The sequence below is a fragment of the Sebastes umbrosus genome, chromosome 21 (genome assembly GCF_015220745.1).
Source record: "Sebastes umbrosus isolate fSebUmb1 chromosome 21, fSebUmb1.pri, whole genome shotgun sequence".
In the NCBI taxonomy this organism is placed as follows: Eukaryota; Metazoa; Chordata; class Actinopteri; order Perciformes; family Sebastidae; genus Sebastes; species Sebastes umbrosus.
Genome location: NC_051289.1, coordinates 7,933,191 through 8,221,548, shown reverse-complemented (window position 1 = coordinate 8,221,548; position 288,358 = coordinate 7,933,191). Strand labels below are relative to the sequence as shown.

Here is a 288,358-nt window from a genome sequence, read left to right as displayed (position 1 = left end):
TTTGTGGACCCAAGGATAGATTACGAACAGGGCAACTGCCCCACGGCCTCAGACCCTGAAGGCAAAAAGTTGTCTGGTTTGTACAGTAATTTGATTAATTACACATTTGTTTGATAATATGTGCCACTAAAACAAAATAAAAACTGAAATAGTAGTGCCCTATGATATTTTTTTATAGACCACCCAGCTGTACACAAGTATTCAAATTGAAAATCTGAACAAACTATAGTGCGGAAATGCTCATTACACAATAATTAGTACTAATTACCTCCGCCAAAGCCAAAGGCCTAGGAAGGAGGTTATGTTTTCACTGGCGTTGGTTTGTTTGTTGGTTTGTTGGTTTGTCCGTTTGGACGATAACTCCAAAAGTCCGGGATGGATTTGAATGAAATGTTTTGGAGGGGTGGGGTGACAATGAACAATCCATTAGATTTTGGTGGCGATCCGGATCATGATCCGGATTCAGGATTTTTTTTTAATAACTCCAATCAGCCTGTGCATTAATACCACAGGCTTTCAGACATGCGCAGTGTAACTGATGACACGTTCATGACGAAGGAGGGACACCTGTAGATTCAGCGTTTTTTCACATTAAACTCGGTGAAATTACAGTTGAGTTCAACCAAAGCACACTTGGTGATTGTTGGAAAGAGTAACGACGACGGTTTAGGTGAGTTTTAGTTTGTTTCTGTCCAGTTTGAATGAAGTGTTTTACGATGCTCCGCTATGTGCAGCTGATCTCAACATAAACAAAAATACACGTGGTCGATGGTGCAAGCTGCACGGTGAGGGGGGGCAATTGTACTCGGGCAGCTTGGCGGAGGTCTGCGCTCTCCGAGTGCCATTCTAGTTACCCAATATTATACCATGGTGTGGGTGAATAGGCTACTTGATTCTGATTGGCTGCAGGTCCTGATCAAGGACACCTCCTAAGTTCCAGTGAAACTGTCTCTTCACCGTTATAAATTAGCTGATAAGATTGCCAGAAAGACTCAAAGTCAATTACATTGCGTATGATTGAAAAACAGTAAATATAGTTTGACAACAAGACTAGCTATAGCTATCCAGCCATTGCATTGTCCCCAAATCAATATCAAGATTTTCACAAAAATAGGCGATGTGTTGAGGTTGCCTTGTCTTCTTGATAAACATGATAAATATGATAAATATAAATTAAAGGTCTTAATCTTATTTCTTTGGCAAGTGACCATGGTATAAGCGGGATAATGCCCTTTGAGGTGTCAATTATCAGGAATTAATGGCCTCCCCGTCGTCCATTAATTCCTGATAATGGACACCTCGTCGGACATTAAACCTGTACCTAATAACATAACAGTAAAATTATGCATTCAAGATTTTACTTAAAATTTAATATTTTTACACTGTGTTCTACTTTAGTAAAGGTTCTGAATATCTTCCTCCACTACTGGCTATAATCTGACTGCATGAATGATGCTGTGACTGAGACTTAAATATGATAAACTACGTGTTTCACTCACCTGGCTCATTTAGTCTGAGAGGAATCGATAACATTTCCTCTAGAGTAGTTTCTTCCTCTAACCGCTGCGGTCTGACAGTGACCACCGCACCGAGCTGCTGATGGACCTGCGAGCGTCATTAGCTGTGTGAGTATTCCCTCGCTGCCTCAGTCCTGAGCCAATCCTTAACCTTTTGGGGGTCATTATAGGCAAATGGAGACTCATTTTGATCTCATAACTAATGTCTGATATGAAATATTCAAGGAGCCGAGGCTTTGCCAATTAGCCAAGCTGTAGGCGGTCGATGATGCTGCTATGACTGCATTCACTGTGACTGGATATGTGACCACCATCATGGCCATCTGCAAGGCTGTTTTCAGCGTCCCTGTCAGGGTGGTGAAGGAGCGCTCAGAGCAAAACGCACATTTATCGAAGGTGCCGTGATTTGCTTCACTTCAACAACACTATGGCATTGTTCTGTCATACTGCAGGATTTAACATTTCAATGATTTACTTATAGACGAACAGCAGACAGCCGACCCACACATGTTTTTTCAAAGATCTGCAAGCACATAAATGTCGTGGATTAAAAAGTACAATATTTGAATGTGTTTAATCCTTCATTACTTGATTTTGTTTTTTAAGTTTTGCTCATAAAGTAATAGTTGTTTGACTTTGTTAATCACATGGTTTTAATTTCTAATATTAAGTGATAGTACTGTAGATGCCAAGTTGTCAGTGACCCCAGGAACACACTTAATATTTCCACAAGGCGATGAACTGGAGTATGCCCAGTGACAGATTTCAGTGAGAAGCTAGAGTAACAGAAGCTAGCCTGGATGTGATCGTCGTCATCTTGGTTATTTGCAACCAGAAGTGACATGAGAGGGTGGAAGTACAACCGAATGCTGAATATTTTTTTAAAATAAATTTTTAGGTGACCAAAAAGTTTGTAATTAACTTTCATGAACTGAAAACAAGCTGTGAAAGGGTTAAAGTGGTAAGACGAAAACACAGACAACTCCCAGACTCCCAGAGTAGCGACCTGCCAATCACAAGGTAGCCACGCCCTAAAGCATCCCCTGCTTTATGGTCTATTTGACTCTAAATGGGACCATACTTTACTAAATGAACATCATGCTGTATTGAAGAAAACTTGAAACTAGCGATTGAGACCATAAACTCATGTTTACAATGTTTACTGAGGTAATAAATCAAGTGAGAAGTAGGGTCATTTTCTCATAGACTTCTATACAATCAGACTTCTTTTTGCAACCAGAGGAGTCGCCCCCTGCTGGCTGTTAGAAAGAATGCAAGTTTAAGGCACTTCAGCATTGACTTCACTTCTCAGACCCCGGAGTTGCTGCCTGATAGAGAGACGCGTTGGCGATCTGCTGCTCACACATGACAGGCTGTTCTCATACACTGTTCGTAGCTATACTTACGACCACTATATTTGTATATAACCCACGTAATCAATTTGTATGTAATCCACGTGATGTTTAACCCCAACTATGAGCTTTTTCTTAACCTTACCTAATAGTTTTGTTGCCCAAACATTGCAGAGACTTGCGCGTGCACTGATCGCTCGTGTTACTGGACATTTGTAGGAAAACATGCAAAGAAAAACTAAATAACTTTTTGCAAGACATATACAAACTGTTGTATGAAGTTACGTTGCATCAAGCAGCTGCTAAAGGCTCCACTATGTTCACTATGTTTTGGTGCTGGGAAGGTACCAAACAATGAATTTATCAGATTTCTTTTGGTGAGATTGAACAACAGCTGTAAGAGTGCAAACTGTGAAACCAAAACAAGCTGAGAGAGGACCTGAAGAGTCACCACTATCATTTCATCTATAGTTAATATAAAAATACTGATCGGAGCAGCTTTAAGTACAGCACATGAGTAAATCCTTTCCACCACTGATAAAGTTGTATACTCATCCAGGTGATCAAACATATCCTCAAAGTTTATTGGGTTTTCAATGACTCTCAAACAAGCCACACGTGCTGCACGTTGTTCATTCATTACAAACCGGAAATTTGAAAGTGTTCTCATGCTCGCTAAATATTCTGTTGACCAAAATTAGGCAAACATTGTGTGGCTAACAGCTGTAATATAAATGTAATTGCCGCTATTAGTGTCACAATGAAATATAAATACAGAGCATTGAGGGCTTTCCGCTAAAAGGGTTTGTTATCAGCACAGGGTGAGAGGTGACTTATGTCTCTTTATTGTTTTTCTGTTCATTCTGGATTCAGACTCTTTCTCTGATAAGTGGAAGACAAATCCAAACTCTCTATGCGTCATTCACATCCAAATATAGTTTACACGCAATACTCCGTTATAAAAAAAAGAGTATCCTGTCAATGTTGCCTCTGGTATTTCAGCAGATGAAAGAGCTGCGAGACAGAAATGTCAATGTTTACTAAATATTTCATCTGTTTGACGTGACCACTGAATAGCCAAGCAGCGGGTATAATCTCTCTGGAGTGAAGTGTACGACCAAATTAGCAGTTTGATTTCCAGATCAAACGTAGTTTCATGGCTCAGGATTCGGGCGGGGTAACAGTAGAAAACAGTACAAGGGAAACAGGGAAAAGACAAGTCCTTGTGTTAGTTTCCATGCGATTGATATGCAGCGTGATTCTGATGTGACGAAATGAATTGAAACCCTGTTGATGTCACTTCACCTCCAGCGTGTGACATCCTGTAAAATTGTGCTTCGGAGCAATGAAACAGGTTTTATATTAAACTTAATACACAAGAGATCACACCTGTCTCTCATTCTGCATACACATAAATATACTTCCTCACTTTTTAAGGATGTTTGAGACACTTTTCCTTCTTTAAGTATGTGTTTTTGATGTTTAAGAAATCTATTTTTTCTTTATGAAATATACAGTAGTCGTGCTGATGTCTTAGGAGAAAGTAGCTGCTTGTGTCTTGAGTGCATCTTTAGTTTATTCCTTGTTGTTTTGATCTTCATGAACTTGTCCAACATCGCCTCCGTCACTGTTGTCTCACGACAGCATGAAAAAACGAACGCTTTAGACGTCCATTCAATAGAGGATTTAATATCTGTCACTGGAAATGGTTATCAACTGAGCTCAGCTCAATATAATGGCGTGCGGTCACTCGGTGAAAGCTTCATAAATGCTTAATAAGTGGGGTCATGAAACATTAGCGTCACAGTATTGATTTCTAATGGTCTCGTTGGCTGAGTGATGTTCAGACGCTGTCACAACAGTAATTGTTTTGTCCCAACACCTCTCGCCAAAAGTAACTGGGAATTCAATACGTATTGATTTCATATTAAAGTGTATAATAACTTCTAAATGTGTCACTGAGAGTAGATACTAACTTACACAGTGTCAGTACTTTAAAGCAGTAGTTTTTAGGTTTATCTGACTTGATTAAAGTAATTCTCTCTGAAAAGCTTTTATTGTGTTCAAATTTATTTGGAATAGTTTAAACACCAAATATATAATCCACTTGTATTGATTAAAATCCAAGACATTTTATCTGGTTTAGTGTTTTAATTAAAACACATTTATGTGTCTTAGTCACTGATATTCCTATGTATTTATTTTATTTATCTCTCTGCTACTTAGTGCTCTTCCCTCCTTCTGTCTTTTCTGTTCCTTCTTTTGGTCTTCATGTTTTATTACCCTCTATTTTAACTACATTTGCATGAAATGACTCTATAATGGTGCTAAACTTGAATCTGACACGTAAAATCAATACAATCAATCCATACAATCACCAGAAAATGGTGGATTAATGCAACATTAATCAACCATGTTAGCTTAAAGAGCAATTTGACACCGCTTTAACATGCCCCTTCATGTAGTAATACAAAAATGCATTGAAACCTAAATAGCGATTTACAAGTAAAAGATCGTCACTGACGGCTAAGACGTTGGTCCAGAGCCGTACGACTTTGAACCGCTAGCTAATGTTGGCGAGGCTTCAGCAGGAGAGAGACAATGTTACTGCAGGGGGATGTAGATTTTCATTAATACACTACTTTTAACTTTGTAAACCACATATATACTCCGACTACTTTCAGTCACACGCAATCAAGAATAAGTCATAAGTTTAAGACAAAAAAGTCGTAGTATTATGAGAATAAAGGTATAATATTATAAAGTAGTAATTTTTACGTGTTATTTTCTTTTTTTCTCGTAAAGTTATGATTTTATTCTCATAATATTACATCTTTTTTCTCGTAAAGTTATGACTTTATTCTCGGAATATTACGACTTTTTTTCTCGTAAAGTTATGACTTTATTCTCGTTTTATTACGACCTAACATGTTGTCCCCATTAGTCACTTACACATAGGAAAATATGGTCCAGGTTGAAAACTTCCGAAGTTACCCTTTAAGACGAGGACCTTCTCCACCTCTTCTTAGATCCAACATGTTTCTATTGGATCAGTAACACTCCTCCAACATCACTTCTCACTCTCCAGCTAAACACATCGTAATCATCTCACGGATATTTCAAATATTGCCATCGGTGTTTTGCCACGAGGGAGAAAGATTTCCATTCTCCCGGCATGCTGCAGCCATAATGAGTGTGTGAGTGTGTGTGTGCAGAGTATCAGACCTGTCATTGATTGCTGACACGTTGTGGAAGCAGAGGACAGAGTCAGGCCAAAGGATAAGAAGCTGAGCTATAGTCTGAGCACAGGCTGTCAGCGAACACGGCTGACCTTATAGCAGGGAAACCTGCAGAGAAAGTGAAGCAGCCTGTGCAGCGCTTTGTTCAAGACCTTGATAGTAGCTGGGAGTTTATTTTTGTTTGTTTTTCATGTCAGGAGCCACCGAGGGATGCGACTGAGCCTGGTTGTTTTTAATTGCACTCACCACCTTAGTGAAGCTTTAAACAGGGGAGACCGGGGATGGTAGTACAGTAACACTTTTTGTTTTAGCATCAGTAACTCAGTGGTTGCTTGTGCTAGATTGCTCAAACTTTGATACATGGTACCCGTATTTGTCTAATACAAATAAAACTCACTTGGGCTACACTCACACATTTTGTGAGTTAATGTCAAATGCAAAGAGTTCCATTGTTACAACCTACCCAACTACTGGGTGAGTTGTAACCAGTATGTGAAGCCGATGCTGTAGTGCCTTTAACTTGCATTCTTTCTAACAGGGGACGACTCCTCTGGTTGCAAGAAGAAATCTGATTGTATAGAAGTCTATGAGAAAATGAGCCTACTTCTCACTTGATTTATTACCTCAGTAAACATTGTAAACATGAGTTTATGGTCTCAATCGCTAGTTTCAAGTCTTCTTCAATACAGCATGATGTTCATTTAGTAAATTATGGTCCCATTTAGAGTCAAATAGACCATAAAGCAGGGTATGCTTTAGGGCATGGCTACCTTGTGATTGACAGGTCGCTACCACGGTGTTGTCCGGTCTGGGTGTTGTCCGGTCTGGGTGTTGTCAGTGTTTTCGTTTCAGTTCATGAAAGCTAATTGTACCATTTTGGTTGCCTAAAAATGCTCGGTTGTACTTAGCTCCACCCTCTTGTGTCTCTTCTTCTAGGCCTTAGGGTTCAGTTACTGTCACAGTTGTGGCAAACTTGTATTTGGCTGCCCGTGCAGGGTTTCTGGGCCCAGATCTGACTTTTTAATGAACTGTTATAACTATGCCCATCCCAAGCAGCCATTACATAGTTAACTGTTTTAGCATGTGGGTTTGAAGTTAGCATGAATGTGAAACAGCAAATTAAAGGTAGAGTTGAGAAACTAGAAAGAGTACACTAGATTTTAAAATTGCAACCGAAAACAGGAACCACAGGAACTCTTTTCCAATGAAAGTAGCTAGTCAGCAGCATTAGCTAGCTCCAAAAGTCGCTATATCTAGCGAAAAAGTCGACAACACTGACGGTCCATCCCTTCAGGCCTCCCTCCAAAGCCACTCCCCCAAAATCATCATTCATTCATTCATTCATTTGGGCCAAATTAAATGATTGGATGGGCTTTTACTTTTACTTTTCTGATCATAAAATCCATAATGTTGCTCACAGAGACACGCCACTTCTCCTGTGAGCTCAATAAGGAAATGGGAGTGTTCAATATCGATGACATCACCACAGCTCCTTTCTGATTGGTCAAACTGACAGTGGTACAACTAACCCGATGTTACAACACTCCCCGGTCTCCCCTACTTTACTGTGAAGCTCATTGTGCTGGTTTGTTGCTCCGTCTTGCAAGTTGTTGGATTCAAAGATATGCTAATGCTTTTGTGTGGTTCGGAATAAATCCTCCGGTACTCTTCTCAGCCTCATGAATAAAACACACGCTAAATGGCCTAGTTATCCCTCAGACTTTGGACAATAATAGTGATGTATATTAAGACGTCATAGCGTGTGTTGAAACAAGTTACAGCTTCACTACTTTCTTGTCTTGAAATTGCTCCCGCCTCTGACTCATACATTCACACACAGTGACATATGTGGCAGTCCGTGTATGTCTCTGAGCAACCTCTTCACTGTGCTCTCCAAAGACAAACCATCTTAAATTTCCTTAATCCCACTGTTTACATGTGTGAGCATGCCCCCGGTCAAGCATGAGGGAGCCAGCGCTCGCCAGATCTCATTGATTGTCCACACGAGTCTCTCAAAGAAAAAAGCAATTTAGTTTTTTTTGATACTCGGGAACGTGATGAATGAAGTGTGTTGAGAAATAAGAAACATGAAGTTTCGATGAAAAGAGATTACGACGACAGAGTGTCAGAGAGTATTAAAACATCGTAGATCATCTCGTTCTGTGCGGTTTTCAGTACGTCTGCAGTTTCTGTACTTCGTTCGCTTCGGTGAAAGCTATTTATTTCGACAAGCAACATGATTTCATGCTAAACCAAAGTTTGCATACATTTCTTTTGATAGCATGGTGGATTTATAGCGCATGATTTAATACATCTGAACTCCATAACTTGCTGCAGGCTGTTGCCCTGAAGACACTGAACGCCTCACTAATAAGATTCAAAGCTACACAAAAACCAAGAGAGATCAGTGAAGATTTCTCTCCTCTAGAGATCATTGAAGATGCTGCTCACTTACAAAATTGTTTAAAATATGCTACAAAAGTACTTAATAATTTCTGACTACTAAGAGAAAATCATAGCTACTTTACAAGAGGTAGCTTGACAGACTTCAAACCTCTACCGGATTTCACATTTCTGCAGCAGCACAGTGGAAAAACCTGCCCATGAATCTGAAACGGAGTATTTCACAGAGCTCATTTAAAGTGGTCTTAATGAAATGGTAACAAACTACCTCGTAGCATATCCAATTTCAGTTTAAATATTTAACTTTTTATGATCAAGATAATAAGAGCATGCTGATAAATCTACCCTGCCACCTGCTATTTATATGTTAATGTCTGTACTTGATGTCTTGTTGTGTGATAAGTGTTATTCTAGAGGACCACAATGGAAATAAGCCTTCAGGTATTATTGTGTTTTTATCGTTGATGATTTTAAACGTATGTAATGACTGCGGTGCAGCAGTGTAATGTGTTCTTTTAATCATCAAATAAATTCAATCAATCAATGTCAGCCAAACTTTGAGAACAGCGAGAGAGAGCTTTGCTACAGTCAGCATCAATCACTTTGAGAAGAGGAAAAGCAAAACTTGTTTGACTGAGCAAGAACGGTCATTGAAGATAAAACGTGTGACGTGGGCTAAGTCCTTTAAGGGCACTTTCACAAACCAACATTTGGTCCGTTTTAACCAAACTCTGGTGCAATTCGTTTGGGCGGTTGTGAACGCAGTAATCGTACTCTGGTGTGGACCTAAACAAGCAGTCCGAGACCGCTTGCGAGAGCTGATCTTGGACCAATACCAAGCGAACCAAAACGCAGGCTGAATGTGGGCATTTGTTGAGATGGAAACAGGTAAACGACAGGTTAACATGAGTGGGAAAGGACTGACCTGGACTTCAACAGAAGTCCAATGTTTGCTCGCCATCTGGGCTGAAAAGAACATACAGAATATGTTAAATAAAGTCCGCTAAAATTTGCTCCTTCCTTCATCAAATACTTTTTTTATTTGGTTCGCTTTAATTTGTGCACTGTGAAAATGAACCAGACGAAATAGAAAACGGACCAAACTCTGATTGGAACTATAGCTGAACGGACAACGGCTTGTGAAAGCGCCCTTAGTTGCCGTAGCTTAACTAAACCTTAACCAGATCAAAAAGATCAGATCAGAAAGTAATGAAATAAACAAAGATTGCTCTAAAATGATGCTGTTAATGTCGTCATTCTCCACTTTAAAATCAGCAGTGTCAGATTCCTCATCCAGAAGTGTTGATTGTGTCCAGTGAGACTGAAAAGCATGCACAGATTCATTACTTTCATTTTGCTTTCCAAGACGTTTCAAAAACATCCTGGTGAAAATGGGTGAAAGGTGATTTTCTTTTTTTAAACACCTCGTGTGCCGACACTTCTTAGAAAAGAGCTTAATGATGGGAGTATCTGCTTATTCCCATGCTCAGATGAAGTTATATCACACTCATATTCAAACCCGAAGATGCCACTTTTATGGCTGAAGCATCAAATGAAAAATGTGTCGGTGTCGAATCATTTTATACACATTTTTATGAATTGTAGGCGACATGATTGGTGTCTTTGAAGACCTCAGGACGTTAGCTAGAATTTAAAATGAAATTCTTGGGGTGTCAATCACACTTTTAATACAGATTATATTCATTTGATTTAAAAAACTACTACAGTATACTATATACAGTATGTAATCTTCTCTTCCTCAAAAATTCAATTTCCCTCTTAATAAAGTTCAAACAACTACTGTCGGAGAGAACACGTGTACACTTTGTTTCCCACTCATCCTGAGGAAGCTGCTACTTTTCTCTTCCTTGTTAGCTTAACAAGTGTTTAATTGCTGATATCACAGTCACACTCCCGCATGCATTTGTTTGCTTTCTCCCCATGTGGCGGTGAGTAGGTGGAGAACGCAAATGTCACCAAAGATACGGTGTAGCGCAGATAGCACTACAAACACATACATATGCTTTGATATAACACCCACTGAAAAAGACGTACAATTTCTTTATTTTTACGATGTCTTGGATGAAAGATACCTACCATTCAGCCCAATTTTGACCATAAGATCTTGACATGGTGCTCTTTATATCATAGTGCGAATGAAAAAAACAAACCAGAATGACATTTTTGTGCCGCTCCTCACACCTTTATATCACCTTTCACCTGCCAATTTCTCCTCTGGTTTTCTGGTCTTGGGCTGTTAACACACACTGAGGCCAGGTTGCACCTAGGGGAGCAGAGAGGAGATGGGATTGATAAGGGTGTGAGTATGGTGTTGACCTGAAGCTGGAGATTCACAGCGTGTGAAATGAGAAGAGACGCACCTTCACCTATGGGTGAAAGCAGGGCTGCAAGAGCAGAAAACAAGGAAACATTAGTCAGGCTTTGTCAAACGCAATTGAAGTTTGTATTCATTTTCTTTCTTTTCTATACTTTTTTTTAGATTCATGCATTTCCCTTAGACTACACTACAAAATCTCAAAATGCATCTTTTTCTCAATTTTGACCTTCTCCCTACACTAAAGGTATAACGGGGATGACGGCGCACACTTTCCTTAAGTCTTTCCTTAAATGCATTAATCATGTTGCATTCAGGTGTACATGCACGGTTGTACAAGAAAAGTGACGGAAGTCGTGTGTAAGAAGTAGGGATGTCACAGTGAGGACATTTTGGGTTTCATATATGGGTTTTATTTGTATAAAAATAAGCAAAACGACGGTGGGGATGTAATGTAATGTAAGGTAATCGGTGTATGCCTGAACACTGTGTAAAACCAGTAACACCGACTACTGCGGCACGGCTGATAAGAGTAAAAAAAGAGAGAGATTGAGACACATTCGGGCACACTTTCTCACCTATGCACACCTGGAAGCGGCTGTGAATGTCGGATTGTTGGTTTCGGAAAGTTCCAGAAAAGTTTGGACATAGATCCTGTAATTCCGACATGGGAAAGATGAAAGGGGAGGGGTTTAATGCTGACGAGTTTACACAACAATAGTGCTTTTCAAAAACATTTGTGACGCGTGTCATTTGTTGTTTTTCACATGTCATTTGTACGCCACGCAACAAAACTACGGTAATGTCCACAGTAAGGTTGAGGCAACAAAACATCTTAGTTAGGTTTAGGAAAAACATCATGGTTGGAATTAAAATGAGTACGTAAACTAAGTAATATATGTACGTAAACAACATAACATAAGTATACTAACGTAACAAAACAAAACACCGGTCTCGAACACCAGTCTCCTGGTTGAAAGGCCTGTGTTTGTTGGACCCATTCACCTCCACTCCCGCCCGCCATAAGCGATCTTTCTCGTTTTTTATTCTACATCATATTTACGTGGATGTGTTTAAATTGGCGTACAAATGACATGCCAAATGTAAAGAAAGACGTTCTTATTGCACGCTAAATGCCTTGCGGATTATCGTGTCACTCATATGCATTTTAGTGTGAACGCGCTTATTTGACATAATCACAATCCTTTCCTAACTCTAACCATAGTTGGCATGCCCAGACGTTGTAGAAAGTGATCATTTTAAAATATTCTTCATCAAAATGACCTGAAAACAGTCCGTTGTTTTCAGATTTAGTTGTCTTAGCGTGCACACAGTGTCACTCTCTCTCAACAGACTGACCATGATCCTCTCGTCAGGGCAAACGTGTCTTGAAATACCTCATCTTACTTCACACATGTACTCCACCTCTTCTCAAACCTCCCGCTGTGCTCCCACGTCTTTAGCTCTCTTTGTAGTGGCTCAGCCACCCTGCCGCCTCTCTCCTCTCTCTTTGGCATGATGAGTGCTTTCTCTGCGTGCCCTCCTAAACCTCCAGATGCCACAACAAGACAGAGACAGCTGTTTGAACAAATGATGAAAAAAAAAAAGGCTGAATGTGCCTTTAATCAACACTTTGCCATTTTTGTCGAAGCAGCGCTGTTTTAGTGACATCGTTTTAGGTGCACACTTTATTTTTGTTCACTTCTTCAATGAGTTTACAGTTCATTCACATCATTTGAGCATTCATAATGTTGCAGACAACTGTATTGTGTGAGCTGAAGCTAAATTTAGAGTGTTAATTAACCGAGCTCTCACTCCTGCTCTGGTTGTTCTTGCAGTTTGATTTGTTGTCACCCGGCGCAGACGCCTCCCTCGTGCTCTGCCGACGATCGTGCATTTAAATATCTGAATGTCTGTAACATAATACAGATTCATCAAGTTCAAAATAGATCTGTCATAAAGTGTTATGCCTATCATCATTACTATTTGCTTTTATAATGTGGTGTACAATAAAAGCAACATCTACTACTGACTGAATATAACACTCCTGCACAATGTCATACTTTTTAATTGAAGAACTGAAGATAATAAACTCACCAACACATTTTTTGTTTTGTTCTGTCTTTCACCGTGGCATGTGGGTGTATTGATTAATTGTTGCTTAGCAACGATTTGTCCTAGCCATCTGGTGGCTAACCACCCTGTCGGCGTCCCATATCCCATCAAAGCCTGGACCAAGTTAATTAACTGAAGACCAAATATCAGGGCCATAGTCTGGTATTTTTTGCACTTTTTTAAATAAGTAATTGATAAACATCTATGAATTTATTAGCTACAGTTAGAACATTACATGATGACTTGGTGATTAGATCAACTGGGATGATCACTTAGCTATTACCAAAGCGTTCAGCCATATCTCACAGCGTTCTTCAGCAGATGAAAGTTGCTCAAGTTACCTCAGTACAGGACTGAACGTAGTGGAGCATTTAGCAGCTAAAGAGACAGATATTTCCCTCAGGAGCTGGTGGAGACCAAAACAGAGCTAACATGAATAAGCACATCGCAAATTAATCCCACATTGTTTTTTACATGTTCAAAATGTACCTTAAAGGGAGATTTGTCAAGTATTTAATACTCTTATCAACATGGGAGTGGACAAATATGCTTGCTTTATGCAAATATATGTATATATGTATTATTGGAAATCAATTAACAACACAGAACAATGACAAATATTGTCCAGAAACCCTCACAGGTACTGCATTTAGCATAAAGAAATATGCTCAAATCATAACATGGCAAACTGCAGCCCAACAGGCAACAACAGCTGTCAGTGTGTCAGTGTGCTGACTTGACTATGACTTGCCCCAAACTGCATGTGATTATCATAAAGTGGGCATGTCTGTAAAGGGGAGACTCGTGGGTACCCATAGAACCCATTTACATTCACATATCTTGAGGTCAGAGGTCAAGGGACCCCTTTGAAAGTGGCCATGACAGTTTTTCCTCGCCAAAATTTAGCGTAAGTTTTGAGCATTATTTAGCCTCCTTCCCGACAAGCTAGTATGACATGATTATTATTATCATCGTTAAAACAATTTTGCATTAACACGTTATTATCGTGTTAACTTTGACTGCCCTAGTTCCAACTGTAGACAGATGCAGTTAGGATGCACTGATGGGCCGGGCATTTACTCTTACTATTAAATGAATGCTCTCCCACCCTTGCCCTGTTCTCTTTAATCATTTTCAGTAAACCCCTCTCACAGTGGGTCTCTCTCTTTTTCCCCTTTCTTCTCTTATCGTTGCACTAAGTTGCAGGATGTGCTTTGTCACTACTTGATCTCTTTCTCCTCCCAAGAGATACCGAGCAGATACAGTATTGTCTGTCTCCATCTCTGTGTGCATGTTAGTAGCATCTGTTCCATCTCTGCTGGTTTATTGGTTGATGAGTAAACAAACAGTCACCAGATTTGTCTTGGCTGTGTGATATCGATGACAAATCTGGCAACCCCCGAGGCGCTTGTTATCATCTGTCTGCACTAGTGAATTGTTATGGGGATAATTCATCCATACAGTACCTCTGTGCATCTACTCTACTCTAAGATAACTACAGTATTCATGGAAGGAGATTTTCAAAGGAGCTGAGAATAAGATGGTTTGACAGTATAGGACGTATGTGGCTCTAAAGCAGCTAAATTTAGAGCAACAGAAATGATCACTCTTCACCTCGAGACTGCAAAACATCTGAATATGCAACATTTAATATTTTACATGCCAAAGTTAAAGTGGCAGCAGATTATTCCTATGACAGAAACTTCCTTTTTTTAAGTTTCTGCATCAGCTGACAAACCTGACAACATCTGGAGCACCCGAGAGGAACACAATGTTCCTCACATGGACTAGAATAATGTTTGATTTACACTGTATATATCATCTTTTAATGAGTCACATGTACATCACAGTATCACAACTTCTAACTCAACTGCAAAGAAACTGAGACTGAGTTCTTAGACAATGTTATTTTTAGCTTTCAGTGTCGTAATGAAACATACAGTATACACTCCTGTAGTCACAACCAAGTTCATACAGCATTACACTATTGTTTGCGTAATGTATTGTGAAAATATGACGTTTCTTTACTTGTGGCAGGAGACAAAATACGTTATAAACTTCAGGTCGAAATACACGTTTATTTGACAAAATGTATATTTGAATAACAGAATCTTGTTTTTTATGTGTTTCTAACTTTATGCAATTTACTCATTTTTGGTAACTGAAATATGTGAAGAGATAAAGGACAAGTCTGATTCTATCTTCAGTCTTTTTGAGAGGTTTTTATAAACAAACTTTGTACACATTCTGCCTTACCGTAGTTGTGTTGCCTACACTTAACCCCGACAGTTTAACAGTAACGACGTTGCATTAAATGACGAAATCATGACACGCAGAAGGTCCTTAAAATGTTATACTATTTATATCCCTTCCCATGAGATCAGGTTGCAAAAACACAGATTTCAGTTCCAAATAATGATTAGAAAAGTATTACAAAAGAATCTAAATATCTACTTCGTTTGATGTTACGGCTCAGGGTCATTATAGCGACTACTTTGCACAGGTTCAGTGTACAGTAGGTGTCAATTTGAGATGTTTTGACACAGAAGTCTCAAAGGAGTTTTACTGTCAGCCAGGTCAAGTAAACATCCGTCCCCCTCCGGTCTCCACAAAAAAACACACACACACACTGAAAAACACACATGTATCGGTGATGTGTTATTTATGGACTAAGCAGATATACTTCACCTCTTCGTCTTCCACCGAATCCTCCGGAGACCGTGGGTGTTTCACTGTTCTGCTAGTTTTGTCCTGTTAATAGAGGTTCATTAAAATCCAATTGCTATGTTTTGATGTGTTTTTGTTTTCTGCATCTAACGAGCACAATTAAAATGTATTCAGTGATTCAATGCTATTGTCTCTGTGGACCTTTAAAGCGTTTTGGCCAAAAATACTAATTAGTGTCAGATTTACACTGTAGATTAATTTACTGTTTTTTTCCACACACACAGACAGGCTCCGGTCTCTCTAATGAGGCCTGTCTGGAGAGGGAGAGAAGAGAGGGAGTACAGGTGGCAGCTCTCTAATTATGTCCCCAGTGGATGACTACATTACCCAGGTACCCCAGGCCTCTGACAGGTGGGTGGGTGGATTGGAGATGGACCATCACTGGGATGAATGACAATCTTAATGAATCATTTTCTCAGTTATCCCATTAGGGAAGAGAGTGGGCCAATGTTTCCCATTAATTACAGTAGTGCACTTTTGTTCTCTGCACAGTAGAAGTGAAATCACTCTGAATTACCTGTCAAGGATTTACTGAAAGGCTTAAGTTTTATTTTTTGTCAACCGTGATAGCGTCCCTAGTGTTCACCAGGGGTGTACATTTTTGGTTCATGGACACTGTTTTGCTCATGTGACATAGATCATAAAATACAGCGATAGGCTACAACAAAACAATGGACAGATGATGCAGCTGTGCTACACCCTATATTTAATTGATGTTGCTTTAAAATGACGGCTCGGAAGCATGAATGTCTCATTTTGTTAGATGCCTGTTGCCTCGACTCCTCTCTCCTCGTGTCTCTTCCTCGCCAACTCCGCTGGCATCTCAGGTGGGAGGGACTAAAGGCCATGGCGTCAGCCAATTTCGGGCCGTCGGTGAGCATCTGTCAGACTTGTTTTTACGGTGTGTCCCAAATCGTTGGCTCTAGTCTGCCCGCGTCGGAGGCTTTTTGGCCGTTGGTCGTTGGCCGTTGGCTGTAGTCTTTGCGGTGTGCAGAGTCCAACTTTTTGACACAGGTGACGTGAGGCAACACAATTGTCAGTCTTGGTCGCCGTGAGTTCTTTGATTTCAGTTTTGGTGTGCCTTAAAGCACGAGGTGAGGAAAGAAATCGAGGACAAACTGAGAAATGAGACCAACTTTTCCACCTCAGCCAAGCATAATTTAACTTTTTCTGCAATATTTTGCGATATTTTTTGGGATTTTCTGCATTTCTCCTTTTTTTTATAAGCAAATTTAAATTGTGCATAAAACCCAGGTGGATGGAAACCAACCTGCAGTTCCCCAAATGTGTCAGATTTTATCCTCTTTTAAAAAATGGAAAATCATTATAATTTAGGCTAGTATTTCCTAAAATGTAAATTCAGTTCACACCTTAAATGAATACTCCTTGACTAATGTCAACTTTGTGTGTATTTTTCCACTACTGGATTGCAATCTCAATATTCCCTCCATTCCCTCATCCCTGGACTCTAAACAGTAGGCCGAAGCTTCCTTGGCAGTGATTTGTGTGGAGGGAGTCAGGTCCCATCTGTTCCCTGTCCACGGGGGATGTAGGGTTAGCCAGCCAGCCAGTCTCCACCACCACCACCTCACTCCCCCCTCACATCTCCACTCCCCCTCAACACCCAGAGAGAGGATAATGAGAACAGGGAGAGGGTGCACCGCACATCGCCGGGCAGCATGCGTGTCTGAGCTCCTGCCTCGTCACGTCTCGTCTCCTCACCCGTCACGTCATACAGACTCGGGGCCTCAGCTGGTCGCATGTGATCAGAGCGACCGAGAGGTATTCTTTAAATGTAGATAAGCGGTTTGACGTGTGTCCCACTGACTGTCGCTTCCATGATACTCTCTCTTCAATCTTAATAAGGGAAGTTAAAGTTACATCTCCTCTCTCGTACATTTCCCAAGCCTCTGGCTCCGAGACTATTTCCCTCATAGCAGCTGTCAATCATGACGTCTCACCCCCTTTTTATAGAATCAAATAACTATCTAACCGTTGACTGCCATTCATATTTTTTCCAAAATAACGTCCCATGGTGGTCCACCGGAAGGGGAGGAACTTCGCCTCTCTATATTAGAGTAAGAGCATAAATATCAGAGATGAATATCTCAAAACCAGCAGAAATAAAACCCAAACTACCCGATAGCTAGATACAGAGTAGGTGAGAAAATATGCCTTTTAGGAATTTGAGTGAATTGACCCTTTAATAATCCACTCTGCTGTTTTTCTTTGTTCACATTTCAATTCACAAAACAAATCTTGTGCTGCAACCTTTAGCCATTATAAAGTAAGGTGGTCCCAGAGCTAATTTTAGTTTGTCAGTCAGTATAAACACTTTGCAAAGAGGGAACTTTGTACTTCGATATCCTGCAGCTCACTGTTAAACATTCAGTGGTACGAATGCAAGCAGGCCAAAACACAGCTTGAAATATTTCATTGAAATATTTGATTAAAAGTGGAATCTGGCAAATGGTGCAGCTCTTAAATTTAGTTATTTTTATCCACCTCTTCAGAGCCGGTGACTCAGAGCAAGATGTCAAACTCAATACTCTGTAAGTGTCATCATCTTTTTCTGTAACAGAGAATCAATCAGTTGTTTCTCCCCTGACAGCAGCTTGGACGAGCCTTTCTGTAAACACCGTCTGAGTTGTGACTAAGAGGCCACCGTGATTTGTGTCTCGCCCCTCCCAGATGACGTCTTTCATTCCCTTTCCTGTACCTCTCGGCCCGCATAGCTCTGACAAATGTTAATTCTTTATTCGGAGTTAGACTGAGCATTAAGTCATTTATTTCAGCTTGTTTAAAACCAGCTCGTTGTCTGGCCTGCAGCGATGCAGCCAGAGGCCGGAGGCTTAAAATTTCACGACTCAACAGTGTGACCAGATGTTCCGGTGACTGTCTCACGTTTGCAGCTCCGGCATCTCACTCTCCGCCGGCCGGAAGATGCTGAGACACACCCACACATGCACACAAGCCGAGGAAAACTCCTGATGGGCTCTCGCTGTCTTGAAATGAAATTCCCCTCACTCCGCCTGCAGAACACAATGTGCTGAGATTTGCATGCTTGAATGAAAGTGTGTAGCCTCTTTTATGATTGCAGTGTTTGGTTGATTGCTTGCCCTCACATAATCACATTAAACAAAAAGGCAAAATAGTCAGAAATCACCCTGACTCGTTCCTTGAGGACAGACTGAAATTAACAGTGTGTGGAGGGTGAACATGGTCTTTTTTATGGGACCAGGGTCAGACTTTCATTATAATATTGCATCAGACAGATAATGGACTCAGGTCAGCCTGGCACTGAGACTCTTTGCAGGATATTATTTACAAAATGAAAAACAGTATGTGAGAGTTCAGTACAGCATTTGATTGTTCATTTGTACTTTGGAGTGTAGCTCACATTCAGACATCATATGAAGCTATAAAACCTAGGGAATCCATTGGTACCAACCATGTCATACTAGCTTGTCGGGAAGAAGGCTAAATAACGCTCCAAACTTGCGTTACATTTTGGCGAGGAAAAAAACTGTCATGGCCATTTTCAAAGGGGTCCTTTGACCTCTGACCTCAAGATATGTGAATGAAAATGGGTTCTATGGGTACCCACGAGTCTCCCCTTTACAGATATGCCCACTTTATGATAATCACATGCACTTTGGGGCAAGTCATAGTCAAGTCAGCACACTGACACACTGATAGCTGTTGTTGCCTGTTGGGCTGCAGTTTGCCATGTTATGATTTTAGCATATTGTTTATGCTAAATGCAGTACCTGTGAGGGCTTCTGGAGAATATTTGTCATTGTTTTGTGTTGTTAATTGATTTCCAATAATACATATATACATACATTTTCATAACGCAAGTATATTTGCCCACTCCCATGTTGATAAGAGTATTAAATACTTGACAAATCTCCCTTTAAGGTACATTTTGAACAGATAAAACATGTGTGATTAATTTGCGATTCAATATTTTAATCGATTGACAGCACAAATATCTATACATATGATTTTATTGGACATTTTTTATTCTATTCTAAGACTTTTTGTGTCTAATTATAAAAAAAAGGTGGACATTCTGTCACGGTTTAAGCTTCCTCTTAATTTTCACATTTTCTGCACATTATTCCAGCCTGCCAGTGCCAACATCTCCTCTCATTAAAGACCTTGACATTCCCTCCCAGAGCAGCAGTAATCCTCAGACCTTCCTGATGTTCCCCGGTCACCTGATCATCACCTGCCTGCACACCTGCCTCCTGTTGGCGCTAATTAATCACATAGTATATATACTGGTCCACCAGCTCACTAACTTTGCCAGTCAGTCAATTATGTGCCTTATAACAAGAGTTGCAGCCTTTGTTCTGCATGACTGCTAATGATCTCTACCTGTTGGTTTTTGGCTTCTGTGTCCTGCTTTTGGGTTCAAACTTAAACCAGAACTGTCAAGTTTACTTGGTAAAGCAAATTGGGGGGAACATCTGCACAGGTTAACATCATACAGTCTGGTTTAGAAGTGCTCATGTCTTCACATACAGATGCAGTTATATTAGTGTAGACAACACTGTTGGTTTTATTTTTTTAAAGAATAAACAAAAAATGTTCAATACCTTCATTGGACTACCCTTTTCCCTTTTTAGCATGTTGTGTACTAGTGTATGTCCACAATCCACTATAAATATCTACTAAATTTGCTGTAGTAGTATTTAAAGGTGCTAAATACAGCAACAAACAACTATTTTCTATGTAAAGATATAGAGGAGTAATGTCTACCTGAGCAGAGAATGAAGTCACACTCCCTCTGTGTGTGTTCGGCCCAGTCGCACAGACGTTTGTGAAATAGTCACGATATTGAATGTATTGATTCGTGTACATAGACACAAATTTTTCAATGTACTCGAGACAACTTAAAAAATGAATGGAAGGAGGAGTTTCGCAAATGCAAAGTTCCCATAATGAATGAACCTCTGGTTGATTTGCATAATTTAATCTAATGTAATTTAGCACTTTTAATAACACGTAAAAGCCTCCTGTTAAGATTTGAATTATGCTTCATGAATCTCGCCTGTAATATTAATAGTATGCAAGTGTCTTGAGTTTTGTAAATTGCAGCATTAAAGGTGCTGTTGAAAATTCTCCACGTTCACTATCCCTATGCTTTGCTTTTTTTTTTTAATGTGAGAGGTTCATGAATAATGCAACGGGTCAGTGTGAAAGAGGTGTAAATTAATTTTTTCTGCTAGTGTGAGAGCTGCTCGGGGTTAATTAATTCACACTCATTCATTTATTTACACCACCACCTCCCCCTGGTTGTCACACACCTGCATCATCCTGCACGCCTACTCGCCTGCACACTCATAACAGTATAGGATGTAAACACGCCCAGAGGTCAGAGGGGCAGCGGAGACACAGGAGAAATGGAGGAGTGAAGCATTGAGTCACTCTCCACCTCCAGTCTCTCTGCGTCCTGCTGCTCCTTCGTACCTGATGGGGACGCCTGACTGTTTGATGTGTGTGACAGTGGTACAGAGAACACCACACCCTGCAGTTCTGATCTGGTCTAATCGCGGACCCACCGCCGCGCTCTCCCGCCGATCCGCATCCTGTCACCTGCAGGGGAAAAGGTCAATCCAGGTAACATCACAGCTCACAAGGCAGGTAACTCACGATTATCTGTACCGTCCCAAACAAACATGGCTGCAGCGACACTCTGCGACACTCCGCCCACTTTCCTCTCCCCTCTCAGTGCATGTTTCAAACCCACGCCTTCGTATGGAGCTGCACGCTGCAGGCTTGAAGCCAAGAGGCAGCCACAACAGCTGAGTGTTGAAGCCAATGCACAAGTGCCTCTGAATAGAGTTCCTCTAATGGCATCTGTAACTCAGCACATTTATGGTTCAAAAAGGATGTTAAGGAGAAACCCTGTCTCCTACAAAATCACGTTCCCATACAGCTAAACTGCATCTTCAATTACGTTTCAAGGGAAACATTTTCTCCTGGATTACGGTCACAGTTTTAAAACAGTTTTAAACAGTTTTAAACAAGTGGTTAATGTTGTAAATTGAAACAAAACAAAAAACGCAACAACACTTCTTCGTTTTTTTAGGTTTATGCAAAAAGACTCGGTTAGGTTTAGTAAAAAAATCATGATTTGGCTCAAAATGACAACAAAATTGAGACAATAGAAAACAAAAAAATAACAAAAGGTTAGGTTTAGTAAAAAAAACGTAATGGTTTGGCTTAAAGCATTATTAAGCTATACGTAAATTAAAAAAAAATAAATGTTTTAGTTTCAGATGGGACATGAACAACAGTGTCCTGGGTGGAAGAATAAACAAAAATAAAAAGGTATACTAGTGTATAAAGTGTACACTAAAGTAAATTGTAAATAAGTTCCACCTAAATGGGTCCAACAATGGAACTGGTGTTAAACAATACATTCATACTCGATCTATGCATCCATTCATTCCAACCCCAATGAATTACATTAATACACAACTATTTCCTTTTACTCTGCAACTCACTGCTCCAAAGGCATCTTTAAAATAGACACAAGTTTGACCAATCAACATGCTTGTCAACATAATACGACCACATGAAGTACTTTACTCATAACCAGGAACGAGAATCAACTCACTCTGCTTTTATCTTTCTCTCTGACACACTGTAATCATTTGCTATTCTGCTCCGTTGTCTTTGGTATTATCATAAATGTCCTCATAATCAGAGCTGATAGCACAATTGTTGATCAAGGAGGTGCTCGTGTTTTTTTAAGTATGTCCCATTATGAAATAAATTAAGTAAAGTGTTTTTTTTCCTTTTGCCCTCTTTTGTGACAAAAGAAATCTAAGTTAAGCCTCCTGACACCAAACTACAATAATCTAGAGAACAATATGAAAATGTTTGTTTGCTCGAATAGCACCTCGACCTTTGAGTTAAGTTTTAAATTACACTCAGCACAGGAGTTTTTATTCAAACAATGTCTATACGTCTAGACCGGATATGTGTTTCCCACTTCTAGCCAAAATAGTGTTAAAATTGGTTAAATGTAGTTTTCGTCCACGCAACTTGTGAGATGCATGATCATGTTAGCAAAGTCAACTACAAAAACAAACTGAGATTAGTCTCATTTCATTGACAGGGTCAACCGGTGTTTGGTGAAATAGAGTCTAGTTCACAGGAAAAACACACACCAAGTCCCGCAACTCAACGTCAGAAACACAGATGAAATCAACCTGGTCTCACGGAAAGGCGTGTAAATACCACGACATTATATGGATATTCCGTGTGTCATGAGTACGCATTTTAGCCTTTTTCACATGTCATTTGTATAGGCAAGAAAGCCACTTAGTTTTAGGAAAAACGTCATGGGTGGGCTTGAAATAAGTAAGTAAACTAAGTGAAATACGTACAGAAACAACGTAACACAACCACAGAAAACACGTCGCTGACGTAACTTGCAAAACAAAACACCAGTCAAAAGCGGTCTTGAACATTTTTAGCGTGGCTAAACGTGTAAGCTCCATTTATTTTCAGGTGAATACTTGTATTTTGGGTTTCTACTAGAACATGTTTTACTTTTCTCACACCTCTTTTCACCCTCTGTCTGATTGGTCAGCTGGTCCACCGTTGCGATTGGTCAACCAAACCAAACTCTTCAGACTCTAGCTCCGCTCTAACTAGCTTTGTTTGAGAGCGTGCCAATCTAGCCGTTATGCAAATGTGTTACTTGGTGACATCACTACGTTATGAACGAAAAGGCGGGACTTCAAGCGAGGCGTTTCAGGCAGTTCAGGAGTGGTGTTTCTCCCTTTGACGTGGACTTTTACATGCAGAAAAAAACTATATAACACACTAAAGGAAAGGGGGAAAAGCACAATAGGACCTCTTTAAAGCCATGTTTTCTAAATGTTATCTTGGAGATTGCAATGCCTGCACATTTTACAGTTTAATGACAAAGCATTAATATCTCAAACAAACACCACATAATGAGGCTTTAATATAACAGATAAGGTTGCTAACTTTGAATGAAAAGTCATAAGGTTAATCTAATATGAAAGGCAATATTTCCTCCTGCTTCTACAGAGGTGAGAGGTGCTGAAATGGAAAAACAATATAATACGAAACATTATGAATCAGTAAATATGCAACCTTGTGTGGGTTGAGGAAATTTAAAAAAAGGGAGAAGGTGTTTTTAATGACAATCATGGCTACATCCCTGAGCTCCCTGAGAAGTGTGAAGGCATTTAGATTGAGAGTGAGGTGGTAAAAGGACAGAAAGGGCAGCTGGGTGACGGCTCAGATGAGATTCCAGCGTGGTCGAGGCTATTGATACCGTGGCTCTCCCCAAGGAAAAGGTATGAGAGGTTTAATTCACAGAGCCTTCTCACGACAGAGATGGGGATAGGGGGTATAAGAGCCGGAGAAAATGAGACACCTCGGATAAAAAATAAAAATTGCCTGAGCTCATAGGATCGGTTTGTTTGGAGATGTGGCGCTATGCTCCGATGACGAAGTGTTCATTTTAGGGCTGTCAATTAAAATCGCACATTTTTATCTGTTCAAAATGTACCTTAAAGGGAAATTTGTCAAGTATTTAATACTCTTATCAACATAGAAGTGGACAAATATGCTGCTTTATGCCAAATGTATGCATATATTTATTATTGTAAATCAATTAACAACACAAAACAATGACAAATATTGTCCAAAAGCCCTCACAGGTACTGCATTTAGCATAAAAAAATATGCTCAAATCATAATATGGCAAACTCAACAGCTATCAGTGTGTCAGTGTGCTGACTTGACTATGATTTGCCCCAAACTGCATGTGATCATCATAAAGTGGGCATGTCTGTAAAGGGGAGACTCGTGGGTACCCATAGAACCCATTTTCATTAACATATCTTGAGGTCAGAGGTCAAGGGACCCCTTTGAAAATGGCAATGACAGTATTTCCTCGCCAAATTCGGCGCAAGTTTGGAGCGTTATTTAGCCTCCTTCACGACAAGCTAGCATGACATGGTTGGTACCGATGGATTCTTTAGGTTTTTTAGTTGTATATGATACCATATTCTAGCTTGATGGATGGATCTTGTTTTTCTGATAAAAGAAGTAAGAAAAGGAAAAGTCCACTGCCTTATGCCTAAAAAGAGCATCTCTCAAAGAATCAGTCCATATTAACTATAAGCTTTTGTCTTCTTCTATCTTAAACTAAAAGTCTGTTGTTTGGTGAATTTATAATGAACACATGTGAGCAAACATATTTGCTGTATAATAAAGTCATATAATGTGTTTTTTATTGCCATCAAACAGCCAAGCTTATCGATGTCTGATCATCTCCCACTGAAGTCTGTTTAATGATCTCCGCTGCTCTCATCCTGCTACGACCCGTCTGTCAAAATTCAATTAATTTGTCAGAGGTTATTCGCCTGTCAGTGCACGGCATTTTAATAAAGCTGGAGTGACTCTGATAAGACCTCGCTTTAATTGACGGCAAGCAAGCAATAAAGCCGGCTTTATTTATTCCCTCCCTTTATTTAGTCTCTTACAGTCGAGGATTCTCCGGTGCAGATTGATCAGTGAGTTTGTACGGAGAGTTTTCAGCAAGTGCTCTTATGTGAACTCCCCACCGGGTTTTTTAGAAAAGGACAGTGGCATCCCAACGCTGGGACTGGTCTTCCCTCGTATGTGCCGTCTCTGTCAGGCTGGTATTCTGAGCTGACACGTCTCTTTCCCATCAAAGCAGCACATCTGGCCCTCCTGGAGCTGGACTCAAATGTCACCCAGAGCCCCCTACAGAGGGATGCCAGCCACACCACCAGAAATCGAAGCATTTGAGTGTCATTCTTGTGTCGCTGCCCACTGTGATGCCCATGGGTTACTCCCTCCATGTCCCTTTTAAGAACAGGGTTTTCATGATTCAAACAGGTTTTACTGTCTATTTCATGAATAAGCATCACTTTTGAGATTTAACGGTATCAGAAATGGAGCAAAAGATTCAGCGTGATAGTTTACACTGGAAATATCGCGTGTTTATGATTGCACACATACTGCTGCCCAGACCTTCTCTGTCATGTGTGTCTCATGATTTCATTGGCTTTCAAGTGGATGTTACATAATAATAAACCCGTCCCCACACCCAGAACACACACACACGTGCACGTACAGTTTATAATCTCTACTGAGACTGCACACAACTCATTTATAGTTAGCACATTTATAAGATATTTATAGCAGGTCAATATTTATGATGTGCAGACAATGATAACAGGTCCACCGTCAATGCAGACCCTCAATTAAGTGCAAACAGAACTGGGTGTGTGTCCGTTTATGGATTATATCTGTGCCTATATAGACATATGCAACCTATGATGAGCAGTCAATTTTCAGTGGTGAAAGAAGTATTCAGTTCCTACATTTAAAGGGCCAGTGTGAAACAATTAGGGGGATCTATTGGCAGAAATGGAATACAATGCTTATAAGTATGCTTTCTTTAGTGTATAATCACCTGATAATAAGAATCGTTGTGTTTTCGTTAGCTTAGAATGAGACGTTTATATCTACATAGGGAGCAGGTCCTCTTCATGGAGTCCGTCATGTTGCATCGCCATGTTTCTACGGCAGCCCAGAACGGACAAACTAAAAAACACTGTTAACTTTTCCTGCTTGGGCCAGAGTCGATAACGTTACTCGCTCCCATCGCCGCCGCCACCGCTCTCTCTCTCTTGCTTCACCACTCACTTCTCACTTAAACACGCACTGCTTCTGCTCAAGATGGCTCTAGAGAGGGCCATTCGCGTTTTCGCGTCAGCCACCGTAGCTCTCCAACACTCTTGGCACACAGAGAGCCTTCAGTTGGTTGTAATCTCCTCACCTCACCGCTAGATACCACCAGATCCTACACACTCGACCTTTAATTAAAAGTATCAATACAACAGCATAAAATTACTTCAAGTAAAAGTGCATTTCATACTTCTGCTAAGAGGTGCCTTGTGCGTTGTTATGACATGCGATGGGTGTGACAAAGCGTTGGTAATTTGCACTCTGGGAATGAGAACGGGCTGTTTGAAGTACTTTAAAATTAAAGGGGTAGTCCACATGTTTTACACATGAAGCTCAGTTTACTACGGACTAAAAGTCACGATATCTCGGCCTCTGCTGCTTTGATTCTTACCGTTTTAAAAGTCTCTTTCTCTCTTGTGAGAGCCCCAGCTTTAAGGATTGCGTCACTAAATCACTGCAGTACTCCTTTGAGTTTATCTCGACTGAGACTGACAGCAGGAGACAACTTTTATTTCACAGAACTCCTCTCAAAAAAGTAAAGATTCTCTAAAATTGTTTCAAATCCATTAAATTCACTTTGAACCGTTGTGTTCTCAAGCAAGACTGGTAATCGCCTCGGGATAAAAATACACACCAGCTGCTTGATCTCCCCAATGTTTCATTCACCTCTGCACTCCTGCACCACCTTTTTTTCTTTCCCGCCCATAGAGACTTGATTGAGTAGTTCTCAGACTGGCCTTGACAGGTTAAGTAGGGCACGAGACGCTGCTTTCTGCCGGCATCGGCCCGCTGCTAGCTCACATTACCAGATACATCTGTTTGAAGACTCTTTCTTTAAAGGCCGATAAGTCAAGTTGTCACGGGCACTTTTACCTGGTTAGAGTCTCATTTTCTACACAGAAGATCAAGGAGGACTTTGGCTTTGGCTGCGGCGTCTGTAAATTGTTTTTCAGCAAAACTGCTTGTTCTTCCTCGTCCAAATGGACTCTGGCGTGTTTGCTTATTGACTGCCACATTGTTAGATTCATGATAATTCAACATATTATGAAATCCCACGCAGGGCTGTGGTCCTCTGGGCTAATCAGCTAATCATTTGATGCATTAGACTCTTGTCTTGTTTAGACATCTATTGAATAAAAAAAGCTGTAATTCGCTTTATTATGAAACCACTAAAGCATATACAGTAATGCTGCATAAACTCCTGTATAATGCATGTTGTTTATGTCGTTTAGAATTTGATATTTTTCTATGCCCAGAAGCAAACACTTTTATTAGCACCATTCATTTTGTATGATAAAGACACACTATTCAAAAGATATTAAGCAACTAGTTTAACTTAAGATAATGAGGCACTTTAGTTGATTAAAGTGAGCTAACCAGGAGGAAGAAACTGAGACCAAATTACATTATTTTCCCATGAAATGAGAATACCTACTGTAATAAACAGTTCAATGCATTTACTCCACAGATCTCGCTACATTTTGATCCTGCTATGGAAGAATGCTCAGATGTGTATAGTAGAAATACTATAATGCAAAAATATTCCCCCATAATTAAGAAGTACTTTAACTGTAGCTGTGAAACAAATGCAGTGGAGAAATAGTACAATAATTCCCTCTAAGAATGTAGCGGAGTATAGGTATCTATTTGTGCCCAAAGATATATTCAGTGGTGGAAGAAGTACTCTGACCTTTTTTTATGTAAGTAAAAGTACCAATGCCATGATGTATAAGTACAAGTAAAAGTAATTCATTTAAAATCGTACTTAAGTAAAAGCACATTAGTATTAAATGTACTTAAAGTATCAAAAGTAAAAGTACTTGTTTTGCAAATTATACATTATTATATTTATAATATAGAAACATATACTGTATATCAGTAGTTTAGTTCAGTGGTTCCCAACCCTGGGGTCAGACTCCACAGGGTCACAAAATAAATCTGGCGGGTCGTGAGATGATTAATCAGGTAGAAATGAAAAAAGTTCTGCCACACAAATTTCTATTTCTATTTTGGACTTTTTCTCTAATCTCTGATTTGTAGTGAAATATGGAGAATTGATCTCTTTGGGATTCAAACAGTTATCTAAATGAAAGTATAAAATGTGTGGGTGTGGGGAAAACAAGAGCAGCCACTGGTTTAATTTTTAACACATTTTATAAACTGATCATATGTTTGTTTTTGTAAATAGTAATTATATCTGCCAAATAAATGTACGGAAGTAAAAAGTACAATAATTCCCTCTGAAATGTAGTGGAGTAGAAGTATAAAGTAGCATAAAATGGAAATACTCATGTTAAGTACACATACCTCAAAATTGTAATTCCACCACTGACTATATTTAGTATAATAAGGAGAAATTAATTTGTTCTGATTGGTCAGAAGTGTTGAAATTTGGTATCTAACAGTACCATTTTTAAATTTTTTTATCTCACATGAATAATCACATTTCTATTAATAGCCAAATGCAGTATTTTTAAAAAATTAGGAAAAACGCTAACATTGTGTTTATTAAATGTTTCCCATATGAAATATTTTTTTACACAGCATATGTGTGCATATATGTGATATTCAACTTGTTATGAGTTCATAGATACCAAATACTTGATTGTGCTCCTTGTAGTTCTTTGAGATACAGACATTTTCTTATCATACTTTTGTATTTGGGCACAAAGACTACTGTTTTTTTTCTCAAATATAATGGAGTCTATTGCAAAAACAGTAGTCTCGTGCCCAAATACTAAGATATGGTACAATTAAAAAAAAACTCCCTTTACAGCCAAACTAAAATCTAAAAATGTACTTCAGAATTGTACTGTCAGCATTTGAGTAAATACTTAATTTCCACCCCTGGCAAACAGGCACAAACGCAAAATACATGAAATACATGAACTGTATTAGTGGTAACTAGATTCATGCTAAGAAAAATAAAATCATCCTGGAGGTGCAGCGGAAACTCAAACCAGAACAAATATCCGTTATAAATTTACAAATTAAAAAAATGCATGATTGAAACCAGTCTAAAGGTCATTAGTGAACTCCCTACGAGGGATAACTAGCTCAGGGTCACAGGTAACAAGCACAAGGTCACTGACTGATGGAGGAGTTAGTTAAGCATTAATGAGGGGACACAACACCCAGACCCCCGACTGGTCTGAGGGGAGAAGAAGAGCTCCATCCCATCTGCACTGTGAGTTTGGACTCGACTGTCTGGAGGATAAAAAGAGACAGGTGTTGGAGATGTCTGTGTGTATGTGTGGAGGGTCAGTTGTTCCTGCTGGACAAGACTTTATTTAAGGCGAGAGTAAATGCCAAAGTGGCCCAAAAGGTGCCTAATTAAGCCGTTGGCTGGCTGTGAGGAGAGCTGAGTGGTCAAACCATTATATCTTCACCTTTCACTTCATCTCCTCCTCGGCGAAGGAGCAGGCCTGTAATCATTAACGAAATGTTATGGATGAGTCCTTGAGGAAATCCTCCGCTATGTTCGCATGAGCATCAATCATGTATTGACTGTCCGAAGACGGGAGGCTCCAGCGTGTGAGCGGAATATCTGAAGTTTTGGGCCAAACTGGCCGCCCCCCTGTCCTAACTTTATAACAAGCTGTCCGACGTGTCTGTGCTATTAAAGGCTTTTCTGTTTGAGGCTGTACCTGTCACTTTTCCTCCCCGTATCAAACCGAAGCGATGACGTGCAGGGCTCACACCCCGGCGTAGAAACTGACGATATTTGTGACAGCAGACGTACCTATAGTGCAACATCTCCACCTGAAGCTCATTCATGACAGACGTCAGAAATATCTCCTGCTTGTCTGTATTCCTCCAGCTTTCAGGGACGAGGATGTGCAGCTTAATTAGCATGAAGCGAGAAGGTTGAGTCACTCATTTATTTCTAATTTATCCCTCCTTAAGGACTCAACGGATTAGGAGTGGACAAATTTTAATGACATTTCTCACTCAATAGATTGGTCTGAAAAGTGAAGCCAATACGGAAGCGCCTTAAACTTGCATCAGGTCTGGGAGTTGTCCATGTTTTTGTCTTTCGTCTTACAACTTTAACCCTTTCACAGTGTGTTTTCAGTTTATGAAAGTTAACTATAACCTTTTGAAGCAACCTTTGGACCCCTAAAAATGTCTTATTCAGTGTTCAGCTGTACTTAGCTCCACCCTCTCGTGTCTCCTCTCGCATGTCATTTGTAAGCCACGCAAATATCCGCAGTTAGGTTCAGGCAAGAAAACCACTTAGTTAGTGCAAGGGGAAAACGTCAAGGTTAGGTTTAAAATAAGTAGGTGAACTAAGTAAAACACAGAAACAATGTAACACAACTACAGAAATCACGTGACAAACGTCATTGACTTACAAAACAAAACACTGGTCAACAACGGTCTCGAACACTGGTCTCAAAAGTCCAGTGTGTGTTGGCGCCCACCATAAGTGGTCTGGCTTTTTATACTACATCATTAACTCTTACCGTAGCATTTATACGCGGAAGCGTTTACATTGCAGTCAGTGCAGGATACTTGGTGTACAAATGACATGCAGAAATCAAGAAAGACGTACTTATTGCATACTAATCGCCTTGCGCATTATTGTGGCATTTATACGCCTTTTCGTGCAAACGGGTTGGCTCTAGATAGGGCCATTCACGTTTTTGCATTTTCATGTCGGCCTTCTCCTACACGCTTGGCACCTGGGAGAAGTTTCAGTTGGTTGCAATCTGCAACCACACCACTAGATGCCGCCAAATCCTACACACTGCACCTTTAATATTTTCTCTTCTCAATGTGTTAAGACATCATTTAGACATCAACAGCTGAAATCCTCATATTTTTTGATGCAACAGGTTCTGGTTCTCGCACCTTTAGAGTTACTCCTGGCGATGATGAATCACCACATCAAAGGAAATATAATAAGCTCTCCAAAAAATGATGGCAAGCAATTAATCCTCAGTGGAAACGTCAGATCAGAAAATAGAGGAGCTGAATACTAAATGAAAACAGTTCAAACCAAGAACCTGAAACCTGTTTTCAAAAAGGTCCCACAGCGAGGAGGCAAATATCTAAGGTCAAGCTGGCCTTACTGGATTTGAGTGTGTGTGTTCAACTAGTAATTTGCAGGTACACTCGACCCACAGAACTGCTTGGAAAATGTAAATTACTCTTAATAATTCATACGAAAGAGAATTATGCTACAGTATGTGAATTAAACTGTCCATTAGCTGCTTTATTATTCGTCAGGAGTTATCACCGTGTTCTTTACGGTCCCGGCTCACCGCACAGACAGAATCCGTGAGCTCGGTAAAATGAAAATGAACTCGATTAGGTGATATTAAACATGTTCCGGTGTAACGAGGAGTTCTGCCACCGAGCAAATTTACTTCCTGTTTATTCAGCGGAGCCTGGCTCCGAGCCAACTCCCGTCTGACTCATCTGATTATTTCTGTAAACTATTTAGCACTAACCATGTCATTCATTACCGTGATCGCCACCGGCGCCTGATGAGAGATTTGTTTTATGTAAATAAGTTCTTGTGTTATTCAACACTTGTCTGTAACCATCTGGTTTAATGTCATTACCTTTCCGATATTAATTGCTCCTGGCAATTTATAAACTGAGGCAGTCCAGGTGACTACTACAGTAACATCATATGTAACTGATCTATTTTGAATATAAGTTTAAAATTACTAAAATTATTAAATTATACGGAAGCCGAGAAAGGTCGTGCTTGTAATTATTATATTTTCTTTAATGCCGTTTAATTATGTCATTATTATCTCCAGATAACAAAGCTTGTTTTATCAAGATAATCAACAAAAGAAAACAAAAGGTTGTTTCCTCTTATTACTTGTTGTTAATCAGAGATCAGGAGTGCCATGCCACTATGCATAGATGGCGTCTTGACAAATGTACCAACTGATTTATGCTGAAAATGTCAGATCAAGGAGTACACATTATTAATCAGACTGTACGTATCAATTCAGAAATTTTTGTTAGAGATAAAATTCAGATCAGTCTTCGTCTTTTAAGGAGAAGACTATTGTTAACTTTATTCTGGATTATCCTGGTTATCCATGTTTGATACATTATATAGCCTGCAGTATTCAATCATAGACTGTATATAAGAAGTGGACGTAGTCACCTTGACGTCAGCCATTGGTTTGTGGACTGCCGTTTTGAAGCCTGGAGTTTGGTATTTTGGCCGTTGCCATCTTGGTATTTGCAACAAAAAGTGACACAAGAGGGTGGCGCTATAAGTACAACCGAATGCTGAATAAGACGTTTTTAGTTGACCAAAATGTTACAATTAACTTTCATGAAGTGAAAACACACTGTGAAAGGGTTAAAGTAAGACGTAAACACGGACAACTGCCAGACCGGACAACGCCGTGGTAGTGACCTGTCAATCACAAGGTAGCCACGCCCTAAAGCATCCCCTGCTTTATGGTCTATTTGACTCTAAATGGGACCATAATTTATTAAATGAACATCATGCTGTATTGAAGAAGACTTGAAACTAGAGATTGAGACCATAAACTCATGTTTACAATGTTTACTGAGGTAATAAATCAAGTGAGAAGTAGGCTCATTTTCTCATAGACTTCTATACAATCAGACTTCTTTTTGCAACCAGAGGAGTCGCCCCCTGCTGGCTGTTAGAAAGAATGCAAGTTTAAGGCACTTCAGCATTGACTTCACTTTTCAGACCTGGAGGTTGCCTGCAGTATTCAACCCACAGAAACGATGTAACCCTTGTTAGCCTCAAGCGGAGCTGTCCAGGCCTCTGTGGTGCTGATTGGGCTGCTGTTCACACGCTTGTTTTCCTTTCCCTCCACATCCAACTACGATGACTATTTGGGCTATTTATCTCGAGAAATCAGCCTTTTGTTTTCTGGAGAATTTACATAAATGAACCTGTTAATGTGAGAAAAGAAGCTTTGTTATCTCAAGATTTAAGCCCAAACTTGACTTAGTTATAGTTTAGAGAAAGATCATGATTTGGGTTGTAAATTACTTCTTCCCTAAGATTAGGGGATCTGCATCATCATGGTTACAATAATAACAACACGGCGCGATCGTGGTCGTGGTTGCCAAGAAACGTGACATGAACAGCGGTCTCCCGCGTTAAAGTCTGATGTTTTGACCCGTCCGTCCACCCCGACCTCTTTCCTCTGTGGACTTTGTGGCTCAATAACATCACATTACTTCCTCCTTTGCTCCCAGGGGACAACAGCCATAATTACTACGGTCGCTGGAGGCTTGGCACTTCACCGTAAACATATGACGTTTTGGGGCCTCTTGCTGAAACGACTGATGGGGTCGTTTTTCTTGGGGGGACAGTATTTGTTGGTGTTTCTGTTTGACCACGATGACGCAATTTAAATGGCGTCAATTTCACTTTACGTCATCTTTATTTTCTGAAGAGGAAAAAAGGGGGCTGGTATTCTGCTATATCCGTTTGCCCTCTCCCTCTCTCACACTTAGCCTTGCCATTGCAGTCAGTTTCCATGTAAGTCCCTCCTCTCTAAAATAGAGCTCCAGAGCCCAGGAGAGCGGATGCTGAAGTGACGGCATGTCATCGCTGTCCCATATCAGTGACTCACTGAGGCCTGCGTGCCCCGGCCTGTCACCGGCCTGTCGCTCTCTCTTTGCTGGGCCAGTTGGTGGCACGACGTCTCACCACCTCGGCGTTGTTAACACCAGCTCAGAAAAAAAAAATCCTCACCCGATGAGAAGTCTCACAAGAGGAAGCACCTCTAAAATACCTGTCTCTCTCCTCGTGTCTCTTCGCAGCAACACAAACCTTTAACTTCAGCATAAAACAGAAAGTAAAAGCATGTGTTCATGCTAGTCTCACTGGCAGGCCTGAGTGATTTCGACTGCTGGTTAATTTGGTTTACAGCCACAGTGATCCCCAGAGGGTAGAGTAATTACAAATATCCGAGAAATGAATTTCCCTAAACTGCCGGACGCACTACATTATGTCATTAGAGGAGACGTACTTAGTGCCAGATTTGCGAGCTGTCGGGAGCATGGGGAATAAGGAGGGAAGTGATATAGTGCGGACTTGGAAATGTAACTTAAACCGAACAGAAAAGCTTTATGTGGCGTGACAGGTGCTGCGGGGCATCCGGTCCCCGATACTGAGCACAACATTTGAAATTGTAATTTGTGGGTTAATAAAAGCGGGGGAAAAAACGAGGGTGTGGGTGGCTGTATTTCTTTGTTTCTGACATATAGCCTAATGATGGAAATTTTCAAAACACAGAGGGATAATATTTTACAGAGCCTCGGGGCTTGTTTGAAAAAAAATTATATTAATTCCTTTGCATGATTATAGCTAAACTTTAAGACCTTTATCTGCTTGTGTAAGTGCCATTTAAACAGTGAACTTTTCTCTTGTGTGTTAAATCTGTAGAGTTACTCATAAGTTTGCTGTGTGTGTGAGAGGCTCTTCACGTCATCAGTCAGAATACAAGACAGCAGAAACAGATTAGAGAGAGTTTGACTCGTCGTAATCAATTAGACCTGCAGCTGTAACAAATTAACATTTAGAAAAAGACGAATGTGTAACCCCTCAGTCTGCCGCTGCAGGCTATACCTTTATTTGACCTGGAATTCATTATAGATGGGTCAGTTTCCATCACAACCACTCAGCGTTAAAGGTGAAACTCATTAATCTTTAGCAAGAACCTTCCTTGTTGGAGAAGGGTCTTGGACAAGACTGATGGACCTGGATCTGTTCAGAGAAGAAACTTTCCTGCAATGTTAAAAGTTGAAAGGGCTGTGGTTAATATAACAGCTAATCTGTCAGATAATGGCAAACTGACCTTTCATTATAAGCTCTTACTGTAGTGACGTCTGTTGAGATTTCCGCTCTTGCATACAGTTGACAGAGGTTACGGTGGAAGATTTCATTCACACAGACAAATGGAGGCCCATACTTTCTAGCCTGTGACTGTTTTTCTCTGGCTGAGGTAACTGTAGCTGGCATATTTTATTAGCTGTAGCTAGTTACCGATCCTAAGTCTCGCCCTCCTTAGTTACTGTTACTTTTGGACGGACCAGGGACGACGTGTCAATATATGCTCTTTAAATGCATAGTGTCCTTTCAAAATAAACTTCTGTTTTCACATGAAGTTAGGTTTAGGCAACACAACCACTTAGGTAAGGTTAAGAAAAGATCATTGTTGACGTTAACTTCACTGACTCACTCAATAAAGACTGACGTGACAAAATAAGTCAACGTTTCACACAAGACACGAACACTGGACTCCTGGTTGAAAGTCTTGTGTTTGTTTGACCCGTCCACCAGCCCTCCTGTCCTCCCTGAACAGACTCTCACACTATTAATACTACGTCACTTCCTCCGCGGGTGGGTTCATATTGGAGTTAGTTGAAATCCCTGTTCGGCACTTACTGTCGCTAAAGTGTGCCTTTATGTGTCGGTTTCCGATACCGAGGGGCGCTGCTCAATCGGCGGTATTTGATGAATGAGAGACCGGGTTGCCTCGTCCATAACATCCTCTGCACTCATGTTTTGGGATGTCATGAAACATAGTTGCAATACAAGCGAAGAGAACCAGGAAGTTCTGTTTTTGAGCGGCAACGAGAGAGCGCCCCCTGGCTACCCAGAGGCGGATACTAGAAATCCAAGTGGTGAATGTTATTCATTCATCCCTTGGCATTCGAAAAAGGCAATTATTACAGTTTTTTCCTCATATCTTTTCAATAGATGTGAGCAGTGTGTCCTCAGACTATTCTCCTGGGTGGAGACATTTTTATTGGGGATAATTTTAACACAGCTTAAAGAGATATTTCACAAGTCAGGAACATTTTTCTATTTTCTAAAATGTAACTTTAAAATGAGTTCATGCACCACTGTCCTCTGACATACAAAGTTCCATAAGTAAATAAATAGGCTGCATAAGTGCACTACAAGCGGATTTTGTTTTATAATATCAAAAAGGTGTTCTGTTCTGTCAGTATTTTGACAGAATATCAGGAACTTCTCAACATTTACACTACAAGGTTTTTATAAGATAGACTTTTATCATTGTGTTTATTGCTACAAGTATAATTAGTAAATTTTAAAACACTTAAAAGCTGGAAATAAGTTGGCTAAAATCTTAACTGAAAATTAAGTTTAAAACTGCACAAAAGTACGCAGGTACAATACTTTGTTAAAGTGATCTTTTGCCACAAATGACTTCCTGACTTCCTCAATGTTTTGTTTATTGTTATTACAATAGATTTGCTTTAAAAAGCCCCTTTGAACAAATAAAATGCACAGAGCTCCACGTTACTTCTCCTGCAGTCAACTCAATATCAGAATATTAACCCAGAGAGTCTGAGTCGATACTCAACAAAGGTTATCCATCGGATTCTTCCCATAAAGCAGCGATCCATACTGCTGTTTAAACAGTCGCCCCACTGCTGGCTTTGTTTACGCAGGGACTTATTGAATTGAAGCTATTTTTATTACTCTATTTATTCCCTCAGGTTTTGACACAAAGGCTGGCAGCGGCAGCTCGCCGTGTGTTTGGAGGTTATAAAAGATTTTTTAATATTTCTAGCATTTGTGAAAATCTTATTCATCATATCTCCACTACAAATTACACCCCACTCTAATAAAGCTTATGTGTCATTTACCTCTGCTTCCCTGAGTCTATGTACTCCTTAAAGGTCAAGGTAAGAAAAAATGGAGGTTGTTGTTGCCATACGAGGTGGGAGTTTAGGCAGGCGTAGACACACCACTGGGACTGTGATTGATGGAAACTCCTCTGAATAACTGGGTAGCTGGCTCTTACCGGCAGCAACCTGCCAGCGCTGCAGCCTCATCAACACAAACCCACATCCTACGCTCACGGATTTACTCTCTTTCAAACACTCCCAGTGCCACCTTGACAGCCATTGCTCTGATATCCAGTTATTGCATCGCACTAACAGCCGGCACAATTTCTTTTCTACTTCCGCTCTGTTTTAAACCCTTAAGAAAGAATCCAGGTGTTGCTTCATCTCCTCAGCTGCATGCATTGTTGCATCCCATCCTCATGTGGTCAGAGCTATGCGTGATTCACTAGCGCAGCCCGTTCTCATTCCCAGACGAAAAATACTGATGTTTAAAGCGTGTGATTCCAATGCACAAGGCATCCTTTAACACCTGTATGAGACGCACTTGGTTTTCATTTAACTACAATGTAAACGGGTGGTGGATGGGTCCAACAACACAGGGCATTCATCCAGGAGACCGCTGTTCGTGTCCTGTGCGTTAAGTTCCATTTGCACTATACAAAAGTACTAATTTGAAGTCCAACCATGATGTTTTTTCCTAAACTTAATGAAGTGGTTTTGTTGCCTAAACCTAAACAAGAGTTTTTGTTTGAATTCACAACGTTAACCATGTGTTTCCTGCGACCGAAAAGTGACGCCAAAGGGTGAGGAGTTGGGATGAGAATGTGTTGACAAAGCCAGGTTTCCATCCAAATGTAGCACACATTTTAACCAAATTTCCAGAAAATCTACAAAAGGAAATGTGAATTAATATGCGTTTCCTTCCACTACTGTTATGCAAACACTAGCAAATAGTTCATCCGCCGTTTAATAGTTGTAACGGCAGCAACAGAAAATTTTCTGATTTTAAGTTCAAATTCTTGCCATATCTTACACATTTGTGTCAATTGCTTCATGCATGTCACGTTTTATTCCGTTATTCCGTTTCCATTCTACTTGGTCTCATTTTGTTTCTATCGATACATTAATGTTTTAACACACCATTTACAAACATGAGAAGAATATTAGAAACACATTTCAATATAATTATTTTATTCTATTCTTTATTTCTATTTCTTGTTTTGAAATGCCTCATGTAAAGCAAAGAGAAATGTCACTGTGTATAAAAAGTTATGAAAATGAATATGTCTTTGCCTCGTCTTACCTTGAAATATTCCAGCCCAGGACTATTTGTTTGTTTTTGTCGCTGCACAACAACATAAAATGGAAATATTCTTGTTACATGTCTTCTGCATCATGTTAAACACATTTACCCAGAATGCAGCCTGACATGTTTGGTATTTGTAGAAAACTTTTGGGTCTTCACCATAAATTTAAAATCACGCTCTGTTTAGTTGCACAGCACGAGTTTGTACAGTCATTACAAATTCAGTTCAGTCAAATTATCAACAGCAGTTGAGCATTAACTGTGGATTTTCTTTGTCTTTCTCGGGATCACCCATTGGCCTGCTCATTTAAAACCTCTCCTACCAACACCAACAAAGAAACAAAGCTCTTCAAAGTGTTTGAGAGGAGAAAGACCCGGTGTCATATTATTACCAGCATCACACTGAGCTTTGTTTGTAACACCACTGACCTTTGCTCAGTAGAGACCAGCGGGGTTGGTATTCTTCAGCTGAACCTGTGATGATTCACACACCAAGCAGGCATGGAGCTCTAGCTGCACTAATTCGGGCCCGTTACCGAGTATAAGACAATAGCAGCTGCTGACTCATTTTCTGTGGCCAATTTAGCAAAAATGATTTCACTCAGGAAAGGGAGGACGATTTAATATTTCCTGGAAAAGCATGAAACGAATGGAGGTCAGTGTCACCACGGGACATGGACAAATAAAAAAACACATACTGTCGGAGAAAAACAAGCTTAGTTTTGCAACAACCTTTTGTTTTGCAGAAGGACAAATCTTATATTCTCAAGTATAGCAGAACATGTTTGATTGAACGGGGTCCCTATACCGGCTAAGAAGTACTTCTTTGTCCACATTGTCCCTGAGTTCATCTAGTCTGTCCAGAACATAGTCAATGTAGGAATGACAACATTCATTTTTCAGTATGAGAGCTTGTTCCTTTAGTAAATATATGGACACTAGACAAAGTTTTCCTCAGTTTATGAAATAGACTGTTTTGTCCTTGGTTTTAACATTGCAAAACTCATCTTTACATCCAGGAATAATTCAAAAGTGTCCCCCCTTTTGTTTTCTTATGTTTTCTTATGTCTCCTCAGTCTCCGTCTTTCACAGCCTCTATCGTTGTATCTGTGTAACTCAGCCGAGCCAACCGACCTCGTGACGTCACAGGTTAGAGTACACCAACATGGCGGCGCTCTTGCCACGAAAAAAAAAACCATTATTAAATGCATGTGACTATCGCTTAGCTGTTGTTTCAGAACCATGGACAGCGTTTGTTTGGTTTCCTAGCCTGCTTATTTTTCGTGGTCCTAATATCATTTTCTCCCCACTGTAGAAATCCATAGATAGAAGGGAAGCGACAAGAGAGAGAGAGAGAGAGAAAGAAAGAGAGAGAGAGAGAGAGAGAGAGAGCTGCAAACAGCTGTTTCTACCTGCCTCTCCCTGCTGATTCTGAAAGTTCAAAAAATATTTTGCGCTCTGCTCGTACCTTGACTCTGCATAATGGAATTGACGGACAGGAATTTCATTTTAAAAGCATGTTGGGTCAAAAACAGTCCTAAATAAATATCCATCCATAATGCAAGAATTAATTCAGTCAACAGGAAGGAAGAGGTCCAGGAGCTGCTGATGTCTTACACAGGTTTATTGAAGTTTGCTCAAGGAGCAGTTGTCAGGACTCCACCAGTGATGTGTCTCCATGTGAAGGCCTCACAACTCTGCCCTCTCTCCCTCCCTGGCGCTCCGTGTTTTAGCCTCCATATCATGTTTTGACTTACGAGAGTACTCTGCGTCTCTGTGACCCTGGTTGCCCCAGCAACGGGCTCCACTGCCCCTACTACAGACACAGCTGTACAGATAACAGTGGCGCCTCCAGACAGGAATACACAACCCAGTGACGTCAACACGAGGGACACCTTGACCCCCCGACCACGTCGAGAGGAATAATAGATGAAAAATTCCATTACAGTATATGTATGTCCTTCTCATATCTCGAGAACCGCTAATCCGATCTATTTCACACTTGGCGGGTGTATTGCTGGGAACATCATGAAGTGCTTTGTCGAATTTGGTGCAATTTGGACGTTCAGCACGTTCGATATTAATAAACTTTTAATAAACAAGCACACAGCGCTCTGTGCAGTAGCGGGGGCGGGGCTTCAGGGCTCAGCGGACTGAGTCGAGCATGTCGTCCACAGCGGGCAGACAGCGGCTCATTGACTACAGTTGACTTTTGCTGTTGGATGCTGGATATTAACGTTAGAATCGAACTCTTCTTCACTTCCCTGGAGTCCCCGCTACTTCACTGCAAGCAGCAGTACCCAAGGAATATATAATATATATCGTTTATAGGTCCAATACATAACGGCCCGCTCGGAAAGGCCACACGCTTCAAACGGGCACATAGTAGTATAGAAAAAAAAATTAAAAATTGCAGGCCAGGCGAGAGGTGCGCAGCCCATGTGACGATTCTGCAGTCTGTATTAAACAGCAGCCTTCGGCATTTTATTTATTTGCATAGATTAATTTTCCTCCCACAGAATTAAAAACATTGTTTTTTTTACTCGTCTCACAGTGGACCCTGCAGCAATGCATCCACTGTGATGCAACATGACCCGTCGCTGACACAGAAATAATATTTAACAAAAGCTCCCTGAGCAAAAATAATGAGGCGTCTCCTATGCAAAGTGAGCAAAAAGATTTATTTACTGAGGAATAGCAGGGGTTTTTCCTTTGTAAAGTTGCCCATTCATAAATTTACCTACTACTGCTAATCTGCTCCTGTACTGTGTCGTTTATAAATGCATAAAGCAGATTTTAAAAAACAGCAAGCCAAGTTAGGACAGACAGGAAAAGAGAGCTGTCATGAATCTTTCTGTTTAACAAAGCCAGACGATTTGTAAATCCGCCGCAGAGTGATTTCCTGCCTGCTGCCATCCACCTGTCAGCCATTTTGACACCTAAGCTACTAACATCCCTCAATTTATCTCCCTCAGTGACTCTTTTGGACTGGCTGCTCATGTTTGGATGTTCAAACAGTCCTTTTTCTTTCTCTCTGACACCTTTTCGTTGACTCACTGACGCATGCTGCCTGCTGACAGACAGATCTTTACATGAGAGACATGCGGTATCCTGTGAATGAATATGGATGGAGCCGTCCATCTGTCCATCTGCCATTAGGCCTCGCTGACGCCGAGCGCTGACAGGACGCAGCGAGGAGGCTGAAAAGAATCTGAAAATGAGCTTGATGTGAACGAGGCTCTAATATTTTCCAGGAAGCTCGGGGGGAAAAGCAGTCGGGGAATAGTTTCAGTCGCATTTATACTCCTCGTAGAGCGGGGAGGTGCCACACCTTTGAGCTTTCTGTCAATATGCGGAGAGCGACTGTCAAAATTAACAGTTGAAGCAAAAGAGGTTATAGAAAAAAGCATATTTATGTATTTCTATTGAGCTGGAGCCTATCCCAGCATGCACTGGGAAGAGGGCAGGAAAATACCTTGGACGGCAGGTTAGAAGACAGAATGTAGTAACGCTCACATTCAGACCAGTGGGGCAATTAGGAGTCTCCTTTCCATCTGACATGCATGTCTTTGGATGTGTGGCGGGAGGAGAGCAGCGTGAAGCCGAAACCCCACACAGTGACAGGGAGGACTAATTAACGTAAATCAAATTAAAACTGAAGCCATAAGATGTAAATAAAACATTAGCAGCTGTTATTCAGTGGAATAAAATGACAGAAAATCAAACGTATGAACAAGATGTGTGTGTTGGTTCTATCTAACACAATGTTTGTGTGTTTCTCAGCTTGTTGTTTTGTTAGCTTGTTAGCTTGTGGCTGTCAGCAGCTTGCAGCAGGACTTCCTATTGGTCATTAGCTCTGATGTTCTGCTGGTTGTCGCTGGTCAGTTAGCAAAACATTCTTTAGACATGCGACTTCATGTGAAAATTCCTGTGCATAAACAAATACAGGTGCAGTAGCTATCACCTTAAAGATGTATTTGTTTTTCTTACCACTCAGGGACAGTCATACAAACATAAATGTGCATATTACCACTGTAAATTTCCAGCCACCTGGCAAATGTAAGTGCATTCAGTCTCTTTTTAGCTCAGTTTTGGTCTCCACCAACTCTTTAGCAGCTCAACGTATCCTCATACAACGGTTTGTCTGATATCTTACGTTACGTAAAGTTATTCCTTCTTTTTCGTTCGTTTTCCTACGAATGTCCAGCAACGCGTGTTTTTTTTTTTTTTTTTCGTTACAGTCAACGAATTCAATAACTATTTTGTCAATATAGGTCCTGCTTTGGCTGCAAAAAATCCCATCATATCCAGTTGTTCTCCTAATATATAGAGTCTATTTCTCATCCACGTACGTTACACAACAAAAGTACGGTAAAATAAGTCAACTTTTGTTTTTCACACGGGACACAAACAGCGGAAAACATAATTTTCTTGTATTCATATCAATAATCAACCATGTGAATAGATGATAGCAGCCTTCTGAACCTACTAGTAGGTGTAGCAGGCCCTTTCTAACTCATATCTATGAGGCTGATAACTGCTGATAACACCCATTGAATCGGCTCATAACATTTGAAGCGGGTGGTTCACTATGGTGTCTGCTTTTTGAAATGTCGACTGCCCGTATTTAGACAGCGTGGCATTCCCAGAGACAGAACTATGAGATTCAATTAGCACAATTTAATCAGCATATATCTTTTACATTTATTTGACATATTTCCTAAAGGGGACCTTTAAATTCCTACAAATTACATGAAAAAATATGTATGTTTGTCCATAAGATGTTAATCAGTAGCATCATCAAAAGGACATCACGACAGATCGATATATATTTAAAACTTTGAGAGACATGTTCTGGGTCAACAGGCATCTCACAATTAAGTAATTCCAAAGCTCGAGAACATGTACCAGTGCAAAAGGGAGCCATTTAAACATTTAAAAGCCCTCACCCACTTGAATTTGATTCTATAACTTTATGAAGAAACTTGATATGATTAAACTTTGATGACATTCCCATTGTTTTACACATAAGTCCAGATAATGTGGCTTTTCAGCACTGAGTCCTGTTCAGGATAAAAGTGTGAGATCTGGGAGCTACAGTGTAAAATTATGAGCTCTCCAGCGCGTCTCAATTTAGCTCGTCTCTCTTTCCCCTCGCCTCATATGTATATTTAATGACAGACAGATATATCTTGTCCTTTGGGTGACTTTGAAACATTTCATAAAGTACATGGCACTACGTTAAATCAGATTATGTTACCAGAGTCTACATCCTCATGAATACATTTAAGATATTCTGTAAAGCATTTGCTTTCGCTCCTCTCATCTCAAATTTGGAGGTAAATGAATCCTTTGAGGAGATGAAATTATCATTTGAATGTGTGTCAGAAAGGAAATCAAAGCTCACCACGCTGCCAGTGTAAGGAACTGTGTCTAATATTTAATAATATTAGGATGTGTGCAGATGAATAATGAAGTCCGAGTCAGAGAGGATGAAGTACGTGATAAAAGAAAGCGTGAAGAAATCAGAACTTTAAATTCTTTTAATTGCTGCTTATTTTGCCGTACTGTCTACCTTGTAAGGGAATAAATAAGAGACCACCCAGTTAGAAATATCCACTGGTGGTGTTTCTTTTTACCACAAAGCTCTTCATTAGAAATGTAAGAACATACTGGAGCTGCTACCACCAACTTCAGAGTGTAATAAATGTACACTTTGGGAATCGTTTCTATGTCTGCACGCTTCAGATTTCACATTCCCTCTGATGCTGCAGACTGACTGACTGATGAAACTACTAAGTGTTGGATCATTGTAGTCGTTGCAGAGCTGCATGTGTGTCTAGCAAAGGCAGCGCAGAGGACAGGGCCGAGGGATCGAGTCAGACGAGGAGAAGTAGCACCTCTTAGGAAATAATTATCTCTCTCATCGCCTCTTCTCTCATCTCCTCCTGTGGGAGATCTAGACGTGATGGCTGCCAGTTTGCTGCACGGCTGTCTCCAAACCAAAGGCTTTGTTTTTCCCTCTGTGAGTCGAGTTGTTGACAAAGCTTCTGACTATTTGCAGCAACATTTTCTCCGACTCTCTCATTCCCAGGATTACATGGGAAATATGTCTGGCAGTTTACCATTGGCATTATGGGATAGTCTCTAGTGATGGCTCACACTCTGGAGGGACACAAAATCATTCATTATCACATTTAAGTACAAGCAAAGTGTCTGATCTGATCAAAGCAACAAGATATGATGCACTCTTTCAGTCGACTTACATATATTACTCACAACCCAGCTATAAAATGAGAGCTAGTTATGGAATTTAAAGGGACACTCCACCAATTTTACATGTCAAAGTCAATTTACTAGTCAACTACTCAGTCTGTGATGGAAAGTAACTAAGTAGATTTACTCAAGAGCTGTACTTAAAAACCTTGAGGAACACCAAAAAGCTTGGTTTGGTGCCTTTTTGGCTGTAGAAAGAGCTCATCAAGAGCTTTCATTTGATATATGTAACTAATTTTCGCCTAAAATGTCACTTACGCCCCTCTTGTCTCACCCCTCGTTGTAATAATTGATTTCATTGGTTGTGTCAATTACAGGCCTTCAAGAGGGCTGACCTGATGAGGTTCTTAGTGTCCCCATTTGAGGTTAATGTACAGCACATTAGTGGAAACTGAAGGAAATCAGATGTATGAATGCTCTTAGTCCTCCATCTCCTCCCCACAAAGACAACAGCAATCAGTGCTCAGCTGACAATTTGAGGTGAAGCTCTGGCTCCTGCAGGGAAGTCAAATAGGACAGTTATGGTTTAAAACAAAACTCATACAGGGAGGATAGCAGGGAGCTGGAGGAAGAAGGTCTTCACCGTGGTGCTTCATCTTGATTTTGACAGGACACTCTCCATCCACTGGCGCCTAGAAGAGAGATGGTGACCAGCGGTGACATCACTCTGCAGCGTATTGTAGGCTTTTAGAGAGCGGTTGCGTAATTGGAGAAGACGACTATTGAGCAAAAACAAGCCATTGACGAGAAGGGAGAGGAAGGCGTCAGATATTTGGGACAGTGACGGTAGGATAAGGGGGAGTTCAGGTGTTATTTGATTCCATCTTTTTGTATTTTATCTCAATGAACGTCTCAGAAATACACATGCAAAGACGAAAGCAGCACTTCTTCACGACATAAGTCTCTAATCTCAGCCGATGAAGTTTGTGAGCCTTCGCCAATGAGCTTGATGGATGATAAATAAAGAGCAGAAGGAGGGAAATCATCAATGAAAAGCAAATGGGAACAAAATGTATCATGCAGGCAACTATTTGTCAAATGCCTGAGTTATGTTATATATGGCGTGTTTCATAAAGTTTCTAAGAAATGTTCAAGGATGAGTGATGAGAGTTTCTTTGATTTGCCTTTCGTTTCCGTGGGAACGCAGACAATGACGGCAAATCCTTGGGGATCTGATTGGCACTATTGAGTACCTCTCCACCTCCTTGTCGCTATAGACATTTCATTACGATATTTGACTCCAATCTGTTGTTTCTCAATTGTTAGTAGCAACCTTTAACCATTCGTACGTTTATTATCCAACTTTGAAAGGCTGAAAGAGAGAAATGACCTTCGTTGCAATAATGACAGCACAGCAATTGTATGGAGTGATGAATAGCTCAGATAATAAGATAGTACAAACTCACGTCTGTAAAGTTTTTCATGTCATCGATCTTTCAACACATTTCGAAGACTTTTATGTTACATATTTCTGTGTCCGGGAAGCGTGTTCATGTGTTTCAGAACCATGTTTACTTACAATGAAAACTTAAAGGAACACTGTGTAACATTACGGGGGATCTATTAGCAGAAAGAAAATATAATATTCATAACTATGTTTTCATTAGAGTATATTTATCTGGAACTAAAAGTCATTGCGTTTTTGTTAGCTTAGAATGAGCCCTTCATATCTACATAGGGAGGTACTCAGTTTGTTGCAATCTGCAACCACACCACTAGATGACGCCAAATCCTACACACTGCACCTTTAACAGTGTACCTTTAATATAGCATGACACACTAAAGAGTATATCCCATGTTGCCGAAATTAATGGATTTCTTTGCATTTCATTCATTCATAAAACCTCATGAATACAGATTAAAATACACTCAAACCTTTACAAAATGTTAATCGTAAGTCTTTTTTGGTTTAATTACAGGAGATCTGTTAAGAACTTTGATTACAGCTAAGGAGAAATAGATGTATAGACTGGTGGTGTGTTTGTTGTGTGTTGGAGACACAGAGAGCATGACAAGCTAATGTGTAAATGATCCTGCCGGAGTCACACTCTGGCTTCATTAGCCGTGATGTGTACTGTGCTGCAGTGGCCGTAACTCATTCTCATGTGCTTTAAAGACAGCCCTGCTCGTCCCCACAACGCCACCACACCACCTCTCCTCTCTCTGGAGACCACAGGCTCATTAGAGAGGCCCCAACCGACAGGAGAGGGTAGGTTAATGGCTGTGCTGACGGTTAGGAGCGTGACACAGGGAGAGTACGTCTTTCAGTGGAAACAAGGAAAATTCACGGACATATTATGTAAGCACAGACCTGGGCGTCCTTGACAGGATGCAGCAGTGTGTTGTTCAAGTGAAAACTTTAAACAAAAGTTCTGTTAACGGACGGCTACAAGCAAACGCATTCAATATGAATCTCTTTCATTAAGGGTGGGAAACATTTTTGAAATTCAGTTCAAAACAGCATGAAAAGAGTAAAAATAGAAATACTTTGATCATCCTTAAGACACATATTGCGCCAAAGACTACTCAAAAAAAATAAAACCTTGAGTGTTGTTTATCTGAATGCAGTGTGGGAAAACATAGCTGCACAGAAATGCACTTTCATCTCTCCACATGCATCACCAGCCCTGTGATCCACTACCTAATATATGTACCCAGACCCCAAAACAAGAAATCAAAGGTCCCGCATGCAGGAGAAGAGCACATCAAAAAGAAGCTGGTATAGAAGTATACTGGTGTTGAATCTTTATTGAAAACGCACTAAAAAACTGATGTGACACGCGTTGAAAGTCGGTCTTTAGTCCACAGTGGCAGGACAGTGTCGGGGAGGAGAGGATTCAGTCACTGTGGGTTCGTCTGAGCAGTCATCCGCGGCCTCGTCTTTAGGGACGTCTGCTACGTCATCTGTAGGCGTCACGGTGAAATAGCTTGTGTGCTGAAATTTTAGCACTTCGTTGCCCCAGCTGGTCCATCCAGGTTGAAGACTTCGGGCAAACAGCTCCAAGCACTCGGCTTCGGCTCCGATGTAGGGCTTTAACACTTCTACAGGAAGAAAGACATGAGGAAGAGGAGTGGCTGGTCAACACGTTCTCATCCCAACGAGTCACATACTGATGCTTTGTCATACCCCTCCACGTCACTTTTTGGTTGCAGTAAACACATGCTTAATGTTGATAAGGCCTGATTGATACCCGGCCCGAAAACACATCAGCAAATCATTTATTCGCTCCAAATGAATCGAAAAGGTTTGAACATTGCTGACGCAGTCGCCCTGAGATGAAAAATGCAGGTTGTAAGATTACAGCGCTGCATCCATTTCTTATGAGGGCACTTTGCTTGTTACTCTGTAATAGGTAGAGGACAGCACTGGCAACTGCCCATCTCCTTCACACCACAGCACACATCTGAAGACTGACAGTGACCTTGAGTCTATAAGAAATGATATTCCAGGAGCAGCACACCTGACAGATACGTTTCACTTCCTCTGCCCCGGCGCTACTCTGTCTGCTCTTGTGCATGCTCGAAACCACCCTGACACCCGCCTCGGCCAATACTCGGGGAGTTAATGAGCCCAGAAGCCTGATCCCCAAACCTGCACAATGTGGTGTCCTGCCTCCCGTTTTCTCTTCCTCTGCACGTCAGAGAGACAGAGTCACAGAGAGGAAAGGCCAAACATGCAGCTCTCCCACTAATTCAACCTCAACCGGTGACTCAGCTCTCAAAGTTGAACAGAGAATAAAAGGTCTAATTATCATCGGAACTCTGAAATGGGACAACGCATGAAACTTCTGCCACTTCTACCGTGGTTGAATGTAGCAGAAGATGCCATAGATTTTAATTGTGGTTCTTTTAAGTCTCAGTCCTTTCAATCAATATAATTAATTACTTTGATTTTCAGCACACTTTTTTCTTGTTTTTGGCCCCATCAACTTGTTTAACGCCGCTCCAAAACAGTAGCCTTCACTGTACTGTTTTATCACGCTTGTATCAGATCAGTACTTGGTATCAGCCGATACCGCAAGTTCAGGTATCGGAATCATATCGGGAAGGAAAAAAATGGTATTCGGTACATCTCTAACCATAAATAGCTTGATGTAAAGCTAAACATTTTTTGATTTTATTATTTCGAAACAGACAGTTTTGACAAAGAAAACTAAGTATTGTAGCTGCCAATTGTGCATAGATCACCATCACAGATCCATTCCCCAGTCAACAGTAATGCATACCACACAATTGGCATTAGGAATATTAGCAAGAGCCATTTAACCACTATTTATAATACCGAGTTGAGAAGGGACTTCATTTTTCATAACGTCTAAAGTTGTGGGGGAGCCCTAATTAATATAAAACCACACGTCTTGTCATTCACAGAAGTGCAAACACTTTTTTTTTTCTGCAGCTTGACCATCTGGCAAGGATGTGTTGTATCCGTAATGGTGTCCCTTATCTCTCCATAGCAACCAGAAATGTCAGTGATAGGAGCCCCATCTGAGAGGGGCGGAGAAGTGGGTCAGGGTTTCTCAACGCTGCCGACTGGAGAGGGTTGTGGCTTCACACCGCCGAGGCTGCCCAGCAAACCTGACATGCTCGACGGAGTGCAGCAGAATTACGGGGATGATAGCTCGAGATGAGAGTAAGAAAGCTCGGGGTGATTAAAGCCAAAGGTCTTGGGACGTATTTGAGATTTCTAGCGGTTGCGTAATCTATTGCAGGAGTGAACAAAAGAAAAATCCTTCAAGCCCCGAGGTGTTAAATTATCTTGTAAAATAGTTAAATAAATAAACTGTTCTGCTTTTATTGGCAGCTCTGAAAGAGTTGGGTCAAGCCCTTCTAATATTTCATGATACGCTGCAATTTACAATTATTACACTCAGAGAAATGAGCCACACCCACTGCCTCTCACCTCGAAATGGCGTTAAAACACACGCAACACAGATGCTGCTCATTCTGGTCATTTAGTAGTACAGTACACACATTTATTTAGAATGCAAAGCCATTTTTTCTATATTTTTGTCTTTAATTATCAGTGCAATTTAGTCTCTACGTCTTGTGCAGATATGTATATCTAAATAAACGTGAAAAAAAAACTCCACAACAGCAAATAAAGTAACTGAAATAAGCAAACCAGTTCTGAGTAGCTTGGTCATGAACACAATCTGTATCCTAATCTACTTAATCTCTAGTGTATCACAGCTCCACAATGGCATTGTTATGATCTAAATCTGTGTATTTTAACAATATCCAGCCGCTTCCATGAGGTGGAGGCTTTTCTGTGCTTCTGAAAAGGGGCGCCAGGCGGCAAACGCTGGCTGTGTCCATACTGCACAATAAATCGCGCTCCCCTGAGAGGGAGGGACGTGACGTCAAGCCTCTCTTGTTCATAGCCCCATGCATATTCATTGTCAAGGTTTTACATTCATTCTAACAGTAGCAGAGTCCATGTTGGAAGTCAAGTCTTGTGCAGATGGGACATATTTGATTAAATCTGAGCAGCAGTAGTCTAAACTCTGACAAATCAAACCTGTCATATGTGCAAGCATGTTGTGTTTGAGCGGTTTTCTCTCCTCCAACATAATTCTCTAGAGAAAATAGCAACTTTCTGTGGTGGAAAAGCAAGTTATACATTCAAAAAGTGGGATATTTTTACTTATATAATGTAAAAAATCAATAATGTATTACTTTAGTGTGTCCATTACTCATTTAAAAACACACTGTAGTCATAATTTTGCATGTAGTAACTGTCCTCTAACATGGAATAAAATGGTGCATTTTAAATTTCAACCATGCAAAGCTAAATAAGTGACTCAGACTTTGCTTTTGCGTATGTTATAGCAGACTGTGGTAGGATTTAGGGCTTATCATTGAAGCCCGATAGCAAGATAACAATCTGACGTTGCAGCATTGCCCTCTGGTGGCATAGTAAAACATAACAATACAGTACTTGAATATTACAAGTAAGTTTAGCTTTCATTAACAAAGAAATGAAACTATTTACCTGAGAGTGAGGGCTTCTGGGAGTGGAGAGCTGACGGGACGCTGACGATCAAACGCTGATCCTCCACAGGAACCTCTGACCTCTCTGGAGAGCTGAAAGTGGTTAAAGAAGTTTATTATATTTAATTGTTAGAGCATAAACAGTATGAACACAGAGAAGTAATTCCCACCTCGTGGTGTTATCTGCAGAGGAGCGATATCGGCCCAGCACCAGCACTTCATACGGCTTCTTGTGATGTGAGTCCAGTGGAAACACAAACTGTCCAGATGTGGTCACCTGGAGGGAAAGAGTAAACCCTTAAAACATCTGGAATCACAGCAATAGGTCAGATGTTCATGATTGAGAGCTATTCAAAGTTTCTGTACCTTGACCCAGAACCATTCGGCTATAACTTCTACACCCCAGTGAGGATACAGCTCGTCACGGACAAACCGCAGGTGGCTGGGCCGGTTTGTGACCCAGGTGACCACTAAACAGTTCGGGGATGCCAGTAGGGGTATCTGGAGCTGTTTCAGCTGCGATGAGGGCAAAGAACTGTACCTTCATGGAGAAAATAGATTAAAAATGTTATTTTGTGTAAATTCAACCACTATACTCTTCTCTACGTGCACCTCCAGTTATATTTTGAACATCAGTCCTTCAAACTATTTCACCACGCCAAATCGAGCCAAATCCTTTGACTGCCATTTTTGGTATTGCTCCAGACTTGGACTTGCATTATATTATTATTATTATTATTATTATTATTATAAATGCATTATTGAACTATTAGACTTTTTGCACATATACTGTTTGCACATGTTTACATCCTTTACATGTATGGCCTAAGGCAGTGGTATGGGGCCCCCAATGCTTCTCATGATAAATCTGAGGGATCACCAGATAATTAATTTCAGATCATTCATTTTTTTTTACATTTTTCTATAATTTCTAGCCATGAAATTTGGTTCAGACATTCATGTTCCCCTCAGGATGAATTGTAATAAGTTTGGTGATCTCTCAACCTTAACAGCCTCTCACGGGGCTGCTAACATGGCTGTAGACTTTTCTTTGTTTTTGTAAAACACTGGGTATTTTGACCTCTATAGCTGTTGAATTTGTCGCTCCTGAACACTAATAAAGTCTTATTTTATCTTCATTCTGCTTTATACACTCGAAAAGACCAAATTACCTGCGGCTCCTTTTCACAGACTTGTTTTCCCACGGTGGATCCATAACTATTAACTCAAACCTTCTTCCATCTGTGTGAGAAACAAGCAGCTTTAGTCGTAAACAGTGTCAGGCTGGGAGACCACTAGTATGATCTCTCATGTGAAACACACTGAGTCATGCTGGAGTTATTTACATTCATTTAAACCACAATGATCCTTTTTTTCTCTCCACGATTTTGCAGCTTTTTATTTTCATTAAAAAGAAGTTACCACAATCGTGCAATTGTAAGATATATGTCAAATCTGTTCCAGATGGCCTGACCAATATTTACACATTTTCCAGTTCCCATCATTGTACTCACACCGAACAAGGGGTTGTATTCTTGTGAAATCAGAGAGCAGGAAGGCGGTGTGTGGTGGTATTACATATTCCTCTCCCATCAGTGTGACCACTGAAGCCGCCCGGGTCTCTGTCACCCGAGAGAACAAGTCCACGTGTGACGTACAGCCGTCTTCAGCAACAAGTGGCTGCACACACTCCTCCTGCTCCTCGTCGTCCACTAGAGGAAGCTCTTTAGCCATTTCACAAAGAGCGGCGAGGCTGCACTCCTGAGAGGGAAGAGGCTCTTTCTCTGTGTCTGTCAGGCCGTTTAGATATCCCAGGGATCGGGCAGAATCCACCAAGGACTTGGTTCCCTCCAGGACGACAGACCTGATCTGCATTGGCACACATTATATCATTATTATACATTATTATAGGAGATTTGTGCTGGCAGAGACTGTACTGGAAATGCATGATATAAAACTCACCAGTGGTGGAAAGAAACTAAGTACATATAATCAAGTTTTGAGGTATTTTACTTGAATATTTCCATTTCTATCCTACTTTATACTTCTACTCTGACACAAATCTCTTTCCAAAAGACTTGAAGTTAGAGAATGAGATCCAACCTACCTTCTCATGGAAGGCCTGGGAATCAACTTCCCCCTGGTTGAGTTCACTGTGTTTTCGTTTCCTTTTCTGAAAGTCAAATTGATATTAAATGAAGAATGATTAATGATTTTTTCAGTTTCACAGATAGCAGATATTCATTCACAGATTTTCTTTCTGCATAAAAGAGAATTTACAATAAACAAATACTACAATTACATGAAAAAATAAACAATTTGTACAAAAATGTGTCTCTGATTTCTTTATTTTTTGCTTAAAAGGGAGTTTTATAAATGGTTAATACAACTCTGATTTCTGAAGACACCTTATACACTCAGTTGCCAGTTTATAATTATTATTTTATAAAGAAGTATTTATTTTTATTATTTTATTTATTTATGAATATAAGTATAATTCTTGCACACTTTGCTGTATATAGTATGTTATTGTTATTCTATGTTTATATTTTATAATTTCTGTAGTCTAGTATATTTATAGTGTATTTTAATATATTCTTTATATTGTATATACTACAGATATTTATTTTTCTAGTGTTGATATGTATATTATTGTGCATTTACTGTTCCTGTGCATTGCCTGCTGCTGTGACACAATCATTTTAGCTTTGTGTACTTTTTGCTTAGAGAGTCCAAAGATAATTAATGTTGCATTAAATATGTGTACTTCACATGTAATTAAACACAGGCATCATTAATTCTGGGTGTGAATACAGCCATAAGACCAGCAGCTGTCACTGTATAGTCATGTTTTGTGATTTACCTTTGGTGGTTTGTCTGTTTTCTGCAACACATCCTTGTTTCCTGCCTCCACAGCAGCACTGGAGCTCACACTGTAGTGACTGCTTAAAACCTGAAAACACTGCCTCTTGAAACAGCACCTCACATGTTTACTATCTCTCAGTCGGATGCAACGTGAATACCCCTGATCAATGAGTGAGCGTGCATCCAGAACCGAGCCCTGTTTGTTCTGAACCACCACAGACATTGTTGGTTAAAACTAGAGCTGGCTTTTATATCTATTGCTTCATCTATCTGTCGGTGGTTCCGGTGCAGGAGTTGTTTCCCTGCCAACAAAAAACACGCCCAAACCAGTTGGATTTCAGGTGAAACGATATCGAAAGTAGAGCAGCGTTTAGAAACTCTGGAGCGATTTGCTGTTTTCATTCCCAAGGAGGGAGAAAAGAGGAGACGTCAACGCGTCATATCCTCGTGGTTTACAGCGCATGCGCAGTAAATATGATCTACACTGGCTGAAATTGTATAAAGGGTGGAAGTAACAAAAACGAATTGATATAAATGTATGTCAGGTGTCAGCAACCTTTACTATCAAAAGAGCCATTTTAGGCAAAAAAAAACAAAATCTGTCTGGAGCCGCAAAACATTTTAGCATTGTGATGAAGGTATATAAGTCTAATGCAGTGAGGGCCAAAGAGACAATGTACTACGGAGTATTAGGGCCACATTGAGGGAAAAAACATCTGAGATTTACAGAATAAAGTCAGAATAGAATGAGAAAAAAGTGGTAATGTTACGAGAATAAAGTCATAACTTTACGAGAAAAAAGTTGTAATATTACGAGAATAAAGTCATAACTTAACGAGAAAAAAAACGGTCATAATATTACGAGAATAAAGTCATAACTTTACAAGAAAAAAAGGTCGTAATATTACGAGAATAAAGTCATAACTTTACGAGAAAAAAGTTGTAATATTACGAGAATAAAGTCATAACTTAACGAGAAAAAAGTTGTAATATTACGAGAATAAAGTCATAACTTTACGAGAAAAAAGTTGTAATATTACGAGAATAAAGTCATAAACTTAACGAGAAAAAACGGTCATAATATTACGAGAATAAAGTCATAACTTTACAAGAAAAAAAGGTCGTAATATTACGAGAATAAAGTCATAACTTTACAAGAAAAAAAGTCGTAACGTAACGAGAGTAAAGTCATAACTTTACGAGAAAAATAGGTTGTAATATTACGAGAATAAAGTCATAACTTTACGAGAAAAAAAGTCGTAACGTAACGAGAGTAAAGTCATAACTTTATGAGAAAAAAGTCGTAATATTACGAGAATAAAGTCATAACTTTACAAGAAAAAAATTAAATGACACATAAAATTACTACTTTATAATATTATGACTTTATTCTCATAATACTACGACCTTTTTTCTCGTAAACCTATGACTTTAATCTCGTAATACTATTACTTTCTTTCTCGTAAAGTTATGACTTTATTCTCGTAATCTCAGATTTATTGTTTTTTCCTAAATGTGGCCCTAATACTCTGTCGTATCGTCGTACCATAGACCTACAACAATGATAAATGAAAATGGAAGTGTAAATGAAAAAGTTGTTTCTGTGATGAGTTATTGATCCAGGAAGTTTGAATCTGTCAACTTTACCGATCTAGTGGGGCTCCGTACATCAACAATGTGTGGACAGTCAGGAATGATTGGAAGAAGTGCTCTATGAAGTAACTTGAGGGAACGAGTTAATACAAATTTTCTCCTAAGGGGTGAAGGGGGTCTCTGTAAATATGCATTTTCATCACCTCCTGTAAGGTTGACCGAGTGGCTAAGGCGTAAAAACTGAGAAAAATTCCAGTTAAACAGTCCAGGTGTATTTATTAACAATTAGTGGAAACCAACAATCCAGTGCAAAAATATGTACAGTGCAGGCCTGGCATCCAGGAAACAGGCTCTTCCAAAATAATGAAAAAAATAAGCAAAATGACAAAAATATATATATCAAGATACAGCATAGGCTATGCCCCTTTAAATTTTGGGCCCTTGCAGCTCTCCAATATGGCTTGTCTCTCATCAGAGGTTTGCTCTCCACTCCCCCCCCTCCAGGTATTCCAGCCTCCTCTTTTATGAAGCTGGATCCTACTAAGTAAAATTGATAATAATTAATAATCAATCAAACAACAGCATAGTAATATCCAGTCCAAAAAATAGGACATAATTTATAATTAAATTATAAAACATTTAATATAACATTTTGAGGCAAGTAATTATTCAAACTAATTAAAATTACCTTGCCTATTGTTAACCCCCCCAAACACCCCTCCAACTCTACTGTACTTGGTACCTTCTCTGGAAACCCCCCTTACATAAGCTATTGGTACGCTCCTGTTCGGTTTCGGCAGTCCAGGTCTAAACCAAGGAGCGCATCTACAGCAGAGAAGAGAGGGTGACAAACAATTTACTGAATATCCATTTTACAATAAATGGAAATGTTCAATATTAATACTTATGCCTGTGTGTAATTCATAAATACATTTTTACTTTGTATCACTCTGACCCCCATTAAGAAACTGATTACTTTGTTTTGTTTGTTGAGAGTGTTGACTCTCCTAGTTGGGGAAACAAGTTAAGTGCCAACCAATTAGGTTACCTGCACTGGGACGATTAGGTACTATTTGTGCAACAGCTGGCTTGCCTTACAATAGCCTAACGCCTGCAGGCTGTATTTTTGTATTCTATTCATTTGTTGATTTTCAATGAAACCCTTTATACCCATTTCTTTTAGTGTATTTTATTTGGGAAAACTTTAAAGGAGGGTAAAAGGAAAAACACAAACCACTATTTCAGTTTCCTTAATTGTTTGTTAATATAGAGGCATTTGTTCATTATTGAAGAGGCATTTGTTCATTATTATTATTAAGAAGGCATTTTATTTTATATTATTATGTGGATGGGAACTGTTTTTCAGTTCTGACTGAACAACTAAAGTCTGGGGAACTCAGTACCGCCACAGGCGGGTCTCCCGACATTTAGAAGTACTGATGCTACAGTAACACTTAACCCCGACACCTCCAAGCCGGCTTGATTTCATATATGATGGAGGTGGCGTTACAGTGTGTGTGCGTTGCATCTTACTTTACAGGGCACAGTCTAACCCGTGACACCTCCAATTATGTTTTGTCACTTCCACCCCTCATAAAATTGACAACAGCCCCAGTTGTCATAACCCAGAGCTCTAAACCGTGTCCAAACCTCTTTTAATAGGCCTTGTTTATTTCGCGAACGTAGATAACGTATGTCCCCAACGAGCTTCCATAGCAACGGAGGATGGAGACACGTGGTTACAGAATGAGGCGTGGTTTACTTAAAGAGGCTGCGACTCACAACATCCCTTTATAGTCTACACATAAAGTCACTTACAGTTTAATCAACTCCGGGATAAAGTGAAAGTCATGTTAACGTTACACACGGTACGAAGACAGACTTTCATGTTAACGTAGTTGAGAAGAAGCTGTCCAGCGTCTCTCTATTGTCTTCTGTCTCCATGGAGGACGCAAGAGTCCGCAGGAGGATCCGTGTTTACGACTGTCGCTCCGAAAACGAGCAGCATGTAACGCCCAAGTTACTAGAAACAACCGGTCAAGACTTCAACGGGTTTCTGCCGCTCCTGCACCGGGTAACATGTTTGATAACTCTACTCTGCTTTCTTTATTTGTTTTGCACAATTTAAGACTATACAACAGAATAAAAACATAAATGAATGATACACAGTGCAGGAAGAGGCAAAACAACATTTGCTGGTACCAGCTTCTTACATATATTTTTTTATTTTATATCATAAATTGGATATCAATGTTTTGAATTTTGTTGGTTCGACAAAACAGGGAATTTGAAAATGTGAATTTTATGGCATTTTATACACAAAATGATGATGATACCAGAGATATGTGTGTCAATGTGTCTGTTTCCTTCAATTGCAACTAATGTACTCATTAATCAGGAGATAAATCACATCTTCTTATGCAATTCTCCAGTCGAGGCGTTTTTTGCACCATAAATCTAACACACTGACATATTTTGTTTTTGTTTGTTTATTTGTTTTGCTCAATTTAAGACTATACAACATAACTAAAAAAATTATAATAATAATATTATACAGTGCAGGAAGAGGCAAAAAACCCCACTGGGCTTATCTGAAGCCTCCACCTAGAGACAAGATTAATATAAAGAAATAATATAACTACATAATAGTGATAACAAAACAATTAGGACAAGATATATATATAACAACAATAACAATACAGTAAATATATAAAAAAAGATAAGTGTGTGTGTGTGTGTGTGTGTGTGTGTGTGTGTGTGTTGCATGGAAGTGTATGGTTAGTGTTTGAGGTGAACTGGTCTTCCTCCAGGTTTGGTCACATTTTACAAGTATTTAGGGTCAAAAAGGGATGAAATAAACTTAAAAAAACAGGTTTATTTTCATTTTCCATTTCTAAAAACAAAAATAAAATCACTAGAAGACAGAATATGTAAAAAAAAAAACGCCCCGTTTTTTTTCCTTTATATTCTGCGACCGTTGCCAATTACAAAGTAAGAGTGCTTCCGGTCGCAGAATACAGTTTCTGTCTTCTAGTGATTTTATTTTATTTTTTGACCCCGATGAAGAAAAACGTCTTGTATTTCAATATTATTTTTGTACTTTAAAACGAAAATCAAATGATCTCTCATTTTTTGTTTTTTAATATCCATTTGTGAAAGGAAAATCTAATGACCAAAAGACGACCATTTAGGCTTAAATTTGAATTCATGATCTTCATTTTACCTTTAACATTTCATTTTCACATATATTTGTTCAAGACAAATAACTTTTGAGGTACTTATACTTGATTAATTTATTTCTATATATTTTTTGGGGACAAGAATAAATGGCGTGGGACTGAAAATATTTTTTACAGTCTATGTTTAGTATTCAAAGATTTCATGATGTTTGAAGTTATCCATGTTTTGTTAGTTTACGATGAGGTTCGTGAGACATCTCATCATAAACCACAATTCATAGCTCTCAAATTCAAGGAAACGAAACTGGCAAGGTGAAGAGAGCAGGTCTGGTCCTGCAGGTCTTGCTGCAGGACCAGACCTATCTGGAGATGAGATGATTAGAAGAAACATTACATTTGCTTTGATTTCCTTACTCCTAGAAAGAACAGATCACATAAATTCCTGTTACAGTTTGGTGGATCAATACTGTTTTTGGATTTGGAAGAGAATTGTTAATGTTTACTAATATTTTTTGGACAGTCTTAGATCAAAGGAAAAATGGGCGTAGTCGTTCCTCTAGGTTTGTCTCTCTTGACAATTCATGACTCAAATTCAAGGAAACGAAACTGGCAAGGTGAAGAGAGCAAGTCTGCTCGTGCTGCATTGCATTAAATTCATGTTAATGTGATGAATGCATCTTTTCCTGTATCCTTCCCTTCGCTTTACCTTTACCTTACTTAACATACTGTTTTACAAACTGTTACACCTCTCTATATATATTTATCACTTCTCTATCCATACTACTTTCCTGTCTACACCTCTGTGTATGTATATTGCTTCTCGTTATACATATACATACCACATCCTGTTTACATTCAGTTTTCCCGTCTGAAATAGTCATCAACATTACAAATTTACAATATTACTATTTTATATTTATTACTTATGTTTATATTTATTTTAACTGCACTATTTTATGCCTTAGATTCTCATTTTGCTTTTACTTGTTTGATCTATTTATCTTTTATACATATTTTATGAGCATTGTTGAAGGAGCCTGAGACATTCTTGTTGTTGAGAGGCATTTAATTGACTGTTGTAGATTCTGTGGTGTCATGGTGCAACATCCACACATGTATTACCCGGCTTTGTTGAATACTTGATTTTAATTGGTCAATCACAACGTTCTACAGTCTGTTATTTCTTTATAGCAGACTGTTGCTATGTATAACAGACCGTTACTATGGATGCAGTTCAGATCTCGGACTCTGGTGGACCATTTGTGGGTCAAATTATTGATTTCGTAAGTAGGTAGCTGTGTAATAAGCGGGGTAATGAACAGCTAGTGGGTCATTGTTGTGAAATAAACCCCGACAGGGTGATGCAGGACGGGGACCTCGACTGCCATGATGAAGAGTGCGGGTGACAGCAGACTACCTGATTTACACTGTAGATCTGGCCATCTGAATGCATGTATGAAGGCACAGCGAATTCAAATTTTTTTTTTACTTCCCTTTCCTGCTCTTACAGACCGCACTCTTTCCTCTTTTGCTGCAGCTGTAAATTGTTAACATAAGCAGCCCTGGTTGTCTCTGTTATTTTGTTTCCCGACCTTATGACAGTACAGCCTTGATGTCCATTTTTCTGACAGTGTTAAGATTTGACAAAAACACTTTTGTTTTGTTTTTTAAACAGAGTTTATTTATACATTTTGCTGATACAACTCTTACAATCCATTGCACAAACATGTTTGGACTGGTATATATCGCACCCACCCCCCACCCCCACCCATGACAATACCCAGAGGGCACTCAAAAAAAAAAAAGAAATGTGTACAAAGTGTACAAAAATTAATATAAATAAATAGATAGATAAATAAATAAAAAAAATAAAAATAAAATAAAATAAAAATAATAAATAAACATAAATCCTGATAAATTGATAGAGGTCTAGGACATTACACCCTATCATCTAGGGCACTTTACCTTTGAAATATTCCTGGTCAAATATCCATATACACATATATATATATATATATATATATATATATATATATATATATATATATATATATATATATATATATATATATATATATATACTCGAAAAACAAAGTTCGGAAACTTGTGTTTGGTGGATTATTTCTCTGTTGTTACAATGCTAATTGGCATTGTATTTTACATCGTTGGAAAGCCTGTTTATTTACCTTCACAATGATGTCCAACTTGTAAGGATCATGCATTTATGGGATGAGAAGCACAGCTGATTATGTGGGTAGCGCAGAGCATTTTGGCAAATGTTTTCTTGGGCGCTACCCACATAATCAGCTGTGCTGCTCATCCCACAAATGTATGATCCTTACAAGTTGGACATCATTGCGAAGGTAAATAAACAGGCTTTCCAACAATATAAAATACAATGCCAATTAGCAATGTAACAACAGAGAAATATTCCATCAAACACAAGTTTCCGAACTTTGTTTTTCCAGTTTATATATATGTATATATACATATATACATATATACATATATATATATATATATATATATGTGTGTATATACATATATATATATATATATATATATATATATATATAGACAAAAACACTTCTGATGATAATTTTTACAATTAGTTGATGAGTCATTTTGTCTATAAAATATCAGAAAATAATGAAGAATGTTGATCACAGCCTCCTCGACGTCATCAAATGTCTTGTTTTGTCCAGCCAACAGTCCAAACCCCAAAGAAATTCAATTTGCAGTGATAAAAAACAACAAATCCTCACATTGGAGTAGCTGAGAGTGATTGACATTTCTGGTTTGACAAATGACCAAAATGATGAATGAATAACCAAAATAGTTGCCACTTAATTTTCTGTTGATCGACTAATAAATCAATTCATTGACTGACTGTTTCAGCTCTAATGAAGACATGAACACTCACTTTTGACTTTTTTGTTACAGGCATTTGGAATCCGTTCACATGAAACATATGTGTTGACCACAACGGACAGAACAGTCCTGGATTTTGACAGATTTAGTGAGTAAATCTGTCCCAGTTGGTGCAAAAGTAAACAAACAATATGCTGCCATAAATTATAGATGAGAAAATTAAAGAAATATATCTTAATTATTTTAAATTTTTCTGTGGTTCATTTGTTCTGTAAATGTCATCACCTGTACGTTTTTTTTCTGAAATTGCCAAGACAGTTCCATTTTTATTTAATTTTTATTTTTTACATTGTAGAGGAGCTTCAGGATGACAGCACCCTCCTCTTGTTGCAAAAGAAGGACCAAGCACTGACAGCGGCCACGGAGGAGCATATCACGTTTGAGCCTCATTATAATACGCTGATCCAGGCTGGCACGTATGAGTACTACGCTAGTGAGGGACAGAAATCACTGCGTAAGTGCTTATATAATCACAGTCGTTTACTTGAGATGGACAGTGACATTAAGCTGCATATCATCACTCATAACTTGCTACCTTTTTGTCATTTTTGTCCAGCATTCGCACTTGCTGAGCTGATCGACAACTCTCTTTCGGCCACAGCTAAAAACCCAGGAGTGAGGACAATAGAGATACGAATGGTTGGTTCTTTTGCATATCATTTTATAACCAAATGTTTCACCTTCACAGTAATAGGGACTGACCCTCTCTCCCTGTTTCCAGGTGTTTGATGACACTCTTGGAAAACCTGCCTTGATTGTCTTAGATAATGGGCGCGGGATGACCTCTAAACAGCTCAATAACTGGGCAGTGTACAGACTGAGTAAATTTTCCAGGGACAAGAGCCCACTTGTGAGGTTGGTGTGCTTTAGCTTCTTCACTTTCTAGCTTCAGATTAGCCATGCTTGTCCAAGGGATGCTTCCAATGTTCCAAATGCCCAAAATTTGATTATACGTCTTTTTTTCCTCACTACAGTAAACAAGAGGGGTATGTTCGACCTGATGCTGTCCGTCGTAGTCTCAACAGTGATATATCCTACTTCGGAGTTGGAGGAAAACAGGCTGTGTTCTACATTGGAGACTCAGCCAGGGTATGTCTTCTGTGCAAATTGTTAAGAATTCAACACAGCGCTCTAGACTGCGACCAAAATGGTTGCATATGCAATAATCTTTTGATAGCGTATGATTTAAAATTTCACATGGCCGTATTTCGACATCAGCCACTGTCTATTCTATCCCCGCTGCTCGCAAGAGAATATACTTAAAGTATAAAAGTAAAAGTACCCACTATGCAGCCAAATGGGCTCTTTAATTGTTACATTATTTTATATTAAAATATTTTATTATTATTATTATTATTGATGCAGATACATGTGAGATGCATTTTATTGTTGTGTCTGGCTATAATACAGCTAATTTAATTATTTTTTTATACTGTTGGGAGGCTTAATTCACTGTATAACAATGCATTGTATTTCATATATTCATTATACATAAATGTAGTAAAGTAAATATAGAATATTTCCCTCTGAAATGTAGTGGAGTAGAAAGTAGCATCAAAAATGTACTTAAGTACAGTACTTGAGTAAATGTACTTAGTTACTTTCCACCACTGATTAATACCATGCTGTACCAAAAGGTTGCGACCAAATCATGTGCTACCAGTGGAAAAGTTAGTCTAGAGCCCTGCAGCATTACCAGAATCAGTAACAAAGACTACCTTAAAGAGGAATACTAATGTACACCATTAAATCTTCTTTTATTTTTTTTTGTACATTTTGTTTTATTAAACTTTTGCAACTATGGAAAGTTATCACGCTGACAATCGTTTTATCTGACCCTGCTGCGTCACCAGACTGACTTCACACAAATGAATGAGCAAAAAATAACCATAGCTTTGCTTCTTTTGTGTTTTAGATGATCAGCAAACCAGTTGGCTCCCCAGATGTTCATGAGCTGGTTCTGTCCAAAGAGGACTTTGAGAGAAAAGAGAGGAACAAAGAGGATATCTACAGCGGGATCATTAGAAACCGAAAGGTAAGTGCTCTGTTTTAAAAGCCTCCGTTCACATGAAGTAAAAGCTCGCTTGTAACTTAAAAAACGTTCTCCTGATTTGCAATTTGAAGCTCTCTGTGTTAACATCTCTGCTATCTCTCCTCTGTGTGACGTTTCATCCTCCTCCTGCAGCCCGGTGACTCTTCACATGTGACTAAAGCCGATGAGCGCTTCCTCCATAGCCTTATCGCCGAGGAATCTCTGAAGGAAAGCTTCACAGCCGTGGTCATTATGGGGCTCTTACCCGAGCATATCGCCTTTCTGAAACAAGATTTCGAAAACTGGACCAGACAGCTAGCGTGAGTTCATTCACCCACACCATCCAATATGTACTCAAAAGTCTTAAAGCAGCAGTGGGTAGAATTGGAGCAAATATGACTAAAAAAAAATATTTTCATAAAACGGTTACTATATCCTGACTATATGAGACAGGTAATCTGAAATAATAGGCATTACAGTAACAGAATATTGTTTCATATTTGATCAGCGCTGCCTAGTTTGACCGTTTGATCGGAGTTTGCGAGTGATTGACAGTTGCCTCCATTGAATGAACAGCCAATAGGAACGCTCTCTCTCTGAAATGACCTGTGATTGGCCAAAGTCTCCCGTCACGGGCTAGATTTTTAAAAGCCTGAAAACAGAGCTAGAAGTCTAGTTTTCTCTCAGAACACTTGTATTACAATATGCTGAAGGTTTATTATGGAATTTTTGCCCAATGATGCCAAAAACGTTCCGCCTACTGCCACTTTAACAGGTCCCAGGTTGTCTGCTTTGATTGATTTCATATTAAAAAACAATCTGTTTTGTCCATATTTCAGTCACATATATCACTATTATATTCATGGAGTCAATGGGAAGGACATGAGAGCTGCTAGCTCTACAATCTCAGATCATCAAATTGACATTCAGGTGAGGCTAATGGTCTTAAAAGCTTAAATTGTTGACAAGAGTGACTCTACTTTGTACTTATGCTTTATTGCAGTGTATCTCAGCTAATATTCCTATCTCTCTTTAAACAGATCACTTTGCGTGAGAAGCCTCCCAAGTGTCCCCGTGCGCTCAATCTAAGGGAAGTTGACAACGACATGCAGACTCTGTACATAAGTTCTGCTGTAGACACGTTTGAGTTTAAGGCCTCTGAGAAAGACGGTGGCACGGTGGAGGGAGTTATCCGCTATCATCCCTTCCTCTATGACAAGGAGACGTACCCCGAAGACCCCGATGCTGTGCAAGGTATTCAAACTCTAAAATACTGAATATACTTTATGACATATGACGGCTTTGGATTGAAATTGTGGATTTTATTTTGGTCCTTTGTTTATCAGCCTCTGTTGATGATGAGGATGACAATAATGAGTCTGGAATCCAGCATCACGCAAGAGGAGAAAGGCCGATATTTCACTGTTTCTGGAATGGACGGCTCATACCTTACACCACGGTGTCTGAGTAAATACTCTAACTATTTTGTTTCTTTCCACTTCAACTTTAAAAGAATAGCAAGAAAGCAACTTTCACTTAAGTTATTAAAGAATTGACACAGTATGTTGGTCTTTTTTACATTTTTGCTGTCCGTTTGTACAGGTTTGACTGGTGTTCTCCGAGTAAAGGAACAAAGGATCTCGCAGAGTGCTACAATCGAGTTTCGGGGGCGCTTTTCACCGACGACACATTCCAAGTCAGCACGAACAAGCTTACCTACATGGAGCTGGAGCTGAAACTGAAGCACAAGGAAACCATCTTCACACGCATTGTTAATGGACAGGTGGTCATATACAGATACTCTTTGATTAGAACAAATCGCAGCACCACATTAGAGAATCTTTCTCCGTATTAGATGTGGATATACAATATATATTTAAGATTGATTAGTGTATACAATTATTTTATTGATGTCGTTGATATTTATTACTGGAAGTGTCCACAGGAAAAGAGCAGTTCTTCAGTCTCTATAGTGATCATTGAATCGATATATCAACGTATCGTTACACCCCTAATACACTACTGCTAACATTTAAGAGAAGCCGAGGCTACCTTACCTTCCCAGCACAAATAGGCAATGAATTGAAATAAACGTCCTGCACCTAGCAAGTTAAACACCCTGCCAGATGTTTTTATCAGGAGTTGATTAAGACCAAAACGGAGCTAAAACGTCAGTGAATATTGGACTATGAACATGACTGCGATACAGTGCTCATGTTGTTGCGTCTGAAACGTAGGTGTTTATGCAATCTTTTGCTGACAAGTTAGCCATAATGTAGATAAGCCAGCAGCAGAAGACCTGACAAGTTAGTCATAAAGTAGATAAACCAGCCGTAGAAGACCTGACATGTTAGTCATAAAGTAAATAAACCAGCCGTAGAAGATCTGTTTCCTAGTGGTCAAAAATCATAATTTGAATGCAGCTTCAGTCCATTTATTTCAATTTAAGAGCGAGAATAACCGCCAGGCGTTGCTGAACTGTTTCATTTCCATGTCCACAGAATCAAAGGGTCACCATTCAGAGGGAGTTTACGCAGTGGCTAAGAAACTGTCATGAGAAGTGGGACAAGCAAGTGAAGTTCTTGGGCTATAAGGAGACCATAACACGAGAAGATGTGCCCAGTAAGATAATGCAGCATCCCTGGGCGACGTTCTCCTCCATCGAAGTGGACGGCAAAACCTACACAGAAGGCCAACTCGTGAGAATCCGTTTCTTTTTTCTTTTTTCTGAGTGTATATTCTGATTATTCTGTATTCTCTATTGATGTCTACATTCTTCCTCATACAGGTGAAGTCTCACAAAACGCAGCCCATTGTGTATTGTAGCGTGGTTCGTTTTTTGCTGTATGGAAAACACGAGGGAGATGTCTATGCCACCGGGGGACAGGTTGAAGTGGCTCTGGTAAGGAAGAAACTACGGAGTTTGTGTTTGATAATGTGATAAAAGTATGACTCAAGTTTTTCCTGCATGTCTTTCCTTTCTTTCTCTTTATCTTTCCTTGTAGTTTAAGCTATTTTTTTGTTCAATAAAGGAAAAATTGCCACAGAACTCTTGTACTTGGAGCGCCCAGGTTTAAAGTCGCAGGAAACTTTATCTGGAATCGCTTCTCTTCCACATCTAAATAGAGGAATACATGCGGTGTAATATGTAAAGCATTTGATGTCAATGAAAACGTCAAATTACCTTTTTGAGTTTACTTGTATTGAGCCTGATATTGATAAACAAATCTTTTTCCTAGGAACCCAAAGCATTTCACGACCAGATCAAGACCATACCCATTTCCAAGATTGACAAGAAGGCCACACAAGAAGCCATCAAGAAATACATCGACAATGACTCCGCCAAGTGAGTAAGCAGTTAGGGGAAATGCTCTCATACTTCTAGCATCTAATCTGGGTCTCAGTATCTCAATAGAGTGCTGCAGGAATGAGTCCGAAAACCCAGAAATGAGTGAGCACTTTAGCACTTCCGGTTCCCTCGTCTGGAAGTCATTGGGTTTTTAGTTAGATGCCTGAAGTAAGGTCTGTGGTTAACACGGGCTTAAGAGATTTTAACGTTTTGTTCTATGACATAAAAGACAAATTATGAAGCTTTTAAATGTCTTAAAAAAGGCGTTTCACACTTCGCGGGTACAAGCAGCCATACTAGACCACGCTGCACGCAGAACTTCTGAGGGCCGAGCAATCAGCCCGTTTCGGACGGGCAAGCGCTTTGAACGGGCACTGCATTCGTGTTATCAATTGGAAGTAATTTGTGTTCCTCCGCCTGACTAGATGTACTAGTTTAAGTAGATGAGACTTTATCAGCTCAAGTAAATTGTATTTATTTGTTCCAGGCTTCCAGATATTCTGCAAGTGGACTGGCCAGAAGGGAACCCCTGGCCAATGAATGCTGTTCGTCCAGCTGGGACTCCATTAGGTAAACTGCTTCACTGTTTGGACACCACGCCGGTCACACACACATCGGTGTGCAATGTGCATAGAAACATGATAATAAAAAAACGTCCCTTTTCATGGAGCCCAAACGTCACACTGTATGGTTTGTGTTTTCACTTTCACATCATTTCAGGTCCATTCCAAATCAAAATTGTAAACAAGAAGGGAGAGTCAGTATCCAAGATGCCAGCAGTGGGCCAAGCAGGGAAAAAACTGGTTATTGAGCTCAAAATCGTCAAGCACGGTAAGAAAAACAAAACCCACTCCTCTAAACATCTGAAAAGCTCAATCAGATGGTGTAATATTTAAGGTGTAATGCTGCGTTATTTAACTTCTTAAAGATAAAACCTACAAGCAGTAAGCCAACTAATTAGCAGAGAAAAAGATTCACCATAAAGTATTTATTTTTTCCATTTCTAAGCTAATGGGCTTTAAGAATGATGATGCAGAGAAGCTACTGCTCAAATTATTAGGTAATAGCAATTTAACTGTTAAATACACAATGAATTTGTAATTTTAAGATAACTGAGAGGTATATTATTAAACTATATATTGTAATGCCAGTGAAAGTGGTGGATGCAAATCCATGATATAGAATCATATTCATAACTTTAGGAGTTTTGTTATTAAATTTGAAACATATTTACTGTTTCTCTTGTGCTCTGTTTTATAGACTTTCCTTGTTGCAGAGCTGCAACAAATAATTCTTATTAATATATAGATTAAATTATTTATTAATAGTTTATGTTCTTGATTAACCATTCAGACTATAAATTAGTAAAAAATTCCTTTTACAGTTTCTAGAGCTGCAGAGATAATTTGACTAATCGATTATTGCAAAAATGTTAGAAAATGTTGTTTTCATCCTCTCAAATATACGTATTAAACTGAATATTTTGGGGTTGTGGGTGACAAAACAAGACATTTAGAGACATCACCTTGGACTTTGAGAAACTGGGATGGACGTTTTTTCACTATTTTCTGACATTTAATAGACCAAATGATTAATTGATCAATCTAGAAAATAAATGTCAGATTAATCGATAATGAAAATATTCATTAGTTGCAGCCCTAACAATTTCCCAGAGCTCAAGTTTGATATCGTCAGGTTGCTTGTTTTTTTTTGACCAACAGTCTAAAACCTGATAATATTCAGTTTACTCTAATTTACGACAAAAAAGCGTCAAATCCTCACATTTGAAAAGTGGGAACTAGAGAATTGTCGCTTGTTAAATGACTAAAAAAAGTTGTTGCTACTTAATTTTCTTTCAGCTTACTATACTTTTCCCTACTTTGTAATTCTTTCTTGGTATACAGTTTGTAACAGTGTTTTTTTTTCCTCTGAATGTTGTAGTAAACTCTATTTGTCTTTCATATGTAGGCCCTAGAGGAGATGAGGAGGTTTTCTCTTGTCCTCCTGCCCGACATTCAGCAAAGTGGGGTTACTATGTCAACAAGATTGGTACATTTCTTTTTATTTGTCAACTTTGTCATTTTATGGTGACTTTTTGGATGTTCTGATTTTTATCTGCTGAAAGATCACGTTTTTATTATAATTTAACATCTCGTCTTTGGCAGAGAAACTGACCGACCTGGGGAAGTATACTCTTACCCTGAGTACTATGATAAATGAAAGTAATGCGACTACCTTTGGAGGCAGAGAGCTCCCAAGCTACAAACTCAAGTTCACCATCAGTGGTAAGGAAAACCACAAAACTTCAAATGTCATATTTTGTTATGCTTTCTGCTTGCCCTAATCACACATTTCCACTGTTTTTATCCTTCTCAGAGGGCAGTGCTGAGAGTTTTGTTATCGGCGAAGTGAACACTACTCTTCGCATTGGAGTGCCGTTCGACATTCCTCTGCTGATAAAAGATGGTTATGACCACTCGGTGACGTCTCCTCCTGATCTCAAACCTGAACTCAAATGCAGGTGGGTCACTCCACTTTATTTGAAAACATGTAACCTCAGTTTTATTGTGTTTTCAGTGGACAGCTTACTAAGAAGACCCTCTTTTCTTGTTACTTGAAATGCTGTTTTGACATGTGTTTTTTATTGAAGAACAGCACGTTTATGTAACTGATTTGTAAGTTTAAAGGGATAGTTCTGGTGCTTTTGAAGTCGGGTTGTATGAGGTACTTATCCATAGTCAGTGTATTACCTACAGTAGATGGCAGTCAGCACGCCACCAGTCTGGAGACAGGAGTTACCGCACAGAAGCAAAGTAATGTACTGCTGCAGACGGGGCCGGCAGCAAAACGTATTTTAGCCACCTAAAAGAGGCTCACCTAAAATATATCAATATCAGTTTAAGTGGCTCTCACGGCAAGGTAAATCAGTGGAAATATTCCAAATATAGCGCACACTTAAACTGATATTGATTTTTTTAGGTTACCGTTTCTTTTAGGTATCTAAAATAGGTTTTGCTGCCGGCCCCATCCTCAGCAGTACATTGCTTTGCTTCCATGGGTAACTCCTGTCTGTTTCCCCAAGCTGGGGGCGCGCCGACTGTCATCTACTGTAGGTAATACACTGACTATGGATACCTCACACAACCCCACTTCAAAACACCTGAACTAAGTGTACATATCATTGGTTTATCATAAAGATCATCTGTCTTTACTTTGCCAGATGTGGGAGTTGGCTCTTGTCCCATTAACATTATCTTTATTATTAATTAGTGGCCTGGATCTGAGTTACGAGACAGTGGACAACCGTGGGACAACGTTCACCATCAGAAGTGTCAAAGCGAGAGGAAAAGTCCTGAATTACCAACAATCAAAGGTTAGAAAAATAATATGCTCTCCTCTCACAAGACATTAGTTTGCCTATTTACTAGAAAGGTTGATGCACAAGGTGTAATTTATGTAACAAAACATAGCACTAAGAGTGTAGACAAGAAGGATCTTTTAGATGATTTTGCACAAGGACCTACATTTCACTAATGCTGTAAAATCACATGCAAACAAGTTAGATACAAACGTGATTATCATAAAGTGGGCATGTCTGTAAAGGGGAGACTCGTGGGTACCCATAGAACCCATTTTCATTCACATATCTGTAGGTCAGAGGTCAAGGGACCCCTTTGAAAATGGCCACGACAGTTTTTCCTCGCCAAAATTTAGCGCAAGGTTGGAGCGTTATTTAACCTCCTTCCCAACAAGCTAGTATGACATGATACCAATGGATTCCTTGGGTTTCCTAGTTTCATATGATGCCAGTATCTTCTCTTTATCTTTAAAACTGAGCCCATTACAACCTAAAAATCACAAGTTGTGTTAATGCGTTAAAGAAATGAGTGGCATTAAAACAAATTTGCATTAACGCATTATTATCACGTTACCTTTGACAGCTCTAAAAAAAAAGGAATATCACTTATCAGCTCTGTAGACAAGAGTACAACATCTGACACAAAGAACATCTGCTTGACAGAGACAGACGAGACAGACACTGCTTCTCCTCCGTTATCTATTTCCTTCCTGTATTTTATTTTGCAGACGTATGACCTGAAAGTGACCATGCCTGGCCTGAAAGAAGACACGCAGACTATCAAGATCAGTGTTCTCCCAGGTAAGACTGCATTTAGTTATTCATTTAGAACAATGAAACGATTACTTGGATGATCAAATTAATCGATTAAGTGATCGATTAATCTTTTCAGCTTCTGAAATGGAAGGATTTACCTTCTCTCCCTGTTTTATATCATTGTAAATTAAATATATTTAAGTTTTGGACTGTTTTCCAGCATCTTATAGAATTAAAGATGAATCGAGTAATTAAAAAAAGAGGCAACAGTTGTTGATTTTTGGTTGTTGGTGTCTTTTTAGTTCAGACAAACCGCTTACTCCCCACTGACAGTTAGGCGGGGGATTGTAAAGATATCCAACGTCATCCAGCTGTTGTTGAAATGGTAATCTGCTGGACGTTAAGAAATGGATCATACCACCATCTTGTCACCAGTGCCTCTTTAGCAACTTCTCTTTCTTTGTGTAATAATCGACCGCCGAACTGAACACACTATAATTCTCAGATGCGTGACGCTGTTTTTCAGGTAATCCACATTCCCTCCATGTGACGCCAGAAGACGACCCAATCACAGTCGAGAACCGACAGCCTGTCACGTTTAATGTTGAAGTTCACGATGAGGCCGGAAACATCACCGCTCACCCCAAACAGATCGTCAGCTGCCAGGTACTGACGGTGTCAAAACTTCCAACTATAAGAGTAGCATTTTGATTAATCGGACCGTAATTCAGCACCCCACTACGTATGTTGGACTACTAATAGTCCGTGAGCCAGGACCCCAATTTTGGGCCACTGGTAAAATCTTGAGGGAATAATTCTTATACTGATTTTTTGGCAAGGTATACACCCCTATGCTAGAAAATATGTGATAGCATTGCAGCTGTGGTAGCTTTCTGTGTGCCATCACTTGATTTTTAACCCCATGCCAAAACACACTTTTCAAAACTATACTTCTTTTCTTCTATAATTTTACTTCAAACTGACGATTCTCTCTTATTATTGACCATTTCTCTTTGGTGGGAATATAGCTCAGACTATATCGAGGGCACCAGAGGGACATAAGGGACTTTTTAGGTCAAAATTAGTTATATATATCAAATGAAAGCTCTTTGCCAAAAGGGCATATGTGAAGTCTAAACCAATCCAGAGTTATTAATTAAAAACAAAAGATCTACCACTGAACACACTGAATTATTTGGGGTCAAAAGGACGTAAGTGCACTTCAGAATAAAGAAAAATATTAGGGCTGTCAATCAGTTAATTTTATTTTTATTTAACCTTTATTTAACCAGGTAGTTCTCATTGAGATTAAGAGAGACCTGGCCAAGACAGCAGCATTTAAACATACATTCAAGTTTCAGACGCCACAACATAAAACAAATACAAAATAAATACATAGCATTATATCATATAAAACACATTAAAATCAAGTGTTTGAAGCCAACGTTAAAGTGAAAATATTCAGAAACACAGACAGCTCCCCATCGACTCTGCTTTTAGGTCTTTCATTAATGTTTTAAATTCATCAAAAGCAATCAGATTTTCTTGTTTCAACTTAGCTTGCAGTGTATTCCAGGAGAAAAATATATAACCGCATGATTGTCCATGATTAATCGTGATTAATCGCACATTTTTTGGTTCAAAATGTACCTTAAATGGAGATTTGACAAGTATTTAATACTCTTATCAACATGGAAGTGGGCAAATATCCTTGCTTTATGCAAATGTATGTATATATTTATTACTGGAAATCATCAGCAACACAAAACAATGACACATATTGTCCAGAAACCCTCACAGGTACTGCATTTAGCATAAAAAATATGCTCAAATCATAACATGGCAAACTCAAGCCCAACAGGCATTCTTTCTGGGCCTACTCTTTCCTTCTTTCTTTTGATTTAATAATATAATCTGAATGAACATAAGTGAATACTGTGTGTTGAATTATCCTCATCCTTTTATTTGTGAATCAGGTTGAGGGGCTTAGACCAGTAGCAACGGACTGCAGCACCACAGGAGCTGGACAGCTGACGACAAAGCCCATAAACCTGAAAATAATCAACGGAGAACCACAAAACCTCAAAGTTCAATTTGAGATTCCTGTAAGTTAAAATAAAGCAAAGCTTTCTGCTCTGTAGAACATTCCCCGATTTAAAACTTTGATCGTGATGTCTCCATTCCTTCTTTGTTTTCTCACAAGAGTCAGAAGGAGATGGCGTTGGTCGTGAGGACACTGAAGGTGGTGCCCAGCACAAGAGTCTCCCACATGGAGATCTGTAGCGCGGATGACGAGAATCTGGTGCTGAGAAACAAGGAGGAGATCGATTGGCTGGCTGGAGGCTTGCTGAAGAACCTGTTCTATAAGCTGTATGATGAGGCTGGTAGAGCGGTTCCTCCCACTGCTGAAATAGCCTCCATGATCAAGGTGTGCTTGGCATATACATGCAGATGGTGTGGTGATAAATTAAAGAAACCATGTTGCTGCAGTAAATCAGTCCTTGTATTTGAACTTCCATTGTTCGCTCTGACTGTGTTTAAGGTTAACTGGACGGGAGATGTAAATATGGAGGATCTGGTCCAGGGGAAGCTGCCTGACATACAGGTGATCACGCAGGTGCAGGAAAAACGATTCTACCAGGTGTCCTACCAAGACCAGAGTGTGTCCGTCTCCTTCCACATAGTGTAAGACACACAAACCCGACTCAAAGCTGTGATTCAGTGTTTGTAATAGGGCTGTCGCAATAACCACAGTATTACAACACCGCACCATTGACAAGCCAACCACAGGGGTTGGCAAACAACCGCTACAGTATGTTCAGTTTTTGCAATGGGAGTGCCGCATGAGTGGTGCACGTTTGATGTCACTGTCACTATTTACCCAGCCGTCCAATCACAATGGAGGAAGGGTGGGTCAAATACAATAAAGACCAACAGTAATAACCTGTAGGCTGCAAGTGCTGACACAACAGCGGAGGAGAAGTTAATACACATAGACCGGCGGGTCCGTCCTCTCTCCCTACGTACTTCAGCCTTCCCTTCATCCGGAGCAAGTACTCTACCATTTACTTAAGCAGATATCCCGTATCATAGCAACCAGACGTAACCAAAGCGTCCCAGCTGACAATACGCTGCGCCTCATGAGGCAGCAGTAGCTCAGTCCATACGGGACTTGGCTTGCGAATTGGAGGTTTTTCGCCGGTGTGGATCGGTAGGTGGAGAGGTACCAGTTTGCCTCCTGGGCACTTCCGAGGTGCCTTTAGGCAAGGTACTGATCCCCAAACCGCTCCCTGGGCGCTGTATAGTAGCTGATTTACATTTTCCAAAATTACATTTACACTGCCCTTAACAATAAATAAATATTTAATTAATTTTAAAACTGTCATGTTTGACATTTAAAAAGCAACACTATACCTCATAATAGCCTAAAAATAAAGCTTATTTATATAGCACTGAAGTCATAATAATGAGCCAGTCATTATCACTGCGACAGCCTCAGTTTGCAAGCTTAAAGGAATTGTTCATGTTGGGAAATAGGCTTTTTTTTTCTTTCTTGCCAAGAGCTGAGAAGATGCTCTCATGTCTAAATATTGTAGTATTTTTCAATAAGCAAATGAAGACATTGTTTTCTTGAGTTCCTTGTCTGTTTATTGAGAGAAGGAGACTTCCAGTCTGCAGAGTGGAATCAAAAAGTCTGACACTTGTTTTCCTCCTACTCTTTTATACACTTTCGATATTCTATTCTTTCACTCCTCAACCTTGAACCATCAGAGACCCATGCAGGTGGTTTCACATAGAAAACAGGAGAGGCAGAGGTCCATTGTAGTTCACACAGGGCACAGAGAACATGTTCTGACATGTTTTTGCAACGGCTTTTGCCTTCTACACAGTAGTAAATAAAATATATTATAACAGTTAAAAGGCTGATTATACACTACAATATGCAAGCAGTCTGTTAGCTTAGCATAAAGCCTGGAAAGAGAGGGAAACAGCTGGCCTGGCTGTCAAAAAATCAGTGCCTCTAAAGCTCAATAATTAACACATATTTCCTTTGTTTAATATTTACAAAAACTGAAGTGTAAAAGCAACATGTTTTGGTTCAGACGCAGCCCGTTTCCAGGCTTTATGCTTTATGTGGTATTGATTTACTCACCTAACTCTCTGCAAGAAAGCGAATAAGAGTATTTCCCAAAATGTCGACATTTCTTTTGATATCCAGACTGGTATCTTTCAAATTCTACATCCCTGCTTGTTTGGTTTGTAGGCCTCGTCCAGATGAACCAACACGCCTGAAAGCAACTCTACTCCAAGACAAAGTGAAGCTGGGTGAAATCCTACCTGGACACATCAGTGAGTATGAACCTAATCACCCCCAAAAATCTTATTTTTGAGGACATGGTTGAACATCTCTTTTTCCTTATACAGGTTTGGAGCTTGTGGACAAGTATGATAATGCAACCAAGACGCTTATCCCCACCTGTGAGAAGGACATGATCGTGGAAGCCGAGGGTCTGGACAAATCGACCATCGTCTTCAGATGGCAGGTAGGAAAAGAGACACAGAAACTTAAAGGACAACTTGACTTAGAATTCAGAAATCAACCTTTTAAAAATGAACCTCCCGTGGGCGGCCGCGAGACATCGTTGTTTACATGATCCTGTTTAAATTGATCTAAAATAAAAAACATAATAGCTAGAGCATTAATTCTTTTTGCAGCGGAAAGCCAAGGCTTTTGTCTTTCGCGTCGTCACGTTGTACGCTCGTGATGACGTCATAACGTTACATTATATGCGGAACGTAACAAATCTATCTTTGCACTCGATCTGCTTATAAAAATTAGCATATCTCAAAAACAAGAAAATGTGCATAGTTCAAATAACTTATGGAGTGCTAAGAAATATGTTGTTCATGCATCTTTTGGATCTATATGTTTTGTGTGTTCATTTAATAACATTTCATGAAAAAAAACCATTTTGACACAATTCCATTTATCAATTATTATAGTTTATTGTGTGACATAAACTTGTAGTTTAGGTTGTACAGGTTTTAAGTATTTGAAGATACTCCAAGAACTGACATCACAATAAGCAAAACAACCAACGTAGGCACTGGCGGACCATTTCTATTGCAGTGTTCAAAGGGTTAAAGGAATTGTTCAGCCCGGAATTAAAATGTAGTTGTTCACTCGTGCTGTTTTCTCTCTCATCTCAGCTTTCTACAAACTTTTAGGTTGTTGTTGTTATTATTATTTTTTTTAAATAAAATCAAAATTTCTACTAACTAGCTCATGAGGAGTATTCCAAATGTTTTGCAGCGAGTTGTGGGTCCAAATGTCCTGTATTGTCCTATATAACAATGTGTGGGATGAGATTTAGTTGCCCCCTTACTCCTGCATACCGTGACTCCCAAGGCGAGGACGTCTCCTCTATCTCTCCCTCCTCAACCTCTGCACCATAAACAAGCCAAGCACATGATATATGCATGAGAGAGTTAAGCCAACAAGGTCATAAAATGTGAATTGCACTGATGAGAACCTCTTAAGACTAAAAAGGACTCTCTAAATAAACATTCCTTCTCTGCTCTCCTGGTATCAGAGACATTCCTGACCGAGAAGATCTTTGATGTATTGCCTGAATGTTTTCATCCCTTGTGAATTTACAGGCAGTGGATGGGCTTTGTTGTAGAATACCAGCTGTTGAGTATGCACTCATTAGAAGGAAGTGTTTCCCCTGTAGGATATACTGCAGCAAATATGATGATAAGCTTTATTTGTTTGTCTAGCAGCTCTAACTAAGATGCAACATTTCTTCTGTTTGTGTGGTAAACTTATGCTACTTATTAGTGAAAATCAGTTTGAGGTACTTTATTTTTAATTTACATTTTATGCTGCTTAATTACTCCACAAGAGGGCAATATTGTACTTTTTACTCCACTAAATATATTCTACAGTTATAGTTACTAGTTACTTTGATTTAAATTTGCAAAACCTATAATGATCATAAATATAAAATATTAGGGTGTCAACTAATAATTATTTTCATGAATATAGATCAAATGTTTGTTCTGTAAAACATCAGAAAATCAGAAAAAATGCCAATTACAATTTCCTAGAGCACAATATGTTGTCATTAAATGTCTTGTTTTGCCTGAACAACAACAACAGTAATAATCCCAATAATTTACTAAAATGTAAGACCAAGAAAAGCAGCAAATTCTCCCATTTGAAAACATGGAACCGTCACAATTTGGGCATTTTGTTTCAAATATGGTTTAATCGAGTATGTTGAATACTTCTTCCCTAATTGTGTATATGTACTGATACTAATTACTGATGAATGATATTCACTCTGTGTGTTGAAATCAGGGGGAGAGCAGTTGTCTTCTGGTAACGGGGTTGCAGTTCCAGGCTGGGACTCCTGGTCCCAGAGACCTGTGCTTCACCTACGGGAGCTATGTGGCGCGCGTCATAATTAAATTGACTGCCGGAGTCCCTGCTCAGCTTAAACTTGTCAGTGGGCCAGTGGAGGTAAGACAAGAGGTTCACTGGCTAAGAAGCTGACCATGTAATCACAACTTCCCTGGTTGGGATTACAGCTCAGTAATAATATTTAAATAAAGAAATGATTTTGATGCTCTTAGTTCACAATTGTGTTATATTTTCATTATTCAGCAGCTAAACTGTTTGTTTTTTTATCTACAAGCCTTTGCAGGTGTTGAACGACCAAGGTATCGCCACACCGTTCCTCGTCCAGCTGTATGACGAGTGGGGAAACCCCGCTACAGACCAGAGGGTTGTGGTACAAGTGAAGTCTTTACCCTCGACACTGAAGGTCAGCTTTACAAGCAATACAAACGCGTACCATTTAAAGTGGTGATAGACAATGTTTTTGCTTTAACTTATCATTATGAATTAAATGTTGCACAATGCATTGGCTATAGAATAATGACACCACTGGCATTTAGGTTGGTTCCCTATAAGCCTCGCTTTCACTCTGCACAACTGTCTGTCTCCGGGTCGCAATCTCCCGGAAAAACAAAGGCTTGATTCTGTAAATAGAGTGGTGCAGGAATGAGTCCAAAAAACGGAAATGAGTTAGCATTTTAGCTCCTCCAGTTCCCTCGACTGGAAGTCAATGGGTTTTTTGAAAATCTAAAATATAACTAGAATGGCACTTGGAGAGCGCAGACCTCCGCAAGGTGCCTGACTTAAAAAAACGATCACAGCTCCCAGCTGGCGGTACCGTGAGGTGGTCGGCTTGTTATTAACATGGTGTGTTTCCGTGTAACGTATCGGCAGATGCCTCTCTCATTCAGCAGCTTTGTTATGTCTGTATAACGTTACACTACGTTTTCTGTCATCCCGTCATCTACCGCGTCTCGCCACACATTAGCACACGTATCTCTCTGCTCTCAGAAGGAAGGAGGCGGGGTCCTGCGCATGTGTTATACCCTATGGTCTTAATGCTCAGGTTGATCGGAATCCTTAAACGAATTCCTGGATCCGGATCGCCATCAAAATCTAATGGATTGTTCATTTTGCTACACTCCACCCCTCCAAAAAATTTCATTCAAATCCATCGCGAACCTTTGGAGTAATCCTGCTAACAGAGGGACAGACAGACAGACAGACAAACAAACCAACGCTGGTGAAAACATAACCTCCTTCAAGGCCCTTAGCCTTGGCGGAAGTAATAATAATAATAATATAATTTATGATTTCTTACGTCTCATATAGACACTAACTCATTCTGCAAACATGATTAAACAAAATTCAATATTAATTTTAGCTCCATGTAAAGTGGATAAACGTGATGTTTCTCAGATAAAGCTCGTCTACTTTGACGACACAGTTTACACATTTTTGTAACTGCTGATTTATTAAATGGGAGTTCTACTGAGTGAAACATGACGCAGAAGAAGTCAGTAATATAGAAAAAGTATTTTTTGTCAGGTAACACATATTATCAGTGTCTGATTGACACACTGTCGTAGTTCTGTAGAGAGAGAGGTTCTTCCTCTTCTTTAGTTTCAACGGACCGCTCCGACACTGAGCGTGCGGTTCACTTAAGGGTCAGGGTTTAGTGTTTTGAAAATATGGTCACCCTATACTTGATCAGTAAGTAACAAAACCTGCCTACTTATAATACTTAGTGCTGGGTGTTTTACTCTGCCTTTATTGTAGCACTGAGATCAGGGTTTATAGTTCAAATTGTGATTTTTAGGGTTGTTTCTTCGTAGTTGCTAGGCTCTGAAGAAAACAAAAGCCACCCGGTGATCGGCACCAACAATAATACCACTTGGAAATGCTAGGGGAAAAGTTATCTGTTAGCACTTTAACCTGTTCTGTACTGGTAAACTATACTTTTCAAAAAGGCAGTAATGGCCACCAACTTCTGAGTCGTACAAAATGATCTAAGTGGAGAAATGTGACGAGATCTTCTTGTTGTTTTAGGTGATGACATCTGTTACCTCACAACCCGTGGACGCAGAAGGGAAAGCCTCTTTCACTGTTAATAGTGTGAGCGGACCAAAGTGAGTGTCACTTTATAATACTATATATAAAGGAAGGATTTACTATCATCATAATACAATAAGGGTAGTGCCCCAAATCAGGTTGCATCATCAGTCGTGCACATTTACATTACTGTATACATGACATTATGTCTCACCAGTTACTATTGGGAGTGTTGTTACCCTGTTTTTCCACTAGGGGGAACTATCGGCTGGAGTTTAAAGGTTCCCTCAACCAGAAACCGATCCCTGGTCCATCAGTGAAGCTCACTGTGATCCCTGATCCCACCAAACCTGTCAGCCTGTCAGTGGAGTATAACACCGATGCCATGTTTCCTGCTGGAGGCGTCTTCCCAGGTTTGCCTCTCTACTGTAACTCTTGTTTCAATATGGCTACGTTCACATTACAGGCTTTAATACTCAATTCAGATTTCTTTTTTGCCCAGATCCAATATTTCTGCCTAGACTGTTCACATTCAGGTTCATGTTTGACCCATATTTGACATCAGTGTGAGCGGATCTCCAGTGACTGCTAGACTTCATTAACATATTGCTCATTTAACAGATCAGAGTTCCCCGTTACACAGATATTACTCCTAAATCATAATGTATGACTTTGTAAGACTCCCAAAGAAAGACTTTTCGTTTCGGCTGATATTAAACTTTAACAGCTCTTCTGTGTACTAAGTTACATAAACTAAAGTAAGATGTGTAACGTTACTGTTTGATATCCCAAAACACCACCAGTCAGCACATCCAATCACTTTTTAAAGTATATGATTTTATTAAATCAGAGTTCTGCTTTATGAAATATCACAATTTTTTCAGAGGAACTGAGTGAATTATGAAAAGTCTGTTTTATAAGTTATTAATTTACATTTTAAATACATCAATTCTGCAACTGTTTCCTGCTGTCGGAGCAAAACCTCCATTGACAAATTGTTAAGATTAACAGAGCCAAACAATCCTTCTAAAAATATAACTTATGATTTCTTACGACTCGTATAGACACTAACTCATTCTGTAAACATAAACATAATTAGGTATTAATTTTAGCTCCATGTAAAGTGATTAAACGTGATGTTTCCCAGATAAAGCTCGTCTTAAATGGGAGTTCTACTGAGGGAGACGCGCAGAGTTTAGCAGAAGAACATGGAATATAGAAAAAGTATTTTTGGTCAGGTAACACACTGTCATAGTTCTGTGGAGAGAGAGGTTCTTCTTCTTCTGTAGTTTAAACCGACCGCTCCGACACTGTATGGTGAGTGATCTGCAACTGCGCATCGAAGTATAATGTTAAAAAACATACATGAATTCCGATACGACTGTTCTCACAGCAGTCGCATGGCCAGTGATCAGATATCGGATTTAGAACAACATGAAAGTGGCCCAGATCTGATTGGAAAAAATCTGATTTCTGTGTCCACACTACTCTGAAAACATCAGATCTGTGTCTCATGAGAGCAAAACAAATTTGGATTTGGGCCACATTTGGTGGTAATGTGAGTATGCAGCCTAAATACAACCAGGTTAACGCCTCTTAGCAATCATAGCTTTGTGTGTCTGTTCAGTCTTCTCAGTGATGGTGGTGTCTGATGAAGGAAGCCCGATTACAAGTTTCAACCCCGCTGCTGCGTCCATGTATCTGTGGAAGGGAGTGCCGTCAGGAAAAAAGCCTCCACAAGCGGTGAGTGACCGACTACCAGCAGAAGGACTGTCACTGATTCTTATTCGCTTTTCTTTTAAACTAATATCTTATTTGCTGCTTCTCTTGTCTAGGCCACTGAGCTGAAGTGTAGTAAACCCATGAAGAACGAGAAGAATGACCGGTTTCACTTCAGGTAAAATGCTTATACATCTTGTCTGCTTCGGTCTGAGTTGTTGCGGGAAGTTTAAAGGGATAGAGTTGGATGATGAGATTGATACCACTCTGATGTCTGTACGGTAAATATGAAATGACTGTAAGCAGCCGCTTAGCTTAGCAAGACTAGAAGCAGGAGGGAACAGCTGGCCTGGCTTTTTTTGCTAGTCTCAATCAGAGTGAAATTAATTTATTTTCTGGTTCGGTTTCACAGTGCACAAAGTATAGCAATAAAAAAAAAACGTTTTGCTTAGGGGCGTGTACGAAGGAGCAAATTATTATTTTTTGTCTCGAGAACTCCCACTTCTATGCAAGGAATGGAAATATTGCCGTCTCGAATTTCTTTATGGCTTTTATGGACGTTATTCTGTATGTTCTCTTCAGCCGAGATGTCAGGCAAACATCAGACTTCTGCAGAAGTCCAAGTCACTCCTCTCTCACTCGCGTTAACCTGTTATTTACCTGTGTCCATTAGGGCTGGGACGATACACCTATCTCCCAATTTAAAGGCTATCACAATACTTAGGTGCCGATTCGATATCTATTGCGATTCGATACTACGAGTTATTGTTAACTTTTGTTAACACTAGACCATGTGGAAAAGTTGAATCATACACTTGTTTGATTTTCAGTATGTATGTAGTCAGAGATGTCCTGAAGGCAAACACATCAGTCATTGTCAGGAATTATTTATTAATACATTTCCCTCACAAATTATTGGTATTTTATTTTAATTTATAAAGGACATTTAATGTTTTATACTTCTGGTGAATATAATCTTATTTCCATATATGTATATACAGTTCCTTTTGTTAAAGCTGAAGTAGGCGAGATTGGAGAAAGCACCTAAGAAATGTAAATAGACTGTATATACTGTATATATATATATATATATATAATATAAAATGTATTTTTTGCTTTCTTTCTCTGCAGAGATAAAGAGATCCCAGAACATGTTGGAAAGCACACCATCCAGTTCGCTCTAAAAATCGTCGAAACAAATGTCCTGTTCAGTAATCAGGTTGGTTGATCCCAACATCTGGAACACCACAGCAACTTTATGAGTTCTTTCCACACACCTAACAGTTGACTTGAAAAAATACAAAGCATATGGAGACGTCTCCACGGTGTTGTCTCTCATAACCGTTCAAGAGGAAAGTGGTAGTTCATTGAGTTGCAGCAGGGGTGTAGGTCATCATCCTGACTCACTGGGAGGAATGACTAACCTCAGCACTGTTTCCTGTCTCCTAGATTACTATAAACGTGGTGGCCAATCAACCTGTCAAACTGGGACCCGACTCTCAGCCGCCAACCCCAGTTGTTTCCTACAGTAATGTCATCGCCAACCGAACCTTGGTGGAGAATATGACTCTGAGGATAATGGTGAGCTCATATCTTTAGAAGGCATACATGTGAATCAGCTTTACAAGTAGATGTGTGAATTTGAACCCTCTTGAGACCCCGGCAGACATCACTGTCTTTAAAGCCCCCTCTCCACACAGTTTTACTTATGATAGTTAATAGTCAGACGTAATTCATTACCATGGCAACCAGATTGCATCGTTTTTCAACCCATATTAAGACAATTTTTTTTTAACTTGACCACTCTGTATAAAATGACCTGTGGTGACCTCTAGGATAATTACAGCCTCATGAAACTTTACAGCCACAAACTAGAGACCTAGAGCATTTAGAGGATGGATGGCTTTCATAGCTAGATTGACAATAAGGGGGTTTCTGAGAAGTTTACACAACAGAAGTGCTCGCCATCTAATCGCTGAAAAATGCAATTCTTGCAGAAATCTCCAAACGTCAAAAGTTTTTGATCCCAAATCACAGCATGGCTTTTTCTATGATGTTCCTCAAGATCTTGGTGTCTTAATGCGCTATTTTGGAGGGATTATTGATCATTTTTAGCAATTCTCAAGTGTCAACTATCTCCTCCTAAAGACCCCCTGTACTCCCTTAAAAAGCCAATAACAGGTCTATTGTGGGCCTGTTAGAGTTAAAGCTGTAATTTGGATGTTTATCAGCTGATGTACAGCCTGATTGAGTTCTTTCACTGATTCCAGGATTCATATGGAAACCCCGCGGGGCAGGACCTGGACGGGAACGTGTTCGTTTCTATAAAGAACTTCAGTGAAGTGGGCAACAAAACCCTCCCTGTGTTCGAAGGCAAAACCAACAGCTTGAAAATGAGCTTAGTTGAAGGGAAGGCCCACATCCCTGTGAGTAACCATTCGTCATAGGACACACCACAGCCTTTATTTTTGTAATGGCACCATGATGCACGTCACACATATGATAATTGTATAATTTATTCTGCACAGAGGCTGGCTATCATGGAGAACAGCCCCGGGGAGAATGGAAGCGCATACATCCTCCTCTTCAAACCTGAAGTGTCGATGGTTCCCATGTCGCTGGCTGCTTTTGAGCTCCTCTTCCTTTTTTACAATGGTATGATTTAAAAAAAAAACTTGGGCTGTAATAGGTGCATGAATGTGACATGTGACTCATATTTCACATCATATTATTAGATGGTTTGAAGTGATATGATGAGCAGTCTAAGTTTGAGTAGAGGAATCACTATATTCTTTTCTTATTGTGATTTACAAAAATCACATTTTCTCACTCACCCTTAGTGGTATTCAACCATGCAGAGAGTTTTGGTTTCATTTGCTCAGGTTTTGAGATATACGTCTCTTATGCCTGCTTCAGACTACACAATACTTTCGGTTACGATGGTCACTATGTCAGATTAGGCGATTAAGAGTCATAAAGAGTCAGACTACACGTCGGTCCCTGACCATTCATCGCCGGTCGTCTTTCACGATGTGTGTGATCAGGAGGGAAGCTTGATGCTAACGGCAGTAGCCTACTCACCGGGTCGCTGAAGTGCCTCTGCTGTTTGACGCCAGCTTTTTTCTTTTTTCACCCTGTCGCGGTAGTCCCTCGAGGAAACATCAAAAACGCTGTGGTTTTCTTGCCATAGCAGCAAATCTTTCTTCTATTTCACAATTCCGTCTCCCAGCGCCAACATCGTTCCTCTTTCACTTCGCTGATCAAATATGAATCAGTATACTGTTACTGTAATGACTATTTATCTCCTCAGATGTTTTCAGAATCATCTTGTAGTGAACTGTTTAGCTGTAAAATGAGAAAGTTTGTGACCAGGCCGCCATGTTGAGATCAGTTGAGGAAATGCCAAGCACCGCCCACCAGCCGGAGCAAATGTTCTCATTTATCACGGATATTTTTCTGTAATGAGTTCCTGGAGAATAAGTTTCTTAGTAACCACCATTCCTACGTAAGTGCAGAGTAATCTGCATGTCGTACTTTTGCAAAGGTTTCATTTCTAATTTGCGTGAACTAAACTTTTAAAGTTTGTCTATTTATCTTTCTCTGTTTTAGATGCAGAGAACCAACGGAAAATGTCTGAGCTGTCCAGGAAGAAAGATGAACTCACTACTGCTGTTGCTAAATACAAAGACATGTTTACTGACCATAATGAACTCGCTACTTTGCTGGCCTGTAAGTTTTTATCCTCTTTTTTTTTTTTGGTCTAAATGAGCTAATATGCAGTGTGCTACCGGACAAATGGGTGTCGTTGGAAATGTTTTCTCATTACTGTCAATAAGTGAGTTTCAATACCAAAACAATATAGTTTTGAAACACCTTACATCAAAGAATAGAATCACTTCTTTTGTTTTTACAAACAAGCCCAAGTTCTTAAAGGAACAGTGTGTAACATTTCAGGGGATCTATTATCAGAAATGGAATATAATATTCATAACTATGTTTTCATTAGTGTATAATCACCTGAAACTAAGAATAATTGTGTTTTCATTAGCATAGAATGAGCCCTTCATATCTACATAGGAGTCCGCCATGTTGCTCCATCATGTTTCTTAAACCTTAATGTAATTTAAACGGGTGAGTTATATAAAGATTCACCCCGTGTACACTTTTCATGAACGGAGAAATTAGCTATAGAGACCAAAAACTGTTTTTGTACCAGGTTGTAAACATGATTATTTCTACTGTAAAGTTGGGCATTTTAACATGGGGGGGGTCTTTGGGGATTGACTCGCTTTTGGAGCCAGCCTCAAGTGGCCATTTGAGGAACTGGTGTTTTTGGCACTTGCGCGCGTTTGCTTCATTTCCCATCCTCATGCTGTTGCATTTCGACCAAGAAAGTATTGAAGTACAAACCCAGCCCTGCTTGTCTTTGCTTTATTTCTGCCTCTGCCAATATGTGTTTGAAATGGTCTCTAATTGCAAGTACTTCTTCCATCGTAGCTAGTCACAAGAGTGCAAGTGGAAAAGAGGCTGACATCAGAGCTCTGTTGATCAACAAGAAAGTGGAAATAGCACAAACTGTATGTATAAGATGTTAATTCTACTCACACTTCTGTATATGTAGACATCATGATCTAATTTATATATATTTATAGAGAGGTGACATTTGCATGTTTTCTTGTAGATCCCAGATATTGACAGACTCCTAAAAGAGAAGGATACAGAAGCCCAGAGGATCCTACAAGCACCCAGAAGAGTTTTCTCCAACACTGATCACTTCGGGGGGCAGCAGGATGTTTTGGGGATGGTAATGTCATAAGAAAGAAGGACTTTTTCTGTTGTATTAGCACCTTAAACACCCAGTGTGTCATTGCAGGAAATGGTGACAGACAGTGCAGAGGTGTCCAATCAATGTTTATGTTAATGTGTGAGTCTGAGAGTAGCTTAGCCAGACTGAAGAAAGTATTCTCACAGATTGCACAGTTTATTTTCCAGAGCTGTGTGTGTTTTACGCTTCTACCTTCTGAATGCAGGTTGGCCACCTGGCGTTTGTGCAGGACGACGACGCAGCGTGGGTTATCTCCTGGCAGATCAGGGGTGACATGAAATGCGTCATCACCAGAACGACCGCAGCAGCAAAGAAGATCTATGCCGACACCCAAGGCAGGCAGGAGGTCATGCCCCTTGAAAGTGTTTTTGTGCCACGATACAACAGGTACACCTTCTGCGTCAATGATGGATTTCTTTTAAATAAAGCTCAATGCTGTGGTCAAGTGTTCCTGCACTTTAAAGCTATATTTGTGTTCACGCAACTGAGTTGCTTTCCTGCGGAGATTCCTGTGTGTGGTTGATTATAGTCTTTAATTGTTAAGCCGTCTCCTTCCCCAAATCCCTCCAACAACAGTCATTTAAAGATCATGTGGCACCTCCTTCTTGCACAGACTGTTTAACACCTTCAGTGAAGTGAAGTCAATTTTATTTATATATCCCAATATCACAAATATTACAATCTGTCCAACATACGACACTCTCTGTCCATAGACACTCGATTCGGATGAGAAAAAACCTTCCTCCAAAAAATGGAAGAAACCTCAGGAAGAGTAAAATAAGTTTGTGTAACATGCTCATCACAATTTCCAAAAAGCCCCCAAGGTTGCGCCTTCATGTCTTGTTTCGTCTCACCGAGAGTCCCAAACCCAGAAATCTTCAGTTCATTTTCACACGAGAGAAAGAAAAGAAATCATCACAAACGTGAAGCTGGAACTAGAGAAAGTTTGGTATTTATAGTATTGTTAAAATAATTTTCAGATCATCTCCACTAAGATTTGATTTGCTTACAGGCCGATGCCACATATAAAAGATGGCCGCAACCTCTTTGAACCCCCTGGGAACCCAGTCTTCGCCAGAGACCTCCTGCATTACCCCAACGACCCGGAGAGGTGTAAGATCGGTGAGCTGCCTCAAATGGATTTCCACTGCTCAGTGTAACATTGCCTAGTGGTTGTTTTTTCATTTCAGATTTACATTACGAGTCCTGGGTGTCTGCGGTTTTCTAGAGGCTTCCCAGGTCTCTTTGTGTTTGCTGTTGTTGGGGCATTTCCTTCACGCCCCCGCTACTCCTGTTGAGTCTAAATGGTTCCACCTGGGATCCAGCCTCACAGGGTGGAGGGGTGTCCTCACCGGGGGCTTCGTCACTGGGGCAGAAATTGGGTCCACATTAAAATTACTTTTCATTTAGAGTTTCTGTAGTTTTGGAGTTCCTCCTATTTATTCAGATATAGGGTATTTATGGTTTGTATACATTGAGACATAAATATATCAATAGCCATCTTAAATAAGTTCTTTATTCTCCTTTAATCTCTTCTTTGTGAAAGTTTTTCATCAGTATAAGCAGTAAAAAAAAAAGTTATGAATGTTTATATTTATCTCAACCAAGGTTATAATAGTTTTGAATTTTCAGTTCATTTTTATTTTATTTTAGTTTTGACTTTTCAATTTCAGTTTAGTTTTGTTTTCAGAGTGTTTTAGTGTGTTTGCTAGTTTTAGTGTCAGTTTTTTTCAGAAAGGTTTAGTTTTTATATATTTAGTTTTACAGCAGTTTTAGTTTTTTCATAGGACCAGGTATAATGTCTCAGAAGTATGTAGCTATATATACTTGAAAAATACATGGTTGGAGAACTGTTTAGGAATCGCCATAATGTTAGCACCACTTTACTAAAGCAATCGCGGCATCTCCTGGAAGGTGAAGTCCATTCAGGTTCTGAGGTTCAATGTCACGAGTGTTGACGAAAATTCCTGCTGTCAGCTTTTTTTGGTAGTGATATATTATATATAGCTAAAAATGAATTTATTCGTTTTTATGAGTTTTTACCCAAGCAATATAGTTTCAGTTTAGTTTAGTTTTTTCTTAGAATATATAGTTTTTATTTAGTTTCAGTTTACTAAAAATATTTTAAACTGCATATTTTCGTTTTAGTTTCAACAGCTCTGACCGTTTCCTGTTTCCTTTGCAGCTTTTAAAAACCTCCTCAGAGACACTATTCTGATTGACGACCTGGACTCTGCAAACAACTACAGAGTGGCGGTGAGTGATGCTCGCTGGTGGAGCAGTGCTATACATTTACTGGCCGGGTGGTTATTTTTCCTCTAAATGTGCCGTTGCCTACAGGTGGCGCGCAATCAGATGGCGTGTCCCACCATCCTGACCAGGCAGGGGGAGAGGATCAGTGCCAGTGGCAAGTTCGGAGGCGACGGGAACAGAGCCCCACCGATTGACACATTACTAGTGTTTGGAGCCCCCATCCCACAGCATTACTACGGCCTTAAAGAACACATCGGTGACGTCTCTCATATTTTAAGGTTCATTTTTGCGGTCCTGTTCAGTCAGATTGTGCTTTAATTTCTCTTGTATTGTTCGACAGACCTGCTCCGCCAGTACCGGTCCGCTCTGGAGAAGAAGGATCAGGCAAAAAAGGAACTCGAAGATCACTTAAGAAGCATGAAGTCTCCTGAATTGCTGAAAAAGAAACAAGAAATGGAGGAGCATAAGAAACAGCTGGAGGAGATTGAGAGACAACTTGGTATGTTTGTTGACCTAAGGGCAGAGAATACATTTACAGTATAAAAATCTTATTGCTTGTTATTTTTTTTGCTAAGAATCTTGGTATCATCTTTGACCGGTAAATGACTTTTGATCATCCCGTCACTAAACTTGTCCAGTCCTGTTTTCTCCAGCTAAGAAACATTGCAAAAATCAGATGCATCTTGTCGTCCACGGAACTATTAATTCACACTTTCATTTTCTCCCGTCTAGACTAGTGTAATTCCCGCTACACCTGCCTCAGTCAAACTGCTTTAAATCACCTACGGTTGGTTCAAAATGCAGCTGCCAGGTTATTAACCACATCTAGCCAACCACTGTTCTGACATCCCTCCTTTGGCTTTCTGTAAAATTCAGAATAAGATCTGGCTAATTACATATAAAGCACTGCATGACCTCGCCCCCAGTTACATACCTGATCTCCTAGTTCCATATTCTACCTGTCGACCACTCCGATCCTCAAATCTCAGCCTTTTTATCGATCCCCGAGCTCAAACTGCAAAACAAAAGGTGATCAGGCCTTCTCTGTCTAAGCCCTAAACCTCCGGAATCACTTCCCCCCAATCTACCAGAGCTGCTGAATCTCTGGACCGCATCCACATATGTGTTTGTCTGTTTTAGTTTAGTCTGTCTCTCATTGTTTCTGTGTTTCATATTCATCATTATTGGATGTTTTATTTGTGCGTGAAGCACTTTATAACGGTGAGTTTTAAAAGGTGCTGTATAAATAAAGCTTTTCTTAATTACTTACTATTCTAATTGATCTGTATTCTTCTACTTCTAGTGTCAACACCAGTACGACCAGAGAAACGGGGTCTTGCGGAAGCTGGTGAGCCGTCCGGCACCAATCCGAAGAGAGCAAAGCAGAGATCCATATAAGACGTGCATGATAGATTGAGCACAAACCTCTGGTCATTTTATTATGTTCTTATTTTTGAGCTAATTAAGTTGTTGCAATTTTTATTTGTACAGATTTGTCTTATTATATATTTTTTAACACTACTGTAACAATCAACATTGCTTATGCATGACATAATATATCACAAATAATGATTTCTCTATAGCAAATACATATTTACCAAGATTGGTCTTTGCCTGTCATTATTTATTTTCTTTTTTTTTCAATATTATATTTATTGTTTTTTTGTTCATTTGAAACAACAGAACAAACATTCACAAACGTCCCCAATAATAACATTGAATCATATTTTACATGTTAACTAGTAAAGGACATATTCACCTCACTAGTTAACTAGTGACCTACAATGTCCTGCACTAGTTAACTAGTGACCTACAATGTCCTGCACTAGTTAACTAGTGACCTACAATGTCCTGCACTAGTTAACTAGTGACCTACAATGTCCTGCACTAGTTAACTAGTGACCTACAATGTCCTGCACTAGTTAACTAGTGAGGCTCAAAATGTTTACTAGAGAAAAAAAGTCCAGTAGTTGCACTAGTGAACATCTTTTTTTACCTTAGTAGTTAACTAGTGCGGGCCAGAAAGTGCCACTAGTTGCTGAAAAACAGTGACTTGTAAGAGTTTTGGTTCAACTAGTAAGACAAAATGTCCAACTAGTGGAGGACACTGACGTCTGATATCAAGGATATGGAATAAATGCTCAAACGGCTCTCCATAGGCCTATGACATTGTGTTTTTGGAAGAGTTGGATGTGAGCTTTGGTGTGGGGGTGTGGGGGTGTGTGTGTGTGTGTGTGCGTGCGTGCGTGCGTGCGTGTGCGTGTGTGTGTGTGCGTGCGTGCGTGTGTGTGCGTGTGTGTGTGTGTGTGTGTGTGTGTGCGTGTGTGTGTGTGTGTGTGTGTGTGTGTGAGCTGAGAAAGTGGAAAAAAGAAAAAGCATCTGTCAGTATTGGAGGGGGTCCCTTTAACGTCACACCCAAGGAGGCTGGAAGGAGCTGGTTCAGGTCTGAGGGAGCAACCCACGGTGCCTTCACTGATCTCTGGACCACAGAGCTCCTCTACTGACTGCAATCTGAAAACATACTGGAGTATTTTAAAAACATTTTAACCATGAAGTGCGCACTTTTTCATTTATTAATGACGCTTCCTCTCATCGGTGGATCACCTCTCCAACATAACATGTTTCAGGGAAACGCATATTCTGCTACTGAAACACGACAGAGAAACAAGTGAGTAATGGATGTTTATATTGGTTGTTAACAGTGGCAGCTGGTGGAAATGTTTCTCAGTGTGATTTAATGCAAAAAAAAGTGAAGGTATCAAAAACACATTCCTACTTTACAGTTAAATAATTAATTATTTTATTCCAACAGGAAGAGTAAATAATGCTTTGAAAAACACAACAGTATAACATGTACTCAGTGGTGGAATGTAACTAAGTACTTAAATACAATTCTACTTTACTTGAGTATTTCCGTGTTCTGCTACTTTCTACTTCTACTCCACTACATCTCAGAGGGAAATATTAGACTTTTTACTCCACTACATTTATCTGACAACTTTAGTTACTTTACAGATTCAGATTATTAATATAAAATATAATCACATTACAATCAAATTACATATTACAATGAAATTGAAAACATTTTTTTTAGTGTAGCATTCCTATAAATAGAAGACTGGGTATAAATATATGTATGTATACATCCGTTTCTGGACGCATGTGTACATTTATAAACATTTATGTATATATACTGTATATTTGTTTTATGAACTTGTCCTACCATTTGACCACTTTTATTATTATTGATATGTTCTGTGATGTTCTGTTTTAACAGTTACCATATCTTTTACTTTATTTATCTGCTTTTATTGTCTTGTGAAGCACTTTGAAACATCTGTTTTGAGAAGTGCTATATAAATAAATTGATTATTATTATTATTATTATAAATTACAGATATTACTGGGTGAATTCCATATTTAAAACACAAATATTGACAATTTGTATAATTTGTATTACTATTATTATTAGTAGTAGTAGTAGTAATGTTTTTTTGTATGTGACTCAGGGAGGGCGGTGCCACTGGTTGTGAACTACTCATTGATTTGATCCATTTAAGCGTCTCATTTATCCTCTTCTGTGTCTTCCTTTTCTGCAGGAACTGGTGCGCCTACGTTGTGCACAAGAACGTGAGCTGTGCCGTCGTGGGAGGCACGGAGAGCTTCGTGCAGCCGGAGGTCTTGCCTTGTCCTCTGGAGATGCCAAACTGTGCGCAACAAGTGATGTAAGTTCCCAGAAGTCTGTGTTTTACAAACTGCCTCTCCACATCAGATCTGCTCCCTCTACATACTCATAATGCTAATTTTAGAAATATATTACTGGATTATAATTATTGATGCATTCATGTGAAAGTATTAATAATGTGCAGCTGGTAAAGATGGAGATAGTTTATAACTTCAACTTTAAAAACTGAATCTTAATCTTTTAAAAAAACCCTCAAATTAAAACTTAATATATATATGTATATGTGTGTATAAGTATATGTGTATATATGTATGTATATGTATATTTATGTGTGTATGTATATATATATATATACAGTATATATATATATATATATATATATATATGTATGTGTGTGTGTGGGTATATATGTGTGTATATGTATATACGTATATGTGTATATACAGTATAGAAAGTAGAAATCTCAAGTTAAGTACAAGCACCTCAAAATTGTACTGAAGCACGATACTTGAGTAAATGTACTTAGTTACATTCCACCATCGGGTTACAGTGCACATATTTCCTTTGTTTTTAATGTGTCTTTCTTGAAATGAATGGCTCTCTAATATAAACAAGATTTATTCTTAGAAGAATCTTAAAAACATGACTCAGAAAAGCAGAAAGATTATTCAGCCATCTGTATCGAATCTGGCAAACACAGACGGACATTTCTGACTTTGTTTTGCTTCAGTATTCACGGAGCAACAAACACACTTGTGAGATGTAGTTAACCATGGAGTGACAGGGCCGTGTGGGCCAACAGTGTCCTCATGAGTGGAAGTAGTGGAAAGTCTTAGCTGCTTCCTGCCAACTGTGGGATTCATTAAATGCAAATGTGACAATTTTGCATTGTATTCCTGAGAGGGAGAGTTGAACATCTTACATTGAGCATTTAATGAGCGTAATTATTATCTCTTATTATACTGTGAAACGCACCTTTGTACAGAATCTGTGATTGTTTTTAAATAATGTATTCATGTCTTCATGTGTTAAATGCTTCCAGATATCGGACACACTTTAGGCCCATGTATAAGATTGCATACAAGACTGTAACGGAGCTGGAGTGGAGGTGCTGCCCGGGGTACCAGGGCCATGACTGCAGGGAGGTGAAAGACATAACGCTGCTCCAGGTGGAGCGTTTGCCTCAGGCCCCCTCCGGACATAATCCAGTCCCACAAGGTGATTATAACTAAGGAAATGTTGCATGAAAACATGTGAAACAAAGTTAATCCCCCTCTCTGTTTTCCTTGCTATAGCTCCAGATCGGCGAAGAGAGACCCAGAGGAACCATCCATGGAGAGGGGAGGGGCAGTTCGGAAGTCAGAGGCCACTGGGGGGTCATGGAGGATCTCAACACATGGAGGACGAGATGCAGCGGCTATCCCAGATGGTCCTCGACATGCAGGCAAAAATGACAGACATGTCCTCCAATCTGCGACTGGATTTCCAAGAGGACGCCAGTAAAATGCTGATCACGTTGCTGAATGACTACAAACAGCCTGCCAGCGCCAGACAAGCAGAGACCCACAGCGTTCAGGTGCAGGACTTCTCTTTTGGGAGCGAGGCAATGCAGATGGACGAGGTCATGAACAAGATCGGCCAGGTCACCGACGATCTGGAGTCCAAGAGCAACGCACTGGATGACCTGCTGGGCCGTGTCAACCGCCACGACGGACAAATCCATCTGTTAATGGAGGCCGCCCAGAACCAGCTGCCCACACCCCCTCCTGCTCCTCCAGCCAGCGATACAGACCTACGTGCCTACCTGGACGAGAAGATCAGCGCTCTGAGAGAAGAGTTGATGGAGGGTATGGACATCAAAATGGCAGACATGAAGAACTCGTGCAATTATAAAATCTTGTCCGTTCAGGATCACTGTGAGGAACAAGAAGCCAACTACCTGAGCCTGATCGAGCTCATGGACTCAAAGGAAACGGACCTCCGCAAGGAGATCCAGGACCTTGAGACCAAGCTGGTTGATCCTGGAAAGTCCCGTCTTGAAAACATTGAGATCCGTCTGAACTCATCTGAGAAGACTGTAGTGGCCCAGTTCCTCTCTGTGGAGGAGAAGCTGAAGAAAGAACGAGCAGAGGCCATCAGAGACCTGAGGGAGACTCTAGAGGACAAGCTGGCCTCAATGGAAGACAGACTTACCACCCTGTTAGTAGATACAAGCCCAAACTCCCCATCTGGTGGCCTTTTGACTGACTACCAGAGCTGCAGAACTGCTGTGAATGCTATAGAGTCTAGTCTAAAAGCTCAGATAAATGGCCTTGGAGCCGTGGAGGGGCAACTCCTCAACTACAGCACCAGCATTGCCGACGTACATGGCGAGTTGAGCTATCTGAAAGGGCATGTTGGCAGGTTGGAGGACTCGCTATCGGATGTAGTCCACCAGCAGTCTCAGGTGTCTCCGATCCTCAACTCCACCTGGGGTCAAGTTAAAACTGGGGCTGAGCAGGAGGCCAAGGACCTTCTGGAGCTGAGGAAGCAGCTGTACGAGCTGGGCAGGGAGGTGAACCACTGCAGGGAACAGACTGAAGATGTCGGGAAGGAGATTGCACACATGGACAGCCGAATTGTTAGCGTGGAGGGTGTATGCGGCAAGCTGGATCCCATCTCCGGTAGCCTCCAGAGGATCAAAGAGGGTCTGAATAAACACGTCACTGGGTTGTGGACTTGTGTCAACCAGCTGAATGGTACGGTTAGAGCTCATGCCCGAGATATTGGAGGACTGAGGGGAACTTGTGAGAACCTCCAGAACAACATCTCTAATGTAGCCAAAGACCTCCAGGTGCTCAGGAACAGCAATCATGGGAAGACAGGTAAGCTGCAAACATAAACCCATTTTAATGCCTTGATGTGTGAATGATTATATTATATAATAGAGATTTAAAGCAACCCTTGCATTCTACATGAAAACGATATTCCTCCTACAAATGAAAAGTTGAATCCCTCAGCTATAAAACAGACTCTTGCTCAAGTCAAAACCAGGCGGCTACCTCCGGAGTTGAGAAGTGAAGCCAATGCTGAAGTGCCTTAAACTTGCATTCTTTCTAATAGCCAGCAGGGGGCGACTCCTCTGATTGCTGATTGTATAGAAGTCTGTGAGAAAATGAGCCTACTTCTCACTTGATGTATTACCTCAGTAAACATTGTAAACATGAGTTTATGGTCTCAATCGCTAGTTTCAAGTCTTCTTCAATACAGCATGATGTTCATTTAGTAAATTATGGTCCCATTTAGAGTCAAATAGACCATAAAGCAGGGTATGCTTTAGGGCGTGGCTAACTTGTGATTGACAGGTCGCTACCACGATGTTGTCCGGTCTGGGAGTTGTCAGTGTTTTAGTTTTACAACTTTAACCCTTTCACAGTGTGTTTTCAGTTCATGAAAGTTAATTATAACGTTTTGGTCACCTAAAAATGTCTCATTCAGCTGTCGGTTGTACTCAGCTCCGCCCTCTCGTGTCATTTGTGGTTCCAAAAAACCAAGGTGGTGACGGCTGAAATGCCGAACTTGAGGCTTCAAAACTTTCAAAAAGCTCTTGTGAGACTCGCTACCCGACGACCTATCCTCACCTTAACTGATCAAGGTCAATGCCTAACCTTAACTATTCAAGGTCAAAAAGGTCAAGGGCTAAATCTGATTTATTATCCACTGAAGTTTAAATAGTCGAAGCTTGAGATCAGTCAAATAGCTGTAATGTTCCCCCAACTTTTTAGATCATCGCTTGGACTGGAGTCCCGTTTGTTTCGTCCATTTATTGGAGCGGCTGCGATGTTGGAGTGTGTTTCAGAGTGTGTGAGTGAGGGGAAGTTGGATTTTCATGTTCTCAGCTAAAGGAGGCTTGATTGAAGACACATGCTTGATTTAATAGACCCCTCTTGTGTTGAGCAATGCCTTGGCATAAAGCAATATTGCTTGCTTGGCTTTTTTGTCCATCCAAGTGTGCATTTATGTGTGTCCATAAACTCTGCACGTGTATGTATCGTTTTTTGGGTGTAAAATGTGATCTCATTTAATATCCTGGATCTATTACCATATCATCAAGTACAGATTTTCACATCAGTGCATATGTTGCATATTTCTCGTATGAGCCCGTTAATGGTGCCTATGAGACCGAGCTGGACGTCTCAGTCTCTCGCAGATGTAAATGTGAACTATAAGCACGCCCATAAGGTTTACGAGACAACTCTCTTCCTCTGGGACCGTCAGTCGCTGGTTTACGTGGCAGGTGATGCAGCATATGATCCAGTCCAGAATCTCATGGGGGGTGAGCTGGAATAGAGTAGTCCTGGTTCTTGTTCTGGTAGATGCGTCTGATTCATCTCTGGGATGCCAGTTTTCTGTGATGACATGTTGCCACATGGTTGTTGTCATCATATGGCATTCAATTCATCATTCTGTCATTGGGAAGTTTTGTCATTAGTTCCACTCATGCTCAATGTTACCAGGAGCCATTTGAATGTAAAAAAACTTGTTTGTCTTTGCCCTGTCGGCTGCCTCATCCTATTGTCTCCCTTCTCCTCTGCTTATCTGAAGAGAGTGGAAAAAGCTGCTTGGACGAGTCCATTACAGAGAGACCTCCTCCACACAGCTTATCACAGGGAGCACTCTTTATATCAGAGCCAAGAGCTTCAGTGTGTTTAGATTAGGTGCTACTGTCAATCCTTTTCCTCACAACCTCTTCGGTGCTTTATTTTACTCCCGTCTCTTAAAGCCCATCTGCAGTTTTCTCACTTTTCCTTTTAACTTGCACGGCTGAGCTCCTTTTCTATTTAAATAAACAGTGTCACCACTCAAATCGGCACCAGGGTCCCAAGGGTCGTTTGTCAATGTGTTTACCATGATGTCACACGGGAAATGTGAGGGTCAGGAAAGGGACGAAGACAGACACACTATGTCATTCTTGAAATTATGTTTCAGCGCTGATCATGACGTTTTCGCTTTAATTTATTAGGGCCTGTTGACTCATCGTGACAGAAGTATATATATAAGCCACTGAGGTTTTGCTTGAAATCCACATTTCTTCATTCAACAGTGGGCCTCCAGTGAATGTGCGTAACAGCTATAGCTCAGAAATAATAATTGAACTGAAATAAGCACGAAAATCAATTCTTGAACTTGAAATAGTTTGAAACAGAAATTAGTACCATTTTCTATCAGGCACCATTCATAAAAGGTTTAAAAGTTGTCGCTAATAGTTTTATTAATGATTAATCAACCTTTAATAGTGCTTTTTATTACACGGCTGTGTTGAATACCCGATTCTGATTGGTTAATCATGGCATTCTGTGGTCTGCTATTTCCTTATAACAGACCGTTGCTATGTATAACATACCGTTGCTATGGGCGCAGTTCTGATGATGGACTCTAGCGGACTGTTTTTGTGTCAAATTATTGATTTCTTAAAATATATATGTACAGTTAGCAGGACAAAGAAACCCCTTGTGAAAGAAACCCCTTCAGGGCGATGCAAGACCCCTCAGCTTCACGTCGCGGCATGGTCCTGTCGGGGATTCTTTCACAACAATGACCCGCTCCCTATGTAGATATGAAGGGCTCATTCTAAGATTCTTAGTTTTAGGTGATTATACACAAAACATAGTTATGAATATTATATTCCATTTATGCTAATAGATCCCTCCGAAATTACACACCGTTCCTTTAATATTTTTTTCGCTGAGCCTTTAAACATAGCCATAGTTTTAATTAATTGAATCCACGATAACGGCGCAAAATCCCCTTACAGTATATACTCCTTATATATATTGTTATTATTGTAATTTATATTGTATAGCCTAAATAATTGAACACCAAAAAAACGGTATTAGCGGTGTTTGTGTACGTGGAACCATACACTACAAAGTGCCACTTCCTCAGTTTGTCAGTGTGCATGTGTGAATGTATACGTTTCCTAATCCGTTTACTTGCGTTAAAGAACATCCTTCTCAATGTGTTTGACAAGGCGGCCTCAGCTCAAACAGCATGGTTGAGCTCTATTATTGGGACGCTGTGAGATAAGAAAGCCTGCTTTCCTGCTTCTGACCGTGCTCAGTGGAGATAAGGTGACTTGTAGGGTGACCCACTCTGGTCAGCGGTCAAACGGGATAACCCCATGAACCAAAAACAAGATGGGACCTGACAGAAAGCCCTCAAGTGGGTGCGACAGTATCTGACATTTAGCAATTTCCCTTTTCTGAGGCTGGATTTATTGATTCTTAAATGAAAGTCTTTAGAGCGCAGTGTGTTTTTCTGTGACTCATAAAGTCAAAACGCACCAAATTGCTTTGCAATCATCATTATGATGTGGTGTGTAATGTGGCCATTCTCGTAACACAAGGGGCTGTTGTATCCTGGAACTGTGGGGGGGAGGTTAAGTGGTAAACAACAAAGCGTGGGTTTCCCATGCTGCTTTGCTGGAAGGATGCAAATCTGTGGTGGACGGCAGACCCAGCTGCATTTGTTTACAGCTCACCTCTTTCATCATGACAGACGCTCTCGCTGGCATACATCCTGTGTTTGCCTCTTTTATCCTCGTAGCACTAAGCCTGAAATCAGTTTTGAATCCATCCCGTAAAAGACTACTCACATACCTCGCTGTATATGAGGAGCGACACCACTAACAAACGCAAACCGGTGAAACATATGCACATGTGTGTGTATACGCAGACTTACCCCCTGTGCTGTTTTATGGTTACACCACCAGCCCCTCTCCACATGTTGTGTTTAACAGGCAGGCTTTTCTGGCTTCTATACTAAATGACCCTTCTCCCCGAGGTGAGGGGACAAGCTGTCTACCGGTGATTGAACATGTGGCCTTGTCTCGGTGTGCTGCTGGCTGGGATGCCTTTTATGTGCTGCTGCCTTTTCCGTTTTGTAGAGAGTTTGTGCCCCCAGCCAGGAGGGTTGATTTGTTGATAAACTCCAGGGTTCGTCTCAGCCGCGGTTCTCAGGAATGCAGCGGTGCGTGTAGTTACGAGATGATAACCATATGATGGGAGAAGTCTGTCATTTTCTCTGTTTGTGTCCATAATAAGAGGCTCGCATAATCACACAGTTTGGCTGTTAATGAGTCGACGGTAGCTTTACCATAAACACAATGTTTCTTGAAAAGTGAAAATTAAAGTGAAAACGTGGAAATACATCATAGAATATAATTACATGTTATTCCTATGAGGTTTGTCAATATTTGTTGGTGCAAACAAGTAATTATAAAAGTTTGTTAAAGGGACATATCCTGCTCATTTCCAGGTTCATATTTGTATTTTGGGTTTCTACTAGAACATGTTTTCATGCTTTAATGTTCAAAAAACATTATTATTTTTCTCATATGTCTGAATATACTGCACCTTTATTCACCCTCTGTCTGAAACGCTCCGTTTTAGCGACAGTCTCTTTAAGACCCCCTCCTGAAAAAGCCCAGTCTGCTCTCTTTCTGTCGTCCCCCCTTCTTGGGAAAAGCACAAATGAATGTGCAAATTAATTCTGCAAGATAAACTGCCCCAAAATAAAAGTTTTATTAGACACAAAACACACAAATCTCTACCGTTCAATTGATAGTGAAGTCGAGAGCGAGATACTTGTTGGTCATATTTTGGATATTTTCTTCTTTGTCAAAAATCTGTTCATCTTGTACATGCTTCTTATCATACAGTGAGCGAGTGAATGAAGTGCGGGTGTGATATTGATTAACTGTCAGCATCGATTTTGACCAGTGAAAGTAGGTTGGAAGTGCGCAAAATTGTGCATAAATAGAGTCAGGGCGAGCGATGTTTCAAACAAGTGAAACATCGCTTTGCCTGTTCGCAGACGCACGGAGCAGGTTAGGACATCTTCATTGGGGAAAACTGAAAGAATCTGATGTGCGCTTGCTCGTTTGCATCGTGTCCAGTTATGAAGAGGTGTCAGTTGTGGTCTGAATAAATCTTGCAAACCCGAATCTCGATTACATTGTTTGCATAAGAGCACATTCTTTAGCTTATTGTTCCTTCATGAATATGATTTCTTTTTTAACTCGAGGTGCTCTCGTCATTTTTCCCTCTGGTCATGTGTGACCTCCTGCGATGGCCCTGCCCCCAGTTTGATTTGCAACATTGCCCACAATGGTCAGGGTTTCTTGCAAATCAACGTGCAAGCATGCTTTATGGCAATCAAATAGTCCTATAATTTCCATTTTACAGTCGTGTCTAGATGGTAACCCACAAATTGCGAAAACTTGCAAAAACTCCTGAGACTCACTGCCTGACGACCTATCCTAACCTTAACTATTCGAGGTCAGTGTCTAACCTTAACTATTTTGCGAGAGTTTCGCAACTTGTGGATTACCTTCTAGAAACAACCCCATTTTACCCAGAAACACATTCTCAATTAATTTCCCAGAAAATGTACTGGTATCTTGAAATATATCAATATTGCAATATACTGTAAAATGACATATACCATGACAGAAGATGTTATCCATACCACCCACCTGGGTTTGAAGGGTAGAGTTACCTGTTTATATTATAAAGTGTACATATTAGTTCCTTCTATTATGATCTTCAATAGACTTTGTTTTTCACAGCAGATGCTTTAACTTGTCAGAGCAAGAAAAGGTGTACTGTAACTAATACCATTAGTGGTTTCATGTCAACATGTCAGTAAGTGCTCCCAGAGAATGACATATAATTACAGTAGATATTGCTTTAAGGTGAGGATAATTGTAGTTGGTCAATTATCTTCATAAAAACTAATGGCCATTTGTGTCTTCGGCTCATAATTCAAAGGTTTTTGTCTTGAGTTACGGCCTCCAAACATCTGGCCCTGCATCTGTGTCTCTCTGACCTGCAGCCTCGGCCCCATCCCTCACTCCATATCTGTCTTTTTCAGGTGTTCAGGTTGCTGTGGAGGACGCAGGACACACCCGGGGTTCAAGTAAGAGCCTCACAGGGTCGGTCGGTCCCCCGGACGCCTCCCTCACACGGCCGCCTGTGATGGAGACCGGAGAGGCGGGACCCCCCGGCAAGATGACCTCGTCCAAGAGGCTGCCCAAGGGGACAGACGGCAGCATGACGCCTGTTCAGGGTTATGCTGGAGCTCCAGGTGAGACACACCAACATGTACATGTTTCTCAGGATTATTTCATGTTTCATGAAATGTCTAAATTTTTAAATGTTTTTATTTCATAGCCTCCCCGGTCAAATCCACTGACTTGCAAAAGCCCAGCACGCCACTCATCTCAGGTAAATTACTAATAATTTACTAAAGTTTAACTATCAATTTACCATTTATTAATGATAGTTGTTATAAACTTTTTCTTTTGATCAGCAGATGTGAACATGTCCTACAGACGATCACCACAGAAACCTGCTCCAGCGTCAGGTCAGCATGTATAATCATCATAAAGATCCCAGCCTGTGTTGATATGTTTGTTAATATAATGTTTGTATGTTAATGCTTCCTTTCCTGTGTTCAGGTGAGAAGGTGTCGTTCTCGGCTGGTTTGACTCTTCCTCCGTTCCAGGGAGAGATTGGAATCATTCGATTCAACAAGGTGCTGATCAATGACGGAGGACACTATGACGCTCATACAGGTAAACTGTTGCTACACTCTCACTGCACCAAACCGTGAAGCCTAAACCTACATTTTACTCCACAGTTCAATAGATTCTATTTTCAATTTGATTGATTAATCAGTTGATTATTTTGTCAATTAATTAATTGTTTAGACTATAACATTTTTGAAATAATGTTAATCAATCAATCAATCTTCCGTGTGGTAACTCCTGTCTGCTTCTCTAAACTGGTGGCGTGTTGACGTCATCTACTGTTGGTGATACACTGACTATGGATAAGTGCCTCATATAACCCCCTTCAAAACACCTGATCTAGTCCTTTAAGAGCATCTGTGTTGTTCTCAGGTATCTTCACAGCTCCCAAAGACGGCCGCTACCTGGTGACCGCCGTCCTCACAGCCCAGCGAGGTGAGAGGGTCACGGCGGTCCTCTCTGTGTCCAATCGCAACATCCAGAGGTTGGACTCGACGGGCTTCCCATCAGGAGCGGCGACGCAGCTGTCACATGATCAGTGTAACTGCAGCAGCTCAACCTCACTGAGCCTGGTCCTGTCGCTGAGAAGAGGAGATCGAGCGGGACTCGTCATGACTGCTGGGAAACTCGCCATCTCGTCCTCCTCTGAGATCCTGTCGTCTTTCAGCGCGGTGCTTCTGTACCCCAGCCCATCAACACGGTAGCCATGTCTGTGTTTTTAAAGACACCTGGTGTGGAGTATGGTGAACATTACTGGGGACACGTTAAGGCTAATGGGGATTTTACACTATCAGAGAGAAAGACACTCTTTACCAGCAGGGAACAAAAATAAATGAGATTATTTCTATAATTAGTACTATATAGTGCATTTACACTGCAATTATTTTATATTGTGAAGTTTTGTTTATGACATAGATTTTACAAATACATATTTGTTTGAACATTTGTCATCCACTGCAGTAATCAGACTTTCTTCCTTAATATTAAAAACAGTATCTTATACCTTCACCACCTAGTTAATTGCTAATGTGAATGAATTTTGTGCTAAACTTTGAATTCCAGTTGATCCAATTTGTTCATTAATTACTTAGGAAATCAGTTTTGTTTATTTTCTCAGAAAAGACTTAAAACATCTGACAGTTCATACCAGTTTATTATTATCATCCAACATTTGATTTAAACATTTTATAAATACAATACATATAGTAAATATATGTAAGTTCATACTTAAAACTATAAATTAATGTTTTCCAAGCTCCCCTCTCACGGACTACGTTTACACGCACAAAATATTCAGTTTCTTTGCCCTTATTCCAAAAAAGACAATATTCCTACTAAGTTGTTTAGATGGCTAATGAAAATGAATATTCCACTAATATTCCTGTTTACATGCAGCCGTGCATACTCCAAGTAACGTAACTGAAGTGGACTTGTTCGACCGTGCAAACACAGCTTCCCTCTTTGGCAGTCGGCGTTATTTAGAAATGTGGGCTTTTCTTTTGGGCATGCATCTCTGCAAACAATCGGCTAGTTGGTTTGTGTACTGTCGGTGCCCGATCCGTCCCTGCGTATGTGCTGGCGCCTAGATGTGCCTGTGCAGAACTGATTGAGCAGCCGGGACGGATCGGACAGCTAAATTACGACTCCTGCTGTAGTGAAGACTTGGCCCGCCCTACTCTGCCTCTGATTGGTTAGTACTCATTGCCTTCGTTGGTTGGATTGGTTGGGTTTAGGCATGAGGAGTGAGGTTGGTAAGGGTTAGGGTAAGAATACTTTGGTAAGCTAACCAGAGGCAGAGTCGGGTGAGTCATTTCTTCGCTATAGAAGGAGCTGTAATATCGCGGTCGGGCACTGATAACATGCACAACACAGAGATGACGCAAACGGAAAAAAGGCTGTGTGTCGCAAACTGCGGTCAGAACCCCATTTTAGACACATTCTGAATACGCTCTATAAATGTCCAAAGAATGCTCCTAAAACCACAATATCAGCATATCTCACATGTCTTAATCGGAAACAAAATATACCGTTAACCGTATAAAATTCACAATATTGTCATATTAGTGTGAATGTAAACGTAGTCACTGTCCAACAAATAGAAAGCAGCTCAGATGGTTGAATGTTTTTATCAAAACAGTCATCCAAAACATACTTTGTTACATCATAATGTAAACTGGATTACCACGAGGTAATCACACAACAATCTACAGAAAACACTTTCAGCAGCAAAGTTTCTTCACTGAAAAGTGAAATATGACTCCACGAAACCAGGATAATTCTGCGTGTCGTCTTCACACAAAGTTCATCACTTTCATAGAAAGAATGCATTAAATTTTACTTACAGCCGTTACTGAGCGTGAAAAGGATAAAAACAAAAAAGAGACAGAACGTTAATACACCGTAGTTTCAACCCCGTCTCCTGCAAAATGATGTTCCTATACAACTAAACTGCATTACCGGATTACGGTCCCATATTTAAACATGTGGTAAATAAATTTTAAAAAATGCAACAAAACTATTTGGTCAGGTTTAGTAAAACACAGGGTTTGGCTTAAAATAAATACGCTTTTTACGTTATTTAAATTACAGATAAAAATTAAAATAATTCAACGTTGACTTTTGGTTTCACACGGGACACAAACTGCGGCCTCCTGGGTGAAAGTCCACCCCGACCTTCTCCCTACGCGGACTTAGATTAGCAACGTATTTCTGATTCGTCAAAAACAAACGTAATCCGGGAGAAAAAATGTTTTCCTTGTGACGTAAATGACAATGCAGGTTTGTTGTATATGAGGACGTAATTTCTAGGAGACCGGGCTGGTCGTTTTCACAATAACAAAATCAAAACAAGTCTGGCAAAACATCAGCAAAGATTAATTCATCAAAAAATATATATATATATTTGCTGTAAATCTAACTAACTAAATCTTGATTTTGAAAGATTAATACCAAAATAGCAGCTGAATCTACAGTTCAGAAAGTGCTTTTTTTTCAAATTACAGTAATGCAATTATTAACTATGAGCAAAATCATTTTCACATTATTTTCTTCATAGCATAATAGTGCAAAATCACTAAGCTTTGGAGCAAAGATGTAAGACATTAAATAAGGCCTTAAAAGGATGAAAACATAGCTGCTATACATATTACCTTGTATTTTTTTATGATAGCTCTCAAGTCACGGAGAGAGAGAGTCAGTATTTGTTTCATACCAGGCCGGTGGCCAGTTTAAGCACCTCCACTGCCTAAATAAGTGCTTAGGGAATATCTTTTCATAAACACTGTAACAAAATAACTATGCAAATGGTCAGAAAAATAAGTGATATGTCATACTTTGGCTTTCGTATGCGCCAAAGGCTGACGGCGTCTTCAAATACACCTCTGCACGAAGGGAATAAGCCCAAAATGAGAAGATGATGTAAATAATATGGAATACATTCAAATCTTGTTCACTAAAGTGGAATGTGTCTAAAATCAAACTATTCCAGTAGCATTACAAAACAAACAAAAACCATATCAATATAAGCCAGTGCATTCAGCCATTACTGCTCTGAGTTATGCCGATTTCAAGTAATTAATTGAGAATACCAGTTTGAGTTAAAGCAGCTCCTCAAAACGCACCTCAGCGATGGGCTGTCTCCAGTAACAGAAGGCGCTGAACTCTGGGCAGCAGAAGGTGGCGTTGTGTTGAGAACTTCGTAAAGGAAAAACGTGCTCCACCAGCTCACTCAGCCGGCTGTATCTGTAAAAAAACAACAGTGAGAACAATAAACATTTGAGAGAGACACAGCTGTCAGACACAAACAATCCAGTGATGCTTCAATACTCACGATGTTTTATTGCCTTTGGCTTGCTCGAGGATTAACTCCCCTTTGGGATTCACTGTGAAGATCCGACACACCGGCACGCCCACTTGCTTGTAGGCAAACACGTCCTGAAACACAGGAAAAAAAGACAATAAGGATAATTTTCAGAGCAAACCCAAACTTAAAATGATACAGCAACACAAATGTTACACTTACGCTTTCTCTGTTTCCAAATGCTGCGTAGAAGGGATGTGTGTTTAGGAAAAACAGGTTCTTGATGTCTGTGAGGCATTCGATCTTGAACTTCTCCGGCTTTTTTTCTATGATCTCTCTAATAAGAGAATGAGAAAAAAAGGAGTACAGACATCAACCTCTGACCTGCTGGTGGAGTTGCCTACTTTAAATTAACTTTAAGCATTTACAACCATTTATAGATTAAATGAGTAGACAAAATGACCATGAAACAGATTAGTGAGGTTATCAATCAGTGTAAAAACACATAAAACGCTGCATCAAATTCTGAGATTTTGTTTTCAAAGATCTGTTCTAAAATAAAAGAATTAAAGAGAAACTTTCCAATTTTCAACCAGCTTTGTGTCATTACTGTGTGGGTAGTTTATGCAAATGAACGATGTTTAAATTGTGTTGTTTAAATATTTTTTTAATGCATTATCCAGTAGACTTTTGCCAGCTTTAAGGCAATTTGCTTACAAAAAAAACCTGGTTTGTTCTGAGCGGGTGGAGGTTTGGCAGCATGTTTTGAGCGGGTGGAGGTTTGGCAACGTGTTCTGAGCGGGTGGAGGTTTGGTGGCCTGTTTTGAGCGTGTGGAGGTTTGGCAGCGTGTTCTGAGCGTGTGGAGGTTTGGCGGCGTGTTTTGAGCGGGTGAAGGTTTGGCGGCGTGTTCCGAATGGGTGGAGGTTTGACGGCGTGTTTTGAGCGGGTGGAGGTTTGGCGGCGTGTTTTGAACGTAGGAGGTTTGGCAGCATGTTTTGAGCAGGTGAAGGTTTGGCGGCGTGTTTTGGGCGGCTGAAGGTTTGGCGGCATGTTTTGGGCGGGTGGAGGTTTGGTGGCGTGTTCTGAGCGGGTGGAGGTTTGGCGGCATGTTTTGGGCGGGTGGAGGTTTGGTGGCGTGTTCTGAGCGGGTGGAGGTTTTCCGGCGTGTTCTGAATGGGTGGAGGTTTGCCGGCGTGTTCTCAGTGTGTTTAATTAAAGTATTTCTTACCTGTGGAAGGCGGAGAAGAGGCTGCTGGGAGAGAGCATGAGCGGTCCTTGAGGCAGCAGAGTCCCTCTGTCGTTCACCCAGTGCAGATAACCTCGGGTCATGTCAGCCATGCCGATAGCTCGGGCCGAACAGTACAGGAACTTGTAACCGTTCCTGCAGCAGTCAGATATTCATTAACGAGTTAAATCTTTTACTGAACTGGAGCCATTTTGCCGTCAGAATAATAATCAATCTGTATCTTACTCGTGCACGGAGTGGTAGAGCTTAGCGATGCCTTGATGAGTCCAGTCTTTCCCGAGCTGAGGCAGAATCTGACCAAACACATCTGATCTGTGGGAAGAAAATTACCAGGGTAATAAATACTTAATTAAAATCTCTATTTCAAATGTGGAATGGGATTATTTATTGCTGCCTGAGAATAAACACACTGTAATGAAGAGGTGGATATTTAGACTCATACTTGGTGATGGTGCCGTCGATGTCAGAGATTATGACCTTGTCGTCCCAGTTCCACAGGTAGATGGTGCCCTCGCAGCGACATGTCCCCTGGTACTGAGTGGTTATGCTGAAGGTGACATCATTGGGGCCCTCTCTTAGCTTCAGGCTGGCCTGTAAGAGGAGACGTAACCATTAATTTAGCGTTGATGTATTCTGTATACATTATCAGAAAAACAGCAGACTGAAGAGACAGTCTCTGTCTTTGTCTAATTTTAGCCACACTACCAGGTATCAGTGATCACTTGTCTTACTATCTGGTCAGAGGACAGACGGAGGGACTTCTTGTAGGAGTGACAAGGCGCCAGTGCCGGCCCTTCTGTCTGCACATGCTCAGTAGGTGTCGGAGCAGGAGCCACAGCGCTCAGCTCTTTAGTCTCCTCGTCGCTGGACCACTCTGCTGCTTTCTGCCTGCAGGAGAGAACACAGTCGAGACCAGCAGATATCAAGACTGGAGCAGGTAAAAAGAGTTAATCTGCAATGGCAACGGAGTTTCAGACCAGTGTTTGTCAAAATAAGCACAATAACAATTAATTAATAATGAATTAATCGTTATTGTGCTTATATATTTTAAATTAATTAATTATCGAATAATGATGACCCCTGATTAAGTGATATTTTCATATTTCATAACTGATAAACTGCACAATTAACCCAAATAGTAAACAAAATTACTGCAGGAAGTTTGGATGTTGGATGACTTCCTGTGAATATTGCATCAGAGATGAGTTTTCCTCTAATTTTTAGGAACTTTTAATTAAGGCTGTCAAAGTTAACGTGATAACGCGTTAACACAAATTCAATTTAACGCCACTAATTTCTTTAACACATTAACGCAATCGATCCTTCGGAGGTTGTACCGGGCTCGAGCATTGTTTTGTGTTGTTAATTTATTTATCACATAAGCAAGTAATATTATTAGTGAGTTGCAATGTGGTGCGCTCTAATGTGCTAAGAAACTAATATGAAAAATAAGGATTAGAAAAAATAAATAAAAGGATACAAATTCAAGATAGAAATGTATAAATATAGGTTAAAAACAGCCCTTCTTTTAATACAAATGTCTATATTGTGTTTTTATTGTTGAATTTTTAGCAATAATACATTTATTCGGCTTCTTTTTTAACAAATTCTCTGTTTTCTTCTCTTTGACACTTTGCCATTTTTCAATTAGCTCTTTCAATGTTTTAACTGTTTAAGTTTATATCTATATATTTTTTTAAAAGTTGTCTTACACCTTTAGGTTGGGAACCAGTGATTTACAGTCACCAGAGGGCGATAGACGTCCTCCTCTGCCTGTACAGTAACTCTGCTTTGTTCAACACTAAATATGCAGAATGTTTTTGACTTAATTTTCACAAAACTGGATGCATCCTAATGATCTCTAAAACAATCCAGAAGCTGCCTGGTTCAAACAGTTTTGAAAGTCTTTCTCCTGAATTCTTAATAAGTTTATGAGTCATAAAATGAGTAAAATGCTAATCCAGCCTGTGTGGGACATGTTTACTCAACACTGCTTGTGTTGGTGTGTGACTGTACTGTTGCTGACTCACTGTGTTTCTGGGGCCTGGTTGAGGACAGGACTCTCGCTGGTCAGAGACTCCTGTCTCTCCAACTTGGTCTCTGATGATAACTGAAGAAAGACGGAGACATTATTAGCCAATTTACATAAACAGGGATGTAAAGTTACTCAAACAGTTTGGGATTCCCACTGACCTCCACTCTACTGTTAATCATACACTGTACATAAGAAGTGGACGTAGTCATCGTGACATCACCCATTAGTTTGTGGACTGCCGTTTTGATGCCTCGAGTTTGGCATTTTTTGCCGTTATCATCTTACCTTATCTTTGCCATACAACCGAACGCTGAATAATTTTTAGGCGACCAAAATGTTACAATGTACTTTCATGAACTGAAAACACACAATGAAAGGGTTAAAGTTGTAAGACGAAAACACGGACAACTCCAAGACCGAACAATGTCATGGTAGCGACCTGTCAACCACAAGGTAGCCACGCCCTAAAGCATCCCCTGCTTTATGGTCTATTTGACTCTAAATGGGACCATAATTTACTAAATGAACATCATGCTGTATTGAAGAAGACTTGAAACTAGAGATTGAGACCATAAACTCATGTTTACAATGTTTACTGAGGTAATAAATCAAGTGAGAAGTAGGCTCATTTTCTCATAGACTTCTATACAATCAGACTTCTTTTTGCAACCAGAGGAGTCTCCGCCTGCTGTAAACACACACATTGAAGTGTGACTTTAACTAAAAGACTTGGCACATTGTGACACATTCAGTACCTGCTTTATGCTGCTCTTCCTCCAAAACCACCAGCGTCCAGACTTTTTTGGCATCTTCTCCTTCACCCAGGCCTCCTCTGTAGCCTGCCATTCAGATAAATGATACAAGTGTGAATAGATATATAATGTGCAGCTACAGAGTACGCTATGAACACATTAGACCTAGAGGATTAATACCTTTGGCAAGTTCTTCTGAAAAGCCTGCATACTAAGTATCAACGGTGCTGCCAGTGTCCAGTTGTAATACCTGTAATGTAATTAGTTTAATTAATATGATTCATTAATACCCAAGTGTTTTAGTAACTGAATTAGGAAGTAGGAAAACTCACCTGTTTGCAATCTTAACCACCAAATTGGGATTGTCGATTATTGCTGGATTCTCTGCAAATTCATTGTAGGTGATGATGTGCTCCATGAATTTCTCTGGAATAAATGGAACATAAAAGTCTGATTATAAATGATGCGATAATCAGCATGCAGGAGCTGTGAAGCAGGACAGTCAAAATATGTAATGAATAGGGCTATCAAAGTTAACGCGATAACGTCAATTTATTTTAAAAGCTACTAATTTCTTTAATGCAACTTGTGATTTTTACCTCGTGAAGGACGCTGCAAACTTGCGCTGAATTTTGGTGAGGAAAAACTGGCATGGCCATTTTCAAAGGGGTCCCTTGACCTCTGACCTCAAGATATGTGAATGAAAATGGGTTCTATGGGTACCCACGAGTCTCCCTTACACAGACATGCCCACTTTATGATAATCACATGCAGTTTGGGGCAAGTCATAATCAAGTCAGCACACTGACACACTGACAGCTGTTGTTGTCTGTTGGGCTGCAGTTTGCCATGTTATGATTCGATTCTATGCTAAATGCAGTACCTGTGAGGGTTTCTGGACAATATTTGTCATTGTTTTGTGTTGTTAATTGACTTCCAATAATAAATATATACATATATTTGCATAAAGCAGCATATTTGTCCACTCCCATGTTAATACGAGTATTAAATACTTGACAAATCTCCCTTTAAAAAGGTACATTTTTAACAAATAAATGTGCAATTAATTTGTGATTAACTATGGACAATCATGCGATTGAGTGCGATTTTACTCGATTGACGGCGCTAGTAATGAATCCTATTCATTTAATCTTTATAAACAAGGATTCAAAAGGTTTATTTGTCACATACGCAAGTAATAGTATTAGTGAAATGCAATGTGGTTGCTAAGAAACTAATATGTAAAAATAAAAGGATGCCAATTCAAGATAGAAATGTATAAATATAGGTTTAAAAAAGGTACAATATGTAGTAAGCATGCAATGTGTAAGGCAGCAAATACAAAATAACCATTAACATGCATTCAAAACTACTTTCCATGCTGTATTCCGTTTTTAGAAGAACTAAACTCCACTGTGCCCGCTGGAGTTTTAATATAGTATTAATAAATGCTGCTTAATAGAGATTACTGGGTACCTTTAGGGATCTCCGAGTTCTCACCAACGCCTCCACACAGCGACAGCGTGACGTCGGGGAGGTCACCAGCAGAGTCCGACAGACACTCTGTGCCACTGTCTGCTGCTGCGCTGCCGACAGACTGGGGAGACTGGGATCCAGAGCGCCGCCCATTCTCCACCCAGTCTTTAGGAACCTGCTCAGACTCACTGACAACACACAGACAGACAGTTTCACACAGCAACAATCACTGAGTTGTATAAATAGTTGCAGACATTTTTATGCATAAATGATGCAAGTAAGCACCAAAAGAGAATCCTAAATGAGATAACATGACTTCTCTCTGAAAGGATTCCCATGTTTGTACCTTTTTGGGAAGTACCGGGCAACAACTTCAGGTTCAAGTACATTCAGGTCATCCAGGTAAATGTCTTCAGGCCCCTGATGTTGACTCCTCTTCCTCACACCTTTTTCTATGAAAGCAAGACAATTTCTCAGAAATCGCTGACGTCGTGACATTTCATTTTTTCCGTTTTCACTTCCTTTCCTTTTAAGCTTCTGCATGTGAACGCAGAGCAGAATACCAGACACAGAATATAGACTCAGGCGTAAATAGAAACCACATCCTTCCTGTTAACATTCACTTACATTTCAACTGTATGTAGCCTCACAGAATCTGGAGCTTTACTTTAAGACTTTCCCACGTTTCAGTATGATTGAATAATTCATTGACAATTAGAGCTGCAACGATTAATCAATTAGTTGTCAACTATTAAACTAATCGGCAACTATTTTGATAATTGATTAATCAGTTTGAGTAATTTTCTGACATTTTATAGAACAAATAAGTAATCGATATATCAAGAAAATAATCGACAGATTAATAGACAATGAAAATAATCGTTAGTTGCAGCCCTGTTGACAATTATAATAATCTTCTATACATTTTTTAAACATTCATGACAAATATGCAGATAGAATTATTAACCCCAAAAAATGTCAGTACAGTCCATAAGAAGATTTGTTTTGTAGAGAAACCAACAACAACTACTGTACCTACATCAGAAAATGCTTGGACGCTTCCTAACCTTCTGTTTTTAAGTCATTGTTAGAATACTTAATATGCTGAAATGCATCTTTTTTCATTTTTATAGCCATACTACAGAATGAAGTTAAAAAAGTAAAGGGGTTAGTGTTACCTCTCCTCTTCAAGGGAGAGTCGGGGGGTTTAGATGAGGCTGTTGCATCAGAACAAACTGCTGCTGAGTCTCCAGGCATGTTATAGACTCCACTGGCAACAGAGCTGCTGTCCCCGCGGCAGGGTGGCGAAGACGTCCACCTGGTTGTGCGTGTGGTTTCGGGGCTGAGGTCGGAGTTAGTGGGACACGGCTCAGAGGTCAAACTGCTGGACGTTAAACCTGAAAGGTTTGGCTCATGCTTGATAATGTTTGTGTTGTGTGATGAAGCTTCGGGGGGCTGTGGTTTGCAGACACACTGATCAGGTTTGATGGTCCGAGGCTCTGGCTTTACAATACTGCAGATGGGATCTGTGGTTCTCTCTCCGTCCTTCTCCTCCATGGCTTCTGTACTCAAGATGACCCGGAAATGTGTGTTCTCAGAGGGAGTGATGGTCAACGTCTTTGGCTCCGATTTGTCCTTTTTGTTGACCTGGACGCAAGAAAGAACAGCACAAGAGAAAGTTTAAATATACATTCATGCATTTCCAAAAATCTCAACAATTCTTCCTAACTGGACGCGATGCCAACGAGCGAACGTTAGATGATCATTTGCAAATACAGACTCCCTCTAACTCGCCACAACACTCCCACCATGAGCTGGGCAACTGCTTCTCCTGCTTTTTGCTCAAACCGTGCTCCGATGTCGCAAGCACCTCTCCTCCGCCAGGAAAAGACATTTGGTGTAGCTCTATCGCCATCCAGGTGGAAACAGTAGGGCTTATACATGCTGCACAGTGCCAGAAACAGGTTGAGATAACAAAAAGGAAAAAAAGGTGTGAAAAATCAGTAGAAATGAGGGAGAATTGTGACCCCGGGAGGAAAACCGTGAGAAGGCATTGAAAAACATAAGTCTCCTGAAAATCTGGAGGGTTGGAAAGTACTGTATGCTCTGTTGTCTCACAAAGTTTAGATCAGATCCTACAGTTCTAGACCTGAACCTTACCCTGGTGGGTTCTGGAAACTCGCCCCAGGTCCACTGCATGTGGGACTCGGCCCTGAGCATGCTCTCTGCCGGCTTCACCATCAGCTCAGAGTCACTCTTGGGCGACATGGGCTCCGACATCTCCCTCCTGTAAGCAAACACCACATTTCCACTGAGTCAGCTGTAACGACCATGTGGGAGTGATTTGTTTTACTCAGCCCTTCCTGTTTTCATAAAGTGGATGGTCTCATTGTTTCTCTATGCTCCTATGAACAATGTAAATATTTGACATGACACAGAGGGGTGGGGGGGACGTACGCCTTGCAGGGCGACCAGTCTCCATCAGAGAAAGGGTAGCTGTCCCATTCGAGGGTGGTAAGGGGCGAATGTTGCCTGTTGTCCTTCATCGTGGAGTGTGAAGTTGCCCTAGAGACAGGAAGCAATGAAATTAACTAAAGGTTTATGACGACATAAAAATCCAGCTTTCTAACGGTCTTCTTACCGTCCATTGTGCGCGTTGTGCTCCTCATCTGAACTGAGCTCACACAGCTCCGGCTCGCCGCCTGCAGGTGTGGTGGTTTGCTCCTCCCTGCGAGGCTCGGCCTTGTGCTTCCTCCTGCGCCTCCTCTTCTTCTTGCCGGCGTTGTTGGAGCAGGGTTGGAGGTTTCCAGAGGCCGAGTCGTCTGGACTCAGAGGCTGACCGTTCTCCGCAGCCGCCGGGCCGCAACATCTGGGCTCTCTGCTCCTGAACAGAGCCTCTTCTGTGGGGATGGGCGAGGTCACCAGGTGGGCCGGAACAATCTCCTGTGTTGAGGTAAACAAAAATAAACTAAACTAAGAGTCTACACCATGCTGCTGCTTTTCTTAAGCTACGTTCACATTACAGGGCTTAATTCTAAATTGTAATTTTTTTGCCCAGATCTTAGCCACAGCGATGCTTTGAGCTAAATGCTAGCATGCTGAGGTTATGCAGGTATGATGTTTACCAAGTTCACCATCTTAGTTTAGCATGAAGCAAGAAGTATCGTCAACACTGTAATTGATTTCTACAAGTAAACAACATTTTAAATCCAACATAAAAACCTCACGTTGTGCTGCTCCGTCTCCTGGACAAAAAAGGCCTCTCCGTTGTCCCCGAGCTTCATGTGCAGCTCTACAGGTTCCCCGTTGATTTCTATATCAATCTGCAGAGTCAAACAGCACATAAGAAACACAAAGCTTTACTGTGTAGTTCACCACATTCTCCTCATTTGGCTCCTCAGACATTAGAGGGTGGTTTGTTTACAGCAGAAAAGCACCATATGCATGCACAACACAGCTTATGGATGAAAAAAACTGTGCCACAGATTTACCTGAAGAATTAACAGTTAAGCCAGAGAAAAAACAACAACAGGGAACAGCTTGTACGAAGGATTGCTATTTTCAGCAAATGCCACGCATATTACCCGTTTTACTCAGACCTGGGTTGTAATAATATCAATAACATATAACATAACATACAGTATTGTAAGCTGTCTGCACAGCGATGCTTTCTGACATCTTTAAGTTCAAAGAAAATGAACCAAAATCTACTGAAAGTGTCTGTGAGATGCTGACATTTGATATGAGGTCAAGATTATTCTGTTTTTTCCTGCTTGGCTTCTCAACAATGACAAACATCCTTTTAAGTGTTCTCTATCAATAACAGACTACTTCCTGCTCTGTCTGACTCTCCTGTGAGCTTATGAAAGAAAAGACTCTTCAGTAAGACACTTTCCTTGAATGGGATGAATCTTTACAAACTGGGGAATAAGAGGCTAAATCAAGCTTTAGTCTGTCTATCCCATGTTAGTCCTCAGCTCACAACTACACAGTGTCTATAAATAGAGAGGAAGGACAATCTGCTCTTGAGAGGAGCAGAGTGGTTGGATGGAAATGTTCAGAGAGCTTCAGAGGGAAGGAGAGCCACTCGAATATTATAAAATGTGTTGCGCAGCTATCCCACATTTGACTGCATGTTTTTAAGTATCAAAACCAGAGTTTTGACTGCAGGAGGAGTAAAATAGATCAGCATGTTGCCGCTGCAGTAAAGTGAGGCTGTTTTATTCATATTTTAAGATGGAAAATCATTTTAGTTGCACAATTAATTATGCATTATTATCAGTGGTGGAAGAAGTACTCTTTTACTTTAGTAAAACTAGCAATGTTACCGTCTAGAAATACTCTGTTACAAGTAAAAGTATTGATCTTATAAAGTAAAAAAAAAAAAAAAAGATAAAGTATATAAGTATTAGCATAAAACAAGTCAGAATTCTCTGATTTTTAGCTTCTTAAATGTGAATATTTTCTGGTTTCTTTACTCCTCTATGACAGTAAACTGAATATCTTTGAGTTGTGGACAAAACGAGACATTTGAGGACATCATCTTGGGCTTTGAGAAACACTGATCGACATTTTTCATAATTTTCTGACATTTTATAAACCAAACAACTAATCAACAATGAAAATAATCATTAGTTGCATCCCTAATAAAAATATACTTAAAGTACCAAAAGTAAAAGAATGACCCATTTCAGAATAATACATACATTATATTATTGAATTATAATTATTGATGCATTAATGTGTGAGCATCACTAATGATACCGCTGATAAAGGTAGAGTAAAATGACTACTTTATATACTCCCAGGTAGCTTAATCCATAATAAACATCATAATTTTTAGTTGATTTATATTTTGTATTAAATTATCTCAACATTAAAAAGTAGTCAAAAGTAACTAATGTCAGAAATATAGTGGAGTAAAAAGTACAATATTTCCCTCTGAGATGTAGGGCAGTAGAAGTATAAAGTAGAAGAAAATGAAGATACTCAGCTAGAGTACAAGTACCTCAAAACTAGTACTTACGTACAGTACATTTAATAGTTACATTCCACCAGTGATTATTTTTCATCACCAGTTAATCTTCCTTAAATCAAAAGAATGCTGGATTTGTATGAATATATTTAACTCAGAACAAATGCAACGTTAGTTAAAATATTGCCAAAAGTCTCAAAAACTAAGCATCAAAAACAAAAACAATTCAGTGATATAAATATTTGTGCACTCACTACTTTCTCCCTGGAGCGCAGCACCCCCAGTTTTCCGAAGCGGACGTGGAAAGGGGAGCACTGGAACGTCCCGTCGGGCTGTTGGACCACGATCACGTCGATGCAGCCCGACAGAGTGGCCTGATTGATCCCCTTATACAGCTCCTTCACCGTCACCAGCACCTGGCCCGCCAGCTGCCCCACGTAGTTCATGGTGTCCACCTGTCAGCAAAAACACCCTTCATTAATCACTCTGCATTATTACCTATAAAACAGGTTTAACACACCTGAACTACGAGCAGAATGAAACCACACACGACTACACGTCTCACTAGGTCAGTGTCCCGGTAGTAAGGCTCCTGTTGTTCAGAATAGTCTGCAAAAGGAAAAGCAAGTCGGTCCCTAAACACAGCGGCTCTGTCCCATTTTCCTCAAAAGAGTCCTGAGCCGATGGAGGTTTAATCAGGCCCTCGACTGCAGCAACGAAGGCTGCTGCAGACCAGAGCAGAGCAAGGAACGCACTCGCATTGAAAACCATGATTTGGGTCAATAAAACCACTCAAGCTCTTTTTAAACCTACAGGTCACTATTTTAGCATCGCTTTACAGCTAAGTGTTCCCTAAGGCTGCATGACTATGGCCAAAATGATAATCATCATTATTTTCATCAACATTGAAAGCATGATTAGTCATTGATTTTAGGGACAAAATATTTCTATTGCGCTTTCACATTTCAATAAACAGAGCATTGCTTTCACTTCCATGTTGTGTTACATTCCTCAAAATAAGACTGGTCCTTGTTCACAGTGCATCTCCTAGAAGCAAAATAAAATTGTAACAAAGCTTTTTACCCTAAATTAAAATCAGAGAACACTGTTTTCATGTTGCACTACATTCCCACTAATTAACACATCTTTGCATCAAAATAAGACTCAAAATAAGGTTCTTATTCAGTTGAATTCAGTGCATTTTCATTTAAAACGAGTAACATATAGTGTATTACTCTCCTACTTTGCAGCCGCAACATTCAGGAAGGTTTTTCACAGGCTGCCGCAGTCTAGGATGTATAAAGAGAACTGGATTCAGTGTTGGGAGGCGGACGCCCGTTCATTCCTATGAGAGTTGCTCAGTGGAGCATGAAGTCAAAATGTCTTGACTGCCGAGTGATAAAGTACCCATATCGTTCGCCTCTCAGCCCTCGCTCCAGCCTCGGTCTGGGTCTCATTCACATGAACGGAGGAAGGGAAATAACTCTGGATTCAGCTATTAGTACATTTTACAACTTTTAGGACTTAATGATTTAAATAAGGGTTATTCAAGTGTTCACACTGGGAAGTTGATTCACCTCAACAAAAAAATGATCAGCTGAGTTACAGACGTCTCTTTCCCAATGTAAGTCTATGGGAAATAATATTTTTGGGCCCAATGGCATCACGTGACGGACACGGAAGTTGTAGTACTACCATCTGGCCACTACGAAAATTTGCTTTAAAGCCCAGCGCTCTTCCTGGGGGCTTGGCCGCGGTAGGTTGCGCACACAGCGGCATGACAACTCTCCAAAAGTGAAGCCAAAACATCTTGAACGCCCACTTGGTGTCTGGCTGTTTGTTAAGAAAGCTCTTCATTTGATATGCAGGGGAGCACGCATTTTAAACATCAATATCGCAGTAGTAGTAGTAATTTAATTGTTGGAAGCCAAAATCTTGATCGCAATTAATATTTAATTAATTCTGCAGCCGTAGGGGCGATATAACCAGACACTTGAGCTCTTTTTAAAACTTACAGGTCACTTTACTGCTCAGTATCCCCCTAATGCACCTGCTTTCTCTTGATCATCCCTGTAGGTCGACGTCAGTGCTACTGTAGTCATATTAGTGTCATTATGTGTTCTCATTCTGGCTCAACCCCTGTAATTACTGTAGAGGACATAACACCAATTTATAGATGCAACTTGGAGCATATTTGGCCTGTAGACAAGGACTTTCCTTGTGTGTGTGTGTGTGTGGCCTGAACAAGGAGACTACAGCAGTGTGTTTCAGTATTTAGGACAACAGTTTACACACTGACTAAATCAGAGCTGCATACCAGCTGGGTGGACTTTGAAACCATTTAGTCTCTAAGACTGGCAGCCACTGAACCAACTAAACTCTAGCTCACATAACGGATAATATACTGTGCAAATAACAATCAGCTGAGAATAGCTGAAATAAAACCGCTATGATGAACACATGAAACATACCAAGAACATTACACAACAACAGGAACACATGATATGATGCCTCACATGCTGGACATGCTGCATCTCTACTCGCCATGATCATCACCTCACTATCAGGTGACGACAGTTTGTCCCTAAACCTCTGCTGACTTTCTTATGATTTATGATTACCTTATTTAAGAGTGTTTGATTTCCACTAAAAAGGATGTTCATTAAAAAAAGATGTTCCATCTATGATGCAACAAAAAGATTTGTTTCTTAACAAAATGTAAGGTAAAGTGATTCCAGTATGTTTTAGTGCCACTTAAGGAGTTTTAATTTTGATGATTATGGGGATAATATTGCAAATCGCAATTACGTTGGCCAGGATAATCGTCCCATGGCCACCTCCAATACAAAGGTAGTCAGATCGTTAGTAGATCTATTGTTAGAAGTGGGGTTAAGTTTTATGACACCTATCATTATTAGAGATCAGCACAGCACATTTCAGGTCATTTAAATGTTGAGTTCAATTCAATAAAAAGAAAAACCTCACTCACTCACTCTGTATACTCAAATGGAAGTCTAACCAGGAGCCCAACTCACCAGAGTCCAAGAGGACTTCAGGTGCAGCCGCCGGTCCTGCTGCTCTACAGGTAACCTCCCTGAGAGCTCCATGTCCCCCCAACAGGAGCTGAGGCCTCCGCTCCCCCCCGTCCTGCTCAGCCACCATGCACCACAGCTCCTACGACCTTTCTAACCTCTCTGACTGAGCACAAACTCTCTGAGGGAAACCGAGTCCTAAAACGCTTACATAACGTCTCTCAGCACCAGCCCCCCCGTCATCGCCACTGTGTGCATGAAAAGTCTCCACAGAGACCTGAAAAAAGCTCGAGGGAACATTTTAATCTATTTGTTTGACTAATAGATGAATCATTTACTCTATAAAACAATGACAAAGGCCCATCAAAACCTCCACTTAGATATAGAGCACCTTTAAGCATGCTATAGTATGTTAGCATTAATCTCAGCTGACATGCAGCTAAAGCTGACAGGAATTCGGTCAGCTGCTTTAGACGTCATGAATTAAACTAAAGTTTGACCACTTGATGGAGCTACATGAAAAATCAAAGTCATAAGGATTCATCTTCTGGAGATCATGAATGAAAAATAGTCTACTAGAGCTGCAACGATTAATAGATTAATTGACATTTCCATCCCAGCCACGCTGCTAAAAAGTATTGTTTAGTGATGATTAAGTCACAGCTGTAACTGAACGATAATATAACTAACAAAAGTCACTGCAAGCATCCAGTGTATTATATAACCGGTTGATAATAGTGTCACACTCATCACTGTGTTCCTGCTGTGTGTTTCCCCCTCAGTGAACTGCAGCACATTGTAAAGTGAAAGCTCATTTAATGGACAAAGCAGAAGAGTCTAGATGAGAGTCATCAGCCGTGATAGCAACGCTGCACAACCACATCTCTCTAGTGAGCTGACTGCACACTGTGCTGTGTGAGCGACACACCAACACACCACATTTAGTAATAAAGTCTCAAACTCCCACGGCACTTCATACAGACCCCTCTGCTGCAGCACTTCAAGCCTGAATAAAGGAAGTAGTAGTGTGATGATCTTCTGCAGAGGCTAGATAGATTATCAAAACAGTTGCCGATTAGTTTAATAGTTGACAGCTAATTGATTAATCGTTGCAGCTCTAACTATCACTGATGAAAACTGAGACACTGGAACCAGTAAAAATGATCAGCAAACATCTTGTTAATCAATTAATCGTTGTCATTTTTATGTAAAAATGTATGTCAACTGACTAATAATAATAATAATAATAATAATTGTTTTAGCTCTAGTTAAAAGACAACTAAGCAAAGCCCATCTGCTGATGAAGACTGGTCGAAAGCTGGGGAAAAAGTGAGTAAATGGATCTTGAGTTGTTGAGAGTTTACAAGGTCAAGACACAACGATGACACAATGACGTATTTTAGGAAGCCTTTTGTAACACCTTAGCTAGGTACTAGTTAATTCTGGCCTTTTTTATACCATGACTATTTATTAATTTGCACCGTCCCTTCTCAAATTAACTAAACTAAAGAAAGATCTATGGGAATTGAAGGGGTTGTACTTCCAGTTAGTGACGCTGCTTCTTCCTCATTCACAGGAAGCAATGACATAGGCTGGTAGTTAAAAGCTCTACAGTTTCATATTAAGACAATAATCTAGCCGTCTCCACGGATACAGTACAATTTACTACTTATGACTTTTGTGTAACATTACAACATGCCCAGTGCCTGATGATAAGGTTGCACATCCAGCACAACCCGACACTGTGAGGGGACCTTAAGAGGTGTTAATCCTGTTTACAAGATTAAGACAGATCTAGCTTTCCCTGTCTCGGCACGTTTGTCCTGCAGGTCGCTACGTCCAACGTGATTCTGCGTCAGCTGCTGTTGTTGTGACCAAGGTTGCAGGTTTTTATTTCAAACCACCAAGGTCAAATCAAACACCACAATGTTTTTGACTCAGCTAATGAAACTAGGGCTGCAGCTTACAATTTGAATTTGATTAATCTACTGTTATTTTAGATTATTATTATTATTATTTTAGATAGCTATGGCTAGAAGTCCTATATACCTTGCATCGGTTGCACTTTAATTAAGTGTTACAATGCCTATGTATTGTCCCTGTCAAATAAACTAATAAAATAAAAATAAATTAAATCAATAATCATTTAGTCTGTAAAATGTCAGTCTAACAGTCCAGAATTATTGAATGTAAAATTATATATTAAAACACAGCAAACCCTCACATTTGAAGCTCTGGCACCAGAGTATGTTTAGCAATCTAGTCAATTCATTAATTAATCATTTCTGCACTAAATGCATCAATTTTGATGCTGTAAAACATCTAGTATGTGTGAGTGATGGTCTCTGAGGAAAAAATACTAATTATAATATTAATTTGGACACATATGCACACTTTAAGAAGGATAAACACAGCAGTTACAACAACCCAAATCTCAGTAAATACCGACTCTCCTATCACAAGTGATATATAATACACTGATATATCTCACAAATCAAGAACCTTATCTCTATTTGAAAGGTCTTCAACACAATCAAATGATAAATCCTGCACACTATCAGCCATTGGGTGTAAAAAAAATGTATATCTACCTCATAATATTCATGATATTGACAAAAATGTAGTGCAATCTGCACATAAGCACCTGTAGATGTTAACTAGTAATTTAAACCTATGAGGCGTTCAAGGACACAACTAGAGGGTTTGATTTGTCAAAATCAGACATTTATGAGACAAACTATCATTTTATAAAGAGCAACAACGTGTCGTACAGTAGTAAATATCTGGTTTATCTTCATGAGAAGACACAACGTGTCTGCTCGTCGGTGTTTCTCGCTGATATCCGCTATCACATCACTTCACACGCGATACAGGACTCACAAGTTCACACACAAGCCGCTAAATGAGTCCTAAAGACGCGTTCAAGGACTCCTCTGCGACATTAACAAGCATTAATGCATTTTCTTTCTGTGGAATTGTTAAGTGATGTTATACGGAGGAGAAGAGCTGGTTAAATCATCCTACCTGCTGCAGTAGAGGCAGGCAGTCACACCTTCAGTCGGTTCCTCCGCCGGTGTGTTCGAGGCTCTGCTGCAGCACGTGACTCCGCAGCGCGCAGGCTGCACGTGATTACAACGCAGGAGGTTAATTATAAAAGTTAATTACACAGTAAAAAAAGAGCTAAACAAAGTGTAACAAAATATGAACCATTTAAATAGAAGGAAGTATGAAAATAGGAGCAGTATATACAGTATTGACACAAAACAGACTATTAACAAAACTGCACAAGTGGAAAATGATATTGCACAGTGAGAATGAAATGAAATCCCACCTGAAAATATTGCACAGTGTGAATTACACCTTAGTAGTAATAATGATAATGATATTGCACAATCATTATATAGTATAGTGCAGTTATTGTCAGTTTTTGGTGTGTGCAGATTAAAGAGTGTCTAAAATCTTCAAACGCAATCAAGCAAAACATTATCAAAGGCTGTGTACTTGTTTGTTGCAGTGAACTTCCTTGTTTCTGTTTCATTCTTACATGACCTTTGATTTTGTTTATGATATCCTGTGTATATTCAAAGTTTCACAATGACTTCCAGTAAAAACCTCAAAGTCCAACTATACTGTCTTCAACCTTTACTGGAAGTGTGTTTAGCCGTGCAGCCTGTACGTTTCCATCATTTAGTAACTTTTCTTCAGCCACTGCATGCAAATGATGAATCAATCAAATGATTCATCAAGTAGAGTCTCCAAAAAGGCCAAGATTGTTCAATTTAAAACACTTTATTCATTTTATTATACCACGATTCCACAAGAACATATGTATTACTTCTCATATATATATATATATATACATATAAGCTACATTTACCACTTTTCTGTTTACATTCCTGTTCATTCATTTTGCAATTATATATTATTTTATTTATATTTATATTTATACATGTTATATTGCATCGCTATATTTTAACTTCTGCACTATTTTATGTCTTATTTTTTGTGAATATTGTTTTTATACATATTTAATGCTTTTTTTCAGGTGCGTACCGTTTTTTTTTGTTTCTACTAGAACATGTTTACATGCTTTAATGTTCAAAAAACACTTTGTTTTTCTTATACCAGCTGTGCAGCATCTCTTTTAACCCTCTGTCTGAAACGCTCTGATTGAGCTACTGAATTGCAGCAAATTAATGTGATTTATTTATTGTGACTTACTTTATTGATCACAGTAAGGAAATTCATTTCCCACGCGCTTCAATTGTAGGTCAGAGGTCACAACCAGCTTCAGAGCAGCAGCCCTGCAGGTGGTGAGAGATTTTCAGGGATTTGCTCCGGGACAGTTCAGCACGACAACAACACAGATTGGATTGAACCTGAATCCTCAGCCACAGAAAGGACAGTGTTTCCCACCAGCTGTCTTTTAAACGAAAGTAAGGAGGAACAAATGAAGTGAACCATGATGTACTATTCACTCGCTCTGCACGGAAGTAGAACGTTTCAGTTCCCCATAAAACACCTGCTGCGTCAGACGACTGCATGTTTACTCATGAAGGGATTTCCTAAATTGGGGACCTGTCACATAAATGTTTGCTGCCCAATATCTGGCATAAAAACATGTTTTGCATTTAGCTGAAGCATCCGTAAAAAGTCTTTTTACTCTTATATTTTTTTGTAAATGATTTTCTTGCTATGTCCCTGAAATGTGTCAGTTTGCAGTTATGTATTTGCTCTTTTCTAAGCTCAATAACAACTCAAAATCACGTAAAAAATATTTAGATAAACTTAAAAAGATAAACATTTTGAGTGAATATCAAAATGTTGGAGTTGTGGCCAGTTCTCCTGGACCTCTGCAACTTTTACACTTGTTATATTGAATTAATTCTGCTCTGTTTCACCCCAAGAATTTCCCATGTTTGCTTTGTTCTTCCCTCCGACTAGTGAGTGCCTCACCTCTGTAAGCCTCTATTCTGTAGATCCAATAATTTTCTGGCATTATGTACTAAAAAATGTGACCATTTAAACCAATAAATATGCCAACAGATCCTTTATTAAAGCAAATATGATGAAAAAGATAAAAACGGTAGACAAAATATCCAAATCAAATGCATGCAAAGTGTAAAAACAGTGGTCTGTAAAGAGTGCATAAGATATTCTATTACACAAATGTGGAATATTGTTATCATTAATATTTGATAAGAGCAAATGCAACGTCTACTTTACAATAACTGAAAACACATCAATCTTAATAGGCTCAAAAGCCCACATTAAACTTGTAGCATTATGTGAGTATAATCAATACTTTTCTCCATTAGATTCACTCTGGCTGTGTTTCAGCTGCTGGTCCAGGCTCCTCCACTGTGTCTGCAGGCAGCTCGGAGGCTTCTGATTGGTCAGCAGTTGAAGGTGAATCAGCAACTTCTTCTTTTGCTCCTTCTGTTTGTTCTGAATCTGAAGCTTTGGACTCAACTGCAACCTTCTCCTCATCTTCAACCTTTCCCATGGAAAGAGTCCTAGTTACAGATTCTGCAAGAGAACAATCATTATTTAATCTCAGTCATGACAGAATTACGCCATACTGTAATGTTCACATATTTGCCTTCTCACCCTTTCGCTTCTGCTTTTTCGTTCCAGTCACTTTGGTTTTCATCCTTTCCTTTGGGGTGTTTGGATCAAACACCACATTTCCCTCAGCATCGGTCGAGTATGACGTCACCCCCAGGTCAGGCGTTCCCTCTGTGGTCTCCAGCTGAGAGGAGACAAACTGGAGTCAGGCGTCACCACGAATAAAAAGCTCTGCTCTAAACAGAATCCAACCAGAATTATTACACAGCTTTGTTGAATACTTGATTCTGATTGGTCAATCACAGCGTTCTACGGTCTGTTATTTCTTTATAGCAGACCGTTGCTATGAGCGCAGTTCTGATTTCTGACTCATGCGAACCATTTTTTTGTCAAATTATAGATTTTTTAAGTAAGTAGCCGTGTAACAAGTGGGATAATGTAGCTAATCTAGCGGGTCACTGTTGTGAAATAAACCCCTTCAGGGCGATGAAAGACCCCTCCGCTCAACGTTAGGGTGCGCCATCGCCCTGTCGGGGTTTCTTTCACAACAATGACCGGCTCGCTGTACATTATCCCTTACTTAACCGTCAAGAATGATGTCCTTTACTTACCCACCAGGATGTTCAGTGAGGTCACACTTATATATAATTAAGTAGATAATTTTGACCGACACGGTAATTTGCAAGTCATTTAGCATGCAATAAGAACGCCATTCTTGCTTTTGGCGTGTCATTTGTACGCCATGTAGTCTGTATTGACTGCAATGTAAACGCATCCACGTAAATATGCTATACGCTCAGAGCTACTGACGTAGAATAAAAAAGTGAGAAATGCCTCTTATGATTAGTGGGCGGGGAGGTGGATGGGTCCAACTAACACAGGACTTCAACCAGAAGACTGGTGTAAATGGTAAATGGACTTGCATTTATATAGCGCCTTTCTAGTCTAAAGGACACTTTGACATGTGGACTGGAGAATCGAACCGCCGACCTTCCGATTGGTGGGCGACCCGCTCTACCCCTGAGCCACATCCGCCGGTTCGTGTCACAAAGTGAGTTATTTTGAAGTTACGTTAGTTACGTTTGTGACGTGTTTTCCGTACTGACGTTGTTTACGTAAATATTTTACTTAGTTTACGTACTTATTTTAAGCCCAACCATGATGTTTTACCCAAACATAACTAAGTAGTTTTGTTGCCTAAACCTAACTGTGGGCGTTACCGTAGTTTTGTTGCGTGATGTAAAAATTACGCAAAAAGAGAAAATGACAAATGACACGCGAAAAGGCTTAAATACAGTATGTTCTCATGACATACGGAATCCATGTAATGCCGTACTATTTATACACATTCCCATGAAATCGGGTTGGTTTAATATGAAGCTACAGTCAGGAGACGGCAGGAGAAGTTTAGCTTAGCTTAGCATAAAGACTGTAAACAGGGGGAAACAGCTAGCCTTTCTTTATCTGTCAACAGATAAAGAAATCTGCCTCCAAGCGCCTCTAAAGCTCACTAATTAACACCTTATATATTGTTTGTTTAATTCATATAAAAACTTGGTTTTACGGGGGTTATGTGCTGGATTATTTCTTGACCGTGCACAGTGACTTCCAGCAGTAGTACTCATGTTAAAACTGATGAGGAAAATGACTAATTATAACCTTTATCTTGCAGAAAAATCTTTGATATATATATATATTCTGTAAAGCACCGTTGGATGCTGGTGACCAGACAACAAAGGGAAACAGCATTAGTTTCTCATTCAGGTGAGCTTGATTTTTGTTTGCTCTGTTTAGTGCTCATCTAAAGGTGATTTATTTTTCCAGAGCATCATCAATCAAGCGCATGATGGTTACGGTAGAGGGAGGGCTTGTCTCCATGCTGGTGGTTGATCTTCGGGCAGTCCAAGTGTACAGATAATCGTGACTGGGAGTGAAAAAGGTAAAACGCAACTGAAACGAAAGAGTGAATAGTGAAGGGTGGAGGGTTCAAAACCACAGTGAAGCAACTCAAAGAGGAAGAGGAGGAGGAGGAAGTGGGGAAGTACATGCTCGTTTTTTATTAGTCTCATCAACAACAGGGGAATAGGAAGTGATGCAATAACCACTATTAATGAACAGTGATCTGACAGTCTTCATTACAGTGGCATTGTTATCATCATAATAAAGGAGGCATCATCATCATTAATGAAGGACTGTGAAGGGGATCTCATAACAATGGTGGATCACATGAATAACAACGATGACAGCGGGCAAACATACAGTATTCAGGGAGATAATGGAAGTGATGTAATGATCACAACATTCAAATGATGGTGAATAATAATAAAACAGGACTAAATGTAAAATCTGATGAAATGACGCAATACATGTTTCAACCCATTTGCAACAAATTTTGTTTAACTTCTACTGTTTTACTTTACAAAGCATTCAGTGCATTAAACAGTACACATTTCTCTGCTCTAATGTACTACTGATAACTAAGCTAACGTTAAGTTAGAACATTGAGTTAAAATCTAGAAATGAGAATCCTGTTTTTGTCTACGTGTATCTGAAATACAGCCTCAAAATGACTCAGGATCTCAATAAATCTGCCACCATTATTGAAAGCTTGACAGAAGAATCTATTAACTCTGAAGATCTAGATTCCCACCTGCACTTGAATGCACCAACATAAAGCCTTAAACTACATGAAACAATGACTTTCAATCACGACTTTCTGTAGCCTCTAGCATTTTTCAAGTCTCTGCAAAATGCTTTACATATTGTAATAATATAAAGGAAAATAAATTGCCGCCTGAAAGACAAGAAAAAGCATGAATGAATCTAACGTTATCGAGTGCTTTGCATGAGCCTGCAATGCATGATTTGTAGCAAATGGGATAAAACATGTAAAAACATTTAAACACTGCACACTAACTTCATGATTTTCTTTTCTATGACTTAGCGTTGCATCCTATCAACACCACATGTATTAAACTATCATCTTTGGCTTTCTTTTGTCAAGTAAAGTTTCATTTTTCTTCTACAGAGTAAAATGAGCGCCAACATTTGCTTCTCTGCGTGCCACAATTTTACACAAACAAAAAAAACTAAAATTGCACCATTTTTGAGTGGACGTGATGTTAGATTTGTTATTATTGGATCTTCATCACACTCTGGATTTCTCTCTGAACTGTTGTTGACATTTCATTTCAGATTGAGCACCCCTAGAGTTAATTTTATATTCTACACAAAAAAACATCTAACACATCCTCAAGCCCGTTTCTTTCCTTCACAACTGTTGTTTTTCATTTATACATATTTACGACAAGATTTGGACCGCTTTTATTTTTTCTTGTCGTCTTCAGGGTTGAAGACACTTACGGTGAAGTCCCCGCTCTCCGTGCCGTACTTGTTCTTCACCAGGATGCTGTACTTGCCAGAGTCCGACGTGTTCACGCCGGTGATGGTGAAGCTGGCGAACTTGCCTGACGCAAACTTGAGGATGCAGTGGTCGTCGGACGTGATCTCCCTGTCGTTCTTCAGCCAGGTGACCTCTGGCACGGGGTCGCCCGAGATGTTGCAGGTGAGATTGAGAGCCTGGTGAGAGGATAACATGAAAAACACACATATACAATTATACAGTAATAGCAATTATGTTCAGGTACGTAGAGCCAGTCTCTCTATAACTGTCATTGTGCTGTCAGCTTAAATCAGTTTACCTTGCCCTCCTGTATAGTGACCACATCAGGCAGGCCTCCTGCTACTCGAGCACGACCTGAAACAAACAATGTTGACTTCAATAATTACAATAAATACCTTTTATTTATATGGTAATCTAATCTAACTTTAGAGGAAAAAGGTAATGCCTGCCCAATACTCCATGCCACAAAAGTTTATTAATGACTACTTGGATCTTCGTCAGGTCAGAATGATCCAAGTAGAATCGAAACATAGTCATTAACAAACTTTTGTGGCAATGAGTAGTGTGCAGGCGTTACCTTTTTCCTTAGTGATGCTGTATACATGGTGTGCGTATAATCAGTCTTCTTCAATCTAAAGTAACGACCATGTTGGACATTAAATACATGTGAATATTTATATTAAAAGTATAATATGTAGAGATCCTGCCCTCTGCCTGTATTTTCTCGTATTATTTTGCTGTGTTCAGGACGTTTCTGGGCTTCAGCAATAACGTTTTATTTCTCTGATTCACTGCTTTGTTCTCACTAACGCCGCTCCCTCTCTTCATTCACTCTATAGCTCGCTCGACCACCGCTGCTCTCTCTCTAGGAGGGGCCAACTATGAATGCTGTGTTTACAGACAGCAACCGACAACTGTTACATAATATACCTTTAATATATAGTCTGGATAATGTATTGCTTTAAATGTAATCAGTGGAATATATGTATTTTACAGGACTCTGTAAGTATTAGGTGGAAAGAATTAGAGTTATATGATCTGTCTTTTAGTTAAAATTCAAGTTGTAGCATTTGAAACTCTTTACACAGTATTCTATACAATGTAAGAAAGACAGGACTTCTTGATGATGAAATGAAGCCACTTTAAACACAATACACTTACTTCTCTCTGCAATAGCAGCAGCTCTGATGAGGTAAAAAAAGAAAGAAAGAGGAAACGACGAATTAGATGAAAGAATCAAAAGTGAAAGTTAAGGCGTATTCTTTATGCATATTTCTTCATGCATGTAGTTCCTCAAATCACTGTGGGTTTGAATTTATAAAATGTGTTTTTCTGCATGATGTGATGTGGATACATGAAGCTATAATAATAATGATAGTTATCGAGGCGTAAATAACTTACTGGAGTCTCTTGAATTCTGCAAAAGCATCGTCAAATGCTGCAAAACAAAACAAAAGGCTGTATATATAGGATACACCAAATGCAAAACAAGAAATCTGAATTATAAAAAGAAGTACAAGAAGTTTGTTAGAGGTCATAAAATGTCTAAAACCCACACATTTAAAACATTGGTTTTTAAAAACAAGCAACAAGTATACAGTCGTTGTGGCTAAGAGGGAAGTTTCACCTTGACCAGACAGCTCAACGGTCCTCCTCAGGCCTCCTTTTCCATCGTTGAACTCAATGGCGTATTTGCCCATGTCTTTCTCTGTGGGCTCTGAGATCTGCAGCCACAGCTGCTCTCCCACCACGCCGCTCTTTATACGGTCAGAGAAGGAGATGGCCGAATCCCTGTCGGAGAGACGACACAGAAACATGAGGGAAACTACAGGTGGACAAAGCACTGAATATATTTAACTATTGTACTACATTGATAAAATGTGTCTCAAAAATACTAGAAGTAACAATTTACTCTCACATCAATGTCATAAATTGTAGTCAAGTAAAAGGTATAAGCTCCGATACTGATACTTTTTTATAATAAAAAGAGGCATATATGCTTCATGTTGCTTTCCACAATAAATTACTTATCATGTTAAAACACAGAACACCTTTAAGGCAAATAACAAAAATATGTTTTATTATTATTGTTAATTGAATTGTTGTTAATTGCAGTAGATAGAGTGTAACTAATTCCTTTTAATAACAAGTGTAAACATGTTTGCATAAATAGCAATGTAGACACAGAACGTACTTGTAGTGCCATGTCACTTGGAGTAAATCGTTGTAGTAGCTGACAAAGGTGTAGAGTCGGATGCCCTGATCTGTGCTTGTGATCTTCAGCGGAGTGGAGGAATTGGCTGCAATTCAAATATTAATTTGGGGTTAAAATGCAAATTCAAAATGGATAAGGCAACAAAATGTTTAATGTTTTGACAAAATGTTTATGTCCTTACCGATAAAAGTGAAAACTTCATTCATCAAGTCTTTGAAACCTTGAAGAGAAAGAGATTTGATCATGCTAAGTGATATATTTACATTTACAGTCATGATTGTTCATCTCAGTGTGTGACTCTCAAAAGTTTACCTTGATCTTTCAAATTCAATGTGGAAGTGTCCTTTCCTCTGTCATCCTTCAGAACGACCTCATACACACCAGAGTCCTTCTTGGAAATCTGACAGAGAGAGCGGGAACGTCAAATTCAGTCGTAAAAACAACACCGAACAAGGAATATGAATTGTATTCATCTAAAAAGGCAAGCTGTTCTCTTCTTCTACGGGTGCAGCAGAAAACACATATATGACGCAAGAGCAAAAAAGCCAACAGACAAACAAACAAACAAACAAACAAACAAACAAACAAACAAACAAATAAATAAATAAATAAATAAATAAATAAATAAAACATTCTCAGGCAGAAAGGCAAAACCAGAAATGGCCGTTGGCCCATGACGACAACAGATAACTGTTCCCAACTTTTATGCTTCTCCAGATTACGTCGTCGGCCGACGAGTCTGCAGGGGAGTTGCGCTGAAATGGGACACATGTGACATCACGTTTATATGTTTATATGTTTATATGATCACCTGGAGGATGTCATGTCACTGAATGACACTGGGACAGATGTTAGAGACAGTACAGTGGGATGGGAATGAGTTGTGAGATGAAGAATGGAAAAGGGGGTTAAATGAAATTTGAGAGAAGTGGAAGACAGAACAGTTAGAGAGAGAAAGAGATAACGGCGTCAAAAAATTAAATGTGAAATAATTTAATGGCCTTGTTAGGACTTAAAATATGATATGACAAATGTATTGAAAGACAATTAATGCTGGTTATTTATAACAAAAAAATTAAGTATAATTAGTAGGGCGGCCAATCGATTAAAAATTAAAATTAAAATCGCGATTAATCACAAATTATTCACAAATTGTTTATCTGTTCAAAATGTACCTTAAAGGGAGATTTGTCAAGTATTTAATACTCTTATCAACATGGGCAAATATGCTTGCTCTACGCAAATGTATGTATATTATTGGAAATCAATTAACACAAAACAATGACAAACATTTTTCAGACTTTTTTTCAGATTTCTTTTTTCAGACTTTTTTACTATGGACATTTTTTTCTATGGACTTTTTTCAGACTTTATTTCTTCCGATATTTTTTTTGACATTTTTCAGACTTTTTTTGACATTTTCCAGACTTTTTTTTCCAGACTTTTTTTTCAGAATTTTTTGTCAGACATTTTTTCGTCGGACATTTTTTCTATGGACATTTTTTTCTATGGAACTTTTTTTTCAGACTTTTTTCAGACTTTATTTCTTCCGACATTTTTTTTTTACATCTTTCTGACTTTTTTTTTAGACATTTTTCAGACTTTTTTCTGACATTTTTCGGACTTTTTTCGGACTCTATTTCCGATTTTTTTTTTTTAGATTTTTTTACTAACTTTTTTTTGGACATTTTTCAGACTTTTTTTTTTTTAAAACATTTCCCAAACTTTTTGTTTTACATTTTTTTTTTTTTTTTTTTTTTTTACATTTTTCAGACATTTATCAGACTTTTCTTTTCAGACATTTTTCCGTTTTTTTTTTATACTTTTTCTAACTTTGTTTTTGGACATTTTTCAGACTTTTTTTTCAGACATTTTTCAGACTTTTTTTTTTTTTTTTAAAACATTTCCCAAACTTTTTTTCTTACATTTTTTTTTTTTTTTTTTTACATTTTTCAGACATTTATCAGACTTTTTTTCTGACATTTTTCGGACTTTTTTCGGACTTCATTTCTTCCGACATTCTTTTTTACATTTTTCAGACATTTATCAAACTTTTCTTTTCAGACATTTTTCAGACATTTTTATATATTTTTTACTAACTTTTTTTTTGGACATTTTTCAGACTTTTTTTTTTTTTTTTACATTTTTTCAGATTTTTTTTTTTAGATCTTTTTTTCAGACTTTTTTCAGATATTTTTTTTAAGACTTTTTTCGGATATTGTTTTTCAGACTTTTTTTCAGACTTTTTTTCAGATTTCTTTTTTAGATCTTTTTTCAGACTTTTTTTTCGGACTTTTTTTCAGACTTTTTTTCAGATCTTTTTTTCAGACTTTTTTCGGATATTGTTTTTCAGACTTTTTTTCGGACTTTTTTTTCCGGACTTTTTTTTCAGATTTTTTTTTCAGACTTTTTTCGGACATTGTTTTTCAGACTTTTTTTTCAGACTTTTTTTCAGACTTTTTTTTTTAGATCTTTTTTTCAGACTTTTTTTTCAGACTTTTTTTCAGACTTTTTTTCAGATTTTTCTTCAGATTTTTTTTTTAGATCTTTTTTTCAGACTTTTTTCGGACTTTTTTTTCCAGTCTTTTTTTTCGGACATTTTTTCAGACTTTTTTTTCGGACTTTTTTTTCAGACTTTTTTTTTAGATCTTTTTTTCAGACTTTTTTTCAGAATTTCTTTTTGGACTTTTTTTCAGACTTTTTTTTCGGACTTTTTTTTTTAGATCTTTTTTTCAGACTTTTTTTCAGACTTTTTTTTCTGACTTTTTTTCAGACTTTTTTTCAGACTTTTTTTCAGACTTTTTTTTTTTAGATCTTTTTTTCAGACTTTTTTCGGATATTGTTTTTCAGACTTTTTTTCAGACTTTTTTTTCAGACTTTTTTTCAGACTTTTTATTCAGACTTTTTTTTCAGACATTTTTTTCAGACTTTTTTTCTGATTTTTTTTTTAGATCTTTTTTTCAGACTTTTTTCGGACATTGTTTTTCAGACTTTTTTTCTGACATTTTTTCAGACTTTTTTTTCATATTTTTTTTCAGACTTTTTTTTTTTAGATCTTTTTTTCAGACTTTTTTTCAGATTTTTTTTCAGATTTTTTCTTTAGATCTTTTTTTCAGACTTTTTTCGGACATTGTTTGTCAGACTTTTTTTCAGACTTTTTTTCAGACTTTTTTTTCATATTTTTTTTCAGACTTTTTTTTTTTAGATCTTTTTTTCAGACTTTTTTTTCAGACTTTTTTTCAGATTTTTTTTCAGATTTTTTCTTTAGATCTTTTTTTCAGACTTTTTTCGGACATTGTTTGTCAGACTTTTTTTTCAGACTTTTTTTCAGACTTTTTTTTCAGACTTTTTTTTCAGACTTTTTTTTCAGACTTTTTTTCAGACTTTTTATTTTTAGATCTCTTTTTCAGACTTTTTTTTCAGACTTTTTTTCAGACTTTTTTTCAGATTTTTTTTTGGATTTTTTCTTTAGATCTTTTTTTCAGACTTTTTTCGGACATTGTTTTTCAGACTTTTTTTTCAGACTTTTTATTCAGACTTTTTTTTCAGACTTCTTTTCAGACTTTTTTTTCGGACTTTTTTTTCGGACTTTTTTTCAGACTTTTTTTCAGACTTTTTTTCCGATTTTTTTTTTAGATCTTTTTTTCTTATTTTTTTCGGACTTTTTTTTCCAGACTTTTTTTTCGGACATTTTTTCAGACTTTTTTTTCAGATTTTTTTTTTTAGATTTTTTTTTCAGACTTTTTTCGGATATTGTTTTTCAGACTTTTTTTCAGACTTCTTTTCAGATTTTTTTTTCGGACTTTTTTTTCGGACTTTTTTTCAGACTTTTTTTCAGACTTTTTTTTCAGACTTTTTTTCCGATTTTTTTTTTAGATCTTTTTTTCTTATTTTTTTCGGACTTTTTTTTCCAGACTTTTTTTTCTGACATTTTTTCAGACTTTTTTTTCAGATTTTTTTTTTTAGATTTTTTTTCAGACTTTTTTCGGATATTGTTTTTCAGACTTTTTTTCTGACATTTTTTCAGACTTTTTTTTCAGACTTTTTTTCAGACTTTTTTTTTTAGATCTTTTTTTCAGACTTTTTTTGGATATTGTTTTTCAGACTTTTTTTCAGACTTTTTTTCAGACTTTTTTTTCAGACTTTTTTTCAGACTTTTTTTCAGATTTGTTTTCAGATTTTTTTTTTTAGATTTTTTTTTCAGACTTTTTTCGGATATTGTTTTTCAGACTTTTTTTCTGACATTTTTTCAGACTATTTTTTCAGACTTTTTTTCAGACTTTTTTTTTTAGATCTTTTTTTCAGACTTTTTTTGGATATTGTTTTTCAGACTTTTTTTCAGACTTTTTTTCAGACTTTTTTTTCAGATTTTTTTTCAGACTTTTTTTCAGATTTGTTTTCAGATTTTTTTCGGATATTGTTTTTCAGACTTTTTTTCTGACATTTTTTCAGACTTTTTTTCACATTTGTTTTCAGATTTTTTTTTAGATCTTTTTTTCAGACTTTTTTCGTACATTGTTTTTCAGACTTTTTTTTCGGACTTTTTTTCAGACTTTTTTTCAAATTTTTTTTTTTAGATCTTTTTTTCAGACTTTTTTTTCAGACTTTTTTTCAGACTTTTTTTCAGATTTGTTTTCAGATTTTTTTTTTTAGATTTTTTTTTCAGACTTTTTTCGGATATTGTTTTTCAGACTTTTTTTCTGACATTTTTTCAGACTATTTTTTCAGACTTTTTTTCAGACTTTTTTTTTTAGATCTTTTTTTCAGACTTTTTTGGATATTGTTTTTCAGACTTTTTTTCAGACTTTTTTTTCAGATTTTTTTTCAGACTTTTTTTCAGATTTGTTTTCAGATTTTTTTCGGATATTGTTTTTCAGACTTTTTTTCTGACATTTTTTCAGACTTTTTTTCACATTTGTTTTCAGATTTTTTTTTAGATCTTTTTTTCAGACTTTTTTCGTACATTGTTTTTCAGACTTTTTTTTCGGACTTTTTTTCAGACTTTTTTTCAAATTTTTTTTTTTAGATCTTTTTTTCAGACTTTTTTTTCAGATTTTTTTTTCAGACTTTTTTTTCGGACTTTTTTTTCCACACTTTTTTTTCGGACATTTTTTCAGACTTTTTTTTCAGACTTTTTTTCAGACTTTTTATTTTAGATCTTTTTTTCAGACTTTTTTTGGATATTGTTTTTCAGGCTTTTTTTCAGACTTTTTTTCAGACTTTTTTTCAGATTTTTTTTTTTAGATTTTTTTTTCAGACTTTTTTCGGATATTGTTTTTCAGACTTTTTTTCGGACTTTTTTTCAGACTTTTTTTTCAGATTTTTTTTTCAGACTTTTTTTCAGACTTTTTTTTTTAGATCTTTTTTTCAGACATTTTTTGGATATTGTTTTTCAGGCTTTTTTTCAGACTTTTTTTCAGACTTTTTTTTCAGACTTTTTTCGGATATTGTTTTTCAGACTTTATTTTCGGACTTTTTTTCAGACTTTTTTTCCGATTTTTTTTTTTAGATCTTTTTTTCAGACTTTTTTCGGATATTGTTTTTCAGACTTTTTTTCAGACATTTTTTCAGACTTTTTTTTCAGACTTTTTTTCAGACTTTTTTTTTTAGATCTTTTTTTCAGACTTTTTTTGGATATTGTTTTTCAGGCTTTTTTTCAGACTTTTTTTCAGACTTTTTTTCAGACTTTTTTCGGATATTGTTTTTCAGACTTTTTTTCTGACATTTTTTCAGACTTTTTTTTCAGATTTGTTTTTCAGACTTTTTTTCAGACTTTTTTTTTTAGATGTTTTTTTCAGACTTTTTTCGGATATTGTTTTTCAGACTTTTTTTCTGATTTTTTTTTTAGATCTTTTTTTCAGACTTTTTTCGGACTTTTTTTTCCAGATTTTTTTTTCGGAGATTTTTTCAGACTTTTTTTTCAGATTTTTTTTTCAGACTTTTTTTTCAGACTTTTTTCGGACATTGTTTTTCAGACTTTTTTTTCAGACTTTTTTTCAGACTTTTTATTCAGACTTTTTTTTCAGACTTCTTTTCAGACTTTTTTTTCGGACTTTTTTTTCGGACATTTTTTTCAGACTTTTTTTTCAGACTTTTTTTCTGATTTTTTTTTTAGATCTTTTTTTCAGACTTTTTTTTCCAGACTTTTTTTTCGGAGATTTTTTCAGACTTTTTTTTCAGATTTTTTTTTTAGATCTTTTTTTCAGACTTTTTTTGGATATTGTTTTTCAGACTTTTTTTCAGACTTTTTTTTCAGATTTTTTTTCAGACTTTTTTTCAGATTTGTTTTCAGATTTTTTTCGGATATTGTTTTTCAGACTTTTTTTCTGACATTTTTTCAGACTTTTTTTCACATTTGTTTTCAGATTTTTTTTTTAGATCTTTTTTTCAGACTTTTTTCGTACATTGTTTTTCAGAATTTTTTTTCGGACTTTTTTTCAGACTTTTTTTCAAATTTTTTTTTTTAGATCTTTTTTTCAGACTTTTTTTTCAGATTTTTTTTTCAGACTTTTTTTTCGGACTTTTTTTTCCACACTTTTTTTTCGGACATTTTTTCAGACTTTTTTTTCAGACTTTTTTTCAGACTTTTTATTTTAGATCTTTTTTTCAGACTTTTTTTGGATATTGTTTTTCAGGCTTTTTTTCAGACTTTTTTTCAGACTTTTTTTCAGATTTCTTTTTTAGATCTTTTTTCAGACTTTTTTTTCGGACTTTTTTTCAGACTTTTTTTTCGGACTTTTTTTCAGACTTTTTTTGGATATTGTTTTTCAGGCTTTTTTTCAGACTTTTTTTCAGACTTTTTTTCCGATTTTTTTTTTTAGATCTTTTTTTCAGACTTTTTTCGGATATTGTTTCTCAGACTTTTTTTTCGGACTTTTTTTCAGACTTTTTTTCAGACTTTTTTTCCGATTTTTTTTTTAGATCTTTTTTTCTTACTTTTTTCGGACTTTTTTTTCCAGACTTTTTTTTCGGACATTTTTTCAGACTTTTTTTTCAGATTTTTTTTTTTAGATTTTTTTTTCAGACTTTTTTCGGATATTGTTTTTCAGGCTTTTTTTCAGACTTTTTTTCAGACTTTTTTTCAGACTTTTTTTCAGACTTTTTTCGGATATTGTTTTTCAGACTTTTTTTTCGGACTTTTTTTCAGACTTTTTTTCCGATTTTTTTTTTTAGATCTTTTTTTCAGACTTTTTTCGGATATTGTTTTTCAGACTTTTTTTCGGACTTTTTTTCAGACTTTTTTTTCAGATTTTTTTTTCAGACTTTTTTTTCGGACTTTTTTTTCCACACTTTTTTTTCGGACATTTTTTCAGACTTTTTTTTCAGACTTTTTTTCAGACTTTTTTTTTTAGATCTTTTTTTCAGACTTTTTTTGGATATTGTTTTTCAGACTTTTTTGTCAGACTTTTTTTCACATTTGTTTTCAGATTTTTTTTTAGATCTTTTTTTCAGACTTTTTTCGGACATTGTTTTTCAGACTTTTTTTTCGGACTTTTTTTCAGACTTTTTTTCAAATTTTTTTTTTAGAGCCCTAGTAATTAGTAAAAAAAACAAAAAAAACTAACAAATCCCTTTTTGAGGATTTTTTTTTATTCCAACTTACTCAAATACCTGATTTTCGTGGACCAATACTGAGGTGAAAGATGCCCACAATATGTGAAGGATCCAAATATTTTAGGAGTACAGACATAGCTGTGCAAGGATTCCACCGTTAACATTCATATATGCAAATGAATTCAGTGACAATTATACAGTACAGAAATACACACACACACACACACACACACACACACACACATATATATATATATACACAGTCACACTTCTCACAGGTTTCCTTTCTCATATTTTTACCTGAGCAATTTCCAGCTTCAGCACTCCCTCGGTGAAGCCGAGATTCTCGTCTGCTTTGATCTGCTGTCCGTCTTTGTACCACAGCGCCGACGTCTCCTTCTTCATGTTGCCGACCTGAGAGGCATCACAACAGAAGGATGTGATTACATCAACACTCACAGTGTTTCTTTAAAAGACTGCAGCATTAAAAAAGCATTTATAGTTCTGTCTCACCTTGCATTTCAGTATAACGCAGCACTCTGGTGTCACCTCGTAACCCAAATACTCGATAAAGTGAGGACCTGAAACAAACACAGCAGTTATAACAATGGAAATCATGTCATGTAATTCAAACGTAAATCAACACGGATTCCAGTAGAGCTGAAAAGTTTAGTCGATTAATCGTTAAGTTGATCAACAGAAAAATAATTTGCAAGTATTATGATAAGCAGTTAATCATTTGAGTCCATTTTTAAGCTAAAATACCAACAAACATTTACTGAAACTAAAACTAAACAGTGAAAAATATTGTCGTAAACTCAAATTAAATAAAAATGATATACTTTAAGAAAAACTAAAACTAAACTGAAACTATATTGCGTGGTTCAAAATAAAAAATGAAATAAAAAGCTTTTAGCTATAATATATCACAACCAAAAAAAGGAGACAGTCTTGTGACATTGACCAGAAATTGAACATACTGTGACAAGTGTGGTAATGAAATAGTAGTCAAAAGATTTAAATATCATGGCCATTCCTAAACAGTTCTTCAACTGTGTATGTTGTATGTATAGAGCGACATACTTCTGAGATATTATACCTGGCCAAACTAAGACTACTATAAAACAATAAATAAATAAATGAGTATTTAGGGCTACACTTCTCATAATAGTGAGTATCCGTACCTTGCTTTCTGACCCATTCTTTCATCTGGAACTCTGATTCCTTCTGCAGCTCCTTGAACACTGTGAATAAAAAGAGTTTACAATGTTAATGTTTTATGGCTCAAAACGACACTTAATCTAACCATGATATCTAACCATGTGATACGTGTCTGGTTGTTCTTAAATTATGTGATAACATGAATGTAGTTTGGGATCAGTGTTGCCTGATTGGACTGACAAAAAGCCGCCCAATCAGAGCCAAGAACTGACCCAATCGTCATAAAATTAGCCTGATTTTTAATTTTCATTTATATATACAAAAACCCTTCCCTATATAGGAAGAAAAATAATCTGTCATGTCTTCTGTTGCAGTATAATTAAGTAAACTAAAAAAAACGTGGTTATAATAATGAAAAATGTATAATAGAAGTTAAGGCTGTCCTCGACCAAAAAAAATTCATATGATTTTGTCGACTAATTAATTAGTTGATTTTTGATTTGAGTTTCTCCACAAAGAATCACACAAAAGCGAAAAATAAGTCATTCAGCATGAAAAAAAAGCATAAAAAATTACTAATTGACTAAAGAAATCATAGTCGAAAAAAAACAAAGCGATCAATTAGTTGAATAATCGACTAAGAGGAGTCAGCACTGATAAAAGTCATAAAATAAAATAAAGGTCTTTTAGATAATGTTACATTAAGCAAGATACGTTTCCACTCATATGAACAGGAGCTTATATTTCAATACCAAAAGTTAAGTATCCACTGATTCACTACAGGTTTTAACCTCTAAACTAAACAAAACTGTCACTTAACTCCAGTTTAATAGAATTTGTGATCAGGATCATCTTCAGGTTTTCATTGTTTGACTGAACGTACCGTCTCCTATCAGCACCAAGCTGCTCTGGTTGGTAGCTTTCCCATCCTGCAACTGGAAGGTGAAGGTGCCCTCATCCGCCGGAGTCAGATGCTCCATGATCATCTCAATCACACCGGTGTTCTTGTCGAAGTTCATCTTGTATTTCTACAAAACAAAGACACATTTTAAACTCTTCTCATCTACATAAAAACATAATTCCTAGATATAATAAGAATAAAAATAGTTTACTGACATCCCCCTGGGAGAGAGCGTTATCATTGAAGATGTAGTCGACTTTGCCGTTGGGTGACATCTTGTCCGCCTGCAGCCAGAAGCGAACTTTGCCCTTCTCAAGCAGCTCCACAGCCAACTCTGACTTCAGGGGAATAACTAATTTGAAGAAAGAAAGAGAGCCAGCTCAAAGAAACAGTCCAGTTCATGATGTACTGGCATAAAAACAGCTGTGATTACATGCTGATGCACTCACTGGGGAATTTGTGGTCATGACTGACCTCCAGCAGCCTCTTCAACTCTGACAAAGACATGAGAAAGAGATGCATAAATAGAGCAGAAAGTCATTTTATTTGATTAACTTCTTGAAATGTGTGACTTTTGTGACCCACCTTCCTCAGAGAGAGTGTAGCTGGATGAAGCACCATCAGTGTGGGTGACGAGACATGAGTAGATGCCAATGTCCTCCTCCCCAGGAGTGTTGAAAGCAGTTTTGGATCTGCAGGGAAATAGAAGTAATAAGTTAGATTACTGAGTGATGTCGTGTTGATGAACTGAGTCTGAGCTTAAAAAGTCCTCTCACTTGTTTCCCTTGGTCTCTGTTGTCAGGCGGGGTGAGTCTGTGATGTCCTCGTAATTCTTTGACCACACAAATTTGGAATCGGGGGTCATGTCGCCGCACTCAAAGTTCAGGGAGATGATGCCGTCATCATCAACATCCACCACTATCTCCTTGGTGCCTGAAACCCGGAGACGGTGTTGAAACAATGACCTCGTCTCCAGCGGTTCATCCCAATCAAACTTTTTTTCCTACCTGGTTTGGTGACAGTCAGGACCGGCTCTGACACGTCTGAGGTTTGACCAACACCGGCATTATTCTGAGCGCGCACACGGAACACAAACGTCTCGCCTTCCTTCAGATTGTTAATCTGCAAAATGAAAGAAAATAATCAGATTTACACACCAGCTGCAGTCACACGTGAAGAAGAAGAAGAAGAAGAAGCACTCAGCCGGACGACGATGATGACCTTCATGTATTTCTTCTCCGTAGCCTTGGTGTTGATTCCTCTCCACGCCTCCGCCGGTGCGTCCGCTTCCTTGATGTCCACGTAGAACCCATTGACCGGATCGCGGCCCTGGTACACAGGTGGTCTCCATAGCAACACCAGGGAGTTGTTTCGCACCTCTCTTGTCTGCAGGTCATGAGGAGGTCCTGTGGTCCAAAACAGAAACACATTGGAGATACACACTTGGGCAAAACTAGAATGGATGTGAGGTCGTAGTGACCTTGGTCTTTGACATCCAAAATCGAATCAGTTCATCCTTGAGTCCAAGTGGACATTCATGCAAAATTTTAAGAAATGAGCTATCGCGTTCACCGAATGGGTCAGACGGATGGTCGGACAAACAACCTGAAAATATAATGCCTCCTGCCATGGCTGTCGCCGGCTTGGAGGCATAAAAATCTGTGTGTTAGGGCCTTTTTTGTTCTATTAATGTTCTACAAAGGGTGTGCTGTTGATGACAGCATCCTCTCAGTGGGTTCAATAGGAGCTCTAACCAACCTGGCACGGCGATGGTCCACTCCTCGCACAGGAAGGTGTCACTGGGCAGTGAAGGGATGCCGACACCTGCCATGTTGGCCGCTCGCACCTGGAACTGGTACTTTTTGTTCTCCTTCAGGTCAGACACCTGCAGACAAAAAGACATGAAAGCCTTACTTATGGAAGAGTCCTTTAAAAACCTATATCTGTATTTGTGTCGAGCAATAACTCACCCTGTAGGCCCTCTCGCTGATAGCCCTGACGTTGCCCTCGTGCCACTTCCCTGGCACGCCATCGATGACCTCACGGTAATCCACGAAGTAGCCGGTGATGTCAGCACCGCCGACAAAGTTTGGCTGTTTCCAGGCCAGCACCATGGAGTCGCACACACACTCCAGGACAGAGATGCCATAGGGCGGAGCAGGGGAGGCTGAGATGACAGAAAACATAAATTAACACCATAATGCCTCAACGCGGTGACATAATGGGAAACTGAAGCACTACAATGAGGTGATACTTTCAATTCTCAAACTTGTTTTTTACACCTCCCGGCCAGCTGCTCTAAGTGCTTGAAGTTTTGTTGATGCTGTTGAGCTTCAGCGTCCCATTACTGAAAACGTTACTGTTCACAGCAGGTATTGGCTGCATCACGACTTCTTCAATGGCCAAAACATCACTGAAATCACCACTGGAATGTGTAAAAGTTTGAAGACAATAGTAGGTGAATACCTGCTGTAACAGAATATCGTCAATCCCACGACACAATTGCACCTTCAACCTTTTATATCAGGCTTTTGTATTATGACCTGCCCTTTTCCAAACAGTTTCCAATGACGGCTTCTCAGATGGTTCTGTGTAACAAACCATCTAGCGGGTCATCATCTAACTCTCAGCAAGAAAGTGAATAGGCATAATTGTAAAAATGTCAAACTATTTCTTTATACTATTAATTGGAAAATATTTAGTTATATAATACATGAAATTTATAGTAAGAAATGACACAACAGAGGACACAGTGATTCTTGGTACTTGGAGGAGCAAAAGGTCTCTCCAAAAGCAGGATCATGTAACATGGTGATAATGAATTGACCTGACGTACACAACGTGTACTTGATACTCTCCCCTATTTAGGGGTGAGAAATTGGTGAAAGTGTCGGAGAGTTGGACATCTGAAGGAGTACATAGTGCGCTACCAAAAAGGTCTCAGGTCACAAGTGTCCTGCTCTTGTGTTGGTTGGATGACCCACTTTTCAAGTACAGGGTGTGATTAGCCGGCTCCTGCCATGACATACTTGTGTGTATATGTGTGTATATGTGTGTGTGTGTGTGAGTTAAAGTGCTCTGGGTACTGAATGTGATGGCAGATCCTGAGGTGCCAGGTGACTGATGTTGTGCCACCCAGTGAGGAGGTTGTGGGAAAGTGGTGGCCAGGAAAACTATTGACAAGCGTGACTGTGTTGAGTTAAAGGTTGGTGGTGTTTTACAGTGACTTACCTTAAAGAGAAGAATACCAGAGAACTTCACCAACTGTTTATTGATTATTATATGTCAAAAGCATGTGAATGTAAAAGTAGAAGAAGGGAAATCTTTCTTTTATCACTTGGTAAAGTCAGGGTAGGATATTTTCATGGATGCTAAGTGGGGGGAAATTTATGTTTTGTTGTTTCTTTTGGAGTTGACGAAACAGCCCAGTGGCCAGGAAAAAATGTTGGCATTGTATGTTTCTGAAATCTGATTGTCGACGTTTTTGCATTCGGTCAGAGCAAGTGATCTAGTATATGGAGTGAACGTTACGTTGTTGCGTTACGTTGTTGCGTTACGTTGTTGCGTTACGTTGTTGCGTTACTTGGTTGCGTTACGTTGTTGCGTTACGTTGTTGCGTTTTATTGTTGTTACGTTATTATTTTAACACAAACCATGATCTAACCTTAACCAAGAAGTTTTATTGCCTAAACCTAACCAATCGTTTCACAACGTTAACCCCGTGGCATTGTGTGTTTTGGGTCAGAAACGTCAACATTCAACGTGTCCGTGTTTTGCAGAAACGTACAATGCCAAAAAAATTTCTGCCGATTAATGAATTTGTTCCATCCGGTTTACTTGTTTACTTCCTGAGCACTCAGTTTTGCTAGTGGACTTAATTTACAAATTACTTTCTGATTTATTTATTTTCTATTTTTCTATTTATATTATTTTCTTAATTGCAATTTATTTAATATTTATAAAGCTTAATTTCCTTCAGTTTGACTTGACAGTGTTGGACGAAAAGCTTTCCATCTGTGACCGGTGCTCACCTTCCGACCCTCTCCTGGGCCTCGCTGTCTCCCGATTAGTAGAAGCATCTACAGAGAACTTACGTGCCTGTTGGGCCTCAGGCTCATTGACAGCAGTGACGGGTTCTACGTGTGCAGCTGTGGCTACGTCAGTTAATGATTCAGAAACTGAGTCTGACACAGACTCTGAGACCAGGTCTTTTGTCAGGTCAGGGGCCCAGGACACACTGCCTCTCTTGCCCACTTTGCGTTTACTCTCCACGGGGTCGGGCTGTGCGAGGGCCCCCTGCCTGGCTTCAGTGTCAGCCTGAGCTTTATTGCGCTTTTGCATAGTGTCAGGGGGGGACTGGACAGTTTCATGCGTGCCCGTCCAGCGTGGCCTGTGCTCGGTTAGTTGGCCCGCGTTACCCCCCGGCCCCATCTCCGGCAACACACCATGAGGGATGCCGCCCCCTACAGGAGTTAGCAGAGAAGAGCAAAAGAGTCTTTTTTAAGAAACAGGCAAAAGTTCACAAGTCACAGCTAATCTCAATCACACAACATCCAACAGTACATCAGTCTATCAAATACAGTAAAATGTCTTCATCTGACAGGGAGTGAAAAATGAAGACAAGATGACCAACAAGTGACATCCGTGTGAGGAGGTGAGTAGTCTTCATCTAGGATTATGAGAGCATGCAGGCGTGTGAAGTACAACAGGCAATGACTGTGGGTGTGCAGGCCTTGCACCAACCCTCTATGAAAAAACACTGTACTTTAGTAACAATGCCAATGGATTTCATCACCTCTAAAAATTAAATGTATGGTGTGTCGAGATTGAATGATCTAATTCATATGAAGTAATTGTTTTAAACTGTTTACTATTTCTGATAAGAAGTTTGAGCTGTAACTTTTCTTGTATGAAATGAACTGAGAAGTATAACATCCCATTCCATTATTTGTAATTTAAAGGTGCAGTGTGTAGGATCTGGCGGCATCTAGCGATGAGGTTGCAGATTGCAACCAACTGAAACTTCTCCCGTGTGACAAGCGTGTAGGAGAACTAAGGTGGTCGACGCGAAAACGGCTCAATCTAAGATAACGAAAACACAACGATTTGTATTTTCAGGTGATTATACACTAAAGAAAACATACTTATTAATATTATATTCCATTTCTGCCAGTAGATCCCCCTAAATGCTACACACTGGTCCTTTAACATAGTAAACATTTTTGTTTTTCTTGAGAACATTACCAGTACGTCTTCCTGCAGAGAAATGCATTGGCATTTTTACTAATAATATACTAAGTGAGTGTGTTTCATAAGGGCAAACAGAGCATGCTGTTCAGAAGAATGAGTGACATCCAAAGGCAATGCAGACAGACTTTAGGGAACACATGCAGGAGATCAGAAAGAGCGTCTCTGACAATTGTCACAGCAGCAGTATTGGTCTGTATTGCATAATATGTGCATATATATTTATTGACTTTAAAAAAAGTCAATAAATTCTGTATTTTTCAACCTGGACTCTATTTTCTCCATGTTTTTGTTTCCAACTGACCAATAGAGACAACAATTTCTGAAACTGGTCCAGTATTGAGGGAGAACGCTGCTCACAGGCTGCAATATGGTGCTATTGGGGCAAGCTGGCACCGTCATTTACATCTTCTCCTTGAGCGGGACTCGGACACAATAAGAAACAGACCGGATCAAGTAAGGTATTTCTCTGTAGGGTCCTTTTCATAATGTTGTCAGACACTCATAATAACAATGTGAGCCTGTCAGTGGCAAAAACAAGCAATTTTTGTGAACGTAACATCACAGTGACCCTGCTCACTTGCCCTCGTTACAGCGTTCTCGCTCAATATTGGACAAATTTTAAAAATTGTTGTCCCAATTCGTCAGATAGACACAAAAAACATGGGAAAATATAGTTGAAAAAAATACCAAAATTACCCTTTAATGATTCTAAATTTGATTTTAAACTAATAAAACAAGTCATTAGAGATCATGTTTTACCTGTTTACAGGTTTTTTTCTAAAGGAAAAAAGTTTGATTCCTTTTTGTGATTTTGCAGACATTTGCCATATTGTGATATAAATCATTATTGTAAAAATACTGAGTGATTTCAGCCATATCGTCCAGCCTAGTGTGTGTAAAGTGATCATTAGATCTACAGTAGGAAAGGGTTTTTGTTCATGTGTCAGATTTCATAAATAATGTATAATCTAGTCATTAACATTCAGTTAACTGTTGAACAGAACCACTACCGGGTTAGTTGCTAGGAGAGGTTGAGACAGAGAAAGCAGTTTAAAGGTACCGGTGGAGAGGTGTGTGTGTCGCTACCTTTAGCACCGTGTGTGGTTGCCCACACAACTTTTGCCCAGGAAAGGTGAGGGAAATGGGGGATGGTGGTGGTGGTGGTGGTGTATGACATTGAGCTGATTTGTAACAACCGCTGAATTGGATCGCACGGACCCAAATTAGAGGAAGTCTACAAGTCCTGACCCCGCCTCAGGCTGAGCAGGGAGGAGGAGGAGGAAGAGGAGGAGGAGGGAGGGTGGATGTGACTGGACAAGGTGGTGCTGGGTGGTGGTGGGTGGGGGCACATAACAGTGCAGAATAACGTGACAGGGTGACACAGGGTGGAACCATGGTGGAGAAAGTGTGGGGGTGTAGATGCTGATGATGTAAAAAACTGAAGACATGTCTCAGAAGACAACATTATGTTAAAATGACAAATCTTGCACGTCTTTTATAACATTCTTTTTTAAACAAAAAATATTTATATACATACTTTAAAGGACAATTCCACCCATTATGTAACCCATTAAAACCTACATACCCGCCGGCGGGGTAGATGATGTTCAACAATGTTTTGATGGTAAAAGGATTTATAGTCACCAAAATGTAGTAATGTCAATGGCATTTCTGTGACCTTGGAAAACATACTGAAGCATTGTGATGACTATATAACCTCTTACCATCATTCAAAATATCTAATCCTAAACCCAAACCCGCCAGCGGGAAGGTGGGTTTTAAGGGGTTAAACCAATCGTCATACTTTGGTGTTCGGGGCATTTCAGGATTCATCTTGTGGTGAAACGTCCTCTTTTTATTGAGCTCACCTAAACCTGCTTCACCTACCTCTACTTCAGGTCTCAGGCTCTGGTTTCCTACATTTCCCAGAATACCTTTTGAAAATAGGTGTCTTTCATATATGCTGGAATTAAGAAATTATATTTTCTAATTTAGCTTTTTCTAAATTATTGTAGGGCTGTCACAAAATCAGATTTTCACTGCACAAATATTGTGGCCAAAAGAATTCACAATAACGATATTATATAAAGAAAATAATGCTATCAGTCAAATTCATCTTTAACTTTGTTTATTGTGCGTTATATCTCTTTTTTGGCAAATAAATCACAGTCAAAATACGAGTTTGGGGAGGTGGAGAGAGGTGCTGAATTATTTACACGATATTATCATATCTGTGTATCAACATGATAGCAATATTTCATTTTTAAGTATCATGGTTATTGTCAATACCGGTATATTGCGACACCCCTAGTCGGCTGCATTGTATTCTGTATAACCTTGTGAAAATGCTATCATGAGTGTTGCAACGGCAATGATGTTTTCTCACTATGATCGTCAAACGTTAGTGTAAAATAGTCTAGAAAGAAGCTCTTAGTTTTTTTTCATTAAAATGACCTTTACACAGATAGCGTAAATGTTTCTTATGAAATTAAATATCATAGAAGTTTTCTTACATTATATATCCTAATATAATTGTCTGTGTTAATCCATGAATGATGACTTCAGAAATGCACGCTGCAACACCAACAGCTGATTTTTAAACATTATTAAAGGGACTTCTTTACGGTGGATTTGTCCTTTACTTTGAGCCACACATCTGAATATACAAACAACAGGATAATAATCTATAATTCTCAGTATCCTCTGACTCCTGCATTAGCTTCTTGTATTGAAACGCTCAGTGTTACTCACCAATAGCTGCCTTTACCTCCACAGGCTCAGACTCCGGGGAGAACTGGCTGAGCCCTGCTGCGTTCACTGCCCTCACCCTGAACACGTACTTCTCTCCCGTCATCAGACCGTGGCAGATGAACCTGCAGATGTGATAGTGACAATGCATTTATATAAATTATATAAAACAACTGTATTATACAGGTTAAAAAGAAAGAGGAGTCAGTTTACCTGGTAACATTTACAGGCTTGTTGTTGCATGGCTCCCACTCATTGCTACCCACAATGCTCGCCTCAATGTAGTATCCCACCAACTCTTTGGCGTCACGGGACGCTTGCCAAGACACAACGACTGATGTGTCTGTGTTGTTGATGGGGACAACTTTGCTTGGGGCAGATGGGATATCTGTGGACCAGAACATTTTGGGTCATAAACTGTGACATTGCTGCCATTATGATGCAGGTATGTTTGTTTGTTTTCCTGACCGAGCTTGTCGCCGACGGTGGTGGCCTCCGTTGGGTTAGATGGCTCGCCAACACCGGCAGAGTTGCAGCAGCGGACGCGGAAGCTGTAGGATTTCCCCTCGGCGAGATCAAATAGCGCAAAACGAGGAGACTTGACTGGGATCTCCGTGTTCACCCTCTGCCAGCTGTCTGTGCCCGAGACACACTGACAAACGAGGATACAAGGTGTTAGTGTGGATTTGTCCTTTAACAGGTAACAAGTAAGAACATGTTGTTAAATAATTTACCTTTTCCACGTAGTACATGACTCCCTCAAGGCCTTTCTCTCCAGGCGGCTTCCAGCTCAGCACCACATAGTTCTTGGTTGCCTCTGTCACCTGCAGCTCAAGAGGTCTGCCGGGAACAATGCCCTCTGATGGTCAAAAGATAAAAAATTAGGTCCCTGAACACATCAGCTGTGCAGCAGGTAAATTACCTTCATGTCACCGGTCAGTGGCGGACTCCAGCACACATAAAGTTTTCTCCACTGGAAGGGCACCCTAGAGGGCACTTTATTGTGTTTTCTCCACTGGAAGGGCACCCAAGAGGGCACTTTATCACGTTTTCTCCACTGGAAGAGCACCCTAGAGGGTATTTTATCATGTTTTCTCCACTGGAAGGGCACCCAAGAGGCCACTTTATCCCATTTTATCCACTGGAAGGGCACCCTAGAGGCCACTTTATCCCATTTTCTCCACTGGAAGGGCACCCAAGAGGGCGCTTTATCACATTTCTCCACTGGAAGGGCACCCTAGAGGGCACTTTATCATGGTTTATCTACCATAGATGCATCCCAGAAGGCAATTTTGCTGCGGTTTGTTCGAACATGGAGACACCCCCGAGTCCACCAGTGTCACTGGGTGTCGTAGATATAACTGGTATAAAAAAGGTATTAAAAATTAGACTTCCTACCTGCAGGCTCCTCCTCTGTGACAATGATTTGGCCGGTCCAGGGAGCGGAGGTACCTGACAGCAATGAAAAATGTTTTTCAGGTTTTAACATTTCAGTATTTTGCTTTGATATTCACACTTTTTTATTTGTCCATTTTCAAATCATAAACTGTTACTGAGCAGAATTTTATCTTAGGTAGTGGTAGTGGAAAAGCCTTTAAAACATGGAAAAACACCTATTCAGCACAAAAAGAATCAGTAAAAGAAAATTCAGTTTTATGGAGCTGTTGTCTGCTGATATCAATGTATTTGTCTACAAATACATTACCCTAACTCTTATTCTACTATTTCACTTTTATGAGTTAATTAAACATGGATATAGACTGGTAGGCTGTGTTTGACCAGACATACAGTAAAGTCTGCAGTACCTCTCATGCGAGCGCGGTCAGCCGGGTCCATGGCAGCCACCGGCTCAGAGACTCTGGACGGGCGGCTCATGCCACTCTTGTTGACGGCACGCACACGGAACATAAAGGAGCGCCCCTCCACCAGGCCGGTGACGGGGAAACGGGCAAACTTAACTGGGGTGTCGTTGCACTGGATCCAGTGGTTGGTTCCAACCTCACATCTGTACACACATTACAATATTATACTTAGGTTGTTATTAAAAATATGTCAGTAACATGCTTGCTTTTGTTTTTATTTTAAGAATATCTTTACTGATAATCAGTGCTTCTGTTGTTGCTCTATTATTTTCACACCTGATTTTTTATAGAGCACCTTAATCAATTCTGTATCATCTTGTTTCCTCTGATTTTTAATTGATAAGAAGTTCTGTAGTTGGTACTCTTTTGCGTGACTTTGGTTAGTTCGGATTCACCAAAGCCACACAATAGCACAAACAAACTAACTGATCGATGTAGTGGTAGACCAGTAACCCCCGTGTTCTGCGAGGTAAAATTACAGTTTTTTTCAGTGGAGTCTGGTGGCTTTGGCAAGAGCATAGATGGATACAACGGCTTCAGTTTCCCGTTGGAAATGGCTGTCTTACGGCAAAGTATATCAGTGAAAATATTCTAAATATAGCGTACACTTAAACTGGTATCAATGTAAGTGGGCCTTTCTTTTAGGTGTCTATGTTTTGCTGCCGGCCCCGTCTACAGCAGTACATCGCTTTGCTTCTGTGTGGTAATTCCTGTCTTCTTCTCCAAACTGGGGGCATGGCAACCGCCATCTATTGTAGGTAATACACTGACTATGGACGTCATACAACTCCACTTCAAAACACTTGAACTATTCCTTTACGAGTGCCACCAACAGAGGAAAAGCAAAATGTCACAGACAATAACTTTAAAATTGTGATTCTCCCATCCTTTCTCCCATTATTTCATCCAGACGACCACTGTGAGACAATTGATGGACATTTTTAGCAGCAACATATTGACTGACCTGTCCACAAAGTAGCCCAAGATGGAGTCGCCGCCATCGACAGCTGGCTGCTTCCAGTTGACAATGATGTAATCCTTGTTGGCATCCAGGCAGCGCACATCCAGAGGGGCACCGGGAGCACTTTCAACCTCAGCTTCAGCATCTAACACAAACAGAAACAACAACAACATCAGGACTGTCAGTATGCACACTGTCTCTGTCCTACACATTCACATTTATTCACCTTTGAGCCAAAGATTTGTCTCCAATGAATTGATTCTACTGGTGATTTTAAAGTGTGCAGTGCCCTGTGCTGAACTGTGTAGCAACAGGGCTCGATGCCAGGAATGTTTCTGGTCCTCAAGTCAAACACAAGCTGAGAGCAATCAGCTGCAGGAGGACAGAATTAGCTGTAGCCCACCCCGGAGTGAAAGGGGATAAGAGAGGTGACTCTTAAAGATATTAGAGGTAAAGCCAGGCCACCTAACAGTTGCATCATTAAGGGTTAACTGGCTACATGCAGCCTGTATTATATAACCATTAACCATCAACAAAATTATGATTCAGGTAAAAAAAATTGACTTTTCAAAAGGGGAGACACTACAGAGTAAACATTTAACTGATAGATACCACCATGAAACCTACATACACTAAGGCAATTTCAACAAATTTTCTGAAATGTTATCTTTAAATATGCAAATGAGGCATTATCTTATCAAATATGTGCTAATTTGCATACATTTCCAGAACATAAATCTGAACATTGCATAAAGTCAGGTTCAAAATTATTGTTTCATTTTGTTAACAGATTAGAGTAAAAGGTTTTTACAGACTTTGTATCACTCCATAAATCAGAAAATATTGAGAAAACAGCCTTTATAGATGTGAAATCGTCGGTTAGTGTGGAAAAAAAGGATAAATGGCTGAGATTGACAGTAGGTGTCTGGCAACGACTTGTTGTGAAGTGAATGCAATGGAACGGGGGAGGAAGAATGCAACATTGGCTGAATGTTATCAATGTTATCAAAAGCGCCTTTAAATGATATATTACTTTTATTTGTTTTCTAAAATGTCATGTTTAAATATGCAAATGAGGTATTATCTAATGCTAACTTTTGGAGAATTTAGTAGAAATCTACAGACTCAAGCAGACAAAGTAGTAAAATAAACACCCAAAATGTGTATTTTGGATGTTTTCTTTCCACTAGTCTGAAAGAAGACATGTTATGGAATCAAAATAGCCTAAAATCTCAAGAGCGAGTATGTTTGCTCCCAACGAGCAGTAAGGAAACTGGGCAGCCTATTGTGTCTCCTTGAAGCAGATATTTACAGTATCTATCTGAGCTCACAGCCAGACTCTTTCCATAGCTGAGCTCTCTGAGAATAGCCTGACTGCAGCCAGACTCCTATAGCGTTTTGTTATTGAGAGTGTACCTGGTCTCTAGTGGGCCTCTTCCATCGCAGACTGAAAACATCATCTGTTCAGACTGCACCAAACTCTTCCTCTATATCTTACTGTCTCTAACTGTAGTACTTATTTGATGAAGTTGATATATTTGCATGATTCTTGTACTTTTGTAAATCACTTTGGATAAAAGCGTCTGCTAAATAACTAACCCTGCTGTAACAAAGTCAACAACTGGGTCTATTTTCCAGCTTGTTCATATACTCAACATGTGTTGAAGCTGAAGCGTTGAAGGTCAGATTGTCTATAGAGGCAGCAAAGACAAGCTTCACTGACCACTGTTTCCACTGTATTCAAACAGATGCCAGAGATCTGCCACGCTGCGTCGTCTTTATTAAAGCCAGTCACTCACATTCACTTTGACTATTAGATGTGCGGTGTGGTCATCCGGTGCCAGAGGACGTGCTGTTGTGACTTGGACCTTGATCTGATGTGACATTCTCAAACAAAAACAAAGCCGGGGGGGAATCAGGTTGCATTTAGCTCGTGTTGTCACGGATGACAGGGAACATGTCTGTGCAGAGATATTTTAGATACGTAACATTGTGTAGAATTAAAGGCTTGAGGATCTTTTCTAAATGTGCATGAAGGGAGGGTTCAGAACATGCTGTACTGATGTTTGAATGACGGTCAGCATGACCATGAATCAGAGTCTGGGTCCTCTGAAGGAGCATTATGTTGCGGGTCCACAGGGGCGTCTTTTGGATGCGAGGGATCGCTTCCCTTCCCAGCATTGGACACTTGATGGACGAACGCTTTTACTGGTGGGCTGCTGCTCCCAGCTTTCAAACCGGAACCAACACGGCGGCTCGTTTGGAAACTTTTTTTCTCTTATATTACTAAAATAGTTCACTGAAAAGTGTTTCTGAAAAATTTTAGGTGAGAAATAAGCCACGCAGTTGCTGTATCCGTCTTCATTTTACATCGGTTAGTTTAAAAGTTTTTCGGGAGTTTCCAGAGGCAGTGAGTCGCGCCGGACGCCCCTGATTTGAATAAAGCATCCTAGACCTCAACTTTATGCAAATGAGGAGCAACCAACGTGACAGTCCGTCACTGAAAATGCAATGCTACGCTACCACAATGCATTGCACGGCTGCTTATATAGACAATGAATGGGAAGCGTGGAAAGGACGGATCCCGTGGACATGTACCGTCAGACTTGGAGGCAACATTGGAGCAAGATTTGGACATGATATTTAGGAAAGTAACGGCTGATTTGGGGCATATTCATAGTGTTCCTAAATATATAGAGTACAAAACTATAACTAAAACCAAAACTATACAGTACACAACATAAAAACAAATCTCCCAAATGAGACATTATACATAAATCAGCAGCCATCTTTACACAAACTAGATTATAATCCATCATCTAGTGAGCAGTTTAGACTCATCTCACGTTTTAATGACACGTTAGGGAAGGTGTACCGACCTCTGACAAAGACGTAGGCTGAGTAGGTTTCATATCCAGACTTGGTGGTGACTCGCAGGGTGTAGAGCCCCTCGTCCTCTTTGTTGAGGTGTGTGAGCGTCAGCGTGGCTCGATCTCCACTCCAGGTCATGTCGTTCCATTTAGAAGGAGACAGCAGAACATCTGGGAGAAAAAAGATGGAGGGTGGCTGAATAACATGCAATACGAATATCATCCTTCTTCATAAAACCAATATATATCAAGCAAAAATAACAAAATAACTATACTCATTTTATACTTTTAGGTATGCAGGTATTCCAACCAAAATAATGCATAATGACGTATTCAGATCAGATAAATAATGAATTTGAAATCTAGTAGTGGAAAGCAACTAAGTACATTTACTTAAGTACTATTTTGAGGCACTTGAGTATTTCCATTTTCTGTGACGTACTTCTACTTCACTGGAATTCAGATGGAAATATTATACTTTTTACTCCACTACATTAATTTCTAAGTACCTTTAGTCGCCTTTAGCCTACCTTTAGTTACCTTTCAGATAAATAACACTATAATCAACGAATGAATTATGACGGATTATTATGGACAAAGATAAGACTTTATTGATCCACAGGGGGAATTCACAAGCGAACCCTGCATGCAGCGATGAACACATTAATGCATCAATATTTATAATCCAATAACATAATATAATAATTCTGTTTTGGGCCATTCTGCATATGAGTACTTTACTTTGGGTACTTTAAGTATATTTTGATGCTGATACTTTTCTACTTGAATGCAGGACTTTTACATTGTAGTATTGCTACTTTTACTAAATGATCTGAATACTTCTTCCACCACTGTTGACATCTCATCCCAGTGATATTTATACAGGCATCAGGTTTGGAGTTGCTTAATCTGCAAGAATCCCCAGTTTGAAGACTTACCGTCTCTGTACCACTGGATCTCTGGCTGGTAGCGGTGCAGGGCAGGGTAAATGATGACCGTACATCCCAGACTCATGGTCTCACCCTCTCTTCCAAATGACACACTGAAGTTATCAACAATGTGAGTCTTGAAGTTGATGCCATACTCGGACACTGGGCCATCTGCAGACAAAGCATGAGACAGCAGAGTCAGAGCTAGGACTGGCATTCATTATGCAAACTCTTTGCACACACATAACGAGTGGAAAAAGAATACTGTGTTCAAATCAAGTGGAAGAACAAAACACTGTGAAAGAGACAGAACATTATCACATCAACAATCATACCCACAGAAAAAACAATAATCTGATCAAAACTTTCCAGCCAGACAGAAGAAGGTGGAGAAGAGGACGTGTATCACATGTGTAAAAAATAAAGGACGACAAACAAATACAGACCAAAAGAGTGACTCTGAAACAAACAGTACAATGCTCAAAGAATAATTCGTAATCATCGTTATCATGCATTGAACAGTGAAGCACAACAGAGGCATGGTTGAAATGAAAAAACACTCAATATTCAGTGATTTCAGTTGGTGAATTAGTTGAAAATACAATTAGGATCTTTATTGTGTGATCATTTAAAAGATTTACAATATATGTAGGATTAAATAATGAGCTCTAAAATTAACATACTAAATAAATAAATTCTGCTTCTAAGGCTATATTAATTAATGGCAACACAATTTTCTCTCATTTAATGCAGATGCGTCTTCTCACAGCAGCACACTCCGTCTACCTAATGACAACCTGAAAAATCAGTAGATTTTTCCATTTGAAGTGCTTATGGAGAACACCGTGAACTCTAAATATCTACACAGACAAGAGGGGTCATGCATGGACACGTAGTCAGTGGAAACACCAAGTTCACCAAAACGTTTTCAAACCAGACTCCAGCGGCCCTGTTACCTTCAGTACTGGCCCCTGCATTGTCGCCGCAGCAACAAGGAAACAGAAAAGTTGTTAGTGCAGTAGCGCCCACCCGTCTTCACAGCCCCAAACCCACCACATCCCACCCATCCCTGCAGGTCAGAGCAGTTAGCCATAACCCAGCATAAGTCATGTTAATAATATTGAATTAATGCTAACATTAAAGCTGCATTATTTTTAACTTTAACACAAACCCACAGAGCATTATTACACACATTATTTTGCTTTGCGTAGCCTTTTAGCCTCTTTCAGCTCATTATTTTGGTTTTATAGCCAGAGTATTTGCTGTTCAGTCTCATTAACGTTTCGTCCAGCAGCAGATAGAGGGCAAATGTTTTCAGCAATAAAGCAGCTGTTCAGTACATGCACAGCACCAAACAGCAGATAGACAAAGTTAGCAACTAGCTCAGCTGGTGAAAAGAATCCAACATCTTGCAGCTAAATACATGAATATTTTTCTCAAGAGTTGGTGGAGACCAAAACTGAGCTATAATGAGAATGAATTAATGAATATTCAGGTGGCTAGAAATATAACTCCAAATGAATGCAAATGTTGCTCTGTGTCTGCTGGATGCATAAAAGCTGTTTCTCACCAAGTACGGATTATCGTCCAAAAAATTTGCATGGAAATTTATAAAAAATGATTTAGTGGGGTTTTATGAATGCTTCCAGACCCCTGCAGAAAATTCATGCGGGTGAAAAATATTTGGACGGACCTCAATTGCAGCGGATTTCCACCTGCAGAAATATGTTTGACCAATGAAATCCTTTGTTCCAACTGATCGCTGTCATTCTGCATAATGATTAGCCATGTGCTTCTGTTTGTTGCATGGTGAGTGTGTATTTTTGGGGCCTTGGAACAATGGCCGTTTGTTTTTGGGGTAACGGACTGTACAACAACTGGGCTTTTTCGGTCTAATGGGAAATTTTTCGGACTATTGGTGTTTCAGTATAACAATGGACAATCCCCTTCTCAACACCCAATAATGTACTACAAACACTACTACCTCAACAAACAAATAAAGGACAATATATGGCTTGAATGAGGCTATAGCCACAACAGCTAACGTTGGCATCAACTTAACAAGACGAAAATATGTCAAGGCCGTGTCTTTCAGCTTGTTCTTCTGCCCCCTGGTGGCCATAAATGAATGAACGCGGCTTTAATTCCACAATACAGTAAAAAATCAAAAACAAATACGCAATAAATTCACACTTACGTCTGGGTGATGGCAGGGACTCATCAATTTCACCTTTAAACCCTGTGGAAAATAGCAACAGTTGCTATTAATACATACAACACGCACACACAGTATTATACTGACGAGATGTCAAAATCATATGAGAAATCACATCCCTACAACTTAAATTATAGGTGGCACGTTTCACATAGTGGACCTCTAATTATTATGACACTTGCAACTTAAAGTACATTTGATTCCTACTTTTGAAACCCGTTGCATTTAATGAAAAGGTATTGTCAAGAAAACCTTTAAAACTATATTTGGAAACTTTACTCACTGATAGTAGGACTACTTTTTTGTGATTTAAAATAATTTTGTGACCACAACAAAACATTTTTGAAAGCTTGTTCATGTCGACAGCATTGGGCGTGTGATGGTTTTAGGACTTGGTGAAACCTACTTTTAACAACGACGGAGGCAAATGCAGACAGCTCTCCCTTGGAGTTCATGGCAGAGACGCGATACTGCGCCGTGTCATCAAAATCACATCTGAAAGAGGAGAGCATCAGGTGATCAATGTCCATGATATGCACATTCTCTCTCTAAAGGATTCATGTGTACAGTGCCCTTCCCCCTCCTCAACCTCAACCTCAGCCTCAGCCCTCTCAACCATGTAAATAACACCAAGTATGTGACCGCCGACCGTAAAGCGTTTCATGTCTCCTGGCCAGGAATACTCTGGCAATAAATAGACACCACTGGTGATGTCATGTGCACCAGGTGGTGTGGGTCGCTGTACATGAAAGTAACTACAGCTGACATATTCTGCTAAATCGTGATAAAGATAATCTCATATGTTCCTCCTTGTGAGTACTGGCTGCTTGTTGAAACGGTCGTAGCTATGTTTAGACGTGCTCTTTGTTATCTCTGGCAGCCTGGGAAACAGTGTGACTCTTCTCTGGCTCACAGTCTGTCTGTTTGGGCAAGTTAAGCAGGGACAAAGGCATATATCAACATCACCATGCCACACATAAAAACTGAAGCTTTGGTTCTTCCCACTGGGTCCAATCATGACTGAAAGATGAAGCCAATGAAAGTAAGGTGTCATATGAGTAGAAAAAAACTTTAATTATTTAAATAATGTATCACTTAAAGTTCCCATGAAATGACGATAGCGCTATTTGATTCTGCATATTACATGTTTCATGTAAAAACAGTAGGGATTTGTCGCAGATATTAATTGGCGTTTACAGAAGCCAATAATGCTGAATATGCACTTTGTCCCCCCGCCAAAAATTCAGATTGACAGATGAATCGGACAGGGATGAAATGGAGGAAGAAGATGACTATGAAGAAGTCGTTTTTGGAGTGACGCCATACATGGCGAGCCGAAATCCAACAAATAGGAAGCCGGCAGTTCTTCTGGTGAAGGAGAGACGCAGGCTCAACCCCATGATGGAGTTGATGCATCCCAATGGTAGGCTTGTGTCTAAATCATTATCTGTTCATGATTGGATGCAAAATTAGTCTACATCCCCAAGTCATCAACATTTTTCATCGTTTCCTGGAAATGACAAACTCTAAAATACCATTAAGAATACCTACAAAATGACATTTTTGTCATTGTTGGGCCAGTTATTGGCGTAGCCTACAGGTGACGACCAGCGCAATACATGTGATAAAACAACGTAAACATCTGTTTTAACTTCATGGGAACTTTAATTCACTCATTGTGTGTGTGTGTGTGTGTGTGTGTTGGTAATTTGGTAAAATCTTTCTCTTTTCTTTTCCTGTAAAACATAAATAAACTTTTGGTGACTGCACTTGAATTCGGGGACGGCTACAAAAATGTTAACTACCTACCCCAGACAGCTAAACTAAGTGCTAAAGATGGCAGACATCAGTAAACCCAAATTAAAAGTCAAAAGAACACAATGGCCATGCTTTTCTACAGTCTGTGGTCTGTTATCAAGGGGAATAATCTTAAACTTAAACTTAAACTCAAGTGAAAGGGCCTGAACTGCAATTTTTCTGGCTAAAGCCTGACAAAGAAAAGAGCTCATAACAAGCCAAGCTAACATAAGATAAAGAACTCTACACAAGCTAAGTTGTCTGCAAATTATAGGACTTTCCACAATGTTTCCTCTGGATTTACATTTACAACTATGGCACAAGATGTTTGAGTAGCTTTTTGAGAATAATGTATTTTGAGAACTGTGGACAGGAGAAGCTACACCTACCTGTTAATCTCCAGTGAGTGCATGCTGTATCTGCTGTCGAGTATATACTTGCCAGCATGGGCAAGAGGGTCAATTGGCACATTGTTTTTGTACCTTGTAGTGGGAGGCAGAAAACATGATAGAGGACAGACCAGAGGAAACAGAAAGAACTTGAAAAGGATGAAACAGAATCAGGAGGAAAATAATAAAGTCATGAAGTTCTGCAGGATGTTGAGGGGAAAGAAAGGACAGATTTGAGGTCATGTTACAGGTGATGTGACCTACCAGACGATCCTTGGATCAGGCCAGCCGCTGACAGTGCAATGCAGCCGCACACATTGCTTCTCCCACACGGTGTGGGAGCGCGGTTTAATCACAAACTCTGGAGGATGCATCAGGCTGTCTTCGTTCATACGCTTAAAGTGTTCCCCGTGTTCATGGATCTATAAACAGAACAGTCCTTAAGCATTAAATCAATCAGGACAATTGTACTTTTGCCAACCATAAACTTAATTTCACCAGGAATTCACAATGCATGAAGCAAAAACAAAGCTTTTACAAACACAAAATGAGCAAGATCCCAACATATATTTATTTGTTCCGCACATGCGAGATGTTTGCACTTTTAAACATGACACGTGCTATGGGTGTGTGCTGTTCATTATGTCCTATGAATAGCTAGGGGGAGTTGAGGCCTCATCTCTAGTTGTGCAACTCAACACATAATATGACAACACCATTGGGACACTGCTTCCCTGTGTCTCAAGAAACACGATCTCATGAGGAATTTGTCGCTTAGTAGTAAGTAACTCTGGCAGAGTGGAGACAGATAAATACAGTGAGGGGGTCACTCTGGCTTTTATGATGCTCGATGAATGGTCTGGTACTACTTCACTTAATCGCCGTGGGACATTAATAACTTCCTTGTGTAAGGAGTGGCAGTAACAACCACTGAGCCACAGCCACTTGATGCTCCTAAGCAGTACTGCTATTAATTATACTCAGTAATGTGACTATGCAGATGACATGACTGTGTTATGTAGCCTAATGTTAAGTTTAAATCACTGTGGTGTCACAAGTAAGAAAAGATACCATACGCGAGACACATTGCCGTTGTTGTTGTTGTTGGCACGTGTTTACAAAATAACCTGTTTCCATCGGTTTCCTCACTCCTTTTTACTATTTATATCCTCTAAGTGCAACAACAACTTTTCTCCGTGTTGCAAATGTAACACATACAGTAAGTTCCTATTGTTACAGGCGACCCGTCCTCCCTCAGGTTTCCCCACAACCCATGTCTCGCCCCCTCATGTAGCATGCTAGATATCGGGAATGTGTCTGCAAGTCATCAGCTCGCATCGGCGAGCCTCTTAGCTTGTGTCTTTGAGCAGCTGAAGAATAACCATGCAATTAGAACTAGCTATTACAAACATAGTAATTTTGAGCCCAACCATGATGATTTTCCTAAAACCGAACTAAGTGGTTTTGTTGCCTAAACCTAAGTACGTTTTTTTGTTTAATTCACAATGTTTAGCACGTGTCCACTGCGATCGAAAAGGGACGCATAGGGGTCTGACAAAGCGTCAGTATGTGACGAGATGGGATGAGAACGTGTTGCTGTGACGTCATGATGGGAAAATTGTCTACAGTGATGTCATGGGTATGAAAAAAAAATCAGTGATGTCATGAAGGATAATAGTTAGCTAATACACATCAGAACATACCCGGAGGTCTAAACTGGATACTGATATGTCACAATCATGTCACTGATGTAAAAATAATAAGCAGTTATCCATGTCGTTGTAAAAGTCGATGGCTTCCTGTACGGCTCAAAACAGCTACATGTAGAGTTCCCCCACTGACCCTTTTGTTCAGAGAGATGCGATTGGCCGACTCGCGCATGTTCTCCCTCCTGGTGGTCTGCTCTGACCTCTCCATCTCCAGGCCACTGGTGAACAAATCCCTGTTGGCCATGTATGAAGCAGTGTCCCTCACCCTTCCTTCCTCTGTATGCGAATATCCTGTAGCAAAGTCTTCACTAGGAGTTTGTAGAGCAGAGCCGGGGATGTGGGGAGTAAGGCATATCATTAAAACTGAAAAAAGATGTTGCACAACATTCTTGGGAGTTTCAGTTTTATATGGTGGGAAGAGTTCATTACCTGCCCCTGAAGATAGGCACTACATAGCCGATGATTTGGTTCTCTTTATCCACAGCCAAGTAAGTTGGCTTGGCTCTCTTGGGTAGGGGGCTCAGTCTGCTTGCCTCCAGCCCATAATGTGAAGACACGTTAAGTCTGGGACATATATGAATACCATCAGCCTGGCTCACAGCCAGATAGCTAATAACATAACATCAACATGTGGGGATGAACCTAAGATCAGGGTGGATGAGTTGTAGATGAAGGGTCAGTGGGAAGTGTAGTAATGTAGGTAGGTGGTTTAGTTTGGATTAATCTTACACCTCCACAATAATTACATTTTCACAGTCAACAAAGTTCATCTGATATGAAAGACAATATGAGCACCACTGATGTAATTATTCAATCACTAACAGACCCCAATCTAATTATCCCACTATATTTGCTTTCTTGAGGGAAGGGATGACAAATGGAGTAATAGGTAGGGCTGTCAAACGCGCTTAAACGCAAATTAATCGCACATTTTTTATCTGTTCAAAATGTACCTTAAAGGGAGATTTTTGAAATATTGAATACTCTTATCAACATGTGACTGGGCAAATATGCTTGCTTTATGCAAATGTATGTATATATTTATTATTGGAAATCAATTAACAACACAAAACAATGATAAATATTGTCCAGAAACTCTCTCAGGTACTGCATTTAGCAAAAACAAATATGCTCAAATCATAACCTAACAGGCAACAACAGCTGTCAGTATGTTAGTTTGTTGACTTGACTATAATTTTCCCCAAACTGCATGTGATTATCATAAAGTGGGCATGTCTGTAAAGGGGAGACTCGTGGGTACCCATAGAACCCATTTTCATTCACATATCTTGAGGTCAGAGGTTAAGGGACCCATTTGACAAAGGCCATGACAGTTTTTCCTCGCCAAAATTGAGCGTAACTTCGTAGCGTTATTTAGCCTCCTTCGCGACAAGCTAGTATGACATGGTTTTCTCAGGTTTTTTAGTTTTGTATGATGAAAGTAATAATTTAAAAATGGGCCCACTACAACCTCTGAAAGATCGATAGCGTTAATGCATTAAAGAAATAAGTGGTGATTTGGCGTTAGCGCGTTATTATCGCGTTAACGTTGACAGCCCTAGTATTACGAGAAAAAATATTTTAGATTTTATGTCAGACGCCACACAGTTTGTCTGTGGCAACACTATCTGCAGCACTCTGAGAGTTGGGGGGGTGGGAGCTCAGGGTATGAGATAACATGAACCTGATAAGGAGGCAGGGCAAGAAGGGTGACGGGGCAACTGCCCTGGTTTCTCTTTGCATCTATCTGGGTCTCTGTCCATTTAGCTCTGACCATTTACACCCGCTTGACTTTCCAGGATCAGTTCTGCCACAACTCCCATTAAAATGAGCTTCGGTTTCATTACTGAAATCCAGTAAAGGTTATTTAATATAACAAATCCAATGTCCATGTCTATATAAATGCAGCATTATCACAACCACACTGACTGTTAAATCATCATCACATCCTAATCCTCCTCTCCTCAGCACAGATTTGGTGACCGGTGGGCTGCCCAGCCTCATGAGCGTAATGGCAAAGATCAGATGGTGTTAGTAAACCTAAACCCTCTGACCTGTTCACACTCTCCAGGCCACTGTAATTAAAGATCTGCCAGGCACTGTAAAAGACAGGATCTTCATGAACTGAATTATTCCTGAGATAAAAAAGAAAAAGCAACCTTTCTAGTGACAAAGAATCCACATTATCACAGATGTGAATCAGCTATTAAACCAAACTACTTGACAGTGCCATCACTTTTATTTTTGTTTATTTTTTAAAACTAATTTCCTTGTAAAATTAGAGCTTCTTTATTAATGTATTACTCAAACATTTAACAATAGACACATACACTGACAAAAACTCATCTAAAGCACTGTATATTCTCTATTAGAAACACTGGAGAGTTGACCAATCCATTCAACAGGGGCTGCATAAATCTGGAAAACAAAACAACCACTAATTAACTAGAAGGGCACTCTGAGACCTCCGCCAAGGCCATTTCCATAAGAGAAAAATAATGCGTGTATCCAATCCCGTGATTCAGATCCGCTTTAAAATGTAATGTGCTCTTCCGTGGCCTAAGCTACACCATTCCACCAAATTTTATGAAAATTGGGCTGGTCGTTTTTCCGTAATCCTGCTGACAAACAGACAAACAAACCAATAAACCTAACCGAAAACCAACAACAACTCTCCTTATGTCTATCAGAAATAACCGGAAGCCAATAACTTTCCAAAACATAATAAATATAAATGCTATCAGATTTTAAAGATAGACACACAGTCACTTGTTACTTTCCCTCCAGCATGGTATGCACAGGTCAAGAATCTATTTCAGTCTATGCCATATACTATAACTCAGCCATTATATAACAGTGCATTTCCTTACAGCTTATCTAACAAAGGGGTGTTCTCTGAACGGAGCAAAACACTAGATGAAAACTCCAAAAACATACTTCTAATAATCATTTTTTAGGAATAGGTGTGTTATAGGTAAGAGTTTGTCAGCATGCAGAAAAGCAAACAGGGCATCTCTTACATGCAAAGAGCTTCATGCAGGAGTCAGATGTGTTTTTAACCAGTTTAAAGACCAAAGATCCTCATGTGTGTGTGATCAAAGAGGACTCAGAGGAGGGAAGGATGGTTACTTTGGTGTCAATATGGCAGAAAGCAGGAAAGATGATCCCAAGGTGGTGACAGGGAAGTGATCCAACAAGGGGTGATGGAGGTGAACTTGATCAGTTGGGTTGGATGATGGTGTTAAAGGGAGCTTTCCTGTGACAAAGAAGTAGATTGATGAAGGTGTGATCCTCTTCCTCCTCCTCCTTACCCCCTACTCCTGCTGGTGGCGGTGGCAGCGGAGGAGGTGCTGCTGCCAGCAGTATATCTGCTGCTGGTCTGGTACTGGCTCAGTTTAGACCTCGTCTCCCTGCTACGGTAGTCACGGTCATAGTGGCGATGGTGCTTCTGGTAGAATGGTATAGATCCAGACATGCTGCAGGCCGCTCCCGGTACGAGCCCACAAGTTTCTGAGTTTCCTGCTGCCTATCTGTCTGTCTGTGCGGTTAGTTAGTGTTCAAGAGCAGGTTGATTGACTGTTATGATATACTGTAGGTTCATCATGACTTTGAAACCAATAATTGGCTGCGTTAACAAGCTTGCCACGCTTTCATTTACCTCAACATGTTCTTTATAGTTGAACATGGATAGTTAATCTAGCTCTCAAGATGGAAAAAAATCAGCTGTGATGCCAATATATTAAACATTTTCAAGCCAAAATCTGCACAATACTTTCTTAATGAAAAAAGAAAATTACAGGGAAAAGACTTTTAACCATCATGAAATTGCAAATTCAAGACACAATATAAGATCCAGGCACTTTCTCAGCATGCTTTGACATAATGCAACAACTACAACCCGGCTTATCACATCTTATCCCTGCACAACTGCTGCCACTTACCCTGGACAAAATGCCTTAAACTCCAAGCTTTAAAGGAAAAGATGATCCAACTCCACACTTAAAGCTCGATATCCCAGCAAACCTACAGGTAGGTGCATACAGGGCTGCAGTTTCTACACAACCAAAATAATATTGGCCCTTGCCAGAGTGTCCCAGCAGCAGTCGCAGCCTTTTATGGTGAGGGTGGAGATAAATATAGCTGAGAGCAGAGTGTGGGGGGCCAGTCAGCTCCCGTAGGGCGACACATTTATGGGTGCAGGTCTCTGCCGATGAGCGTTACTGCCTGATATGCAGGTAAACACAGGATTACTTTGGGATTTTTTTTACTATATTCTTTAATTTTTTTATACTATTTTTGCCTCATTTATCCAGCTTATTACCTACTGTATTAATTAGTGAATGTACATATTTTTCAAGTATTTTTATACTTTTGCTTGTTTGTTTGTTATTTTCTTATATTCTACAGAAGTAAGTTGACTAGTTATGAATATGACAAAACCTACATACTTTATCGCAATAAATCACACATTTTCTATCTGTTCAAAATGTACCTCAAAGGGAGATTTGTCAAGTATTTAATACTCTTATCAACATAGGAGTAGACAAATATGCTTGCTTTATGCAAATGTATGTATATATTTATTATTGGAAATCAATTAACAACACAAAACAATGACAAATATTATCCAGAAACCCTCACAGGTACTACATATAGCATAAACAATATGCTCAAATCATAACATGGCAAACTCAACAGCTGTCAGTGTGTCAGTGTGCTGACCTGACTGTGACTTGCCCTAAACTACATGTGATTATCATAAAGTGGGCATGTCTGTAAAGGGGAGACTCGTGGGTACCCAAAGAATCCGTTTTCATTCACATATCTGGAGGTCAGAGGTCAAGGGACCCCTTTGAAAATGGCCATGACATTTTTCCTCACTAAAATTTAGAGTAAGTTTGGAGCGTTACTTAGCCTCCTTATTAATGTGTTAAAGAAATTAGTGATGTTAAAGCGAATTTGTGTTAAAGTGATATTATTGCATTAAATTTGACAGCCCTAATTTATATACTGTATATATATATATATATAGTACATCATCCCTGGTTAATCTCTCCAGCCGCTTTTGTCTTGACTATTTACCGCAGCACTCTCAGCTGTGACTGTTTCTAACTTTAGCTACTGTATGTTATTGTTACTTGCTTCACATGCAACAAATGCCAGTTACTGTCTCTTTGTCACTCTCTCTATCGTCTCACTCTCGTCTGTTGAAGTACACAAATGTCCCCTCTGCTCATAAACAGCTACTAAAAGAAAAATTCTTGATGTCAGTATGACTCATAAACATGAATTTACAAAAGTTATCCTGTTTAAATTACGTTTGTTAGAGGCCATTTGGCGGGCAGATTTAACTTGGTGACCACAGATCAGGGGTCAGCAACCTTTACTATCAAAAGAGCCATTTTAGGCAAATAAAAAACAAAGAATCTGTCTGGAGCCGCAAAACATTTGAGCATTGTGATGAAGGTAACACAGTTTATAGTCTAAGTATATAGTATATAAGTCTAATGCAGTGAGGGCCAAAGTGTAAATGTACTACGCAGTATTAGGGCCACATTGAGGGAAAAAACATCTGAGATTTCCAGAATAAAGTCTTAATATTACGAGAAAAAAGTCGTAACATTACGAGAATAAAATAATAACTTTCCGAGAAAAAAAATGTCGTAATATTCCGAAAATAAAGTTATAACTTTATGAGAAAAAAAGTTGTAATATTACAAGAATAAAGTCATAACTTAATGAGAAAAAAAGTCGTAATATTACAAGAATAAAGTCATAACTTTACGAGAAAAAAAGAAAATAACTCCGTCGTACCATAGACCTACAACAATGATAAATAAAAATGAAAATGTAAACAAAAAACAGTTATTCATTTCCATTTTTATAAATCCACAGGGAGACGCTGGAGAGGAGCTAAAGAGGCAGGTTGCAGACCCCTGCCACAGATGTTCTGGGAATTGACTGCAACACAAATACCTAGTAAGTTTCCAAAGCAAACATATCATGTCAGTGAACACCTCTGAGACCTTTGTTGTTGGACACTCATCCTTTTTGGCCCTCACCCACCACTGTTCCACATGACACAGCAGTCAGCACGGCAGCATACCTAAAATGTTATGGCAGCAATCTGAAGTGTAAACCCATAAACACTGAGGACAACAATACAATACAGTAAGCAAAGTCATACCAGTAAATGCTCTCTAATGAATATGGGGGATGTATTCTACAAGTGTAATATAATATGTCACAAGCCACTAAATCATTTGTCAGCATGACGACTGCTTTGAACTGCTGTTATTAATTAAGAGGCGAGACAGTTAACTAATCATCACCTTGTTATAATCAGTGGCTGGAGTGTCCAGTTGACTACTAAGCATTTAGTGCTGTAATTCAAGTGCATTTAAATGATATTTTACTTAAAGGAACAGTTCGACATTTTGGGAATTACATTAATCACTTTCTTGTGGAAAGTTAGATGAGAAAATTTATACCACTCTTGTATTTTAGAGTGGTATCAATTTTCTCATCTAACTCTTGGCAAGAAAGGCAAATGTGTTTCCGTTATCTGGGACAATATCTTCTTCTATTATACAGATGATAGTATTTTTACTCCGTTATTTTTTTTGCATAATTGAGCATTAAAGGTACTGATTGTAACTTCTTACACGTATAAATCAATCCTGGTCGGTGTCCCATGCGCACTCGCGTGTGGTTACGCTGTTCAGACTCAGACTCCAACACAAACTACACGGAAGCACCAAAACCGCAAAGTTATGTCTAGTGAAGCCCGTCTTGCAAAACAGTGTTGGCCGCGGTCGGAGGATGCGGGGAGACCGTAGCTTTGGTCTGCAGGGCCGGAGTCTCTGCTGTACTCTGCTCCTCTCCCTGCTTGCCTTCACTCAGCTCGCTCCACCTCACGTGCATGCGCGCACACTACACACTGCAGAAGAGTTAGTTTAGCTCTGAGAATATCTAGTGAATGTACAGTGGACGTTTCTGCAGAAATAAATGCTGCAGCTCCTCAAGACCAACAGAGGTTTTCCGTGTCTTGTGAAGTGACGGTGCTCCGCAGCGAGAAACATTATCGTCTCCGACCAAAACTCCGGAGTCTCTCCTGTTCTCCTGTTCCCTCCGACTGCGGTCGGGAGGCTGAAGCAGGAAAAGCCAACACTAGGATCAGCAGTGATTCATGGAGAGACCTCCGTCTGGTCAGTTAACATTACTGCCAAGCAGGTGAATATGAGTGATATTGTGGTTTTAGCTGACGTGTGTCGCCTCACTGTTTTAGGTGATGCTCGTTCATGTCTATGTAGAGCGAGCACAAGCGCGACCCCGACGCTGACTTTCGTTGACTTAACGGCCACAATGCTGTTAACAAGCATTTCTGATTCTTTCAAACAGTCCCTTTAATATTGTTATTATTCCTATTTCTATTATTATTATTAGCAGTTGTGCCATTATTGTTGTTGCTGTGCATCTTTGTCTCTCTCTTTCTCTCAACCCCACTGGCCGTCCACCCAGAGCCTGGTTCTGCCCAAAGTTTCTACCCGTTAAAAGGTGAATGCTTGCTCATGGTGGGTTTTCATGATGGGTCTCTAAAGTATAGAGTATGGTCTAGACCTGCTGTATATGAAACACGTCTCTAGGTAACTTCTGTTATGATTTAAAACTATATAAAAATAAATTGAATTCAATACAATCACCCTGCAACTGTAAAACCTATAATGTTCAGTTTTGTTGACACTTCATTCATTCTGAGGCCATAGAGCAGCTGGTGATGACGTTGTATTAAACGGTATTATATTAAAAAAGGTGTTTCTAATATTTTGTTCATTCCCTGCTTGTTGTCCAAGTGAATATGTTTGTAATGACATTCATGTTAGCACCATGTCACTGGGTTCAGCTGTCCAGGAAATTCCAACTGTATGGACGTCTCATGGGATCTATTAGTGGTATTTTTATGCTCTTTTTAGTATGGCTCCCACACAGTGGAGCCACATGGATGTTTAAGATAACAGTTCTAGACATGAACAACTTAAATGAGCTCTCACACCGGATAAGGTAACATGTTGAGACAAACTATTAATGACCTCAAGAAACTGTCTATAAATTCACTGAGAAAAGGTAAGATTTTATGTGAAGCTAGCACACTCTAGTGGTTTAAGCTGACACTAAACCTACAATGCAAGCTCAAACTTAGTTATTTAGTGTAAATTTGACTCAGCAGGACTTTCATGAATAAATAGAGATAGAGATCAACTGGAAAAGTTTGAAATCAAATTAATAAGACTCATAAATGAAATATTTAATGTCTAGATGTTCCAAATTGATAGACATCCACGAGTAATCCCTTCCCAGTGATAAAAATGTATTTTTCTGTGCTGTCTGCGGCACTTTGAGTTAAATTATAGCTTATCTGTGTGTCCTTTACTAATACAACATAATAATAACCACTGTGTTTAGTTTGTTTCATTTCAGGGACACAGTCTGCAAATATACGACTAAAAGTCTTACATACATTACATCGGTTGCACTTTATTTAAATGTAACAATGCCTACATGTATTGACCCTGTCAAATGAATAAATAAATAAATAAATAAATAAATAAATAAATAATTATGAAAGACCAGACAACCATCAGTGAGATCTGTAGTTTATTTATTTGTTACATGTAGGCATTGTTACACTTAATTAAAGTGCAACCGATGCAATGTATATAGGACATCTAGCCATAGCTAATTTGCAGACCTTGTCCCTGGTTTGGCTTTTAAGATTTTTTTTTTAAAATGCACAATACAATGATCATACATAAAATCACATATTACAACATTTTAAGTTATTTAAATGTATTTTTTTAATCATTCAACTGCCATTGTAACTATCATTAACGAGGATTTTTTTAGGACTATACAGCTCTAGACTGGTGGCTTGTCTGGTTACAACATACAGTATAACTATGAGTGACTCATGGCACATGTTCAACCATTTTATTATCAACTTTGAAAGTGATATGACAACTGGACAAAGAAAAGACAGCGTGGCGTGTTTAACCTGTGAGTCAACAGTTGAGCATCCTGCAGCACTAAGCCTCCCTATAGGCCTGTAGCCATGACCGGTGGTACCAACTGTTGTCTGACCAACGCTGGCAGTCATATATCTATTATTATCCATTCTATCAACATTTTTCCCTTTATTGTTTTGGTCTACGTATGTGAACTTAAATTTATTTTTTATTTTCTTTCACTTTACTTAATCAGGTTAATATCTCATTGAGGTTAAAATGTGTTTTTACAAGAGAAAACTAGTCGGAAAAGCAGCATGCAAATATTTTTATAGCAATACAAACAACATAAACAGGCAACTACCACAATGCTACAAAAGAGCATAAATAGCACCCAGCTGTGATACATATAATCATGAAAATATTTGAGTCAGATCAACACTATCAACTCAATGGGGAATATTTAAGTGACAACTATTATTCAAGTTTTCAAGATTCAAGATTCAAGATGTTTATTGTCACGCCAGTTATACATGTACAATCATGTGAAATGCTTTTTGCTGGGAAGCTCCATTCAAAATAATAAGTTATATTACAATTATAATATAATAATATAATAATATATATTATATTATATATTATGTATATTATATTAATATGTATTATTATATTAATATATATATATATTAATATATATTAATATAATATATATAATATATAATATTAATATATATTAATATAATATATAATATATTATTTAATATATCATTATATATTATGTATATTATATTAATATATACTACTATATTAATATATATATATTATACATATATTAATATAATATTCATAATATAATATACATAATATAATATATAATAATAATAATAATAATAATATACATGATATATATAATATATAATTATATGCATCTGATTGACATAATTTATCCATAACCAAAAAAAAATAAATAACAATAATAATCCTGATATGTTTGCTTTATTGATAATAACGCCCATTTTATTAATTAATTAATTAATTAATTTATTTATTTATCTATTCAAGATCTCTTTCTTTGCCTAATTGCACAAAGGACGACGATGTGTCTTTCTTCCCTTAAAAGGGCATATCTAGGAATGTCAACGCAGGCAAAGGGAGTGTTTGTGGAAGTTACATTTACTCCACCCGGGGGTATAAAGGCACATTATTAAATATTCTATCTCTAATAATCAAACATTAGGATTTATTTTCAAATTAAAATTCAGTAAGATGTACTTCAATAAAATATTCAAACCGAAAAAACTAATAAATTGTTTTTAAATTGAGTAATTATAATGTTATACTTGATACGCCACACCTATTTTCCTCAGTTGGTTTGTTCTGCATGGAAGGCAACATCAGGAAGTGAAGGGCGGTGGTTGAGAGAAGAGCAGCATCGAGCTAACACACAACTATCTGCTTGTTGTCAGGTAAAACTGTCTGTTTTGACTTTATATTACTATACAACACAGTTAACTACATTATGAATGCTTTGTTATCAGGATAAGACACAGCTGGTGGTAATGTTAAAGTCATAGTAAAGTAAACGTGTCATTTCTGCGTGTTTGATTGCATTGAAAACACTGTTAGCTTCGTTGCTAATAGCTAAACATGTCGCTGATTAATGAGTGGTGTAGACTTGTAAAGCAAGTTGTGAGCTTAATAACATCAAACATATAACGTTACCTGTATGTGGGTAACTTCTCTGGCTGCTTGGTGTTTGTAGTGAGCTAACAGCTGTGTGCATACTTGTTTAATGGAGCTCAAGCTAGGCCGCAGACTGAGTACGTACTTAATAAAGCGAGAAAAAAGTCGTAATATTATTAAAATAAAGTCAGAAGTTTACGAGAAAAAGTCATGATATAATGAGAAAAAAAGTTGTAATATTATGAAAAAAAAGTTGTAATATTATTAGAAAAAATGTCGTAATATTACGAGAATAAAGTCATAATATTATGACTTTATTCTCATAAAATTACGAGAATAAAGTCATAATATTATGAGAATAAAGTCCTAGGTTTAAGAGAAAAAAGTTGTAGTATTGTGAGAATAAAGTCATAATATTTTAAAGAAAGTAATTTTATTCGTTATTTTCTTTTTTCCTCGTAAAGTTATGACTTTATTCTCGTAATAATGCACCAGGAGGAGTTGTGTTAAAGTCCTAAAACAAATTAACATGACTGGTTTTGTTTGAAGTTAACTATTGATTTTTACGTTGCGGTTTGCACAGCACAATAATAATAATAATAAATTGGACTTATATAGCGCCTTTCAGAAACCCAAGTACGCTTTACAAAATCATACTAATAAATAACACAGAGGAGAAACTATAGCTAAGTAATTAAAAGAGTGATGTGTAGGAAGAGTCAGCTGAGATCATAACAAACAAACAAACAAACATACAAACAAACAAAAGTAAATGTCACTAAAATGCAAGAAAAAAATTGTGAACACGTCTGTCAATATTTTGATGGCAATTTAAACCTGATAATTTGTGTTTTGAAGCTATAAATACATGTATATATATATTTTTTTACTGCTAAAAGGACAGTTGTATCATGTTGTCAGCATCTCCTGTTAGAATTTGCTGCTTTTATTTTCATTGTAAATTGCATGTTTTTTTTTTGCTGTAGTAACAAAGGAAGCAGCTTATGATGGACAGTTTATACATTGAATGATTAAGCATTAAAGTAATCGACACATACTATACTATAACTTTCTTTATGATTTTCAACATACTAAACTGACTTTTTTTTCGGCATACTACACTATGACTTTTTTGACAAACTGCTATAACTTTTATTTGACATACTATACTATTATTTGTTTTTTCTACATACCACACTGTGACTTCTTTTTTTTTTCGATATACTATGACTTTTTTCGACATACTATGACTTTTTTTTACGATATACTTAACTGACATTTTTTTGACATACTATACTATGACTTTTTTTTCGACGTTTCATTTCATAATTATAACAGTAGATAGTTGCAACCTTAACTCAGACCATTAAAAATTGTATCATTGAATGTTGATTGAGCCTTTATAAATACCAGTCTCCTGGATAATATCTAGCTATGTCACCATATTGATTAAGTGTCTCAACACAAAGCAAAGCTCTACACAGCTCCAAGCTGGTTGAGACCATTTCCCATCAACACTCACTGGCAAAAACATTAGCATCTGTCAACATCAAAATGGGAATGTAGGACAGTTTAAGTCTTCATTCAAGACATTACCAGATAAGGGCATCTGTCCTCACATCACTAATTCTCCTGCCCTTAGTAAAGGCGGTGAGCTGATCAACCTAGAAAGATGGGGAACATTTCCATTTATAGCTCAGAGAGGACACCACGCTGGGGAATCGCTGCCAGAGAATTAAAATGCCACCGAGTAGTAGGCACGAATGACAAAATCTTATTTTGAGTAACGGCGTAATCATGTTACCTTTGATCAGATTGTCTCCCTGTGTGTCATCTTTTGTCAGTCTTATCAGTTTTATCTATATATTGTCTTTTTTTCTCCCTCCCTACTGATGTTGTCTATTTACACTGACCTTTAATAATGCTTGTCTTCCTTAAGGAGTGAGCTGTCATAATGCCTGGCTACAGGTTGTATAATCTAACATGTATATATTTATTTCCACAGGTAAAAAACAGTCAAAATGTCTAGCAAAAGAGCAAAGGGAAAGACCACGAAGAAGCGCCCTCAGCGCGCCACTTCCAATGTCTTCGCCATGTTTGACCAGTCTCAGATCCAGGAGTTCAAGGAGGCCTTCAACATGATCGACCAGAACCGTGATGGGTTTGTGGACAAAGAGGACCTTCACGACATGCTGGCCTCACTGGGTGAGTAGGAGAGTTGGATTTTACCTCAGGGTGAGCTCAACCAACATGTCTGTAAGCAGTTTTGCACTTCATATGGGTGTGTACCTACACTGTTTGCTGTTTGAAAACTAGTTCTGCAAGCAAACATATTTTAATCAGTTGCTATTGTCACTTGTACTTGAACCACTTCTGTAGTTGAAGCTCTATAGACTAAGTGCACCACACTGGTGTCTTTTTTTTATAGGGAAAAATCCAACGGATGAGTACCTGGAGGCCATGATGATGGAAGCTCCTGGACCCATTAATTTCACCATGTTTCTCACCATGTTTGGGGAGAAGCTCAATGGCACAGACCCTGAGGATGTGATCAGAAATGCATTTGCTTGCTTCGATGAGGAAGGAACAGGTACATTCTGACAGTTGTAATTTCTTTCCTTTTGATAGACAGAAAAGTTTTCTATTTTGCCGTATTAAAATACCATTTTCCTCTCAGCTGTGAAGCTCTTGCGGATACAAAGATTACTTAAATTTTAAAGAGGAAAGTGCCTTTAAAGGAGCCTTAAAATAAGATCATTTTATATTGTTTTTTTGTTCAAATACTTTCCATAACCTTTTATTTTAAGCACTTTGAATTGCAGCTGTGTTTGAAAGGTGTTTAAATATACAATCCAGCTTTGTTAAGACAAATAGTTTCTCAAAGATGGTACTGTTATCATTGCAAGCAAAAGGAAATTCTTCAGGAGATGATTCTGATGTTGATTCAGGCTTTCTTAGGTGTCTTAGCCTTCTTATCTAATTTAACTATTTTCCCCTCAGGTTTCATCCAGGAAGATTACCTCAGAGAGTTGCTCACAACAATGGGTGACCGGTTTACAGATGAGGAGGTGGACGAGCTCTTCAGAGAGGCCCCCATCGACAAGAAAAGCAACTTCAACTACGTGGAGTTCACACGCATCCTAAAGCACGGTGCCAAGGATAAGGACGATTAAAGAGCCATACCAGCAACATTCTTTCCACTCTTCTCTTCCGTCAGCTAGATCACCGTGCTGCATGTCTCAACTCTCCAGTATAAACCACATTTTAAACAAACCAAAGCAATAACTATCCACTCTTCTTTGTTGTGAACTTCCAGTATTGCCAAATATACACATCTCTAATGAGAAGAAAAAATTCTAATAGTTTGTAAAGTGTTTTTTTCCTGTCATGTAAAGATATGAAGTGGCAGCACGTCGGAAGCTCAAAGGGATAAGTCTTTGCAATCCATGTGATCAGGTTTAGCTGAATTTTTACATTTTATAATATAAACTTTTTAAATAAAGCTGTCTATCAACTTGTATTTGGCTGACTGTTTCCCTTCCATAAATGACAACTGAAATAAGTGCATTATTCTGTCTTTATTTTTCCTGCGGCATAACTAAAATGCTTATGCGCCAATTTTCCTTCCTCCGGTGCTTGTCATGTCCATACAAGTCAACTCTCCCTCCTCACTGAATTCATTCAACGTGTGCCGACAAGCTGAATTCTTTCTGTAAAAGGGCAAATGAACACGACCCATACTAAAAACTAAGGTAAACTCTTGTGGCACAATTCAATATAACTCCATAAAGACAAACTTCCCAAATACCATGATCACATGCATATAATGGTGACCCATTTCTGTCAAAGGGAGTGGATTTATATGATTAAAAACCTTTATTTAATAGACAATTGAGGACTCTGAGCTATCCAGACAACCATGATACGGTTAGTCCCACCATTTGATTGTTTCAGATTACGGTTGATTTTGCAGCAGAAGCTACATGGGGACACAATTTAAACTGCTAATGCCGAAAATTATATCCGTTATTGAAAAGGATGTCTCAACTTTTGAAGGTACTTCCAAGTCCGGAGGAGGTTTTAAAGTCAAGATGAGATTACACCCCCACCTATTTAACAATATATGAAAAATTTGGAATGTACCAATACTACTTTTTTTTTGTACAAGACCTTACATTTGGGTACTTGCCAATACAGAGTACAAATATGAGTACTTAATAATACCATTTCAATTCCAGCAATGGCTTTGAAAACATTCATATATTCCTCACTTTCTGACTGTAACAAATTAAATATACTGTGATTTTTTTCAACATACTATACTGTGACTTTTTTACCACTTTTTTTTACATACTATACTGTGACTTTCTTTATTCGACATACTATAATATGTCTTTTTTCTAGTATGTCGAAAACAGTGATAAAAAAATACCATAGTATGCCGAAAAAAGTCATAGTATATATAGTATATAGAAAAACGTGGTAAAAAAAGTAATTGTATAGTATGTCAAAAAAGTGGTAAAAAAAGTCAGAAAAAAAAAGTGATAAAAACTTCGTAATATAGAATGTCGAAAAAAGTGATAAAAAAAGTAATGTCAAAAGTATGTTAAAAAAATTCCTAGTATAGTATGTCGAAAAAAGTCATAGTATAGTATTTCGAAAAATGCTATGCTAAAAGTTCTAGTTTGTTGAATAATGTCAGGGGGGAAAATCATAGGATAGTGTGTCATAAAAGGTCATAGTATATTATGTAAAAAAAAAAAAACTATAAAAAAAGCTGTAATTTAGTATGTCAAAATGTTTTCAAAAAGTCATTGTATGTCAGAAATTCATATAAAATTTATATAAAAGTAACAGTATTTTTATGGCATAATATACTTTGACTTATTTTATGACTTTCTTATGGCATACCATACTATGATTTTTAATAATGAGTTTTTAATGGCATACAATGCTATGACATTTCTTGGACATTTTTGTGACATACTATGCTATGACTTTGTATGACTTTTTTATGAAATGTTCATGACCCATTTGAAATGAGTGGGATTATGCATGTTCTGTTACCTGTATATCGCCCTCTATTGTCTGAATGAAACATTAAACTGCATGGTGTTGCCTTCACATGCTGTAGGTAAAGATAGGAATTACATGTGAATCATACATAACGTTCATCAAAGGTGAAAAGGTTGATACAAATGACTTCGTATGGTGATGAAATGACTATTGACGTTACTTAAACTTTCTCAGTAATATTTCTGTTACGTGGTTAAGTTTAATTACGACCAAAAAATCGAGTCATTGAGTCATTATACAATCTGAAAATACCGAATAACGAGGTGCCCTGAATGCCTCAGTATACTTACGGAACCACGTTAGGTGCTATGTTAGCATGTGAGCATGACAGTTAGCACAGCATCCTCGCTGGTACCGGTTCTGTGACCCCTCCTGCAATCATGGGAATGTCCAGGTATGAAGTTTGCCGGTTTCATCTTCATCAAGTGCTGTTTATTTATCACTGTGAGTCGGTGTGTCAGCCTTTAAACACGCTAATTAGAGCAGGGAGACTCTTCTAGGCTAGCTAGGGAGCTAGCAGCGACCTCAAGGTTGGTTAGTTAACAGCAGAGTAATGAAGCAGCAGAGTGCTCTCATTGAGACTGGGTTTAATCTATTGTTTAGTTACATAGTGGAGATTTGCATGGTGTCCTCCTCCTTAAATTATATCAATGATATCAACTCTGATAGTTGTATTATCACTCTTTTACATCCACTACTATTGATTCTTATTATTAGTCCTACTTGTATTAGTTATTATTACAGCTGCTGTTTTCTCTCTCTCTCTCAATTCAATTTGCTTAATTGGCATGACTGTCAGGTGAACAATATTGCCAAAGCGTCAATTCAATAATAAATAAAAAAGAATATAAACATATACTGTATATACATATATACAATTAATTAAACAAATTACAATATATAGATATTTAAAAAGAACATGCATGTAAATGGAAGAAAACAATAAAGAAAGAAGTAATTAATGTTTGTTGTGTCAATAAAACAAACAAACAAATAAAAAACAATAACAATATATTGCAATATCAAAGGATAAATGTAAAAAAAAAAACATTAAGTAGAGGAGTAAATAAAAGGCAGAGTGTGAGTTCCATCTATTATGTGTTGTTGTTGTTGTTGTTGTTTCTTAGGCTGTGACATGCACTGACATATCCTGCAGCTTCTATGGCGATGACACCATTTTCTCCAAGTAGATGTTGTATTTTATTTTGGTCAAAGGGGAGTTTTTCCTGGCCACAGTGCGCTTGGTGGATCTTGTTGGGTCTCTAAACTATGGTGTAGGGTCTAAGACCTGCTCTATATATAAAGTGTCTCGAGATAACTTCTGTTATGATTTGACGCTATATAAAAATAAATTGAATTAAAGTTTTTGTTTCCATTGTTTCAGCTGGGTCTGAAGAGTCCTGGAGAGCAGGGTCATGGCCCTGCAGCTGATCCAGAGATGTCCACTGCTCTGGCAGTCTTGGATTCAACGTGTTGGACCCGTCTGCACCACCAGGCTCCTGAGTACAAACTGTGAACGTCAGCCTTTATGTGTAGCCTGCCTGTGCACCTCAGCTGGCGGCTGCATCCACAGACAGGGCTGCAAGAAGCTCCAGATAAGAAGCCTGTCCACCATTGTAAAGGAGCAGTCATTCGTCGCCAGCAGCTCTGTAGGACTTCACAGAGATTCGGGCCCTCGGTTCCGTCTGACCCAGCTGCACCGACCCACGGCTACAGAGGAGCAGGCTTTCCAACAGCGTCTAGGGAGCTGCTCCTCGTCCCGGCAGGTCTTCACGCTGCTGCGCACGGTGGAGATCATGTCTGACACCATGGCTGCAGCAGCACTGCACCGTGTGGCCGACCTGGAGCAGGAGGGGAACTCTCTGAAGGATCCCACGGTGCTGGAGAAGGACACCATCAGAGCTCTGTGCTTCCAGCTGGAGCAGGACTCTGGGCGGCTGACGGATGCTGGGCTTGTATCGGCTCTCCTGGCTTGCACCCGCCTCTTCTTGGATCCGTGGAGCACGCTGATGGTGCGGCTGGTGTCTGAGAGTCAGGAGAGGTTGGACCGAGGGCAGATGAGCGTAGGGCAGCTGTGTACTCTGGGCCAGGCGATGCTGGCTCTGGAGGGTCCTGGTTGTGTGATGCTGGAGCAGGTGATGGAGCAAATCCAGAAGCAGGAGCCCGCCCAGTGGAGCCTCGCAGATCTCATTGCCGCCTATAGATTTCTGCAAGGTGGCGTTTGTGAAGATGGAAAACACCGGAACCTGCTGAACGCCATGCACACCCACGCTGTGACAGTCACCTCCCGCATGGATCCTCCCGCTGTCGGTGGGGTGCTCAGTGCTCTCGTGACCCTGAACCAGACACAGGCCATGCCGCTTGTGATCAATCTGTGTAAGCAGGCCGTACGTCATGTACCTCACTTCACTGATGAGGAGCTCACTGTTGTGCTCGGGGCCCTGATGCATTTTGGTCACAGCGATCACTACTTTGTGGAGGCGATGGAGAGGTACGTGCCCACGATGGCCTTCACCTCCCACCCAGAGACAGTCACCAAGGTGAGTCAGTTCTTCGGCCGGAGGAACATCCTGTCCCCGACCGTGTTCGACGCCATCGCGGAGAGCTTTGTGTACCGAGCAGACGACTACAGCACCAGCCAGGTGGCCCGGCAGATCATGGCTCTCGGAAAGCTCGGCTACCTCCCTTCCAACGCCGGCGCGGTGTTCAGGAAGGTCGAAACCATCCTGCGCACACGCTTTTCACACTTCCAGCCCCGAATGCTGCTCAACCTGCTCCACTCCTGCACCCTGGTGGAGAGGTTCCCTGTTAATTTTGTCTCCAAAGTTTTCAGCAGTTACTTCCTCCAGCAACTGCAAGGTAAAAACACACCTGCTATATGTGCAACCTTTCCACGAACGCATGATTCAAAATAATCTACATCTATTTGGGGGAAGGTGTTGGAGGGGCTTCCTCTTGAGACAAATTTGTGATATTAGTCTATTTAGATACACCTGACTAAAATAAAATCTAATATTGATTGTGTTCCAGAGCAGGGCACGGGAATGGACCGGATCGTCCTGGCACAGCTGACCCAGCTCTACATGACTTTGAAGTTGGAGTGTCCTTTCTACGAGGTAAAATGTGAAGCTATGTCAACGGTTTGATATGTTAAAGATGAGGCTCGCCCAGCAGAACGACAAAAGAATAATGCACAGCCACAAACCTGAATACACACCCTCTTACTGAACATGTCATCAGTATGTGAGGTTCAGTGCACTCCAGTTATGTGTGATAAAACCTGTATAGGCTATCACAACAACTAGTTCCTACATTTCCCACAATTACTGTAGAACTATTTGGGTTCTGTTGCTCAGTTTGTAAATGGATACAGAACATTTCCTGTTGCAATAATTAAAAAACAAGTGGTTGAGTCCGAAATTTCATACTAACAGGCTATTTAGTACACTAAAACAGTATGTGAGATTTTTTTTTTTTTTTAGTATGAAGCCAATAGTCCACGAATTGCATACTATTTCTGGTGAAATATTTCAGCATGCAAACACTGAACACTACAGCGGCATACTTTTTTTTTCAGATTATTTTTTGGCCTTTTAATGCCTTTTATTGATAGAGAGAGAGTTAGTAATGAAAGGGGGAGAAAGAGGTTATGACATGCAGCAAAGGGCAACAGGTCGGATTCAAACCCCCGGCCGCCTCGGTAAGGACTCAGCCTTGGTACATGGGGCGCCCGCTCTACCAGGTGAGCTTCAGCTGTCAGAGGAGCAAAGAAACTAGAAAATACTCACATTTAAGTAGCTGGAATCAGAGAATTTTTACTTTTTTTCTTAAAAAATTACTCAAAGCGATTAATCAATTATCAAAATAGTTGGTGATTAATTTAATAGTTGACAACTAATCGAGTAATTGTTGCAGCTCTAAAGGAGGATAAAAAAAAAAAAGATTTCATTTCTATATCACTGAAACAAGTCCGCCTTTTGTCTTCCAGGTTGTAGCGTTGATTTGGTTGTGATGTATTTGTAAATTTGGATTTGTGTTCCTTCACACCTTCTGTCTTCTCCTCAGGGTCCCAGGCTCCTTCCCAAGTACCGCGTCAAGTCCTTCCTCATGTCTGGACGCTCTCTGGAGACGCCGGTGGACTTGCATCTGTACAACTCCGTGAAAAATGGACTGGTGGATTTGCTCGGGGCTCGTTCGTACTTTGGATCCAAAGTTCTGACGCCGTACTGCTACACACTCGGTAACACAACAGCTGTTTATCTCCTAAATGTTTCCTGTAGTCCACTTAACAAGAGCTTAACATCAACAACTTTTTTGTTCTTTTAGACGTGGAGGTAAAACTTGATGAAGAGGGCTACGTGCTGCCCGCCAGTCACATTGATGAAGTATACAAAAGGTAAATGGTTTTATGTATTACATGAGGTTGCTACACTTAAGATTGTTGAAGTTCATCTTTTAGATCTGCAGTGTTTTAAACACATTGGGTCACTCGGTGTGTGTTGCAGGATAGCGCTTTGTATTGACGGACACAAGAGGTTCACTACAAACACAAGGCAGCTACTCGGAAAAGAGGCCATCAAGCAGCGACATCTGAGGCTTCTGGGATATGAAGTTGTTCAGGTTAGACCCTCATCTTTGCTTTTGTGTTCTTTGGGCATTTTCTCCCAGATTTTCATCTCAACGCAGAACCAGTTTTATCCATTTAGTTTTCTGTTAACTTGTTCAATCTTTTGTTTTTATGAAAATTACTGAACACGGATTTCTCTTTTTTTTCTAGATTCCTTACTATGAATTTGAAAAACTGCGAAGCAAGACCAGTGTGGTGGAGTATCTGCACCAAAAAATCTTCCCTCACACGTACAGGCTGAGCTGGTGATGAAACAAATAATTATGCTGCGAATGTGACTTTTGTCGTGCCCTTTCTTGCTTAAAGAAATCAGTATTTATTTTTTCAAATAAATGTAAATAAAAGTGAATGTTTTTAAGTTATCGATTGCGCACTTCCATATATTTCACTTGGCAATCATTGTGGCTTTTTAGCTAAATGAGACGCCATAATAGACATGAGTTAGTTTGCTACTCACTGTTTGATGATCCATGATGGTTTCAGGTGGTCCGAGGGTTGTATGAATGGTGAGTTGACGGGATGTTTAAACTGCTTTGGCTGACTGTAGCATCATAAACAAAACACCAAACATCCCCCAAAATAAACAGTCCTTTACAAAAAGTTAAAATCACTGGGGAAATAAACAAATGAATCAAACCAAACTAAGATTAAACCAGACAAAATAACTAAAACATGCAGCGGGTAAAGATGGTATCTTGTCCACTAACTTTCAACACACCTGACTTCAATAAGATCTTCCTGAGCTGTGAGGTCAGGTGAGGCTGTGCACTAGTTTAGCACCAAAAACTACCACTAGGTGCCATCATACTATTTACATTGAGGTAATTAAAAAGAATCTAAAAAAGCTTGCTAGAAGTGGCTTTAACAGCTATACAGTGACTTTGGTATAAATAAAAGCTTTCGAATGACATCAATGTATTGTTTGAAAAATATAATTTATTTTGTTCTTGGCAACAAACGCTGCAGAAACTGTACAAAGTTAAGAGAATCCCAATTCAAACAATCACCTCAGATACATATGATAGAAGCTCACGCATAGAATAATAATAATCAGCTTTTAATTAAAGATTCCTGATTTTAAGTTGTAGTTCATCATTCGTTTGCCAGCTTTGGTTATCAATGCTGCACTCAATGCATCACGGCTGGGAGTGTCAGTTGGATAAATACAAAAAAGGCTATGATACATGTAAAACTAGCACGAGTGTTCAGAAGTGCTCCTTTTATGTAGCAGGAATCTGAGGAAGGCCAAACTCGTCAACCAGGACACCATCCTGAAATGAAAAAAGAAGAATGCCCATTAATGAAAAATCTCTGTGAACTAATAAAAAAAAAAAAAAAAGAAAGATCCTGTGAAGTACCCTGTTGGTGGACTTGTCGCCGGGGACGCCCTCTGGGATGTTTGGAGCTGTTGAAGCCTCATCCAGGTAGGAGCTGTCGTCATCCATCAGGAACTCGTCTCCCAGAGCATCCAGCTCTGTGGAAACACCAACAGTTCAAAATAACAGCCAATGGCAGCCATCATCACATTGTGTGAAAGAAAGGTCTTGACAATAACATATTTGTTATATTTTATGGGTAATGAGCAACGGCTCCTGAAGAGGTTAGCGTGGATGCTGCAACAGCATCAGTTATATCACAACTGGTGGGAATTTCTTCATTGAAAGAAGAGCAACGAACGGCACTGAAGGCTTTTCTTGATGGAAATGGTGTTTTTGCTCTTCTCCCGAGTCCGACTAGCCGAGTTTGATTGACAGATGGTTCATCCAATCACCTGCCAAGTATTTTTTTGAAAGTGCCCGCCCTTTTCCAAACAGTTTCCAATGACGGCTTCTCAGATGGTTCTGTTTAACAAACCATCTGGCGCGTCAGGTAAACTGAGATTACTTTTAATGGGGAATATTACGACAAACACTATCACCTCTTTATAAACTGCACACTGTGGCTGCTGATATCTGTGGCCTCAGCATTATACTTCATATGACATCTAATAAATATCCTGGCATCCTGGAAGTATTTTACTGACCCGCTTCCAAGTCGGCTTCATCGATGTCAGGCGTGCCATAGCTTCTGCCCAGCGTCTCCTGGATTTCATTGGCGTCCTCCATCATGTCCTCGAGGTCATCTTGAAGATTCTGAATATCAAAAGAATATTAAAAAAAGAGTTCAAATGTTTGCATTTCATACCATCGGCTGTTTAACAAAAGACTTCTATTGTGCGGAATGCCGTACAGAAGTTTAAAGGGATAGTTAGAGCGTTTTGAAGTGGGGTTGTCTGAGATAATTATCCATAGTTAGTGTATTATCTACAGTAGACGGCGGTACATTAGGAGGGGAATAGGGGTGTGTTATCTTTAAATATATACATCTTATCTACTGACAGTAGATGGCTACTATGGCCCTCCTATTGAAGTCAAATTTGAAGTCAAAAAACAAATACCTCAATCTTATTAATGTCCACATGCTTGTATGCTTTCTTCATTTCTTTGAGGCCGGTTTTCATGGCATCAACCTAAAAGGAAAAAAGGAAAAGTTAGCAGAAAGACACATTTTCTTCAGTTATTATCTCTCTGTGTGGAAGAAAACCACATCTGGTTGATAATTTACTCTCTTACTGTGGTTTTAGTGTCTTTAAGGGTCGAGATTGTGTAGTTTGCTTGTTCCATGTTGAACGACTGCTGCATGAGGTTATCTTTCTGGCCCTCATACCTGGAAGATATAATGATGAAGTAAAGTTAGACTTTCACGGCAGTTGACGTAGAGAATAACATTTGACATGTTTCATATTATAAACACTTTGGGAAATAAAAGTACTTACATTCGCTTCTGCTTGAGAACTCTCATAGCCTTTTGCTTGACCATGTTCTGGTAAATGAAGAAATGATTGAGAATACATAAAAAGTTATACCAACTGATGATCAACACGAAACATAAACTGGAACAAAGTATATTATCAGTATGTTTTGTTTACTTATTCTTTGATCAGATAGTTCCTGATTTAAATCAAAATGTTGCCAATTTTAGACTGATTTCTTTTATTAAAAAAAAAGTTTTGTAGAAAATATGTTTACTTTTCTTGGCGTAAGGTATTGGAAACAGTATCATTTTTGTAACATATCTCATGATACAGAAGTATATGATGTTGTTATAATAATAATAATAATAATAATATGTTTATTCAGTGATATTCTGCAAAACGACCTTATTTTACTGACGAGAACTCATTAATTTACTTCTTATATTTTTCTTTTTAATAGCCAACTTACACCCACGTTTCGAGCTCTGCCTTTCCCAGCATGTGTGTGTAATAAAAAGAAAAATGTAAGAAAAAGGTGTGTGAATACTTATTTTATACTGACACGTGACTTGAATTCGATCCTGGCTGGCAGCACCCTAAAGGGTTTCAAGAGAAGAGCTCATCACTGGACAATGAATCTCACCTTTGAGGGCCCATCTCTCATCTTTTTCATCTGATCCTTGTATTTCGCAAGTTCAACATCTAGTTTGCCAATCTTCTTTTCAGTGGACTCCGTACGCGAATCAACCTTCAAGTAAAAAACAGAGATAAGGACATTGATTTTTGATCAATAACAGTAGTATAGATGCAGTAAAGTCTAACTAACTGATGGAAAGGCCTTTACACAGTAGCTTAATTGAGGCTAATTGAGTACCATCAAACATATCTGTTTCCTACTCCACCCCAGTTAACTCTAGCTAATAATAGCTCAGCCCAGACAACCTGTATAACTGGTTGAAGTCAGCTATTTCACTGAAAGAGCGACATGGTTTTTGTTGTATGCAGGGAATGAAATTAGAAGAGAATGCCATTGGTTGTCGCTCCTCTTGAGTACATTTCTATTTTATTTTATTGTCTTCATACCTGCCAAATAACAGGGTAAATGTTGGCTGTGGCAGGTGAAAATTTCAAGTCACCTGCCACCATGGCAGACAGGTTTTCCTTATATTAAGAAATATTATTTTAAAAAAAGCAATTCTAAAGCCTAAATAAATATATTATAACACTTCATTTTACAGGTCCGCAAATTTCATGGTAATAAGGTGATAATTAGCAAGTAACCTATGTGAAATTTCTTTGGAATTACTGCCAAATAACCCCAATATTTACCTCAAAATGTATTGAAAATGACTTTGTTATAAACATTATTTAATAATTATATTCCACTATTTCTCAGTAGTTGGTAATTGATTAAATACATTTCCAGGAAAAGAATACAAAGTGAATTGATATGCTTTATTTCCATGTCTGCTGGTAAATAGATAATAATTAGCAAATAACTTCTTTGAAATGTCTTAATAAACTCCCTGAATCCTGACATCAGCTACCAGGTTACATCTGTGTAGATAATAAGTCACACAATGGTGAGATTTGTTTCTGATCAGAAGAGTCTTCTATTGGACTATAAGGACCGCTCCAACTCTCACTTCTTTTAAAACAAAGCTTAAAACTTTCCTGTTTGCGGGTGCCTTTTATTAAACCAGATAATGATCTGACACTGCACTATAACTTTTACTCTTTTGAGTTTTATGCAATTTTAGCTTCTATCCTAGCTTTTATTTTTAGCTTGTTTTTATTTTCTAATCTTTAATGTTTTAATGTTTTTATAACTGTTTTAATTATTTCTTAATGTTCTTTTGCATTTTGTCGCAATGTTCTTGAATGTTTCTGTAAAGCACTTTGAATTGCCCTGTTGTTGAAATGTGCTATACAAATAAAGCTGCCTTGCCTTGCCTATTAGTTTTCCACCTTCGATGAAGAGCAGCCTCTTCTCAAGCCTAAAGGCCCTATTTTAACCTTTAGATGCTATTTTAGTATAGAATTATTATAATTAAATAATGGTTATAATAAAGTAATTTTCGATGCATGTTGAGGTAAATATTGGGGGTAATTTGGCAGTAATTCCAAAGAAATTTCAAATAGGAAACTTGCTAATTATCACCTAATTACCATAAAATGTGCAGACCTGTAAAATGAAGTGTTACCTAATATAGTCATGCATTAAGGTTACATGATATATATCATTATTCTACAGGCTGGTACCACTGACTCAGTGTTTAAAGCTTTCTACATATAGATTTCAGACGTAGTCAGGTGAGGAAAAAGGTCAGACCCTGCTTGTATGCCAGTTAAATGGCTCAATTTCCTAAGGGCTTTTTTCCAGGTAACTGGCTAACCTGAATGTTTCATATAGTTGAATTGTCGATTTAGTCTTCATCCATGTTTAGAAAATGACTTGTTTTTAATTTGACTAAACAATATATTGCACAGTTTCCAATAAAAAAGGACTATAGGGCTACAACTAACGATTATTTTCTAGATTAATCGATTAGTTGTTTGTTTTGTTCTATAAAATGTCAGAAAATTGTGAAAAATGTTGTTGTTGTTTCCCAAAGCCCAAGATGATTTCCTCAAATGTCTTGTTTTGACCAAAACTCAAAGATATTCAGTTTACTCTCATAGAGGAGTAAAGAAACCAGAAAATATTCACATTTAAGAAGCTGGAATCATGGAATTTTTAGGTTTTTTTTCTTAAATTACTCAAACCGATTAATCGATTATCAAAATAGATGGCAATTAATTTAATAGTTGATAGTTTAATAGTTGATAGTTGATAGTTTCGATGCATTTTGAGGTAAATATTTGGGGTAATTTGGCAGTAATTCCAAAGAAATTTCAAATAGGAAACTTGCTAATTATCACCTAATTACCATAAAATGTGCAGACTTGTAAAATGAAGTGTTACCTAATATAGTCATGCATTAAGGTTACATGATATATGTCATTATTCTACAGTCTGGTACCACTGACTCAGTGTTTAAAGCTTTCTACATATAGATTTCAGAAGTGGTCAGGTGAGGAAAAAGGTTAAATTCAGACCCTGCCAGTTAAATGGCTGAATGTCCTGCTCTAAATGACATAATGCTGATTCATGCTTTAACAGGTAGACCTATTGTTTTGTTTAAATACCTTGTTTATCAACCGAAACTATCATTACAGTGTGTTAGGTAAAAACGCCCAATGGGATAATCCTGTCTTGTATCAATACTGGAACAACTATTAACCTTTAAGATCCTTTATAATGACCACATGGTTAGTTAAATGTGGAAAACGTTGGCCTCTTTTCTGTTTATAAAAGTAAGCTAACAGTTAGCTAGCCAAGAAGGGTCCATCTTTGTTTACTTTGTTTTGAGACATTGGTTTAAAAGTAACTTCTGGATTATACTCACGGTTCCTATGCAGTCCGTGAGGTTCGGTGGAGGAGCTTTGGGTTTCCCGCTGCCAAATATTCGGTTCATTTTGTCTAAAAGATGAAGATTTAAGGCTTTTAAGAGGAGAAGAAAGCTGCGTTAGCTCTGCTGTCACCGTCCAGCTGAAAACACCCGGAAGAGACTGAGAGGTGACGTCAGAGGAGTCACGTGGTCATCACTCACTCAGCCACACCCTCCAAAACAGCTGTTATCATTTATTTATTGTTTAGATTATTTGTTGTGTTTGTATTTATGTTTCTTATAAAATGAAAAAAATATTTAAAAATATTTTAATAATAGTAAATTATTATAATTTTATTGTTTTTTTTCTGGTTTTCGCAAATAGAAAGAAACAAAACATGATATGTAGATGTATTAAAGGGACTATTTATAACTTTCAGAAATGCTTGTTAACAGCGACACCTGTGGCCGTTAAGTCAACGAAAGTCGGCGTCGGGCTCCCGCTTTGATCGCTCTAAATAGACATGAACGAGTAGCTCAGAACAGTGAGGCGACACACGTCAGCTAAAACCACAATATCACTCTATATTTCACCTGCTTGGCAGTAATGTTAGCTGACCAGACGAAGGTCTCTCCATGAATCACTGCTGATCTGAGTGTTGGCTTTTCCTGCTTCAGCAAAAGCGGGTCGGTGCCGAGGCTGAAGCAGGAAGAGAAACGTTATCTTCTCCCGACTGCGCCCGCTGGGAGACAGCGGCATCCGGCATTCTCGCTACGGAGCCCCGTCACTCTACAAGACACGGAAAACCTCTGTTGGTCTGGAGGAGCTGCAGCAGTTATTTTCTGCACAAACGTCCACTGTACATTCACTAGATATTCTCAAAGGTAAACTAATTCTTGTGTTCTTGTTTATTGTGCTTTATTACCTGATCATGTGGCCCTGTCTTATAGAGGGCCCCTGTGTCAACATCTAGAATTAAGAGCTTCATTATTTCAGCTAATGTTGTGCTTAAATGTTGCATAATTCTAAATGTGTTTGTATTAAATGAATCCCCACACCCAGATACAAGCAGATGAATCCATCCATGTTCTCCTCAGTCTGACCGCCTGCTACAAACTAATGTAAGCTCTAATGATGGCTGCAGTCAACCTTCTGCTAATGTCAAGTTATGTCCATGCAACTATCAATCATTGTAGGATTTATTTTTTATATTTTAGTAATTGTATTTTCCGTCCTCTGGAGGGAGCTGCTGGCATACAGTAAAACAGCAAATCTACACCTGCAGAGGACTCCCGACCTCCCACTACAATTCATCTCTAAAGAACTAAAACTGCTCTTCATCCATAATATATTCTGTCAATATTCAAAAGTAATGATGCAGTGAAAACACAGAAAGACATTTCTGGCAGCATCTAATGTAAGGAGACTGTGACAAACAGAGAATTTACAAATAAATCAAAACAACAAGCTGAGCTCGTCACTGCAAGAGAAGAGAATCAATGTGGATTTGTTAAACTTGCTTTAATATTAAGCGCTTCACACAGAGGATGTTTTGATCAATACGCCTCGGCTGACAGCAGACAAAGCCAATATACAGCAGCAGCAGCAGATTTAAACAGTATAAGCACAGAGATTGAAAAGAAAGCAATGTTGTCTTGGTCACAGTGTGGTTTCTCAGAATAACGTCTCTTAGTTTGTTGTCAAGTAATGTGTGCTTTATCTATTTTATGCCAGTATACATAGAGATTTCCTAAAACCCACAAAGCTCTGGTTTAGGGACACAGAATGTGCATGAAAATTAATTTGTATTATTGAATTATGTAAATATTAGCTGACCTCTAATGAGATATACATCATGAGTAATCATATGTTTATATAATACAGAGTCTATTTTCAGTACATTCAAAATAACAGCACAGTCCATCAAGCATACAGGCTGCAGATGTTGCTGTATACTATTATAGCAATGGTCATTGACATGCTACTAATACTGTATATTTCAATGATGTCTGTGCAAAGATTTTTTTATTACCTATACAAAATAATGTATACATACTATCATACTGTACAGTTTCATGTTTTCAGATACTGATGAGAACATTTCCCTACAATAATAGCATCAATATAGGACTACGTGTATCATGGTAAAAGCCACACAAAGCACACGTGATTGAGTTATATACCATAAATTTAACAACTTATCAAACTGGACACAACTCCAGAGTGATAGAGAGCCCTCTGTCAAATTTTAAAAGCACATTCAAGTCCAGGATTTTTAACTTTTCTCATCGATAAACTTGCTTTGATGCAGCTGAGTTTGTTGTTGTTGTCCCAGTGACTTCAAAGTCCAACATAAGTCAGTTCTCTCACGCCGTGGTCGATCAGCACGATTCAAACTCTTCACAGAGGTCAAAAAGATTTTGGCACATATCTGCTGTCAGTGTTTCATGCAGCTGCCACTGACATGTTACACTGTATTAAAAAAACAGTTGCTGTTTGACCCCGTTCAGTAATCATTACTGATATCAGTTCCCGCTGCTACAAACGTGTTATCCTGGACTGTTAAAGGCACATTTGGCTATAGAAACATTATAGGAGGAAATGACAGGAAACTAAATGCAATTGAATGAGCTTAAAAACAGAAAAACAATGATGTAACAAGGATACTGTGCGAAGGAGCCAATCACGTTACAGTTTTCATCCGTCTCTTTCTAATTTTTCCATTAAACAATCAACAAATTTCCTGAGAAATTTTGGCATTATATTCTCATTACTTCTTATGCAATACTGTTTGGGATGTGCCACATGGTTTGAGGATGTCCCACTCATACAGTAGGAATAGAGGGCTCCAGGGATGACGTATTTTTTTTAGGCCAACCAGAAATTTAGCATCGCCCTGGTTCCCTCGACAAAAAGCCAAAGGGATTTTTATATTGGGTTTTGGATGATTGCAGAAAATAAGCTCTGTGGCAAACAGACGTTTTTGATACTTAAATGTTTTGTTCAGCAAGATAATCTCCACAACTGAACACCACTTTTACGATTTTTGAAGTGTGAATGCAATCGGCAGAAGTAAAAAGCTAACGTCAGGCTATAAACGAACTACAATGAGGCTGTAAAGGCGGACGAGTCCGCGTGATGAGGTTTAGTAGTGTCATGTAGCCACTTGTTAGCAACGGCCTTTTTTAAGACATATTAAAGCTTCAAAATTCACGAGTGGGGTATTTATTCATGTATTTTATGTCGTAGAACAAAACGTTAAATGCTAACTCATTTCCGGGTTTTAGGACTCATTCCTGTAGCACTCGATACTTAGAGTTTGTATCAGTTCTGTTTTAATAATATACTCTCACATTTGGTCTTTTTCCCTGCTTAAAGGAGTAGCGTGTAGGATTTAGTTACATCTAGTGGTGAGGTTATCGACTCCGGCCCAAGTAGGAAAAGTTAACAGTGTTTGGTTTGTCCGTTCTGGGCTACTGTAGAAACATGGCAGTCGGCTCCGTGAAGAGGACCCGCTCCTTATGTAGATATAAATGGAACACAACGGTTCTCATTAACAGGTGATTATACACTAAAGAAAACATACTTATTAATATTATATTCCATTTCTGCCAATAGATCCCCCTAAGTGTTACACACTGGTCCTTTACACCTCTCTTCATAACACCTGCCATGAGAAAAACATTAATCAAAATGGAATATAATTTATAACGTGAAACCTTCTTTTGATCTCTGAAATTAAATCATATGAATGTTGGCACTGGTTTAACCCCAAGAAGTCATAATGAAAATAAAATCTGTAATAGAGTCAAAACTACATTGTTGATGTGACGTGGGTTAGGCCCAGGTCATGCGAGTCTTCTTTTCCAATGTGGGAAATCGAAGACAGTTCCACTGCTAGTCATGCCGGCTTTCTAGTCCCATCCGGGTTCTGCAGAGGAACAGCGGCCTCCCGCAAGCTGCTGGCCGTCTTCTTGCTCCCCGACACCTTCTCCCCCTTCATTTTGGCCGAGAGGCAGAAGTCCTTGAAGCAGCGTTTGAAGTTCTCATCCAGAAAGGCGTAGAGGACGGGGTTCAGGCTGCTGTTTGTGTAGCCCAGAGCCACGCAGAAGAAGTAGGCGGCCATGATGGCGGTGGTTTCGGGTATGCTCACGAGCGCCTTGACCAGGATGAAAATGTGAATGGGCGTCCAGCAGACCACGAACACGGCCACCACGACCACCACCAGCCGCGTGATCCGCCGCAGGTTGCGGTCTTTTTCCCGCGAGCCGGACAACATTCGGACGCTCTTCAGCCTCAGGACCATGAGGGAGTAGCACACGGTGATTATGAGCACAGGCACGACGAAGGCGAAGACAAACACGCATATCTTCATCAGTGTGTCCCAGTACACGTAGGGCTCTGGGAACTGTAAGGCACACTCGGTTATATCTGCAGGAGTAAAGGAGAAAGAGGAGCTGAATTAAGTGATGAAGTGCACTTGCGCTTTATCATAAATAAATTTCCACTCCGCCTTTCTGCTTCAAATTTAGCAAGCGGTTATGGAACAGCTAATCTGCACTCAAAAGGGAACATTTTGCTCTAAACACTTTTCTTACATCATCTATATTCAGGATGATGCATGATGTGTGGCTAATGGAAAACTCTGCTCTGACAGATATATATTTCTGCTCTTAAAATATTATCGCCACATGCTCTTTATTCAGGGACGGTGAAAGCTCTTCCTCACCGCTCTTCGTCTGGGTGCCACCCAGGACAAAAGCAGGTATCCCCGCTGCCGACGACAGGATCCAGATGCACACGTTGATCATCTTGGCTTTGATCGGCGTGCGGAAGTCCAGGGCCTTCACCGGGTGGCACACGGCCACGTAGCGATCCACGCTCATCATGGTGAGGGTGAAGATGCTGGTGAACATGTTGTAATAGTCGATGGCGATGAAGACCTTGCACACCACCTCGCCAAAGGGCCAGGTGTTCAACAGGTAGTCCGTACTCTGGAAGGGCATCGTGGTGGTGACGAGGGCATCGGCGAGTGCTAAGTTGAAAATGTAGATGTTGGTGGCTGTCTTCATCTTTGTGTACCTGTTGAACATGCAGAACACAAGGTTGTCCTGTAGCGAGGAGGAGAGAGATGACCAGAGCTAACCATCCACCTATAGAGACTGATGTAGCAGCTGTATATCGCCTGGCTGGCTCTTTAGAAGACCTGTCTTGTTGAATCATTATGAATTAAACATCGTCCATTAGTCCACACTGCTTCCTTGAATCCGTAATGTAATTTTTCAGACTCACACTTCATTGTTATGTATAGTATGCTGCTGACTGCAGGCCATGTGTGGTCAACCTTTTCTCCCTTCAGTAAGTTATAATAGCACTAAAGCAGTATGTGATGACTTTCGCACAGTTTAATTTAAAGTTGTAATTGTTTAACCAGTGGTGGTGCCTACAGGATGCAACGAAGCATTGAGATTAAAATAAGATCCTTCAGAATTGCCTATTCTGATTCATGGTGGGCAACATTTTCATGGCAAACAGGAATCACATATAGAGCATGAATTTCTCAAAATTAAACCTAATTTTTTTTCTCTTTTCCATTGCTAAAATCCTTGGACAAAGCCATACATGATAATGTTGCAGGGCTGACGACATAACAGATTTTTTTAGATGTTGAAAGCTGTTAAAGGAATGAATCTACATTTTCAGCCTGGTCTCACAAAATGGTGTATGAATAACACGCCAATTTCTTAAGTCATTTAGTGCGTTATCACTACGCATTTTTTGCTTTTAGGGTGTTATTTCACGCCATTGCAATAGACGCTCAGCGCAAGTGTACCGGTGAATCAAGTGATGTAGTATAAAGAGCGAGAAAGTCAACATACTGTAGGGAGAAGGTCACGGTGGATGGGTGGTCAAACAAACACAGGACTTTCACCCAGGAGACCGGTGTTAGTTGTCCCATTGACTACTAATTTACGTAACAAATGTCCTGATTTTAACCCAAACCAGGATCTTTTGCTAAACCTAACCAAGTAGTTGTGTTTGAATTCACAACATTAAACACAACATTTAAAATTGTGACCATGCGTCCGTGATTGACGAGTTGGGAATGAGAATTGGGCATTAAATGACATGAAAAAAGCTTAAAATGTGTGACATGACACGCAAAATGTCGTTAAAAGTGGCGTGCTATTTATACTCCATCCCATGAGATTATATTGACATTTTTGGGAAATATGCTCCTTGGCTTTCTTGCCAAGAGTTAGATAAGAAAATCAATACCACTCTCATGTCTGTAGGTTAAATATGAAGCCCCTGTTATTTCTCAAAAATGTTGAAATGTCGTCCTTTAAACATGCATTATTGGATTTTTACTACTTGGGGGCAGCACAACAAGCTGTAAACAAAACACTGACATATTATGTTAGCAAACAGTCGCCTATCCAGCAAAGTTGTGTTTCTGTTCACCTGCTGAATGATAGTCCAATATTCACTCGCTTTTAGCTCTGTTTTTGGTCTCCACCTACTCCTGAGGGGAATATCTGGCTCTTTAGCTGCTAAATGTTCCACTATGTTCACCAGCTAACTTTGCTAACTTGTTTTACTGTTGTTTGGTGTTGAGCAGGTAACGTACAGTGGTTTTATCTGAGCTTCATCTGCCCGCTGTGACTGGATACGACACTGATGAGAGCCGTGAGAGTGAATTAAAATATAAACAATGAGCTGAAAGATGCTAAAACACTCCAAGATGAGGGGAAACTGCAGAGTTGAGTGATAATTATGTGTGTCTTTCATATTACAGGAAGCCTATAGTCATACTGTTAAAATGAAAATATTGATTAGAGCAGCTTTAAAACAAACCATTTAAAGCCATAGAGGGTGAACTACCACGTCAGATGCTTCTACTAATGGCTTATAGATCAATGTGTGGCCTGTAGACTTTGTGTTTGAATGAGGGTAATTTCAGAGGTTGTTTACACTAAATCAGCATAAAACACCTGTTTACTGCAGTTGAACCGTCCTCCACGGAGCAACTAAGCAGTAAAACGTAGTCTTTTTCTGTAACTGAAGTGATGAAATTGGCTTCCTCCGACAGGCGTCGCAATCAATCTGATTTGGGGTAATTGTTGTCCACCGACCGAAGCATTCTGGGTGCCACGGCTGCGTTTCACATTATATCAAAGGAGATTTGTTGGCTCTCACACACCATAAATAACAGCCAATGAGGTGCAAGCGGGCTATCAGCTTGATAAAGCACCGCCGGTTCCAACTATGATTAATATCATGTCCACCACACTGGGAGAAATCTACAGAATATTGTTATTATATTTTGTCGCTTGGGGGTTATTAGATTCATAATAGGTCACTTTGAAGGAAGAATCAATTCTATATTGGCATGCTTTACTCATTTAATGTTGAATTAGAAATGACAGCATTGATATTAACCCTTTCTTTATTAAAAATCCAACTGGTTTTGTCCCTTGTGACTTACTAGCTGCAACACACATATATATTTAGAAGTTGTCCCAGCCATTTAACATGCATTAACTCTTCGGATGAGCTGTATAAGTGGGCTTAAGAGTAGAGGACCTGTCTCTCTCTTGAGCATCCAGGCACTAAGAAGAACTATGACATAGACCAGATGGCCTTGAGGTCACAGTGAAAGCTCAAGGGTTGGTGCCAGTGCCTTCTCCACCTGTAATAACATTTACAGTGACTATGGAGGAACACATTCCTCTGCATGGACCTCTGTTGTTTTCTGTATAAATTCTCTAAACTATAATTAGTTAGAGGTGGGTGATATGACCAAAAATCTTCTATCACGATATAGGTTATCTCATATCTCGATAACGATATATATATATATCACGATATAGCATGCTTTCTAGTTATTCTATAGTCTATATGAAATAACCACACGGTAAAGCCTGTTGTTGTAAACCCCCTGAGCACTTGACAAATGAAAATAACCGGGTATTTTCTCATTTAATTAAGAACTTTAGTGCAAAATGAACATAACGGTTTCAAGTGGAGAAAAGGATACTAAATATTTCCAGCTATACACTGACTATGTTTACATGCATGCACACAAATACAGAGCAATCACATTAAGTTAATAGTTTCATTTAAATACACTGGGGTATTCCCATAATTCTTATTATTCAGATCTCCTGAGAAATTTGAGTTAGTATGTGCTTATCATCAATTTAGACGAAGTAATTGTGTATCACGATATCTTGATATATGATTTCATCACGATACGATTCCATTGAAAGACGATAAGTTATCATATTGAATTTCCAGACATTTTCCTGTTAACAATGATCCCTTAAGTTCAAACTGCAGCTTGTTTCGCTACTTTAAATCACAATAACATACCTAATAACCACGTGGTAAAGCCTATTTATTATACTCCTATGTGAATTAAGTACTTGACAAATCAAAATAAATAAATATTTTCTCATTTAATTAAGAAACTTTAGAGCAAAATTAACAGTTTTAAGTTAAATTATTGAGAAAAAATGAATAAATATTTCCAGCGATACACTACATGCATGCTCACAATGAAGAGTAATAACATCAAGATAATGGTCTGATTTAACTCCACTAGTGTATTCCCATAAGATAATTCTTATCAATTCAATATTCTGAGCAATTTGAGTTAGTATGTGTATCACGATATCTCGATGTAGGATTTCATCACGATACGATTCCAATGAAAGATGATAAATTATCGTATTGTGAACTAAATGAGGTTAAGAACTAAATAAATGTTATTTTATCCTTTATATCATGACATACGACGCATATTATTTAAAAAAAAATAATGTAAGACTGGAGCCTTAATTGAATATCTTTTTGATAATGTTTTTGTATTTTCTAAATATTTTTCCTGAAGCATGATAGGGGTAGAAAAGTAACATACGATTGATAAATCCCTGACTTCCTTTGTCATGTTTGGCTTTGTGTCTGTGCTTAGGCAGCTGTGTTTGTATGTCTGTGACTGTTTATTTGTTGTATTTCCATTGTGAGGTATAACCTGGAGCATTATTTGTGGGGTGTTTGTGTCTGGATGATGTTATGTTTGTATGTGTACTGTTAGATGATGCTGGTGTGTTGTGTTGTTAGATGATGGTGGGCTAACATGCAGGAATGTTTGATGTGTTGTTAATGTGTCTGAATAATCCCATGAGGGATGGGTCATGTAAATGACCAGACACTAAATGATTCATTCATATTGAATTTCCAGCAATTTTCCTGTTAACAATAATCCCTTAATTTCAAACAAGCTTGTTTTGCTTCTTTAAATCACATTAACATTCATATTATATTGCTATATAAGCTTACAGTGCATTTCTGGCACACCATACAGACTAATTATTGTATGGATTATTATCCTTTTAATTAAAAAAATGACCTTACCTGATGATGACATACATGACGAGGCAGTTGCCCATCAAGCCGACCACAAACACCACTGAGTAGACTGCAGTGATGATGGGGATGATGGGAGACATGCCTTCTGACTCCCAGCTCTCATCGTGGGTCACATTGGAGGATCCAGACACCCAGGATGAAGAACTATTCACCGGACAGTCCTCCAGCAGCGAGGACAGGCACTTATTATTATTATTATTATCTTCTTTGAATATCTCAACCGGAATCATTTCCATTTTTGACGCCTGTTTGTTAAAAAAAAAAAAAAAAAAAGACTTTAAAGTGGATAAATAAAGAATACTGTTATGGCAAGCAGTGATGAAAGCAGTGATGCAAATAGGTGAGACTGAGCCACAAAAACGCACATTAAAAACACAGATTAAAATGGAAATAAATAAAATCTGTTAACACCTGTTTGTTTAAAAAAAAAAGACTTTAAAGTGGATAAATAAAGAATACTTTTATGGCAAGTATAATGATAATGTGGGCAAATAGGTGAACCAGAAATACGCACAGGATTAAAATGAAAATACATCTGCAAAAGCATGCAAGCCTTACAAACTTCACTTGCACACTTGTAGATGCATGCAAAACGCGAATAAACACACAGGAGCAGCAGCCTTTCATGCAAAACGTCAACACATCATTATGGCAAGCAGTGATGAAAGCAGTGATGCAAATAGGTGAGACTGAGCAAGAAAAACGCACATGATTCAAATGAAAATAAATAAATAAATACACATGCAAAAGCAAGACAGCCTTACAAACTTAACTTGCCCACTTGTAGATGCATGCAAAACAGTCGGAAATAGACACACAGGAGCAGCAGCCTTTCATGCAAAACATCAACACATCATTGTAATTTGCAGCTCTGCAGGTTAATGTACTCACCTTGATGGAGCACAATTACGCACCCTGTAAAATGTGTTTCTTAAAAAATGTATTCAGTTTTGTTTCCTTGGTGAAAGCTACAGCTCATCAAAGTTTGTGGATGGTTCCTCTGCGCGCCTGGAGACGAGCAGCAGCAGCTTTGCGGACACTCGTGCACGAGCACTGATGGAGAGGCGTCGGGAGCGCGCAGCCAGGCTCGACCCACTGCGCGCTCACACACGCGCACCTTCATCCAAAAATATGAGATGACAATAACCTGCTGGCAGGCAGGCACACAGCATCCTACCATCTCATGTCACTTCGGAGTAAAAACTGTTCACCACAGAACAGAGGTCTGCAATCTGAGATTTTGAGAAAAAAGTCATAATATTATGAGAATAAAGTCAGAACTTTACGAGAAAAAAAGTCGTAATATTACGAGAATAAAGTCATAACTTTACGAGAAAAAAAGTCGTAATATTACGAGAATAAAAGTCATAACTTTAGGAAAGAAAAGTCGTAATATTACGAGAATAAACTCGAGAAAATTACTGTGAAATGGTCTTAATATTGTAGATTTTGTGACATCACAAAATTACAGAAATCCTCACAGCTTGTTTGAAATGCACATTTTCTGAATACGGGCTGTGAGTATTTCTCCATGGATTGACTGATTGATACTTTCACATTATCTATATAGCACTTCAATCTGCGTTATAATAAAAACGACATGAAAATCTCACATTTTACAATATGGGAACTTTAATACATTATTGGGCAGTAAAATAGCATTAGTAATGTATTTGTCCCCTAATGATGTCCAGAATCTAAATAGTCAGATTCATGTCACAGCAGTTCTCTGGAAACAAACATATTTTAAAGGCCAATTTACTAAATTTTTCCCTCTGTGTTAAACTAGACACTGGGGGAGGCGAGGGGAGACAGATGGGAGGGAATACAGGAGAAATGAATCTGGCAGTATTCAGCTCTGGGTCATAACCACTTTCACTGCACATTCAAGGCATTTCTGTTTCAGTGGACAGAGTCCAGAGGGACAGGCGAGCTGGAGATGATATATGACCAAGGTCCAGTGCAGGCAGGATTCAAACCATTCAGCCAGTAAACAGCATGACCCATCATTTCACCTTTTACGTCATTTTAAAAGGAAAAGTTTGAGCCTCAGATCTCAGACTGTTGCTGCTTTGTTAACATCGCCTCTGAAGTCTTTCAGCTTTTTAAATTGTGTTCAGGTTCAAAGATGAGAGAGCAACATATACATTTTGTTCAAGGGTGCATAAAAACATATCTTTATATACCTCCTGCACAATGTTGCTTTGAACTCTGCAGCCCAGTCTGATGTATTGAGCTCTTTTCTAAAGGATCCTCCAGTGTAGGTGTAAGAAAACTTCTTCTTTATCCTGCAATACTGACACCACAGGCTGTTAGTGAACGCAGTATTATGCTAGTCAGTGGAGTGTTAGATGGCAGATTGCACAAATGCGTGAGGTGCATCTGTCTCCAGCTAGTCCTTCTGTATTGTTGTGTCTATAACAGCTCAGAAAAAAAACACGGTTTTATCTGCTTGAAGTCCACTACAGAAAATAACATCAGCTTAGGGTCTCACAGGCGCCAGCTATAAGCATATCAATTATATAGAACAGATTTTCATAGGCTTTATATATAATGGTGTTGTCAGTGCTTTAAACACAGCTTTAGCCCTCCCAAATCCCCTATTTAGACATCTGTTATTGTGGTTTTATAACAGTTTGTTCATAATCAATCGATCAAATTCACTTTAGCAGCTTTCATACAGGTCGGTACAAGTCAAAGTTCTTTACAGATGACTCACAAGCTGATAATATGCCAGCAAATACAAACAGCAAAAAACCTTGAGACTAATGCACATGAGAACTAGAAATTATAAAAGTGAAATAAAAAAAAAAAGATAAAAAAAACAATTAAATAGATACTGTAAAAGACAATAACTACTAAAATAGATAAAAGGCAATTAAACATTTAATAATTAAAATACATAACATCACTCTGTAGGATAACATACTGTAGATGTGTATTTATCAGATGACCTTCTAGCAAAAAAAATATATATACATATATGTATATACAATATATACATAGCACATATACACACATATACAGTTTATATATATATACATATATATATATACATACATATATATATGTACATACATAAATAAATAAATATATACATAAATAAATAAATATACATATATAATATTTATAGAAATACAGCAGTGGGTCTGTGGGACTGAGGAAGCAGTAAATGTAAACAAAACAAGGGTTATGTTGTTAACTATCACTTTATTTGTAAGCAGACTCTTATCTGTGTAGAACTGATTGATTTTCACTGAAAGCCAGTATTGTTTATATTGGATTGTATTTGTTTTTTATAACTTGTTTGTATTGTTCATCATTTCTTCTCCTTTTAGAAGCCTATATATAATATTTCATTACATTAGATAATTTTCTTCATTTGTATCAAAGATAGCAAATGTGAAGGCCGCAGAGGTTCCAGGAAACAATCAGATTTAAAATAAGAAACGTACAAATGTTTACATTGGATGCATTAGGGCGACGCTTTGAGTGAATATTATGCAACAGTGATTGGGTCGTAATGTGAGTCATCCTCAGCATGTCATCACGAGGCAAAGTAACCCATCCACTACAGTGAAGCTAATGTCTGAGGAAGTAAAATGGTCTCGTTTGCTGACTCCTCGAGGCCCTTTGGAAGAAATGAATCTGTGAGCTTCAGTCAGTAATTATGGTGAATATAAGGAGAAAAAACAATGAAAAGTCAAAAGTCATTATTGCAGAAAGAAAAGAATTGAAACAGCTTCACTGCATGCTGACTCAAACTAAGTAATGAATGAGCTAATTTCTGCTCCGGGTATCTGCTTCCATTACATTTCTTCATACTCAGACATTTCTCTGTGCAGCAGTCAGGTCAATTAGTTGGAGTAATTCAAATTAAAGCTGAAGTAGGCGAGATTGGAGCAAATATGATTTAAAAAAAGTTATTTTTATAAAACGGTCGCTATATCGTGACAGTAGTACATGAAACAGGTAACCTGAAAAAAATCATGTGCCTCTGTGTCCTACGGTGCTCCTAACGGCATCTGCAAGATTTCACAGGCAGGAGGAAAACAAGCAGTCAGAGCTGATCTGAGATCTGCTGTCCAGCTGCCGTCTATGAGAGCCGGCTGTCAATCACTCGTGAACTCGGACCAAACGGTCAAACTAGGCCACGCTGATCAATTATGAATCAATATTACGTTCCGTTAATGCCTATTTCTCTCCTCAAATGTTTTCAGAATCATCTTGTAGTGTACGGTTTAGCTGTAAAATGAGAAAGTTGTTTCATTTTATCGCCAGTAAATATTACAGCTTTTAACAAAACTGTTACGCTTATGAATGTATTTAATTTTTGTATACAGATTTTCATGCATGGAGGCAAAACTCAGCCATTAGAAAGATGCAGAAAATGATTTCCTGAAGCTAAAAACTGGAGAACTGATCCTTGAATGTGCTGAATGTTAATTAGACAACTTAATTTTGTTGTGACAGCTCAAAATGTGTGTCTTCTGGCTCCACAATGTCATGACTTCATTTGTCTTCCATTAACTGGCTGACTTTATATCCCTGCTGGTTTGAAAATTCACTGACTGTAATATCGCTAGCGCTGCAATGCTGGTGCAAGTTCACACAGACACTGTCTGGAAATGTCTTGGGACTCGAAAGAAAAAGGTGAATTCTTGAATGAGGAGAAAAATAAGCTTCCCCAGCACCTGGTCAAAGTACAGTGTTACAGCATCCCAGTGTCCCTTTGAGGAGAGGAAGATTAATCTGGGATATCTGCCTCTCACCCAGTGCATGCTGGGATAGTGAAGACAAGGGAGGTGAATTTCAACTGCTTCTCTCAAGAGGAAAGAAACCGTTATTATATTACATTCAGTTTGGTGGTAAATTAGGTAGTTTTGTGAAATTGTCTATCTGCTGTATACAAACAGTATTTGAAAATTACATTAATAAGGTTTAAAAGGAGAGAAAGTTTATAAATAGTTTAATTATACTTACAAAACTGAACACTAGCAACAGCAAAAGTCCAACAACATATTTGTTGACTAAACCGTTCCACCAAAAAAGTGGCCAGCTTTGTTTTAATCTGTGGTAGACCTCTGTTGTATTCATCCAAACAAATGCAGTTCAAGCTCCGTGTTGGCAAACATCCACCTCCAGGACCTTGGCTCTGCAACTGGCCCTGACCTCTGACCTCTGACCCCCGCTGCAGACGAGCAAGCTCAAGAGAATTTCACCTCAGGAATCAATACGTCACATTAATATTCTGACTGAATCCCATCCTTTCCTCCAACTACACTAATACTCTGTCAAGCTTAAGGAAAACAACTTGCCTATATACAAACAGACAGTGTATTTGAGGTGTATATCCACAGTGAGGGATTAAGTAGATTTAGAAGATTACTTTGAAAGTCTGTATGTGTGCTCATCAACAAACAACATTAGATGTGACTCATGCTTTGTGCTATTTTGAGAGCGAGTACAGAAACCTGGGATTTGTAGATCCTCCTTTCGCAATGTGCTGATGCTTTGTTCGGCGACAGCAGCAAAAAAAGTTATTTCCAACATGCTAAAGATAATGATTGACCATCTCCGTATCTATCCTAATCGCTACTTTTCAGCATGACAGCTCCAATTTATTGGTATTTTTAACACGGGTACCGAGCCTGAAAACACGTTAATCCCATTCTGACAGCAGGGCTGATTGATTTAGCTGTTTACTTATATGCAACACTGATGATGACATTCACAGTTTGCTCATAACGTGCAGGTTTTGTGAAGACGTGTGGGAGGCCGGTGGAGTTTCTCTCATAGCGTTGTCTGAACTCACAGGCATGAAAGGACAGATGGACGCCATAACATGTTTGTGTTTCGTTCGCCCGCGCAGAGATGCGAGTGGGTCAAATAGGAATCTTGGATCTAATTTGAGTTCAGACCTTGAAATTATGCAAGCGGAGTGATGAATTTGGCCCTGATATTCACTCTAAAAGTTTAGACTAAAAGGATTTCTGAGGGAGACCAATTAAAAGTCTGGAAGCCCTTTTCCAAAAAGAGATGAAAAAATAAAAATGCAAGAAAAATGCAATTACTGCTGTGTTCAAAAAGTCAAAGTCATGCCAAAAGTTTATTGCTCTGATCTCCTCGGGCCATTACAATGCACTCGTACCCATAAACTTCCTCATTTTGGTTTATTCAAAACCTCCCCACGTCGTTTTTTTTCTCACATAATTTACATATTCAAGAACAACTTCAAAATTAAAGGGGACCTATTATGCTTCTGTGCTTTGGCCCTTTCCTTTAGTGTGTTATATCGTTTTTTGTGCATGTAAAAAGTCTGCAAAGTTACAAAGTCCACGCCAAAAGGAGGAACGCTGCTCCTGAAGTGCCTGAAATGCCTTGCTTGAAGTCCTACCTTTTCTTCCGTAACGTGGTGATGTCACCAGGTAACACATTTGCATAATACCTGCCTAGCAGCTAGTTTGGCATGCCCTTAAACAAAGCTACTTAGAGCGGAGCTGGAGCGGAGTCCAAAGAGTTTGGTTCGGTGGACCAATCACAACAGAGTGGGCCAGCTGACCAATCAGAGCAGTCTGGGCAGGAGCTCAAACAGAGCGTTTCAGATGGAGGGTGAAAAGAGGTGCTGCAGCACAGCTGGTATGAGAAAAATAAAGTGTTTTTTGAACAATCAAGCATGTAAACATGTTCTAGTTGAAAATCTAAATAAAAGTATGCAACTGAAAATGAGCATAATAGGTCCTCTTTAAAAAAACGTAGATTGCATGTGACTCATTTTTTACTCCTTTTGTCGCTGCCCATTTTCCAACCCACTGTTTTGTTCTTGTTTTCTTTTTCTAAATCATCTCTGCAGTAACAGTAATAGAGGTCATCGCTGTTTGATGCCTGATAACAAACCAGCTCTCTCTTGTGTGCATATTGTGTGGCATGAGTAAGCATCTACCTGTAGTGCTTCTCTTAGTAACGAGAGGCAGAGATGGAAAATGTGTAGGTTCAGAGGAGAGAGCGGCTATTTCAGGCCCGAGGTTTTCCCTGCAGTATTCACACAGTATAGGTGGGAAATTGAGCGTGTTGTTTCTGCTGTTGTGTAGTTCCTCCCAACATGGAGTAGATAGTAATGTGTTTTTGGGTTATTGGAAAAAATACTCCACCATCCTCGAAGTGAACTCACCAAGGAGAACCCTGATGTTATAAATTGTATTTTGCAAGCTGTGCTCTTCAAATCCGAGCTGTTATTGAGTGGACCGAAAAAATAATGTCTTCCTTCCAACCTAGTTTTGTTTGAGCATTTGAACACAGGCCTCCTTGCTTCAACTTGTTTTGCCATTTCCAAACACAGCAAGTCCAAAGTCTGCTCGCCAAAATGAATACAACTATAATTACCGCCTCGCGGTTGTATGCCTCTGCCGACAAGTCGAGTTGTAGTTTCCATCCATGTCCTTCCAAAATATCATCACTTCATCTTTCTATCCTGTTAGACGTGTGTGTGAAATTGTCATAATTAGCGTATGAATTCTGGAGTTATGGCCAAAAACGTGTTTTGTGAGGTCACAGTGATTTTGACCTTTGACCAACAAAATCTAATCAGTACATTCTTGAGTCCAAGTGTAAGTCTGTGCCAAATTGAAGAAATTCCCTCAAGGCATTCCTGAGATATCGCGTTAACGAGAATGGGTCAGACGGGGAGATGGAAAACCTGAAAACATAAGGCTGTCAACTAACACCGATGTAAAACCATAGGCGCCATTATTAGATGCAGAGCAATGGACGTAGTATTTAAGAGCGACAAGTCTGCTTAAGACGGGTAGAAGGGGTGGTGGATGGGACAAACAAACACAGGACGTTTATTCAGGGGACCGGCGTTCGTGTCCCGCTTGAAACCAAAAGTTGAAAGATCACGTTATGCCATGTGACATTATGTCATTTGACGTTATGTCAGGTGTCAGGTTATGCCACAGAGTTACATGATGTTACGTTGTTTGATGCAACAACCACCCCTTCAACCCACCCTTTGTGGCTTGTTATACTCGTCATTATACCACGTAACTTTCAATAACGGTTGCTCCATATACTACCTCACTTGCTCTGACCGAATGTAAAAACCTCCAACATTCAACATACCCGAGGTTTGCAGAAACGTACAATGCCGACATTTAACTACTTTTTATTATTTAATAGACAATAATGAGCAGATAAATCGATAATGGGAATAATCTTTAGTTGCAATCCGACAATACTGAGGACATGACCTTGGTGTCCAGTGTAGCAGCCCTGAACCCTGAACAATTAATAGACCATGGAGAGATTCATTGAAAAATCACAGCCAGGTGTGATCAATGACCAAAGTAAGAAGAAGAAAACTTGGTTAAAATATTGTGTGCAAACATTAGAATAAGTTATAAAAGTTTATTGTAAGACAGAAAACAGACCAAGAGTTTTACTGTCAAGACATCAGTAGTGTGAAAAAGCCCTGTGATTTATCATTTTTTTCAAACACATTCAGATATGTGAACTCAACAGAAGTTCCCCTAAAGCTCATCCATACTGTAGGTGTTTATGAGATCTACCTTGAGGTGTGAAGGCCAGCGGGGAACACTGAATTTGATGTACGACCCAGAGGAGCAGCCGATCATCTCCAAATATGCTGACTGTGCTCTGTGAGCGAGCGGGACATTTACAATCAATGACCGAGGGATTGGACCGCGCACAGATGGTCCTCTACATCAAACAGAGAGAGAGGGGGAAAAGATGCAGAATTTAGGGGTTGATGCAGTGAAAAAGTTGGAGGACGAGGCAGTGTGATGGAAGATGTGGAAAGAGGCCAGAAATGATGAGGCAAGCGAGGACGAGAGACTTTTACAGACAGAGAAAATCCATTACTCATAATCGTATGTGTCCTGATGTAAACTATTGGGAGACTTTTACAGACAAAGAAAAACCATTACTCATAATCGTATGTGTCCTGATGTAAACTATGGGAAGACTTTAACAGACAAAGAAAAACCATTACTCATTATCGTATGTGTCCTGATGTAAACTATGGACTAATGTTACAGTTTACCAACTTAAATGCATTACAGTTCAAGTATCATATTCAAAACTTGAGTGTAGCAGACTGTTGCTATGTATAACAGACCGTTGCTATGTATAACAGACCGTTGCTATGTATAACAGACCGTTGCTATGGCCGCAGTTCTGATGTCGGACTCTGGCGGAACATTTTTGTGTCAAATTATTGATTACTTAAGTAAGTAGCTGTGTAATAAGTGGGATAATGTACAGCTAGCGGGTCATTGTTGTGAAATAAACCCCTTCACAGCCCTGTCTGGGTTTATTTCACAACAATGACCGGCTTGCTGTACATTATCCCTTACATGGCAATTTATATACTGTTGCATTATACTCAACATTAACCAAGAACTTATCCTAAGCTTCACTTTTGTTTGTTCCTTAACTTAAAGGAAAATTCTGGTTTGTTATAACCTGGATCTTATCTTAACCTGCCTCTTTCTTCTTTTATTTTTCTTTTAAAATTTAAAGCACATTGAGTTTCTCTGTAATGAAGTAAATAAAGCTGCCTTGCCTAGGCTTATTTTTGTTTAGAAGAAAAAATAGGGCTTGAAGGAGGCAAAGTGCTACAAACTATTTTATTACATCAAAATATTACAGTCCTGCTTTTTAAAAAATGTGCCCGTGAGAACACATATTTTGTTTCCCCGCATTGAACAGCACTATCCTTATGTAAATATAATATAATTCAATATTTAAAAAAACCCAATCACAAACCTACTGGCACTTGATATTACAAACCCCATCTCACAGCGTCAGACGTGCTCTCGACTTTTTGATGGATGCCTGCGACTTAATGAGAAGTGAGAGCTGTCAATAGACAGGATCAATGGGCACGTTAATGCATATCTCAGCTGCTTCACTTCACAGAAACACATTTCCTCCCTCCATTCAGAGCCATGCAGTGCTACCCCCCCATGCACACATACATTCATACACATACAGCAGGCCTTGATTGCTGTGAAACTGAAAACATCAGTGAAGGTATGTGATTCATAATAGTCAACAGACCACAATTAACATTCACAGCTGATATTCACAGTTACTTCAATGTATACTAGAAGCTTCTGCGTTTTGAGGAGGTGTTCTAATGATCTTTGTAGCACTTCAACCTGCTTTAAAGTTATTGATGTACCGATATTCACAATAACATCCCTCAGAGACTGTGCCTGGACCTGCAGCAGGCAGCACATGTAGATGAAGAAGTCAATGGGTTAGCAACAGTTTCCCAATATGACACTCAAAATGCAACATGTTGCTATACCGCACTTTGGTCTAAGGACAGCCCAAAGTGGGGCACACGGGCCAAAGTTGGCCTGGCATAAGGTTCGATTTGGCCCGCCAGATGTTTCTAGAGAAAAAACGAATTATAATAAAAAACACAGTTTATGCGGTTTTGTTTCTTGTGAGGTAAAAATGCTCTTTAAATATGTAGGATCCTCAATTATTATTTTTTTTCATCATACAGTAAGTTAGCTGGAGATGGAGTTTCTTACATTTCATACATTTTTCACATCTGTTCACATTATTTATTTATTTATTTATTTTACTGAAGCCTATTCCACTGGGAAAGTAGAACTTAGTTGACCATGTTCACTAATGTTAGCATCAGTTCCCAACATGTATGCATGTTATTTCAACAGCTGATGAGTGATATTGGCAAGCTCCTGCACATTCTCTGTTGGGAATATGTTGGCAATATAGAAATCTTGCTAGTTATGTTTCTCTTTCATGGCTCCAGATGTGGTGATGGCAAATGTCCACACTGTCAAAACTCACAGTAAATATTGTAAGGCGATCACTTACTTAAAAAAATAAAATGATTTATTGAACAATTTAGTGTGCCTGTCAACAATATTTCCTCTTTCTTGCAATGTGCAATGAGAGATTTGACCAAATACATACAGAAATAAATAGTTTCAGTCACAATCCAGGACTGGCTGTTAATATATAATGTGCTATGTGACATACTATAACACATGGTGCTGTTTTGCGTTTGACATCAGGTGTGTTATCTGCTCTGTTTGTGCTTTAAAGACGATGTCACTGATGGGAACAGATGGTTAAAACATCAGTCACATATTATGTTCAGATGCCTCCTCCACACTGAAAGAGAAAATAGCGGCTCTTTAACATTCATACATTTATTGGTTCATCATTTTGACAAACAAAGTCCTCTGCGACCTGTAGATTTTTTAATGAGGCTCTTAATGGTTTAGCACCCTCAGCAGACTGCATCTCCATTTATACATCAGTCATTATTATTACAATGGGCGGCTTAACATGGACTCGTAAAAGGAAGTTGTTGTGTCTTTTTTGGTGACATTTTGCAGGTTAATCATTAAGTGTCCAGCTGTTGGTTGAAACTACACTGCAGCTGAGATGAAGAGAGGCTTCTTTTTTTCTGCAATGGTTTAATGGCACCAGACTGAGACCAGACCAAAGAGCCAATCAGAGGTTGTTTTTAAATCAGGAAGCTGAGGAGCTTTGGTGTTAGCCAACACACACTTGGCATACAGAAGCCTGATTGAAAGCATTTTATCATTTAACATAACAGCATGGTGCGGCAACTTGAGTTGCAAAGAGCAAAAAACAAGCTCTCCAAGATTGTTAGTACTGCAGGGAAGGTCATTGGCAAGTCACAGAAACAACTTTGCAATATATCTGACAAGTGCTGTCCACAGGAAGGCTAAACAGATAACTACACTGCTCCCGTCTAGTCATCAATTTAAGGTCCCAAGGGTCAGCCACAACATTTATAAGAAGTCTTTTATTCCCTATGCCATACAGGCATTGAACTCAGAATGACTGTGCTAGGGATCTTTAATCATTTATATAACCTGCTGCTACCTGCCCATTGCACTTAAGTATATTGTACACTGTATATTTGTAAGTTTTAATGGTGTGTTGTGTGTATTATGTAACTTTGGAGAAGCCAAAGACAAATTTTCACTGAGGTGGTCTGTCTATTTATCTATTTATCTATCAATATATCTATCTATCTATCTATATATCTATCTATGTATCTATCAATCTATTTATCTATCTATCTATCTATCTATCTATATATCTATCTATGTATCTATAACAGTCTGGATGAAAACAACTTGATTGGGACATCCTCCCTTTGACTGAGCTCTTTTAAATTCAGTAATTTCATAGAAAGGCTGACCAACTGTTTGGTTAAAATGCTACCAATTTTCACCAATGTTCTATAATTGCTATACTCTCTGCCACCTTCTTCTGCCAACTCGTCTGCTCTCCGAGACGCATAATTTATAGGTCATACACCCTGAATGCAGCTCAGTGTTTTTCTATATTTCAATATTTTTTAAGAGTGCATGTTTGCATCAGAGCGGCTCCCGCCCTCGTCTACAGATGGGCGAACACAGTCATTGATAACACCAGACAGATGGAGGTATGATGTGGTCTGTTGGTGTAGTGAATCACTTTGCTGCTCAGTTGTGTCAACGTTTCCATGACTATCCATAGGCAGCAGTTACGCCCGAGTGAGTGGTGACCTTTAGAAAGGATTTATATATTACTTCATTTTAATAAAAATACTTTCTGGGGCGCTCATGAGGAAAGTACGAAATGAATGAAAGGAGCAAAATAAAGAAAGAATCCACTATAGCTGCAGCGTGTCTGAGCTAAACACGCCTCTGAAACTAACTCAAATATGTAAATGAGATTAGCACGGCTTATTATGGCTGCACCATAATTATTGTTTTATAATGTGGCTGTTTAATAATGAACGCTCTATTACACATTAAGAGTAAATGTGTGTTTGTTATCGGTGGCTCATCCCAAAATGAATCGCTCCCCGTCAGAGGGAATTAACGTGATAAATGACCCTGATGGTGAGCTGTGAGGCTAAAGGCTGTTTTTTCCAATCTGCATTTAATGACGTACGTCTGGAGTGGCACTGATTTGACTTTACATTTTATAATAGAAGCACTGAGGCTAATGCTGCTGTGCATTAGGCCAAGAGAATAAGCGACCGGCCTGAAAAAGCCTTTGTGTTGCCACATTATTAATATGGTTTCGTCAACACCCCCTGATTCACTGAAGCTTTGGGGGCATTATCAGGGACATATTAATAACAGTCTGGGACATTGTGCTGCTGTTGATGTTAATGGCCTCATTTCATTAGATCAATTACCTGGGAGAAAGGTAATTATATTTGTCCAGAAGTGTCCTCAAATCCAAGAGCTACATAATCATAAATATATATAAAAAACATAGTCACTAGGACGACAGCACCAGCTGTACTATACGCTACAGTACTCTTTTAACTAGTGGCGTTGCTCTAGGGAAGGCAATGTTGATCTGTCGGTTGCTCCGCCACTTTGACTGAAATATCTCAGTAACTATATCGGATTATTTTATCTTATATATCAGATTTTGTACAGACATTCATGGTCCCCAAAGCCCCCAGACTTCCCCACCATGAGGTTGACATTTTCTTGTTTTTTGGTGAAATGTCTCAACAGCTGTTGGGTGGATTGCCATGAGATGTGATACAGATATCCAGAGTGTCCAGATGATGAATCCTAATGACTTTGGTAATCAACTGCATAATCTTAAAGCTAGGATGAGTAATGTATTTTAGAAACATTTTGTGTTATATCTGTTCGAATTCTCATTTCATCCCGACAGCAATAAATAAATCAAATGCTCTGACAAAAAATCTGGTATCTGTGGCTGTCGCAAGACTGTAATAAGCCCGATCAATCATTTTATCCGGCCCGAATGAAGCTGACAGCTGTGAGTCCTAACAATAGCCATGTTCATTGTTTACGTACATTATGATGTTTACGTTCATAATGATAATTTTGGAGGGGTGGCTTTGGAGGGAGGCCTGAAGGAATGGACTGTCTGTGTTGCGAACTTGGCGCCTTTTATCCAGATTTAGGGACTTTTGGAGCTGGTGCTGCTAGCTACTTTCATTAGAAAAGAGTTTTTCATTTAGATACTTTCAAAATCTAACCAACTCTTGCTGGTTTTGCCAATGTTACCTACCCAAGCTTCAAAATGTGCATTAGAATTGCAAAGTGGGAAGAGTTATTTCGGGTGCTCCTGGTCCCGTAAGTAAAAGTAGAAAATAAAAAAAGGTACAAGCAGGTGAACATAAAAACTTTGGGTGAGAACTACTAATATGAATACCAAGGTGCATTTCAGCAGGTCAAAGCTAAAGATCCCATTGTTGAAAAACAATAACTATACAATCCGCAGTTTAAAATCAATTGACGTTTTGGTTTTGGGTCAGTTTTGACCATGAATAATAATTAGGGCCGTCTTCGACCAAAGAAATTCTTAGTCGACTAACACTCATATGATTTTGTTGACTAATCCATAAGTTGATTTAATCGTCAGATCTGGAAAACAGTTTCTCCACAAAGAATCACACAAAAGCACCACTTTAAATTGTGTGTTTACCAGAGATGTGCTCATAAGTTTCTTGGAAATAAGTCATTCAGTATAAAAAATGACTGATCGACTAAATAAATCTTAGTCGACTAAGACCAAATGACTGATTATTATTATTATGACTAACCGACTAAGAGGGGACAGCCCTAAAAATAATAATCAAATAATATAATATACATTATTCTGAAATGGGCTATTCTGAATAACGAGTACATCTAATTTATATGCTAATACTTAAGTACTTTTTACTATTTTGAATGCAGAAGTGCTGAGTACTTCTTCCACCACTGGCAGCAACAGGATGTTTCTCAGTCACAAACTTTAGTTAATGTTCTCTGGGTGTGCTACCATTAATACTGCAAGTTTAAAACACATAATGAGGCAAACCTAATGATCCCTTTCCCCATATGGATCATTAAAGTTTGAATTCAGAAGCATACATCGCTGAAAATTGACATTTCCAAGTGTCACTTCAGTAATTCGCTCTCATTCATTAGGCAGCTGCTTCTGGGAAACCGGACAGGCCAATATTAATACATATATCAGGCAGAGAGCGATGTTAAAGGTGCTGGAAGTGCATTTCTATTAAATCCTGTCAGCAGCAACTAAATTATTAGGACGGGCAGCAATGGCTTGGCATGTAGCTATAGATTCATACTCAGCTTTACAACCACTAAAACCAGAGCAGCGTGATTGAAGTTCATTGATTGCCATATGGGAAGAGAGAGTGCACTACATTTGGTTTAAATGGTGCATCGCCAAAGAAAGATTCTAACTGGTAACGGCACACAGAGATGTCTCTTACCCTACTCGTGCCAATTAAAAAGTACCTCCAGCTACAGCTTAATGAAGTACCTAGTGTAGTACAAATAGCCTGCACAGTGTGGAGTTGTCATATGAAGTTTGACCATGAAAACCTGAATGCTTTGATCCTAAAAGCTCTGAAAATGGTCGGCTCATTAAAGACACTGCACACCATGTTTGCAGCTGCTCAGCAGGAACAATGCGTTAAAAAAAAAGCTGGTTTTGTGCTCATTACTAGTCAAAAAAATATTTGTAATGTTCTCGAGTCAACCCTCTTTAATAAAGCACGATGCCTTTAGCGTGTTGATGTGTTCTACTTGTATTAAATTTCTGTATAAACCAATCTAATGTACATTTAAAAATGCTTCTACATGAAGGTTTTTCTTTTTCTCAAATGGTCCCTGGAGGGAACTCCCTCCTCATTAGCTTCAGCGTAGGATGGATGTTGCTCTGTGACACATCAGCAGGGTTTGAACTAGAGAGCTGTACAACCTGCCGCTTTTGAAACTCTCCCCGCAGGGCTGTCAGACTAAAACCCAATTTGAGCCCCATTTCTGTCATTTGTAAATCCTCCTACATCCTCATAATCCTCCATCTGAGCTCTGTATATGACATTGATAAATCAGACTGAACTGCTTCAGCAACAGTGAGACAAAAGTGGTGAAGATATCGTGAAATGTGCGTTGACAATGTGACTTTCTCCCGACCTCACGGCTCGTCCGTCCAGCTGAGTTAGATTAGCTACTTAACCCAAAGTCAGGAACAAACGGCAGCGCCACTCAAAGGTCACATACGTGGTGGAACTGAAATGAATTGACAAATAGAAGCTAAATATTTCTATTTTCATTGTTCCCTCTGATGTCTGGTTGATATTTCAGGTGTGTTGTGAGCAGACTGCTGGATGATGGATGCGTTTGAATTAGCAGGAGATTACACAAAAGGTATTGGACAGAATAGAAATAGTGTGATTGAAATGGATTTCAGGGGTGACGATGGTTTCGAGGTAATCACAATCAGCAGGGTATTTGCAGCAGAAAGAATAACAGCGTTTTCCTGTTAAATTATTCATGCCACATACTACACATTGTGCATGGATGCTCAGTCTGACAAGGCGAGATGGCAATGTCAGAATGAAGAGATTCAATAGCTACCTGCCATGGATATTGAATTCCTGCATGACAAAAAAGATGGACGAGGTTTCAGTAGGAAAAGATTTAAATTTGCATCTATTTTTGAAGCTCAAAACATAATTATAATACATTATCGAAATGGTCAATTAACACATGAAAACGTTGCCGCTGTCTGTAAACCAAAAGCCCACTATCAAAACCTAATCTGAGTTGTATCTGTTGCTTTATCTCAGTAGCTTTTTCTACCTAAGTAAAAGAAACTAGAATGTATTGACGGTAGGAGACAGGATGTTCTTTATGTCACATGAAGAACAAGGGTCATTTTAAATGTTCGAACAAATGCTGTAGTTTTCCGTTGAGGACAGTCTCACATTGTTTTATTTTGCTCTGGTGAAATTATTAAATAATTTATTTAATTCATATCTTGCATTAAGTAGAGCAACACTCATTTTATGTGTAGAAATATTTTTGATTAAAAGATTTGTATATTTAAAGGATGTATTTATTATCTTTATTCATTATGCAAAAAGAGAAGGCAGCTGTCTGCCAATTTACTCTGCAATTATATTTGTTCATTATCAAAATGGATGAATAATTATAATTTTAAAACATGAGCAAAATAAATAATTGAATCTGTATTTACTAGATTTCTCAGTTTATGATGTATTTAATTTTTTTTTACCATCAAAAGCTTTCTAAGTAATCTAATGGTGAACTCTAACTAATCCCACCATCTCATTATCTATAATCTGTCTTCCATCCACAGTCCAGCTGTTTTATCAGGTGGATTAAGAAAGCAGCAGTAGAACAATGTGACGGCTCCGGAGCATAAAAGCAGCACATGACAGCCCCACAACAGAGACGAAGAAAGAAAAGATCCTTCCTGTGAAATATTCTTTGAAGTTACAACAAAAGGATGAAGCAGAGGCCCTCCGGGGAATCCCGACGGCAGTGTCCTACACATCCATTTATTTCACTTTTCATCTGAGAAAGGTGAGGCCTGACCTTTTTTCACCAGATGATACCCTGCTCAGTCTGTAACTTCATGTCCCCTCTAGGTTTTTCAAGTGTGATTGTTATTTTTGCTCCCGGCAGAAAACCTTAAATTGGGTCATCATGGACAGTCACGACGTGTGAAGTCAGACTTTGAGAACCAGCAGAGAGATGGTCATTTCTCTCTGTGCCAAAGAAAAAGTTTTCGGCGTGACTGCTTGTTTGGAAGCTGTAAAGTGTTAATTTTATGCACGATGTTGCTCCCTTAAAAAGCCCAGCTGCTCCGACAATTACATCTAAACATGGATTCGACACATCAGCTGCATCTGCTGCTGAGCAGCGAGGAGTTTGGCTCCAATTGTCCTGCCTCTCATCTGTAATGGTGCTGAGAGCTTTAAATGACCAGAGAGTGCTGCTGGGGGAATAATGATAGCGTGATGTGCCGCTGTGAGCGGAGAGACTGAATGCATGCGAGAGTCTGAAATCAGCGAAGACGGATTGAAAGATTTGAAAAGATGACGTTCAAACTTGGAATATTTTCAGAAAACAGTTCAAAATGTTCCAAGTCTAAAGAGTGAGGTCGCATTTATGCCTCCATTTTAGCGTAAGAGCATTTTATTTATTACAACCGCCGAGTGAGTTTTATACCGCGAAACATATGCAGGTCACACACTGTAAGGCATGAAATCTTTCACCGGACTTGAATCAATATTAGATTTTGCCAGATGTATTTCACTTCATGTTTCTGCGTGTGCAGCCATAAATGATAAATACTGCATGTGTATGTGTAACACCAAGGATTGACACAGTTTAAACAATAACCTATCCTGACAAAAGGCAACACTTGTGGAGTCTTTCTCAGGAGAAGCACTTAAGAGCCATTGAACGTGTTACAGAATCGACTTCCATTGAGACATTCTGGATAGTGAGACCTGAAATCAATCAAGAGGCTAGCTGGTGTTTGCTCTACACAGATGGCCTGTTTTCATCCCTTGTGCCGGGGCGGATAAGGTAATGAAGTCTCGTTTTATCCCAACATGCTCTCAGCTGGTCACATTTCATCAAGGCAACAGTCGAAATCATGATCAAAGATGGGGCCGAACACACCGGGGGAGTTTGATTGCACAGATGAACAACCTCGACAGTTTGCAGACTCCAGTGCATTAATGAAGGCCATACCATTAATGTTGTAGGTCTGACTCGGTGTATGTGAGGAGAGGATTAAATTCATCTCTCGTACGTCTCTGCCTTGAGTGCATATACAGTATGCTTTGATGTTAGAGCACTGTAGGTGAAACGTATTTAAACGTATAAAACAGTCGGTTATCTGCATTGAGTACTTTTTACTATATATACTTCCAGTACATTTTCCTGATTATACTTGCACCACAAATAAGCTATTTTTGTTTTAGTTTTGCCATGTGGTACCTTTAGAGCTCATTCCTATTTGGTTCTGAACAGCAAGTGGAGACTTCAGAGACTGGTTGTGGTTAATCCATCAGTGTGAACAAGCTACAAATCCCATTTTGCAAGGCTGCTGCACAGTGGTGGCGTAATTAATCTGTCATCAAAGGAGCCGACCTGCTGAGAGCCACGGCGACAGTCTTTACTTCTGCCATCTCTGATTTTCATAGTTTCCTGTCCTAAATAAACCAAACACTATAATCTGATTAAAGCACTGGAAAATAATCCACACCGGATCTAAAGCACAGTCAGGGGCATCTCCATCAATCCAAAGATTCCACTGCAGAGAAGTTAAGAATATTTTGGGAGGAGGAAAAAGTTGAGCTTTACTCATGTAGTCTTTAAACAGATATGGAAGTTTGGGAGATATAATGTGTTTACATCAACCTGTTTTTAGGCCGCGTTTTCAATTTGCACTTTGTGGAAATATAGAAAAAAAAAGATGAAAGATCGCAAAAAAGTTGTTACACATGGCAAAGTTGGTGTATCAATAAAAACTAAATGAGAAAGCTCAAATGTTTTCAGAAACACATTTTGGTGAACTGTTTTCGTAATATGTAAGGGTAAGTTTCCAAAACGAGCCGCCATGTTGGCCCGGTTTGAGCGACACCTCCAGCAGCGCATACGTGAGCATACCATGGATGTATTAAAAGAACTGGATACAGCGTTGGAGGCGGGGCCACGGTCATTCCTATGAGAGTTGCTCATTGGCGCATGAAGCCTAAATGGCTCAACTTCCGTCTGAAAAAGTACCCGTTTCTTGGCGGAGTAGCGTCCGCTCGGTCACATGACTTGGTCACGGGGTCCCAACGTCACGCCGTCGTCACGGCTTGCGCTCCAGCCTCAGTCTGGGTCTCACACACACGAACGGAGAAAGGGAAATAACTCTGGATTCAGCTATTAGTGCGTTTTACAACTTTAAAAACGTAATTTTTTAAATAAGGGCTATTAGAGTGTTCATACTGGGAAGTTGATTCACCTCAAAAACAATTATCCTCTGAGTTACAGACGTCTCTTTCCCAATGTAAGACTATGGGAAAAGGTATTTTTGGGCCCAATGCATCACGTGACTGACATGGAAGTTGCAGTACCGCCGTTTGGCCACTAAGAAAGTCCAGATCGAGGACCAGCGCACTTCCTGAGGGCTTGGTGCATACCCTCACTAGCCATTCGCGGGTGCGAAGCACATTTCCATGGTAACAACAAGCTCCACTAATCAGAGACCCTAGAAGTGTATGATTCAACTTTTTCCCATGGTCTAGTGTTAAAAAAGTCACCTAGAATCGCAATACTTCAAAATCGCAATACATATCAAATCGGCACCCAAGTATCGTGGTAGTATGTAATCGTGAGATAGGTGTATCGTCCCGGCCCCGGCTAATAAATCCACGATTCTGAATAAGAATGTGATTTTCACTTCAGGAGCGTCACTATTGAGCTCTATTCAATTCACAACGTGGCATAATGTGACAAGAACGTGTCCCGTCTCTTTCATACGTCACAGGTGCCGAAAAAGTCTTCCACAAAGGATACACCTGTGCATCATCGCTCACAGCTCCTCCAGCAAACCTCCTCTCTCCTTGAGATACCCTTTTAGGAATTGAGACATCCTTCAAGACGGCGCGCTGGGATCGATTTCCGGGTCTCAAGCCGAAGGAGAGATTGTGAAAACAGAAGAGCGGCTCGACAGCAAAAGACTGTCGGCAATTAGCAGAGCGAAGAGGCAAGAGTGTCCTGTGAGGATGAGATGATTTATGCTCATTGGGTCTTCAGTCTTCAGCAAAATAAACCAACAGGTGGCTTTTTCTACTTCTCATTTTGGGCCAATTAAAATTTCTCCCCTCCATTACCCAGAAGATATCAGCGAACATCGATTCACCAAATAAGTTACTGCTCTTTTATGGTCGTGCTATTTTCTTATCCTATTCTTGTTAAGAAGCAGAGAAAGTTAATGTTATATTCCTTCAATTCCCTGTTGAGTCTATTCCACTGGGCTTCAAGTTACACACTCACAGCCACGAGGAGGGGAGTTATATAAAATATGTATGTATGGTATGTCAGATAGTGCCACATATATCTACCCGAGTGACAGCAACATCAATCATAAAGTGAGCTATAAATATTGTAAAAACTACAACACTAGATTGCATTGCAGACACACATTTCATAGCATATTCAAAGCACATATCTGCAGGCTCTTGCTAACTCAGACAGGAAAGTGAGCGGGGTGGAGATTGAGCGGAGTGCCAGGTGCGGCCCACGACGATACCGAGCCAATTAAGCTCTTTGTGTATTTGTTGTTGGAGGAGTCGGAGTACTGATGGCAGGAAGACGTATAATCACACACCTGAAAGCATTAAAAGTGGCTACACCGTCGACGTAACTGTTGCATTGACTTGTTAATTAATTTGTTTGTGTTGAGTGAAGAGCCACAGCTGCAAACCAGACGTCTTTTTCTCGAGGTTTTCCTGTTCAAATGTTATTAAGTTCACAGGTGATTTCAGTCAAAAAGCTTCTCTGGCAATTCATCTTTATTTAACTTAGACAGAATCACATGAATTGTGGCTTTTCCTTTTACAATACCTGATGAACACGGCTTGGGAGTAATTTATGTAAATTATTTTTCCACTACATGATGTCACACAAATGTTTCCTTTAATTTCTTAGAAAGGAACTGATAATAGCGTGTTACCACAAATTAGTTTTAACGCATTAACACAATCGATCTTTCAGAGGTTGCACCTGGCTCAGTTTTAAAGCTAGCTGGCATCATATGAAACTAGAAAATCTAGGAATCCATTGGTGCCAACCATGTCATACTGGCTTGGCGCGATTATCACTCCAAACTTACACTAAATTTTGGCGAGCAAAAACTGTCATGGCCATTTACAAAGAGGTCCCTTGACCTCTGACCTCAAGATATGTGAATGTAAATGTGTTCTATGGGTACCCACGAGTCTCCCCTTTACAGACATGCCCACTTTATGATAATCACATGCAGTTTGGGGCAAGTCATAGTCAAGTCAGCACACTGACAGCTGTTGTTGCCTGTTGGGCTGCAGTTTGCCATGTTATGATTTGAGCATATTGTTTTATGCTAAATGCAGTACCTGTGAGGGTTTCTGGACAACATTTGTCATTGTTTTGTGTGTTTAATTGAGTTCCAGTAATAAAGATATTCATACATTTGCATAAAGCAGCGTATTTGCCTACTCCTTTGTTAATAAGAGTATTAAATACTTGACAAATCTCCCTTTAAGGTACATTTTAACAGATTAAAAATGTGTGATTAATCGTGATTAAGCATGGACAATCATGCAATTAATTGCAATTAAATATTTTAATTGATTGACAACCCTAATTGATACACGTTCAATTAATTAATTCCAATGCTCTGCTTCCCACAGAGTCACACATCAGGTCTGCCGAACATCCAAAAATGTCAAATTTGTCCACAAGCGAGCATGCAATTCTACATATATGAAAAATAAACTCTTTGAGCTTTTTTTTTTTAATCACAGAAATTCTTCTGGAATAATAATAAGCTGTCCCAGACATTCGTCTCTGTAATTAGTAACAAATTACATAGTTCTTTCTAGGAAACTAGCTGGGAAATTACAGCCATGCTAGCGGTTCTGAGAGGCTGTACCAGCTGCCTCATTCAGTTTTCAGGAAACCTATTAAGGCACTTAATATCAGCCGGTGGAGATGTGCAAGTTATTTTTGTGTCATTATTTAAAAAGCTTTCTTTGAAAAATAATTTGATTAATGTTGTATTTAGCTGAAAGACAAGGTTGCATCATTTTGGCTTCATTATGAATCTTTTGATTCAGAAGGTGGAAGTCAAACGTCATGCAGTTACGGATCAAATGTAAATCACTGAGATTTTCGTTAGAGAGAGAAGGCCAGATGGGCTGGCTTTGTCAAAGATCTGGGATTATTTTATAAGGTCTTATATGCTCTAAGAAACGTTGTTTTCCAGGAGGCAAAAGTGATGGGATTTAGAGATTAAAAATATATATATTTTCCCTTCAATGTAAATGATGAAGCCTTTTTCCTTCTTAAGTAGTTTCCTTGTAATTCAACATGTATTTCAGCTGAATGGAGGCAACAGATGTTCCTCTGATGTGTTCACACGTCTTCCAGCAGGGGTGACACACTTGCCCCTATTCTTAACTATGACGAACAAACCCAAACAGCACATCCCACACAGCAACACATGCAATTAGTCGGAGGCCAGAGGTGGCCTCGAGACAGCAGGCATTACTCTTACTAATAAGCCCCGTCAAAGTGGAACACACCACGCATCCATCAGCCAATAACTACACCGTCTACCTTGAATATCGTAAACACGCAGGGCGATGCCTGTTAAGCACAACACGAGGTAAAAATAAATGGTCTATCGAGGAATGGAGTTTCTCTCGGTTACTACTGTTGAACTAAATAAGGGGATTAGTTGATCCTCATTGGTGCAGTGCCTAGAAAAACATTTGGACTATTTCTCTGTTGATCAGAGTAAAAAAAAGTACAGCGACAACGACCTTTAAAAGATAAAGTGAAAATAAATGTTTACAAGATTAACAAATTATAAATAACCTAGATTAAAAGCTTTTATAAAAGGTGTTCACAACTCATGAAGTCAAGTCAATATATATGATTACAAATGTGTTATCCAGCATTCATTAATAGTTTATATACACCAGTTATGGGAACTTTATAAGATAAATTATAGTTGTTAAATACATTAATAAGCAGCCCTTGTATCTGCTTACAACTATATATTACAGTGTGTTATAAAACATTATATGAATTGATTATATACTGCTTATAAGTGATAAATAGTGTTACCGTTAAGACTTTTTTTTTAAGATTTCACATGTTACAACAGCACAAGAAACAGGCTAAAGAGGTGGGAAATTAATAAAAGAACTATTTGAAATAAAATAAATAAAAACCAAATAATAACAGAAGCTACATTCAAAAGCAATATACTTTGTCCATATATGATTTTTGCATTATGCAAATATCTGTGTACAAATTAAAACATTTAGACATATTTACATGTGATCATCCAACATCCCTTTCATCACCCATTTGGTATTTCAAATTTATATTTACATGACCAAAAAAATAAAGAAACAGTGTGTCGGTCGTTAAGGATCATAAGAAATGTCAGCGACTTGTTTCTTTCTTTTAATATGGAAATAGAACGTTTTTTTGTTGTCTTTTATCATCACTGTGACTTTTCTGTTCCCCAAGACTTTAAAACAAAAGTACAGAAGGACATTTATTTAAGTGAATAATATTATCCAAATCACGTTTATATATTGAACATGAATGATGAGCTTCAACAAATACCAGCTGCATGCATGATATGGATGACTGACATTTTGAAAGATATTGAGTTGTGTAAACATCAGATGGGAATACATGCGGATCGCCTTCTGACAGAAATGACAATAATTTTGCAAAACTTCTCGTCTCATCAGTAAAAAAACACATCAATAAAGATGCTAATATCTTTCTCATGCATGCTTTAGCGATTGGATCTATAAAGGCATTCATCTGTATTCAGACTATAAGTGGAAACTGCTGACTTTTGCATCGACACCAGTTGTTTATCTAATTTATTATTTACTGAAGTATTTTTCAGGGGTGAACACGTGGAGATTGTTATGTACAGTGCAGTAGCTCAAGCTATGAATAATTTATGAGCATCAAAGCTATTAATCAGCATCAATCACGTTGATATTGCTTCAGACCTTTTGGGGCCAGAGGCTCCCCAGACTGCTCTTTATGCTAATAGAGGTGACAACCAGCAAGTACCATCGTACTAATGGTCAATAGCCTGTCAGGTAGCCGGCTAATGGGCGCTCTATCCCTCGTCCAGATACCTGACTGACCTTACACGCTTTGAACTACACGCCTGAGGCAATTAGAGGACTTTTATCATTTCATCCAAAGTGTCTTGGAAACATTTACCAGCCAGAAATACACGCCTCAGGACGACACATTATAGCCACCTATGGGTTTAGATCAGCAGGAGCCATCATCATCTTTTTTCATCAAATTGCCAAGAAGTTCAGGAGAGCAACATGATTCCTTTAATAAAAACTTTATTGTGCCAATGTTTCAGAGAGCAGCGTCAGTCTTCAGGGCACAAGAAAATCATATATTTTCAGGCACCAAGCAGCCCCCTCGGGGGTTCAGAGGAAACCAGCGCCCGATGATTGACGTTTCAGAATCTCCCTGATCTTTATTAAACTTTTGAATCAGCTTGAATAATAAAATATGACTTCCAGGGGTTTTAAAATATTAGAGATTAGGAATCAAATTTCCAGGTTGGGCTAATAAATATGATAAAATACTTTTAAAGAGTTTCTGCCATAAACGATCTACACATAACACACTTTTCCACATATTCAGCAAGACAAACAAACAAACAAAAAAACTAGGGCTGTCAAAGTTACCCAATAAAAACGCATTAACGCAAACTCATTTAACGCCACTAATTTCTTTAACGCATTAAACTGAATATCTTTGAGTTGTGGACAAAACAAGACATTTGAGGACATCTTAGGCTTTGGGAAACACTGATCCCCATTTTATATACCAAACAACTAATCAATTAATCAAGAATCAACAGATTAATCAACAACGAAAATAATCGTTAATTGCAGCCCTACTCAACATTACCATATCTTTGATGTCTAACTGGATTTTCACTGTGCCTCGTACGGGTGGTATCGCTGGTGTCTATTCACTGCCTTCAGTGCAGAGGAGGATATGTTTATTTTTATCTCCACCTAGAACATCAACAGTAAGTGGTGCTTTGATGGCTGCTCAGTGCTCGGAGATAATGCTGTAATCCAGTAGAGGACAAAACAAGTGACCCCAGAATACAAATCGTACAATAACATGTGCAAAGCATATATTGAATCCCTGAGGCATTTGCGAGAACTCAATTTCAGATTTTGGCAGCTATCGTCCTCTAAACCCCTTAATGTGTCGCCCACCCACTAAAGTGTCATTCCTGCAGGTTAAAACTGTCTTGTATTGTCAGTACCAACTAATCAAGATATGTTCCTAGCACATGCATTGTATTTGGCAAATGAAAGCCATCCTGTTAATGTCTAATGTCCCTATCTGTTCGATATGTTACCACACAAAGTCACAGGAAGTTATCTGAGATAAATAGCTGAAAGTTGTTGGATGATTTGTTCCAAGACTTCCTGGCAGGATATGACAGTTTATCGGCAACTTAAAATAAGAAACACAAGCCAAAAGGCAACATACTCACGCTGAGGCTGTGATTTTAGAAATACAAATCACATTTCTTTGCGTTTCACATTGTAGCTTTGCATATTTTGGAACGATAGTAATTTTGGATTGCAGTTTGTGTTGGATGGTTTACAATCCCACATTTATTTTGGTGATGAATAATGGCCTGCAGCATACAGAGTCATTCTGCCCAAATAACTGTGTAATTTTTGTACTAATTGTGTACCAGTAGAGTACATATCACTACATGTGGGTACAAGGGAACACGGTGTGAAGTAAGGGAATAAGGCGGCACAATCTGGGATCTTAAAAAATAATGTATACTGTTATTTGTTTAACTACCAGGTACTTTTTCTGTTATTATGGTAAGTTTCTATTATTTCCGATGGAGAAATTGCACTGTAAATTAGGAATAATGCCCTATGTTGCATGTCACAATCCTTACGTTGCATTTTTATTAATAGAAATTAACCACAGTTACTGCGTATAAATATTTAGTATCAACTAATATACTTAATTAAAAGTTTCTGTTTTGCAACATGGTTTAATTTAGTGATGTAAATTAGTAAGTACTTAAAGGGACTGTTTGTAACTTTTTAAGCGCATAAATGTACCGGGTCGGGACACATGGGCACTTTGTGCAGAAATAACTGCTGCAGCTCCTCCAGACCAACAGAGGTTTCCCGTGTCTAGTGAAGTGACGGAGCTCCGCAGCGAGAAACGTTACCGTCACCAACCGGGTGCCGGTGTCTTCCCTGCTCGCTCCGGCTGCGGTCGGGAGGCGATAACGTTTCTTTTCCTGCTTAAGCTGAGGCAGTAAAAGCCAACACTAGGATCAGCATTGATTCATGGAGAGACCTCCGTCTGGTCAGCTAACATTACTGCCAAGCAGCTGAAATATAGAGTGATATTATGGTTTTAGCTGACGTGTGTCGCCTCACTGTTTTGAGTGATGCTCATTCATGTCTAGTTAGAGCGAGCTAGCGCGAGCCCGACGCTGACTTTCGTTGACTTAACGGCCACAGGTGTCGCTGTTTCTGAAAGTTACAAATAGTCCGTTTAAGTAATAACAGGCTAAGTTTGAATCTACAAAAAGCTGGTGCAACTGGCTGCAGGTCTCTTCTACTTCAAATTGGTGGACTGAAAACAGTCCTAACAGACGGCTTAAATAAATAGAATAAATAAATGTTGATTTGTGTGGTCAAAATATATTTGAAAAACTATGTGTGTGTCGCTGCGTCTAGACTGAAAACTCTCATAAAAGTTCAATATTTCACCATCTAAACTACACTTGTTCAGGGTGGAGTGTTTTTCTCCGAGGGCTGCTGCACCCCCTCACTTCGTTAAATCAAGTCGTTAACGTCAGATGGATTTTCTGTCTTTGAAGTACGGCCAGTGCAAAATAAGAAAGGCTTAATTATTCAAATACACAGAAATCTGAATTATTCAAAGCCTGACTGATTCGCTCACTGCTGGTCTGATTGTAAATGGATTCGCCAGACAAATATCTCAATCAACAGTGCATTATTTATCGGTTTCTCATGAGAAACTCAATCAGATGTTGACAGAGAAGCACAATCTCCAACACTGACGGCTGATTTACAGTAATACTGAAAATTGCTTTTCCCTCTAGACTGTGCTTTTATCTTTGCCTCCCCAGAGGTTATGGGCAGCATACAGAAAAATACCATTTACTGTTTACCTTTTCTTATTAAACCATGCGTTATCCCTGAAGGCCAGAGAGTGCTCTGGAAGAACAACTTCACCGGCTAATTGTCCACATCTTTCAGGACACAACGAGGGACAACCATCCAGCATCTACCTGGAAAATCCCTTTGCAAAGTACAAGCATTTGTTCCGCAGCACAAACAGCGAAGATGGTTTATATCAGATCAATAAACTGTGTTCTGGCTTTCTCTTTCACCCCGTTTTAATTATATCATCTCTATCCCGCCCTCCTTCGGGCTCCATGGGATCACAGTACGCCGCTGTCAGTTATGTCATGTCCGCTCATTTGGAAGTGATTGAAGCTGACATCCTAGGTGTTCTGGACCAATTGCCCTTTCCCTCGCACAGCGGAGAGGAAAAACAAATAGCTGCCACAGAGCAGGAGGAAAGCAGGACGCTTTTAAACTGATCAAATAACTGCACTTATCAGCGAGCGGGCCGAGGTCCACTCAATATTTACCTTATTTCCCATGAGACATCAGGAGTAGTCGGAAGGTTAATTAGATGCTTTTTTTGTGTTAATTGATGAAGAGAGGATGCTTTGATGATAATCACCCAATTACTCTTAACCTGCAACCTTTGATGGGAAAAAAATATATAAATGGGGCGGCTTTTTGAAATGGTCTTCAATGAGAGTGAAGCGTTTGGCACGCTGCTTTTACGTTGCTGAGCGCCTCGCGTTTTTACGATATGTGCAGCTTGCATTGACAAATTCAACTCAGAGCGGAAAAGCACCCAACCTCATTTGTGTTTTTTCTCATTGTGGTGACTTTTCCTGGATATCTGAAGCTATATGACTTTAGTAACCGTAGTTACCGTAGTGATCTGAAGAGAAAACAGCAGGAGGCAAACTAGTCCAGTACTTGAGATTTCAGATAAGTTGTTTTCATTCATTTAAACTGTATTATTAACTATTTTGGGTAGCGTAAAGTTCATGGTTTGTATTAAGATAAGGTATGGTTTGGTGGTTGCCTAGCAACAATATAAAATAAAAATATGCAGCGATAAGTGATCATTTCTGTGGGTTTGTCTCTACGAGCGACACCATTTTCCCCATCGTTCATTTAAAAATATCAATAAGTGCAGCTTTAAAGTAAAATTACTCCTTGAATTATTAAATAAAGAAACTATTTTCATGTCATTCATTACAGGCAGGCATGATACAATATAAAAATTTCATAAATAATAATATAATAATAAATATAATATATAATAATAAATAATTGAGATTCAGGAAGATATTACCCAATAATCATTAAAATGCTTCAATATCACTTTACCTTACATTTAGGGTAAGAAACAAATATTATTATTGTGTCACAGAGGTTATTTTTAGTGAAAAACAAACAAATCAAAATCTTAAATAAGGTAATCATGTATCACAAAGTCGCCAGGCATAACTAAACGATAAATTAAAAAAATAAAAAATAGAAACATTGTGTGAGTCTGGTCTTTCTTACATGATAATTACTGTATTTTTTACATTAGTCTCTATTTCTCACTTCTCTACCATGATAGCGAGCTAGATGGTTTTTCTAAGTCACTCATGAAGATATTTGTGATTATCTCAATAATGAAAATTCACCATGATCAACTTATTGTGAGTGTTTTTCATCGTGATCCGTCCGTCCCTTAGTACAGGTCCACTAAACAGAAAGCAAACAGGGAAACGTCAACATGATTTTGGTGCTTTCACTGGGTGAGGAGCCATCATTGGAGTTAATGGCCCAGCATGTTTGGATTTCTCATCCGGTGTTCAATAAATCAGTGAAACAAGCTCAAACAGTTGACGAGACCAGACTGCAGAACCAGGATCACCAGTTTTAAACTTGCTTCATGAAACAGGAAACAAGCTGGTTGTGCAGCTCTAAAGAAACGAACACCAAAGACTTTGTTTTGTGAACTACTTAATTACATTTGAGATGAGACTACAGGCTAGATAAATTGGGTGACTGTTTTTCTGAGGTGGTAAATATTTTAGAAGTTTCTCCCCCTCACAGCACACTTGCTCACTCGCTCCTCCATCGCTTCAGCGAGGCGAATATGTGTGAAGTCTGGTGTTCGCCAATTTATACCCCTCCTAAAACTGCCTGCGCCTACTCTCCCACATACAGCCACACTCTTTTCACAAACTGCAAAACAGAGTTAAAGCAGACCCCTGCAGCTCCATATGGTTTTCTGTCAGGGATCATTTGCAAAGTGTGATTATTGGAACAATTTATAGATTTTAAATTCACTTTTAGCTATGCCAACTTTATCCAGGGTTGTTTAAAATTCAATCACAACTACAAGACAGACTATACATTACACAATATAACCAGACTTGTGAGTTACAAGGTTGTCATAAAGCAAAGGTGATATGGTCTTTTTGTACTGGGCTGCATATATCTTGCAATTCCCACCCTCTCTGTTATTACTTTCAAACATGTAATCTCAACATGACAGCAATTATTTCTCTACTTTGATGTAAATTGTCCCAGACGGGTCCGCCTGCATGTTCGACGTGATAGAAAGACAAGGCAGCACGAGTGATTTAAATGACAAACAGCACGCATAGGTAGAGAGACTGAAGGGTAATTCTGATGTGACTCACCGCCTGGTAAACGATAGTGGGACAAAACTCACCCCATCACAGTCAAGAGAGACGCCTGATATAGCTCATCAAAGCCAAGCGCATCAAACAGATTCAACCGAAAGGACTCTGAATCACAAAGACAACAGAGGATCAAAGACATCCTGATTACAGATTTAAGATGTCAAAGAATGGAATTAGAGATCCATTAGAGATATTTTCATGCTGATTAAAACTGTGTTGAATAGCAGACTAAAAATGGAAAAAGGTAAACTTTCCTCAGGCAAGTCGACTTTGCTGAAAAATCCTAAAATTAAATTTGAAACAGAGTCAGGTCAAAACAAATACTGTAATAGTCCAGCACTCATTTAATATAAAAACAATGTGTATCTATAGAATAATATTTCAATAAGATAAAACAATTTCTCTTCAGTTAAAGCAATATTTTGATATTTTTTTAGAGCTGCAACAATTGATCGATTACTTGTCAACTATTAAATTAATTGCCAACTGTTTTGATAATCAATTAATCGGTTTGTGTAATTTTTTATAGAAAAAAAAGTAAAATTTCTCTGATTCCAGCTTCTTAAATGTGAATATTTTCTGGTTTATTTCCTCCTCTATGATAGTAAACTGAACATCTTTGAGTTATGGACAAAACAAGACATTTGAGGACGTCATCTTGGGCTTTGGGAAACACTGATCGTCATTTTTCACCATTTTCTGACATTTTATAGACCAAACAACTAATCGATTAATCAAGAAAATAATCAACAGATTAATCGACGATGAAAATAATCGTTAGTTGAAATACGCTTCTTCACATTCTTGTTGAGAGTTAGATGAGAAGATCGATCCCTCTCTCATATCTGTCCATGAAATACAGTTACAGGTGGACACAGCCAGCCTGGCTCTGTCCAAAGGGAACAAGCTTTCTACCAGCACTCCTAAAGCGTGATTTTATGCTTGCCCCATCTGCGTAGATCACGAATGTCAAAGTGGCCAAAGTGAAGCCACATCATCAGACACTGTGTTCCATGCGGTAGGTTTTTGCCTATCTGTGCATATCCAAATATTTCTAACTACGCAGACGCGGATGAGCGACGAAAATGGAGAGCTTTGAGAATGTCTGTTTGCAGCGAGAAGAAACCTGCATAGTAATATAAAAGTATAAAAGTTTCCTCATCACAATTCCACGTCAACTCATGTCCGTGACCGTCCTTGCGGAAAGTATAGCCGAGGCTTAAAGCTCACTAATTAACACGTTGTATCTCCTTTGTTTGTTGTAAAGTTCCCTAGGGCAAATTTGTGATTTGTGATATTAAGCTATACAAATAAAACTGACTTGATTTAATCAGCAACAAAAATTGAAGCGTAAAAACGTTTCTTTGCGGTTTCACGTTGGATTGGATTGTGCCGCACTATTTCTTGACTTGGTGCTGTGACTTCATAGAGTCTCTTCGTCGCTGTGAAGTTGCCAATTTGTACAAATTAAACAAATTAGAAAGTTTACCAAGTCTACAACACAAAATCTCATCTTCATCGTACTTTACAAACTTATAAAACACTAATTAGATTCAACCTGGAACAAACTCAGCTCCTCTGTTGTGTTTATTTTCCATTTTGTCTTTGTGCTTCTCCTCGCCTTGTCTTCATATTGTGTTTTCTTATCTCTTATATAATATTCGCTGGGAACACGGAGATGGTCTTAATGGGATTTCTTTCCTAATAAATTATCAAATGTATTATTTCTCCTCTGCTCTCGTGGGATATCTCGACTAAGACTCGTATGAAAAGGCTGTTTTGATTGACACCGCTACTTTATTATGCTGCTTTGACTTTTTCTCTTCCACCTTTTTTAGATTTCTTTTTTCCAATTTATTTTCATAAATGAAGAGTGAAAAAAACTGCAACTCAAGGATTTTCAAGTGAGGATTTCAACCTCACACACACTGTCAATCAAGTTTCAAGACAATATGCACACAGCAGCAGATTTGATAATGGCCACACAATATCTTCTGGGATGCTGTAGCCGATAAAAAGCAGCATGGTGCCTTATATACAGTATCCGTAGCTGTGAGAGAATCTCATTAAATTCTCACTCTTCTTCTTTATAGCTCACACTAAACCAAAAGCAGTAAAATCAGTGAGTGGATACAATCATTTCAACAGTCCAACACTAACGGCTCCCTGGTTTGTTGCAGTATTATTCCACAGTGTCCCCTCGGACCAAACAGCTGTACAGTAAAACAGACCTGACAGCCATCAGATCAGATCTGCTCTGACAGATTCTCACACTTTCCCAGGTGTGCTGAATTTATTACAGGTTGGATTTGGCTCGTCGCTCACATTGTTGCTGTGTTGAGGGGATTGCAGAAAATAATGATGGTATATACAAACAAACAAACAACAGGAACTTATAACTGGCAATGACTACAGGTCTGTTAAGTACAAGCTAAATTGATTAAATCTAGTATTACTTATGTTGCTATTTAGCTTGTTTGCTTTCGTCCTACTGTACAGAGCCAAGCATGTGAAAAGTGACTCCCTATTTAAAGGGACTATTTGTAAGACTCAGAAATGCTGCTTAACAGCGACACCTGTGGCCTTGAAATCAACGAAAGTCAGCGTCGAGCTCGCGCTTGCTCGCTCTACATAGACATGAACGAGCATCGCTCAAAACAGTGAGGTGACAGACGTCAACTAAAACCACAATATCACTCTGTATTTCACCTGCTTGGCAGTAATGTTAGCTGACCAGACAAAGGTCTCTCCATGAATCACTGCTGATCCTAGTGTTGGCTTTTCCTGCTCAGCGCAGGCTTCAGCAGCGGGGCTCCTCAACGAGTTACGTTATCGCCTCCCGACCGCAGCCGGCAGCCGAAGACACCGGCACCCGGTCGGTAACGAGGCGACAACGTAACTCGTTGAGGAGCCCCGTCACTTCACAAGACACGGAAAACCTCTGTTGGTCTGGAGGAGCTGCAGCATTTATTTATGCACAAACGTCCACTCTACATTCACTAGATATTCTCAGAGCTAAACTAACTCTTCTGCAGTGTGGAGTGAGCGCGCGTTCACGTCTAGAGGTGGAGCGAGACAGCGAGGACGCGCGCTGTCTGAGTGGAGGAGAGCAGGCAGCGGAGACGAGGCTCCGGCCACACGCGAGGGCGCATATGCGAGCGCGCATATGCGAGCGCGCATGTGTGCCGACCCGCTACATTTATACGCTTAAAAAGTTACAAACAGTCCCTTTAATGTATTAAATGTTTACCATTTTTACCATCATAGTCTTGCATATAAGCATTCTAACATTTGCTAATTACCACTAAACTAACTAGTTTCAATGTATCGTTTAGTGTGGACTTTGCACAGCACTTTACACAACTTAAGAGAAAACGTACGTATAGCTGGTGCAACAGGCTGCTGATGTTTATCCAGGTGATGATATTATCCTGCTGCGTCATGTGTTTTTCTGTGGATTGTAGGACACACACTGTGGTGAAAACCTTGAAAATGTTGCATTTTTAGCATGAGAAAAACAGCTTTCTTCTCAGTAGTACTTTCATACATTTTTAATTTAACCAGATCCTTTGAAAGAAGTAAGAATAATAGAAGTTTCTCAAACCTTAGAAAGGAATATCATCTTTCAACTGCATGGAAATCATTGCATTATATGCTTTCCATTGTCTTGCCTTGAATTATGAATAGTTTAAAGTAAAGTAACTATTAAAATTAAGAAAGCGGCAGAGAAAGAATATACCAGAGTTCAGAGGTGGTCCTCCAAATTCATGCCTCATTCATGAATATAAATCTAAATCCAGGGATTGAACCGGTAAGCTCTTACTGTAAATATTGCAACGATAACGAAAACACGTTTGTTTGTCCAGAAAAGCCTGATAGGCTGAGAAAATACTGCCAAATGGATTTTCACATGTGGTTCCCAAACTGGCATCACAGGAGACACTTCATTATATTATTTTCATATCATATTATTTTTGGACTTGATTGTGCCGTTTCTTTGAGCTTAAGTCACACCGTGGATACCGTAAACACTTTGAAACAGGCACTCGGTGGGCAGAAATGTTGGCTTCTTTGATATATAAAACATACCAACCTCCTCTGTTTCACAATGAGCTTACTTTTCATTTATATATCTCTTTTGTTACGTCAGCTAATTAAACGTCTGCTGTGCTATGCAGCCACAAAATCTTTGACCTTTACAGCAACGTTCACAGCTTTGTGTTTGAACATGAAAAAATCATCTCGTCTAATAGCAAAACTGTGTAATTGTCTTCTCTTCTTAACACCTTAAATAATAGATAGGCAGCCTCCTTCAGGGGTTTCTGCATAGATGCACTTTATAGATATGAACCACTGGGTTTTAACACATTTCATATTCATTTGGTTGCTTTGAATAGAGCTAATTGGAAAGCCCAACAAACAAACAAACAAACAAACAAACAAACAGAAAGCAAAACAGTTTGAAGTATCTGCTAGAACCAATTCCTTTGACTCCCCTCTGCATTTATATCTTGAGCAGCTCTGACTGAGCTGAAGGTCATCGATTCCCCTTAAATGACTCCAGTGAACACGAAGCAGCCCGAGATCTCACTCACAGCTCGATGAGAAGGTTATTCAACTGAACAGAGACTGAGCAGGACTTGAAGAAGAGAGAAGTCTCGCCTCAGAGGGTGCACCTTAATATTGTACTGAAAAACAAAGTTCTACTTATTGATATTTTCAATAACACTTAATTGAGTTTATTAGCTTGATTGAATGGCTTAATTGGTGTGCCTGGGTGTGATTACTGCTTTGCGTGACTGAATTGTCTTGTTGTAATGTTGCATTTCTATTATTTGTCTTCAGGTATAGAGTTGGGTCGATTTCTGATTTTGCCCTTTCTGGTCCGGTGTACGAGATTACACCGGTTTGATTTTATGCAACCGGCTGAATCGGCATTTGTCATTATGATATGTTCTGGAAAATTAAAAAGTAGCCGACATCAGCAACAGGTGCCGACGGCGTCACGGCGCTAAATCCAGCTTGTATTGCATTAATAAGAAGTAGGGCTGTCAAAGTTAATGCAACAATAACGCGTTAACGTAAATTCGCATAGCGGTTTTAAAGCTATAGTGAAGATACTGGCATCATATGAAACTAGAAAACCTAAGGAATCCATTGGTACCAACCATGTGATGCTAGCTTGTCGCGAAGGAGGCTAAATGACGCTCCAAACTTGCGCTACATTTTGGCGAGGAAAAACTGTCATGGTCATTTTCAAAGAGGTCTCTTGACCTCTGACCTCAAGATATGTGAATGAAAATGGGTTCTATGGGTACCCACGAGTCTCCACTTTACAGAAATGCCCACTTTATGATGATCACATGCCGTTTGGGGCAAGTCATAGTCAAGCCAGCACACTGACAGTCCGTTGTTGGGCTTAAACCGAACCGAAACAGAATTCTTTCACACTGCCTGACCCTTTTCGGGTACCTTTTGTAAACGAGATCTTGAGGTCTATGATGCATCCTGAATAAAGAAAGTGCAACTAACTAAGTGACTTATCTCTTTATGTCTGGAGAAGACATTTCACGTGATCAGTAACAGAAACCTCCTCTCTACAATTAGAATAATTCCATTCATAAAAAATATGGAGATTAAAATAGTAATTAACCGTAAACAACAAGAGAGTTCTTGGATTACATTTAAGTCTTAATGATCTGCATCTAATAATAAAATTATGCCTCAAGAAGTAAACAGCTTATTTCTGCAATTAGACCTTTTACACTGTGAATCAGCATGACTCACTGTGGAGGATAAAAAAAAACACTACAAACAGCTAAAGAATCGTGGCATTGGACTTCTGCATGCAAAAAATGCAACGAATCTTCTTCTGGGCAGCTGTGAAGTTATCCAGTAAGCCACATTACTGCCTCATATCATACTGCAAACACTGCGGCACAACACCTTTTCCCACACCATCGCCTTCACCAAGACACCGACCTCTCTGTAGAATAATTAATTTACCTCTTCAACCTCTTGAGGAACATTAATGGAGGTTAACAGATTCAAACAACAGCAGAGAGCAGACTGGGGAGCCTCAGAGATGACATAGATTAGTGCTATTTGTGGAGCAGAACTATTATCTTCTGGCAGATTCAGCAAAGAGCTGAAAAGGGAAGGACAAATAATATTTGAACCTATATTCTATATCTATAAAAACCTGCATTTCTGTCACTGAAGCTTGATGCGGTTGTGATGTAGAGATGATGAGCCGTCAAGGACTAAATGACCCGTTGCATCAGTGTGTGGGCATGTATCTGTCACCCAGAGTCCTCCTGCTCCCTTTGTCATGAAACAAACTGCTGAAGATAAAAAGGAAAATGCCATCGGTGTGAGCTGTGAATTACCTACTGTGCTGTGGGCGCTCACGATGATGCAACGAGGCGGCTCTCCAGGCGACAGAATAAAGGATCACAGAGCGTTTGAGTGTGGGGAAGGACTTTCTTTGCTTCTAGCATCAAGGAAAGGTGCACACTCAAGTGCCCTATAAAGCCAAAACACAGTAACAACATATTCAGTTAAAAAATGAGCTGGAATCTGGCTCACTTTTACCATATAGTTAAAAGTCTGTGCCTTAGAAATGAACAATTTCTTTGAAAACATGATGTTGAAATTGCAAATACCAAACCACAGTCTCATGGTGCTAACCGGTGCCCTGTAGAGTAGGTTGAACACTGGCCAAGCATATTCTAATTTCTGCATTTCTATTATTTATTCCATCCTGCTGGCACAATAGATCTGTAGTCCTACGTTGGCCTCTCTGGCTGAGTTATGCTGGCATAGTAAGCACATGTGAGTATGGCATGCAAACCTGCTAACAAAAGTCATTTCTGGTAATTTCAGTATGTATTAAGTTACCACTCAATTTACTTATACGTTCTATTCAAAGTCATTGTTTTGGTTACATGCAACTTCAATTGCTTGTTTGGTGCCTGAGCACTCATCCATATTACCTGCTGGTCATGAGTCCAAACAGCCAAACAGGAAGTACTCGTACTTGTAGATTCATTGGAGGGAGGAGAGAGGGGATGGAGGAGGAGAGAGGGGATGGAGGAGGAGCCCAGTTGGTGGTGAGGCAGCATGGCCTTTTTTTATCTTATAACAAATAAAATAAAATGAAATATGGATAAAACAAAAAAAACGGACAAAATAAACAAATAAATGAAAAATAAATAGATAGATAAAAAAATAATAATAAAATAAAATAAAATAAAGAAATAAAGAAAAATAAAGAAAACTTTAAAAAAATACAGGAAGTGAGAGCTTCCAAAGGGCTTTATAGTAGAGGGAACTCAGACTGTACCATGTTGAGAAGAAAAGGGGGGAGGAGTCTTTATTGTGTAGCACCCCAACACTGTATATTATGCCTAAATTGATTTAACTAACTTTAAACTGGAATAATTGGGTGTTTTGGTTCGGTTTCCTAAGATAACTACGATGAAGGTTTACATGTTTTGGGTGACACTTATAGTACCCTATGACTAAACTAGGGCTGCAACTAACGATTATTTTCATTGTCGATTAATCTGTTGATTATTGTCTCGATTAATTGATTAGTTGTTTGGTCTATAAAACGTCAGAAAATGCTGAAAAATGTTGATCAGTGTTTCCCAAAGCCCAAGAATGACGTCCTCAAATGTCTTGTTTTGTCCACAACTCAAAGATATTCAGTTTACTGTCATAGAGGAGTAAAGAAAGCAGAAAATATACATATTTAAGAAGCTGGAATCAGAGAATTTTGACTTTTCTTTCTTAAAAAATGACTCACATCAATCAATCAATTAACAAAATAGGCAATGAATTCAATATTTGACAGCTAATTGTTGCAGCTTTAGACTAAATAAAGACTAGTAGATGTCTTCAAGTTGAGTATGCTCTATTAAATAATGATGGAATGAAAGGGAGTAACAGTTTACAGACTGCTTTTTTTAAATGTACAAATAATATTTTCCCTTTTAGTTGAAAGAAACTCCTTCATAATGACAAATGATTACCTTTAATTATGGTTTACCAAATTACCTGTATTAAAAATAGCAAATCACTTAACGTTAATTGCCTGAAAACAATTATGCAAAACAGAATTAGCTTATACCAAAATATTATCACACTACTTAAATCCACTCAGGTTTCTTTGGCAAAATCTCTATCTCTATTTCTCACCCCTTTGACCACTATTTCCCTTCAGCGAACTCAGCTCAAAAGACTCTTAACCTCACAGTGGGCCAAAACACTCACACACAACAAAGATAAATAGAGTTGAAGGCTCCAAACAAACACAAAGTCCAACTCCCAGTTTGGCATCAGTCCTAGAGAAACAGTTCATGGTCCAAAAGATGAAACCAGAAGAGGAAGCGGAGGTCAAATCCTCGCCAGGACCATAGACTGTGTAAAGAGACGGCACACCAACTGTCCTTTCCGGTGAGCAATGGTGTTATCTGACCTTGTAGCATCTGAATGACCCAACAGGTGTCTTCATCAGAGGACACAGACAGCATTTCCAGTCACCGTGGGTTCTGTCTGACCTTGAATCCAGCGCTGGTGTTACGTTGAAATCTGTTCCCCAGTCAGATAGTGTTTCCCCCCGTTAAAATGATAGCGCCCTCGGTAGTTAGGGTTAGGGTTCGTTCAGGTTTAGTTAGGGGGAAACACATATCGAATGGAAACAGAACTTGACACAACACCGGGTCCAAGCTCACACTCGACTCGTTCACTTATCTACTAGTGCAGGGGTCAGCGACCTTTACTATCAAAAGAGCCATTTTAGGCAAAAACAAAATAATCTTTCTGGAGCCGCAAAACCTTTGATCATTGTGATGAAGGTAACACAGTTTATAGTCTAAGTATATAGTATATAAGTCTAATGCAGTGAGGGCCAAAGTGCAAATGTACTACGGAGTATTAGGGCCACATTGAGGGAAAAAGACATACGGTGCGTTCCAATACCCATACTACCATACTATGTAGTAAGCCAGAAAAAGATTTAATATATCCCAATAAAAGCCTTTATGTCAAATGCAGTACGCCAAAAAATACCAGGATGTCCTACTGCATTCGGTCGCATTTTGCAGAATGCAAGCCAGCATGCTTTTCTGACCCACAATCCTCTGTACAGCGGATATATGAATGTATGTACTTTGTAAGGGAAGCTGCAGTATGTGCTAAAAGTAAAAAGAAAACTTATACCATTTGGAACGTAGCCATAGTTCAGGGTATTAATGACAAAAATAGAGAGCTTCCTGGTATGGGTAGAAAAGTCCAAACAGAAGTAACAGAGTCCACAGGTAAACAGGAATGGGGTCGGGGAAAAGGTGCAGGCAGATGAGTGTCTGGATGAAGGGGTCAGGTGACTGGGGCAGGTGGAAACGTCTGAGGGCATCTGGTGGACAGGTGGCGATCACCGGGTTTGGTGAAGTGGGAGAGTGGCTGGAGGGAGGGAGGGACAGAACGGCAGGATGTGATAAACTATGGGTTGTAAATAATGATAAGAAAGTTTATTTTTATGCAAACAAATAGACAAAAAAGTGAAAGAACACATTGCTTTAGTAGATGTTGCATTTCTCTTGCATCCTGTGCAAAAGCAGATTTGCATTTTTAAGCATTACTCAGGTTCAATGGCAATGATTTTGTAAAATTAATGAGCATAAAGGCATAAAATGAAGCCATTAATATCTGTTGCTGTCCAGCCTGAAAACCTTTACACTGTTTTTTCTCAATTTTACTGCTTTATACGGCTCTCTTTCTCTTTGAAGTGCAGTATATAGCTAACCATATAGCTGCCGGGGGAATGAAAGTAATGCTTCTGATAACGTCTCTTTTTACAGCTACCAGATCTGTCTCCTGTAGTGACCGAATAAGATGGACCCTTGACAAATCCTAAAATATGAGACCAGCTGGCATGAAGGAGGTGGAAGGAGAGACACCAGGTCTCTTTTACTGCCCCAGTGACGCCGTTTATCTGCAAGCCATCAACTCTCTCAGTCCAATTATTTTGGAGGAACATGTTCCATTTATCCCAACCTTCATTTTATTCCTGAGAGATCTCTAATTAGTTGTTTCCGAGCTGCTGTCCGCGAGGCGACGAGTTAAGCCTTGAAACAGAGTAATGGACGTGGAGGAACATTAAACCTTCACAGGCTTCCGGACAGACGTTAAAGACGGCCACCTGACTGGCTGAAAAGATGTATATGGTGTGTGCAGGATGCATGAGCACTCGGGGACTGAGAGGAGGTGACACATCAGTTTCATAAGTCAGAAAACCCGAGGGTGATCCGCTCAATGATTCCAGCTTCCCAGGTGTATGAAGAAAAACACATTGTCAGTTTTCTTTCTCTGATGTCTTTGTCTGCCTTCAGACTTCCTGTGGACTCTGTTGCTGTCTGGCAGCGAATGAGGCGTGAATATGAAGTACCTCCGTCCTCATCACATCATTACCTGCTCTCCGTGCTTCTCATTACAGTCTCTTCCCGTGGGAGTGCACGAATCACTGGCTGCAGGGCTATTGGATCATGTTGTGCTAGTGTCAGGTGTTCCTGTTATTGTTCAACTCTGACTTAGACTTAGACTTAGACAACTTTATTGTCCAAAAAAGGGACTGAGTGTATATATGAGCAAATAGCACCTTTAAAGCTGTGGACAGAGCATTTTAAATCATATCATATGCAGTGTATTCCTAATTTATTGAATGTATGCTATTTACTTCCCCTTTAAAAATCATAATAATGGCTTGAACACTGGAATATGTTGGTTATTTTTGTGCTTTCTGTGCTGAATCAACAGAAAGGTCTATGTGGTTTATTGATTGTACTGTATAGCCCCTTTCCCCACTGGACAAAAAAAACACTAACACCCACTAACATCTGGCTTTTGTCTTTATTAGGAAATGTAACACTCTGCATTCATTACCAGGACAAATGTCTCTGCTGTTGTAGGATATGTATCAGCTTAGACATCCTCCTTTTCCGGCACGATGCTATGTGACGCGCATTTAAGTGAATATATAATGAATAAAATCAACAGGGATTTCGACGATTATTATTATTTATTAACGTACAAAACATGTAATTAACATGCTCTCCTCAAAGCCACCAGACTCCACTTAGACAACAGTAATTTTACTAAATAAACTAAATAAAACTCATCAAAACTGACTTTGTTAGTCTTTCCACTGTTCCAACAATCACCAACTCTGGTTTAGTCTAAATAAACCATTAATTCACCGAGTTAGACATGATTAGAAACAGCTGTTATATGCTCTCCTTAAAGCCACCAGACTCCATTGACAGAAACAGACATTTTACCTCGCTGATCACACCGTCTTCGTTTGTCTTTCCACTGTTCCAACAATCCCCAACTCTGGTTTGAGAGTTTGAAAGAAAGACTGAATAAATAAACAGATATAAAAATAAGTAACCAACTTAACTTATTCACTGTTTACTAACCCTGTTTTGCAGCGCATTTGTGACGTTGAATGTGAACGAAAAAAAAGTCAGAAAGGCACACTCGTCTGCTGACAATGGGAAAGGAGTCTATTGCCTATTTTTAGTTGGTGTTCCTGTGTTTAAAAAACCTGCATATATGCACAAAGTTTGGTAGGAAACGGGTAGATTTTAAGTGCTTTTGGCCGGGGGCTGACTGTCAATGTTTGTTAACAGCTTAAAATGATGTTTTAGACGAGGGTTTTCCGACCTTTTTAGCTTGTGACCCATTGGAATTAATCAGTGTCTACTCATGACCCCTCATGACGAGTTATGGCCTACGTGTGATGCTGTACATCAGTTTAACCTTCTCGGATTGTTTCATTTGTAGGAGTTTTTGAGGCCTGAAGAAGTAAACGTAATCAGTATTTCACAAAAATAAAGCAAAAATCAAAGACAAGTCAAAAAGAAATAAACATAAAGGAAATATTTACATCTTTCAAATCCCTTTAAACACCTTGTGACCCCTCAGATATGTGGGAAAAAAATGACTGGCCTGCATAGAGCCCTGACCTCAACCGCATCCAACACCTTGAGTGGAGGCGTAATGTTTGCTTGTCCACATATCTTGTTAATGTACAAAAAACATACAGTATGCATGTAAGATATACAGTACACGTCCACCCACAGGTATTTGCTCGGTCCAGGAAGCGTTGTGCATGCAGGCACGTTGTACAGAATGAAAGGAAACATACATTTTTAATTCAGGTTCTGAATGAGAAATAAAAGTTTAATGCTCTGCTACGAATCCTAGAGAGGTATAATATTCTTCATTGTGATTCTATCTCCCCGCTGCAGAGAATCATATGGATGATGTTCACTGTGAGTGGATGTCACCGCGCATCACTTTCCACAACAAACAACTCTCTGAAAATGACAGCTGTAACCAACACTGTATACATCTATGAGGCGCCCGAAGGAAAACAAATTATGACACCTCTGAAGTCATCATTTTATTGAAATGAGAGTGATTTAAGCTGAATGATGACGCCCCTCTGTTGAGCTCTATACAGTCCTCTGTTTCTTTATCTCTCCTGCAGTCAAACGACAACTCATTAAGTCACATGAAAAACCAATTCCCTCCAGTATGAAAGCTTCGCTCCCAGTTAAATTGGAAAATTAGCTGCAATTCACCGACGGCGGCAAAATTGTTCCTATGTGTGCACTGAAGTTTAAATTGGAAAAATGTCCGCCGCTGATCAATAAACGATTACGATGAGCTCATTTTTGAAATCATTCTAGATAAGGCTCGACTCAATCAAAAGCTGAATGCTAGTTTAATCTCACATTTGTTTGACTATTTTACACAGAGAGAGACCAGATTTAAAATGTAATGGGTTAGAGGTCTTGTGCTTTTCTTTGATATGTTGGCTAGAACATTTTGTAGATGAAGTTATACAAGTAATAGTATTATTTTTGTTATGATAATTACTAGTTTTTCAAGTATTATTATTATTGTTATTATTATATTTATTCTAGTTATTGTTTCATTTATTTATTTTAAATATATATATATTACATTTTATTATTCTGTTTTTATTTATTTTCTTTTTTTTAAATGATGTATTTATTTATTTTGAATATATATATTACATTTTATTATTCAGTATTTATTTTTTTTTTTTTTAAATTATGTATTTATTTATTTTGAATATATATATTACATTTTATTATTCAGTATTTATTTATTTTCTTTTTTTTAAATTATGTATTTATTTATTTTGAATATATATATTACATTTTATTATTCAGTATTTATTTATTTTCTTACTTTTTTAAAGTGTTCTTGTGTCTTTTGACATTATGTTTGTTTATATGGAAAAGAAAAATTAATATTATATTCCATTTCTGCACCCCCGAAATGCAACATACTGTTCCTTTAAATAAAGTGTTTTGAAGTTTTCCAATATGCACATGAAATTTCTTCCCATAACTTTTCGTCCTTCTCTTCTCTTCTCTTCTCTTCTCTTCTCTTCTCTTCTCTTATCTTCTCTTCTCTTCTCTTCTCTTCGCGTGTTTAATGAGCTGCTTCTGCTGAGTCAGACTGATGAAATTGGTTTGGCAAAAAAGAAAATCTCTAAATCAAGTCCAACCTGTCAACATTTGATGTGATTTTACCTGAGGACACCTCCAGGTATCTGCAGCAGAGTCCAGTGAGAAGAAGAGGAAAAGGCATTTAATCAAAAGAAGGGGAAAGAAGGGGAAGAGTCATTACAGTGGAAACCTCTGTGGCTCTGAGATAAACTCTGCAGTGTGTAAATCAACTTCACATTACAGAGAGGAAAAAGGACACTTTTGAGCTCATTAAAAGACTTTTACTCAGTGCAGAAGAAGGAATAATGACTTGTAATGTATCGATAGTAGATGACTAGTAAATTGGGAAACATAATAACCAGAATGAATGTCACATTTTAGCCGTGAAGCACCCCAGCAGACGGTGGCTGATTTATTGAATGGATGGCTGTTTTTTTTTTTGCACAAGGCTGCGACCGTATTGAATTCAGAGATAATACACATACAGTATAGAGCCAGATTCACTGACAGTTTATAGGCGCTCACACCAGATGAAAAAATCCACACGAGTGCTTATAAGTTCCAGCTATAGATCACAGTAACAGTTATCCCATCAGAGAGCAGGGTTCATTTAAGACACAATTCCTCTCAGAGATTACTACGGCCACTAGATGTGTGATTTATTAAGAGGCTTAGCAAGAAGGAGACTTCTGTATATTGAATTTGTTTTATAGCTGTGTCGCACACACACAAAGTGGAAGAGGATGGATACTCCTCCTCTGCTGCAATCACCATTTAGCATATTTCCAATTTGAAACTTCAGCTGCAGTGGATAATGCCATTCCATAATATGTGTTGTGCAGTGAAATCAGGATGCAGGAGTTAGAAATGTATTAAATTTGCATTGGTTTTGCTCCTCTTATGTGTGTTTGGGTGATAGTAGCCTATATACAGTGTGTGACTGTACTGCAGTGAGATATATAAAAGTTCTGTTTTGGTCAGATTATCCAACGCTAGAAGATTTAAGGATTCATTCATGAAAGGATTGCTGCTGTTTATAAAACTACAAACTAACAGCACCTAAAATACTCTGCACGAGAGGGGACAAAGTAGTATTAAAACACGGAGGTTTCGGGATAATTTATCAGAATTTTGGGGGTTTTAATGAATTGAGAAGGAGTTTTACTTTCTACAAATACACAGAAATTACACATGACAGGTTATTATAGGCTGATTCTGATGTTTTTGGGCAATATATTTCAATATATTATATATTCAGTATATTTAAAATGTGTCCGTTTCTGGCAATAAACGAGTATAAGTACCAATATCAAAATGTAACTAGAATTACCACCTCCTGGATGTACGCGGTCGGGTGGCTGAAGCAGGAAAAGCCAACACTAGGATCAGCATTGATTCATGGAGAGACCTTCAGCTAACATTACTGCCAAGCAGCTGAAATATAAAGTGATATTGTGGTTTTAGCTGACGTGTGTCGCCTCACTGTTTTGAACGATGCTCGTTCATGTTTATGTAGAGCGCGCACAAGCGCGAGCCCGACGCTGACTTTCGTTTACTTAACGGCCACAGGTGTCGCTGTTAACAAGCATTTCTGATTCTTACAAACAGTCCCTTTAAGTACATTTGCTCCATTTCTACCCACTGCTGCTTTAAGTATACAGAACTTGAGTTTATATTATCAGTTAATTCCCATCACTATTAGCAGATCAAATTGACAAAAAAGAAGAAAAAAAACATAATTTATAAAGCTTAAACTGAGACATTAGTATATCTGAAGAGTCTCTGTTTATTTAACAGTCCTTTAACCAAACTTTTACCTGCTCTCCTCACCAGCAGAGAGCCCTGTGTGTGTTTAAATGAACCTCTGCAGCCATCTGGTGGACAGAAGGCAGTACTGCAGCTCCTATGTGCACCAGGTTGCAGATGCGTGGATTGTTTTTTTTTCCAGATGTTTTAATTGAATTATACAGAGCCTCGACGTCCAGACCTTTTTTCCATCTAGTTTAAAATGTATGCATCTCCAAACTGACAGCTGCACAGTCAGAAGTCAAGAATTTATCTTGCAATGTTTATAAATTCTTCTATTGTCATGCAGTTTAATGGAGTTTTAGTTGGGCAGCAAGAAAAGAGGAAGTGAAGGATCAGGAAGTGTATTATTTTTTTGTTTTGTTTATTTGTTTATTTGTTTTGCACAATTTAAGACTATACAACATAACAAAAAAAATAATTAATAATAATCAGTGCAGGAAGAGGCAAAAAACCCACTGGGCTTATCTGAAGCCTCCACCTATAGAGACAAGATTAATATAAAGAGATAATATGACTACATAATAGTGATAATAAAACAATTAAGACAAGCTATATATAATAACAACAATAACAATACAGTAAATATATAATTATAGTTACACCAGAATCAGCTGTAATGTCAGTGCAAAAATAGATTGTCTTAATATTTTATCACCTATTTTGATAGGTGTTACACATTTTTTTTAATTTTTTTTTAATTTTGCACAATTTAAGACTATACAAAATAACAAAAAAAATAAAAATAAATGAATAATATACAGTGCAGGAAGAGGCAAAAAAAAAACACTGGGTTTATCTGAAGCCTCCGCCTAGAGACAAGATTAATAGAAAGAAATAATATGACTACATAATACTTATAACAAAACAATTAGGACAAGATATATATAATAACAACAATAACAATACAGTAAATATATCAAAAAATGTATGAATAATATAAGATGTGATGTGTGCATTGAGTGAAGTGCTCCTGCAGCCTCTCAGTCTGTGCAGAAGCTGAAGGAGCCATTGCTGTATAACAGTCAGTGCACATTGTGTCCTGGCTGTTGATGCATGCAGGGTGCAGAAAAAAAAAAAATCTTGTTCACACTTGCAGGAAGGAAACGCATGCGCAAAGAGAACACCATCCAACCAACCGGTTTGTGTCAAGTCGAGGCTGGACGGATGATGTGATCGAGCCAAAAAAAATCACCTGTATTCTGGCATTCATGGTGACACAGTGAGTAGACACATTTATATATCAGACCATCCTGTTGGTGCATCTTTAAGGAGGATTAAATGTGGAGGATCCAGTTGGAGCTGCTGCACATTCATGTGCATATTCCAGCAAATACAATCTCCATTCGTGCATGCATATTGTGATCTGCACTAAAATGAGAATGATGATAAAATATGTGCTGCTTTTTTTTTTTTGCCCTCTCTGGCTGCAGCTTTTTTTCTGATCAAATAATGTCATTATGTTTCTATAAATGGCTGCTTGCGTTAGGCTGATTGCTTCGAATCGACCATCATGCATCTGTGTGTGTGCATGTGTGCATGTGTGCATGTGTGTGTGTGTATCCTCCCGAGGATGCGACTGATGGATGCGATTGCTGCGGTCCAAGAGTATAACGCCTTGTCGCTGTCATTTACTGCTCATCCCTCACAGACTGCGAGAAGAGAGGAAGAGGAGGAGAGACTGCTGGAGGAGGAGGAGGGCGGTTGTTGCTCACCACCACAATTTGGCTTTTGTTGCATGAATTCAGCATGATCCGACAAACCGGTAGGACATTATCATTTCGAAGCTGTTTGCATTGCCATATCTGCACCTAAACGCACCACATGCACGCCTTGTTTCTTGATTTTTATAAAAAAAAAAAAAGAGAAAAGAAATTGATTATTGAGGTTGCACAGAAGTTGACCTCATGCACAAGTCATGGTCGTGCATTCTGTAAGATTCCTTGTTTCATTTAGCACATTTACAGGATGAAACTGATTCTTTATTAATCAGGTTTCCTGCAAGATCTTTATCTCTTATGTCTTGTGATGTTTGTGTGCGTAATGCTCCAGTAAAAGAAAAAAAAACAACTCAGCTCTCACTGTGGTCTCCATGTCTTCTCCTCCTCCTCCTCCTCCTCCTCCTCCTCCTCCTCAGTCCATGGGCTCGGAGCGGAAGGAGATGCGTAAGAGACAGATGCAGGTTCATCAGGAAGCAGCTGCCAGTGTCCTCCAAGCGCACCACAGAATGGGAAACACCCCCACCAACGCCTCAAACGCCTGCTGCTTCTGCTGGTGCTGCTGCTGTAGCTGCTCCTGGTAATAATGACATGACACTGCTTCCCACACAGTCAGCAGGGCTGCAGATGGGAGATATATACAGTGATATATGTGGTGCAAGGCATGGTATACAGGGGGGGGGCTTTAAACATCTATTTTCCTCCACACAAACATTTACTGAGAGACACATTCTATGTTGGAAATATTGTTTTAGCTGCTAATTTGCTGTCATCCATCCATCCATCCATTTATCTACCCGCGTATTCTTCTGTCATTACCTAGAAAGTACAAATACCTCTTCTTCTTATTCCCATGAGATGATGCCTATGTCAGAGTGGTGTAAAATTAAAACGCAAAAGGTATTTAAAGGTGCTCTACACGATATTTTGAGCATTAATAACAAACAACTATTTGCTATGTGAAGATATAGAGGAGTAATGTCTACCTGAGCAGAGAATGAAGTCGCTATCCCTCTGTGTGTGTTGCCACGCGTGCCTTTGGTGCATGTGAGCGTGCCCCGCTGGCTAGCTCACGGCCGGCGCTCTGCACGCGGCCGTGAGCTGCTCTCATACGGCGGTTACGGTACATGTCCACAGCCTCCGTCCTTTCCACGCTTCCCATTCATTGTCTATATAAGCAGCCGTGCAATGCATTCTGGTAGCGTGGCGATCCGAGAGACGGGGCGTCACGTTGGCCGCTCCTCATTTGTATAAAATAATCCTCCGACGAGACTCGCCACCTCTGGAAACTCCCGAGAAACTGTTAAACTAACCGTTTCTCGCATAAATGTTTTCAGTAACACATTTCAGTGAACTATTTCCGTGACATAAGAGAAGGAAGTTTCCAAACGAACCGCCATGTTGGTTCCGGTTTAAATCTGGGAGCAGCAGCCCACGAGGGAAATTGTTCATCCAATCAGGTGCCGAGTGCCTTGCGTCTAGTAGCAGCCCATCAAGCGTCCAACGCTGGGAAGCGAGGCGATCCCTCACGATAAAAAACGCCCCCGTGGACATGTACCATTACAGCTGATAACGCCGTCCCGACCCACGGTGTCGTCACTAGGTTAACACTGTTAGCACTTTTTCCTTTGTTTTCACTGTTAGCACCGTTAGCTACGAGCCACCAGCGCAGCCGTCGCCATTTGAGAGCCGTGCAGAGGCAACAGAAATGCTCCTGATCTCGCATTTAGCACCTTTAAGCCCAGAGAAGAACTGAAACAATCAGTCGATTTATCAATTGGTGAATATACAGGAGATTAAAAGCCAACAATTTGATGGTTGATTAACTGTTAATTGATTAGTTGATCACTGGTTAAAAAAAGTTAATATTTGCTGCTTTTCTCAGTTTTATATCTTGATATATCTTATATCTTGGACAAAACAAGACATTTGAAATTGTAATGAACTTTTTTCACGATTATCTGACATTGTTTAGACAACGATCAATCAATTAATCAAGAAAATAATCTGCAGATTAATGTGTAATGTAAACAATCATTAATTACAGCTCTACAGTCCACATAAAATAACCCTTTAAATAAAAGTAAAGTCAGTGTTACATCAGTAGAAACGTTTCCATTAAATGTAGGAAACACAGAGCACTATTCTGGCTATAGTATAAGAATGGATTGGACATTCAACCACAAATTAGCAGGTTTTGATGTCTTAAACACTGAAGATAGCCGGTAATTTGTCAGCATATACTTAAAATGTATATCTCTTCCTGTTCTTGATGGTTGATAGGAGTCTATAGTTTGCATAATAAAGTTAGCTGTAGTCATATAATACAACAGATCTTTGTTTTTACACGTCCATCTCCTGTCATACCTGCCATACTACTTTGCTTGTACATTCAAGTGTTTTTTTTAAAGAACCATACTTTTGTTTTTACCTGTTTCAACCCGTTTGCTATGCATGTATACTATTCATGCTCACTGCACTGTTTTTCTTCTGTGTTAGATTTCTTTAAGTGCATGTTTCTGGCCTATTTTGCCACAAATAATACATGTTATTGCTTTATTTTCATGCAATCCAAATGCGAGTTGTGTAGAAGTTTTTGTTATCTAGGTTTAATTTCCTGCAAACATATTATAGCTCGTCAATGCAACGAGTTTGTGAATGCAATGCAGCAGATTTTGGTGCAGAAGGAGGAATTCTTGGCAGAAATTTGTTTTTCTGGTACACAGATATTTCTGTTCTTTTTGAAAGGCCAGTGGAAAGTTACACAGTATGTACTTGGGACGTACTAAATGTTAACGTGACACAGCAGCAAACTGCATCAGTTTACAGTATGAAGATGTCCCTCTTGGCCTCATTTAATAGTACTGTAGCAGCTCAATAGTGGATACAACTTCCTCTTCTTTCTGCCTCCATCCTCCCACCCATTCAACAACACCACAGCCCACACCATCCTCCCAGAAAAACAGGAACACACTGGTCCTGTGACCCACACTGGATCTCATTGGACGGAAGCCTCGGGGGTTTTAATCTGTTTTGGAATCATCAAGCGTTAACTTGTGCTTCCTCTGAGGACAGCCGACCTGTTGTGTGCAGAACACGGTCGTGTTAATTCACTCCGCTGGGGATGAGTAATACGTTTTGTCTCTACAGCTATATCAATTCCCTCTAACTGCTGCACAGTTACAGCAACCTCATTCCCAGTTGGGACGGCTCACAGTGGACTCTCACCTGAACCAATTAGTCTCCAGCCAGCTGCTACATCAGGTGTTGGGAACATTTTAATTACGCACGGGTCATCCCCACGGGGTGATGCGGACAGTTGACACACTTTACTATTTACGCAAACGTCCCAACAGATCTACTGTAGCTGTTCTGTTATTTCAAATGTGAAACAACCAACATATTGTACAGTGGGCGCCCAACATGGTGTAACAGGCCAACAGAAAATCTATGAAATCTTATATAACAAAAGGAACATCCTGTTATCCTTTTGGTCTGTTTTTCGTGGTTTGGGCTACACAACTCACTTCCAGTTATAGTTTGACATTTTGGGAACTTATTTGCTTCCTGTAGTCTTCTTCCTGGCAACTTCACCGTGACGACTCGACAGTCCGTTCGCACGAAAAGGCGTATGAATGACACGATAATGCGCAATACATTTAGAGTGCAATAAGAACACCTTTCTTGCGTTTGGCATGTCATTTGTACGCCACATGGTCTGTACTGACTACAATGTAAATGCATCCGCGTAAATATGCTACGCTAGTGAATAAAAAATGAGAAAGACTGCTTATGGCGGGCTTGAGGGGAGGTGGATGGGTCCAACAAACACAGGACTTTTAACCAGGAGACTAGTGTTTTGTTTTGCAAGTTACATTAGTGACGTTTTCACATTTTTTTGTGACGTTTGTGGCATAGAACAGAAAGTGTTTTCTGTACTTTTTTAAATATTTTTACTTAGTTTACGTACTTAATTGAGGCGCAACCATGACGTTTTCCCTAAACCTAACTAAGTGGTTTTGTTGTCTAAACCTAGCTGTGGACGTAACCATAGTTTTGTTGAAAGGCGTGCAAATGACACGCAAAATACGTCCTCATGACATGCCGAATGTCCTTGTAATTTTGTGCTATTTATACGCCTTCCCGTGAGATCGGGTTTCCAGGAAACAAATTAGATATGACGTGTTAATTACTGAGCTTTAGAGGTGCTAGCAGGCATCTTTTGCGACCTTTGGACAGAGCCAGACGAGCTGTTTCCCTGTATGCAGTCTTTATGCTAAGCTAAGCTGACCGTCTGCTACCTGAAGCTTCATATTTAATGGATAGATATGAGAGTGATATCCATTCCCTCGGGATCAATAAAGTTACTATCTATCTATCAATCTTCTCACCTAACTCTTGGCAAGAAAATGAATGCATATTTCACAAAATATCAAACTTTACACTACATTTTGCGATCCTATTTTTGATAATATTGTGCGTCAAACATCTCAGCAACAATTTGGGTTTCAACGAGTGTGGTACATTTAAAAAATGATTTTGGTTTGGTGCTTTACTGGCCTGCAGAGCCCCGACCTCAACCCCATCCAACATCTTTTGGATGAACTTTAATGCCGACTGTGAGCCAGGGTATTAGAGATACTGCTGTTTGGCAGATTTGACTTCCCATTGTAACCAACTACATTATTTTTAGTAAGGAAGGCTGACATTAAAATGACTCCAGAGTTATTTTAAATGCTGGATGACAAGCTATTTATGGCCTCATTGTGTGTGTTTTTTCTTCCAGTCTGACTGTTCGGAGCGAGGACGAGACGATACAGAGGTCCAACTTTGAGCACAGAACAGAGGGAACCGCTAATTGTGAAGAAAGGTAATGGATGAACACTGTGACCCTCCCATGTTGTCATTATTGAGAGAATTAAATAACAGTGAACCAATACATCCACAATTATTTTACCTTTAAGCCCGAAGCCCACTCTGGATGACGCTCGCTCCTGGCCGTTGTCGTTTGAGAAGGTGATGAAAAGTGCAGCGGGTCGCAGCTGCTTCAGGCAGTTCCTGCGGACGGAGTTCAGCGAGGAGAACATGATGTTCTGGCTCGCCTGCGAGGACCTCAAAAAGGAGACCAACAAGACTGTGGTGGAGGTGAAAGTCCGTCAAATATACGAGGACTTCATCTCAATCCTTTCCCCTAAAGAGGTGAGCCACTGCATTATGTTATGTTATGTTATGGCTAAAAAGATTACAGTGCGGAAATTATAATATATTTTTTAATTTTTTAAATGTTTTAAAGGGACTGTTTGTAAGAATCAGAAATACTTGATAACAGCGACACCTGTGGCCGTTATGTCAACGAAAGTCAGCGTCAGGCTCGAGCTTGTGCTCGCTCTACATAGACATGAACGAGCATCGCACAGAACACACGTCAGCTAAAACCACATCAAAAATATCACTCTATATTTCACCTGCTTGGCAGTAATGTTAGCTGACCAGACGAAGGTCTCTCCATGAATCACTGCTGATATCTAGTGCTTTTCCTGCCTCAGCCTTCCGACCGCGGTCAGAAGGAACAGGGAGACAATTGAGACGATAACGTTTCTCTCTGCGGAGCCCCGTCACTTCACAAGACACAGGAAACCTCTGTTGGTCTGGAGGAGCTGCAGCAGTTATTTCTGCACAAACGTCCACTGTTCATTCACTAGATATTCTCAGAGCTACTAACTCTTCTGCAGTGTGTAGTGTGTGCACATGCATGTGAGGTGGAGCGAGCTGAGTGAAGGCAGGCAGAGGAGCAGAGACTCCGGCCCTGGAGACCAAAGCTACAGTCTCCCCCGCGTCCTCTGACCGCGGCCAACACTGTTTTGCATACGGGCTTCACTAAATATAACTTTGGTGCTTCCGTGTAGTTTGTGTTGGAGTCTGAGTCTGAACAGCGTAGCCACACGGGAGCGCGCATGGTACACCGACCCGGATTGATTTATACGTGTAAGAAGTTACAAACAGTCCCTTTAAATAATTTATAATCAACTAATTAAATAATCTAATAATAATTGTTTACATTTTAAGTTTCCAGTTGCTGAAATAGTACAAACTCAGAAAGGGATAAATTGATTTATTTTGCAGTATGCTAGGCCAGGATTTAGCCTTTAAACAAGCTCTTAACACTGAACAAAGAACCAAATTCGTAGCACTATTGCAATATTATTGAGAAATACAATTTATTGTGTTATCTTATTGTATTATTGTTTAATCTACACAATTGATTTCTCGCCTCAAAAATTCTTAAAATTGAATTTAGTGATGAAATAACACACGAAAAATGAAAATTTTTGGCCACTGTTGTTGTGACCAAAGACCTGTATCGTTCCACCACTTTGCATTGTGGGATACAGTAGGCGGGGTAGACTGGTCTGATGCATACTGACGATTTTTTTCTGAATCAGTTCGACAGACATGCTACATTTTGGCAAAATCAGTACGTACTGCTAGTTTAGTATGCGGTTTTCCATACAGCCTATGTGTCTCCTTAGATTTAAAAGGCCAGTAAAGCCAAATTCTGCGTCCTATTAGTCCTATAGACTATTTCATTTGGGGCTCTGGAGGAGAAAGGTCCTCTTGCCTCGTCGGCAAAAGAGCCTGAGAGTTGTTGCTATCCATGCTTGCCAAAAGTGACTGATGGATATAAAAAAAGGACGCAATTTCAAGTATTGTGGCAGGGAGGAGCCCTTTCATTTTCATAATTTCAGCTCTACATGGTGTCTTTACGTCTTTCACCTGCTTCATCTCCTCCAGGTCAGTTTGGACTCACGTGTTCGAGAGGTGATAAACCGCAACATGCTGGAGCCGACCTCGTGCACGTTCGACGACGCCCAGCAGCAGATCTACACGCTGATGCAGAGAGACTCGTACCCCCGCTTCATAAACTCGTCTGCGTACACAGATCTGCTGAAGAGCCTGGAGGAGCCTCCCCCCGAGCCATAGAGACTCTCCACCGCCACACACACCTAGCTTTTCAAACTGGCGCATGCGTCCCACCCGAAAGGAGTTTTGTGTTCCTGTTGGAGTCTATTTAGAGAAAGACAGACGGGAACAAATGAACACTACTTAAAAACCGGTCTTTATCCTGCTGTTTTATTTACCTATGATTAGCTTACCAAACTACTGGGAGCAAACAAGAACAAAAGCTAGGTCCGGCATCAGTTACCTGTTGGAAAACATATCTATATTTTTATATATAATTCCCTAGCGCTTTGACATTGCACTTTTCTACCTTGTTTAATGAGGGAAAGCATGAATCTGTGAGCACTGCATTTGTATTTAGGTATATTGTGCGCCTTAATGCATATCCAGTTCTTGTAGAAACTAATAGGTTTTATTTAACAGTAACTTAAGAAGAAGGAAAGTGCCTTGGAATAAGATCTTCTACACTAGCACCTTTCTAACATGAACGGTGCCACAATGACTTCATACGTTGGTGCTTTCAGCTCTTCTCAAAGATAAAAACGTTTTTACAACTCAATGAGCTGATACCCGGAAATAGATCTTGTCTGTGTGTTTAAATACTGTGATATTAGTCATATTATATTTAATTTAAACAAAACAAGGGGGGGAAAACTGAATACATGACCATGACCACTGATATATTTGTGTATTTAAAAAAGGAATTTGTGTGAAATAGCTATTTGAATTCTCACAAATTAAATAAAGCACAATCGTATGTTGTTTTTGCTGTCGTGTGACGTCAACATATGGTACTTATTAGAAATTAGGGTTGTCAAATTGAACACGATAATGCACATTCATTTTAACGCCACTGATTTATTTAACGCATTAACACAACTTGCAATTTTTAGGTTGTAGCGGGCTCAGTTTTGAAGCTAGAGTCGTACCAGCTTGTCGGGAAGGAGGCTAAATAACGCTCCAAACTTGTGCTAAATTTTGGCGAGACCATGCCATGTTGTGATTTGAGCATATTATTTATGCTCAATGCAGTACCTGTGAGGGTTTCTGGAAAATATTTATCATTGTTTTGTGTTGTTATTTGATTTCCAATAATAAATATATACATACATTTGCATAAAGCATTATAATTGCCCACTCCCATGTTGATAAGAGTATTAAATACTTGACATATCTCCCTTTAAGGTACATTTTGAACAGATAAAAAATGTGATTAATTTGCGATTAATCGCGATTAAATATCATAATCGACTGACAGCACTATTAGAAATGCTTCATAGGTGGATTGCATATTAAGCTGCTTTAAAAGTACTTTTTTTGCACATGTTGTGTTACTAATGAAACATTTTACAGATTAGGGCTGCAAAAAAATAATTCTTTCCATTAGAATTAACTGTTGATTATTTTTTTGATTCATAGTTTAGTCGTTAAAAATACTGAAAAATGTACATCATGAAAGCCCAGGTTAATGTCTTTAAGTTTGTCGTACGTTTTTATATTCTAAGGTAACGAAAGCAGTTTCAGGTGATTATACACTAAAGCAAACATACTTATTAAGATTATATTACACTTCTGCTAATATATCCCCCTAAATTCTACACACTGTACCTTTAAAAGCGGAAAAAAAAATCAGCAAATATTTAAATTTGAGAAGCTGGAAGCAACAAATGTTTGTCATTTCTGCTAGATAAAATTAAACTGCTTAATTTATTGACTCATAACTTGTTTCAGCACTACTACACAAAGGCCTCGATAATAGAAAAAGAGCATTTAACAACAGGCCATTTATTGTAAGAGAGTAGGTATTTAACCATTAAGTATAGCCCTAGTTATTCCAATACATACGTTTCCTGCAGGAAATGGCTTGTCTCAATGGCAAATAGCTTTACAATCAAGCAACTACTGTTACTCTAATACTGAGGGTTGTTTGTGGCTCCGGGTCAGGATACAGCATTGTTTATCGTCATGCCTCTCCCGGGTTAACGTGAAGCCCCAGTCCTGTCTGGCTTTATGAACAGCAGCAGCGTGGTTTTATTGTCAAGTACGTCAGGAGTCCACGGAGTCTCACTGGAGTCGAGCCCAACGGACCCTGATGATGCTGCGCGGTTGTGCGGCTGCTCCCAAGTTCACAGCTCGCTGATGGGAGGAAGATACTTCTCTATGAATCGTTTGACATCCACCATTTCCTGCACAGACACAGAATAAAACTAAATATACAACACAGGACGCAACAACCAGAGTCAAACGTGACTTTTCCCCCACACTGACCTCCGGACAGGCGCTGTGAGGTAGACCCCGATACGTCTTGAAGGTGACGTTGGCTGGGTTGATGAGGCTTTTCATCTTCTCCGCTGTCTGGCTGCCAAACATAAAGGGCACCAGGGGGTCGGCGTCCCCGTGGCATTGTAGGACATGCATGTCCTTGTTAACGCAGTTGGCAGACGCCTGGCAACAGAAGAGATTAGGGTTATTCTAATTATCTGATTATGACAGATTATGACTTGGCTATGGGATATCCCTAAACTCTAATTCAATTAAAGAAACAGTTCACAATACAATTCATCATTGGGGGCATTTTATGCTTATTATTGAGTAATCAAAAGATGTGTGGAACTACAATATTTTCAACTAGCAAAGAAGATGAATTTGAATTTTAAGCATGATTTAGTATTTACTGAACCACTGAAGAATTTGCATTTAAGAGACTGAAAATCGAAACTGAAAGGCAGGTTATGTATTCAAATTTGAACATTCAAATTTTAGTCAAAGTATGAGTGTTTTAGCGTCAAAATGCTATTTTCCCAAGCCCTTCTAAAAACTTGACGGAGGTTTCTGCATGATGACGCTGCTGCATATAGAGTATACTGTATATAGATCCTTATAGTCAGTGTATTAACAATAAGTATAGTAACTTAGATGGCGGTCGGCACGCTCCCAGTTTGGAGAAGCAGACAGGAGTACCGGCACAGAAGCTAAGTAATGTACTATGTTAGTTCAGATCCAAAAGTCACACTATAACACAAACAAACTAACCGATCGATGCCAGTAGACCAGCAACCCCGTTGTTTTGAGAGGTAAAATTACTGTTTTTGTGAATGGAGTCTGGTCTGTAGCTTTGGAGACAGCTATATAACGGCTTCAGTTCACCGTCAGAGAGGTCTGTCTGATGGAGAGATGAAGCGGTGAATATATTCTAAATATAGCGTACACTTAAACTGATACGTTTTTCTGCTGCTCCCGTCCACCGCCGCTTTACCTCGCCATCAGACAGCCCTTTTTGACGGGGAACTGAAGCCATTATATCGCTCTCTTCAAAGCCACCAGACTGCATTCACAAAAACTCTCATTTTACCTCGCACAACACGGGAGTATAAATACAACCCCCAAAAAGTAGTTCAAACAACCCAAACTAACTCTTTCAGTTTTCAGTTAGCACAGCAAACGTTGACTCAGCTAGTGCTGGCGCTCACATTATTCATAACCTTACTGATGAGCGTACTTTGGAAACCGAAGTCACTGCCTTTTGCAACGGCTGAGTGGGCATTTCCATTTGAAAAACAACGCAAACGGACCCGCCCTTTAAATAAATCTACCTGAGGGAAGGATTTGCGTAGAGGGAGCCAGCAGCTCATAGCGACCACGCCGGCTAGCTTCTGCTGAGTCGTCAAAGCCGTGTAGAGAGACAACGCTCCACCCTGGAAACAAACAAACCAACACTTTAGGAAAACAACCCGAGTCGCAAACAGTAGCTCTTGTGTCTGTTATTAACAGTGACAGTGGAGATAATTCCAGGTTCCTATTGCATAACAAAACAGATCCTACTGTTCTTCTCTGAAACTAATGTGAGATTTGTCCTTTTTATAATTGTAATTAACTGCTCACATACAGATGACTTCTAGTGCAGAGCTCTAAATCACTGTGTGTGTTGCTGCAGAGCTAAACCTGCACAAAGTGATGCTGTTAGCTGATTTGTTGATTTACAAAGTTCTAATATTGGTATTGACTTTGTGATCGTCACTGAAAAGGATTAAGGGGTTAAGCGGCAGATGCATTTCTCGGACAGGCACAGTATCTTCCTGGAGTCTCTGCTGGTTGCCTGGCAACTGCTCAGAGGCAATAAATAGTCCTGTGCATAACCCACCGTAAAATGTTGAATTGTCATTTTTTATCTTTGGTTTTTGTACAACTGAGATAAAACATGTTAATTAGTGAGCTTTAGATGTGCTGGTAGGTGGATATTGTTAACCTTGGCTAAGCTAACCAGCTACTGGCTGCAGCTTCATATTTAAAGGACAAAAATGAGAGTGATATTGGTGTTTTCATCAAACCCTCCACCAGAAATTCAAAATGTTGAATTTTTGCTTGAATCTTACACACCATTTCTGCCAAATCTCATAATTCTAATCATTAAATTGTGTTTGATTCACATAATTTATTTTGAATATCTTAAACTGGACTTAGATGGAGATAAAACTAATGAGTTTTTGGCTCTTACAGTAAGTGGCAGGCAGCACAACTCTTACTGATTGTTGTGCTTACTAACAACTGAATGTATGGCCTCAACAGTTATGTATTATTCTTATAGATAGTCACAATCATAATTATTCTTTTTATTACACTGTTGAGTTTCTTCACTCCAAAGTAGCACGCTCTTGACCTTCTTCCAAGCATGCTATAATAAAAAGTCCTGTTTTCAAAATGTATGCACATAACACATCATTTGAAAACTCTGCCTCTTGAGAGGTGCACTTAAGTGTGTGTATCTGTTGGATTCGGTTATTCAAATGCAGTAAGTACAAAAGCAATGACTAACAGTCAAAACAGTGTTATGTAAAGGATCATCTGCATACACGCCACACCTATTGTACCTGTGAAAATCCCCCCAGGACGATTCTGTGTGAAGGAATTCCATTCCTCACTTCTTGGTCTATCAAGGCTTTAACTGTGGAGGAGAAATTAAAAAAAGAAAATAACACTTGCAACTCTGACTCACGTAAACAAGCTCTTCGTGCAACGCAAACAAAAATGACAGCTACGAGTTTAATGAAATTTAAAAGACGTACTGTTCTCCGACGCTCTTTTAATACCAGCCTCATCTTCAGCTGCATCTGGGCTCAACCCGTAGATATCAAACCTAAACACGAGAGAGAACATTTGAGGCTCATTGTGCATGTGACATCTACTTCAAATATGTTAAAACACTGTGAGAGACACTTACCAAGCAGGCATTGACATTCTCATGTTGGCAGAAACAGGCATGGTGGGACTGTAATAAAGGGAGAAAAACAACAATCACAATTTGGCTTAACTGCACAAAACATATGAATGTTGAGATAAGATATTCCTTTATTAGTCCCGCAGTGGGGAAATGTGCAGTGTACAGCAGCAAAGGGGATAGTGCAAAAAAACAAGATGCATCAGCTAACACAGTAAAAAAAGAGCTAAACAAAGTGTAACAAAATATGAACTATTTAAATAGAAGGAAGTATAAAAATAGGAGCAGTATATACAGTATTGACAATAAACAGACTATTAACAAAATTGCACAAGTGGAAAATGATATTGCACAGTGAGAATGAAATGAAATTCCACCTGACAATATTGCACAGTATGAATTACACCTGAGTAGTAATAATGATAATGATATTACACAGTCATTATACAGTAAAGTGCAGTTATTGTCAGTTTTTGATGTGAATGTTGATGTGATTGTCAACAGAGTTGCACAATATATCGTACTTTTATCGACATCGCAATATCAACTTGCGCGATAAACACATCGCGAAAGACTGCGATATTTTATGAAAGAGAGTATCAGTAGAAAACTGCACTTTAAAATTGAATTATCACTCTTTTTTTTATTGGTGCCTTTTGAGTTCAGTTCAATTTGTTCAATAAAAGAATGTTTGAAATAATTTCCTTTTATTTATTCTTTTAATTCAACAAGCAATATGTTGTATTTTAGCAGAAAGTAGCAGAAAGACAGAACTGAGTACACATTAATATCTGTTTAATTATCGCTAGTAATATTGTTATCATGGTTGCATAACTTCCTAATATCATGCAGCCCTTATGTAAAGCATGAAATTAGGTGATCTCTGACTTTTTAAGACATTTCCAGCACTTGCAGATGTGTGATGTTACAGCTGCTGTGAATAATACTTACGCATGTGGACAGATGTATTTCACATGTGGTAGCCTGATGCCTGCGAGACCTTCGGCCCAGCCATGCCTGATCATATTGGACAAAATTAAACCAATTTAAATAATGTTTCACTATGAGAGATAATAAGTTTGCACCAAAGAAGGACAAAAAAAAGGTGTGTTCACGTACCCCGTATCACCGAGGCCATGCAGAAATATCACCTGTAAAGAAAACAGGAAAGGTATATAACTAAGCTAATATATGCAGCAGTTTTGTAAGTAGTTATTGCTTTTGTTTTTTTGTTGTGTCAGCAGGGAATGAAATTAGCAGCTGCCACCTGCCAAATAACAGGGTAAATGTTGGTTGTGGCAGGTGAAAATTTCAGGTCACCTGCCACCATGGCAGACAGGTTTTCCTTATATTAAGAAATATTATTTTTAAAAAGCAATTCTAAAGCCTAAATTAAATATATGGTGACACTTCATTTTACAGGTCCACAAATTGAATGGTAATAAGGTGATAATTAGCAGGTAACCTATTTGAAATTTCTTTGGAATTACTGCCAAATTACCCCCAATATTTACCTATAAATCTATTGAAAATAACTTGGACCTGTAAAATTAAGTGTTACCATATATTTAATTTAGGCTTTAGAATTGCTTTTTAAAAATAATATAATATTTCTTAATATAAGGAAAACCTGTCTGCCATGGTGGCAGGTGACCTGAAATTTTCATAGGTGCTAATTTCATTCCCTGCTGACAACACAAAAAAAACTAAAGCAATAACTACTACTTATATATTATTTTAGCATATAATTATTAAATCAAGTTTATAATTAAGTCATTTTCGATACATTTTGAGGTAAATATTGGGGTAATTTGGCAGTAATTCCAAAGAACTTGCTAATTATCACCTAATTACCATGACATTTGCTCACCTGTAAAATGAAGTGTTACCAAATACAGTCATGCATTAAGGTTACATGATATATGTCATTATTCTACAGTCTGGTATCACTGATTCAGTGTTTACAATTTTAATGGACTATATCATGTAACCTTAATCCATGACTATATGTGGTAACACTTCATTTTACAGGTCCACAAATTGTGTGGTAATTAGGTGATAATTAGGTGAGTTTTTAAAGAAATTTCAAAGAAGTTATTTACTAATTATTATCTATTTACCAGCAGCCATGAAAATAAAGCATATCAATTCACTTTGTATTCTTTTCCTGGAAATGTATTAAATAAATTACCAGCTATTGAGAAATAATATTGAGAAAATAGAGATACATTTATAGGTACATATTTGGTAAATATTGGGGTAATTTGGCAGTAATTCCAAAGACATTTCAAATAGATAACTTGCTCATTATCACCTAAAATTACCATAAAATTTGCACACCTGTAAAATGAAGAGTTACCACATATAGTCATGCATTAAGGTTACATGATATATATAATGTCTACAGTCTGGTACCACTGACTCAGTGTTTACAGTTTTAAAGCTTTCTACCTATATATTTCAGAAGTGGCCAGGTGAGGAGAAAGGTGCATCAGTCAGGTGTGAACTCACCGCAGCAGTGGCTTTCCTTGCAGCAGGCACGATGGCAGGTAAAGGCACAGACATGTTATTGCCGCACATGCAGCGCTGAGGCAGCTGATCTACAGACTTGGTAGCTGCTGTTAGCTGCTGTCGATGTTTATCCGACTCTAGCTGTCAAATAACAAACAGTTAAAGGACGAATGTAGACCGGAGATGGAGGTCAAAATGCCACCGCTTCGTATTACCACCAGTCAGTCGTTTAACTTCTTATTTAGTAGTTGAATTTGTTGTAAATAATCCACCTCCAGATCACACTGCTCTCCACCTGCACTGTGACAAGCTCTGTAGTCCCGCCCCCGCCCCTTCCGCTACGTGATTGGCTGAGGCCAGAGGGTCTTTACAGAGCAGAGCACGGATTGGTTCGTTGACATGTCAATCAACGCTACTTTAATAACGGTAATACAAAATAAAAGCTTCGACACCTCAGAAATATAGACAATGAGATTATATGAAAATATAAGTATTACATTACAAAAACAATATTAGATATATGTATTAAACATGTAAAACCTCAGAAATATAGACAATAAGATTATATGAAAATATAAGTATTACATTACAAAAAAAACATTAGATATATGTATTAAACATGTAAAACCTCAGAAATATAGACAATGAGATTATATGAAAATATAAATATTACATTACAAAAAAACATTAGATATATGTATTAAACATATAAAACCTCAGAAATATAGACAATGAGATTATATGAAAATATAAATATTACATTACAAAAAAAACATTAGATATATGTATTAAACATGTAAAACCTCAGAAATATAGACTATGAAATTATATGACAATATAAGTATTACATTACAAAAACAATATTATATATATATATAAACATGTAAAACCTCAGAAATATAGACAATGAGATTATATGACATTATAAGTATTACATTAAAAAAATATATTAGATATATTTTATATACATTTTTATATTATTTTATATTAGATATGTTTTATTTTATATTATTTTATATTAGATATATTTTATATTAGATATATGTTATATACATTTTGAGGGCCACAATTTGTTTTTTATTTGTTCTGTTTACCGGTTAAACTTTAAAAAAGTAACTATAATTGCTTTGCCACCTTTGTGATACTACTATTTAATGATATTGATTGATGATTTGTCTTTTTATTTACACACTATTTATGTCACCTTTTTATTTAATTATTATCTTTTTTGCAGTCATGATCTCTTATATACATAATATTATATATAATGAATTAATTATTATCATTATTATTAATTAAAAAGTCATTAAAAGTTTTACTCCTTAGAATTGTATTTTAAATAACAGACACTTTATCTCATATTCTTATTTCTAACTTGTTTTTTATTTATTATGATTTTTTATTTACTCACAATTTATTTATCTTACTCCCTCATATATATATTTTTTTATATATATATATTTTTATATATTTTTTTTTTTTTCGTTTTTGCATTCATGTTTCTGATGTCATGTTGGAAGATGATTGTTGGAGCTTTTGTATTTAAAAAAAACAAAAAACGTTAAAAGTGCAAAAAGTGATTAAAATTACTTTTTAGTTGTCTGACTCACAGTCCAAAAACACAAATATAATACATTTACAGTGATCCTAAACAGAGAAAAGCAGTACATCCTCACATATGAGGCACCAGAAATAGTGCATGTTGATCAACTAATCATTTAAATCTTTAAATGATGTGAGATATGTAAAAGCACAGCAAAAGTGCAGATTCTCAGTACTCAGGTATGCTCTTTTGGCCTTGCACCCTGCACATTGCAGCACATGGTAGTCTTGGTATACCTGGTATACCTAATAATATTCACCAAAAAAAAATGCCAACAGTTTATAGTACATTTTGAGGGTCGTGCTTTTATTTTGAAACTTTCCGAGCGAACAACAAGAAGTACTTCCGCTCACCTCGACCACGTGACCTCTCTGTATGCCCTTGGTTGAGCAAATCTTTGACACATGTGAGCAACAGAAACATGTCTTTCCCCAAGAAACCTGGAGGTAAAGCGTTGGATGTTTTGCAGAGTTTGCCAAGGATAACTTTAGCAAACATGAGGCCTGAACCAGGAGCCAAACAAAAGGTAATATTTAATATTATATCTATATTAAAGCTTTGTTTTGCAGCTCCATCTAGCTAACACAGCTAGCTAGCCTGTTATGATAGCCAGTGGAGACAAATGCTGACCTACTGTCAGTTGTTTTGATGATGCTTGCTCACTGTTGTGTACCTGCAGGATAAACGTCGGGGCAGAGGACAGCATGGAGGCAACAGAAGTGGCCGAGGACATAAAGGAGAGAGACAGAGGAGCAACAGGCCTCGGCTGGGATTTGAAGGAGGTCAGACTCCTTTTTATCTGGCCATCCCAAAATATGGCTTCAATGAAGGACACAGGTAACAAAGCATGTCACCGTTTGAAACATACCAGTGAGTGTTTAGCAAGTAAATTGTAGTCTGTGTTGGTACAAAAAGGTTACACAAACGAATAGATCATACACTACAAGTTATCATTTAAATGCAAACTTATACAAAATAGCATATGTGCAAATTATTTTATTTATTTGCACATATATAAAACTGCACAAAATCCAGTCAATGAAAAAAAACAAGAAATGTGTCAGGAGAGGTCAAAAAGCCACAGGCTTATACAAAAGACCTCCCCCCAACCCCAGGAGGAAAAAAAACAATAACAAAAAAGGAAGAAAGATCTAAACTAACATAATTTTAAAAACACTACTAAAGTTAAACAACAACAAGAAGTACACAAAATGTGCAGAAAAAACTAACTAAACAGTGGAAAACAATACACTAAAAACAATGCAATACATACAAAAAACAGTACAAAAGAAAATAAAATATATCTAAACATATCAAAAAATAATTAGACATCATTAATTAGGTGTGATGATAATTTCCTTTTAAAATGTTCTAAGGATAACGAGCTCTTGATAACATGTATTTTGGTGTACATCCAGCTATACGAATGATCATATTAACGTTAAAAAATTTTCATAATGTGTGAGAAAGAATCATTTGTAAAGCACATCTAGATGGATTTCTTAATATGGATTATTTTTTTTTTTTAAAATACAAGTTTAAAGACCCTGGTGTGATACTTCAGTGGGTTTCAGTCTTATATTTGGGTATTTGTCATAGTATCTGGTGGTAAAACTCCATTCAAACCACCAAATCATACACATTACACAGTAGACCACTTACACTTGTGCAATTTTGTTTATAGTCTGTTTATTGTCAATACTGTATATACTGCTCCTATTTCTATACTCCCTTCTATTTAAATGGTTCATATTTTGTTACACTTTGTTTAGCTCTTTTTTTTTTTACTGTTAGATGATGCTTCTTGTTTTTTGCACTATCCCCTTTGCTGCTGTACACTGCAAATATCCCCACTGCGGGATTAATAAAGGAATATCTTATCTTATCTTACATGTTGATACACTTGTGTTGTTTAAGCAGTAGGAAGAAAGACCCCTTCTTGTTCCATTTCCCAAAGGAAGTGAAAATAAATTTTATTTTTTTGCCATTGGTTGGGCCAGTATTTCAGCCAGTGTAGTTTTTACACAGGTGACAGATTTATATTTTCATTTGTTATTTGTTTTGCTAAACTGAGTGCCAGATTCTGGTGATCACAAATGATTTTAATCAACTAACAACAATGTTTGTGTGCTCTTCCTCAGTCGCCGTCCTCAGTACCAGCCCCTGTCATTGAAACGACTGCAGTACCTGATTGATCTGGGACGAGTCGACCCGACCCAGCCCATAGACCTGACCCAGCTAGTCAACGCCAGAGGAGTGACGATCCAGCCTCTGAAGAGGGACTTTGGAGTCCAGCTCGTTGATGAGGTAACTGCTTATTGATCATGGACTTTTTTTTCATACCTAGAAAGTTGTTTTCTCATCTCCAGTGGTTAAAAAACACTGAACAGTTACTGCTTTGTCTCCTCAAATTTTTGTATCAATGAGAGAAACAAGATTAGAGAAAAGATTAGGTTTATATTTGGGCTAAAAAGGGAAACATTGACAATTTTGTCAAAGGAAACACATATCTCTTTGTATAGATATTAGACCACATTTTTTTTATTTTCCTGAGGCTTAATACTTTACTACAAAACTAGAGGAACCCATGATAAGTGGGTGTAGAAGATGGATGGAGGGACTAGCCATTTCTTAGTGTTTTATGTTAGAAGAAGCGTGAGAAATGGGTTTACACATTTGATCAGCTGAAAAAACACCTACCGCTACCTACTACTGTACCAATTGTAGCTGCAGTAAATGAAGTGTAAAGCCAAGTGGCACTATTTTTTGCAAACATACAGTATTTTCTAAACAACACCAGAAGAGCCCATTGTTACTGTAAAGATCTAGGTTAAATAATTTCTATAAAACTTCAAGGAAAAGACCTGATCCTGACAGCAAGTTAAGGAATCGGAGGGGAGAAAGAACAACTTAATTTCAGTGTAGACACTTAGGTTTTGTTTCCATTGCTCATTGAGTCATGTGATCACAATTTGGACATCCAAACATTACATTTAAGGTGTAAAAGGGTCCCAAGTTTTAATTGCTTAACAATGAAACCAGTTATTCAGGATGCAGAACAAGAGGTCACTCTGAGGCTCCTCGATCATCTTGTGCCAGTAGGTGGCACCACATAACAGTGTTGTCATTCTGTCACAGATCAAGATGTTGGTTTTGACCCCTGTTTATTTTTATTCACCCCGCTCTGCCAGACTTTTTAATGTGCTCTCTCTGCTCTGTTTCAGGGTGCTGACATTTTTGCTGCAAAAATCAACATTGAGGTTCAGAGAGCTTCTGAAGGAGTTGTAGCTGCTATTGAGAGGAACGGAGGGGTCATCACTACCGGTTTCTATGATCCTATAAGTCTCGGTAAGTTATGACTAATCAGTCTAACCGCCATTATAACATTCATCTTGTGTATTCTAGATAATAAACCTAAAAATATATTCTCTTTTTTTTTGCAGGGATTCTCATCAAGCCCGTCCCGTTCTTCCTGCGTGGGCAGCCCATTCCAAAGCGAATGTTACCAGGGGAGGATATGGTCCCGTACTACAGAGATGCTGCAAACCGGGGTTACTTGGCAGACCCGGAGAAAATCCAGCAGGCCCGGCTAGCCCTGGCACAGAAGTATGGATATATCTTGCCAGACATTTCAAAGGATGAACTGTGTCACATGCTCGCCATGAGGAAGGATGTTCGACAGATCTTCTTTGGCCTCTCTCCAGGCTGGGTCGTTAGCATGCCGGAGAAGAAGATCCTGAAACCCACTGATGAGAAACTTGTGAAATATTACAGCTCGTAGGCGTGAGGAGATATCGAATAAATGTTTATGTACAGTATCTCACGGCAAAAATCAGAAAAACACTGAGTTTTGGATGTTGAAAACGTGTAAAAGTCTTGGACATGTTTCCATTTTGTATTAAAAAATGTGAAAAAAAAGTTAAAGAATGAAGTGTTGTCATTAAACTTTATTTTATTTTCAAATATTGGTGTTATGTCATTAGAAGGAATTCACTTTTGGTGTCTTATACAGAATATTTATGACATGACTTAAACCACATTCATGAGTATTTCTTTGTGTTTGAGTGGCTGACGTCGGACGGCCTCTGGCTCGTGCAGCGTGATGGAAGGAACGTGAACTGTAACAGGTGAGGGGGAAATAAGGAAAATAAGATAACTCAAAGAATGAAAACAGGAAACAGATGCCTGGCGATGTGTGCTACTTGTGAAACGGGTTGCCTAAGCCGTAGAAGGGGAGTTTGAAATTAGTCATAGGCAGCTGTATCCTGGTGTGGACGTTCAAAAGATCCCTCTCCATCCTCTTGGAATACAATCACAGGCAAACACATACATACAACGTTTGCCCCGTTACACTTTAGAGACATGAAAACGGCATGAAGTTAATGCTTTGATATCTGAGGAAATTACTGATCTTGATGTATTAATCACCACACTTTCACTGACTTTACATATCTTTTTTTTCTTACTTCACAGTGCTGAGATTTTTTAAAATGAAAGCCAGGGTGTTGTAATGCAGAATCTCATTAAGATTTTGAGATATTACAATCAACACTTTATGATAATTTACACCCTGCCTGCACTACAATGTGCTCGTAGTGGGTTTTGGCTGGATTGTGTTTGAACTCTCCATTACGCTCATGTTTATTTTTTGAAGTCAGAATGGCACACTCGCTATAAATAACTTGGTATTTTACGCAGATATTGTCTTAAGGGACGCTGCCATAGAATTTTACACTTTATCAAAGGAAGCATATGTTTGTGTGTGTGTGTGAGCAAAGACTACAAGCATTGTGTTTCTTTACAAAGTCCCCTCTGCCATGTTAGTTACCGGTAGGCACGTCTCAATTATTATTATAAGAATAGAAAGAAAATATGATGCACCAAACTGTGAGTTAAATATAATTAATTTTAGTTTTTGCATTTAAAAAAGGAAGTATTTTTTAAGGTGTATTTCTTACAGTATTTGTACATTTCATAATTTGTTGCCATGAGAGACAAAGGTCACACTTTGATGACTTTGCTTGTGGCTCCCTGAGTGTTTTCCTGAATCTCAAGTATCCAATAAACTACACAAGTAGTGGATACGTACACAGCCGGCCCTGCCAGGAAAACCAGCCCAAATCCTTACAGCATAATACTTTAAATAAATCACGCCACAGGAAAGAAACAGCACAATCATTGTTTATGGCAGAGCTGCAGCGCTTATCTTCAAAGCAGCAGATTCTTTTGAATTTCTATCAAGTCTCAGACGAGCAGAGTTGAGCACAAACATCGACTCTGTGAAGCCGCAGAGAGTTTGCATAAAGAGAATAAAAGAAATTAAGTATTTTCTCCATCAATTACAATTAAGAAGAATTCACTTTGGCTAAAACGATTTGTTTGTCTGTTTTTAGGGGCTTTCTGCTCCAAATAATCTAATGTCTGAGTCTAACCAGTTCACACTATTTAATTAAACAGTCAAAGCATTGCTGCTGGAGCTGAGCAGTTGTTTAGGTTATCTGCTGCCGTGAGTGAGCCGTTTAGGACAGACACAGATATCACGGTGTCTCACAGGTCTCAGTCTAGTTCCAGTTAATAATTAGGGCTAATTACAGCTAAATGCAGGCGTCCATTGTCCTGTCTGCTGAGAAGAGACGTGTTGCATCAAGGTCAGGCTTACACATACAGTATATACTGTGGGGGGCCACTAACATACAGAGCTCTGCTGTCTGGACAATAAAAGAACTGGAAGACTCATTCAATTCATCTCAGATAAGACTCTTATCTGTAGAATACAATTCCTAATTTACAAAGAATAGTGCTGTTCTTCAGGACGACTGGAGCTTTAGCCTCATTAGTCAGTCTGCATGATAGACAAACGCAATACAATTAGAGAGCAGAGTGACGGCAGTTAAAGAGCCAGACTGAAGATCTGAGGGATGTTTTCTTAAATTAATTAAAATTTGAACGAGGAATATATCACAAATAAGTGCACATTGTTAGTCATTTATCGACTAAATAATAATTCAAATTTATAATCTATTGATTACTTTAAGATTATTTGATTAACTGTTTACTCAAAAAAGTGAAAAGAAGCCCATCAAAAGTTCAAAAAGCAATGAATTGGCTGTCTGTATTTAATCCATGAATATATTAATTATATAATATATAACAAATTAGTTATTAAAATTACTTTGACTCCTTATAAATGTTTATTAAGTGGACACTTTATCAGATAAAGTTTATCTTATATTATTATTTCTAACTTTTTTAATAAACATATTTATTATTATTTTTCTTTTTTCTTCTACATTTAATTATTATCCTTTTTTGCAGTCATGTCTTATATAAAGGATATAGTATATAATTAATTAAGATTAATTAAAAAGTTATTAAAAGTACTTTGACTCCTTAGAATTGTATTTTAAGTAACAGACACTTCATCTCATATTCTTATTTCTAACTTGTTTTTTATTTATTATGATTTTTTAATTTACTCATTATTTATTCATCTTACTCCCTCATTTATTTATTTATTTATTTATTATTTACTTATTTATTTATTTATTTATTTTTTGCAGTCATGTTTCTGATGTCATGTTGGAAGATGCCTGTTGGAGCTTTTGTATTTTAAAAAAAAGTTCTAAAAGTGCAAAAAGTGATTTTTGCCCGACTCACAGTCCAAAAACACAAATATAATGAATTTACAGTGATCTAAAACAGAGAAAAGCAGTACATCCTCACATATGACACACCAAAAAATAGTGCATGTTAATCAGCTAATCATTTAAGTCCTTAAATGATGTGAGTTTGGTAAAACCAGAGCAAAAGTGCAGATCCCCAGTACTCAGGTGTGCTCTTTTGGCCTTGCACCCTGCACATTGCAGCACCTGGTAGTCTGTGTTTGAAGTCTGGCTGAGCACCGCGGCCTGTTATCTGTGCTCAGAGGTGGGAGCATCATTGTGTTCTGCTAATGAGGCTGCATTAAGCCTGTCTACACCAGAGGGGCATGTAATCCTCTCAGCTGGGCTGACGTAGGGCCGGGCAGGGCGCTGTGTACACGGGGAGTGTGGAGGCTCGCACTCAGGACCCCCAGCCTTCAGTCTACTGTTGAATCTGCTTCTCAAACACGTGATGTAAGAGGTGGAGGTGGGACACACCACTGCATAGAATGGTGTCTGAGTCCTGACAGAGTGTATCTTGATGCTGACCTGCTGTGTCCATACAATACAACACAATGCAATAGAGTCCCTCGCTGCGAAGATCACGGTCATTATATCCCCTTCACACCTTCCAGCTATGAAACAATGCAGCTCTTTATGAACGAGCCACTGTAAGGAAAGTCGGTGGGATGGCACCGAGGTGCTGGTTGGAATACAGTGGTTCATTACCAGAGGTCACGGGCCTCCTGTCTTTGGATGCAAGTCTTCAGGTGCAGCAAATCCTCATATATCCATAAGAAGAGAAGGTCAGCTGTTGTGGCATCTTCATTTACAAAGAAGCTCCAGTCCACACCTAGAAAATGTGCAGCAAACTATCCTTTTCCTTATGAATAAGTGCTCCAAATGCAGCCAATATTAAACCCAAAGCATTATCCATGAATCCAGAGTAGCCTTCCTTTGTAAATCCTGCTATTAGTTGTTACATCCTCCTGCAGGTCTGCAGCTCTACCTGTGCCACCTTGTTCATCACTGATCGACAGTGAAGACGGAGAGGAGTGTCCCATATATGAGTTCTGTCCAGTACAATGGCACATTGTGATCAGAACAATCCCCATTCAGAAGGCTTTGTGTCCAGTCTGTCTCTTGTTTGGCTATGAGACAATCCCCACTGTTACTTTATAGATTAGGACTCATCAACAGAGTCAGAATAAAGGACAAGTCACACGTTTTTCTCTCTTAAATAAAATTAATGTCATATGTTGGTAAATTAATGCACAAAAAAGATAAAAATCCAAACTTTAAATCTACATTAATCACAATCATTGTTTAATATTTAGCCGACTGCATTCACAGAGAGGCTAAGCCGAAACTAACGTTATTGTATTCAGATTAATTAATTATACTATATATAATTTATATATTCAAAGAGCCAATTTATTGCTTTTTGAACATTTGATGGTAATTCTTTCACTATTTTCTGAATTTCTTAGAGTAAATAATCATCAATTAATCTTAAAAGTAGTCGAAGGACCAATCAATGATGAAAAATAATCATTGGCTGCAGTCCCCAACATTTTAAATCACACGTTTTTTTTCTCTTAAATAACACAGCTGAGTAATGTTATATGGTGGTAAATTAATGCACAATAAAGTCCAATATCCAAACTTTAAATCCACATGTTAATCACAATCATTGTGTAATGTTGAGCCGACTGAATTCACAGAGAGGCTCAGTCGAAACCACCGTTATTGTTTTCACGCTGCGTCGTTCAAGCTAATTGATTAAATCCATTAGTGCTTTAGGAGCGCGTGCGTCCCGTTCAACACCCCGGATGTGGATTCAAACTCTAATACTGACAAGATGCGAAGAAAACGACCCCCACCTTTCACCACATACCAACAAACTATACACACTATGAATAATGCTGTTTTAAATACACCTTAAAAATCTCTATTTCTCAGGATTATATTGATTTTCTTTTTGTGATCGATTTTTATTGATTTTAAAGATATGAATAGGAAATTATTTACAAAAAATTACGTAATGTAGAGCATAATATTAATTGAAGAATAAATAAACTGTTATTATTATTATTATTATTATTATTATTATTATTATTATTATTATTATATTATTATTATTATTATTATTATTATTAATAATAATTATAAATAATAATAATAATAATAATAATAAATGAAAACAAATACAAATATAAAATATATAAAAAATGTGAATATATGAATAATTCCACCCCAAAAAAAGAAATGAAAAGAAAAAACAGACTTAACGAATTTTATGTCAATTTGCCCTAAAAGACACTTTATTTAAATAAATAAATACATAAATATCTAAATATCTAAAATGTATGAAATATAAATGAAAATAAAAAAAATTTAATAAAATGAATAATCCCACAAAAAAAAAGCCACTTTATTTAAATTAATAATTTTGTTTTAAATACACCTTAAAAAAATCTCCATATCTGAGGTAAATATTGATGTTCTTTTTTAGGTCAAATTTTATTGATTTTAAAGATATGCATTAGAAATTATTTTAAAAATGATTACGTGATGTAAAGCATAATATTTATTAAAAAATATACTATTATTATCATTAATCATAATAATAATAATCATAATCATAATCATAAACTCATAGATAATAATAATAAAATAAAAATCAATTCTAATAAAAATATAAAAAAATATGAATACAGTTAATACCCCCACAAAAACAAAAGAGAAAAGAAAAGGAAAAAAACTGAATTAATGACTTTTATCTTGTCTGATTTAATGAGCCATTCGCAGTTTCACTGTACCGGCCGTGTGTACTTAGACTTGCATGGCTTAATCTTTGAGACAAGCATATGCTACTGGCAGGATCAACCAGGTAGCCCTCGGGACATCTTGTCCCCTCAAAGCCACTTAATCACTTTATCAGTTTAGACTGATAGAAAATGGTTTAAGTCCAGTTGTCAAAGGGAGATGAGGAGCACAGTTAACTTTATCACTGCTGTTACTGAATGTGCCAATGTCACAGTATTGATCAGGCCTCTTGATGAAGATATCGACCTCCATTAGGTCCCATTTACTTCTTCTGCAAGGTTAAAACAAAGTCCAAAATGCGTAAAGTGTGCATGAGTTTAATGCAGTTTTAAAGCCTTTAAAGTGCAGACTTGAATGTTTTCTGCAGGTTTCTTACAGCAAACTCTTCCTGCTCTTCCTTGTGTATTAACCCTCTCTGCTCTGAACCATAATACACAGTATTTACAATTTAAATATCCACATAAGTGACTCGTCTGCAGGGACAAAGCAGTGCAGGTGCAGGAATTAACTGTGTATTAACTCTGTGTATTGCAGATTTACCATAATGACGTCTATTGTCTGTGTAATGTATAGTCTCAGATATTCATTGAAACCACACACACACCTGTAACGGCATCCTATTATATTAAAGTGGGATCACATGCCTGAAGAGTTTCTGGAGAGCTCAATAATGATGGATACACAAAATTATCATTATTTATTTTTGCTTGTTTTTATGGCTAATTGTCCTATAATCTGTGTTTTTTCAATAACAATGTTATTGTATAGACTATTTGTACTCAATGTAGTGACTGTTTCCTACTTTATTTGTGTGTTTATGCTTCGTGTCACCACAATAAATCCATTATTTCCCATTAATAAGTGTTTCTAGTGCTCATAAATGTGTTTATTCTCATATATATGCACTACAATGCATTTTTTTCAAATTTTCCTAGAACTAAAACATTCCTATAATATCAATAATTCCCCAACAATTGTGTCTTTTAATTCTTATATTATTTATAGATCAATCTAAGTTTGTTTTTTTTACTTTCAAAATGTTATTTTAGCTGTATTATATATTTTTTTTTAATTAAAATGTATTTAAAATATTATTTAATATTTTTTAATGTCTTGTTTTTTTATTCTTATCACCTACTTTGTGGAAAACTGACAAAATAAATGCTGCCGATATATAAATTATAGGCTGAAAAAGGAAAAACTGCTGCTGGTTTCTGTGAGTCTGGATGTCTGCAGGAGTTTTGACTGATTTCAATACACTCAGTTGTTTTGTGTTTGGGCAAATATTTGTGCTTGGTAATCGTGTAATAAACACTGAGCCTTGATCATGTTTGTTGTCAGTCCTGTAAAATGCACTTTGATAGAGACAGTGGATGACAGATAAGAGCTGAGAGACACAATGTAATTAGTAACCAGGCCTGCCTCCTTATAGTCCTGCTGCACACTTTGATGTTCACCTATCAATACCTGCTGCTGATGTCTATTGATCACATACCAGCTCTCTCCAAAAAGTGTCATTTGATTTCTCTAATATGCTTTTAATAAGTGAATCAAGGGATTTATTAGACTTTCATGTCAGGGACTTTTACGCACAACTATAGGAGCAGACAAACATGTAATAAAAGTGTAATTCTACTTTGACTTTCAAATACATACTTTATATTTGTATTCTGTATTTATTTTTATGCATTTGTATATGTATTTATTTATTTATATATTTTTGCATTTATTTATTTATTTTTGCATTTATTTTGTATTCATTTTTGGAAGTATTTATTTATTTACTGTATATTTGTATTCTGGGGTATCATTCCTATGCAGAGGGTAGTTTAGTTTATTTATTGACTACACTGAGGGCGTTTTATATTTTTAATAATTTATTTATTTATTGTGTTGAGTTGAATGTGCTACTTATTTTGTACTGTAATTACCTTGTGCCTTTTTCTACCTTTTTTTCTTTTCTTAAAGCTGACTCGGTATAAACTGCTCAGAATTTCACTGTACTTATATTAGGTGCAAATGGCAAATAAAACTCTTTAATCTTGAATCTTGGATCAGTTTATTCTTTATTTTTAGTATATATATATAATATTATATATTTTATATTTTTTATATTATATTATATTTTTATATTGTATTTTTATATTATATTTTTATATTATATTATATATTTTTATATTATATTATATTTTATATATTTTATATATTTTATATTTTTTATATTTTATATATATTTTATATATATTTTATTTGTCACCATAAAGAGGGAAAAATGGGTTCAACACTTAATCCTTAATGGATAAATCTGATTGGTTTATAGGCTGTTTATCTTAATCTGGGCATTACATGTCACCCTTTTATTATTAAAAAGCCAAATTGAGTTTTATTACAGACTCATGTCTCTTTTCCATGTGATGTCAGGGACTTTTGCGCACAAATATAGTAGCAGACAAACATGTAATAAAAGTATAATTCTACTTTGACTTTCATCAGTTTATACTTTTCATATATGTGTAACAATAAAGAGGGAAAATGGGTTCAACACTTAATCCTTAATGGATACATCTGATTGGTTTATGGGCTGTTTATCTTAATCTGGGCATTACATGTTGAACCTTTTATTATAGAAAAGCCAAATTGAGTTTTATTACAGACTCATGTCTCTTCTCCATGTGAAGTTTCTGTGACATGGCTGATTGTGGGGGGTCAGATGGGCCTATCACAGACCTGAGAAAACACCTGAAATTCACACCTTTAATCCACTCCTCCTGGCCTCCCATTGGTGGAGCACCCACATATATCTGTGAGTCACCAGGAGGATGACAGAGAGCCAAACTATCTATCACCACCATCATGCATTACATTTTGGAGAATGAAGACCCCATCTCTGTGGACGTGGAGCATCAGATCAGGACCGAGGTGATCTCTCCTGGTTCGGGTCCTTGCAGCCCTCTGTCCGTGAACTCGGACTCTAGCTGTGCCAGCCCAGAGGCCAGATGTGCGTCAGAGCAGCAGAGAGTCAGGAGGCCTCTGAACGCCTTCATCATCTGGACCAAAGAGGAGCGCAGGAGGCTGGCACAGCTCAACCCAGACCTGGAGAATACAGATCTGAGCAAAATACTCGGTAAGAAACTCATTAACAGCTTGGAAATGTTATTAATAAGAACAGAAGTTGCTAAAGTTAAAGTGCCCCTTGGAGATCTTCAAGTGTACGTCCTAAAAATGTTCAATATTTGTAGTTCTTTAGCCTGGAACATGTCTCATATGGGGAAAAACTAATTTATATTTAATTATTATTATTAATTTTTTTTTGTTATGTGTGTTTTGGTTGTTTTTTTTTTGCTTTGTTGTTTTGTTTTTTTAACCCTACTCTTTCTTTTTGTCATTATTATTATTGTTATTTCTTTTCTTGGTTTTGTTTTGGTTTTGAATGTTGAGGTTGTTTTCTCTAATGTACTTGATGGGTTTGTCTGTAAGCTCATCTACTTAAAAGTTGGTTTATAGACTGTTACAAACAGTGGATTGCATATATGAAAACAGCCTTGAAAAAAGGGGGAAAAAAATGAAGTATATTAAAAAAAAAAAGGTTCATATTTAAGTCAGTTTTTCTAAACCAAAGATGCAGATCATTAACCATACTGTGTTCCTGCAGGAAAAAGCTGGAAGGCCATGTCCCTGCTTGAGAAGCGTCCCTACATGCAGGAAGCCGAGCGCCTGAGAGTCCAGCACACCATCGATTACCCCAACTACAAGTACCGGCCGCGCAGGAGGAGGCAGCTGAAGAAGAGCTCCAGACCTCAGTGTGTGGAGGCTCCTCACTCCTCCTCGCTCTGCAGCTCCCCCGGCTTCCCCGTGCCGTTCAACCTCACCTACCTGCTCCAGAACCAGCAGCAGTGCTACCCGAACACCTCTGTTTTCACAAACTCCCCTTCTAACTTCTCCCCTTTGCGCAGCAGCCACCCAGTATATTCAGACACAGCTGCAGCAGATGTTTACTCAAACAAGCCCGCGGTGTACCAGAACCCTCCTGCGTACCCTGCAGAGCCCCAGCTGTATTTTGGCAGTCAACACATGCAGTATGGTTTCTCCAGCGCTGCAGGTCCCCATGTGGACCAGGAGGAGTCCAGCAGGGTCTACGGAGGCCTTCTGTGTCCCTCTGGGCCCTCCCTGGAGTTCTACCTGGAACGGGTTCAGCTGGACATGCTGTACGATCTGGACCGCAGCGAGTTTGAACAGTACCTGGGTCCGAGCCCTCACAGGTCCGAGTCAGTGGATCCCATCAGCTACTACCAGCAGAGCAGCCACAGAGAGGGACGCTCCGTCTCATAAAGCTACTACAAATAGTGTATTTATTTAAATTATGTCTGTGTGATGACTGATATAAGTGTATATTGTGTTTTTGATGTTAAATGACTGCTGTACTGTCTTCCAATGTATGTGTCAATAAATAATTAATTGAACTTGCAATGTCCATGTCCTTATTGATATCTTAAAAATGAGCAAAAAGACAAGATTAACAGACTTAAACATTTCAAAATAACTATTCATTTTCATATAGTAGGTGTAAAATGCCACTCCAGTGATTTAGAATCACACTTTCATAAAGTTGAGACAGATTTTTAGAAAGACGGGTCAAAATCGATGCAGTAAAGACCAAAAGTATGTGGACTTTTGGTCCCTAGAATGAGTCAAGGCTGTAAAAACACTGGATCCTACACTTCCCATAATGCAACTTGAAAGCAACTCTTTTGTAAGACCTTTTTTTGTTAGACCCTCAATGCATATGTCACCTCATCTGATATAAGTTAGTCTGAGATGACCCCTGACCCCTGACCTCTGAGGGGGTCATTTTGGCATTTGTTTTTATTGAAAAAAATTTTTTTGTGTGTTTTTATCAGTGGTGTATATTTTATATTATATAATTATATAGCCTATGCATATATTAATATTTTCAGGTAAAAAGCTCATCTTTTTGGTTTTGACAAATGAGATCAAACAGTACATTCATTTCTCTATTAATCCTAAAACTGCCTTCACGTTATAAGAAATGTGCTCTTGATTCACAGCAAGGTAGGGTGCAAAGCCTTGCAAAGTGGCAAAGTGCAGCGCAGGTATAATATGTCATTAAAAAGTGTGTAAGGAACGCCATTCACTGTAACAACAGTTGCAGCTGTTATCTCATTGGTTGCTCTTTGAAAGGTCAGCAACAACCGAGGTCAAAGTGGAAATAATTTGAACATTGAGCGCAGTGCTCGGTGGCAATTTCGAGTGGTGTACCACGCTAAGGTGCTTCCACCTAGTCGGGCGACACCGCTCTGCCCATAGGAAATCAATGGCACAGCCAGCGCAAAGTGATATTTTACCGCTGATCATGTGTGGGCGGCTCAGGGCCTTAAAAATGATCAATATATGTTTTTTTGTTCAACATTTGCTTTTAGTCCCCTTGTTTAGCATTTATAAGCACATGTAATGCATTGTTTATAACACATTATAATGTAGTTGTACCAGATACAAGTGTTTATTAATGTCTATTCACAGAAGAAGTTAGGATTATTGACTACTGTACATTAATTAACACTTAAAAACATCCATAAAACTGCTTAAAACTACAATATAGTGTGTTATAAAACCATTTATTAAATGTTTATAAACATTTACATGCTTGTAAATGCTAAAAAGGGGGACTGAAAGTAAACTGTTACCACAATCTTTATATGAATTGTGACTGTCCTCATCTCAGAGTTGTTGTTTTTTCTTCTGTAAACTCTATGATGTGGAATTTATGGTTATTGTACGATACAATAAATTGTTTGTTTATTTCTATAAAGAAGAAAAAAGACGTGTGTAAAATGGGTGGAGTGTCCCTTTAAGATGACTGTAGATGATTATAAATATCTGTAATATGAATCAATGTTGGATCTATACTGGCCGGCCTTTGGCAGAAGCCAAACTGTTGACACGCTGTTTAATCTCCATCCTCACGTCTTTCTTGTCTCCGAGAGGGAAGCAGGGCGGGCGCCAGGGGCATAAACTTCCCAACTTCCTGTTTCATTTTAAAACATTTCACAAAGGCTCTAAAAATATGCCCCAAAATCGACATATCTCCAAACTCGTTCGACTCTGGCTGCCAAATGTTTACTCATTTAGAAAAATGTTTATTTCCCTGCTCCGTGTTTTCTGTGTCAGAGACTCGAGGTTGAACTCAGACGGAAGATCGAGGCCGTAAGGTGCTGCAAGGACGAAACCCTTTAATGCTCCAACACAGTAAAAAGAAATGGAAAGTTTTATTTTTTTGCATTTTTTTTTCCTTTGGACACTTACAACAAAAAAACTATATTTTCTTTCAACCGACAAAACAGGTTTTTTAATGATAAGACTCCACCAATCGATTCAGATGTCGATTTACAGCAAAAGTACACATCTGCATAGACCTGTCTCCAAGTGAAATAAAAGATATTTTTATTTTATTTATCTGTTTTTATGGACAAGAGCAATGACTAAAACCCAAATGTATACATAAAATAAATATGAAACATGTTTTAAAGTCAAATAAATGTAAAATAAACACACAAAAATCCAGCACACTGTCGATCACATACCAAAGATCAGCAGATAGAAGATAACTATATAAAATAAAAATAATTAATAGTCACATAAAAACAAGAAAAAGTCTGATAATATGCAGGACAATCTTTGTAAAACTAATGCTCAACTGTTTCTTTGTTCTATAAATAGTTGCGGACTTCAAACACAAGAAAACTGTTAAGTATTTCCTAAACACGTCAATCTGGCCAGTCTCTGTGGGAAGAAACTGCATCATATCCAGTGATCAGAGTGATGTTTGCCAATGTCCACATCTGTTATTGTGCTTAAATATGTCTGTTTTAAAACAATATATGCAAATATTACAAGTATCACTCTGGATTCACCTCATAAATTACTATATTTTTAATTAAAAACATTGAAATATTGCCCAAAAATGATACTGATGAATAAATTTCAACAAATATACAATGGAATAACATTTGTGTTGACAACTATTGATAATCAGAAACTATGTGTTCCATGGCAATATTCAACTTTATTGTTAATAATATAACCTTAACCATTAATGGACAGTTTAAAAATGAGTTGAACATGTTTTAAAATGATTGTAAGCCATTAGATTGCAAAGCTCCACCATGCAAAGAGTGATTTTTCTGCTGGTAGCCCCTTGCAAGGAAGCCACCTGAAACACAGCAATGCACCCCGTGGATTTTTTTGGGCCTAACATACTTAAGTACAACAAGATATCCACCAAACAGCAGAGAAGTTTGTAAACGAGTCAATGATGTAAGTGAGACATGGGGGTGTTGGGAGGAAACGGACGGCTGAAGGAAGGACGACCTGAACTCGGAGGAGAGAGCAGAAGAGCTGATTAGGAAAGTGAAGACCTGCCACCTGAATCAGCGGAAGAAATCTGACGTCAGCTCAATTCCCACGACGATATTACAAAACACGCTGCTGCGATGTGTAACACAGGAATGTGCTGTGATGCAAAACACTAACTTGAAAAACACATGATAATATAAAACAATATTGCTAGTTTATGTGCCACCAGTGGTTGTTTTCCCTCTGAACTCAAAGTTCAACTTGTTGTTTTTCCTCAAACGTCGGCCCCTCAGCAACAATTAATGAGCAGTTGCAGGAACTTCCTGAAGGAAAAACAACGGGATGATATCAGTGGTTCAGGTGAAAATATCATCAACAATAAACAGCGACGGAGATGGCAGCTGGACAAATCAGATATCTTTGTCAAATATTTACAAGGCTGCAGGCTTCTGGTTTATCAAATCAAATAAAACAACTGGAAAAGTGAAGGTGGAAGAGATGAAACTGGAATATAAAAGGGCTGAAATGTTTCCTTCTTAAGAGTAAACTTGGGTTTAATCAGGTGATGTTAAAACCTTAATATTTCCTCTTTAATTTAACATTACTAACGGGTACATTTTCTCAAGATGTAATTTATTATTAACAAACAAAACCACATATTCTCAGGTCGTCAAGTGCAACAAAAATACAAACTGTTTGTATATAAAATGAGTTTCTTGTGTGTACTTTTAGATCATCCACAAATCATTTATGTCGTCTCCAAGCTGAGTTATTTAATATATCAGAAATGTGCTGGAGAGCTCACAGAGACATGTTTGAGCTTATCGCCGCTGAAGAATGTGAGGAATCTCAACATGTCAAACATGCTGTAATTCAGATTCCTCCACCATAAAATACTGTCCTCGTTAGAGATTAAATATGTAAATATGTCATCTCTGTGTGTCCAGTATTGACAGGCCAAATAGCTGGAGTTTATATTAAACCTAAAAATAGATTTGAGCTCATTCACCTGTAACATTCTTGAGATTTGTGTGAGCTATAATTAGTTTTTTTCTTGTCTTATATCTCCTGCATGAAGGAGATAATGCAGATAATGCTCATCCGAGTGTTACGCTGCGGGGACGTCTGAGGAAACTCAAACAGGAAGTGAGATACTCAACAGTTTCTCATTCTAAAGAAATACTGAAGTAAAGAGAAGGAAAATGTAATTCCATAAAACCAACCACAGTTAAACATGTCTGTCTGATCACTTCATTACGTCAGTCTGCTCTAATCAGGCACTAATTGGGCCGATCAGATTACTATAACCTCATCAGGCCGCTGCAGTGGAGTTTCACCTGGATGTCTCACAGGTTTGCATCGTGTGTGTGACTTCAGGTAGGATGTGCAGACATGGAGCTCAGGGACACATTTAAAGGGTCAGTTCACTCAGATTTAGACGTTATGTTTTCTTACGTTATCTATCCACGGAGATAGGTTTGGTTTTATTTTGAGATATCAGATACTGCTAATCCACATCCATTTCTCTTTCATCGGAGCTACCTCTCAATAAGAAATAGTCCCTGCATGTGAAAACTGCTCACAATGAGATCTTTTGATGATACAGTGTGAACAGGATATCGTTTCTGCACATGTGAATCTTTTAAAAATATGCTTTAATATTTTGATGCTGTGAGCATCATGAAGAAAATGTGATTTATCTCAACTGTATTCATCAGAAATCCAAAAGAGATAGATATCAACTAGATATCACAAAGTATTTAAATGCTTTATTTAAGTACCACAAAATACCACACTGTAAAAATACAGCATTGAAAATGTTTCTTAAGTAAAAATATGTAAGTATTATTATCTAAAAGTGCTTAAAGGATCAAAAGTGAGATTACTCAATGAAGAAAGAACACCCCTGGGAGTATTATACTATTATTATATCGTTGAATTATTATTATTGGTTCATTCATTTAGGGCTGCAACTAACGATTGTTTTTATTGTCGATTAAACTGTTGATTATTTTCTAGATTAACAACTCAAAGATATTCAGTTTACTGTCATAGAGGAGTAAAGAAACCAGAAAATATTCACATTTAAGAAGCTGAAATCAGAGAAATTAGACTTTTGTTTTCTTAAAAATGACCCAAACTGATTAATCAATTATCTAAATAGTTGGCGATTAAGTTAATAGTTGACAATTAATCTATTAATCGATTAATCATTGCAGCTCTACATTCATGTATAAGTATGATGTTTTACTGTTGTATTTGGTCCAAGTGGAGCTAAATGTAACTACTTTATATGCTGCTGGCTTGTTTAGTGTATAATAATATAACATATTTTATAAAATAGTTGCATGTATTGTATAAAATGACTATAGCTGTCAAATAAATATAGTTAAGTAAAAAGTATAATATTTTCTCCTAAATTGTAGTGAAATCAAAGTAAGAAGCATAAAATGGAAATAATTAAAGTGCAAGTACCTAAAAAAGTACAGTATCGGAGTATGAACAAAATTACACAGTATTATAATGACGGCAAATATATGTTAAAACCAGTCCACATTAAACCAAAACATCTGCATGTGAAGGTGAACTAACCCTTTAATAAATAGCCTAATATATGTATTTATTTTGCAGTTATATATGAGAAGGTCTCGTTCTGGTGTGCAGAGAGTCACAACTTCTCTGTGGTTATTATGACCTCAGCCGAGAGACAGACAGCCGGCGAGCGGCAGACAGACAGATGATTACTGTAACAGAGAATAGAGCGGCTGGGTGTGTCCCCGTGACCTGCTGGGCCGATACAATACTCTATCAGCAGAGACGCTAACGCCTGTCAACAAACACTCAGGGGATGATTAACACAAACACAATCCTCAAACTGGCCCCAAGTCTTTGTTTGTGTCTGGGATGTTTTCTTATATTTATCTTTAAATACATTATGATGTGTATGTGTAGCTTATATACTAAAGAAACATTTTAACATGAAATCATCAGAATGAAATGTGGCGTGCTGCTCGGAGTCATTCCTACCAGATTATTTTGTGTGGAAATAACGTCACACCTTCTTCCTCAGTGTCCTCTGGTGCTTTATGACTCAGTCTGCCAGTATGTCCATGAGTTCAGTGTGTGTGTGTGTGTGTGTGTGTGATATGAGAGTGAGCATAATTGTTTTCGGATACTGATTAAATGATCATTCCAGATACAGAGCGGACACGCACCTATTTCAGTGCGTAATTGTATTTTAATATTACGCCAAAGTGCATTTCCTCGTTATTTGACCGCTTCCTTTTTCACTGGAATGAAACAGCAGAACTATAATTTTTTACATTTCCTTCTCACTCATTTACATTTTTGACATGTGAGTTGACAGTTACCTATTGTTGCTACGCCTGTCAAGCTTTCTGTTCTTGCACAACAACATATACAGTTTACAATAATAACAGAGGGAGATTAAAAATTTTAAATAAAATGGAACAAAGTAGACAAAAGCAGTTTCTCATCATATCTATCCAGCGATGTTTGATTTTAGTACCGGCTGAAATAAAAAACGTCACTAGCTGATTTTATTATCGCTCGCTAACGAAACGCTAAACTATAGTTAAAGGTGCAGTATGTAGGATTTGGCGGCATCTAGTGGTGAGGTTGCATATTGCAACCAACTGAAACTTCTCCCGTGTGTCAAGCGTGTAGCAGAACTACGGTGGCCGATGCGAAAGTGGCCCTCTCTAGAGCCCGTGTTTGGTTTGTCCGTTCTGGGCTACCGTACAAACCTGGCGGCCGGCTCTGTGACGAGGCATCACTTTTCGGTGGCAGTAAACTCGTGTTTAACGACCCCTCGGCGCGACTTTTTGGTCGCAGTAAACACACGCTTAATGTTGTGAATTAAACATAAACGCTTACTTAGGTTTAGGCAACAAAACCACTTAGTTAGGTTTAGGGGAAAAAACATGGTTGGGCTTAAAATTTCTACATTTTACAGTGAAAATGTGACTTAATGCTGTGAACACGGGACACGAACAAACAGCTGATTGTAACGTGAAAGTGAAACGTAACGCACGGGACACGAATAGCGGCCTCCTGGATGAAAGCCCTGTGTTTGTTGGACCCATCAAACTCCCCTCCCGCCCGCCCTGTGTGTGTCTTTCACTCTTTAAACTTCGTCGCCACACTTCCGGCGCTCTTTCTCAGAGCATTTACTGTTGCCGCAGATGGGTTTAGATTGTAGATAATGGAAAGCCCGGTGCGTCTCATACCGGCATTAAAGGGTGCCTTGTGCGGTGGTATCAAACGCTGAAGGCCGTGTCAAGGTGGCAGAGTTTGACGCCCTGGGAATGAGAACGAGCTGTAATATTATATTCCATTTTTGCCAATAGATCTCCCGAAATGCTACACACTGTTCCTTTAAGTTGTGCATTTACATCTGTGTGTTTGCATGTGCTGCAGAGGTGAAATAAGATAATGCTCATTATTCTAGCAAAACAAAAAAAAAGACTTATATGCAGCTATTTCAAACTAACATGCAATGTGAGCAGTGCATGATTATAACTACAAAGTATTTCCATACAGTGACAGCACCAGTGAAGTTACAGTGGATCCATCCCCTCAGTGGGCACCTGTTAGTTTGTGTTGACGTGGCGTCTTTAACACCTCCTCTGATTGACTTAGTGGGGTAAAATCCTCACAGCTCACCAGGATCCTCAGCAGATAGAAGACTGTGACTGTGTGCATACAGCGAGCTGGTAGCATCTGAGGGCAACGCATTGTGTGTTAAGCTGCTGCTGTAAAATCACTTTGGTTATAATGCTCTGATATGGTGGGAAAAAGGCCTGAATCTAACATCTTGTCTTCACGGTCAGACGGCCTCCACAAGCTCACAAGATTTAACTGAGGGGTCACGAGATAGTTACATGATGGGAAAGCAGAAAAGAACAGATTTTTCTCTTCTAATTTTTGCTTTTTTATTGTGAATAACTAGAAATATTTACTTCTTCGGGCCTCTTAAAACTATCAAAATAAAACGAGGAAAACAAATCGGTCTTTGGTTGAACTGGTCACAACCAGCACACTAGGAACCAGTGGAGTGATGATAAGGCGGATTCTGATTCAAACTAATTAACGCAAAAGACTTAACCAAATATAAACAATTGGGAATAAATGCAAAGTCTACACAGGTTCCTTACTTTGAGATCTCTTTGCAGATATTAAGATTAGCAGGAAAAAGCTGATTCATCACCCAGAAGCTGCTGAGTTTAAGATAAATCTTAATACATACAGGATAACATGTCAGAAAAGTGTTCTTGATTCGAGGCCTGGCAGGTAGCGCAGAGTAAACAGTGTTTGACTGGCAGCTTATTGTTGAGTCTGTGTGGGTGTTGAGGAAGGTTGGACCTTCTCTCAGGACGTAGCCTCACTTCCCTCGCTCAGAGGCTCTCAGGAGGAGAGCAGTGGGCCTTTTAACTTTTTATACTTGTGTTTGTTAAGGCCACATTCCCTGAGCCTGGCTGCGACTTGTGTTATTCTTCCTGTGCTGTTTGCCCCTCTCGCAGCTGGAAGGACAGGAAAACCGATCTGGAAAACTACTTCATGTATGTCATCGGTGATTACAGGACGGCAGCGCCCGCCTGTGCCTGATATTGGCAGCCTCATGCCCGGGCTCGCGGGGCAGGCGCAGGCCTGAATAATGGTGTCCCATGGGGGCAACGCTGCTGCACCCCTCCTCACTCAGCTCAAGGCCTCGCTCCGGCTTCCATGCAAGGAGCTCTGTGAGTCCATGCAGCCCTGTCAGCACTCTTCCTGTGGAGAAACTGGAGAGGAAGCTCCACCAGGCAGCCCGAGGAGGCCACAAACCTCCACAACTTTCTATTTCTTTCTCCAGTTACAACACAACAAATGACAGACTGCTGCACATAAACTATCAATAAAAATACTCCATTACAAGCAAGAGTCCTGATTTCAAAATCTTGAGTCTTGCAAACGAGACTATGTAACTTTTGCTGAAGAGATGCTACTGTCAGGCTTTTCTCATTCACTGTTATGACCTATAATTCATATATAAGCCGAGTAATCATGAGAAACAAACACAGGACTTTCACCCAGGAGATCGCTGTTTGTGTCCCAATCAAAAGTCAACGTTGACTTATTTTACTTTACTTTTGTTACGTAACTTCTGTACTTAACTCTGTGAGTAAGTTACGTAACAAGCATACTTATTTCAACCCAAAACAAGATATTTTTCTGAACCCAACCATGTAGTTTTGTTACATCAACACTCTGCGCTGCAGGGGTCAGCCCGCTCTCATTCCCAGGGCGTCAAATACCGATGCATTGTCGCAGCCGTCGACTTTCGATACCACCGCAAAGGGCACCCTTTCGCGGCGGTATGAGACGCATCAGGCTTTCCATTATCTACAATGTAAACCCATCCGCGGCAACAGTAAACGCACGGGGAATGTGCGCTGGTAGTGACTGTGGTGACGTATTATAAAGAGCAAAAGACACACCGACACCAACTACAAGTGGCAGTGACATCCTAACTGATGATCATATTGTGTTTTCCACTTAAAAAAGATACTCTTAGTAATTATCAATCACTCACTCGAGTCCTAAAACCTAAACCTTTTTTAAATAATGGGTACCAGTCAAGTCAGATTATTTCAACCAACTTCCTATAGAAATCAACTTGTGAGAATCTTGAAAGCACTTCCTACCCCTCCTCCTTCCGGCGCCTTTGTTCGGACCACACACATCTTCTAACTCAGCCTTCACTTTGATCTCAGCTACACACCTGTAAAGTTTCGTGACTTCATCTTACACAACAATTCACATTAATAAAAAAACATAGTAATTCAAACAAAGCATCATCCAATCACGACACATCATCAGGTAGAGACAAAAGTGTTTTGCCGCTGTTAGTTAGCCAACGTTCTCGGATGCAGTGACACAAAATGGATCAGTTTTTGAAATGAAAAAGTGATGTCAGAGACAACCTTTTTTGGTCCTCAGAAGTCGGCCTCAAGTTACAAAAGGTTGAGAACCCGTAGCATGCACTCTGTTACTTTCTACCTCTGCTATCAACAAGAGGATTTTTGATCCTAATTTCTGGAATGAACCCAGTAAAACATTTTCTCAGATCCAGTTTCTGTTCATTGCTTCCTCCTTCCTCTGCTTCCACTTTCCCAGGCAGAGGACCTGGAAGAGCAATCTAGGGGGATCAGGAATGACAAGGCAGTCCGGCCTCCCATTGTATGGGAGCATTTACTCAGCATGGAGGAGCAAGGACAGTGAGGCTACAACAATACAATAGGCTCATATTTATTTACTGCTTAGTGGCAGCCAGGGAGAACCCCCCCCCCAACACCACCACCAATAGAGCTGATAGCAGCTTTACAGTAATAGACCTCTAATAAAGACCTCAGAGGGCAACGAGAGGCCAGACTCTCTGACTCTGTCCCGGGTCCGTTTCAAACGCAACCAACGAAATGTTAAATCTGTTAAGAAGACATGATTTCCCTCCATTATATCCTAATTATGAATTACAAACAACACAATTAGTCTATTCTTGGTACAGTAGCTCTCACTTAGTGCAGCATTTGATTCAATACTCTGAGAATGTTTAAACAAGATTAAAAAAAAAGCATTCAAAGGAGTTAGGAAAGTTTAATAGAGGAATTATAAATATATTCATTCAAATTGTCGTCAACGTCATACCAGATGCTGTCGTCTCCAAATTGTGAAATATGCTCCGATGGTTGTATCAATTGGGTAATGCCAATAACTGTCCATATTTTGGAAATTGTTATATCTAACATCTAATATTTTGGGCAGGATTTTTCCTTTTTTTCTCCATCTCTCCTACTTTTAAATGAATAAATTAACTTTTTAACTTTTAGCTTACATGATCATGGTCTCAAAATACTACCGCACAAGGCACCCTTGAGTGCTGGTATGGCTTTCCATTAACTACATTGTAAACCCCTCCTTGGCCACAGCAAACGCTCAGGGAAAATGCTATGGTAACGCAACACAGTCTAACGGGAGTTTATGTAATCTATTTGATTCGTGTACATAGACAAAAATTTCCCTTTTTTTGTGACACTCAGCACAACTTTCAACAACGTATTTTTTGTGCGTTTTCCTACAAATGACGCACCAACAGGGCTTTCATCCAGGAGACCGCTGTTCATGTCCCGTGCGTTAACTTTCACTTTCACGTTACAATCAGTTGTTCGTTTGTGTCCTATGGTCACAGCGTCAAGTCACATTTTCACTGGACAAACGTAGTAGTTTTAAGCCCAACCATGTTGTTTTTTCATAAACCTAACTAAGTGGTTTTATTGCCTAAACCTAAAAAGTGTTTTTGTTTCATCCACAACATCAAGCACGTGTTCACTGCAACCAAAAAGTGACGCTGAGGAGTCAGTGTGTGATAAACTGGCATGAGAATGTGTAGCAATAAGCTCCCCTTTTTTCTGCATGCAAAGAAATGTTCCTGCTCTTCAACCCTTTTGATTAGAGACATGATCCTGGTCTTTTTCTGAAAGGGTTCTCTTTGGAGTTTACTATTGTCACAGCCCGGCTCTTAGACTGGACAAAAACGGGAAACAAACAGCTAAATGAGGTGGAAAAAAAAGGGTGAAAATGTGCTGCATGGGTTGTAAAAACAAGAGAAAAGAACCAAAAGCACCAATACAGAGATGTGTGATGTGAAGAGAAAGAGACAAAAAGACTGCTGCTGCTGCTGCTTTTTATGCACAATGCTCACCGGGCCCAGGTGTGTCCCATCATGCTGCTGATTACTCTCCAATCAGGTCTGCAGCCCTGTGAGAGAGGAAACACACAGCAGCAGCAAACAGAGGGACCGACACACTGTCAGACTATTAAAATGAGTCCAAGTGATACTGAGACAGAGCTAAATGTGTGCAGATTTATCCAGCTGACTGCATATTATGAGCCATGAGAATGAGCATGAAGGCTTTCAGGTTTGTGTGTAATGCCCCTGAGCTCCAGTGGAGGGCTCCCTCTGTTGTACTGATTCATAATCCATCTGTAAAACACAGTAAAGCAGAACTTCATGGATAAACATTTATTTTGTCATACAGGTTGCATTTCCCGTAAAACCCCGTATTTTGGACTAAAGGTCAAACAGTTTCTATCCAGCTGATCTGTTTGTTTTTAGAGGCTTGACCATCATTTACACTTGTTTCCGTCCATGTTTTAATCTGCCTGGAAATCGACCAAACCAGCGCCGACTATCTGACCTACATGACCGAGTCAAGCGAGCCTGAAAAAAAAAATTAATTTTCCGAGAGGCATTACGGGAGCGTGATTTATTGGTTGCCTTGATGCCTTGTGGGTGTAATTGTGAGAGCAGGGCTGAAGTTGAGTGGCTTTGATGCCCCCGTCCGTCCGCTCCTCCAATCCCTGAGTTTCAGAGATTAACTCAGACGCTGGATTAAATTCTCAAAATAGAGAAATCCTTTTTAGATGAACAGATTGATTAAAAAAGGGGAAAGATGAGTGTGTGGTGGAACTGAGCTGCTGATATTCTCACCTGGGAGATCTCCGACGGCGAAAACTCTGAATGTCTGTTCAGTGTTGATGAATTCAAACTTCAACCAACTGTTTCAACACAGAAGTTAAGGTCCCTCTTGTTCATGGTGACGACTGTCATGACAGTTTTTCTCTGTATTTCTCGTGAATTTGGCTCTTCCACAAACCTGGTGGAAAGAATGGATGGATGATGTTTTAGAAACGCATACTTGCATCTGCATCCTGTAGTTGAATTTAGGTTTGTTTTTATGCACATCGTGTTTTTGGGTTGTCCGTACGTCTTGTGAATACAATATCTTAGGAACGCCTTGAGGGACTTTCTTAAAATTTGGCACAAACGTGCACTTTGATTAGATTTTGGTGGTCAAAGGTCACTGTGACCTCCCAAAACACATTTTAGGCAATAACTCAAGAATTCATCTGCTAATTATGACAATTTCATACAAATATCTAACAGGATAAAATGATGAAGTGATGCATTTTGGACACAGATGGATGTAAACTAGGTAGTAATTCTAATTTAGTATATGCACGATACATGTGTCACCACTGATCAATATGTCACCATTTTGGGAAATATATGCTCATTTGCTTTCTTGGCAAGAGTTAGATGAGAAGATATTACTGTCATATCTGTGCGTTAAATATGAAGCTACAGCCAGCAGTTAGCTGCTTAGCTTAGCATAAAGACTGGAAACAGCTAGCCAAAGGTAACATAATCCACCAACCAGCATCTCTGAAACTCCGCTTGCAAAAGTGGTGCATTTTAAAAATCTGATTTGGGGTTCTTGCATCTACATAGTTGCATTTAGGTTAGTTTTTTTTAGTATTTGCATGTGCATTGAGTGTATTGAAATGTGTACGTGATAAGAGAAGACAGGAAATGAATGAAAACCATCAATGAAACTGAATCAATCAATGAAACTGCAACAAGGAACAGATACATGCACAAAACTGCACACCTGCTAGTGCACAATTCAGAGTCAGAAACTACTTGCTTTCATTTTGAAGCATAACTGTTTGGTGCAGGTTTTAGGGAAAGCAGCAGATACGTTTTTCTTCTCGCTGGTTCTGGTGTTGACAGACAAAAGCCTGATGCTTGATATCGTCATCATTGTGTTTGAATGCGGGAAGCAGGTGTATGTTAGTGTAGCCTTTCAGACCAAATTTAGTCATCCACTCACTTCCCCCTGGACCCCAGGTTCCCTCTGCGTTTCCCAGCAGAGCTCGGCCCGCCCTCCCTCCTGCATGTGCATGCATGCGTGAAACACAGTGCACAGAGCGTATATACCTCTAACACCACATATAGCTGCATGTTTTTAAGATTTGTTGCATTACCTTGCATCATTTTTTATTTTTTAAACGTCTTGTTTTTGCTGCTTTCTCCACTCTCTTGTACCCTCATCCTCCGTCTCCACAGCTCCCCTCTCTCCTTCCAGACCTTAGCTCTCTTCCTTCCTGCCCTCTCACAGCTTCCTGCTCCGGCTCTTATCACTCCAGAAAACATGACACGGTCTCAGCCCAGTCAGACCAACACTAACCTCTGTAGTCCCCTTTTTCCTTGGCCATCACTGCCTTAAATGGAAGTATTGTGGCCCCGCTGGGGTCTAGGTGCCTGCAGGGGGGTGAAGGGGATATCACAGAGGCCATGTCACCCACCTGGGCCAAATCTGCTAATGGGCTTATTTATTATAAACAATATAGCCTCTACTTCACAGCCTACAGAGGAACAATAAATCTGAAGTGGCCGGGCGTGTTTTTATTTATGTATTTATTTATCTGGGAGGAAGCCGTGGGCACATTGGGACTTTATCAACTCATTCTCCTCCGAGGGGTTTTCCTCTGAGCTGAGGAAATTGTCTGCTTTGATTTACTCTGTAAATCTGTGCCTTATAATACAGCGGGAGGAAATCGCATGAGGCTGTGAAGCCTGGTTTGTGGTAAAAATGTGCAGAATCATGCTTGAGTTGATGTAA

The 288,358-nt window shown here is 38.8% G+C and overlaps 13 protein-coding genes and 2 long non-coding RNA genes across 22 annotated transcripts; 7 read left to right on the top strand and 8 right to left on the bottom strand.

The window, feature by feature from the left end:
- Window positions 1-47,397: 47,397 nt before the first annotated feature.
- mettl4 (methyltransferase like 4) lies at window positions 47,398-53,954 on the bottom strand. Its single transcript, XM_037757645.1, has 8 exons — window positions 53,533-53,954; window positions 52,777-52,842; window positions 52,184-52,538; window positions 51,842-51,911; window positions 51,036-51,210; window positions 50,840-50,946; window positions 50,671-50,762; window positions 47,398-47,717 (listed from the first exon to the last, which is right to left on the bottom strand). Exons 1-8 carry the CDS (start codon window positions 53,755-53,757, stop codon window positions 47,473-47,475), a joined length of 1,335 nt encoding a protein of 444 aa, XP_037613573.1. The 5' UTR covers window positions 53,758-53,954; the 3' UTR covers window positions 47,398-47,472.
- Window positions 53,955-56,865: 2,911 nt separating this feature from the next.
- smchd1 (structural maintenance of chromosomes flexible hinge domain containing 1) lies at window positions 56,866-89,591 on the top strand. Its single transcript, XM_037757155.1, has 47 exons — window positions 56,866-57,201; window positions 61,250-61,325; window positions 61,533-61,691; window positions 61,794-61,876; window positions 61,959-62,092; window positions 62,212-62,326; window positions 63,153-63,272; window positions 63,423-63,589; window positions 64,109-64,199; window positions 64,310-64,523; window positions 64,616-64,736; window positions 64,872-65,052; window positions 65,771-65,968; window positions 66,058-66,171; window positions 66,509-66,615; window positions 67,106-67,188; window positions 67,339-67,449; window positions 68,587-68,667; window positions 68,784-68,903; window positions 68,995-69,139; window positions 69,889-69,991; window positions 70,705-70,777; window positions 71,259-71,398; window positions 72,709-72,837; window positions 72,936-73,160; window positions 73,275-73,417; window positions 74,997-75,082; window positions 75,158-75,276; window positions 77,097-77,258; window positions 77,434-77,562; window positions 79,185-79,264; window positions 79,443-79,600; window positions 80,815-80,930; window positions 81,023-81,084; window positions 82,038-82,125; window positions 82,356-82,487; window positions 83,177-83,332; window positions 83,435-83,561; window positions 84,516-84,635; window positions 85,404-85,483; window positions 85,588-85,710; window positions 85,937-86,118; window positions 86,744-86,853; window positions 87,917-87,987; window positions 88,072-88,240; window positions 88,325-88,483; window positions 89,288-89,591. Exons 1-47 carry the CDS (start codon window positions 57,070-57,072, stop codon window positions 89,380-89,382), a joined length of 5,889 nt encoding a protein of 1,962 aa, XP_037613083.1. The 5' UTR covers window positions 56,866-57,069; the 3' UTR covers window positions 89,383-89,591.
- An 825-nt stretch (window positions 89,592-90,416) lies between these two features.
- On the top strand, window positions 90,417-103,604 carry emilin2b (elastin microfibril interfacer 2b). The gene is made up of 9 exons (XM_037757125.1): window positions 90,417-90,652; window positions 91,584-91,709; window positions 92,712-92,887; window positions 92,965-94,533; window positions 100,583-100,795; window positions 100,882-100,935; window positions 101,024-101,074; window positions 101,169-101,285; window positions 101,613-103,604. Exons 1-9 carry the CDS (start codon window positions 90,534-90,536, stop codon window positions 101,942-101,944), a joined length of 2,757 nt encoding a protein of 918 aa, XP_037613053.1. The 5' UTR covers window positions 90,417-90,533; the 3' UTR covers window positions 101,945-103,604.
- On the bottom strand, window positions 102,375-121,694 carry LOC119480642 (phosphatidate phosphatase LPIN2-like). Of its 2 annotated transcripts, XM_037757124.1 has the most exons (21): window positions 121,581-121,675; window positions 115,779-115,979; window positions 113,777-113,872; window positions 113,191-113,492; window positions 113,007-113,114; window positions 112,710-112,836; window positions 111,728-112,196; window positions 110,896-111,001; window positions 110,550-110,737; window positions 109,406-109,499; window positions 109,254-109,323; window positions 109,077-109,160; window positions 108,317-108,396; window positions 107,018-107,174; window positions 106,729-106,877; window positions 106,512-106,598; window positions 106,269-106,421; window positions 105,262-105,376; window positions 105,070-105,173; window positions 104,861-104,981; window positions 102,375-103,590 (listed from the first exon to the last, which is right to left on the bottom strand). In XM_037757124.1, exons 2-21 carry the CDS (start codon window positions 115,968-115,970, stop codon window positions 103,588-103,590), a joined length of 2,805 nt encoding a protein of 934 aa, XP_037613052.1. In that variant the 5' UTR covers window positions 115,971-115,979; window positions 121,581-121,675; the 3' UTR covers window positions 102,375-103,587. The 2 variants fall into 2 exon arrangements, with proteins under 2 accessions (XP_037613052.1, XP_037613051.1); XM_037757123.1 differs by having other exon boundaries at window positions 102,375-104,981; window positions 121,581-121,694.
- Window positions 121,695-126,158: 4,464 nt separating this feature from the next.
- myom1b (myomesin 1b) lies at window positions 126,159-164,186 on the bottom strand. Of its 4 annotated transcripts, none has more exons than XM_037756198.1 (37): window positions 164,030-164,177; window positions 160,518-160,652; window positions 160,222-160,396; window positions 158,644-158,801; window positions 158,380-158,472; window positions 156,600-156,688; window positions 156,176-156,217; window positions 153,988-154,149; window positions 153,059-153,220; window positions 150,183-150,324; window positions 149,162-149,361; window positions 148,755-148,808; window positions 148,091-148,215; window positions 147,825-148,008; window positions 147,570-147,744; window positions 147,360-147,481; window positions 141,329-141,525; window positions 141,117-141,243; window positions 140,580-140,764; window positions 140,366-140,480; window positions 140,135-140,291; window positions 139,944-140,050; window positions 139,808-139,852; window positions 139,574-139,710; window positions 139,341-139,485; window positions 138,481-138,540; window positions 137,810-137,877; window positions 137,597-137,710; window positions 130,444-130,497; window positions 130,055-130,142; window positions 129,924-129,962; window positions 129,722-129,827; window positions 129,155-129,318; window positions 128,929-128,965; window positions 128,689-128,711; window positions 127,826-127,881; window positions 126,159-127,703 (listed from the first exon to the last, which is right to left on the bottom strand). In XM_037756198.1, exons 3-37 carry the CDS (start codon window positions 160,330-160,332, stop codon window positions 127,449-127,451), a joined length of 4,098 nt encoding a protein of 1,365 aa, XP_037612126.1. In that variant the 5' UTR covers window positions 160,333-160,396; window positions 160,518-160,652; window positions 164,030-164,177; the 3' UTR covers window positions 126,159-127,448. The 4 variants fall into 4 exon arrangements, with proteins under 4 accessions (XP_037612126.1, XP_037612124.1, XP_037612125.1 ...); XM_037756196.1 differs by lacking the exon at window positions 164,030-164,177 and adding an exon at window positions 163,400-163,578; XM_037756197.1 differs by lacking the exons at window positions 130,444-130,497; window positions 164,030-164,177 and adding an exon at window positions 163,400-163,578.
- myl12.1 (myosin, light chain 12, genome duplicate 1) lies at window positions 162,632-174,336 on the top strand. Of its 3 annotated transcripts, none has more exons than XM_037756203.1 (4): window positions 162,632-162,642; window positions 172,779-172,978; window positions 173,202-173,363; window positions 173,774-174,336. In XM_037756203.1, the coding sequence occupies exons 2-4, from the start codon at window positions 172,795-172,797 to the stop codon at window positions 173,944-173,946; spliced, it is 519 nt and encodes a 172-aa protein (XP_037612131.1). In that variant the 5' UTR covers window positions 162,632-162,642; window positions 172,779-172,794; the 3' UTR covers window positions 173,947-174,336. The 3 variants fall into 3 exon arrangements, with proteins under 3 accessions (XP_037612131.1, XP_037612130.1, XP_037612128.1); XM_037756202.1 differs by lacking the exon at window positions 162,632-162,642 and adding an exon at window positions 170,462-170,556; XM_037756200.1 differs by lacking the exon at window positions 162,632-162,642 and adding an exon at window positions 170,503-170,560 and having other exon boundaries at window positions 172,781-172,978.
- On the bottom strand, window positions 171,743-172,083 carry LOC119480171. Its single transcript, XR_005204850.1, has 3 exons — window positions 172,042-172,083; window positions 171,978-171,979; window positions 171,743-171,889 (listed from the first exon to the last, which is right to left on the bottom strand). It is a non-coding gene; the product is annotated as an uncharacterized LOC119480171 (long non-coding RNA).
- Window positions 174,337-176,086: 1,750 nt separating the features above from the next.
- On the top strand, window positions 176,087-180,838 carry fastkd3 (FAST kinase domains 3). Its single transcript, XM_037757212.1, has 7 exons — window positions 176,087-176,243; window positions 177,234-178,708; window positions 178,880-178,965; window positions 179,915-180,089; window positions 180,176-180,245; window positions 180,355-180,469; window positions 180,627-180,838. The coding sequence occupies exons 2-7, from the start codon at window positions 177,265-177,267 to the stop codon at window positions 180,723-180,725; spliced, it is 1,989 nt and encodes a 662-aa protein (XP_037613140.1). The 5' UTR covers window positions 176,087-176,243; window positions 177,234-177,264; the 3' UTR covers window positions 180,726-180,838.
- A 554-nt stretch (window positions 180,839-181,392) lies between these two features.
- On the bottom strand, window positions 181,393-186,901 carry LOC119480698 (charged multivesicular body protein 5-like). The gene is made up of 8 exons (XM_037757213.1): window positions 186,720-186,901; window positions 183,914-184,018; window positions 183,292-183,338; window positions 183,089-183,182; window positions 182,914-182,985; window positions 182,500-182,608; window positions 181,835-181,950; window positions 181,393-181,747 (listed from the first exon to the last, which is right to left on the bottom strand). Exons 1-8 carry the CDS (start codon window positions 186,786-186,788, stop codon window positions 181,697-181,699), a joined length of 663 nt encoding a protein of 220 aa, XP_037613141.1. The 5' UTR covers window positions 186,789-186,901; the 3' UTR covers window positions 181,393-181,696.
- Window positions 186,902-189,762: 2,861 nt separating this feature from the next.
- On the bottom strand, window positions 189,763-197,363 carry LOC119480207 (delta-type opioid receptor-like). Its single transcript, XM_037756256.1, has 4 exons — window positions 197,029-197,363; window positions 196,123-196,382; window positions 191,432-191,784; window positions 189,763-191,133 (listed from the first exon to the last, which is right to left on the bottom strand). The coding sequence occupies exons 2-4, from the start codon at window positions 196,371-196,373 to the stop codon at window positions 190,604-190,606; spliced, it is 1,134 nt and encodes a 377-aa protein (XP_037612184.1). The 5' UTR covers window positions 196,374-196,382; window positions 197,029-197,363; the 3' UTR covers window positions 189,763-190,603.
- An 8,611-nt stretch (window positions 197,364-205,974) lies between these two features.
- On the bottom strand, window positions 205,975-233,767 carry LOC119480746. The gene is made up of 4 exons (XR_005204991.1): window positions 233,628-233,767; window positions 233,022-233,158; window positions 230,013-230,083; window positions 205,975-205,998 (listed from the first exon to the last, which is right to left on the bottom strand). It is a non-coding gene; the product is annotated as an uncharacterized LOC119480746 (long non-coding RNA).
- A 9,328-nt stretch (window positions 233,768-243,095) lies between these two features.
- LOC119480707 (regulator of G-protein signaling 20-like) lies at window positions 243,096-251,428 on the top strand. Of its 2 annotated transcripts, XM_037757224.1 has the most exons (6): window positions 243,098-243,210; window positions 243,640-243,753; window positions 244,126-244,286; window positions 248,493-248,576; window positions 248,671-248,905; window positions 250,499-251,428. In XM_037757224.1, the coding sequence occupies exons 3-6, from the start codon at window positions 244,129-244,131 to the stop codon at window positions 250,685-250,687; spliced, it is 666 nt and encodes a 221-aa protein (XP_037613152.1). In that variant the 5' UTR covers window positions 243,098-243,210; window positions 243,640-243,753; window positions 244,126-244,128; the 3' UTR covers window positions 250,688-251,428. The 2 variants fall into 2 exon arrangements, with proteins under 2 accessions (XP_037613153.1, XP_037613152.1); XM_037757225.1 differs by lacking the exon at window positions 243,640-243,753 and having other exon boundaries at window positions 243,096-243,210.
- Window positions 251,429-252,354: 926 nt separating this feature from the next.
- Window positions 252,355-258,730, bottom strand: lypla1 (lysophospholipase 1). The gene is made up of 9 exons (XM_037757223.1): window positions 258,393-258,730; window positions 257,001-257,032; window positions 256,833-256,898; window positions 255,885-255,932; window positions 255,730-255,800; window positions 255,535-255,608; window positions 254,260-254,361; window positions 252,935-253,111; window positions 252,355-252,852 (listed from the first exon to the last, which is right to left on the bottom strand). The coding sequence occupies exons 1-9, from the start codon at window positions 258,459-258,461 to the stop codon at window positions 252,793-252,795; spliced, it is 699 nt and encodes a 232-aa protein (XP_037613151.1). The 5' UTR covers window positions 258,462-258,730; the 3' UTR covers window positions 252,355-252,792.
- Window positions 258,731-260,338: 1,608 nt separating this feature from the next.
- mrpl15 (mitochondrial ribosomal protein L15) lies at window positions 260,339-263,926 on the top strand. Its single transcript, XM_037757590.1, has 5 exons — window positions 260,339-260,521; window positions 260,675-260,832; window positions 262,137-262,302; window positions 263,220-263,343; window positions 263,439-263,926. Exons 1-5 carry the CDS (start codon window positions 260,417-260,419, stop codon window positions 263,774-263,776), a joined length of 891 nt encoding a protein of 296 aa, XP_037613518.1. The 5' UTR covers window positions 260,339-260,416; the 3' UTR covers window positions 263,777-263,926.
- An 8,392-nt stretch (window positions 263,927-272,318) lies between these two features.
- Window positions 272,319-273,794, top strand: LOC119480936 (transcription factor Sox-17-alpha-like). Its single transcript, XM_037757593.1, has 2 exons — window positions 272,319-272,589; window positions 273,118-273,794. The coding sequence occupies exons 1-2, from the start codon at window positions 272,319-272,321 to the stop codon at window positions 273,792-273,794; spliced, it is 948 nt and encodes a 315-aa protein (XP_037613521.1).
- Window positions 273,795-288,358: the final 14,564 nt, after the last annotated feature.

Bases quoted from the DNA above. Each gene is read 5' to 3' on its own strand.
- mettl4 (XM_037757645.1), bottom strand. From the start codon at position 53,757: ATGTCTGTGGTGGTTCAGAACAAACAGGGCTCGGTTCTGGATGCACGC. The intron at 50,947-51,035 runs GTACAGAAACTT...CTTTCCCTCCAG, and splicing joins CCGAATGGTTCTGGGTCAAG to GTGACCACATCTGGACAGTT. The intron at 47,718-50,670 runs GTAAATAGTTTC...TTCTTCCTGTAG, and splicing joins CCAGAAGCCCTCACTCTCAG to AAGTGTTAAAGCCCTACATC.
- smchd1 (XM_037757155.1), top strand. From the start codon at position 57,070: ATGGAGGACGCAAGAGTCCGCAGGAGGATCCGTGTTTACGACTGTCGC. The intron at 80,931-81,022 runs GTGAGTGACCGA...TCTCTTGTCTAG, and splicing joins GAAAAAAGCCTCCACAAGCG to GCCACTGAGCTGAAGTGTAG. The intron at 85,711-85,936 runs GTAATGTCATAA...TTCTGAATGCAG, and splicing joins AGCAGGATGTTTTGGGGATG to GTTGGCCACCTGGCGTTTGT.
- emilin2b (XM_037757125.1), top strand. From the start codon at position 90,534: ATGAAGTGCGCACTTTTTCATTTATTAATGACGCTTCCTCTCATCGGT. The intron at 90,653-91,583 runs GTGAGTAATGGA...CCTTTTCTGCAG, and splicing joins GAAACACGACAGAGAAACAA to GAACTGGTGCGCCTACGTTG. The intron at 100,936-101,023 runs GTAAATTACTAA...TTTGATCAGCAG, and splicing joins CAGCACGCCACTCATCTCAG to ATGTGAACATGTCCTACAGA.
- LOC119480642 (XM_037757123.1), bottom strand. From the start codon at position 115,970: ATGAACTACGTGGGGCAGCTGGCGGGCCAGGTGCTGGTGACGGTGAAG. The intron at 113,115-113,190 runs GTAAGAAGACCG...TCCTGTCTCTAG, and splicing joins CACAACGCGCACAATGGACG to GGCAACTTCACACTCCACGA. The intron at 107,175-108,316 runs GTGAGTCAGCAA...TCTCTCCTGCAG, and splicing joins AACCAGGCCCCAGAAACACA to GCAGAAAGCAGCAGAGTGGT.
- myom1b (XM_037756196.1), bottom strand. From the start codon at position 163,563: ATGTCTGGATCTATACCATTCTACCAGAAGCACCATCGCCACTATGAC. The intron at 147,482-147,569 runs GTAAACTGACTC...TCACATCTGCAG, and splicing joins AAGCCTGTAAATGTTACCAG to GTTCATCTGCCACGGTCTGA. The intron at 141,244-141,328 runs GTGAGTTATTGC...TTTTGTCTGCAG, and splicing joins TCAGCGAGAGGGCCTACAGG to GTGTCTGACCTGAAGGAGAA.
- myl12.1 (XM_037756203.1), top strand. From the start codon at position 172,795: ATGTCTAGCAAAAGAGCAAAGGGAAAGACCACGAAGAAGCGCCCTCAG. The intron at 172,979-173,201 runs GTGAGTAGGAGA...TTTTTTTTATAG, and splicing joins CGACATGCTGGCCTCACTGG to GGAAAAATCCAACGGATGAG. The intron at 173,364-173,773 runs GTACATTCTGAC...TTTTCCCCTCAG, and splicing joins CTTCGATGAGGAAGGAACAG to GTTTCATCCAGGAAGATTAC.
- fastkd3 (XM_037757212.1), top strand. From the start codon at position 177,265: ATGGCCCTGCAGCTGATCCAGAGATGTCCACTGCTCTGGCAGTCTTGG. The intron at 180,246-180,354 runs GTAAATGGTTTT...TGTGTGTTGCAG, and splicing joins ATTGATGAAGTATACAAAAG to GATAGCGCTTTGTATTGACG. The intron at 180,470-180,626 runs GTTAGACCCTCA...TTTTTTTTCTAG, and splicing joins TGGGATATGAAGTTGTTCAG to ATTCCTTACTATGAATTTGA.
- LOC119480698 (XM_037757213.1), bottom strand. From the start codon at position 186,788: ATGAACCGAATATTTGGCAGCGGGAAACCCAAAGCTCCTCCACCGAAC. The intron at 182,986-183,088 runs GTAAGAGAGTAA...TTTTCCTTTTAG, and splicing joins TTAAAGACACTAAAACCACA to GTTGATGCCATGAAAACCGG. The intron at 181,748-181,834 runs GTACTTCACAGG...TTTTCATTTCAG, and splicing joins GCGACAAGTCCACCAACAGG to GATGGTGTCCTGGTTGACGA.
- LOC119480207 (XM_037756256.1), bottom strand. From the start codon at position 196,373: ATGGAAATGATTCCGGTTGAGATATTCAAAGAAGATAATAATAATAAT. The intron at 191,785-196,122 runs GTAAGGTCATTT...CATGTTCAACAG, and splicing joins GTCATGTATGTCATCATCAG to GTACACAAAGATGAAGACAG. The intron at 191,134-191,431 runs GTGAGGAAGAGC...TTACTCCTGCAG, and splicing joins TGGCACCCAGACGAAGAGCG to ATATAACCGAGTGTGCCTTA.
- LOC119480707 (XM_037757225.1), top strand. From the start codon at position 244,129: ATGGGCTCGGAGCGGAAGGAGATGCGTAAGAGACAGATGCAGGTTCAT. The intron at 244,287-248,492 runs GTAATAATGACA...TTTTTCTTCCAG, and splicing joins TGCTGCTGTAGCTGCTCCTG to TCTGACTGTTCGGAGCGAGG. The intron at 248,577-248,670 runs GTAATGGATGAA...TTTACCTTTAAG, and splicing joins ACCGCTAATTGTGAAGAAAG to CCCGAAGCCCACTCTGGATG.
- lypla1 (XM_037757223.1), bottom strand. From the start codon at position 258,461: ATGTGCGGCAATAACATGTCTGTGCCTTTACCTGCCATCGTGCCTGCT. The intron at 255,933-256,832 runs GTAAGTATTATT...CCTTTATTACAG, and splicing joins AAATACATCTGTCCACATGC to TCCCACCATGCCTGTTTCTG. The intron at 253,112-254,259 runs GTAGATTTATTT...TTCTGTTGCCAG, and splicing joins TACGCAAATCCTTCCCTCAG to GCGTCTGCCAACTGCGTTAA.
- mrpl15 (XM_037757590.1), top strand. From the start codon at position 260,417: ATGTCTTTCCCCAAGAAACCTGGAGGTAAAGCGTTGGATGTTTTGCAG. The intron at 262,303-263,219 runs GTAACTGCTTAT...GCTCTGTTTCAG, and splicing joins GAGTCCAGCTCGTTGATGAG to GGTGCTGACATTTTTGCTGC. The intron at 263,344-263,438 runs GTAAGTTATGAC...TTTTTTTTGCAG, and splicing joins CTATGATCCTATAAGTCTCG to GGATTCTCATCAAGCCCGTC.
- LOC119480936 (XM_037757593.1), top strand. From the start codon at position 272,319: ATGCATTACATTTTGGAGAATGAAGACCCCATCTCTGTGGACGTGGAG. The intron at 272,590-273,117 runs GTAAGAAACTCA...GTGTTCCTGCAG, and splicing joins AGATCTGAGCAAAATACTCG to GAAAAAGCTGGAAGGCCATG.